This window comes from Alternaria metachromatica (assembly GCF_023757995.1).
Source record: "Alternaria metachromatica strain BMP 0045 chromosome Unknown scaffold_40, whole genome shotgun sequence".
Lineage (NCBI taxonomy): Eukaryota > Fungi > Ascomycota > Dothideomycetes > Pleosporales > Pleosporaceae > Alternaria > Alternaria metachromatica.
The window spans coordinates 1-268,649 of NW_026055531.1; the positions used below are offsets into that span (position 1 = coordinate 1).

Genomic DNA, 268,649 nt, shown 5'->3' on the forward strand with positions numbered 1-268,649 from the left:
CCCTAACCCTAACCCTAACCCTAACCCTAACCCTAACCCTAACCCTAACCCTAACCCTAACCCTAGCCTTCTACTAATATTAGTAGTGTGCTTAGGCAGCTCTACTACTTTTAAGCATAGAGAAAAGATTAACGTATTTAAGAATATAACTGTAAAACACTGCACGCCTAGAGGTTAGAGAAAAAAGCAATACATTATAGTAGGTATAATATTCTGTATTAGAAGCTTGTATAATTACTTTGTTACTTATTATAGAGGTTGTAGAAGATTCTGCAGGGTTATTGTTAAGTATAATAGTATACTAAGTCTAGAGATAAAACCTGTATACTTATAGCGTACTAGTAGGCTAATAACTAATTACATAAGAGTTATATTCTATAGATAGTATAATTTTTAAGAGAAACGTAGTCTATATAAGCTCTAGTAGTTTTGTAATATTCTTTCTTTATTATAGAAATAAAACAAGGCGTTCTAAGTATATAGGCACTTAGCTAGAGAAAGTACCTTATTTATAGACTAGCTTAGCCTTTACTTTGTTTTAGATTAGATAGTAGGCACTATTATAAAGAACTTAATATAATTACTAATTATAGTTTTATATTTATAAGGCGTGTTCTTATACACGCTATATTGCGTCTCTCTAACGTAGATAACTAGCTGCGTAGATTAAAGTAATATAATAGCTAGCTTAAGCCTCTTAATATATAAGATTAGGTTATATATAGTTTAGTACTCTAAGAGATTTATGCGAATTAGCAAGCATAATATATAGGTACTTTAGCCTCTATTTAGATAGATTTTTAGAAAGATAAGATTTAGAAAGCAGAGCTGCTATTAGATATAGCTTAATAGCTATCTCTTTCTCTATAGAAAGTCTTTTCTTTTAACGTTTTCTTTCTAACATTCTACCTTTTTAGAACTTATACCTAAAAGATAGCGCTATTTACTATTCTTAGCGCTAAGAAAGTTACGTAGAAAGTTATAATAAAGATTAAAAGTAAATTTATAGTGCACGCGTTAGATAAGGCTTACTATTATTACGCTAGAAGATTAAAGACGCGTTACAGAGTTTCTAAGGTAAGGCTAGATTAAATAAGGTTTAATTATAAATATATTCTGTTTATAGTATACTTTAAGAGTAAATATTTAAAAGTTGTAACTAGTAAGGTAGATTATTATAAGGCTTATTCTGTAGTAATAATTATGTATATAGAAGAATATTAGAGTAGAATATCTAAGAAGTAAATTAAATATTTTAATCTTAAGCTTAGTAGATAGTCGCCGCTATAGGCTTAGTAGTGTCTAGTCTACTAGGTTGTGTTTACGCATTAAAGCTGTTAAGAGCAATAATAGACGCTTTATATCTTACTTTATAGAGTTTTATTAATCTACTGCGTTTAGTAGTAAAGCTAGTAGCACTTTAATAGAATTAGTTAGTAGAGGTTTAGAGGTCTAGGCGTGTTATAGTTACGTCTCTATTTATAACACTATCTAATCTACACTAATATTAATGTATATACCTGCGTAGACTATTAGGTCGCGTAAAGTTAATATATTATATAGTAAAGTAACTACGCTTAAACGCTAAAAAGAGCTATATAAGCTCTAGCTTAGCTAGTAGTACAGAGTCTCTTACTAATTAGCTAAGCTCTACGCTACCTATACCTATAACACGCAGTCTAGAATTAGATACGTCTTAGAAACTAAAGAAATATCTACTAGAACCTGTTACACTACGCGCAGCCTAAACTCTATTATTAAAATAAAGTTAACTAAGCTTTGCATTAGTTTAATAGAAGGTAAGTCTTACAACTATATAGTTAATAATTTGCGTTAGAATATAAGCTAATTCTATATAGAGTCTAGAAGCTAAAGACACTTCTATTCTACCTAGTATAATTGCTTAGCTAGTGTTCGAAACACTGTCTTATATTGTAATACCTATTTACAGAGATAAATATAGTCTTGCTAATAAAGAAGAGAATACTAAGATAGATATTACTAATAGTTAAGAAATAGTAACTAAGAAGGTTACTAGATAGAATTCTAGCAACTATTATGTGCGAGATTAACCTAGAGGTAGTTATTAACTGCTAGCTAAGTTTCTAGTCTATAATAATGCTAACCTAGATCTATAACCGTCTATTAGAAGATCTTCTTTAGTTTTAGTATCTAACAGCTCTTACAGCAGCAGCGTTAAGAACATCGCTACTAGTAATAATAATATAGATAATAAAGATAGCAATAAAGATAATAACTAATACTATAAGAGAAGATAATTTAAAGAGTATAATTAGTCTTAGAAGCTAGCTAAGATATTATAGTAAAAGAATTACTAGTAGAGAGAGAAACTTAAGGTTAAGAATGTTGCTGTAGAGAGAGTAGCTAAACGCTTGTTACTACTATTTGTATAAGAGTAGAATAGATGTAGATAAGAATAGTATGCTAATGCGCTCTATAATTATAATATTAAGAGTAGAGAACATTATTACCTCTATAGAATATATAATGCTAAGCGTTAGAATTTAGAGTTTACAGCTACTATTAGTCTTATTAATTCTACTTTTCTGCAACAGATTAACGCTCTGCGTAACGCGTATACTTTATCTATAGTATTAGCGGATTAGTTTAAAGGTACTACTTAGCCTAACACAGCTTAAAAGCAAATATATCTTTATTTAGAATATAAAGACGTTAGAGAATACTAATTATACTAAATAACTAACACAGATAGTCTTATTCTATTCTCTTTATCTCTTAGAGTAATTTAAGCAACGCTTATAGTCTGCGCTATTTATAATAATATACGCAACCTATAAACGTCTTTATATATACTATTATATCTATAGGTCTAAGATACTCTAGGAAATTCTGTACCTACTTAACTTAAGTTTAGAGACCTCTTTTAAACTTACCTTAGTTTTATATAAGGTCTACTAAACACTGTTCTAATTAGTTTTCTAGGTTTGTATAGTAAGAGTAGAGCAAACAATTTCTTAACTAAGCTGTAAGAAGAGTAGTTCTATAATCTTATACTTTAACCTGCAATTGCTAGATTAACACTACTAGGCAATATTAGGTATCTTCTACGTACACAGAAACTCGTAGACGTTAATACTACTACAAAGTTAAAAGAGTAGTAAACTTAAGATAGTACTAGAAAGTAGTTACATTATTTTAATATCTAAACAGAACGTAATAGTAATGTATAGAATAAAATAATAGAGATTGTTAATACTACGCTAACTCTAGCGCACTTCTATAACCTAGTAATCTTAGTTAATTTTAAGGGTATTAAGGCTTAGACATTAAACATAAATCTTATAGAGAGTATAGACTAGACTAATAATATGCTAGAAGATTTATTTAATAAGTAATATATTTCTAATAATAGCTTCGCTCTAGATATAGAAGCTATTACAGCAGCTCTATTACTAGATCTATTAACTACTATTAGAGAGTACATAGATAATGTAATTATAAATAACTAGAGACGTTACTGCGTACTTAAGATACTTTAAAACCTAAAGAAAGATAGATTTAACTAGAAAGCACTATCTATATAGATGTATATAGTAGCGATATTGTAGAACGCTGTCTGCGTAAACTTTAAACCTCTAAAGATATGCTATCTGCGCGAGAGTAGCTTCTTGTTTAGTTAACTATATAGGTGTAATAAGACACTTTTTAATACTATAGACTACTATCTATTTTAAGAAGACTTAGTAGCTAATATTTATATTAATTAGTATACATACAACTGCGCTGCCTTAGAATCTAGGTTAACAGAATCTTGCACCTATAAAGCAGGTTTTGCTTTAGCTAAAGCTTCTAAGAAGAGAATCTGTAAGGTTCTAAGTTGCGATGTTAATATTTCTTATAGTATTTAATTAGAGCTTCGTGTAAATTAGAAGCTCTAGTAGGCTCTAAAGTAGAGAGCGTAGAATTACTATAAGAATAATTCTACGTTTAATCTAATAGATAGTTTAAATAGACCTAAAGTAGCGTAGATAGTGCCTACTTCTGTCTTTATAAAATATCTCTATAGAAACTATAATAAATATATCTTACTTCTAGAGATATGTGCTGTTACTACACTAGCTAAAGGTTAATCTATTAAGCAGGCATAGCTTATACGGGTTATTCTATAGTGTCTAGAATAGCTTTTTAACTTCTATTACTCTAAATTTCTAGCACTCTAGGTAGCAAAGAAAGAATAGTACAAAGTAGGCTATCTACGTAGTTAGAGCTTCTAGAAGTCTTTGCTACGTAATAGTTATACTTAGATTAGAAGAAACACTATAGACTAGAAGACTCTATAATTTAAACTAAAAGTAGGTAGTAAACTAGCAGGCTATATTAACACGCGTCTACTAGCATAGTATTCTAATATATATTATCTTATTACTAAGTAGTCTAAAGAAATACTAAGAATCTACTTTAATTTTCTGCGTATTGTAGTAAAGAATAGAAGTAGCTTACTTAAGAAGAAAGTGCTACTTATACTAATATATAAGCTACTAAAGACGTATTATAGTAGTGTTTAGATGCGTTTACAGCACGTAAAGTTAATACAGACAGATTTTCTATCTTATACGTCTAAAGATAAAGTTCTATTTATATAGAATAGGCTCTGTTTAGCTATAATAAGCAATATAAATATAGTTACTAGAAATAGAGGAACAGCCTTAACTTCTAAATAGTTATTTAATTAGCTATAGATAGACAAGCATTTATACTACTGCGGTACTTCTAAAGTTGTCTATAAACAAGACTACTAGAAGACGTTACTATATTGCAAGAAGACTTAGGTCTACAAAGCTAAGATTAAAAGAATTAATAGCTTAGGTAACCTTAATGCGCAATTTACTAAGATGCTGTATACGCAGTTCTTTAAGTACTACTAGATAGTTCTATACCTAGACCTAGTAGGTATATTTCTATCTACTAAGAAGAAAGAAAGTGCCTGCTAAGTCTAGAACGCATATATAGACTCTAGAAGTAGTAATATTAGATAGAGAGCGATAAGGTATTAAAGCGGAGATATACCTTTATATCTACGTGTTTATAAGATATAAGATTAATTACTTAGATAAACACTGCGAAACTGTTAGATAGCAGATAAAGAACTAGCTACTGCTAAAGAGGTACAGCAAAAGAGTAGAAAGGTAGAAAATAGTTCTGTATAATCTAGTGTAAATGTTAAAACTGTTTAATACATTATTATTCTAGCAATTACTATTATATCTATCTAAAGATTAAATAGAGAATATCTAGAGATTAAATAGTAGAAAGAGAATAGAGTATTATAAATATATACTATAGTATCTACTAGAGTAATTTATATATACAAGTGTATAAATAGTTATAGTAAAGAAAGCCTTAAAGCTGTTATAATTAGTAATATTAAATAGTTATTATACTTAGGTTCTTTACTAAGTATTACAAGACTAGATATCTATTATTATAAAGTTTATTTTATTTACTTAGTAAATTAAGACTAATATAAGTAGCGTATAACAATGTTATATATTTAATAGATCTATTAAGTAGTAGTATAGAGTTGCCTTTAATAATAAAGTTAAAGAATAGTATAATAGAGTACTAGAGTTATTAAGTAAGAAAGAGTTAAAAACTAAGTTAGTAGAGTATAGTAATATATAGTAGAGAAATAGTAAAGTAATATTAAAATAGCGTAATAGTATAGAGCTAAAAAGGCGTAATAGAGAGTAGAGTAATAGAGTAGTAAGATAGAGTAGAGTAGTAAGATAGAGTAGAGTAGTAAGATAAAGTAGAGTAGTAAGATAAAGTAGAGTAATAGAGTAGTAAGATAAAGTAGAGTAATAGAGTAGTAAGATAGAGTAGAGTACTATAGTAGAGTAGCGTAGTAAGATAGAGTAGAGTACTAGAGTAGAGTAGCGTAGTAAGATAGAGTAGAGTAGTAAGATAGAGTAGAGTAATAGAGTAGTAAGGTAGAGTAGAGTAATAAGGTAGAGTAGCGTAGTAAGATAAAGTAGCGTAGTAAGATAGAGTAGAGTACTAGAGTAGAGTAGCGTAGTAAGATAGAGTAGTGTAGTAAGATAGAGTAGCGTAGTAAGATAGAGTAGAGTAATAGAGTAGTAAGATAGAGTAGCGTAGTAAGATAGAGTAGAGTAATAAAGTAGAAAGATAGAGTAGTGTACTATAGTAGAGTAGCGTAGTAAGATATAGTAGCGTAGTAAGATAGAGTAGAGTAGTAAGATAGAGTAGAGTAGTAAGATAGAGTAGAGTAGTAAGATAGAGTAGTAACGTAGTATTATAAAGTAGTGTTTAGAAGTAAAGCTTAAGAGTAAAGCTTAAGAGTAAAGCTTAAGAGTAAAGCTTAAGAGTAAAGCTATTAAGAAGAGGTTTAGAGTAAAGTTATAGAGTAGAGCTATATAGTAGAGAAAAGTAGTAGAGTATTAGAGTAGAGTAGTAGAGTAGTAGAACTGTTGCACTATATATATATTCTAGCTGTAGTAGCTAGAGATTAGTTTTTTACTCTATAATAAGAACTAAGTAAGAGAGTTATATAATAGAGTAGTTATATAATAATTAATATATAGATACACTATATTTTCTAACTTTTAAAAAATATAAGATATATAATATATAGAATAATTAATCTACTAGCCTAAACTATAAAAGTATTATCTTAGTCTAAGTAGTATTACACTATACCTATATAGAAAGCTTTTTAGTAGCAGCTCTTTATTCTATATCTTTCTTTTCTATACTAGTAGTAAATATAAACATTTTTATATTATACTTTAATATAAAGATATTAGTTTATAGATATATTATTAAATTAGTAAAAGATATTACTTTTAAATACTAATTTTTTTTTTCTTAAGATATTAGTTTACTAATAAATTACTAGATAAATGTTACTAGTATAGTATACTAAATACTATATAATAGTAGTAGTATAGAATAGTATAATTAGATAGTACTAAACTATAAAGTTTATAAGTATTAGTACTTAGTAGTACTTTATAGTAGTATTTAGTAAAGGTATATTATAGTAGTATTTAGTAATAGTATATTATAGTAGTATTTAGTAATAGTATATTATAGTAGTATTTAGTAATAGTATATTATACTAGTATATAGTTATAGTATATAGAAATACCTTTTAGTAATAGTATATAATAGTAAAATAAAGTAGTTTAATAGCTGTACTTTTATATTTTAGTATAATAGATAGTAAGATAAAATTATAGAATAGAATAGTAAAAGAAAGTAGTTTACTAGATTAGAAAAATAAGAAGTAGAGTTAATAGATACAGTAAATAACTAAGAAAATAAAAAAAAGAATAGATATAGTAGAGAAACTAGTTATTTACTATTCTTAAAAGTTTTAGAAAGAATATACTTCTATTAGTAAGTATTTAGAAGTTATATCTCTTTTATTATAAAACTCTAAATATTTACCTAATTACTATTATATTTAAATATATTATTTATAAGTTATAAAATATAAGAATATTCTTATTATAAAGCTCTAAAGCTACATTCTAGTAGTATACTACTTAATAATAGAGATTTAATACTTATTAATATAATAAAATTAAAATACTTTATAAGATAGTTATATTAACTTATAAGTTATAGAATATTATAAAGTACTTTATTAATACTCTAGAGTTTTATATAAAAACGCTATTCTTACTTAGTAATAATAGAAAATTCTATAGAGTAAAGTTTAAATATAGTATTATTAAGTATTATAATAGAGTATAGTATATAAGATAAGTACTTAGAAGTAATATAACTAAATAGTTTAATAAAGAAGTATTATTAGAACTAAAGTTAATATCTAGTAATAAGAATAGTATTAGAAGAAAGTTTTACAAAGTAGTATTCTAGAGTAATATAAGGTATATACATTTTAAAGTAATTTTAGATAGTAGAGTTATAAGTTAGTATTTTACTATAGCATTAAATAGTTCTATAGCATAGTAGTAAGATAAAATATAGTAATATCTTCTATTTAAAAGTAGAATAGAATATTATAGTAGTGTACTATAGTTATATAGTTTTATAGAAGAGACTATAATATATATTAGTTATATAGAGTAGTACTATAATATAATATTATTCTAGCTAATATATTAAAGTAAGTTATATAATAGTATAGAAAAATAAAGAATTATAAATAACTTCTTTCTATAGATAGATAAGTATTAGTAGAAAATAAGTAATCTCTACTATATTACTTACTTAATAGTAGTACTATTACTAAGTAGTATATCTAACGTAAAGCTTTAGTATACTAGAAATAAGTAGTAGTTAATTAAATCTTTTGTAAAAAACTTAGATAATAACTTTTATACTTATATCTTTTATACTAAAAGTAATGTTCTTATACTTTAAATATATTATAATAATATATAAGTAAACTAGATTTATAGCTTATATACTATATAAAAGTTATTAGAAAGATAAAGTAAATATTTACTTAGAGAAGTAAAATATAAAAAAAATGCTAAGACTTTTTATTAACCTAGGTTGATAAAAAGTCTTGGCAAAAAGCATAGACTTTTTTTAATTTAACTTTTCTAAGTAAATATTTACTTTATCTTTCTAATAACTTTTATATAGTATATAAGCTATAAATCTAGTTTATTAATATAGAAAAAATATAAAAAAGTTAGATTTTTTTCTAAACCTAATCTCTAAGTCTATACTATATTACCTAATAACAGCATCTATGTATAATAATTAGAGGTACGTATTAGAGGCGGAAAAGGCAGAGGCGCTATATATATAGAGTATAAGTCTCTAAGAAAGACGTTAGAGAATAGAGAAAGTAAAGACATTATATAAGTAGAGTATAAAGTAATATAGCTATTAGGTTTCTAGAGAAAGCTAACTATATACTAGCCTACGCGCTATTATACGTAAGTTCTAAATTACTATATAAGCTAATAGGTAAGTATAGGTATACTTTAAACTAGTATTAACTAGATTATTATATACTATTTAAGTAGAGAATAAAATTCTTACTTTTGTATAGTTAATAGACTATCTAATCTCTAATACTATGTTACCTTTATTTAAGCGTAGACTAACTATTACAGAATCTCTTTTATCTAAGATACACGTAGTTAGAGTTAAGAGTCTTGTCTCTTTTAATATATACTATACTACTATTTTTCTTATCTTTATTATCTTTTTTCTCTTTATTATTATCTTTCTCTTTGCTATACTCTTCTTTATTATTGTTAGAACCCTCTTTAGCGTTATTATTATTGTCTCTATACTCTATATTCTTACGCAACCTATAGCGAATAGATAAGATAACTTAATCTTACAGATTTTTCTCTAGATACTTTCTATTTATAATAATAGTACTAGAGACAGCTCTACTACTCTATGTCTTATTAGACAGTAACGCCTTTATTAACTTCTTATTACTAGTTTCTAAGAGCTTCTCTATAAGAGCAGTAGCCTTATTAGACTTAGTATACTTTAACTAGTAACCTTATTCTATAACTATCTCTCTAACTATTATATATTAGTAGGTATTACAAGAGAGTAGAGTTTTAATATACTTACTTTCTAGCCTACAACATTATTAAGTCTTATCTAGCTGCCTAGCGTCTTTGCTCTATAGCTATTCTTACTACTAATTATCTTAGTCTCTATAATCTACCTAAGTTAGTATTTTAGTACTTTACATTAGTATACAAGCTGCCTACCTAGTCTCTTGCAAATCGCGCCTTTATACCTTAAAAAAAGTGTTCTACACTCTTGTACGTAGTACTCTTATAGTTAAAAGAGACCTTATATATAGCTAATATCTACTTATTACCTAGGCTATTACTACTAGGTCTAAAGAAAAAGTAGTTTTTACTTTAGGCCTAGGCTATCTTCTATAGTATTATAGTAATACTTAATAGGTTTACTATAGTAGTTATAGAGACAAACGCAGTTAAGTTATTAGTAAGTAGTATTATTAATACTAATAAAGCTTCGCAATAGAAAGAGTAAAGAAAGAGAAGAAGAAAGAGTTCTATAAGAATAATATATATACACTAGCCTTAGCGTCTAGCTTATACACTAGCTACTTATTACGTAAATAGTAATACACGTAGATACGTTCTTAGTAAATAGTACCTCTACTACTTAACTTTACGTTACGTATATAGGCTTTACTTTATAAGTGCAAATATAAATTATATTTAAGATAGAATTAAATCTAGGTCTTACTATCTTAAATAATCTTACTAGATACTATTTAACTAATTCTTCTTTTAAGCTCTATCTACATAACTAGAGATAATTAATAGGCCTCTCTTAGATAACCTATTTATTATTCTTCTTAGCTTTCTTGCTCTTTTTATAAATACTCTCTCTATTATTAAACTTAGTAACGCTATAGTTATCTTTAGCTTTAGCATCTTACTCTACCTCTTTCTATACCTAATTACCTTTAGCGTAGTCTATATTATCTATAATATCTATATTATCTTTAGAAAGTATAAACTTATTAGAGAGAGCCTTAGGCTTTATATAATCTTAGCGTAGAGAGTTATAAGGCTACTACTTATTAACCTTAGAGACGTTGCTAGTATAACTATTAACGTTGTTTATAAAGTTTAAGAAAATAGTACTAGACTATTTACTACTATAGGTCGCAGGCTTAACATTATTACTAGTGTTAGTCTTAGCGCGCTTAATCTAAGCACTCTAACTACTAGTCTTAGCACCTCTACTATACTTCTTACTACTAGCACTAGATAGCTAAACTTTATTAGAGCTAGAAGAGACTAGTTTCTTAATAGAGAGGTAGGTAGAAACTATATAGAGAGCCTTAATAGGTGTCTATAGAGTAGTAGAGGTCTAGTTCTAGCTATTAGACTTTTTCTTAGTGTTAACCTTTAACTTTACTATTATCTAGTTATTTACACCTAAGCTAGACGTAGCCTTAATAGTAGTAGGTTTAGTAGAAGTAGCTCTAGAGGCAGAAGTCTTAGCAGAGATAGTCTTACTAGTAGCAGCCTTAAGCTTATATAGATTAAAGAGAAGAGAGTTAGTACCTCTAGTATCTAAGTTACCTAGTTAGCTTATTTTCTTACTTATGTATAATATTATACTTACTCTTATTATTAGCGTAGTTAGCGCTTACTATTAGAGCTTTTGCTATAGTAATCTTAACCTCTAAAAGGTATATAGTAAGAATGCAAACTATAGTCTTAAACGTAGAATTATCTCTAGACGCGTTATAAGAGAACGCTGCTTTAACTAATATATATATTAGTTCTAATTATGCTATACACTAAGTTAGGCAAATATAGGTACTACGCGCTTAGCACATTACACTATAATATAAAACTAGAATTATCTAGTTTCTTATAACATACTACGCGCCTAACGCATAGCTACTTATATATAAAACTAGTATTATATAGTTTCTTATATAGGCTCTAAGTAACTTCTATTATATACGTTTACTATCTAAGTATATAATAAACTATATATAAGATAGCGCAGAATTCTAGTTTTAAGAGAAGTACTTACAGATTTAAAGTGTTACAACTAGAAAGCTATTTAATAGCTAGTTTAGTGCACTAATAGTAAACTTACTTAATATAGCTATAGTTAGGTCTATATTAGAGAGTAGTGCTAATAGTAGTTATAAGGTTTGTAGAGTAGTTGCTATTATAGTTAAATAATAATAGTAGTAGAGCAGGATTTAATAAAAGTGTAGAGTAGAGAGAAAGAGAGAGAGAGAGAGAAAAATAACAAAAAGACTGTTAATATACTAAGGCGCTAGTGCTTTTATGCTTATATAACTATTTATTTACTATTATAAGAGTAATACGTGCGTAGTTTTACTTTACTAGTATATTTTAGAATATAAAGAGTAGGTACTAGCTAGGTAACTATATATATAACGTACTACATAACTACGTAGAGAATATTTATACTTATATAAATTTACTTAAGTAGACTATAAAGAGGTAGCTTAGAATTTACTAACACTCTATAAGTAAATACACTTAACTAGAAGTTTAACTTTAGATTTTACTATTTTATTATATAACTATAGAATTAACTATATAAACTACAACCTCTTCTAAAATTTTACTACTATCTCTCTATTTCTTAAAATTTTACTACTATCTCTTAAAATCCTGCTACTATACTAATAGCTAAAGTTATAGTTATTAGCACTATCTAAGACTGCGTTAATATTATAACCCTCTTCTATCTCTATATCTCTATCTTCTATCTACTTATTCTTTTTTCTTAGCTTAATAACTCTCTATAAAGGCCTTATTTTAGCTTCTCTATATACTTAAGAGCTAAAGTATATCTTTTTAGCAGCCTCTACGTAGATATTCTTAATCTTCTTAGTCTTCTTCTTATTAGACCTAAACTATACTACTTAGAGGCGCTTATACTACGCCTTCTTACGTTAAAGCTGCTTGTTCTCTACAGCCTAGAGAAGTAGATTAGCTTAGTAGTTAACTTCTACGTTTTAGACCTCTAACTTATTAAAGTGTTAGCAGACTAGTAGGCCTAGTAGGCTAATTTCTAGGTTATTAAAATTAGCACCTATAAGAGCCTAATTACCTTTAATCTCTAGGTTCTTCTTTAGCGTGTTACGCGCTAAAAGCTTTAACTCTGCTTTCTAGTATAGGTTCTTTCTAACTAGTGTACTACTATTCTTTTCTATAGTAGAGCTATAGAGAATAACTATAGTTACGTTATAGAGCGTAAGTAGAAAGTTAGTTAGAGATAGCTTCTTATACTAGTTAAGTATATAAGCGTAGTCTAGGTTTAACTTATATATAATCTCTCTACCTTTAGTTAAGTAGAAGCTCTTTAGCGCTTTTGCTAATATTCTATTACTCTTATTATCTTCTTTATTATCTAATATTTTAAAGACTTAGGTAAGCTCCTCTATATTAATATTCGTAGTAACTACTAGAAGTTATTACTTAATTATCTTTATTAGAGTTGTTACGTTAAATAAGTATAGGTTAAACACCTTAGTAATAACATAACAGTTCTCTTACCTAATGTAGATAATATAGCTATAGTATTAATAGTAGACAGTATCTAACGTAGCTAGTTCTAGAAAGATGCACTTATTATATACTACCTAATAGTTTATTTCTATACTCTTGTTTTAAGATATGTACAACACCTTAATCTTTTTATTATAGTTCTCTAGTAATAGTCTACTACTATAGTACTTAGCTAGTAGCTTCTAAAACGTCTTAATAATCTTACTCTAAGTAGACAAAGAGTAGCGCAATAATAAGGCCTATAATTAAATATCTATAAGGTTTAAGATTAAGTTTATAATCTCTTATTTAGTTAGATAACTACACTAAATAATAACTTTCTTACCGCAACAGGTTACCTAGTCTACAAGTAATATAAGTATAATATAAATTCTCTCTAATTAGGCTATAAAGTAGTACAGAATAATGCTAGTAGAATAATTAGGTATAGTGCAGACACTGCCCTTATACTCTATTAGAAATAGGCTCTAATAGCTATTACTGCATACACTAGTAATATAGATATTTACTAGTAGCTTTTATAGGTAGTTAAGATACTTATTATTATTATATAAAGTATAGTATTTCTTATTAATTTCTATATTATTCTTTATATTATAGATTATATCTATAAAAAAGAGTAGATAATAAAAAGACGCTAGGTTTAATATACGTTAATGCTTACTATTTATAAGTAGGTTATTATTATTAGGCAGCGCATTCTTATTCTAGTAATAGAGCTTCTTTATATAGGCTAGAGCCTTAGTGTTCTAAACCTCTTAGGCAATAGTTGTATTAAGAATATTAATATAGATAGGTATACTAGGTAGCATAAGAGCCTACATAAAGTAAACGTTACTACTAGAATAAGTCTTGTAGAACAACTAGTAAGTGTAGTAAATTAATAGGCTCTTTAGCGCTATTCTAATAATATAGCCTTACTAAATAGTGTCTTTATAGTAATTAAAGTAAGTACTATATATAGTAGTAGTGCTTGCAAAGAGCTTATTATAAGAGCTAGCGTTAATATAGTAAGAGTTATTAATTAATCTGTCTAGTATACTCTATTAAGCCTTCTTATTTAGCTCTAGGTTCTACATAACTTTAAGCATAGGTAAGAGCTTCTTCTCTCTCTATAGTACTAGAGTTATAGTTAATAGAATGTAGAAGTTAGCTACTAGCTAGTAGATAGCAACCTAGATATTAATATTTTACTTTCTAATATTATAAGCTTTATCTATAATAACAATATCTACGTAACTCTTAAGCAAACGCTTCTAATTAGTAGGCAGGTAAGATAATATACTTATAGCACTCTTAGTTATAACGTAGTTTAGACCTAGATAATTATAGGCGTAGTTAGTAGCAGCGCTAGGTTTATAGCGCGCAGTAAGCGTCTCTTTACTTATAATAATAATTATGTTAGTCTTAATAATATTATTATTATTAAAGATTTTATAACAAAACGTAAGTAGGCTTATAAAAACTTTAATACTACTAGGCAGCACGCTATTCTTCTTGCGATTACTACAGTATATATAGATTATAAAGTTTATAGAGAACTTTACAGTGTTATTAGTAGCCTACTCTAGTAAATAGATATTTATAACCTAGAACTTAATCTTAGGTAGGCAAGTTATTATATATAAAGACAAACTAGTCTAGTTCTTACGTTTGTAGTAGTTGTTTAGGTTAAACTAACGTTTATTAATAAGCTATATTATTAGTTAGCAGAGTAACTTAACTATAATAGTCTAGGTAATTATAGGTAGAATAGAATAAGTAGAGTGCTATGCGTATAACTATAATGCATAGTCTAAAGCTGTAACTAGAGAAAGAAAGAAAGAATATAGGTAGTTCTTAGGTTCTAATATACAAGCACCTAGCTTATTCTAGTTATTAGGCTAGATTTAGCTAGGCAATTATAATAAACGCTAAGTAAATTAGATAGAGAATAATAAAGAAAAAGAAAAGAATTTACTTACTAATAAGATAGTACCTAACGCACTAATAGTTTTTCTAATACTAGTTATGTTTGCGTAGGTTTTGCTAGTTTTACCTATACTAGTTATAATATGTTTTCGAGCGGCTATAGTAGCCTTATAGATAAAGAGAACCTATAGCTATAATAATAACCTTTTACTCTAACTAGATAGAGTAGAGTAGAACTAGTAGGTAATATATAGCTTACTAAGCGTGTTATAGAAAGTCTCTATTAAAATTATACTTTTTATAAACGCACTTAATAATATAGTCTACTACTTACGCTACTCTTTATTATCTATATTAATTAGTACTAACGTCTTGTTTGCGCACGTAGCGAGACTGTCTTCTACTTTATATATAATAGAGTTATAGACGTCTACTAAATTCTACTTCTCTAGTATATTACTCTATTATATTAGACTCTATAGATAAGTGTAGTGTTGTAAATATCTAGTTAGATAGTAGAGAAGTTTGTAGCGCTAAGCTGTAACGTAGTTAGCTAGAAATATACTACTAATAATAGCGTTCTTATTATTTACTAGATTAATCTCTTTATTATTTATTATTGCTAAATGTTTCTTTAAAAAGATATTAGTCTTAGTAATAACCTTTAGGTGCTTATAGTAAGTCTTAGTAGCTATTAGATTAGCAGCGTATAGCTCTTAGAGATACTACATAACTAATTCTAACGTGTTATTCTTTAGATTAATATAGCCTTAGTTATTCTAATTAATCTCTACTTTAATGTCTACGTCTAAAAGATATTTACTTCTAATAATATACGCTGTACTATTTACTTCTTAGACAAAGTGTTACTAATAAAAGTTTAGTAGAGTATTATTATCTATGCTTCTACGTAAGTTAGCTACACTAGTTCTTATTAAAGCCTCTATATTATTATTATTAGGCTCTTCTTTATTATTATTAGGCTCTTCTTTATTATTATTAGGCTCTTCTTTAGTGTTGTTATTAGGCTCTTCTTTAGTATTAGCGTCTTATATCTTAATATTACTACTTCTATCTCTTACCTTACTTTTGCTCTTAATATCTACCTTCTACTACTATACTACCTTCTTTAGTTTTTGTAAATTTACCTTTAATCTATTCTTAGTAGCTTACTATACCTCTATATAATACTTATTAAAGAGAAGATAAACTATATACACTTAGTTATTGTATAGATAATATAGAATAGCGCTAAAAGCAAATAATATAGAATCTCTATTATTAAAGAGAATTCTATATATAACGTAAATAAAGTACGCTATCTATTATAAAGGGCTCTAGCTATTTATGTAGCTCGCGTTAGTGTTAGTAATAGAGTTCTGCAAGTAGCTATTCTTTAAAAGCGCGTTTTCTAGCACTATAACTACTAATAGAAACTAGAGAAATATAAACTTATTATCTTCTAGAAGTCTAGTCTTAATATACCTCTATATGCCTACTTAGGTAGTAGTAAATATAGGCTTAGCTTTGTTAATATAGGCTTTAAAAGCCTTCTTATTAGTATAACTAAAAAAAGGCATAAAACTCTAATAAAAATTGTATAAACGTCTTTCTTTAAACTTTTGTAGTATAGTAATTTAGGTCTAGATAGACGTAAATAAGAGATGCGTTAAACGCGTTGCTAATAGGTCTAGTGTGTCTACCTTATAGTTATAGAACGCATTATTAATAGAGAGCTGCGTTAAGAAGCCTATAATTACTATCTACTTAGTTATAGTTATAGTCTAGAGTACTACGTTAGTATACGTCTATAGAGAGGTAGGTATTAATAGGTATATATATACTATATTAAGTGCGTAGTAGAGGCTTATAAAAATATCTAGTATAACTTTATTACGTAAAGTAGTTTCTAGTAGCTATATAATAAATTATAGTTAGCGTAGTGTATTAGAGAGCTAGGTAATTCTAGTTAACAACGTACTTATATTCCCTCTACTATAAGAATAAAGCTTAGTAAGAGTCTTCTAGATAATTCTAGTGTAGAAACTAAACTTAACTAGGTTCTAGTATAGCTACGTATTAAAGAAATTAGTTATAGACTTAATAAACAACCTAGGCAATTAGCTCTAAACGCGTAGTAAATCTAAATTATAAAATCTATATTATAAACTCTACTAGCACTACTCTTAGCCTTCTTATAGTAGTCTATACTTAGTTTTAGTTCTCTTACTTATACTACAGCATAGTAGGTATTTCTAGCTATAGGCTATTCTGTAGTTAGATTTTAAGTATTAGTAGTTTTTTAGTCTAATTTAGTTGTCTAGTGTTAGTTTAGATAGTTTCTACGTTAATATTATTATATTACATAGAGTAAATAAAAGAGAGAAGGTATAAGAGAGTAGAATTACAAAAGACGTTGCTCTTGCTACCTCTAGGTCTTAGCGCGCTAGTACAGCGCTAGACTTTAATCTTATCTAATTAGGCTAGAATAGATTATATAATCGCGTTTATTATTATATATTTCTCTTTTTACTTAGTATTAGCTTACTCTATTATGTTTTTATAAAACTAAATTTGTCTACTCTCTTATAAGTATATATATAGACTAGATTATCTTACGTTAGGCTTTTAGTTTATATCTATTCTACTTATAGAGTTCTAGCAATTTATAGGTAGTAGACTTCTATAGTATTAGAAGTTGCGCAGGTTACTTTAAGCAACGTCTTAGAGATTATTACACTAGTAGTAAAGATTTTAAAGTATATGCATAGAATTGTCTAGTCTCTTATAGTAGCTATATAAACACTTTATTTTATAGATTTTTATTATCTATAAACAAGAGCGTGTTAGGCCTATAACTATAAAGAAAGAATATCTATATAATCTAGTTAACTTTAAGTACTAGTTAATTAGCTTTAAAGTTGTTTTTATACAGCTCTATATATATAAAATAGTTATATATATCTACGTCTTTATCTCTATTAAATATTAGTTATATCTTTTTAATTCTTTCTTTCTATTACACGCAGGTATTAGAATATTTTAACTATAGTATAACAAAGGTGTCTAGAATTGCATTTCTATTAACATATAGAACACTCTTATCTAGTATCTATAGTATCTAACTAGTTCTATTAGAGCTCTATTAGAGGTAGCAGTTACACAGCATAAGGTAGAACTAATATATACCTTTACTAAACCCCTCTCTTATCTTTATTCTACGCTAGTTATTAATAAGTCTTCTAATAAACCTATAATTGTATAAGGTATAGTTGTAATTAAAGAAACGTCTTTCTACAAAGTATACTACATAATAATTTATCTAAAAATATTATATAGTAGAAAGCTCTTTAAAGAAGAGTTTACTACGTTTAGTAATTTTATTGCTATACGTGTTAGCGTAGAAGTTAAGTTACCTATTCTATTTTACTAATATATAAAACACGTCTAGCTCTTATCTAGTAGAAAAGAGAGATAGTATTAGTAGTAGTAGAGAGTTAACGTATCTTTTCTTATAAGGTGTTTTAACAGAGCCTATAGAAGTAGTAGAGAACTCTATAGACTATAGATAGTAATAGAGAAAAGTATAGCTAGGTATAGAGCGTAATAATAGTATTCTATACGCTAGAGAAGAAGCTATATTAAATTAGAAAGTGTGTTGCGTGTTAGATATAGAAAAAGACTATAGAGTTTAGTTCTGCATAGAAGTGTAAACTACAGTTCTATCTAGTGTAGTAGTATTAAAGCTATTTTATAGTGCACGCTTACTACGTTATATATATACGTTATAATACTCTTCTTTATCTCTATATATAAGGTAAGTTTTGTTACTATTAAAGTACTGCGCAAGAACTTATTACCTATATATAGAATAAGCTATATTAAGCTATATAAACTAGTTAACTATAGCGTAGTAGTGTTGTAGAGCTTTCTTATAATAAAAGTTAGGTAACTATACTAAGATAAGTACCTATGCAAAATAGCGCTGTCTATTTCTACCTCTACGCTCTAGTTCTTACACTAGGTTAATAAGATAGTTAGAAAGAGTTACCTATAGAACGCTGTTAATATTAGAAATATAAATACTAACTAAGAATGTAGTTATTATAATAAGCACGCCTATACTATAAGAAGAGAAGCTTATCTAGAAGGCCTTGCAGTCTTCTATATCTATTTACCTATAATATACTGCGCAGTTTAACACTATGTCTAGATTATTTACTATTTTAACAAAGAGTATATAGACAAGAAGCTTCTTAGCCTAGGTTACTTTAGTTTAAATATAGCTAGTAAGAAATTTAGTCTCTTTACCTTCTATTATTATAAGGTAATACACTTACTAAGCTAGGTTTGTCTAATTAGTTAGTGTATAGAAGAAAATAGTGTCTGTTAGTAGAGAAAGTAACTAGAAAAACTTAACTTTCTATTTAACTAGTATTATTACTAATAGAAGAGTAAAGTAAACGCTAAATCTTACTACTCTTTATAATTTACCTAGGTAAGGTTAGTACGTATAATTATTTAAGAGTACAAAATAAACCTTATCTAGTATAATATGTTCTAAGTTACTATAACTATTTAGGCGTTACACTATTTCTATAAAGAAGAGTTTAGTAAGTACCTCTAGTGTCGCTAGAATAATAGACGCAGATTAGTTATAGTGTCTATCTTTCTAAATACTAGTATAAATATAGTAGGCCTTATAGTGTATAGTAATATCTTATTATAATATAGTAAGTAGAATAATAATAATACTCTACTAGTAGTTGTAGTAATAGTAAGAAAGAAGAAATGCTAGGCTTTTACCTGCCTCTATACTAGTAATATATATAATAATAGTATTACTACGTATAATAGCTTTAATAACGTCTTCTTGTTTTAGGTAAAATACAGCCTTTTTACTAAAGTTTTTACGTAATAAGCTCTTATAGTTGTACTAAATACGCTATTATAGGTTATTAGTTAGAGTAGAAGGTAGCTAAGTAGAGTAGCTATCTTTGCTCTCTTACTTAAACTCTAAGGCAGAGTACTATTTAATAGAGACTTTAAATTAAGATTTTACGCATTTAAATTTCTTTTAGAACATAGTAATAATAGTCTAACTATAGATAGTAGTTTCTATTCTAGCAGAGTAGCTTACCTACATTTCGCGTTCTTCTACATCTATAGTACTTACTATTTTGTTAATCTCTTCTAGCGCAAGCTCTTAGAGTATACACTTATCTATATTAAACTTCTATCTAAATATAATAATAAGATGCTGCATTATATTAATACTAATGTAGTACTCTATCTACTTCTTAGTAACCTTAATAATAATACTAGATAGATGCTAGAAGTTAGTTAGTTACTAACTATCTTTATTAGCCTAAAGAAGACTACTAGTAGTCTAAAGAAGATATAGTTCTTTAAAACTAGTTAGTGCTACATACTAGAGAAGAATATAGAAGAGTTAAATAAGCTAAAGATACTACACTAATAAGCTACTAATAGAGTAGAGAAGAAACTAATATATAATCTTAATAGTCTTATCTACATTATACTCTTTATAGTACTATAGTATAATAGTAATAAGTCTATTATATAAAAAGATATTACAAAGTTCTCTATTACCTAGATTTTTATAGTATACACTAAGTAGTTCTATACCTTACGCTAGCTAGCTACTAGTAGTATACATAAAAGTAAGAAGGAGGTCTAGAAACCTCTAAACGCTATCTAAGTAAGCCTTAATCTAGATAGTATTCTAAGAATTATTAAGAAGAACGTTCTTGCGCTAAGTGTAAATAGAGTCTAATAGTTGTTTATAGACAAAAGTAGATTATAACGCTAAGATAGGTAATTTAGAATTAAATAGTCTAAATTCTATATTATAGTTACTTAGGTTTTTAATAATATTATTCTATAGAATAGATAGTATAGACCTCTAGTCTAGTATAAGTGTAAGCTTACGCATAAGAGTAGTAGCCTCTTTATATACATTATAGACTATAAACGTATACTTAGAGAGTATTATATAGATACTATAAAGAGTTATAGTATTACTATTCTAGTTTATAAAGGCGTTAAGGTTCTCTTTATATTAGAAGCAGCTTAGGTACTAAGTAGTGTTAATAAGCTAATATATAGAAGTTTAGTGCTCTTATATTAGATAGTTATAGATCTAGTTCTTAAAAAGGTCTGTAGTATTCTAGTTACTATAATTATCTCTATAGCTTTAAGCTGTAATAGCCTTACTCTCTTAGGTTAATAGGTATATTTTGCTCTTATTAATAGCACTATCTGCGTTTACTTCTTTCTATACTAGGTAAGGTATAGTAAATAATTCTCTAAACTTTTAAATGCTAGCTAAGTAAACTATCTTCTTTAGCGCGCTAATATCTATAGTAAAGTTATATACTTTGCGCAGTCTCTAACGCTTCTAGAAAATATATTAGAAGCTAGTAGTAATAATAAGTAGATACTTAAACTTGTTCTAGAGAAACGTGTGTTTAATAAGAGTAAGCTAGAATTTATAGTATTATTATTCTAGAGCTTCTAGATTAGTATAGTTATATCTTATATTAAGTAAAGAAAAGACTCTATAGTAGCTGTCTAGTTACTTAACTACGCGCTTTTACGCCTATTATTATATAGTAGATAGTATAAGCTAGCTAGAACTAGGCTTCTTAGACACTAACACCTAGAATAAAAAGATAAATACCTTTTATAGAGAAAGAGCGTGTTAAAGTAACTTATTCTAGTACGCCTTAAGTAGGTATATAGGTATATATTACTTATTCTCTTGTATTACACAAATACAAGCGTAGTATAATACCTTAGTTATTAAATTCTACTAGGTGCGCACTATACTCTTAACTATGTTGTATAGATAGAAGAAAGATAGCTTAGTTACCTACGTTAGCGTATTAGTTAAAGTATACGCCTCTTTCTAAGTCTATAGTAGTATCTCTAGAAAGCGTGTATAAAATAGCTATAGGCTAGTTTATATAGTTAGCGCTAAGAGCATAGCTATAAGCTAGGCTTAATATTCTTCTTTTACCTATACCTCTACTTTCTATAGTTATTCTTCTATATTATAGAGTGCGCTGTTGTTATAACTTAGTAGAGCTATAAGTAGTAGCTTAATATACTATAGCTAGATGCCTAGAGAGGTATATTTGTTATTATATTTATTTGCGTTAGAGGTAGAGCTGCGCACCTATATTAGTAGAGGCTTATCTCTAGTGTAAGTAGAGCGTATTACTTTAAAAAAGCATTATATAGCAGCGTTAGTGTCTATAGATACGCCTCTAAAATAGTGTTAAGTAGATATAGTTTACGTATACTCTTATAGTAGAGAAGTACTCTAGGTTTTACTAGCTATATAAACACTATAAGCCTTTTGTAAGTGCTTCTTTATATTCTTATTAGTACTCTTTTAGATAGTAATATACTTATATATACTATATATACAGCTCTTATACATAAGAAAATGCTTAATTTATAGAAGTAGCTATTTATTAGGCTAGACAAAAGAGAACTTATTGTAATTAGCTTTTAATAGGTATAATGCTTTAAGAGTAAGAGCTTCTGCTTATATACTAGTACGTTGCTTTACCTTAACGTTATAACTATAATACTTATTAAGATAGGCCTTAACACTACGCAGTAGCATAACTTTTAGATAAAAAAAGTAGATAAGAATACTATAGTTAGTATTTAAGATAAACATATTAAGTAAGATAGATATAATGTAACGCTAGTGTAAATAGGTAGAGAGGTTAGGCAACAATATTATAGTAAAACGTATTAGAGGCTATTATTAAGAAGAGAATAAAGTCTTTTAATCTATATAGAGAGAGAAACTAGCTATAAAGTAGTATAATAAAGCTGTTCTATTATACTCTAAAAATGCGCAGAGTAGACGCCTCTTTGTCTAAGTTATAGAAAATTATACTACTACTAGTAGCTCTATTGCTTTAGTCTATATATAGTTAGAAACACTAGCTAAATTAATTTTATACATTAAGTAGCGCTTAGGTTATTAGAAGCTAGGCATTCTAAAATCTAAGCTCTAGCGTTCTTAGTATTCTTAGTATTACCTATACTACAAACACTAGGTAACATCTTATACTTAATAGTATACACTATCTCTATTACGTATACATACACTAACTAATACAGCTATATAGCTATAGAAGCTTAATCTTATTCTAGTCTCTATTAATAAAGATAATAATATTAGTTTACTAGTCTAGAACGCTTTTATAATGTTAGAACTCTATATAGTAGTATTCTACGTTCTACTAGACATAGTAAAGCCTGTCTAGGCCTTTCTTGTACGCTCTCTAGACAATGCAATCTACTAGATCTATTAATAAGTTAGTAAGAAACAACTCTTAAAGTATATTTAGTAGGTTTACAACAATTCTTAAGTAGACATAAAACGCGCCTCTACTAATCTAACTAATAAGAACTATAAGCGTCTCTCTAAGCGCGTACACAAGAAAATAACTATAAAATAAGTAAATAAGCGCCTAAAAAATTAACTAGATTATACGTTAGTAGAAATAGTAGTAAATTTCTAGAATATAGTTACTATAAAAATAAATAAGATTGCGTATTCTAATTATAAGCTTAAGTACTAGAATATAGCTAAGACATTTAAGCGTATAGGTATTAGTAAGGTAGCTAAAATAATTAACTATATAAAGGTAGTTACTACTATTAACTATTTATAAGAATAGAAGGTAGTTCTAGATACGTAGAGGCAGTTGCATTAAGAAGGTTTCTATTTATTTACAACTACAGAATTAACTAGATATAATATTATAGAAGATACAACTACTAGAGTAGAAGATATAACTACTAGACTAAGTAATAATATAAACACAGTTCTTAATACATAAAATAACTAGCTAGTGTTATTCTAGGCTAATATAAGTAGAATATTAACTAATATACTAACTATAAGTAAAGTTAAAGAAATCTAGAGATTAGTTATAACTATACAAAAGAGAGAAACTATAGATATACTTAGTAACATGCAGTATTACTAGAATATATTAACACTCTACACTAAATACAAACGTCTAGAATATCTTTTACGTAGTAGAATTAATCTAAAAAGTATATAAGAGTAGAGTATAGTAATAGTAGCGCAAGAGTAACTATTTACTAAGATTAGTAGCGTTATACTTTATACATAGAATAGATAGTTAGAATATAGAAAGTAATAGTTTATACTCTAAGAGAGATTTAGAGTAGAAATCTTTGCCTTGCTACTAAGAGGTAAAGTGCTAAATTTATTTATTAAACAAAGACTAATCGCGCGTCTATAGAACTAGATAAACATAGTTATAATCTATAATAGTAATACTATAGAGATAGTAAAGATTATAGAACTAATCTTTATAAGTTATATAAGAGTAGAGTCTCTACTAATATAACTTCTACTAGAGTCTATTAAGAAGTCTAACCTTATTAATTAAACCTTCGCGAATCTACTCGCCTCTAGTTAAGATACATAATAGAACTTTAAGGCAGTCTAGAACTTAATAGATAATATAAGTTAGCCTAATTTACTAGCGTAAATAGTAGTAATACAAGAGAATAGGTAATTCTAGATATACTTTACTATTAAAATTCTATTAATTTACGTATATAAATAAGCAGGTTCTTATAGGCGTAAAAGATTAGATTAACCTAGTAATACCTAGAGATTTATATACACACAACATTAGAACTTTACCTAGTAATATCTAGGAATTTATAGGTATAGAACGTTAAATTTTATTTTAGAAATATAGAAGTAATCTAATAGTATAGTTTCTGTCTATAAGATAGTAGAAAATAAGCCTAGAAGTTATAATGCTTGCGTTAATAAGCGCACTTCTAGAGTTAGCTTACGCTATTAGTGTACTTCTAAGGTTAGCTTATAGTGTTAAGCGTACTTCTAGAGTTAGCTTATAGTGTTAAGCGTACTTCTAGAGTTAGCTTATAGTATTAAGCGTACTTCTAGAGTTAGCTTACGCTGCTAGCGTAGTTCTATATATAGCTTATAGTGTTAAGTATTCTTCTAGAGTTAGCTTACGCTATTAAGTATTCTTCTAGAGTTAGCTTGCGCTGTAGAGCGCACTTTCTAGGTATAATTATAGTAGAGAACGCGCTTCTAGAGCTAGCTTATAGTGTTAAATAAGCTTCTAGAGTTAGCTTATAGTGTTAAACAAGCTTCTAGAGTTAGCTTATAGTGTTAAATAAGCTTCTAGAGTTAGCTTAAGCTATAAGGCTAGTGCTAGAATATAAAGGTGCATAGACTAAATTTTATAGAATTTAATAGTAAAAGTTGCAAACCTAATAAAGTTAGTCTTACTATAATATTTTATATACTACGTAAACGTTTTACTAGAAAGAAAATAAAAGGTTCTTAATAGCTTTTAGAATATAGATAGTATAGTCTTATAGATAATAATAGTAGTAGAGTATTTACTAGATATAAGTAATATTAATAACGTAATTTACGTTACTCTACTAGAGTTACTAAAGCTATTTATATAAGGCGTAGGTTATATAGATTAAAATAACTAAAATATAGAAGTAATTATACTTATAGGCGTAAGGTACTTTATAAATAGTAAGTTACTACTAAAGGTATAGGCCTAAGACTAACGCGTAATAAATAGCTTTACTTAGTTAATAGTACTAGTAGTAGACGCTATATACTAGCGCAAGGTAATTAATATATATATAGATAGAAATAAAGTATATAAGAAATATATTATAGATATAGAGTAGCTCTATAATATATATATATGTTACGTTTAGCTTAGCGCTAGTTTTAGATTATAAGTATTACTAGATAAAGAGAAAGAATTAGATAAAGTAGATAGTAATAATAAAGACATAGTAGAGAAGAGTATAGTAGATACTCTAGAGCTAGTATTATAGAAATAATAAAGTAATACACCTACTATATAGAAGTTTGCGTAAGTAGAATATAGTAGCGCCTAAGCGCTAAGTGTATTTCTAACACTACTATCTTAGAGCTAAAACTCTAGCTAGCTATAGATTCTACTTACAACGCTATAGCAGCGCTTTTCTACTTACTTATAGATAATATCTACTTAAAGTTAAAAGTAGATTACTAGTTCTTTATCTAAGAAAATGTAAGCGCTATCTATAATACCTTATAGAACCTAAATATAGTAATTTCTACTTATACTAGTTTTGTTATAGCTGCGTAGAAAAAGTATATAGTACGCTTTTATTAATAAGAATATAACTATAATACCTTTACTAGCCTATTAAAGTCTAGTTATAGTAACGTAATCTATATCTATAGATAATAATTATACTAGAATTAGAAATACTTAGTAATAGATAGTAGTATAGAGGGGCCTAGATACGCTAACTAGATACTAGTAAGTATAATTAATGCTAGAATTCTAGGTAGAGTACTACGCTATTTACGCACTTAATAGTAAAGATATACTAGATTATACTAAGATAGAGTATTAGAGTATATACTACACTATAAACTATAGAATTATATTATAATTATAAATAAAAGTAGAGTAAAAGAGTAGCTAGAAGATAGAGCGCTATATAAAGTATTATAGTTATAAAGCCTCTAAGCTTTATTATAATAGGTATAGTAGCTATAGCTATATATAGTAGCACATTATTATAAACGTATAGATAATCTATATAATATAAGAGAATATATAGAATTAGCTACTAGATAGTATAGATATAGATAGATTAATAAGTTTAATATTACTAAGCGCTAAAGCTCTTTTAAAAAGAATAAGATATATATCTAATAGAAAAAAGTATAATAAAAAAGGTTATAACTAAGAGTTAGATCTTATAGTACGCTTAGTAGACGTAACTAAATAATTCTTCTCTAAAAAGAATAAAGATAGAAGGTACTATCTCTTATAAGCTAATATAAAGTTAAGTACTTAAGATAGTAGTTTTTGCGTTAGAAAACAAAGAGTAAATAGCGCACTAAGAAATGCTAATAGTATTAATAAGTAAAGAGGTATTACTATTATAGATTACGTAGGTGTATATATATAAATACTAATTTTATTACCTTCTCTACTATAGCTTTAATAGTATAATAAATAGCTTAACTTTATAATATTAATATAAGAAAGGTAAAGAGCGTAGTATCTTATAATAGAAGTAGGTAGTTATATTAATAATATACGTATATAAATAATAAGAATTAGGTATAACTTTACCTATTTAGAAAGCTACTAGAATTATAGATATTAGTATAAGAGCTAGCGTTATAGAAGTACTATAAAGTAAGTAGATTAGAGAAATATTACTAGCTATAAGGTAGTCTTAATATTATAGAGGTAATATATAGAATATAGTAGTTATAAAGTTACTTACGTATACTTAAGAGATAGAGAATTTAGAGGTTAGTAGTTATATAGATAGTCTACTAATAATATAGCCTAGCACTATAAGAATATAACTTAATAAATCTATAAGTAATATTAAAAGAGTTTGTAATAAAAATAGCTTTATTATTCTACTTTATAGATTAGGTATAACCTTAATCTATATAAGAGTCTATGTCTAGAGTACGCTTTATTACTTACTATAAATATACTACTTAAAGACTATCTTTCTCTATAACTACTTAGAAAATATAATTCTAGGTAGTGTTTATGTTTTAGTAAAAATAGTTATATAACTTTTATATACTATAGTACTATAAGAGTAATAAGTACTAACGCTGCTATAAGACCTTAGCTCTAGAAGTAATAGAATATTAAGCTACTATAGTAGTAATAAAGTTTAGTAGTAGTTTAATATAGTATACTAGCTATAAAGGTAATAGAGCTAAATATAGAGCGCGTAAAGACGTTATAGCGCGTACGTAGTAAGAAGTATAACTTTATATAAAGTATATAGTATAATTAAAAACTATACTATAGAATATAATAAGTAGATTATACTAGTATTAAAAATAAAGCTTACTACTCTAATTATTATAGAAGGTAAAGAACTAAAGTTAGTATCTACCTATTTTTTTCTATAGTATAGCTACTATAAGTGCTACGCTACTAATTACGCCTAATAAGATATAGTACGTAGTTTATATTAATCTTACTTAGAATAATAAACCTTTAGCATAACGTAGAGCGCTTTTAATACTACTTAGCTTATTAGTAGATAAGTACTTTTATCTAGCTAAATAGCTCTATAAGAAGAACACTTTACCTAATCTATAAACGTAATAATAATATAAAAACCTTACACTATAGTATCTCTCTAGTTATTACTATAAACCTAAGTTATTCTCTTTACTAGGCGTGTACCTAGTATAATTATTATACTATTCTTAATATAAAGATATTACTATATATAAATTACTTAATATTAAGTCTATAGACAAAGTACTTCTATACTTCTTTACTTAGAGTCTAGCTTAGTTAATAGAGATAATATAACTTAATTTAGTTAAGTTAATATAGATTATAGATCTAAAGTATAGATAGACTATAATTATAAGAAGTAAAAGTAGTATAAAGCTACGTTAGTACGTAAACTAAATAATCTATTATCTACTATAGCTATAGATAAGCAGTATTTATTATGTAAAGTTTATAGTTCTATTCTAAATAAATACTACTTTAAGACTAGTTATAACTTTAGTAAATATAACTATAGTAGAGTAGAGTTATAAGAGTACTAAGAACACTATAGATATAAGCACTACTTTAATAGATAATCTAGTCTTTATTATAGACCTTCTACTATAGACTATAGTAATACTAGCCTTAACTTAGCCTACCTTCTAAATAGAGTTTATAAACTTTCTATAATACCTAGAACTATAGCTATTATTACTAGTAGTAATTAATTAATATAACTTCTATGTATATTTATATCTTAGTTTTATTTATATAAAGTATATTATAAAAGTAGTAAGATAGAATATAGCTAATAAAGTAAAAAGGTTCTTAGGTAAAGCTTTTAGAGTTTAAGTTACTAAAACGCGCTATAGTATAGTTAGAATAAGCGCTAGCCTAGTAGTACGCTAACATTATTCTATACGTGTATTATACTATATCTATAATTAGTTATATTAGTAATATATTTACAAAACGTCTACTTAGAGTAGTATAAAACTATAAACTATATAAGATATTAGTAAAGAACGTAGTTAAGAGGTTAACTATACGTTACCTATTCTACTTAATAGCGCTAATAGCTCTAAATAGTAGTTTTTATAGTATATTCTATTTAAAAGTACTAATACTAAGCTACTAAATATACACTATTTTAGAGTGCTGCCTAGTAGATATATATAAAAGTAAGTAGCTCTTATATACTAAGATAATATATATTAACTAGTAGAATATTTATAAAGAGAAGATAGATAAACTTTTATAGTATTAGTCTATCTTTATAGATTTATAGAATCTATTACTCTTAGTATAGAGTAAAGATAGTTATAAGTATAGTATTCTATTTCTAATTATAAGTAATCTATAGAAAAATAGTATTATTAGTAATATAGGTATTAGTAGTAAAGCGTACTCTATATAAAACGTGTAGACTAATATATAGAATTTAAAGTAGAGTATTATAATAAAGGTAGAAATATATATAGGTATTTAATTAGCTTTTAACTTAATATTATAGCTTCTAGAGCTAGTATAATAAATATGCTTATAGATGTAATATATACGTAGTATATATAGCATTAACTCTAAAGTTAGGTAAGTAATAATACTACTTAGTAAAATAGTATAGTAATAGACTTTATAGATAAGAACGCTATAGCTAGACTTTATATAAAGATAGAAAAAGGCTTTAAGTAATATAATATATAGTACTAGTAAAGAAGCTTAGTATAGTAGATTAGATAAATTATTAGTACTTTAAATAAAAAAAAGAGTTATATAATCTAAATATAATATTTAGACTAAGATTATAACTATAGCTAAGAAAAGTAAAGTATTAAACTATATATATTTCTATATCTTTACGCTAACACTATAGCTTTAATCTTATTATAATTACTATACTAAAAACTCTAAAGGCCTACTTCTATTCTATACACTACTCTAAGAAAGATAATTACTAACTTATAACTAAGATAGTAATATAGTTATACTTCTCTAATCTTATATTTTTTTTTATAATTCTAGATAGCTTTCTATCTATTACTACTTTTATTATAGTGTTGCTAGAGCGTGCCTTATAATAGATATACTAATATCTAGCTAAGCCTACACTACTAATAATAATAAAGTATAACTATAATAATCTAATATAGTCTAAGTATATTAATAAGAGTATAGGCTTAGATAAGAAAGAAAATACTTTATAGAAGTCTAACGCGCTAGTAACTAGATTAAAGTAAAAATAGAAATTAACTACTAGATAAGTAAATAAAGTATTAGTAGATAAGATAAATATAAATCTAGTCTATTTTATAGTAAGTATATAGAACTAGAAAGAAGCTAAAAGTGTAGTTATAGTAAGTAATAAAGAATTAAAGTATTAATCTTATATTATAAGCCTTTCTAAAGTAGACGTATTACTTAGCACTTAGATAATATTCTAGATAGAAGTAGTAGAGAGTTTTAACGTATTTAAGAACTAGATAGTAACTCTAGCTATATAGAAAAGGTAGGCTTATTATAGAAAAGAGCTTTATAATTATATAGTCTAATATCTTTTAGTTATAATATAATAATCTTTATAGATAGAAAATAGTATGCTAGATAGCGTAGCTACTAGATTAGAGAATAATAAAGTAGCTAGGTTCTAGAATAAGTACTTTAAGCTTAATAAAATAGAAGTTAATACTCTAGCTAGTTAAATAAGAAAATAGTATAAGTTAGATCTTTTCTATAAGAGATTTAAGTGTTTAGACATAAAAATTAGATTATAAAAATATAGTATAAGATAGCGTAGAGTTTAGTATAACTTACTTACTAAGAAAGTACTTTTTATAAGTATATAGTTAAAGAAACTTAGTAGAGAGCTAATAAAGAAGTTAGACCTAGTGCTCTAGAAAAAGTTTAGAGAAAGACTAGATTATAGATAAAAGTAGAATATAATAAAAATAAAAATAGAAAGCCTAGAGGTATTTAGCCTACTACTAAATTCTAATAACCTAGATATCTTTATTAAGAAAAGGTTAACGTAGACCTATATATAATAATAGATAAAAATAGTTACTATGTATAATAAAAATACTTAGGTAATAGTACTCTAGATAAAGCTATTACTACTTACCTACATATAAGAGAAGCTTCTACTAGATAACTTTAGGTTTCTAGAGTAGTTAAATAGAATAGACTTAATAATAAAGCTATTAGCGCTTTTAATAAAGTAAGTATATATCTATAATATGTAGTGTTCTATACTTTTCTAATAGCTAGATAAGAGGTATAGTTACTAAAGTTAGTAACTTAGAGAAAAGTTAAAGTAAAGAATAGAAAAGTAAAGAACTAAATATATAAAAGAAGATAAAAGAGTAGTATTAGTAGAAGAGTAATATACAAAATATAGTAGTACTAGAAGAGAAGAGAAGAATTAAGTAAGAGTAATAGTTACTTTTTAGTAGTACGTCTACTATCTATCTATGTAAAGGCTATTTTATCTAGAATTAGGTACTAAGATTAGTATAGTTCTTAGATAGCTCTACTTAGTTCTTAAGCTCTAAATAGATTCTTAGTTTCTTATATTCTTAAACCTCTACCTTTAGTTCTTAAACTAGCACGCTTAGTTCTTAAACCTCTACCTCTAGTTCTTAAACTAGTATACTTAGTTCTTAAACTAGTACACTTAGTTCTTAAGCTAGTACACTTAGTTCTTAAGCTAGTACGCTTAGTTCTTAAGCTAGCACGCTTAGTTCTTAAACTAGTATACTTAGTTCTTAGATTACTATACTTAGTTTCTAAACTAAATTTATTACGTATAGACTATTCTACGCTTAGTTTCTACTAGGTATTGTATATTCTAATATAGTTAGATACTAATAGTACGTATTATATAAAGGTAGAAAGGTTTTATATCTAGTTTAGATAGTAAAGTTTAATATTAGAGTTAGATAGTAAAGGTTTTATATCTAGATAAGAAGTAAATAGTTCTTAGTACCTACGTATACTCTAACTATAGACTAGTAGGTATCTTACTTTATAGTTAGAATTATATAGAATATATAAGTATATTATTACTTATATAGAAGTATATCTACTTTATATAAAGTTAAAAGAATTAGTAGTTATAGAATACTTATAAAAAGATTAAAGTTTAGAACTTTAATCTAGATATTATCTAGAGAACTTTATAAACTTTAACCTAAGTAAGTACTAAAAACTAAAGTAGTATAAACTACTTATAGTAGACTTTAACTTAAAGTCTATATATCTAATACTAATAGAGGTACTACTATAGTTACTAGTAGAGATAGTAGTAGTTTTACTCTATCTACTACTAGTATTACTACTTTTACTACTATAGTTATTACTATTATTACTATTATAGAAAGCTAAGAATTATAAGTTAGCTTATTTAAAAAAGTAAAGTATCTAATAGAAGTTTATAAATATAATCTACTTATTAATAATCTTTATAGTAGTTATATTATACTACTATATAAGTAGCTAGTTATATATAAACTAGATTTTAATAAAGTTATTTTAGTAAACTACTATAATACTAATATAAAAGTAAGTAATATACTTACTTATTATTTTACTAAACTTTATATAAAACTTATTACTTTTATACTACTATAAAGTAGTAATATTACTATTAAGATTATAATATACTAAGTTAAGAATAATCTAAATCTTATTAAAGTACGTAAACTTAGTGCTAGTAATAATAAATTCTTACTAAATATAGCTAAAAGTAGTACTTTTAGTCTTTTAGTATAAGTAACTTAGCTTCTTAGCTTTAGAAGTAAACTTATACTTATAGTAGTTAAACTAATCTAAAATATCTATCTTCTACTTAATATAGTTAGCTTTAGTAGTACTATTACTAGAGAAGACTTTTAGTTTAGGTTTCTTAGAGTAGAGTACGTAGTATTAGTTATAGCTACTATTCTTAGCTTCTATATCTAAAGCTAGTAATATACTATAATAGTAGTAGCTTTAGTAGTGTAAGAGATAAATAGAATAAAAAAAATAGTTAAACTTATTATTAGAGAAGAAGAAGTCTAAAGTGTTAGATAGATTAAGATTTATCTAGAATTAGTAAAAAGCTTTTTTTAATATAGCCTTAGACTTTATAAAGTATACTTTAAGATTAGAAATATTAACTTATAAAGCTTATTTAGTAGTAATATAAGTTTAGAAATTAGTAGTACTATTCTAAAGTTTATTCTTAGTAATAACGTATATAGTGTACTTTTAATAGTAGTAACTTTTATAAAAAGTTTTACTTTCTATAAGCTTTTTAATACTTTTAGTTATCTAATAAAGTTATTAGTTATTAATATATATAGCACTTTTTATATTATATAGTTACTTACTAAGCCTAGTAATATACTAATTAGAGCTAGTAAGCTAGTTTTAGAAATAGATAGTATACTTAACTAACTTATTAAAGTTACTTTTAAAGTACTTATACTTATTCTTAAAGTTTTTAATCTAGTTAAGTAAAGTCTTTACTTATAGAGAAAACTCTAAGTAGTATTTATAGAAATAGTCTAAGTAGAAATACTTATTACTAAGATTATTCTATATAAAGTATAACTACTCTATTATATTAGTAATAATAAATAAAAGCTTTAGATTAGCGCTTATATACTCTAGATTATTAAGCTTAAAAACTTTATTTTAGTAAAAGAGCTTACCTTAGATATCTATCTTCTATAGCTTAAAGATAGTAATATTATTTTTCTAAAAGATAATATAGAACTTAGAAAGCTATTACTTAAAGTATAGATAATTAGAAAAAGTTACTACTATAGTAGAAAAGCTTTTACGTAAGTTTTAGTTACTAGTAATAGATAAGCTATTAGATAACTTAGCGTAGCTCTACTAAGAGCTCTACTAAATATTTTCTATTTCTAAGTTATTTATAATATCTACTAGGCGTAATACGTAATACTATATACTTATAGAAAGATAGTAAATAGTATTTTCTAACTTCTTAGTATTAGTAGAGACTTTAGAATTACTAAAGGTAATAGACTTTTTAGTAGAATATATAGTAATAGTAGTAGATAACTTACTTTCTAACTTAGAGAAGTTAAAAAGAATATTAATAAACTAGAAGCTATTACTACTATAATAGATATTATTACTATAATAAGTATTATTATTATAAGAAGTATTATTACTATAGAAAATAAATTAACTAAAGACTTATATATTATAGTTATTACTATAGTAGTTAGTATAAAAGTTTTAGATATCTAGTAATTATTAGAAACTACTACTAGAAGTATAGAGAGCTAGAGATAGTAGTAACTAAAAGTAAGCTTATAGCTATAAAAAAGCTATTATCTATAAAAACTAACTACTAAGAGTTTAGAATAACTACTCTAAAGTCTAAGACTCTTAAGTAAGCTTAGCTAAGCTATTCTTAGTATAGTTTATAGTAGTAGTAGTATTACACTAGTAATAGAGTACTATAATATATAAGTTAGTAATCTATACTATTTTAGAAGTTTTAGATATATTATATTAGTAGATAATCTCTAAAGTTTTTATAGAAATATTAGAATATAGAAAGTTTAGACGCTTACTTATATCTATAGTATTACTAGGCTTCTTTTATAAGTTACGCTAGTAGATAGATATATAGTATTAACTATAATAATATATAAAAGTTTTATAAAAGATTAGATAATAGATATATATATAATAATAAAGTTATTATAGTAAAGAGCTTATATAAAGCTTAGTAAAAATATATATATATATATATAAAGGCTATATAAACTATAAACTCTATATTATATAAAGGCCTAAAGCTCTAAACTATTATATACTTCTAAACTTAGCTTATACTATTAATATAGTTTTATATATAGCTTATAGTATTAAGTATTCTTTTAGAGTTAGCTTACGCTATTAAGTATACTTCTAGAGCTAACTTATACTACTAGTAAACTTCTAGTATTAGCTTATACTATATAGTATACTTTCTAAGTATACTTATAGTAGAGAACGCGCTTCTAGAGCTAGCTTATAGTATTAAATAAGCTTTTAGAGTTAGCTTAAGCTATAAAACTAGTACTAGAATATATAGATATATAGACTAAATTTTATAAAATTTAATAGTAAAAGTTATAAATTTAATAAAGTTAGATACTTAGATATAATAGTGCGTATAATCTAGTTCTTAATATTATTAATCTTTTTATACTTTCTTAGCTACTACTTAGAGTTATAGTTTTAGTAAGCTATAAAAGTAGTACTATTTTTAGTTTTATAGTTATAATCTTATAAAAAAGTATTATACTTATAAGTAGTTTTATTATACTTATTCTTTTAATCTTTAGTTAGTTCTAGTTTTATAAAAAAAGAAGCTAAAGCTATAGACTCTAAAACTAGAAGATTAGAGAACTTAGACTTCTAAGTATCTATATATATAATATCTAAAAGATTAGAATTAATTTCTTTCTAAATACTTTTTTTATTATAATATTACTTAAAAAGTATAAACTAGATATTCTAGTTAGATTACTTTTTAAAAAGTATACTTATAGCTATAATAGCTATATTATAATTACTTATATCTATAGAGTTAGAGTATAGAATTAAGTTAGTTAATATATAGAATTATACTAAAATAAATATAAATATAAATAGAAAGATAATTATAATTATAAAAGAGTTTTTATTATAAAATATTAAAAAGAGTAAAATAGAAAAAGATTAATTAATCTATCTTTTAGTAAGCTTTAATATATAGTAGAAATTAGTTTTATAATTAAGTAGCTAGACTTATAACTATTAGAACTAAAGATAATTAATAATTAGAGATATTTAAGTATATTCTAATTATTATACTACTAAAGAAAGTTAAAATAAAATCTCTAGCTATATATCTAAGAGCTAAGTAATTATATATCTAAGATTATATAATTATAACTACTCTCTAACTTTAATAGTAGTAAATATCTTTTTTAAAGAATTTAGTAGCTTTAGTAAAGTTTAGTAGCTTTAGTAGAGTCTAGTAGCTTTAGTAAAGTCTAGTAGCTTTAGAAATAGAAATATTTAAAGTTAGAGTAAGAAAATAGCTTTAAGTAAACTTTTTAAAATTTATAAAAACTATATTCTTATAGTATTTATAAAATAGTTATTTTATAAACTTAAAAGATTTAAAAGCTTTAACTATTTTAAAAGTAGTAGCGCTAAAGCTCTAAGTTTTAGCTTACTTAATACTATATTTCTAAAAGTAGATAAAAGATTTAAATATATATTCTTTAGAGTACTAGTAATAGTTTTTACTTCTTTAGAATTAGTAACTTTTTAAGCTATAACTATTACTACTTAAGATTTAGATTTCTACTTAATAATAAACTACTTAGAGAGTATATTATAAAATATATTTTTAGATACTTTTATAAAGTATTATATATAATTATACTAGTATAGATTATAATAAGCTTTTAGAAGCTTTACTACTTAAAAAAGCTTTCTAAGTAAGCTTATAATATAATAATTTATTTTTTATTTATTTTTATACTTCTAGATATAATAAATTATATAAAAAACTTTAAAATTTAGCTTTAAACTTTTCTACTTTATAACTTTATAATATAAGTAGCTATTAATAAGCTAAGTAAAGTATTAAATTTATATAGTTATTTTATATAAAATAGTCTACTTAAATTTTATCTAAACTTTTAAATAGTAAAGTTTAAAAGCTTTAAAGCTACTACTTTAAAGCTACTCTTAATTTCTTATTAGTACTTATTACCTCTACTAAAAATTACTTAGACCTAGTAGCTCTAAGATATTCTTTTAGGTAGAAAGTCTTTAGTTAGAGATATAAAAGAGTTATAAAGATAGTAAAGATATAGGTAGTAGTATAAGTAGTAGAAGCTATTAAAGTTCTAGAAGGCTATTATAACACTATATAAGTAGATCTCTATACGTTCTAGTAATACTAAGCTTATCTTCTAGTTAAGAGTAGTCTCTACTCTATCTATATACGCTATACTCTAGAAGCTCTTTAACGCATATTAATATATATATATCTAAATACTACTTTTATTTTCTTTATATTATTCTAACGCTTTATATACTATTCTTTACTTATACACTTAGTCTCTTACTCTATACCTAGTTACTACTATTATTATATAAGCTCTTAATATTCTATTTACGTTACGTAAGTTAACTATATATATAATATACTTATTAAGCCTCTTACGCCTATTTATACTCTTTTCTAGATTCTTTATATTATAAAAGTACTATAGTCTAAGCACTTACACTACTAGGCGCATGTATAGTAGTAAATAGAGACTTAATAATAAAGGCTATAAACTATACTAAGCTTAATAGTTTAGTAGATACGCTTCTTAGTTAGACGTTATAGCGTGTAACTCTACTATACTAGAGTATATAGTAAATATTAAAAAAGGTATAGTAGTATAGTATTAAGGCGTAATATTCTTATATAGATATAGAAGTAGAAGAGTGTTAAGAGGTAGTATGTTTTACTATAAGAAAGCTACTAATAGCGTTATATATTAGCGCGTTAGTATTTACTTAGATACTTTTATAAACTTAGATATATAGTTTTTTATATAGTCTATATATTATAAAATAATTATCTAAATATATACTCTTAATAAATATAATACTAAATAATACTCTAAAACGCTTCTACTACTACGCAAATTCTATCTAAGAACTATCTATTACCTTGCTATATAGTTCTACTAAAATATCTAGAGTTTACTATCTATATTCTTATAGTAAGAAAACTAGTAGTTAAAGCTCTATATATTTAGTGCACTACTATTAATAACTTTATAGAAGTGTAAGAGTTACGTAGTTAGATCTATATTATTATTTCTAGTCTATAGACTATAACTATTACTCTTTATATCTAAGTTCTAATTAAAGTAGTTAATACTCTTTTAGACTAGTAAGTACTTAAATTCTAGCTTAGTACTAAAGTTACTAGTGCGCTTTACTTATAGATTATTAGAAAGACTCTATAGATTATATAAGTTGTTATTATTAGGTAAGTTACACTAAGCTAGCGTTAATTTCTTATTCTTCTAGTTACTAAGCTTAATGTTCTTAATTATTATATTACTATTATAAGTAAATTTAACGCTATATTAGTATAGCTCTATATAGGTAGTATTAGTTAATATATACTTATTATTATCGCTATTATAGTTATAGTAACTACTAAGCTTACTAGAAGCAAACGTCTTCTCTATAAGCTTAAATTATAGGCTATTAGAACTATAGACACCTCTTAGGTTTAGGTTTAGCTAATAGAATATAAGTTTACTCTAATTAGTACTAGTAATATTAAAGTTTATGTTAAAGAAGTTATTATAGACTATACTATTGCTTATTATAATGCAATCTAGCTTATAACTAATATTTTAATTCTTATTAGCTACTATGTAGCGTAGACTATTTAGCGCTAGTTAGTTTAGATTACTAAATAGTAACTACTAAGATATTGCAGGTAGCTATTTATTATAATTATATTTATCTAGACCTACTATCTTATCGCTAAACTTCTAGCTAAAAGAGAACTTACTACAAGAGCTTTTACCTCTAGTAGAGTACCTAGATACCTATTAGTTGTGTACTTTCTCTAACTTGTTACTTTTAGTAGGCCTAATATATATAATTCTACTTAGATTCTAGATACTAGTAGCTAGAGCCTACTATAGATATAAATTAGTTTAAGTTTAAAGAGAGTAAGCTAGCAAACACTAACTACGTAATTAATGTAGTAATAAGTATTATTATAAGTACTCTCTCTACTCTTATAATTTATAGTTTATTTACTAAAATCTATTCTAGCGCGCTTTATAAATATTCTATCTACTCTTCTAGGTACTACTATATTAGGTATGTTGTTACTTTGCTCTAAGCCTATTAAAGCCTAGAGTAATAGAGAAATAGCTATAATATAATATATATTAGGCAATAGAATAGACTTATTTAATAAGTAATGTATTAGAAAGTTTAGAAGAAAGTTAAAAGTGTAAACTACGTTTAGAATATGTAGAAGAAGAAGACTAATAATAGAGAGAGCTATTAAGCTAGAGAAATGTACTAGTAGTAGAGAAATATAAGTAGAATGTTGTAACCTCTTTTATACTAATGTAAGACTATATCTATCTTAGCGTATTCTACTATTATAGTTATAACTTTAATTCTAGCAGCTGTATCTTAGAGGCTATATAATACGTTCTCTATAAGAAAATATACTCTTATAGTACTTATACTTAATATAGCACCTAGGCATCTATTAGCGTAGACTTATAAGTTAAAGTCTAATAGGCTAAATAGCCTTAGCATGTTCTAAGTGCAAAGAACGCCTAACTACTTCGAGCAATATAGCTACATGCGTAGGTAATCTTAGTATCTAGAAAAGTAGAATATTAGAAGGCTAGAAGCTAGGTAATAGTATGCGTAGTTAGCGTGTACAAGGTAGTAATTGTAGAGCTGTCTACGTTGCCGCTAATAATGTGCAATAAGGCTAAGTACATGTAACTTAAAAAAGATCGCGATACCTATACAACTATGCTAGTAATGCAGCTTTAATTCGCTGCGTTAGACGTTTTATAGTTTTAAGATTCTTGTCTAAGCTTATAGTGTAGCTATAGGTTAAGAATAAGGTGCGGCGCAGCTGCGCAGCGGGGGGCCTCGCGTAGGCATCTACTCTGCCTTACTACCTGCACCTGCAAACGCATGTAACGTTAGTAAATAGTAAGACTATTAAGGCCGCGACTTCGTTGCAACAATAACTCTGCAGACTTTGTAGCTTTCTAACTTTTAAATAATAACTACAGCCTTGCACAAGCAATATGTCTAACCCTCTCTACGCGCTCTTTGTCCTCGACAAAAACATCACCAACGAGGTTAGCGCCGCTGCATCTATTAACCATGTCCACGATAGTAACAATTACAGTATCTTAACTCCGTCCTCGAGCGCGCCCACCATGGCGACGGTGGTGTAGACTAGAACTTCTGGGTCGCGACCGGTTCTTATGAAGACCTACCCGCATGCCCCGAAGTCCACAAGCCCTCTCCAGACACCGGCACCCAGCCCCCCGTCGCATCCTCCTTCGTCTTACTCTGGCTCGGCAAGATGCCCAAAGATTGCGCAAAGTGGTTGCAGGCGATGCCACGCACCGAAGACACGGATAAGAAGAAGTTCAGGGTTAACACGCCTGTGAGCGACCTGTACTTTGTTTTCCTCAACGAATTCTCCAAGGACGAAGATCTCGTCTTCGTCGCGCGCGTTGTCGAGGAAGATGGGAAAGAGATAAGAGTTGAGTATTTTCCGCAGTCGGCGGACAAAGTGCAGAAACAGATGTGGACGATTTTGCAGTTCGACGAGAGAGCGATCATGTACCAGCGCCGGCAGTTTAGCAACGGGGAGCCAGATCGAAGTCAGTACAAAAAGCCGAAGGACTAGAGGTGTATAGTAGTAAACTCTCGCGCGGATGAAAGAGGCTGTCATTGCATACATGAGAACTGATAGCGGCGGTAGATGATTTCATCTCTCTTCTTCTATCTATGAGTCGCTCTCCATATCTATTCTCAATTCCATCGTTCCACAAGGAAGCTCAAGTTGTCCATTGCGCAAGCTCCTGCCGACCGCAGTCGCGCCAGCTGGCAACTGTAGTGTAGCTGCCGTACCAGTCGGTATGACAACCGTGAAAGAAACGCTCGTGCCGCTCAACGTCCACGCCACCTTGATTGGTCCATTGGGCGTTGGCACCGTCCCACTGACTTTAGAATGGTTCAAGAACCCTATCATGGGAGTGATAACAACCGTTTCGTACCCGGGAGAGGTTGAAGCGACGCCAAGAAGGTACTCTGGCAGTACATACGTCGGAGCTGCACCCCACGGATGCGCTAAGCTAGTGAAGAGATCGATGCCAGGAGAACCATCGGGCTTTACGTATTCCCAGCTCGCGCCAGAGTAATACTCGTTCTTGTTGACCATGCTGCCCCACAGGTTGTCGAGCAGATGCTTGATGGCGGGTGTGCTGTCCACTCCGAAGTCGCGCCTTGACTTGAATAGGGCTTCCAACAGGAAACCTGATGGATTGGGAGCAAGTTGGTAGTCGTCTGTCTGCATGTCACTCGAGATGGTCTTGTAGCCTACTGCGAAGCGAAGCTCCTCAAGCTTCGCAATGGAAGATGCTGCTTGGGTATCGTTGGCCGCACCAGATAGGATTGCCCAGGCGATCCCGGTCAAGGAGAAGTTGCCTCGATCGGTGGTTGAGAGTGAGTATGTTCCGAGCTGATCATTCCATAGCTCGCGATTGAGCGCCTCGCGCAACGTGCTTGCCGTTTGGGAATAGTTTATCGAAGCCTCTTCGTCGCCCATCGCAAGCGCAAGTGGCGCGATCTCCTCAAGCATGTAAGCGAAGAGACCGGTCGTTGCACTACCGTTGGCTGGCCCCAGGAAGCTGAATGGCGATGGCACCTCCGGAGAACCTCCAATGAGACCAGATGAGGGATCAATAAAAGCCAATCTCGCGGTCGCAAGTTTCTTGATCTGATCCCAGTGAGGTTTCAGCCCGTCGCGGTCTCCGGTGTAGCGGAAGTATTGGCCGATTCCCACCAAGAATAGGTCTTGGTAGTCCACCAACCCAGCGTAGTTTGCGATATTTGCTTCCTTGTACTGGGGGCGGGCTCCAAGATTCGTAGAGATTTGGGTAAAGCCGGCGTACGGGCCATCATCAAGCTGAAAACTTAGCGCGTATATGATGGTGCCCAAGAGGTAGTCAAATCGAGCAGATGAAGCTGCGACAACACGCACTGTGTGGTAGAAGTCTCCTGTCCAGACTAGCCGATCCCGTTTGGCGCCATCCAAACAGACTGAGTGTTCTAAGGGTGCGACCTGATACTCGGCCAAGGTATCTTCGCTCGTCAGGGGATTGCGATACATGGTAGTGCCGTTTCCAGCAGTGACAGTTACGTCTTTGTAATACGCGATCTGGTCCTGCATGCCTCCGAAGCCCCATGTACTTCGTATCGAGATGGAGTACCAAAGTTCCCGGGGGGTGCAGGTGGAGGTAGAGGTACGAACGCAATCTCGGACCCATTTACGCTCACCCGATATCCAGTTTGCTCAATTGATGTGCGCACGCGATACCATGTGTTCTCCGTGATGGTTGTGTTGATAGTAAAGTACTGGGCCTCTGGCACGGGTAATGTGCTCTGGTTTACTAGACTCCATCCACTAGTGAATGCCAGCGTGTTTGGAGGCAAAAGGGTTCGGTTGGTGTTTGCGAACGTGTTTATCTCGGGGTATTCGGACGTAAGCACAAAGTAGGGCCCAATTGGCGGCATTGCACTTGCTACTCTCCAGCCAGCGCCGCCTCGGGCGATCTTGACGTCAAATTCTAGCGTGTAATTGACTGCTTCAACTCCTAGAGAAGATTGCGCACTGGTTTGACCCCGTATATATGCTCCGTCTTTTGTGATTTCCCACGTGGACGGCGCGTTACCGGCATCTACGCATGCTACTTGAGCGACGCGACCTCCGAGGTCCAGGACGCGATTCAAACTCTTATCGGATGTCTGTAAGCGGCCTGGTAGCATTTGAGCGTCTAAGTTAGAGCTTGTCGCGCGAAATCCTAGACGATCTATAGTGACGGAGCCATTCGTAATTAACCGTGTGGTCTGCCATCGCTGGCCTCCTTGAACGAAGAAGCTCTCGATGTATCCCGTTTCGGTGACGTTGAAAGTTTCTACTCGGAAAGAGTTGGATAGTCCATTCGAGAATGTCCAAGGCCCGTCCGAGAAGGGCTCTTCCACGCCACGGTATTCTTCGCTGTACTTTACTTCGATCTGCACCGTTCCAAAGATTGCTGAAACGTGGAAGAACGGGAAGCCGGCTACCTCAGTGCCGTAGTCGAGTGTAACGAGTGGGCTATCTGGCGATAGGATCAGGGTCTCATTCGTCCACGGCTTCAAGCCCGATGATGAGGGCGCAGATTGCTGTAGGTGTGATTGAGGTGCAATTGAGCCATAATCCACAAAGCTATTATTGTGAGTGGACGGTCTTTTGTGTGTATTTCTAGAGGCTTACGCAGTCGTCAATGAGTTGACAAGAATTGTGATGATCGCAAGACGCTGAAGAAGATTCATCGCTGCTTTCATGCGAGGTGATCTTGACAAGGCTTTCGTTGGCAATGCGGTCGGGCCATGATTATAACCAGCGGTCGTCCGTACAACAGCAACTAATGGTCGGAAGGTGGTGGAGAAGGAATAACCGATGAAATTGTGACTCTCGGTACAAATGTAACCGACGCGATCTAGTTTCGGCAGATATTTGCTCACCATTGGCCAGTTCAGTCGGAGCGTCCTTGAAACTAAGGGTTCTCTGGGCAGCCGGGTACCCCGCACGGGGACTTCCCCACAAACCACCGTATCTCGTATCTCGTTCTATGCAGTTATCGTACGGGGAACCTTCTCTAGTTTCCGTCGTAGGGTACAGCCTGGATGATGCTCGGTCGGCCTCGGTCGGGTTCGGAGCAAGGGTTGTGGCCGCATTGACGTTGCTTTTATCGTGCTACGATTTTGCTCTCTTCTCGAATCGTGTAAAATCTTCTCTCAACATATTTCGCTGCATTGTAGCTGCCCTCGCAGACTGCGCGAGAGCATTCTTAACGGCCTGCAAGTCACTCATACTGATCTGCAACGTCCCGGACAAGAGCTCTTTGGTGATTCCATCTCCTATGGTGACTGTCATCTTCTTCGTACAGGTGATACCAAAGTCGGCCTTCGTTGTGGTTGCCCACGGCGTGCTGTAACACAACCACTTCTTCCCGTCGCATGGCATCCAGTACCGCCAGCTAATGTTGTGACCCTCGTCCGCTGTGCTTTTGGGTCGGAAGTTGGAAGGCAGCGTCATCTCAGGGTCCGGGATTTGTTCGTCGGCGATGCGACCGGAGAGCACGCGGCACGACGGTATGAGTTGTATCACGCCGGAGATACGAACTGCCAAGATACACGAATCGTAAAGGTCCATCCCGGACAGAGGCGAGCCCATGAGCCATGCGACACTTGAGAGTAACGTGTCGCCAACGACGGCAACCGCGATGACGTCCAGCTCCGTTCCTGGATCTGCGCGCGTTGAGAGCTCGAGATAGTCGGTGTACCCCAAATTGACGTCTCTCAAGAGCCTCCTGATGGTCATGGAATCTTGCGCGTCGTTCGCATAGCTAAGCACGCCGCGGGAGTGATTCAGAATCTGATGCTTCGATACACCAACGGCTAGTCTCAGTAGCCGCAAATTCAATCCCAGTGGCTTGTTCTCTTCCGTGATGTTCGATGTAATGATGTGTTTAACGTCGTCTACCTGCTAAGCGGAGTAGAAGAAGATTAATCGATGCGAGAGCCGAACTACCTGGAAACCAATCCAGATCCGGGAGCAAATGGCTAGCTCGTTGGAAAGAATCGCGTATGTACCGAGGAGGGAGCTGACGCAAACGACGGCGCCAAAGATCCAGAAGACTTGCCACGCGCGAGCTGTGCGAAGGTTAACAGGTACCCTGAGGAGAACCCTGCACTCGCCTCCGATGACTTTAGGTGTAGGTAATGATCCGGACATGACATCGAAATGTTTTCGCTGCTCGCTGGCCGTTGTAGCTCTTTTGACGTCAAGCCACCGCAGCAAGATCGCCGAGAGGAAGGTCTACGCCCAGATGGCACCCGCGATCAGGAAGACGCGCCTAGAGCCAAAGTGGTAGAGCATACACCACTCTTGGCTGCATTCGCAGTCGCAAGTATACTGTTTTGCCGCGAAAAGGCTTGCTCTCTATGGAGTCGCAAACAGCCGTTGCCAGCACTCCAAACTGCGCCTATTCTTTCCGCGACAGCGCCAGGCGCAATAAGAGAGGCTCGCGTACATCGTGCAGTCTAGTGAGCTTGTGCGCATCCTCATGAACGCCTATCATCTCAGCCGCTACCTGCGTTTTGTTTGATCGCGTCAATTCCGGTGGCCGGCAGCGGCGACATCGGCCAGCTGCTTGCGCTCATAGTTGTCGTGATCGGGACAACGCGCAAAGACGCGTTGCAGCATTGATCGGAGTGGGTGATAGGAGCGCAATTTTAATCGCAATGGTGGCATCGGTTGTCACATTGGGGCGTTGTTCGAGTCGTTGGGAACGATTGCGACGGTCCGTTGTGGCGCGGCGCTGTTAGAACGTGCCTTCCAAGCACCGAGCCGATCGTCTTCCTTCACCATGTCACGGTGGCAGAACAAATCGCTGCATGCAACTTCACGTCAACGTCAATTATGATCCAACCGCATAGATCAGAGGTTACAGCACGTGAGGTTAATTTATCAACTCTGCATTGCATTACTACTAGAACATGCCTACTACAAGATTCGAGGTCTTCCACCCAACTTTCCAGGCTATGTACGATCAAATATACAAGATTGCCGCCAATGGAATGCAAGAAACCAACAGACCAAACTGCGCTGCGTAGGACTGTACCGCTGACCCTACAAAGACCTGACGACGCTGCTGAGCCTGATGTTGAGTCGGCACACTCTGGGGATTACGGAAGACATTATCAGGATCGACCGCCGCCTTAATCTGCTGTAGACGTTGCACATTGCCGCCCCAGTAGGCCTGCTGAGGGTCCGAAAGCTCAGGATCGACGTAGCCTGGGTACGCGCCATCATCGCACGTCTCCTTCTGCACTAAGCTGCTAAGGCCAGACAAGAACGTCTTGGACGCGTCGGTGACGGGCCCTCCAAGATTGACGACATAACTCTGCATGAAGTAGGCGGCGTCACGGTGCCAGTATGCGGTAGCGGTCTGCGGTACATCGGCGATGGCGCCGCCTTCGAGATCCCAGATGACGAGCCACACGGGCGCTCCCTTCTCAGTGCCATTGATGTAGGAGAACATGGATTTGATGGCTTCGTCCGACAGCAGTTTGTGGCTTGGCGTCTTCACACTCTTGGCATAGAACGGGATGGGGAAGCTGCCGCTGGCTGTCAGGTCTGGGTCGCCGAGTCCCGGGAATGGAAGCTCGCCAACGGTGATGTCCACAACGACGGTTGAGGTATTAGCAGGAAGAATGGACTGCGCGTTCAGCTTATCGAAGTCGGACTTGGGCCCGTAGAAGTTGCCGTTGATGACCATCGAGCCCTGGCTGAGAGTCATAGTGCTGGAAAACCGGCGGTCGAGGTTCTTCTGCGTGCCAAACTTTTGCCATTTTTGGAATGTGCTTGCGAAGGCATTTGCGTCGTCGGCCGCGATGGTGTACGCGTACTTGGTGATCTCGGTCGGCGCGGGTGCAGTCTTCATGGTGAACTCCGTAACGATAGCGAAAGAGAAACCGGCGCCTCGGATGGCGAAGAACAAGTCGGGGTTCGTGGTTGCACTAGCTGTCACGGCGGTGCCGTTTGCAAGCACACATTGCGCTGACACGATTTGATCGGCTCCGACGCCCAGCTGGCGACTGAGCGTTCCGAGACCTCCAATGGTCAAGTGACCACCCGTGCCGATGACGGCTACTTCGCCGTATGCCATGACTCGCCTGAGAGGTAGAAGCTTCTCGGAGATGTTGCCGAGAAGGTTTCCCTGTGAAAGATGCGCACGTCAGCGCATGTGCAACAAAGGGTGTTCGTTACAGGTGTAGTGTCAAGAAGTCACTTACCGGACCAAAAGTTACCGTGTGGTCACCCTCGTTATACGAGAAAGATGCCATGTTCTTCATGTCAACCACCAATGAGCCATTGAACCCTCCCAGTGCTATATACGACGTTCGTGTTAGCAAGTTCTTAATCACAACTCGTCCTTCTGGGTTCAGGCTTACCATAGTTCGCGTAGCTATGACCCCCGCTGCGCGCCTGTACTGCAACTCCTGCGGTGTTCGCACACTTCACGACTTCCGATACTTGCTCCTGAGTCTTCGGGAATGAAATCGCGGCCGGAACGACGTTGTAGTTGAGATTGTAGGGGTGTACATCTCCCTGCAAGAACATTGGGTCGTTCGGCAGCATCCAAGTGCTGGTATCGTTGCTGAGGGCCGTTTGGAGGCATTGCACGAATGGGGCGTTCTGGGCTGTAGCAGCAGTCGCGGCCGTCAATACGGTCGCTACCAATAGGTTTTTCATCGTTGGAAACCGATGGTGAGGCTGAGGTATGGTAAGGACTGTTGGTGGGCGAGTATGGCGAAATAGAGAGATGACAAATTCTTGAAGCGAGCGGATGAAGAAGAACTTAAGGAAAAGAGCCCTTAGAAAGGCAGTTCTATCCTCTTATGTCGAGAGACTTAGTCTGCTTGGTTTGTCGCCCAAGCCTCAAGCCTTAATCCAGGATGTCCAGGTAATCTTACATACCGCCGTCTCCGATGTCAGCCCTCCATCGTTCAACAACAGTTCCTCCAGTAACCTTCGCACAGCACCGAAAGTAGACTGTGCCTACAACGCAAACTGCGCTTTGGTACTGGTTCGTACTGGTCCTTGAAGCTGCCATCTGGCAGGCGCAGATTCTCGCACATCCCGAGGCTGCAGCGTCTTCGCACCCGTGGACGTCATCAGCCTTGTGCGCGCCACCAAGAAACTCACTTTCCGAAAGAACGACCGGTAAGCACCATGCTGACAGAACGAGGCTCAAGGCGGGCAAAGTAGTGGTTTTACTTCGGTGTTTAGGTTTAAGGCGCACTCTATTTATTAGAGGAACGCCCGTAGCGCGCTAGAAGGGTCTAATAATTAGGTTGCGAAATAATGCTAAGGTTTAATATGCATAGAATATTATATTAATATTTAAAGTGCTTTTGCAATAATTGTATATATAAAGCTATAACTTAAATTATTATAGAGTTAATAGCGTTATAATATTAATAATAAAGTAGTTAGGTTAGAGCTTTTATCTTATTAGCTAATAATATTATTATTAGATTACGTACGTTATAGCTACAAAGCTAATATTTATATAAAGCTACTATATAACACTATTAATATTATTATCTACTAAACTTATTATATAACTATAACTTTGTTATTATTATACTATTAAAGTGTAAAAGCTATTTAGCTAGTTAGATATTTATAAAGGCTTTTACGTTACTAGCTATTAATATATAAAAGAGTAATAAATATAAAATATAATAAATAAAATATACTTTTACACTAGCTTTATACTTATTTTAAGAACGTTAGCTATTAATTTAAACTACGTAATAGCTTTAATACTTAATATAACTAGCACTATAATAAGAGGCTTTTAATTCTATTACCTACTAGTTATATATTAATCTTAATATTATAATAGTTACTTTCTACCTTTTAGATACTATTAACTTCTAACTTATATAAAGTATACTATAGGCGCCTACTACTACTATTTAATATATATCTTATAGAGATATGCGTTTGTTAATACAAACTAGAACTAGTTACTACTAGATTACTATCTATTAGATATAGCTATATTATAAAAGTAGAAATAGCCTAAATCTTCTTAGTTACTTAATATATCTACGTCTATTATAAATAACTCTTTATAATATATAAGAATAGTGTTAGTAGTTTATACTTTTATAAATCTAAAGGTAAGTTAAGTTATATAAATAGAGAACCTAGTAGACTAGAGATATTAAAGAATGTACTTAAATAGTAGAGATAAACTATATAACCTGCAACTTAATATATAGAAAAGCTAGTAAAATAGATATTATAAACGTAAATTAATACTCTAAACTCTAACTTCTATAGAAGATAATAAGTAGAAATAGTAGTAGTATATATATCTATTACTATATATATATAAAATAGGTATAGATACTAGCCTTAGATAAGAAGCTAGTTAGACGTAGAAGTAGAAAGAAATATAGCTAGAAGCTATACTATACTATTAAAATTTTACTATATAAAGAAACGCTAAAGTAAAGATTATAACTACTAAATAAATATATTATAAGTATTATAAGAAAAAGTAATAGTAGTAGTAGAGTAGGCTAAGTAAACTAAGCTATATATTATTATTAATAGTGCTGTCTTATAGATTAATATTATTATAGTAGTTATCTTTCTTCTATATTACTCTAGAAGAAAAATTACACCTAATTAGATTTATAGTATTTAGATTAAATAATATCTTTAGTATAGTCTTTATATAAGAATACGTATATAGATAGCTTATCTTAGTAGTAAAGTTATTAATATCTAGGTAGTTCTTATAGATTATATTATTCTTAAGTAGCTTATTAAATATCTTAACTACACTATTATACGTATATAAAGGTCTAAATTTAGACTTATAGTTTATAATATTAAATACTATTTTTATTTACGTAGTAACATTACTAAAGATAGCTATAGATTATTAGTTAGAATTTCTAAAATAAATTTAGTACTCTATTAACTTACTACGCGCCTACTACTTACTCTTAGAGATTAGCTTATCTAGCATCTTTATCTTAGTAGTAGCTAACTAGTTAATTATAGATTTTACCTAAGTAAATATAGTATTAAATTTCTTAAAGCTAAAGCGTTTATTAAATAAGCGCTATAAAGTATCTAGAGTTTTATAGTTAGTAAGAGCATAATTAGAATTATATTAAAGATACCTCTTTATAAAATTCTATAATACTTTATTAGTATAGCTCTAAAATAAATAACTACTAAATAAAACTTACCTCTATCTTCTTAATTACCTAGCACTTCTACTATAAGGTATTATTTCTTACCTTAAAATTAGTAGCTATAATAACCTATGCGTACTAAGCGCTATTATAGTAATTAGAATAAACGTAGTAGATAAGATATAGGTATTTATCTATATTAAGAGTTACTAAGTAGATTACTTAAAGAAGGTTTAATAGAACTAAATTACGTAAGTGCGTAATTAACACTATCTAGTTAAGCTTAGTCTTATTATAGACGTAGAGTTTATGCTTTTTCTTCTTCTCTTTCTATAAAGTAAATTAGTATAATAGATAATAGACTAGATAATAATACTTATACTCTTAAACTTCTCTAACTTATAAACTATAAAGCTTAGAATTAATTACTATATAAAAGTAAAGCTAAGCTTCTTAAGTATCTTCTCTATTATAAGTAGCTTCTTAGTAATACTCTAGTTATCTTCTTCTACACTACTTTCTTCTACCTCTTTTTCTTTATTATCTTCTAATAGCTACTCTAGAACTTAAGTAGATTAAAATAGATTCTTAATCTTAATACTTATATCTTTTATAGTCTTACTATTTTACTTCTCTAGAATATATACTACTAGCTACTTCTTATTCTTAATACTACTCTTCTTCTTTAGTTTTAGAGTATAGACTTATTCTTAAAGCTTTAGTAAATACTTATTATTAGATATTACTAAGCCTTAAAGTATTAGAGCGCTTAAGGTTTATAAGGTAGAAGTTAGTTAACTAGACTTCTAGCTAGACTTCTATAAAGCTAATATAGATATATATTTTATAGAAGCTACTTTTAGTTTTAATAGCGTAGCCTTTATAGATTTTACTCTAGTAGCTTATAATACGTAATAAGTTAGTGTAGTAGGTAAGTAAGATTAATAAGCGTTAGAAGAGTCTAAGTCTCTAAGATAGCTAACTTAGTAAGAGACTAGACGCTCTATATTATAATTACTATTAGTGTTATTACTATATTTATCTTTCTTACTTATACTACGCTAGAGTTATTTACTATTTTTTTAAACTTTCTTTAAGTAATAGTTATTATTAAAGAGCTTAATAGCGTTAGCTTTAGTACTAAGAATAGCTATATACTCTTTAGATTTACTAGTAGCTCTTCTCTTTTATAAAATCTTACGCGTAGTAGAACTAGCTATTATAAAGAAAGAAAAGAAAATATAAAGTATATAGTAATAGAAAGAAAATATAAAATAAAGATAAAGAACGTAGAATAGTAAGAGTTAGAGGTTAGAATAATAGAGTAATAGATAGTAATAGTGATAATAGGTAGGCTATAAAAGTAAAGTAGTAGAGCTACTATCTAGGCGCTAGCTACGTATAGAAACTGTATATAGTAATATTTTTAAATATAGAAATATTAATACTATATACACTTAACTCTATTATACTCTAAATTATTAAATTAAAGTAATCTATTTATTTACGTAATTAAGTATATTCTAATATAGCGCTATATAGTGTATCTCTATTACTATACGCTATTTATACGCGCAACTTTCTTACTTCTATTAGATATCTACTTCTATAACTTAGAGAACTAATATAGCTATACTAAGAAGAGAAAAGATATTAGTCTAACTATAAGTTATTATAGTAGATATGTATATATCTTATAGTAATTAAAGCTAGAATTAGATCTATATTAGTTACTAGTTCTACTAAAGAATTTCTCTACTTCTACTATATTTAAGCCTATAGAATATTAATATTTTAGCTTTATTAAATATATATACGTATTTTAGAGTGCTTATATATAACTAGAATTACTATTAGCTTCTATATAATATTAGATATTACTAACTATTATAACTTAGCAAAATTATATTTAAGGTAGATTTAATAATATCTAGACGCTTTTCTAGTTAGATTAGTATCTTAGTTCTTTAAGTAATTACTTTTACTATATAAAGCTTCTCTAACTATCTCTTATTATTACTACTTCTAAAACTTTAGCTTTAGCTAATTTATATATCTAGATCTATACCTAAAGTATAAACTTAGAAACTTTTTACTCTAGCTAACTAGAAAGGTTTTAAGCTATAGTAGAGAATATATACTAATATTCTTATATCTAGATCTATTCTAAAGTAAGCTACTCTCTTTAGATTCTAAAAAGTATAGATACTTCTACTATATTATAGAATACCTCTCTATACTCTTTAGTCTTTTAAATCTATACTCTTCTTAATCTAGCTAATATTCTATAATATCTAGAAACCTACTACTAGTCTACTTAGGTATGTTTCTTAGAATATATTTCTAAAAGTAGATATTAGAGACATTTTATATATATTAGGCCTTAGATAGCTAGCTCTAGTTATATCTAAGCTTATATATACTTCTAAATTTATAGCTTTTATATATATATTAAGCCTTAGATAGCTAGCTCTAGTTATATCTAAGCTTATATATACTTCTAAATTTATAGCTTTTGTATATATATTAGGTCTTATATAACTAGCTCTAGTTATATCTAAGCTTATACGTACTTCTAAATTTATAGCCTTTATATATATATTAAGTCTTATATAACTAGCTCTAGTTATATCTTATATTTTTCTTATTTATAGTTTTATAGCCTTTTTTCTTTTAGAATTTTAATCTTACTATCTACTCTAGCCTTTAATTTGCTTATTAGCTCTATAAAAGCTTCTTAAGTATATAATAGTTTTTATATACTAACTTTTAGATTATTATAGTAGATATACTTTATTATAGATTATAGGCGCTTCTATCTAAATTAACTACTAGTCTCTAATAAGTAACTAGCTACACTATATATTATAGGCGTATTATTACATACTTATAATAGTAATAATAATCTTTCTACTATATAATTCTTTAGTTCTAATCTATAAAGTCTCTATAATAGTTCTATATACTAATTTCTAAGCTTAAGCGTTGCGCTAGATAGGCCTCTAGATAATATAGCCTCTCTTAGTAATATAATTAAGCTAGTAGATATAATACTAAGAGAATATACGTAAGATAATTAGAATAATATTATAATAGATGCTGTAGACAACCTAGAAGTATCTAGAGATATATCTATTACTACTAATATTTAAGAAGATAAAGATAATTAGAAAGATAAGCTAAAAGAGAAGTACGTAGCTAATAATAGCTATATAGAGAGCTTATTTAATAGTAATAATAATATAGAAGATAAAGAAGGTTCTATAGTTAGCTCTCTTTTACTAGCTTTACTAGCTAATAATCTATCTACTAAGATACTATACTCTACTAAAGATTTTAATATAATAGAATTTAAGCTTACTATAATAACCTTTCTTATAAAGTATTATATATTATAGTAAGTATACTCTAAGCTCTAATCTATTCTCTTTCTTCTTAATTCTATCTATCTAGAAATTAAGCGCCTACTAAAGCGCATTAATATACTTAAGAAAGCTTTTAATTAGTAGCTACTATTACTAAAAATACGTAAGTAGTAACTTAGTCTTAACCTAGTAAAGCTACCTACTTACTCTAAGTATAATAAAGATCTCTATATATTAAATATATAAAACGTATTTAGGTATATAATTTATTTAGACTTAATAATAAAGCGTAGATATTTTAGTATAGCTAAGGTAGTAGATAAGCTAGTAGAGTTCTAGTATTCTTAGGCTTAGAGTAGGTTAAATAGAATAATAAGTAGGTAGTTTATAATAATAAACTAGTCTAGTTTGTAACTAAAGATAATACTAATATCTAACTTTATATAGTATTAGCTCTTTAGATCTTCTACTTAATTAAGTTATATCTTAATAGTTAGAAGAAACTATAGAGCTACTACTATTATAAATAGAACTACTAGAGATATAATTCTCTTTATTAGTAATATTACTATATTTAATAATATCTATATAATTAATATAGATATTACTAATAAAGTAGAGTCTACGCTTTCTATTATTTTAAATAAGTATATAGAATTATTTCTCTCTAAGAATATAATACTAGTTAAGATTTATAAATCTTATATTATATAACTAGAAGACTAAGTATTTTTTAACTATAACTAGAGCACAAGTATACTATATTATAATCTACTACTATATAGATATATAGTAAGAAGAGTTATTTTATTTAGTATAGCTAGTAGTATTACTATACATTAACTTACGCTATTATATCTATATTAAGGTAAGCTTAAGCTACTTATCTATAGAAGAAAGATAATTCTCTTACTAGCGCTTATAGCTAGGTAGAAGACCTAGAGTTTTCTATATATAGTATTTATTAATACTTTTAGTGTATACTATAATATATATTACTCTATTATAGGTAAATATATCTAATTTACCTTTCTAGATAAGATAGAGTAACGCTACTAAATTAATATCTTCTCTTTTACTCTTAGCTTCTTTACTATAAAATAGAATAACGTTATAGAGTTTATAAAGTATTTTATAGAGCTTAAAACTAGCTTAGAAATAATACTTAATAATAGAAGTACTATTATTATATACGCGCTATATCTTACCTATATTAGAGATATACTATAGTAGTAGACTAACTCTAGCTATAAGAGCTAGTAAGTATAGTATTTCTACTAGTATTATATAATTAATTTAGACTAACGTAGAAATCTTAACTATAATACTATACTAAATAGCTACTATTACTTTAAGATAATATAGTATAGAAATAAAGCTAACACTAAGACTACTTAAAAGAGAGATAATATCTTCTAGAAGCTTAGACTAGTAATTACTCTACCTCTACTTTAGATAATTATACCTATACTTAATCTCTTCTATTTATGCTTTACTAACACTATCTATTTAGAGTAGAAAGAAATAGCTTAATAGATAATTATAGTATTATTTAAAGATATACTAAAGTTATTATTCTATAATAAATTTACTAAGAAATTTACTACTCTACTTCTTCTACCTAGCTAGCCTCGTAATTAATATATTAAGAAATATAATAGTTTATATTCTATTTAGAAATATAGCTATACCTCTATAATTAACTTTATTATTCTCTAGAATTAGCTATTACTAATTTATATATAGCTAAAGTTTAATAGCGCTATTTAACTATTTCTTAAGTAGTAGAAAGATAAAAGTAGTTTTACTAGAGTTAATTTTATTATATATTACTTTAATATAATAGCTAAAGCTAATATAGTCTTTCTTAGTTAGCAGCTCTATTAATATAACTATAGATATCTTTATACTTTAGTAATTAAAAGCTAAGAGTAATACTAGAACTTTATTAATATTATAGTAGTTACATCTTCTAAGAATCTTAATCTAGATAATCTTGTCTTTAGTAATCTATTATTACGCCTTTCTATAGCTATTAGCTATAAAAGCTTAACTAATATAGATAAATTACTAGGTCTATAGTTTAGAGAAAAAAAAACTATACTAATAGAGTAACTTACTCTAAAAAGAGTAAAGAAAGAGTACGTGCGTATTAGAGCGCTAATAAGAAAGTTAGCTACGCTAAATATCTATATAATTCTTTATTTCTATAATATAGTTACTTAGTTTATCTCTATTCTTAACGTAGTTATATTATAGAGTAAGAATTATTACTAGTAAGTTAACTCTTCTTTTCTTTCTACCTTTACTTAACTATATTATAGATATACTCTTTACTTTATATCTATATTATTATTATCTATAGTATACTAACTTCTACAGCATCTTTAAGAACTAGGTATATAGTACTAACTTCTAGAAAGTAGCCTAAACACTTCTTAAAATAGAATACTACTACTAAACTATTACTTTTATTCTTAATAATACTTTTAAGTGTACGTATCTAGAGCTTACTTACGTATTCTATAGTATTACTACTAAATACCTAACTCTTCTTAGCTACTTAACTATTACTAACTCTAAGTTAGAAGAGTTAGAAAAGAAAGTTAATACTTAAGTAATTAATTCTAACGTAGCGCACCTTAAAGCTAAGACATAAATAGTAATTATTCTAACTTTATAGCTTATACTATAAGATACACTACTTAGTGTCTAGTTACTTTATAAATTAGAGATTAATTATCTATTTATTTTACTTCTTCTTAACGTATACTAAAATAAGTATAATATACTAAATATTATAACTCTTTAGCGCTAGCCTATCTAATAGATAAAGTAGTTAAAGTTTCTCTATCTATAAGCTATATCTCTTTATATTATATAGTAATATTTAAGTATTAATAAAGTTATAGTATAACTAAAAAGGCTTTCTTATACTAAGTTAGTAACTAGATTAAGATATTAGATAATAAGGCTAGTTAGATAGTTAGTATCTTTATATATAAGTACTATAATTATTATTACTTATTTATTATTATTAATATAGTAGATAGTAACTTTATAACTAAGAGAGTTATATAAACTCTTACTTAGTAGAATATCTCTTATAATAGAGTTTTAAAGTACTATATATTTACTATAATAGAAAAGTGTTAGATCTTTAGTTTACTAGCGCTGTAGGCTAAGAAGCTATAGATTATTCTAAGCCTTAGAGATAGAGAGTTTATATTTATTAATAAGAATATTTACTTTATATAACTTAGCCTTTCTTCTTATACTTTCTATAATCTACGTCTTACTCTAGTTACTATAGAAAGAATTAACTTTTCTTAAACTCTAAGCTCTTCTTATATATTACCTATACTAGTTACTACTCTACTCTACTATACTTTTTATAGATATATATTTATACTTTTTATTCTTATAGCTTTACTAAGAGTTTAAGATAGTGTATTATTATCTATATAACTTAGAGTTATAATATAATCTATATAATATTAATTAAAGTAGTAAGAGTTTAATAGTAGTATTCTATTAGTTACGCCTTCTATCTATTTGTAACAAACTAGATATCTAAATATATATTATAGAGTTATATATTCTTATATTCTATACTAGTTTTTCTTTATACTACTTTATACTTTTATAATATAATTAAAACGTATAGACGTAAAGCTAACTTTTAAAGCTATTACTAAAGGTCTCTTAGCTATAGAAGAGGTAAATATAGTATATAGTTAGACTTTAGAACTATTCTATAACTAATTTTCTTATCTATTATAGCTATATATTATATATATAACTAATTAGTATAATTTTATATATTCTTTTAATTATAGTTAACTCTAGAGTTCTAAAAGCTACTTTAAAGCTTTCTATAATTAAGCGCGCCTACCTTAGTTTTCTAGCATCTTTATTTATTTATACTATATAGCGTAGTCTACTAAAACTAATATAATAGATCTAAAATAATACTATAAGCCTAAGTAAAAGTCTTTATATAAAATTTAACTTAATTCTAAGTAGTCTAAGTAATTTTAAGTAAGAGAATACGTAACGCGTAGAATACGCTAGTATATAATATAATATAATAAAGTAGAGACTAGCGTAGATAGAGTTAGGTTACTCTATAATAGTAAGAGTAGCTAACTATAGTCTACTATTATTATTTCTATACGTAGGTATTCTATCTATACTCTAAGTAGCTAAAGATTATTTAGTTTATAGTAGCCTAAACTACTATATTAATCTTTTTATTCTAATATTCTAGTAATATAATATACTTTACTAGTATATCTAACGTTTATAGTTTCTACTTCTTCTACTTATAACTACTATACTAGGCTAGAAAAAAATATCTTCTCTTAACTAAGAATTATAGTAGTAATAACTATCTAGCTTTACTTTATACTAATCTAGTATACTAGATAGACTAATATATAGTAATATTAGCTACTAGAGATATTATATTATATTTCTAAGCTTTATTACACTATTCTATATACTACCTAGATATACTAAGATTCTATTAATTATATTACTTACTAATCTAACCTCTTATACTTATACTACTTTTTCTTCTCTTTTTACTTATTCTACTTATATATATTTTTTACTTCTACTCTATTAATAATACTATATAGTTAGGTTGCTTAGTATATAAAGGCTAAATCTAGAGTCTATTTAGTAGCTAGATAAAGATTTTAGTAAAAGAAAATAATTATTTTATTAGTCTAAAGAATATACGTAAAGATAAATATTAAGCTTTTACTTCTTAAAACTAGTTTATAGTAGATATATAATAATATTAAAGTAGAAATATTTATACTAAATACTAGAAAGAAATAGCTTATTATAGTAGTTAAAAATAGCTAAGAATATATCTAGGTATAGAATATAGGTATTAAAAACTATATAGTTAAAAATAGCTAAAAACGCGTCTAGGTATAGAATATAGATATTAAAAATTATAAGGCTAACACTTCTAGCAATCTAAAAGCTTGCCTAGATAGTAGTTAGAATATTCTAGAATATTATTATGTCTAAGGCTAACCTAAGCTAAGTAACTATTTCTAAGATCTAAGAAGTTACTATATAATTCTAATATTTACTAATACTTTTAGCTTCTTAGGTAGCTTTTAGATCTAAATCTTTACTAATTTAGTAAATATTACTTAATATTCTATACCTCTACTAGGCCTAGTATCTTATACCTTTTTATTCTTCTATATACATACCTTAGAATACTAACCTAGTAGTAGATACTAATAATATTCTTACTCTACTAGATACCTACCTTTTTTATTATATTCTAGATAGCTACCTCTAACTCTATTCTAAGATTATTATTTTTTAGAACTAGATAATATTCTTACTCTACTAGATATCTACCTCTTTTATTATATTCTAAACAGCTACCTTTAACTTTATTCTAAGATTATTATTCTTTAGAATTAGATAATATTCTTATTCTACTAAATAGCTATCTCTTTTATTATATTCTATATAGCTACCTCTAACTCTATCTAGATATATTTACTCTTATAAAAACTATTACTTAGAATATTAAAGTATATAGTATAAGGTATATAATAATAGTATATAATAATAGTATATAATAATAGTATATAATAATAGTATATAATAATAGTATATAATAATAGTATATAATAATAGTATATAATATAGATATATATATTAAAGTACTTTATAGTTATATAAGGTAATAAAAAGAATAATATAATATATAAAGATATATTAGATACTTAGTATTAAGAAAGTTATTAATATATAGTAATAGACTATATTATTAAAAGTATAATTAAGATCTATTTAGAGTTTTATTAGTAATAGAATATATAAGTTATATTTACGTATCTAGGTTTAACTAATAATAATAAGTTACTAAAAGCTATAATACTAGTAGCTTTAAGCTAAAGTATAGCGCTAGTAGTTTTAAGTAGAAGCTCTATAAGAGTAGCTATAGAAGTAAAAGTATAATACTAGTAGCTTTAAGTAGAAGCGTAGCGCTAGTAGTTTTAAGTAGAAGCTTTATATAAATAGCTATAAAGAAGTAAAGTCTCTTTAAAAGTAGACTACTACTACTACTACTACTACTAAATAGAGCTTTAGAGTAGTTTTAGCTATTTTAATCTTCTAGTAATAGCTATTAAAAAAGTATAATTATAAGAAGCTATACTATTACTATAGTAGCTATAGATAAGAAAGTTAAAATAAATAAGAAGATAGAAATAGAGATAGAGATAGAAGTAAGAGTAATAGAGATAGAAGTAGAGTAATAATAGAAGAATTTTTACTAGTAGATAGCTTTATAGTCTAAGCTCTAAAGTAGTAAAGTTATAGTAAATAGTAAGTGTATAATATAAGTAGAGCTTATAAACGCTGCGCGCTATTATAAGTTAGTAGAAGTAACTAAGTAGCTATCTATAGATATATAAGTATAAATTTAAATAAACTAATAATAAGTATAGAGCTAATCTAGTATTAGCGATAGCTATAGCATTAATAATATCTAATCTAGACTTAATAACTAGTAATAGTAGAAAAAGAAAAAGAATAGATAACTACGCAGCTACTACTACGCACTAACTAGTCTAGAATATAGATATTAATTTTATTATATACTATAGAAGCGTTAGGTCTAATAACTAGTAATAGTAGTAAGAGAAAAAGAATAGATATAGATATTAATCTTGTTAGAAGTACTAGGTCTAATAACTAGTAATAGTAGTAAAAGAAGAAGAATAGATAACTAGTCTAGAATATAGATATTAATCTTATTAGAAGTACTAGAGGTATTAGGCCTAATAACTAGTAATAGTAGAAAGAGAAAGAGAATAGATAACTACGTACTAGTCTAGTAGTAGGCGTAATAGGCGTAGTAGGCGTAGTAGGCGTAGTAAGTAGTAATAGGCGTAGTAGGTAGTAATAGCTAGCTAGAGTGTACGCTTAATATATATATTAGTGCTTCTATATAGATAGAGTTATTATAAAGAAAAATATAAAGAGAATAGATTTTATCTTATAGGCTAGGCTAGTTATAATAATAGTAGATAAAGACTAAAGAAAGTACGTAGTAAGATAACTACTAAGAGCTAGATATTTTAGAAAGGCTTTAAGTCTATCTACTATAGGCGCTAGAGAAAGTGCGTAGTAAGATAACTACTAAGAGCTAGATATTTTAGAAAGGCTTTAAGTCTTTCTACTATAGGCGCTAGAGAAAGAATAAAGAATAGATATAAGCTAATATCTATATAATAGAGTAATAGAGAGAAGACTTATTAATAGCTAGATATAATATTAAAAGGTAGCTAAGACGCTATATTATATTATAATAGTAATATTAATACGTCTAGTCTTTAGATTATAATAGTAAGAGTTAGTAATATATTTAGAAGTAGGTACCTAAAAGAGAAGAGGTTATAAAGTATATATTACTAATATCTATTAATAACTATAGTTCTCTAAGCTAACTCTAAGCTAGAGCTATACTACGCTAGTCTATTATATAACTTAAATTATATACTACTAAATCTTTCTATTCTTAAAGTACTTATTCTCTAGTCTAATCTATTCTATAAGAAGTATACTTAGCTTCTTAGTTAATAGAAAGCTTTTAATATATACTTCTCTCTATAAGCGCCTAGTCTAGTAAATAGTAACTAATAATAGTGCTACTCTATTTCTAGCTTTATTACTAAATTCTTAGTAATTAGTCTCTTTATATATAATAACTAACTCTCTACTATTCTTTAATGTATATACACTATACTTATAAAATATATATTATATTTAATTTTATATAATAGCTACTATCGCGAATAGCTAGCTACTTTTCTAGTATTAGGTATTAATAGATAATAAGTAATATATACCTTATACTATTCTATAAATAAAAAGAACTAATAAAAGGTCTTTATAGAGAGCTAGGTAATAGATAGAAAAGTATCTAAGATAAGAAAATAAGAAGGCTAGTTATAATATTATATTAGTAGTCTACTAAGAAGTAGAGTATATACGCTAATATACTAGCTAAAAATTAGCTATAGATACTACTAGAGAGGTATATAACAGCGTAGAAGTTTTGTAATATAAAGCCTTCTTAGTGTTTTATTTCTAATACTATATATTATAGTATTAGCATCTATAAATAATAATTAATATATCTAATTAAGCTAAACTATCTACTTATAAAGCCTATACAAATAACTAGATCTAGAAAAAGGCACTAAAATTACGTACTATAATTATAGATAGAAAAGAGTTATAAAGTAATTTATATTTTAATATATAACTATATTAATAGCTTAACTATTATATAAGCACTATAAAAGTAGTTTAGAACTCTATTTACTTAGTTATATAATAATTACAAAAGTATTTAAAATATATATTATCTATAATATAAAGTAAAATATATAACTATTATAATATTTAACTTAATAGGTATAGCTTTAAAGTTCTAATATTATTATTAGCTAATAATTTTGTTATACTATTAAAATAATAACTATTATGTTATATAACTATATTAACACTAGTTTATAGTCTTTTTAAATATTAAATTATATCTAAAATATTATATATTTTGCTTTATATTATTACTAAACAGCTAACAAAGTAAGTTATTAATTCGCAAAGCTTTTATAGTTATTACATCTATAGTACGGAGCGCGCTACGGGCGTTCTCGACCAATCACGGAGGATCGCTGGAAAGATCCCCCGCGTTCCACATCCACGCATTGACTGAACGCTGGCTCTTCCCTACCGGCACTATCCGGGCATTGAATCAACTGATTGCTTACTACGCTAGGTATGCCACGATTGTTTGGCAATATAGCATGTTCCTTCTCATCCCGACACCGGCGTCGTGTTCAGAGGCTCAGCACTGCTTGGGAGCGTCAGCGCAATGCGCGTCGCACTTGCAAAGATGACGGACGTGCTCCTCAGCTAAAGCTCATCTTGACACAAGAAAACAAGACTAGCAGCTGTGGACATGAACGCCGTCGGCCTCGTGCCAGAACCCTGGCCTTAGACAAGCAGCTCTCGCGCCGTACGTCTGACCGTGATGCGCACCCGTCCAGTCTGCTTCTAGTACATGTGGATGGACAACCGCGAGGCCACGTAAAGCCAACAACACGCCGCCGCCCATTGTCGCAAAGAAACACAGACGTCAGCTGCAACGAGCGCAGTCGAAAGATCGCCCGACTGAAGATGCTTCGCCACAATAACAGAGGACGACAGGCCAGCACGCGCACTCTAGTCGCGTCCTTCTATGGGATCTCATGACGGGCTCTCCCGTGAGCGTCCTCTGTTGCCAACAGCAAAGCAAACGATGCGCTGCCGGTGCAAGTCCACGGCCCGACACGAACGTTGAGGATCGGGCGAAATGGAGCCGACATAGCACCCAGTAGTCGACAGAACGCTTCCGGTAGATGCCGTTGATGTAAGCATGCCAACATCAGCCGTCCTCGTCGGCGGTTCATAGAAACATAGCTAGCGAGCAATAAATCGCTTTCTGCAAGATCGCTATTTGGTATGCTCACAAACTTTGCAGACTGTACCACGAGCAGGAGATGACGAGGGCCAGTATCGAAGTAATCAAATGCGGCGAGTTCCGTTTCGTTCTGGGGAAGCAATGATTACATTAAAACCCTGATTGGATATTGCAGCTATGATATGTATCAACTCGCTTTTCTGGCGCGACTGTCTGCCTGCTACTTCGCCCCATTCCCCTCATTCGCCTTCTCCGGCGTAGGCGCAAACTTCGAGCGTTCCCGAATCGGGCCACCATACTTATAAAACACAAAAGGAATAGGCGCAAGCACGCAAGCCATGCCAGCAATAAGCGAGCCACCGCCCCCAACACCAAGAGCGTCGAACATGTACTGTGTGAACAACGGCGCAGCAGCTCCTGCGGCGGAGCGCACAACGGTATTCGCTGCCAACGCGCTCGCAGCATACATGAGATACGTGTCGGTGAGGTAGTTGAGATAAGCGACGAAGATGAGTAAGATAGAAGTCGAGAGGAAGACACCGCCGAGAGTAGGAACGACCCAGTGAACGCTGTTGTACTCTGCCGACCACGCGAACCAGAACATGGTGATGGGGAACATGACGCCGCCGAGCATGGCTACAGGAAGACGGTCTTCGGGTGTGGCTTTGTAGCCGGCTTCCGCTCTTTTTCTGTCCCTGGCTGTGTTCGCGAAAATGATGGCGCCGCCGATGGCGGCACCGAGGGCAGAGCCGATGAGTGGGAGTTCGCCGACGCCGGAGTTCCAGCCGCGGTGTTGTTGGAAGACGATGGGGTAGATGGTGAAGAGCATGTACAGCAGGGCGTATACGACGGCAAGGTAAATGGCGACGGCGAAGGAGATGGGGTCGATGAGGATCTTCCATGGTCGAGTGAGAGCAACATGGAACATGCTTGCGAGTGTCCTATCCGTCACTTCAACTGGTGCCTTGACCTGTTCATAGCCAGGGATCTTCAGGGCGCGTATGCGCTTGGCTTTGTTGCGGAGCACGATTGAGGGCAATGTTTCCGGAATCGTGAACATGAGTATCTCGGTAAAGGCACCCAGCCAGAGAAGAACGTAGAAGCACCATCGCCAGTCTTTCTTCAGTTGGAGAAAGCCTGATATAACGGGTCCGAGCGATGGACCGATGAAAGTCATCATGGAGAAGGCAGCCATTGCATTTCCACGCTCCAGTGGTCCCCATATGTCTGCCAGTACACCTGGTGCGTTGGAGAGAGGAGCACTTGCGAAGGTACCCGTCAAGAACCGTCCCACCAAGAGCCCACCGAAGTTAGGGGTGAACGCGCAAAGGAAATTGAAGGCCAGGTACAGCGTAAAGGTAACGTAGAAGATGTATCTGCGACCGAAGAATTCCGAAAGCGGGGCGAATACCAAGGGGCCAGCGCAGTACCCTAGGAGAAACAATGTGATAACGAGTCCCCCAGCTTCGGTGGAGACGTGCAAGTCTGTCGAGAGTGACTCAAGCGTGCCAGATGGGCTAGAAGATGCGAATGTAGCGTTCACAACTAGGGTGACCGACACCACGGTGATGTACCATCTTCTTGCGGTGGACCAGTTCTTAGGATTTTCGATATCGTCAGGGCCAAACTCAAGCAACCCTTCGTCGTTAAGGTGTATTTCTTCGGAGGCTTCTATGTCGCCGGTCTTGTATGGCTTCGCTGTCGGCCGCGACAAGAATCGCTCGAGCTTTTCCATGGTTGACGGTCAGGTTGCGGATATGGGGAGAAGGCACAGGTGGAAACAAGCCTTTCCCCACGGCTTGGTGCGTTATACATAGGACTACTCAAGCCACACTGCTGCGCGGATGATGAAATCGGTTCGGCCGAGGCCATGGTTGGTAAGGGTTCGGAGCTCGTCATTCCGCGGAGGGCGCCAACCGAGCGTCCGCATAAATCCACAGCGTCATCGAATCAGAGAGGTCAATCCAACGTCAGCTCTGACTTTGAAACTGTATGTTTCTGAATTGCAACCCATGAGTTGAACTGCGATGACTCCATCCGCACAGATAAGCCAATGCTGATGGGTCAGAGTGATCGGAGGGTCGCGACGTGAGTGGAAATGTGAAGGATTTTGGCGCTGTTAAGCGGTTTTCGGAGATAATGAACGATGACATCAACAGGTTGCCGCGCCCCAATTTTCGGCTATGCTTTTTCTTGTTCTGTACACAGCAGACACTCGAGGTCATCCATCTGAAGCGCGCAGCATTGACGATGATGTTCTATAAAAGCCCTTGTGGCATTGAGGATTTGGTAATGGTAGAATCACGCCTCCAGGGAATAGCTGGTCGCACAGGAAGATCCGACAGCATGCCACACCGATGTTAGCTTAGGCACCCAAGCTAAGGGAGAGAAAAGGACTTATTGCGCGGAAGGGTGGAGCGGAACAGTGGAGCGGAACAGTGGAGCGGAAGTGCGGCCGGCTCATGGCTTGAGGGTGGATGCAGGTGGATGGCCCACCTCAAGCTGTCGTACTTCAGGCGCGCTGCGAGCCTGGAGCAGGGTCTGCATCATCGCTGTAATACCCATCATCGTCAGCGCTCGCTCGTCCGGTCAACTCGTACTCTCCAGCATCTCCCAACTTTGCGGCAGGGCCGTCATCAACGTCTTTGAACATGCGATAGAACACAACGCCGGCGACTCCAGCGATCAACGCCAATCCAAAGTATAACCACTGCAAGTGCGGGTCTCTTGCCAATGGAGCGATCAAGATACCCAGAGCGCTTCCACCCGCACTTGTAAGTAGGAAGAGACTCATGATGAGGCTCTTCATATTCTCGGGTGCCTTCGCATATGCCAGTTCCAAGCCGGTAACACTAGCGAGAATCTCACTCAGTGCAATTAACACGTATGCTGGGGCTTGCCATGCGACGTGGACTTCGTTTGGTTTGAACTTCCCTTCGCTGATCTTTCCCGCGTCGCAGTTCGATGGGCTGAAGTAGCAAGGTGGTGTCGCGTAGATCTTTGACTGGAGAGCGCCTGCGTATAGCATGGCGAGCGCGGCCATGAGGAAGCCGAGAAAGATGCGCGTTATTGGCATCAGTGCGATGTGCAGTCGTGTACGGATGAACGGGTAGACGAGGCGGTCCATGATTGGGATAAGGACGATGATGGTGACGGGATCGATGTTGGGAAGGATGTCGTTGGGAAGGCCATGCAACTCCATTTGACCGGCTTGTGAGACGAAATTGTTCAGCATCTGCGAGTACGTGAGCCAGTAGATAGGGAAGAACAGAAAGACTTTGCATGCGACCAGCGCAGTCTTCAACTCGTCGATAAACTTGTCGTCCCAAGTCACCTTCGACCTGCTTCTTCCGTGCCCTTGAGCGGAAGCTTTCGCTTTGTCAAGATCTCCGCCGTTCCTTGCGGCGATGTATAGGGCGCGGAAGCAGTTTCCAATCACGCCACCTTGAGGTGGCTTGATGATGTACTGCTTCCTTCCTCTCACCAACACCACATAGCCCACGCAGAACATAACCAATGGTAGAAGATAAGCACTCCAGAATCCGACATGCAACTCCAACATAGTCGTTGCGATCGCAGAGATCGAGCCTACATTGATGCACATGTAGAATATCATGTAGATCCTCTGCACCGTAATCTCCGGATCAACGATGACGCGCTTTCCTCCAGGCAGGTCCTTGACGAAAGGTTTGTTAGACCGCACTTGCTCCGCGATCAACGGCGACACGTTGCTCTTGATGCCACCAGTACCCAGGCCGATGATCAGCATCGCGACAATAAGTCCAGGGTATGCGGCTCCGCCTCGAACCGCCCACGGCAAGCTGGTAACGAAGAGAATCGCGATGCCGACCATGTACACCAGACTGAACCACTTGATCGTCGCATACTTCCCCAGATACTGGTCCGCAACAACGGCGCCAAATAAAGGCGTGAGGTAGCACCAGAATTGGAAGAAGTTCGTCATCGCTGTCGCACCACTCTGCTTCAAGCCAAGAGCGCCAGGTAGGCCATTGGGGTCGTTGTATTCGTTGGCGATGTAGTTCTGGAAGGGCCCGGAGAGTCCGTAGTAGGCGAAGCGCTCACAAAGCTCGACAACGGCGACTAGAAAAGCGCCATATGGCAACGTATCCGCTACGCGAGGCAGAAATAGCAGATCCTCTGCTGTCGGTATGGAGCCAATGTGAACAGGCGCTTCAAAAGGAACGGCATCCGCGTCTTCATTTGTGACGTCTTTGTCATGTACTGTGAGGTGTGCACTTGCAGTCTCGGTCTGCGCAACAGTCGTGTAGGCACCCCGCTCTTCACCATTCTGTCGCCAAGATGAAGCCATCTTGAATTGAGTTGTTCGATTAGGTGTTCCTTGGTTATGCTCTCTTGGTGCTTGGTGGTCCTATTCACTTGATTGGGACCCGTCACGGCGATCAAAGTCTCTTGCTGCTATATCCTGTGCGCACGCTCATGGCATGGTCGGAATGCGTATTGCGTTCATGGCGGCGCGGTGTTGCCTGAAATATGGAGACTGAGCCGTGAGTTGATGAGATTGGAGATGAAGACACGCGTTCGCGGCCTCGGGAAGGTGAGACGGTGCTCGTGTCCGGTCTAGGCCGGATTGGTGGCTGAATACCCCACAACACATCACAACCGTTCAAAGCCATGCCTTTCGCAATCGCACATGAACCATCATATTTAAATGCAGTTAGGACTGATAGCTATCGCGAGCTGGGCATGCTACTAGTGGGCAAATATTGCTTCTGCCGAATACACTCGCTCAAGAAGAAAGGCCCGGAGGTACAGTTAATAGAATCGCGATCGCCCTTCGAAGCGGACTTGAAGGGTGCGCGACAGTCCAGCCAAAGTGCATCAAGGCCTTTGCATCAAACGCATCTGATCGAGTGCCGACCGCAAGTACATCCGCCCTGACTACCTCTTAGCAAATCAATCCTCCTACATACCAGTAGCCAAACCCCTCAAGCCACCATCCCCTCCTCCTCTCGAAAAGTTCCCTACCTAGGCGTAGCAGGCGGTGTCATCATATTACCTCCGCCTCCCCACCCAATCATACCACCACCCTCAACCGCCTCACATTGCGACATGTGGAAGGCCTTCAGTACGTTCTTGTTCTCCGAGAACTCCTCCCACGCACTCTCATCCTCGAGTATAGCAGGCATCCTCATCCTCACGCACTCGATGATAGCCTTGCGCAGTCCGCGGTCGTTCTCTGGGCATTGCTCGTGGTAGATGCATGTTGCGAGGTCGACGATCATGAGCGGGTCGGTGATGAAGGGTAGGCGGTCGACGATGGCTTCGGCCGCGCGGCGCTTGATGTTCTCGAGGTTGTACTGGGTTGGGGGTTAGTATGAAGGTAGGGAAATAGAGGTACGAGAGCAGTTACCTTGTCCGCGGCGATGAAGAGATCCAGGAGTTGGTTCATCATGAGCTCTTTCTCAATTTCCATACGAAGAGCGAAGTTGGTGAAAATGGAACCAGTGGTGGTGTTGTAGACACCGTACATCTCATCTAGGAGAATGGAGATGACTTGTGCTGACTCTGGGAGTTCGATGGATTGCTTTGCGGTCTCGGAGAAGCCGCCGCTGCATACTGCTCTGAAGTAGTATGACTCTTTGCAAAGCTTGACGCGATGGACGCGGAATTGGCTGCCACCTGCGAAAACGGTGAAGTCTGACCATTCGCCCGTCTTCCGTAGACGAGGCCACTCAGACGAATCAGTAGGGACCGCCATCCAAGGCTGCGGAGCTCGGCTCGTGAAGCCCTGCTGTTCCATGTCGAAGTCGGCCTTGACGAACGCGACCTTTCTAGCACCACGTCAGTCCCAGACACAGTATTAAATGCGGACTGTTACATACTGTGGAATTTCATAGCTGTAGAAGAAGTGGTTGCCAGCTGCTGTCGCAATGTCCTCCAGGATATCGAGAAAGCCGCGAGCTTGGTACGGCAACACAAACTCCAAATCTATCTGTAGATGCTGAAACAGGATCGATACTTTCTTGCTCTTGTCCCGCCAGGCTGCTGCGCGAGCGGTCTTGGCCTGGAAGTACATAGGCTCACCGGTTTCTGGAAGGCGCTGAACAGAGGCAATATTGCCGAAGGACGTGCTATCAACAAAGCCGAATTCAGCGTTTGCGCGGTCCAGAAAGAGGTACGTAGAACCTGTAGTCTTCTGCTCCTTGCCAATGGTGAAGGACTGGAGGAGCCAGAGAACTGACTTGGAGTCCCCAGCGACGGACTTCGGGAAGGGAGGCATGGTGATGCAAATGCTGGAGATCGTGGGAGAGACGCGGCGATATATGGACTAAAGGGTCGTTGGTGTAAAAAGGGTGTTAGTGAGGTATAGAATCGATAAAGAGAGTCGAGTTTGGGGCGGACTGTTTCTAGTAGCAGCTTCGCGGTGATGAGGATAGCGGTATTGTTAGCGGTGAGCAGTGAGCGATGAGCGGAGATTGTCGCGATGGCATCGGAAACAGGAGTCCAAGGGTCTGTCCAATCGGCTTACTCAATTGAGTTACCATTCGTAAGTTCAGCATAATGATGAGAGATGAAGAGTTGTACATCAGTTGCGTCCTTTGGGAGGCGTAGGATGAAATCAATTAATATATTGCGACTCGGTACTATCAAAGCCGTGGGTAGAACAAAACCCTAAAATCAGTTCCTTTGATCATTTGCATCCGACACTCCGTGTCAGAGACTATGCCGTGATATGTATCGCGCCCTTGAACGCCTATGGCCCAGATATTGTACAGTAAATTCGGGAGAAGATCGTTGATATCGCATAACGCCGAGCTTGAGATAGAGCTCACCAGGTTGTCGCGACCTGCGGGTATTCATTCTTGCTGATCTTGAGGTCGTCATAGACAGAATCGTCACCTAGATTTGATTAGCACACATCACATTTGCTAGCTACTTAACAACGTACCATGAAGATGCTCGACGCGCAGCTCATCCTCATGTTCAAGCTTCTCAATTTCCTCTTGTGGAGTTTCCTTGTCATGCTTCTGGTCCTTGGTAGTAGGCTCGACGCCGCTCTCCATCTTCTCGCCGATGAGCAGGATCTGGCAGTACTCGTAGTCCAGGTATTTTGGCTTGACTTCGACCCAAGCCAGTCCGCGGAACTCGTCGATGAACCTGGCAATGGTCAGTCATGAACACATAGTCAGATCGGAATCACTTACTCCTTGGGAAATTCGGGCTTCTGAGGAAGCTGGGCGGAAGCCGGTCCGCTGCGCTCAGGGTTCTTGACGCTCATGACGAAGCTGCCCTGGTCCTTGATACCTAGGTCTTCCTGAACTTCTCCAAGCTCGGAAGGTATGGTGGTGGAGTATACGAGATGGCACGTCCGGTCTTCAGTGCGCGTAATGGCATATACGCCCTCCGCCACAGGCGCCACAGGCTCGGTGCGTCGACTGCCTTGTGTCTTCGTCTCGTACTCGTCCGCACCAAAAAAGCTCTCCTTCAGCTCTTTGATGGAAGTGTTCGCCTTTTCGACAAATGCCATGAATTTATCATTGTGCGACTTGGGAAAGACCTTCTTGGGCAGCGCAAAGAGTCGGATGTTGTTGTCGTCGGCGAGGGCACCGTCGCCTAGCTTGGCTCCGGATGGCATTGGTCGGAGGACGAAGAAGGTGCGTTGAAGGTCGCCGACGCTCTCAGAGTCCTCAACGCCGACGCGGTTGCGGGTGAAGAAGTAGATCACGCCCTTTTCAAGAATGTTGGACGGCATTTGCTTTGCGCGTTGGGAGGACTCCTCGATCGCGCCTTCGCCATCTGCGCTAGTCTCCTTTGTCGCGTTTTCCGATTTGTCTTCGCTCTTCTCTGTCTGTGTAGTCTCTTCGGCTTTGGGGGCGGCGTCGGTGTCTTGTTCCGCCTGGTCGTCGGTAGTCTCCACATCGGTTGATGCAGGCTTGTCACCATCGCCATTGGCCAATGCCGTCGCATCGCTCGCATCGACGAGGTCTTCCGCGGCCTTCTTCTCGGCCTCCTCTACATCTTTGGAGTCTTGACCCCCATCCGAGGCGTCCTTCATCTCGCTGTCAGACTCCTTGCTGGTGTCCATTGTCTCCTCGATAGTAGCTTGCTTCTTGGACGCCTTGCGATCGCGCTTGGGAGACGGCTCGACTTCGGGCTTGCGTTTGGTGCCGGCTGCGACATCGTTACCCTTTGCTGGGCTGGAGCCACCGTCGGTGCTGCGAGCCGATGAGCGTGTTCCTGCCATTGTAGCTGCAGTAAGGTCAATTGAGTGAATTGGTGTAGATTATTGAAGATATAAGTGAAGGGATGAGAGAAGGATGGGAGACAAAGCAAAGGAGTAATGAAGGGGGCGGATGTTTGCGCGCGCTGGTGGTTTGTGGCAGGCGCGTCGCGTGAAATGGTGACGTCAATGGCAGTCATTAGCACATCGACGCGTCAGGAAGGCACGTGCAGTATTGGACCATCAGACGGAAGCCGCGAGCGGTCATGAGCGAGGATTTGAGAGCGCGTGAAATAGTGTCGCGCATTCACGCGCTTGATGTAGCAAACCTATCGAAGCTGATATACAACGCCTTCGTATCGTACGTCCTTTCATCGAGCGCACCCCGGTCCACGTAGACGAAGCCACAACCGGTATTGCTTATTCGTGCTTCTCGAGAAAGGCATGAATGCCGTCGGCGATGCCCTCCGGACTTGGCTTCTCAGCGCATACATCAGGAGTGAAGCCAAACTCCTGCTTCAGATAATCGCGCGTGGTCGGACCGATGGTGCATATCAGGATATCTCTCTGATCAGCAGTGGCTTTGGCTCTCCCAGTCTCCATGTCCAGAAGACCCAGGCTCTCGAGCATCGCCTGACATCCGCTTGGAGAGAATACAACGACCCACTGCCGTTTCGAGCCCTGATCCGCGTTTCTGCGCCAGATTGTCGAAAAGTCCTCCTTGAAAGACTGCATCTCTCCAGTCTCGTATATAACCAGCTCATCTACTCGCGCCCTCTCTTTTGGATCCAGCTCTTCTGATTGCAGGGTCTTTGGTATTATATCCCTCCTCTTGTCGCCGACCATGAACAGTACGGGCGGATTCGCAACACCTGGATAAAGGGCGTTGTAATGCTTCGATATGAAGCCAGCCAGAGCTTCGCCGTTGCCGGTTTCCTCTCCCAGGATTGGACACTTAAGACCCAGAGATCGCAGTCCGCGAGCTGTAGCTGGGCCTACTACGTACAGCGGCAGACTCTCTGGCAGCAGGTCGTCGATGTCGAGGGCGCCTTCTCTGCGGATATCCTCGACAACCTCGCTGAAGGCTTCGACTGCACGCTGCGAGGTGAAAATCAGCGCGCCATATGTCGCGAGACCCTGCTGCGCTTGTGGCACGAAGCCGCGATTGGTGACATGTTGGCGCACCTCACGCAGGGCATCTCGCTTGAACCTGTGCTCCAGGACGGGCACGAAGACAGGCGCATAGCTGCCGTTGTCGAGTTCAAGGAACAGCTCTTCGTACGTGTCTTTGGGCACTGACTTGGTCTTGAGCAGCAGAATGGGGATGCTGCCCCGCGATTGTTCCGCCATAGCCGTGGTTTGGTGTGTGCGTGGTCGAGGCCCCGAGTGAAGGGTCAAGACTGCGGGCGGCACACTAGGCCGCCCGCTAAACATCGGGAAAAGTTGCCAGCATCCGTGGTTCACTCGAGACCCTCGAATTTAATAGTTGTCCTCCCACCGCCTCCACGCCTCGCCTGCACATTCACGACTCGGCGGTCTACCCAGCTCTCGCAGACCTCTCTCCCCCGCTGCAACGCCCAGTCAGCCCCTCAACCCAATTGACTGCACAGCAAACATGGCCGACGTCGCAACTCCACCCGCCGCCCAGGCCTCGACCAACGGCGCTGCTGCCCCTCCGGCCAAGCAGCAGGTTGTCAAGCCCGACAAGCCCGACGAGGACAAGTACAAGGAGGAGCTCGCCAAGCTGGAGAAGGAGCACGCCGCCGCCCAGGAGAAGCTGGTGAGTACATGGCCCCGTGTGGTGCGCGCAGTCGCACGGCCACGAGCTGACGGGTGGCTGCATCGCACACCACCACTCAATTCGGGAAAATTACTAACGACACCCAGAACGCGTGCAAGGCCAAGCTCGACCTCGCCAAGCCCAACAACAAGGACTCGCCCAACGCGAAGCGCCAGCAGGAGCTCAAGACGGAGCTCAACGCCATCCGCTCCACCCAGCAGGGCAACAAGTCCGGCCGCAACTCCATCTTCGAGAAGATCAAGAAGCTCGACGAGCAGCTTAAGCAGCAGCTCAACGAGCTCAAGACGGCCAAGGGCAAGTCCAACTACAAGTCGGCCGAGGATGTGGACCAGGAGATTGCCCGTCTGCAGAAGCAGGTCGACGGCGGCATGATGAAGCTCGTCGACGAGAAGAAGGCCCTGGCCGAGATCAGCGCCCTCAACAAGGCCAAGAAGAACTTCTCCGGCTTCGACTCGCAGCAGAAGAAGATCGACGACATCAAGGCCCAGATCGCCGAGCAGAAGAAGCTTCTTGACGACCCGGAGAACAAGGCCCTCTCCGAGAAGTACACCAAGCTCCAGACCGAGCTCGACGGACTCAAGGCTGAGCAAGACGAGGCCTTTAAGAACCTGAGATCGCTCCGTGAGGAGACCGACAAGGCGCGCGCAGTGCAGCAGGAGAAGTACCAGGCCCGCAAGGAGCTCAAGGACAACTACTTCCAGCAGCTCCGCGCGTTCAAGAACTACGAGTTCGAGGCGCGCAAGATCCGTAACGAGAAGAGGCGCCTCGAGCAGCTCCAGTACGTCGCTGGCAAGCGCAAGGAGACTGCCTCCAAGCGTCTCGAAGAGGCCAGCGCACCCGCTTACGGCGACGAGATCATTGCCTGCGAGGGCTTGATCCGCCACTTCGACCCCTCCGCACTCCCCGCCAAGGAGACCACCGCTGCCAGCAAGTTCGCCGCTTCCGCCCAGCGCACCGTCGACGACTCGGGCCTCAAGGGTACCCGCATATCGAAGAAGGACACCGAGGAGGAGAGCTACATGGCTGGTACCGGTGGAAAGAAGGGTAAGAAGGGCAAGAAGGGCGGCGCCGCTGCTAGCAAGTTCAACTTGAACATTGGCATCATCGAGGAGCTCGCCAAGGTCGGCGTCGACCCCCCATCAAGCCAGGATGAAGTCCCCGCCACCGTCGAGAAGCTCCAGGCCAAGCTTGCCCACTGGAAAGAGGACCAGGACCGCAAGACCAAGGAGGTGAGTGATTCTATATACGACTGCGAGGATACTGCTAACAAGTCTTCAGAACATCGCCAAGGCGCAGAAGGAGATTGACAAGCTTGAGGCTGAAGAAGCCGCCGAGGACGCCGCCAACGGCAGCACCGATGCCGCCCGCAAGCCCGCCCAGAAGAACCAGGCCGTCAACGGCGACGCATCCGCCGAGGCTGAGCTTGCACAGGAGAAGGACGCCGCAGCGGACGCTGCTGACGACCTCAAGAAGGCCACGATCGAGGACAAGGAGACTGCCGCCGACGCATAGAGTGCGCAGTGTCAAGCATTGTCACTAGGGGTGTTAGCCTCCTAAAATTTGGGTCATATTTCCGGGACATTGGCATGGTGTAGGATCTAGCCCACATCTTCATTTCTAGCTTGGGATCTTGGAATCGGTACATTGTCCGCTATTGTTACGAGATACCAGCATGGCATGGGACGGGCTCACGGAGTGGAGTACGATGTGTCTCATTTAGACGCGCAGCAGACCTAAAAGGTTAATATCACCATCTCATCTTCAATGCGTCGATCAAAGTGACATGTACGACTAAGCATGTAGAACTTGGTCATTAGCTCAAAGAAGCATGACATGACGCAAGACCCTGAACTACAGACTAGACCATCCGCAACAGGAGCCGGTGCCGGTGGCAGCCAGAAGGAGTTACCCCACATACATAGCGGGGTGGATGTGGTTCCCAAACGCGTGGTGGTGGTACTGATGACATCATTGGCAAAGTCCTACAAAGTCGCGCGACATTCTCAGCTCCTCTCCCACACACTACCTGCTTAACGATAACTACCCATTCCAAGGTATGCTTTCCTCTCGTCTCCTTTCTCAGTGCATCGCAAGGACAGCGCGAAGGTCGCCTCGAACATTGTGCCTGCAGAAGCTGACGCCTTCTCCCCAGCTACCAAACAACCACGCCGCTCAACGCGTATTCTCTACAACCACCATCACCATGTCTGGCTTCAGCAACACCGACACCGGCTCCAAGACGGCCGACCCCTACACGCAGAAGAACCTTGAGGAGCCCTCGCTTAAGGAGAAGTGCGAGGACCTGCTCAACTTCGTCGACAAGACCAAGTTCTGCCTGTTGACCACACAGGCCGCAGACAGCGACCTCCTGGCCTCAAGAGCCATGGCTGTCGCTGCAAAGGTACTGTACACCCAATTGATGACCAAAGACATAGCTAACAAACAACAGGAGGGCCACGGCTTCGACCTCCTCTTCCACACCAACACCGAGTCCGGCAAGACGGACGACCTCAAGGAGCACAAGTCCGTCAACGTCGGCTTCATCAACAACTCAGGCGAGTGGGCCTCCATCTCCGGCCACGCCTCCATCGAGACAGACCGCGACGTCGTCCGCAAGCACTACTCTCCAGCGCTCAAGGCATGGATTGGCGACCTCGGTGACGGCAAGCACGACGGTGGCCCAGAGGACCCGCGCATTGGCATCATCCGCGTCAAGGTCAGCACGGCTCAGTACGCTGTGTCGAAGCGGACGCAGATTGGCGGGCTTGTGGAGCTGGCGAAGGGGATTGCGACGGGTGAGGCGCCGAATGTTAATAAGCTGAGGCATCTTGATGAGGCGGAGATTCAGCAGTATAGGTCGCAGTAGATCACGTTCATCGAACAAAGAGAAAAGAGATAGATCCATGATGACCCAGATGTAATCAAATAATAAACACATTGCCTGTCCACCTCGATCTCCTCTGTTGCATCGTGAGCCTGTTGAAACCTGGAATGACGTCACACAAGCGCGTTCCATCCTGGTCCGCTCCGCGTCAAACCTCGGCGCCATGCACAGCTCAAAGCATTCACCCACCAAACACCCGTCGCATCCCCCCCATAACATAACCTCCCTCAGCGCACCCGAAATGGAAGACCCAGGTACGTCGCCCGCTCCCCTCCTCCCTTCCTCTCCTCCAACCCCCATCCCCCCATCCTCAACGCGCATCCCGCTAACGCAAGCCCTCCCATCGCAAAACAGTCAAAGAAATACCCGCCATCATCCACCTCCTCACGCAATCACCCCCGTCCCTCCAACGCGCAACCATCGACAAATACTTCACACCCGACGCCGCGTTCTCGCACCCCTTTTGCCGCACATGGAGCCGACCGAATTCTAGGTGGTTGGTTGAACGGACGTATCGCTGGTACAAGATTATGAGTCCGAGGATTGATTGTACGGTGGGGAGCGTCGGTACGTAATAACCCAGGGGGGGGCGGGGGAGGAGATGGGGAGGTGATGGATGTCTTACTCAATCTTCGCACTGCGTGTTCGCACTGCGTGCGAAGACGAGATTTGACATCGAGAAGGTGGTCTTGGACGCGAGGAGATGTGCCAGGAAGTGAAAGAAAGAAGTGCAAGGGCTAATCAAGAACGGCAGCATTCGACGAAACCAACCTTATCCTATACGCAACCATCTTCCAAATCTTCCGTATTTGGTTTATACCCTTCTACTACGCGCCCGTCCGCCTCACTACCGTACTGCACCTCCGCAAATCGCCTTCCACCACCACCACCTCCTCTCCATCCGCAAAACCAAAATACCACATCTCCAAACAAGAAGACCTATACCAAGTCGACCAATGGATACGGTTCGTCGCGCCAGGCGCCTGGATGCTGATCTGGCTCTGGCAGGCGTGGGCCACGGTGTTTTGCGTCGCGGGCACTGTGCTGCTTTGGCCGGTTACGTGGATGGAGGAGAATTGGGGGTGGGGTGAGGGTGTAGGTATGGAGAGTGGGACGGGATTGGTGAAGGGGTTTCGGATGGTAGGGAAGGGGGGCAAGGAGGGGGAGGTTAGGGTGGATGGGTTGGGGGAGGAGGAGGTGATGAAGAGGACGGAACTGAGGGGGAGGATTGTGGGGTGAGATGGAGGGGAGGGGAGGGGAGGGGAGAGAGGGGAAGTGTGTGGTATGCACGGTTGGAGGGTTGCTTGGTGGATAATAACTTAGGTCGTTGGGATGGAATATAATGGATAGTACGAGAGTCAAGAGTTGAGATGAGGCCATATGATTTCAGTGGTACGTTGTTTCAAAGATTACGCAAGCATGGCTACTCATTTCTACTGTCTCCGTGTGTAACGTTAGACGTTACTTTTTCTACGTAGAGGCAAGAGAGGTGTTGGATCCCACATTAACCTTTCTGCTGCTGGGCTCTGGCTTGTATTCGATAGTATTCCAATTCGTGGCGGGCGGCGAGAAAGTGCCTATGTACAGTTCAGAATGTTCAGGATTACTGAAAACTAAATGCGAAATGAATGGCGCGTCATGAGATGTAGCCGCGGGGGCGCTAAACGAACCACGTGAACACCCGTTTTCCTCCACGCGTCGCGTCGCCCAACCCACCCACACCAAACTACAATGCCCAACACCACCTCGACACGAGATTTCCACCACCCATACACGCCGTACGACATCCAAAATGAGTTCATGGGCGCTGTCTACACGTGTCTGGAAGAAGGCAAAGTCGGCATCTTCGAGTCGCCGACCGGAACCGGCAAATCGCTGAGCTTGATATGTGGCTCCTTGACTTGGCTGCGCGATCATAAGCGACGGACGTTCGAAGAAGGCTTTGCGGTAGATGCAGCAAATAGTGAGGAGCCGTCGTGGATTGTTGAACACGCACAGAAGCAGAGGAAGATGGAGGCGTTGAGGCGTAAACAGGATCTGAATGAGCGTATTGCTAAGGTTAAGGCGAAAGAGAAGAGGGCGAAGGAACGGTATGAGAGCGGCGAGCCTAGGTATAAGAGACAGAAGACTGCGCCGGGAGATATCGAGAACGACGACGAAGCTCAGTTCGCGTTGGATGATTACGAAAGCGATGCGGAGTCTCACAAACGGGCAAGAGCCGGCGCGTTCGATGAGTCTGGGCTGTCGGCAGAAACCCAGGCTTTGATGGCATCACTCGGGTACAGCGCCGATGCATCAAAAGATGACGACGGAGAGGCGCCTGACGAGACGAAAATATTCTTCTGCTCGCGAACACACTCTCAGTTGACGCAATTCTCGAGCGAGCTGGGTCGCGTGAAGATGCCGCCCGCCATCGCCCCTGACGAGAATGTAAGCGGTGGTGAAATAGACACGCTTGTAGAAGACGTGAAGCACCTTACTCTTGGATCAAGGAAGAATCTCTGCATCAACAGTAAAGTCAACAAGCTCGGTAGCGCCACGGCCATCAACGAACGATGTCTGGAGCTACAGCAAAACAGCAAGACTGAAAGCCGGTGTCCGCATATGCCGACCAAGGAAAGCGAGCCGTTGGTCAATGACTTCCGCGACCATGCGCTTGCGAAGATTAGAGATATCGAGGACTTGGGGGTGTTGGGTAAGAAGCTGGGTGTGTGTCCATACTACGCTTCTAGACCAGCAACCAAGTACTGTGAGGTAAGTCGACTATCTTCCTGTCGTGTGTTCATCTGCTGACAAGCTCAGATCGTAACGCTACCTTACCCACTACTCCTCCAGCGCACAGCTCGTGAAGCACTTGGCCTCTCCCTAAAAGACCACATCGTCATCATAGACGAAGCGCACAACTTGATGGACGCCATCGCAGGCATCTACTCCGTATCCGTGACCCTCGACCAAGTACAACAAGCGCGTGCCCAGCTCACAGCCTACCTCCAGAAGTTCCGGAACAAGCTCAAAGGGAAGAATCGCGTGTATGTTGCCCAGACAGTCCGTATCTTGGACTCTATCATCGCGTATCTACAGTCCATCGATGCCAATGCGAAAGCGACAGACGGCTTGGCAGACATGGCTGCGATCATGTCGGGAAAAGGTGTTGATCAGATCAATATCTACAAGCTTAACACGTATCTCCAGGAAAGCAGACTGGCGCGCAAAGTCGACGGATACACCGTCTTCGCCGAACAAGCGGAGAATGGAAGCGCGCAGAAGCCAAGCGTGAAGTCGGCCAAGAACGGGCCGCGACATACTGTACCGGTTCTGATGCATGTACAAGCCTTCCTCTTGTCATTAATGAACCCGTCCAGCGAAGGCCGCTTCTTCTACGCAAAAGAAGAAGTCTCAGGCACCACGCTACGATACATGCTCCTGGACCCAACCTACCACTTCAAAGACATCGTCGAAGAAGCCAGGGCAGTCGTACTAGCCGGCGGTACCATGTCGCCAATGAGCGACTACGAGCAGCATCTACTATCCTACCTGGACCCATCGAAGATCATGACACTATCTTGCGGCCACGTCATTCCGCCCTCGAACCTCCTCGCTGCACCCATCGTCCGAGGCACAAGCGGCGCTGAATTCGACTTCACCTTCGAGAACCGCAACAAAGAGACTACGATGATCGATCTCGGCACCGCCATCTTGACATTCGCGAAGCACATCCCCGATGGCGTCGTCGTCTTCTTCCCCAGCTACTCCTTCCTCGACGCTTGCATCGCAGCGTGGAAGCGCATCAAGCCCGCGCCTTCAACATCCACATCCACTTTCTGGGACAAATTCACCCAAACAAAACCCGTTTTCCTTGAGCAGCGCAGCAAGCAACAACCATCTACCCAACCCCCACCATCCAAAGAAGCAACCGCAGACTCCGTCCTCACAGCCTACAGCGCAGCAATAGCATCCGGAAAAGGCCGCGGCGCCCTCCTCTTCGCCGTGATCGGCGGTACACTCTCCGAAGGCATCAATTTCAGCGACGCACTCGGCCGCGGCGTCGTTGTTGTTGGTCTCCCGTTTCCTAACCCACACTCTGCGGAATGGAAGGCGAAGATGCAGTATATTTCCGCCAAAACACAAGCGAAAAGCGGCGGTGGTGGTGGTGGTGATGGCAAGGCTGCTGCGCGCGAATTCTACGAGAACGTTTGTATGCGCGCGGTGAATCAGTGTGTGGGCAGGGCGATTCGTCATAAAGGTGATTATGCGGCGATATTGATGTTGGATAGACGGTATGGGAGTAGGCGGGTTCAGGATAAATTGCCGAAGTGGATTAGGGGGAGTTTGACGGGCGGGTTGGGGGTGCGGGATGTTGGGGGGAGGTTGGATGGGTTCTTCAAGGGTAAGGGTTGAGGGGGTATACTGCGCGACGTTGGTGTGTGGGATTTGGGGGGAAAGCTTGGTGGGTTCTTTGCCGGTAAGACTTCAGGGTATACCGCGCGACGTTGGTGTGAGGGATGTTAGGGGGAAGCTTGATGGGTTCTTTGCCGGTAGGGCTTCAGGGTATACCGCGCGGCTTTGCTGGGATGATACGAAGATGACTGATCATCGTACGCGTGCTTTGGTATCTTCGAGGTTCCGTGGCGTAGCGGTGTAAGACAGCCTTGCGGCGGTCAGAGTTGAGCTTATACAGGTGTACACCGTTGTTTACGCTAAGGATGTAGTGTACAGTGATTTACCCCGAGTGTCTACATCGACTTCTACACCGTGCGCATTAACCTTTCGCTATCGCAAAAGATGCCGAAAAGCGGTCTGGATTAAACGCGTATTCTCTTCTGCGCTGACATGGTAGAATACCTCGCGAGGGTTACAGCGGCTTCGCCGGGTGTAAGCCCGGAGTTGCCCCCGGATTCTAGTTCGACATAGCGCGGGCTGGCGTAGGTATGGTTACACGTCGTCTCCTTGTGAGGTAGGGTATAGACTTTTGAAATGAGGCCTCTCTCTCCCTCTTGTTGAGGCCATTGGCGGATAGTCAACCGTGCACTGTCCGGCGGATGCTGTGTTCATCCGGTGAGGCGGAAGTTCACGGTGTAGAGGCTGTAATCAAGCATTACACAACTGGAAAATCGTTGCTTAGTACGCTCTACGTACGAAGTTGTATGCTCACCGAGCACGAGAGATGTGTATATAAGATCCGACCTGACCATCTCTTTAAACTCATCGAACAGATCCAGCGTCTCTATCCACCAACATCACAACGCCCACGCTCCACAAAAACACCATCACTTACCTTCCTCCCTACCAAAAGGTAAATAACACTCCCACCTATTCCATCCTCCTCCACCTACCCCAGCACTAACCCCACCCAGCCCAAAATGCGCTTCCAAATCCTCCCCCTCCCCCTCACCCTCACCCTCCTCGCCAGTGCCACAACCACGCTCGCCTGTTACCAAACCTCCCGCTGCTCCGCCCCCAACGGGCCCGACATCGCCGTGCAATCCAACGGGCACAACGACCCCGAGCACAACCAAGCGCAATTCACGGTCGCTTTCAAAGAGGGGAAGTATGGGCCTGACACGTTTGCGGGCATGGTGAACCATCTCAGGTGTGATGTTGTTGTTAAGATCAAGAGTCCCGCCGCGAATGATGCGTTGCAGTGCTGGATTGTGCCGCCGGGGGAGCAGTGTAATTTGGATGTTAGTATTGCGGGGATTTGGTGGAGGCAGAGCTGTAGTTCGTAGGTTGGGGGATGGGGTGGTTGATGGACGGAGCGATTAGGAACTCACGAAATCCAGTCTTTGCCTACTTATATCGCGCATTCTTGCTTCATGCTCCAGTGGATGTTCGATGGCTGCCGTTACCTGGTCAAGTGGCTTCTGGTTCGGCAGCCGGCTTACTTATCCACCTACCTAACACGACATGTCCTTTGATTAGCCTACTATTTCTTTTAGTTCCTGCTACGGTGTAATATAGCATTATTGAGACTCGCAAAAGTACCTTGCTCGAAAACAAGAAGTGCATGTTAGGGATGTGGTAAGTTGCTAAGCTCAACTAGAAGCTCGAGGCTTGCAGCATAGCTTGTACTTGTAGGTACTGTTAGAGGTTAGAGGTAGTCGGATAGTTCGGAGTGAGATGTTGCGAGACTGTTGGGGCCAGAGTGATTGTGGACTAACACTGAATTCGAAGGTGATGATTAGGCACCTAAGAAAAGCCACGGCTTTATGCAGAAGCCGTGGCTTTTCTTCGACAATGCGCAGACGACGAATGACGATCTGGCCTCCTCAATAAACTGCTTTTTCTATACACGGGTGTGCATACTCCAGTATGGTGCGCGACTACTATGTCGCAATACCATGATCGCGTAGATGATGACAGTATGCTTCGTGGGCTCTGCAACTGAAGAAGGCGCCACCTGCTATGTTCGGTCACTGTTTTACCTAGGTAGAGAGGCAAAGCGGTGTGTCAGCTGCGCAGAGTGCATCACTCCCAGGTTGCGTAAAGACGGCAAATTGACATCAAATAAAGAATCCTCTCCCGACTTCGCAACGTCGTCATCGCACACAGTTCGTTGCTCTCGCGTTTTCGACTCGTGGCTATGCCGTATGTTTCCTGACGGGGCTCCCTGACCCTTGACCTTAGTCAACCGCTTGACCGGTTCCCGCTCGCCACGAAACCTCCTATTGGTCGGACTGTCTAATCGGTCGAAGCCTGACCTCAACTGCGGATGAGCTTGTGCGACGATCCCTCTGCACACGGACCAAGCAGCCCCGGCTTTTGTGTAGACTCGGTATCGTTACCTAGAGGTGCCGCCCGTTGGTCTGGCATTGGTCAGACAGGTGCTTTTGTGTAGACTCGGTATCGTTAGGGTGCCGCCCGTTGGTCTGGCATTGGTCAGACAGGTACACGTTTCAATGGACCCCGGCTGTTGGCCACAGTCTACTCCTCAGATTGACGCATCATACCGTGTCTCCTGCCCATATTGCCCACGAGTATTCTGGGAAGCGAACTACGCATGCCCACTAGATCTGTGCGAAGCGAGGCAGTGGTAAACGTACACTTCTCTGGTATAAAGCTGGACTGGAAGCCACCCAACATGAGTAGCACCTTCATTCAGTCAGACTACGATCTCCTTTCTCAGCCTGAATCGAAGCAAAACGTCAAAACGCCAAAGAACAAACGGATCGCTAGTTGTTGCAGGTCCCCAAAACCAATAAACTCGCAGTCGGAAGACACCAATCCAGCCGATCTCGAACCCTCAAACCAACTGTGAACAAACGGACTACATAATGGGGACTAACAGTAACTCTTTCTCTCTTGATGTGTTACGGCGATGCGCTTACAGAATCTCGACAGATACTGTATCACATAATACGGTCTCCACATCAGGGTGGACGAAAGAAGCCATCTTCACCCTTCTCAGCGTCTTCCTCACTATAACCCTCGCCCTCGCCGGCCTCATCTTGCGATACTACATGAACAAGGGCACGTTTAGTTATCGGACGTCTAGGCGAGGCTGGCGTATTGACCCAGGTTAGCGACATGTCAAACCGTATATGCGTGATACATACTAAACAAAGTCAGACGAAGAACTACACATAAACACATCGCCGCAGCGTTCCCGTTGGGTTGAACTAGCGGAAGCACGGCGTCACCAACAACGAACGTATACGTCAGTCTCGAGGCTACGAAGGGGGCCTAGGTCTTGAGGATGCTATGGAGAATGGTAGCAGTGCCGATAATGAGACTGAGTTTAGACCGGTGTTGCCATTCCTGCAGCTATTGGAACACACTTGTAGGAGCGTATAGAGTTACACGTAGAAGATACTTACATGAGATGAATCATTTCAAGACGACTCCTGCTTTACACGCTGTCTGTTTGCATGAGCAGCAAGCAACCTAACACACCGCCGAAGCGACATTCGCTATAGCGACACGCGTGGGTATCCCATCACTACCAATTCCTAGGCAACCCATATACTCTAGAAGAAACGCCTATACCCATACATCCCCCCAAACGCCTGTAACACACCCCATCCCAAAACCCCCCTCATTTCTTCCCACCCCCCAGATACCCCACCACATCCCCCGCCCTCTCCAACCTCGCCCTCGTCTCCGGCAACCCCTTGTTCAGCCTCTGTAACCCCGTGACCGCTCTCTCCCAATTCCTCTCAACCTCATCTTGCCTTTGCAGCGCCTCCACCCCAGCCACATCCCCACCCCCATTCCCAGCAGCAGAAGCATCCTTCTCCATACTCTCCTGTAGCGCCGCCCACACCCTCTCCTCCTCTTCCCACCCCTTCATCCACGTCTCCGCCGCAACCTTCGGCGTCGTCCTCCTCTGCTGACTTATCTTCGCAATGAGCGCATCGCGTTTAGCCACTGTAGCAGACAACTGACTCCGCAGTTTATCGTCGAAAGGTTCGTATTCCACCGTCTCGACCATGCTCTCTTCTTCCCTTCCTCCATTCCCATTCACAACCCCATCCATCCCCTCCCCCTCCCCACTCTCCACAACATCAATCCCATTGATACTAACATTATGCCTTATCCCCTGCAGCACTTTCGCCACGAAAATCTCAACGAGGTCTTCGACCGAGCGCCGCAGTTCGTCTGGCGCATCGCCGTTTGTAGCGCTTGAGGGCACGGGCGGGAGGTGCAAGTCGAGTTTCTGGCGCGCGGCGATGCGGATTTGCGATGTGAGGAAGGTCAAGTCTGATGGGGATTGGAGTTCGATTTTGCGGTGGGAGGTGTCCATTTTGCGGTGGTGTGGCAGGTGTGGTGATAGGTGAGGATTGGTGTTGCGCGGGCGCGCTGTGGTGGGGTTTGTGCGTCGAGTGCGCTTTTGTAGTTGGATAGACGGTTTACGTGGAGATGTTGTTGTGATTGTTCTGGGTAGTAGCAGTGTGTCGAGTGGTGGAATGCGGGTCGTCGTTGTGGTGGTTGACTTTGTTATGGTTCTTGTTTGCGAACGCGGAACGTGGACCGCGCGCGTCTTCGCCGCCTTATCAGCCCGCCTTATCGGGGCCGAGGTGTGGGGCCGCTGCATCCCTCGAAACTGCATCCGAATAACGCAGTCGATACAGTTGGATACAGGATAAATCGTTAAATTTAAATTGTTTGATTTGAGATGTATCCTTGTAGATAATCCCTAAATCCCATGGGCAGCGAGGGAACGCATCCCGCAACGCCATAACCCATCCAGTCCAGTCTCATGATATACAGCCCTCAACCCAAACGCCCATGATCCCATACCAAACGCCTATTCCAACTCATATAGACATGACTTCAATACCGCGTAATCCATAAAATGCCAAAGCATATGCACATCCAATATCAGGCGCCAGTCCCCAGGAGAATTAGAGTACCACACAATGTGTAGAGGGCTTTGCAGGATGTAGAGAGCTTTGTACAGTTACAAGACGCTCCCTACAATTGCAGAGCTCTCTACAAATTGTGTCGTATCCCAATTTTCCTGAGAACTGGCGCTTGTATCATGCCCACGCATCTCCGTACAGACATTCCACCACCCAGTCCCACCCACCCACCTTCTTACTCCGGAAACATATTCCTAACCTCCTCATCCGTAACAATAATATCCTTCACAGGATCCTGTCGTCGCTCGAGATCATCGAAGTGGTAGTCGACGTAGGAAGGGAGGAACATTTCTGTCGCACACACCGTCATTAGCCCAAATCCATATAAACCGTGTCCAGCGAAGACAGAGACAGAAACACATACCCATATTCCAATCAAACCCCTGACTAGCCTTAACACACGTAATCAGCCTCAGCGCACCCTCCCCCTCCTCTTCTCCCACATTAATAACAGTATGTTCCTGCCGCGAAAACGTCTCGCTCATCAGACTCTCCCGGCGCCGCATACTGCTCGCGCCGCTCTGAGGGCTACCAGACGACGAAGAAGACGAAGGTGTGGAGCCATAGCTCCCACTACCCCCCGCACCACTACTACTGTATGAGAAGCGGTTCGAAGACGGCGTGAAGTTGTAGGTATAGGTATTCGGCGTCGAAGGCGTGGACGCCGCGAACGAGGATGACGACGACGAAGAGTGGTGGTGGTGGTGGTGGTGAGAAGAAGACGCAGGGCCCTTGCCCTTGCGCTTTGGTATCGCGATGGCGGTGGATGAGGAGGACGACATGGTGGGATAGGGTTGCTGGAGAGATAGATAGATAGAGTGGTAGGTAGGTATGTAATGAGATAAGGACCAAGGACCAAGAAGACCAGACCAGCAGAACAGCCGTTACGCAGTCAATCAAACGTGCAATTCCCCAAAAGCACCAGAGAACAAGAAGAAGAGAGGAAGAACAACGAGGAGTAACAGTCACACCCTCGGACACCCCAACCCGCCGTCCGCGGTATAGCCCCAGTCCGCCCAGTCCACGTCCGCGCCCTCTCGCAACCCGTACATAGGCCGTAGCCTCGCGTCTGCCTGACTCCTCCCTCCAACCCTAACCTCGCAGCTCCACCGCAGACCCCGGACTCGCGTCCGCCCTTGTCGATCGGCCGCGAGTGTGTAGCGCTGTGATTGGCTGTCTGCCTACATTCCACTCACGCCTCACTGTATCGGCGTGGGGCACGTGTGACAGGCACCCGCTCCGCACCTGGCCTGGCACCCACGGCACCTTGGTGTCTTGCTTGCGTCTTGCGTCTTGCGTGTGCATGAGGCGGCCACGGGTGTGTTGCGTGGTTGCCATCTCGCATGATGCATGCATGCATGCGTTAGACACCTAGGTACTGTGGGTGTAGGGGAAGGATAGCTGTTATCTATTACATGCTTATCGTGATGGATAGATGGATGAGAGTATAGAGTGTTAAAGCCGACGACATCCGGTGCGATTTCCACTGGATAGATTTCGCGCATTCATTATCCTGGCTATCATCGGATTGCACATGCTAGACTTACGACCGCGATTGCGAATATGTGGGGGAGAATCAGGTCATCCGGGTACATGGGCGAGACAGGTGACGTAGCGACGAGGGAGGCGTTATCGCGCTGTCGGTCCGTACCTGACGTGCACATCGAAAACAACGCATGCATATCCATGCATCACTGAGCTGTTCATCAAAGTGATAATAGTCTTGTTAACATCACACACACGAGCACCACACAAGTAGAAGGGATCAAAACGACGAGCTACAAACGCTCAATTCCATTGGGGGACAAGATAAACCACACAACCAGCCCACTCTGCATCAGTCGCAACCGCGCAGATTGCTTCCAAAAAACACCATCGCATCGCATACTCGCATACGCGTTTCCTATATATCGTACAAAACAACCAACTGTGGATATCGCTCGTGTGTTCGCTCGCAAGAAACAGGAATCTGGAAAACTGCCAATCAAAACAGCAGCGAGGTAGGAACTTCGGATGCCTGCCGACGAACTCGTAATTAGTAGCGAGAGACTTTGAAAAGGTAGAAAAAGAAAAAGCACATGAACAACAAAAAAGGACTGCATAACCTCCATAATAAACAGCAGCGCGCTAGAAACCAAAAACAAAACAAAACCATCGCAGCAGAACAACCACCAAAAAGGAAGTAAACTGCGAAAAAACGGAATCAGACATGTCCACCGTGATCCTCAGCAGCAGCCCAAACCAGTCCTTTCACCGGGGGTGGGGGTATCCTCGAAAATGTAGGAGATGCGCCCAATATACGCCTGTACTCCGGGCTGATGACTAGATGATTCGTAGAGACGGGTTTTTTGTTCCGCGTTGTTGTTGGGTAGTAATGAGAAAGGAATCGGGAAATGAGTGTAGGTAGATGGTGTCGGGCGTCAAACAGCAGGAAAGACGTAGTAATAATCGGGGGTATCGTATCTTTTTCGTGACGTTGTGTACGCAATGTCGCGCGCAGGGAGGAGACGAATCTACCATCCCTTCTTACGTGCAAATCGCTTGTTGAGAAGGACCAGTACCTTGGTCACGTTGAACTGGACATATTCGAGGTCCAGATCTTCTTGGTTGTCCTTTTGCATCTCCAGCAGATCGTCGAGCTTGAGGTCGAGCTCAAGGAGACCACGATTCCGGCCCTTGTAGTGGAGGGAGATGACAAAGGTGCCGGGGAGCGGGCTCGTGAAGTTGAAGTAAATGTTGGCTCTCCTATTCTCCGGGACATTGCTCTTCTGGATCACGCCTTCTCGCTCGAGCTGCTGGTGAGTGAATTTGTAGGGTCCGAGGACTTGGTGTTTTTGCTGTTTCCTTGTCTTTCCTTCAGATTGACTGCGGACGTTGTGGAGGTACGACTTGTACGTGTCAAGCTGGCTGACTAGGAAGCCATTGTGGTCGCGAATGGTGCGGAACACTTCCTCGAGCTTTCGTGTCTCTTCAATGACCTTTTCCTTCATGGAACCCAAGTGCACCAGCTCTTGTTCGACCTCGTCTCGGAGCAATGAGAAGCCGTCTTCCTTGTCAATCACGCCAAGATCCTGCAGTTGGCTGAGCAGCTCCATGCTACGGATACCCTTCTTGACCATGACAGAGTCGTTCTTGGTTGTGGCAGCTGCTTCCGCAATCCTGTCGAGGCGCAATGGCCGTCGCGTGATGGAAGTGTTGGAAGGGAGCGAACGAAGGATCATGACGAATGTCGACTTGGCTTCCATGAAGAAAATCTCTTCTTGCGTAATGTCGAGCGCTGCGGTCAGATCGTCAAGCGGCGTTTCCCATTTGCTGAATAGCGGGAGGTTGATGGCTCTGTTCTCTTTTCGGGGAAGCTGTGCTGGCGCGGAGCCGAGCTCGTTGAGAATGACGCCTAGATGCGAGCTGTCTTCTTTGGCCTGGTTTTGTTAGTACGGCAATGCGCATGGATGTGTGATTGCTTACCAGTTCAGCTGCATGTCGCTCCAAGAGCGAGTGCGTCGCATACACTTCGTTCAGGGTAATCGAGAGCTCTAGATCCTTCTTAGACAGAGCAACGTAGTTGTCCATCTCGAGAGTATCGTAAAAGTCCTGTACCTCGCACAGGTCCAACAGAAACTTGTTGATTCGCTCCTTGTTCTGGTGGATGAACGGCTGCAGCTTGACCATGTATGGCTCCTTGGCATACGATGGCTTGTTTGCGAGATTCTGCAGCATCTTGGCGATATACGTTAGTGTCCGCTTGGGGTTTTCTGCTGGCAGCACATCGATGAGCATGTATGATCTTGGGGTAACGATGGCGGGGTTGATGAAGCGCAGGAAGAAGAAGCCTCCGATGAGAGTGCAAATGGTCTGGTCCTGAGCATCAGGGTACTTTCGTCTCGACAGACTTCGAATCTGCTTGCATATCCATCGGATGCCGTATGGCGTCTCCTCGAGGCCTTTGATGATGGTTGTGAGGAAGTTGTTGGCGATCTCCATGAGCATGTTGACTCGCGGTGTGATGATGTTCTGTACCGTCTCGTTCTCGGCAGCCTGCTCTGCGGTAACGCCCTTGGGCAGGTTCGCGGGAAGGGTTCCCTGGATCTCAAGCTCAGTGACCATTTTCTCGTATACCTTGAGCGGGTTAATCTCAAGATCGAGGTCCTTCAGCTCAATGAGCGAGTTGATGCTGTCCTGCAAGACGACCTTGAGGTAGCTCTGACCGGGTCCTCGGCGGGTGTATGTGGTCATCATGCGCGAGACGGGTGTGTTGGCACGCAGGAGCGAGCTGTAGTCTGGGGTGTTGTCGAATTGATACGTGAGTACAGACTGAGTGAGGTTAGTTGTGATGCGCAAAGCTGGAGGCGCAACCTACCTGGAACATGGTCAAGAGCAAGTGCTCTTCGCGGCTCTCATACTGGTTTCCGTAGATTGTGAACATGACAGTCTGTAGGAGGGCATCGATCTCGGCCATGGAGACCAGTCGACACAGATGGGCAATATGGCGCGGCTCGGATTGGAGGAGGAAGAGCAGGTTGCCGTACTTCTGCGTCTTCTCGTCGTTGGGAAAGAAGCCTTCCTGGAGTTCGAGGCCGTCTCCCAGGTGATCGGCGACTTCATTCTGCTGCACGATAGTCAGTACAAGCGCGGGGCGTTTGCAGCGTTGAGCGCACCTCTTCCAATGCCATGCGGTTCTGGATCAGCAGGGCTATCCGCGAGTCGAGATAGCGCACATCCTTTTCCAGGACGAAGTTCTTCTTGGACTGCGACGAGATCTTGGCCTTGAGTTCGCGGAGTATCTTTTGAGCTGCGAGGGTTAGTTTATTGTAATATATTGCAAGGCAATGGCGGCGTACCTCGGGCCAGGTCATCTTCAATCTCGAGCTCCTTGTCTTTGGCGGACATGGACAGGTACAGGGCTGTGACGGAGTAGCGCTTCGACTGGCGCACCGAGCGCGAGCCATCGTGCGACGACATTGTGTTCTGGCGCGAGACGGGGACAAACGACGACGAGGACGACGTCGAGGCGCGCGAGGGGGCATGCAGCATAGAGACGGCCATGGCTGGTCGGGGGTGTCGCGGCGAGGGCGACGGGCAGGGCGGAGACGGAGACTTTGTTTCTTTGTGTGCGCGGTCGCGGTCGGGCGGGTTGGGTCAATCAGCGACGGCGACGGGGATTGCAGCGACTACGACGGGGGAATTGCAGCGGGAGGGCCCGTCCAGCGAGAGGTCGCGGGTGGTGCAGAGTGCAGCGCAGGGCCGTGGTGTGCAGGCAGCGTGGGTGTTGGTTGGATTAATTTAGGGGGTGCCTCAGTCACCGGGAGTCGCGACGAGGGCGAGGGGTAGCTCAGACGGTGAGTGGTGGGAGACAATGGGCAGGCTGCGACATTCCAGATGGCGCGACTTCCGCTTCAGATGCAGATGGCAGGAGCGACCGCGACAGTGGCAGTGACGGTGACAGCAACGGCGGGGGTGGGGGATACTTGGTGCGGGAGGGGAGAGTGAAAGTGACTTGCAGGCAGTGTCCACCTGGGAGTAGTATAGTCTGTGGGAGTAGTAGGAGATGGTCTGAATGGGTGTTTCAGTGTCTTGCAGAGTGGAGAGGGCCAAGCATGTGGAGGCCGCAGGTGGGACGTCAAACGAGGCAGGGGCAAACGGCCACCCACCAGCGTGCTGCGCGCCAGATAGCAAGGCGATGGAGTCGGCATGGGTGCGAAACCGTCGTCAGCTGCTCGCCTGCCCCTGAACCACCACCTCGACGTGCCTGAAGCAGCAACGTGGTCCGCGCCCAACCGACCAAGCTGGTTCCTGGCTAAGCCCGACTAGCACACGTCAAGCCCGACGCTCTCTACATTGACTTGTAGCCTGCATCTCATCACATGCCCAGGTGGTCAATCTGCCCGACTACTACTACTACTACTGCTACTACTGCATGAATAACTTGTGAAGTACCGGAGGCCTTCGCTGCCGACAGCCCAGCAACGCCTCTGGCGGCGGGCTGCACGAGATGTGGAGGTGGCCAGAGCGCTGGCCTGCCTTACTGCCCGCACAAGTGTACTAGGAAAATTGCCCAGCCCAGCATGCAGTCCGCCCGCCGTCGATGGACAAGGGCATGCCATCGCAAAGTCCGACCCGCCGCCATCGACTCGCTCAATCGCATCCTACAAGACATGATTACTCTGCATAGATACTGACCCGTACTGTACACACAACATTGTCCTCCGCGTCGATCAACCCATCACCATCTCATCTCGGTCCGATGATCTCTACCATTTGTCCGCCCGCTGGCAAAAAAGTTTCGAAACATACGTGGCGCACATTCGCTGCACAACGACGACTATCGCAATGTAATGCTCCAACATCGCTGATAGCCATGTCGTCCTAGCGCCGACGTGGATGATCAAATACCGCCATACCAATACAATGCGCCACAAGACTTTTGATCGCCGCGGAACAACTGCCCAAACCGTACTTGCACTTGCTTGCACAGTGGTCTATAAATGACTCCGTCACATTCCCGCCGCCTGTCCATCACCTGCAGCTTTTCATCACGCCATTGCCCCGCTCCGCGTCGCTTCCTGTCGCTTCCTTCAGAACTGGAGATTGAACTGATCCTGCCAGTGCCTGCGACTCATGGCACATGCTTTGGATAGAGTACTTTGGTAGCCGCTACTGGCTGGCGGGAGACAGCATATCCGGGCCTCGTTTACCGTTTACAGTTTACAGTTTACCATTAGATGACCACAAAGCAAAAAGACCCGAAGAAAATATTGGGGCCAAGGTAGAGCGCCAATGGAGCCGAACTTCAATATCTCTAGTGAGCTGCGCTGCATGCACACCTCACACCCTCTTCCCATGACTATGCGCCGCGCCGTGCCGGACAATAGAGTGAACGCCTGCGAACCATATAGTACAGCACTTTACACACATCCATCTCGTACAGTTACGCGACGCCAGAAGAAGACCATGAAAAGAAAAAAACTGCAGTAATAACGAGAAAAAACGGGAAACCGAGAAACCGAGGACTCCACACTTTGCATGCCCATCTCCTCGGTCAGACTCGCTGTGCGGGAAGCATACGGTACCTGGACACCTTGACGCGCCTTGCGCTGCTGCTCCGCCTGCAAATGGGCCCGTGCGCCCGCGAAAACCATGGGCGATCATGGCGCCGTGGCCGCCAAACTCCTCCACCTCGCATGCACGCGCGCCTGCATGTGCCCTGCGAGTCAAGCGACCTTTTCAGCCCGCCCGTCAGCGCACCACAGCTGCGAGGAGCACATTCACCCCGAAATAGCTGCTTGCGTTAGCCTCGTCATCTCTCACCAACTGCAGACAAACCCGCGCGCGCGCGCCTCAGGAACCGGCCAAGGCACCGGATAATGCGTGGGTAAAAAGACGTTTCTGACATGTTTCCGTCCGAAAGCATGTCCTGGAAATTTCCGAACGGGGTGAGAGTTTGTTCGCCCCACGCGCCCGTCTTGCCCGTTTGAGGATGTAGACGTCACGGTGCAGGCGTTGCGATATTGCATTGCGGGCGGGAATTTTAGAAAGAGAAAGAGGACTTACACTGAAGCTGCCGCAGCCCACTCACGCGTAGACAGCATGTTCCTGAGCTGAGGGGTCGACGTGACCATCTTTAGCTCCGCACCAACGATAAGCACGATAACGAGGAGCCGTCCGAGCAAGCTGGGGACTATCGCAAACGCCATGAGGGGTAGTACCAGGGTTAGTGGAAACCATATTGCTGACTGATCTTGGCCGGCAGCCGGAGCTGCCGTGCTGGGAGGAGAAGAAGAAGATGAGGAAGAAGGAACTTTCCGCGGAAGAGTCACTAGGTCGGCGTCTTCCTCAAGGAATTGCGATTCCTCCTCATTAATCGGGTCATGCTCATCCATCCACTCGCGGTAGGCTGTGATATCCTCCGCAGACGCGGGATCGAGACTTTTGGAGAGCTTGCTAAACGAAGATAAAGCCTTGTCTGTACCGAGTCAGCGGAACACTCTTGATCGGTAGCAGCGACGATCCCCATGTTGACATGGCGTTCCGACTCGTTGCATCCGGCTTAGCCACAACTTACTGTATTGCTCTAGCTTCTGGTAAATGCGCCCCAGGAGTTCGGTCCTCTTGAAGTGCATTTCACTTCCGTAGCGTGCGTCACCCCGCCGCGACGCAGGGTACGCGTACCCTGACGCATCTCGAGGCGATATCTGGGCAATGCATTCGTCTAGGTGACGCAGCTCTTCTTCGAGTTCGCACGTTTCGTCTTGGAGATGTAACAAGACGCGGTGGTTTAGATGCTCAAACTTTCGGTACATGGGCACGAGATGTTTCCGGCCATGGGAGCTGGGCTGTGATGATCCGCTAAGCTCGTTGGCGAGGAGTTCGTATCCTACCACCGTTTGTCGGGTCTGGTTGGGCAATGGTGCGTGCTGTTGATAGAGTGGCGGCTGCCCTGGATGTGGGGTGAAAGGTGGCGGCACGTGCTGGAGCTGGCCGTCAGCTGGCCGTATCGATAGTGGATGCGCATGCACTGCTTCCGGGGACTGATGAGGCGCATATCCTATGGCTAGCGGAGCTGGGAATGAAGGCATAGGTGCCCATGCTGGTGGGGAACTGATTGCCGCAGGCACTGGAGCCGGAGATGCACCAGAATAGCCTTGCTGGTTGTACATCGGCATCGGTGGGTAGCCGTAGGGGTGTTGCTCTGCCCCATATTGGTAGTCTCCGTACGGCTGTGGCCTTTGGAAGATGTGGCTAGCAAGTTCGCGTTCCTGCTGCCTGAGACGTCTGGCGTGCGGATCACTCTGATGAGACGTCGTCGACGGAGCTCGAGGAGGGGTCGTTACTGCCGGCTGTTTGCTGGGGATCTGGTTTCCTTGATTAACTTCCTCATCGCTCTCTGACCCACTTTCACTCTCCTCTTCACTGCCCTCTTCTTGGTTGACTTCGACGTCATCTCCAGGGCCATGCACAAAGCTACTGGCGTACAACGGCTTCTTGAATGATCGATATTCCTGGTTGGGTTGGTGTGATGATGTCTGGAGGGACCGCCGCGTGGAGGCTGGTGACGTCATGGCGGAGTCAGGATGCTGTGAGTCTGCTGCCACAGATGATCTTCCATCGTCATGCTGAGTGTCACCTGACGAGGAAGACGATGACGAAGCAATAGTCGACGGAGGCATAGCCTGAAGGTCCGTAGGCGTAGGACTTCCAGGTGTGTCTTCAGATTGTAGAAACTGAAACACTCCCGCTTGGGTGGCATCCATGTTGCTGAATGTGATGCTTTGCATCGCCGCGGGTGCAGGCGGACTCTGGCTTTCTTCAGACTCTTGGTACTCGGCGACTTGGCTATAACCGCCGTACGGTCTCTGCATCACCGTGGAGTTACTGCCACCCGACGCATCGGACTGTTGCGTCACACTCGAGACCAGAGAGGGATCTGACATGTTGGCCATATTCCCAGCATGCCGTTGCAGAGAGCTGTGTTTACCACGTGCGTGTGAGCGTTTTGCAGCGTCGTCCCCAGTATGCCTGCGGCGCAGAACCCGCGGATCGACCGGAGTACCAACAGCAGAGCTCCCTCTTCGTCTTGAGCGTGTGCTGACCTTGCTCTTGCTTTCTCTTATTTGACCAAGCCGGGGCATGTAGCCGACGTTACTGCCCTCCTCATCCAACTCTTCCTGTTTGGCTTGCGAATTCGATCCAGGGTCGGTATGGTGTGAGTCGCGTCTCAGAAGCTTCTTCAAAGTGTTGCGAGGCTGTTTAGATCTCTGCTCGCTCTCTTCATGGTCGTCGCCGCGTGGCGGTGAAGCCGAGAGTGGGGAACCCTTGGTGCCCGAACTGGTGCGTGATGGACGACGTCTAGTGTGTGGTGCACTAGTAGCTGAACTCGTGCCTATGTCATGGAGGCCGTCGTAGTGGTATTTCGGATTGCCTGTAGCAGGACTGCGCTGTCGAGGAGGTGAACCAGCGCCCTCAAAGGCTGCTGCTGTATGATCCGACTAGGTACCCGAGTATCTACGTCAGTTTCCAAAAGCAAGCGTGTAGTTCAGGGCAGAGAGGCAAAGAGCGTGTTTATATTGTCTACCCACCATGCTACGTATTGTTTACAGGGTCCAGCTGTGTAAGCAGAGTCGTGGCGCTTGCGTCAATAGATGGCGCGGTGCGGGGGAGTGTAGGTGATGGGGTGTGCGGGAAAAAAATGAATATAGACAGTGGGTGACGTTTCCGTGCGATTCGCGATTCCTTGCATGCTGAAGCGATTACAAGCACACGTTGTACGACTCTAGAGGCTGAACGGCACAAGGCTCGCAAACGGTGGATGTCGTGGTACGCCTCAAAGCCTGCTGAATCTGTACCCTGGTGTGCGCCATAATCACGGGCGATGCGGGTATAGTTTGGAATGGGGAGGAGACAAAGGAGAACGCATGTTGAACTGGAAGAAGCAACGACGAGGAATATTGCAGCCACTCAGTCACCGCCTTGCGCATGCATGCGCAGTTAACGTTGGCAGAGCTGACCGGGTGTGCACCGGAAGTGCCGCGCGTGTACCCAATGACGTCCCGTTGAGCCCGTCAAGCGACAGATACCCCACTATGTGGGCCCCCCATCACCGCGTGCCCTCTTCTTCTTCCACGCTTCCACAGTCTGCTAGATCTGTCGACCCGCATCGTGGTGATGCATTTGCATACCAAACTCTGTCCAGTGGTGAAGCAACTTTCCTCTTGTCCCGGCGCGGTTCGTTAATCCGTTAACAAGCCCATGGTCCTCCGCTGCTCACTCACTGCCACGTCAACAAGCTACTGCAACCCCGAACCAGGATTGTCGAGGTGAGCAGTGCGGTTCTGCCATCTGGTTCACTCCACTTGCTCGCTCTCGCGTTTCACAGCGAGATCATTCCCCGTGCTGGGTATCCTAGCAAAGATCAGGCTTGGGATTCTAGAAGTCAGGCTTACTCCACGCCAAGTTTCAACTTGTCGAGGCGAGTAGATTCGGAGACCGACGAACTTATGCATGACGTCTTTGGCGTTTCGACGGTATGTCGACTTTTACAACGGTGTAGCAGAGTTTCGACATCGAAAATAGCTGTGGGGAGAGGGCTTTGTCTGGTACTTCTGATGCACGTTGTGTATGGATTGATGCGCAGCTGCTAATGGCGATCCCCAAAGAAAGCCCTCAGGTATGCCTATGTCCGCCTCTTCGAGTAGATATGCTAAGCTCAGAATTGCCATGTTCAAATTCTGTCAAAGAGAGAGTATAGGCACGATATTGAATTTAGGAAGGAAACCGTGGTGCAAGTAATTCCTTACCACTCACGTCTTCGTAACAATCCGCTCTCCTCCAGGCCCATCTCGTCGAATATGCTCATCTAGATCCACATCATATGATCGCTGGTGTTGAAACAACCCCCGCGATTTTGCCTGCCTGACAGGAGCTGAACTTACGATAAAGTTCTGTAGTAACACCATCTATCATAGTGCTATACGCAAGCATTGTAGCCAAGAGCAGGGGATCATCGACGCCACGAAAATGCAACGCGTACACCGTTGATCTTGATCGACAAATCTTATTCTGATAAGTTTCACTCGTGCATCTGTAGTATCGGACTCATTGCCATGCGGAATACATGGTAGGACAAATCTGAGAATTAACACTTCGGAAAACAAGTAGAGGAGTGGCAGACTATGGAGTGTGCTGTGCGCCAACGGTTGAATGTGAAGTCGACATTCCAGGGAGGGTAGAGGTGGCATATATGAGACCAACGGGTGATCGATACCGGGTACGAGAGAACAGTTGTGATGTTCCCGTTCACCTGGCCGTCCCAAATAGCAACACAGAGATACCTCTCCTTTGGCTTTTCGAGCTCAATCAAACTAATAGATTCTGGGTATCTCACACTTCTTCATCTACTCCGTCTACTACTACTACTGCGTCTATTCCAGCCCGATCTGACCTCAATATTTGAGTATGCAGGCTTCTACTCCGTCTACAAGCCTCACGACTCCTCGCTCACACTTCGGCTCACTTCCCTCGCAACAAAAGCATCAGGGTCAACCGGAATTGTCTTCAGGTCCACCTTGTGTGTATCTGCCCAAGCCCGTACTCTGGCCTTGTTGATGACAGCGTCGGCGCCTCCTTTCTTCTTCTGCTCCAGCACGTCCATAGCCTGTAATGTCGCAATGATATCTTCGGGTACAATGTACGTCTTCTCACGCAGATCTTGCACGGTGAGTGTCTTCTTAGAAGGACAAGCCAATATCGTCCGAGCGAGCGTTTGCGACCAGTAATGTATATATGCGATGCGACCGAGATCCGACAGCGCTGTAGTAGTAGTAGTGTTAGCAGAGGTACCATGCGCGGACAAAAACGTCGACCTACGTTTCTCAGGCCCACCCAGCCTCTCTTCCCGTCTACTCATCTCATAGCTCGCGCCCATGAGTATCTGCCCCAGTCCTTGTTTCTGCCATGGCGGAAACACCAAGATGCATGCGAGATTGTTGTTGTCCCAGCTCATCTTCTCTTTGCTGAAGAAGCCGACCACCTGCCCCTGCGCACCGACTCCACTCGCCGCTGTATCGTCGCCGAAACTGGTGTTCGGTATCTCTGGTGTGGGGTTGTGCGCGACGAGGAGGTAGTATAGGAATGTCGTTACGTCGTAGAAGACGGATTTGGTATCGAGGAAGAGCTTGGCGAAGAGCGATAGGTTCTGTGCGTAGAGCTTGTGTTTCTCGCCGTCGATCTCGTAGAGGGAGTAGTTATCCTTCGTGTAGACGTTCACGCCCGGGGGTGGTGTATTGCGCAGAGGACATGCTTTCTACACCTCATCAGCTTCCCAATCCAACCCTCACACCCACTGCATATCCGTCTAAAAGCTTACCAAATGCCCAATAAACCCCACCAACTCTTTGCTATACTTGAAGCACCATTGGCACACATACAGCCGCTCTACGCGTCGGCCTACAAGTTCCTCGGGGTAGAAAGACGGGTACCACGGCTGTATGAGCAGCGAGCCGAAGACGACTTCGAGGACGTTGGGCCCGGACGGGGGTTTCTGCGATGGCTTCAAGGCAGGTGTGGAGGGCGTCGAGGTCATGGAGGCTACATCGGGGGCCATTGGGCTGGCACGGTGACGACGCGTCGAGGGGCCGCCTTCACATGCTTGTGGGGAAGGGAAGAGCTTGGGCCGGGTTGTCACATTGGGTTAGCGCGACGCGGGGGCACGTGGTTAGCGGACATCTGTCGTTCACACAACTAACGTGTTGGTTATCACAATCCACAGTTCCAAGATTAGCCTGCATACGGAGATACTGAGATTAGCATGGGCTGAGTGGTAGTTAGTCTTTGCACCTACGGCCCTCAAACCTGAGCCAGTGTAGACTGGCCCCTCCATAGTATCTCATGTCTTATTCAATAGTAATGTCATCACTCCATAGATTTCCTCAAAGAAGTTTAGGAAACATATCTACGTCCCTCGATCAACCGAACTAAAGCTCCATCCTACACATTACATACTCCATGTTCATCCCCATCCCCACAAACCCCCCTAAAACCGACTAACATCCCTCCCAAAAACCCAATTAACAACCCAATAAACCGGCACAAGAACCTTATTCCGCCAACTCACCGTCCTCGTCAAATACGCTCCCCGCCAAATAATCCACGCCACATACCCCTGCAGCCTGCCACCCCATTTGCCGCCGCCTTGGAACAACGCATTCCAGTTACCTATGTAAGCCAAAGTGCCTAGGTCGCGGTATGTGAAGCCCTTTGATGATGGGGATGATGGGGATGATGGGGATGATGGAGATGGTGGGGTGGATAGGGAACCGTTGTTAAGCCGTTTTGCCAACCAAAAGGCTTTTTGAGACGCGACTTGGGCGGTTGCGGGGTAGGTTGTTGATTCGATTATTCCGCAGTCGCCGAGGGCGAAGACGGAGGGGTGGACTGCTTCTTGTGCTATTTCTCCTGATTGCTCTCCTGACTTTCCTGAGGAGGTAGAGGGGATGAGTTTGACGCGGAGGTGGTCGTCGGTTATGATGGATCCGGATTTAGAGTCTTTCTTTACTATCCATTTTACGTCTTTGCCTGGGGTGGTGGATTGGGGAGTTGAGGTGGAAGAGGGGGAGGAGGAGCTTGGTGGGAGGTAGAGATCTGTGGGTGCTTCGCGGACGGAGGAGAGGGCGTGGTCGACGAAGGGGTTTTGCATTAGTCCTGTGCCTAGGGCGGGGTTAGTGTTGTTGTCTCATACTTTTGGGTGGATCGTGAGGATTGGAAAGAGATGGGAAACGTACTCCATACACACATGCCCACACCAATCTCGCCCTCCTCCTTCACCTTGAGCGTATACAAATGGTAATCATCCACATCATCCGAAAAGCTCCTTTCCGCAGGCGCCCCCGGTCTCAGCTCCTCAACATGATGGCTCGTCTTGATATCAATGCCCTTACGCTTAAACTTCTGCATCGCATATCCCGCCAGTTTCTGGTCGAACATCGGAAGTACCTTCTCCGCGACATCGTAAACAGTAATCTTGTGGTACTGAACGAGTTCCGGGTACAGTTTCTTCATATCCTCATTGATCAGATCGTGTAGTTCCGCGCTGAATTCGATGCCAGTGGGTCCACCGCCTACGACGGCGAAATTGAGGAGCTGCTTCTTCATCTCGATGGAGGTGGTGGGTAGGGCCGCGCCTTCAAAGCAGGCTAGGATGCGATTTCGGATTCGGCGCGCGTCGCCTACGTCTTTGAGGAAGAAGGCGTGTTCTTTCACACCTGGCGTGCCGAATGTCTGACTATAACATCCCACTGTCACAATCAACTTGTCGTACTCCACATCAAACAATTTCCCTACTTTTGCTTCCTTCTTCTTCTCCGCCTCCCTCTCTTCCGCCGTTTCTCCAGCATGTCGATCCGTGGTTAATGCAACACCTTGCTTCGGATCGTCAACCGCCTCTTCAATCGTAATCGTCCTGTTCTTGAAATCCACATCGTCGGCCCATCCCTGGAAGAAGTCGACTTTAGTTCGCCGGCTGCGCACGGGTTCGAGCGCGGTCCGGAATTCCAAGGTACCCACTGCAGTCGAGGCAAGGAGGGGTGTGAATGCAAAGTAGGACCGTGGCGATACGACGAGGGTTTGGAATTTGGAGGAGTCGAGACTGCGGGCGACTGTGAAGCCCGCCCAGCCTGATCCTAGAATGACTACGCGCTCGCGGTCTGGGATGGGGTTGTTAGTAGCTGGGGTCTTGTGCTAGAGCAGGTAAGGTTGAGCAAGGAGAACAACGTACTGTCTCTCCTCTTATCCAATTGCTCAATCGTGATCATCCGTTTTTGTTCCAAGCTCTTCCCATACTTTGCGCTTATCAAAGCTCCAGTCCGACATAGCGATGCCGTGCGCGACCTCATCGTAGGCGCAGACACCAGTTCCCTAACACCACCCGGCAGCAGCGACATACGAGCCGGCGACAGCATTGTTCAGTGTTGACAATCAAAGTGTCAATTGCAATTATTGAAATCAAACCAGAGCAGTGTTTATCAAAACCAAAGTTTTATTTATCGACACCCACCCACTCGCCGGGTGCTTGCGGGTCGACCAACGGAAGTCGGCGTTGACGCCATGACGTATGGCTTTTGCAAGCTTGACGCGCCGAGTGTTGCCGAGGAAGAGCCCACATGTGATTGTAGACGAGACTAGAGATTTGGTTGCGCGAAGCATGAGCGACCTGCTCACTTGAACAAGATGCGACAACGTGCTAGGAGGTGTGATTAAGTTGAGTGCAGGGTTAATGGGTGTGGTCGGTACCGACGAAAAGGGCCGTGAAATCGCTATACCCCTGCGATGCGACCGACACACTTCGAAAAGCATGCAACAACGAGCCAGGTAGGGGAGGCGGTAGTAGATATCGTTACTACGAGGTACGAGTTTGTTATAATATCTATACATGCGCTCCACCACCTCCCCTCCACCTCCCCCACCCGCCCGGTGATGTTTCGAGGTTTTAGGGGCGAAGTGGATGGGATAGGATGGAGGGGATGTGGTGGCAGCATGTAATGTGTACTATCCAAGCTTTCGTTCGGGTAATTAAGAGATGTGGAAATGAACTCGGTCTCTATTCTGCAACGTCCATGGGAAGATATGTAGTCAAACCATGATGCCCATCACATGTCTCGTCAAACAAAGCTGATAGTTGATACTTTCATGGATTGATATAGTACTACCATTCAGTATGTGTTGTACTCAAATGACCAACCAACGACATCGTAAAAAAGGGGGGTATCAAAATGGCTTCAAATCATCCATGTGAAAAGTCCCTTGCCGCCCATCCATAAAGAAAAAGAAAAAAGATCCAACACGCCTCGTGGATCATCCAAACGTGAACGCTCACTATATAATTTACTGGGAACTGAAAAAGAGAAAGACCACTCAAGTTACTAATCAAATCACTCCCCCATCCTCCGTGTCTTGGGACTCTTCTTCGGAGGCGGGTTGAAGGAATCGCTCGTGCGGGCGCGTTTGAGATTCGCCGGTGGACCAGCTCTGCTGCTTCCACTACTGGCCTGGCTGGCACGCTTAGCCAACTTGGCGGCTTCGCGGATGCGAACACCACCGGCGGGGCTGTTGAACCCGCTTCCGCCTCCAGCAGTTGCTGCTGAACTTCCTGCGGGAATCTCCTCGGCAAGACGATCGGCGAGAGCAGCGTCGTATTCGCGCTCGCTCGCACGGACAGCGCTGGGGTCTTGTTGGCGGGCTGTAGCGAGCATGTCGACGCTGCCGTCGTCGCTGTCTTCGTAGTCGGACTCGGATCCTTCAGAGACGTCGGAGGCGATGGGCGCGATGTTGAGGATCTGCATTGCAGTTGTAGGGCCGCCAGAGTCGCTGTCGCTGTCGGGCTCTGATGAGGCGTCGGATGCAAGGTCCGAGTCGACATCGCCGGAAGAGCAAGAATCCAGTGGAAGGAAGGAGGCGGGAGGAAGAGTCGAGCTAGGAAGGTTTTTCCGTGACGCAGAAAGAATCCTCTCCTCAATCACACGCTGAGGACTTGACCTAGGAGACTCGACTTCAGGGGACGACTGCCTAGAGTTGAGTGCATCCTGAATGGCCTTGGGGTACAAGGTTGACCAGCGCCGAGCGGTGACATGGGAAGGCGCAGTGGGGATTTGTGATCGTCGTACGTGGATAGAGAAGTTGTCCTCTGGCTGCACGCCACCCAAGCCCGAGGCTTCAAAGTCCATGAGCTCCGGGCTAGTGTTGCCGCTATCGTTCCTCAAGGCCTCGGGCGAGAAGCCAAGGTCATCCCCGCTCGAGACGGTGCGTGATCCGCTGTCAACATCCATCGGCGTAGTGTCCAAAGGACCTCGGGGCTCGGCCAGGTCCAGTGACGTCCTCTTGGTCGGGGATGATGTGCCCTGTTTGGCGCCAAGAGGGTGGTTCGTGATTGGCTGATAATTGCCGGGCATGGTAAGGAAGGCGCCGTTACGATCACCGCTCAGGTCAGTGCAGAACTTGGCCTTGGTGTAGAAGATCATGGGTCCATCATCGCGCCTGCGAGGTTTTGATGATGAACTCTGCATGATGGAACTGCTGAAACCCGAGGAGTTTCCCGTGGGCTGTGGTTGGTAAGAGTAGTTGGCTGAGGATTCGGCATCGAAGGCGTAAAACTCGTCTTCGTTCTCCGACTCATCCTTGTGGAAGAACATGGGTTTGTACGCAAACTTGTTTTGCTCCTTCTCACGCTGGGCACGAGCTTGCCTTCTGGCAATCGTGGCTTCATCCATCATGTCGCTGCTGGCACCGCTGTTGCCAGTCTTCATACCCTTGAAAGGCGACTGGGAGCCAGATTCGTTCGGCGAGGCGCCACTCCAGTGCTCCGACGAGCTATCGCCGCTGTGCTTGGTGATGTCGAGGCCGCCCTTCCATCGGATTTTACGACCATCGCGAGAGATCTCGAGATGGTTGCTGTACTCGTGCAAGGCGTCCTTGACGAACTCGGGTGTGACGTTTAGAGTGTGTAGTTGGGCCATGTTGATGACCAAGTTTAGGTAAATCCAGCCGTGGCCGAGGGGTGCTTCTCCAGAGTCCATGTCTGGTGGGGTGAAGCCAAGATGGCGGATGTAGTCCATGTTCTCTGTAGGCACCTGCGCACGGTAAGGGTCCAGGTCTAGCGGTCGTGTGGGTCGTTGGTCGGGAGATAGACCTGAGCCAGCGAAGTCCTGTTCCTCGATATGCAGGCTGGGGCGGAAGCCCTGTAGGACTTCGTCCTGGTCCGCATGACTTTCCCGAGCAGCACTAGCACCGCGGTCGTTCCTGATGCGAGCTTCACGCTGACCCTCGGGCTTCTGATTTTGTCCCGTCGCTTCTCGCTGGGCACGGTCGGCTGTTGCTGCCGACTGGGCTACTTCCTGTTGCTGCATTGGGTGTGGGTGGGACCCGGGCGCAGAGCGCTTGCCAGCAAAGATCTGCTCCAAACGGCGCACGACCATCTTCTTCTTGGACTTGTCGGTCATGGGGGCGGTCTTGTTGTTCGGTAGTAGGCCCATGGGGATATCGTGGAGGTACGACTGGATGTTTTGCTGTTGGCGGCTGTAGGCGGATTTGGTCATCTTGCGGCGGTCGTTGTCTTGGTTGGATTGGCCTGATGAGTTGGGGCCGGATGCAGATAGGGAAGCGTAGCCCGACTCGGCGAAGCGCGATGTGGAGGAGGCGGTGTTGTGGGTTTGGAGTGCCGGGGTGTAGGCTGAGATGTCGGCGTAGTCGTTGGCGGTGCCTTCGTCGAGATCTGATGCAAACTTGCGCAGAGTCTCCTCGAGTTCCTTCTTCTTGTGGTCGGGCAGGCCATGGAACCTGACCTCGAACAGCTTCTCTTCTTGCAGGTGGGCATCGTAGAGCTTCTCGTACTTCCTCAGCCGCTGCTTGAGCTTCTTGTTGGCGACCGTCAAGTCGTCGATGACGCTGCGGAAGTCTTCGGTGCTGCTGCCGTCTGTGCCAATCTGGCCGAGGGGACGGTATGGCATGGTGGCATGTGGCTGGGTGGAGTTGGAGTTGTCTGGCGGCGTCTCGGACGAAGACGAGTTGCGGAGAAAGAAGGGCGGTTCATCTATGCGTGGTCAGTCATACTCTCCTCTACTGTCTCCTGGGTGGCACTCACTGTCGACAAAGGACGACTTTCCCTGGCTGGCCGTGTTGTTGGTCTTCTCAAACCATTGGCCGGCGTCGCTGCTCTCACCAGAGCTAGTCTTGTTGGAGAGGAGCTGGGGAGACACGCTCGAGGGCGGATTGGCCTTGTCGCTGGCGAGGGTGGGTGACGTCTCAGCAGTCGGCGCCTTCTTGGGCTCGCGTCTTGATGGTTGAGGTTTAGGCGGCGGGCTGTGGCGGAGAGAGACGGATCGGTGGGCTGGCGGGCGGCGTGGGTGGGAGCGCGCAGCCATGGGAATGGTTCCCGGGCGGTCGTTCATGAGGGCGGGTGGAGAGTTGGCGGCTAGACAGGCAGGATGCTCCCCATGTGGATGATGGTGAATGTCAGGGCGCTAGCTATCAAATGTCCAAGGTGTGCGTATATTGTAGACCGGAGGCTGTTGTGCCCAGGCTCGAAAAGATCAGACGCTTCCGCGGCGGTGGTTCGTATGGTATGTAGAGTGCTGGTAGCTTGGTCGTCGGGGCAGTGGGAGGGCGGTTTCAGCGTGCAAATTGAAAGATGGCTGAAGAGAGTTGTGGGCTCTCTCGGCGCTGGTTTGAGCAGGTGAGCCATGATGGGCATCGATCTTGATGTGGGTAAGCATGTCGATGCTCTCGATTTCCAACTTGCCAAGACTGCAGCTGGAGATCGAGGGTACCTGGCCGCGACGAGGAAGTGTGGCGTTCGGGCCTAGCGCAAGAACTACCGGCAATCGACGATGGGCCTTGATCTCCAGCCCACCATCGCCCACTGGGAAGCCCATCGCCCTTCTGTTCCGCCCGTTGACCCTCAAGTCTCGATGGCTCTCCATATCTGTGATGGCCGTCCTCTCCTATGCGTCTCCGGAGAACACAACCTCCTAGCCAGCACTGCCGCACTGCGAACAACATGCAACCACCCGCACATATCTACACTTGCCACCGTCTAGATCCGCGTCTGACAGTTGCTGCCAGTGCTGCACGGCATGAGAGATGGTCCAGACCCTCTTCACACCACGGCTTCCCATCACAGCAGAACCGTGGCGGCACGAACCGTTGACACGCTGCCGCTAGAGCCTCACCAGCCACACGCGCTCTCACACACGGCCACAGCATCCATCGAGATTGCAAATGCTAGCCGGCCCTCTCCTGACGCACACTCCCCGTGTCCCTTCCCTAGATGAGGTCACTCTTGCACGGTGCTGGCAACGGCTGGGAAGCGCAATCGATTTCCTGGACCCTGATCTGTCCTTGGTTGTTCGGCTCAGACACCCTGCCATCATGATTGGCGGGCGACTGAGTCCCACTGTGCCGCCCTCATCGCTGCCAGCATCGCAATCGAGAGGGCCATCGCAATAAAGGGTCCAGCTGGAACACTCGTTAATGCATCTCACGGCAGGCATGCAGCTGACTTCCTCCGACAAGCATACGAAAAGGGTCTTATTACGCCTGGATCCTCAGGGGCTTTGACCTGGGACGACCGCTGACCATGACTGCTTGCTCCAACATTTTTCTCTCTCACGGTGGGGTGATGCCACTTCAAACTTCAGATCACCGATTGAGCTCGGATCGCAGATTACTCGTTACAACCATGCAGGGCAGAGCGCGCCGGGAGGTCGCCCCGGTCTAATCACCGAATCGCAACCAATATTGTTTCGTAACTCGTTAGGATGCACAACACCATCGGCGATGCTGGAATTAGGCTCGTCTAAATCGTACGATGGTGTTTGGACACTCAAAAACCTGAAGGGGTTTCATACTGGAAATGTCACATTCAACATCTCATCGAGATCCCATGTGCCGTGACGTCTTCGCTAGTGTAGCGGAAAAAGTAGAAACACAGAATACATCATGGCCTCGGCTTAACATGCCATGAAACAGTCAACATCCTCCGATGGTCAGACGAACTCAGATGCGCGCACCCTTACTCCTCAGCACGTTGACGGCAGAATGGCCCGTATAATTGAGCCACTCGCCCAGTCCTCCCATGAAGCCGCCAACCTTCATCAGGTCTTGTAATCTGTTATCCAGAAACTGCTCCGTCTCTACAAAATTCGCCGACTTGTCCTGTGTCATGTATAACTCGGTCGAAGAGTAGATGGCCGAGAGTGTCGCTCGCTTGGTGTACCAGCTGCTATCGACACTCTGGTCTCCCGACAGAAACCATATCTCGTCTGCGAGTCTCGCAAGTTCGGCGATAGATGCCGGGACGTACGTGGGCTGGGCCATGATCGCGAGTGCCTATCACCCATCAGCACGCTGACCTTCACTGTTGTGTATACACTGTCCTACCTCCTGCCATCGATGTATGACGGGTTCATTCGCCCGCAACCGCGCCAGTGTCAACGTCCTGACTTTTGCGCCAACGCCCATCTTCTTCCCTTGCTCGCCCTGGTCTGGGAATTGAACATTGTTCTGTAGCGCCAAGCGCTGCGTGACAAGATGGTAATTGATCAAATCGAAGACACCCCGCGGAAGCAGATTCGTAGAGACATCAAGATAACCGGCGTCGCGAGCACCAAGCTTCAGTGCATCCATAGTAAACCCATGGCTGGGTACGTGTGCGTATGCGGAGGAGAGTATGGCGGACTCGGCGGGAGGAAATGGCGGCGGCTGCGCGTAATCATACGAATGGTACAGGCATCGTTGTCTCGAAGCGACTGCTGGGCGAATTGAGGATGCTCGGACACTCCCGAGTAGCGAGCTGGCTAGTCGTGATGGTGGCATGGTGGATGCAATTGAAGATGTAGAGATCAGCCGATGCGGACATTTGCTGCCATCTCCGCAAATCTGCCAAGACCGCAATCGATCAGATCTCACACTAACCCTGTGACGTCGTAGAGCTGTCGATCGTTTCGACGTTGAACTTGACAATCGATCTCAACGTCTGCATATCGATCTTGAAGGCGAAACAGTCTTACCACGTGGCCCTTAGACACCATTCCAAATCGTGCAGGAGGCTGAAGATCCGCATACGACTGCAGTTCCTGATCTTGTCAATCACGTCGCCACGTGACCGACGCGTCGAACGCGTTCGCGCTAGTGGCAACACTTCTGCGATCCAGCATCTGCCTGCCTGTAGGCCACAATTCCCCTGGCATCCAGCAGACAATTGCCATCCGATCTTCAGGAACCCATCGGATACCCCGCAAATCTCAGAGGCGACATCCAAACGAATCGAAACGCGATCTCCAACCTACGACGACCGCACGCGCATCGCAGCCTACACGTCCCCGCCACAACCCCGATTCGAGACCCTCTCCGTAAACAATTAGGGATTGGACTTGCTTTCCAACATGGCGCGCGGCAAAAATGTCGAGGTCAGCGAGTATGAGCGGAAACGGCAGGAGAACATCGCAAAGACGCAGGCGCTCTTGCGCAACCTTGAGATGGAGGCTGCAGAAGCCGGTTTAGGTCCTACAGGCAAGGCGAAGACATCCGTGCCTTCGCGACCAAAAGCGAAGAAGCCCGCGCCCAAGAAAATCAAGCAAGAAGAAGAAGCGCCACGTAGAACATCCTCGCGATTAAAGGGCATTGTGGCAGACAGTGAGGTCGCAAAGCGCAAAGCAGAGGATGAATACGTCGCGATACAAGCAGCTGATCGTGCAAAGCGACAACGCGTTAGTGATGCCTTCAACTTCAGTGACATAGTCGTAGCAGGCAAGGACTGGAACCGGAGCGGGAACTTCCTCTCTGTTGGTCCCGCGGATCCGTACGCGCGCACATTTGACTACAACGACGTAAAGGAGACCACCGACAAGGAATTGCGTGCCCTACGAGAGCGCATGAGCGGTCTAACGCTCTGGGAAGATTTCGAGCCAAACGAAATCAAGATCACACCCGAGCGCATATACTCCATGGGCCTCCACCCCACAACCGACAAGCCATTGGTGTTTGCCGGTGATAAGCTAGGGAATTTGGGAATCTGTGATGCATCGCAGAAAGTGGCAGAAGTCAAAGTCGAAGACGACGAAGACGCGGATAGGGAAGGACCGACCATCACGACGCTCAAACCGCACACACGCACGATACACACTTTCCAATTCAGCCCTCACGATGCAAACGCGCTATACACGGCATCCTACGACTCGAGCGTGCGCAAGCTCGATCTGGCAAAGGGCGTCGCAGTCGAAGTCTACGCCCCTCGTGACAAAGACGAAGAAGCCCCCCTATCCGGTCTGGAAATCTCCAAAGACGATCCTCATACCTTGTATTTCTCCACGCTCGACGGCCAATTCGGCATCTACGACATGCGCGCTCCGAGCGAGGCAGCCGCCGGCCTCCAAATCTTCCAACTCTCAGACAAGAAAATCGGAGGCTTCACTTTACACCCCTTACACCCCCATCTCGTCGCCACCGCGTCCCTCGACCGCACACTCAAGATATGGGATCTGAGGAAGATAAGTGGGAAAGGAGAGGATAGGAGTCCGGCGCTGGTGGGCGAGCATACGAGTAAATTGAGTGTGTCGCATGCGGCGTGGAATAGTGCTGGGCAGGTGGCTACGGCGAGTTATGATGATACGGTTAAGATATATGATTTTGGGAATTGCGCGGAGTGGGATTTGGGTAAGGTGTTGGGGGAGGAGGAGATGGAGCCAAGTGCTGTGGTGCCGCATAACAACCAAACAGGCCGCTGGGTTACTATGTTCGTCCCCTTATTCCCTTCCCTTTCCCCTCTTCCTCCTCCTCTCCACACATACACATACCCATACTAACCCCCCTCCCCTCCAGTCTCCGAGCACAATGGCAACAACACCCCCAAGACAACGTCCAACGCTTCTGCATCGGCAACATGAACCGTTTCGTCGATATCTACACAGCAAAGGGCCAGCAGTTGGCGCAGCTAGGGGGCGAGGGCATTACGGCTGTGCCGGCGGTGGCCAAGTTTCATCCGACGGTGGATTGGGTGGCTGCGGGGACGGCGAGTGGGAAGTTGTGTTTGTGGATGTGAGATGTAGTAGGGAGGATGGGGATGGAGATGGGGATGGGGATGGAGATGGAGGATGGGGATAGACGCGGTGGTAGTAGTAGTACAGTAGTACAGTACTGGTAGTGGTAGTAGTACATCCCTGCTACTACTACTACTAGTACTGTACTACTACTACTACTACTACTACTACTACTACTACTACTACTACTACTACTACCGCGTCTATTCCAGCCCGTGCTGACCTCAACATTTGAGTATGCAGGGTGCCAGGCTAGGCTGGATGTACGAAGGCGTTGTACGAGAGGTAAGACGGGATTGGTGAAGAGTGGTGCGTAAGCTTGCCATTGCGTAAGCTTCGTAGGAATCCTCTTTTGAGCTGCGTGTTCGGCGGAATGATTGTAGCAGTTCTTGGTATCAGCGCAAAGAGATTGTTTGGATACCCCAACAAATTAGGACCATTGTCTAACCCTCAGACTGCCGCGTAAGCTGTAGCGCGTCTCGTTGAGGTCGTACCTTGGTGGGCAGTGTGCTAGCTTTAGGACGCCGTTTTGATACAGGGACATTGTACACGTCCTCCCCTAACCTCTGAGTCCGGTGCTGCTAGTGTCCCAGAGTATCTGAACTTCTTACTCTTTAAGCTGCATTGCTTCGTATACATACACGTAAACGTACACGTACATCGCGAGGAGGAGCAACCGGGCTTAGTACACACTTTCATCCGACCTTGTCTGGTACCGTTGAAGTTGTATCTAGATGGTCCGCACGGTTACAATCCCTTTGTGGGCGGGTGTGTACGAATGCGCTCATACCACTTATCCTCGTTGTTTTCACGAGTTTCAGACCATCGCAGTAGCTTTGGTCATGCGTCCGTAATTTCTTTCAAACATCTGGTGAGCTCAACTCCAGTCTCACGACCTTCGCACTTGTTAGTAAGGGGTTGTACCGGACTTGGACTACCAGAAGATACGTGTACTTGCTTAAACACTAGCTTTCACGGTAGAGGACGAGATCGCTTGTCGGAGTGTAAGGTAACGTCGTGCTGCCTATTGAGGTTGTACCTTGGTGGGCGGGGTGATCGCAATAGCTGTTTGTATGGGTACGAGGACCGCTTCGTTTGGATCTTTAGCATGAAATTCTGCCATCGAATCGCCTTTGGTTCGGTGTTATCTAAGCTCTTGCGCTCGTCATCGAGATCCTGTAATGAAGGGCAGCATGATCGTGAAAACTCTCGAACATTCCGATACCCCCAACCTCGGTCTTCCGCAAAGAAACATCCAGCACCCTCACTCACTTTCTCAATTCCCCGCATCCACGGCCATTCACACCGCTCTACCCTCTCCACCCTCTCCCAAAAGCGGAACTAAATAGTCCATGCATGAATCCTCCATCCCAAAAAACTCTAGAGGCATCGCGATTATCGAATTTATCGAACGCATGCGTGTATGCGACTATCGCATGTGAGGTACATGGCTAGATATTTCGCGTACCGTGGTTTGTTTTTCCCATTCGGCCGAAAGCAGCAGTATCTCCATAGTATGCGACAGGGGACGGCCCGGTCTTTCATGCGCGAACAGGAACTTGACAGAACGGTACTCGCGTGCTTGCTTACCATGAGGACATCAGCTGTCTGCAGTCTGCTGTCGGAGAAACAGACATCTCCGCTACCGCGCTTTGGAGTTAAGAATAGAACACCATCTCTCCGGACAATTCTCCGGTCGTAAGCAGAAAAACTTCATGACACCTGGGCATGATTTTGTCTTATCGCAACAAAAAGGTGCCGACGCCTTCCGCCCGCTTACCACCTTCCGCGCTGTTCCCCCTCCTCACGATCTCCATATAACCGGTTCGTATCTGCTACTGTCGCCTGCTACTTCCACGGGTAGCGTTGGTTGCAAATACGAGGTTTGGTGGGTTTCTATTTCCGGATGTGGCGATGGGTGGGTAGGAGCACTAAGGTAGCGGGTGTGGCACCAGCGGGGATCGTGTCCTTCTGCCAGCCTCGTTTTTTCTCTCGAACCGTGTACAGCTCGTACGACATCAACGAGACAGGTACCGTGGTAACACGTCCTCGTGGCACGGAGGCTGGGGAGATGGCGCCATATGGAAAACCTCCGATGTGGGAATTTTGTTGTGTAATGGGAATTGTGAGGTGGAGAGGAAGCTATCGAGGTGGTTTTGGAAAGGTTGATGTTCAAATCCAAATAGCGACCGGCTAGCGATACCGAGATGCGGGATGCGGAAAGATTCAATGCCACCGCATCCACCGGCACTTTCGCATACATACCGCCGTATGATGCCGTTATCGTGTGGTGGGAAAACTCTCGCCCGATGGCGACCGGCACCGCCGTATTAGGTCACACAACCAGCCAACTGCCCAACGTCAGTCTGGTGACATTGAAACACGAGGTGATCAGCTTGTCGACAAGATGCATACACGGTACGGTACGTCAGGGACACGATATGACGTCTGCGTGTCGGAAGCTTCAATGCGAGGATGCAACGCGCAGGGCTAGCTCACCCGTTTTCGTCATGTTTCCAGCGATATTGACGGGCTGATCAGTGCCTGAAGCATGCCTAGGGTGAGCTTAAACGGCCGGGACATTGCTGCTACGGGCATGGTTCAAGCCTGCAGGGACAGTGCAGCGACTGCGTGCATGGATACGAGGAATGACGGTGGGGAAATAGGTGGGAGGGTCAATGTTACTTTGTTTAGTCGCGTTTTGTAGGTTGGAAGACGGTAGAACAGAAACAAACCCCTCACACCCTGCACCGTGTCCGTCTGTTGGCCATTACTATAAAGGGTTCCGCGAACGGCGCTGCACAAAGGGTCATCATCCTCAGCAAACTTTCAAAAGCAATTCACAGCAAAGACTAGTTTATAACTCCCTTTACAACACTCGCTTTCGAAGTTCTTCCACACCACATCACACAAACTCGCCAAGATGAAGTACACCGTCGCTATCACCACGCTCATCGCCAGCGCCATGGCGACTGCCATCTCCTCCGACTGCCCCAAGCCCTCGCACACCGCGACCGTCACCGGCAGCGCTCCTGCCTCGTCGTCGACCGCTCCCGCCGACGCCGCTCCCACCGGCTACTTCGGCGTCATCTCGTCCCGCAGCGCCTCGCCCATCCACCTCCAGTCCCTCACCGCACGCGGCGGAAAGTTCTACCTCGGCGGCGGCCCTCCCTCGTCCTACTGCCCTTCCAACCTTCCCGCTGGAAGCTGCCCTCCTGGTAACACCACTGTGCTGGCTGGCGGCCAGGGAACTCTCTCCCTTGGCGTTGTCGTCCCTGGTGGCCAGGAGGTCTACGTTGCGCCCGGCGGTGCTCTCCAATACACCACCGCCCACTCCGTCTCCAAGCCCGAGGGCTCCGACGTCACTGGCTTCAGCCGCACTGCGCCTGCCAACGGCAACGCCTTCGGATACCTCGAGTACGAGACTGGCTTCGTTGCCTGCCCGGCTGGCGAAGGCGAGGGATACCAAGTGTTTGGTGCCGTTGAGGACGGCGAGTTCTCTGATGAGTGCCTCGGTTTCAGCGCTCTTACTGGTAAGTTTTCTGCTTCTTCTGACATTTCAAACAAGTGCTAACGATTCTCTAGTTGCGACCGAAGATGCTGGTGCCTGGCAATACTAGATCTCGCTCTAGCACCTGGAAATGGTGGTAGTGGGGATCTTTAATGTCTATTGGATAATGAACATGAAGTGGTAGATGGAGATATCCATGCTGTACATATGACGCTCCTTAATGACCCGGGCACAAAAGTAATATAATAGTAATGCCTTGACACGATTTTGAAACTTCATTTTCTGCCTTCCAAGACTGCTCTGATGCGATTGACTTCCTCCTCAGCTGTGCCTTTCAAGCCCATCTGCACAACTACCGTCTTGTCCCTACTCTTCATGCCTTTAACAACTTCAACATCCGACTTCGCAACTCTCAGCGCACCAGCAATGACTTCCCTCACCGCCCTGTTCGCCTCTCCGTCTTTCGGCTGAGCGGCAACGCATATCTCAATGCGCTCATCAGAGACCGCTGCGATGCCTTCGCGTTGCGCACTAACCCCAGGCTTGACATGACACAGCAATTGAACAGTTCCTGAGCAGTTCTTCGCGGACTTGGAAGCCACGAAACGGATTGCGGGACCGGACATTAGCGGCGTTGGCGTTGAACACGGTAGAGTGCATGTGACCGCGATGAACGGTGCGTTAGAAAGGTCAGCTGGCTTCGCGTGCGGACCTCAGCATGCGGCTGAAGCAGCAAAGCCGATCGCAGCCGGCCATTCCACGCCGGGATTAGACCCCTTCCCGCCCAACCAATCGCTTTTCCAGTGCACCCCCAAGCTCTCCTACCAGCAAAGGCGAGCCTCTACACAGCAGTCCTCACAGATAGATACACATCTCCTCTGTTCCACAGCATGCGCAAAAGCCACGTTGACACCACCCATCCCACCTCCCTAAAGCGTGCTGGCGCGCAACCGGGGGCCGGTAGTGGGGGCATTCTTACGGTACCGGTCCTAAGATAAAGACTACTTCCCCTAAGTGATAAATTTGACGAGAGCCTCATCAGACGCTTCCCTTAAGTACAGGTGCACACGATGGAGGGAAAATTCAGCAACACGGAATTAGGTAAGAGATTGTAAGCGTATCCGGCGCAGATAAAATGCATAAAAGGCTGCCCGCCCTCGTTTTTAGGTTGGTTTCTGCATATTTCGCATTTCTTCGACTTCTTGACAGAGTTGGGATTACTGTAGAGTGTTGTTGTACGCATTGCGGTATTAGCACTTTTTTTGCATGCTAGGTTGAAGGATATTTTATTATTGTTAGCACAGAGACTCACATCAAAAGGTAAGAGACAACTGCAATTGCTTTTGATGACGTGGTTCGCAACGTGGTGGTTTGCTATCTAGAAGTCGCACTTTCCGCGACGACCAACCCACGTACAATCCCATCTTTCCCACATCTCTACCTACCCACTCCACACTGCAAATCACATGACTAACCTCACTCCCAGCAAAATGACTTCCGCACCCACACTACAGCCCAAGTTCCTGCCGAACAAGCATGACCTAGGCATCGTCGCAGTCGGCTTCAGCGGCGGCCAGGTAAGCCCATCCACTACGACACATTCGCTCCCCAAATAATTAACAAACTTATCCCAGCCCAAAGCCGGCGTCGACGCCGCCCCCATGGCGCTCATCGAAAACGGCCTCATCAAGCAACTAGAACAAGACCTCGACTTCAACGTCACCTACGACGGCCAAGTGCACAACTACTCCTCGCTACGGCCCGCCTCCGACCCCGAAGTCTGCAGAATGAAGCAACCCAGATTCGTGTCCGCGGTTACAAAGCAAGTCTCGGACCAAGTCTACGCCCACGCCAAAACCGGTAAACTCGTGCTTACCCTCGGCGGCGACCACTCCATCGCCATCGGCACCGTTTCCGGGACTGCGAAAGCCGTGCGGGAGCGGTTGGGTAAGGAAATTGCGGTTATCTGGGTGGACGCGCATGCGGATATTAATACGCCTTCATCGAGCGAAAGCGGCAATATTCATGGTATGCCGGTTGCCTTTTTGGCGGATCTTGTCGGGGATAAGGAGAAGGAGGAATTAAAGAGGGAGGATGTGTTTGCGTGGCTGGAGAAAGAGCATTTGATTAGTCCGAAGAAGTTGGTGTATATCGGGTTGAGGGATATTGATAAGGGGGAGAAGAAGATTTTGAAGAAGCACAACATTAAGGCGTACAGTATGCATGAGATTGACAGGTACGTTGGCCGCTTTCGGGGTGGTTGGAGATGGTTGCTAACTCGACACGCAGGTACGGCATTGGCAAAGTCATGGACATGGCATTGGGCTGGATTGGAAGCGACACGCCTATCCATCTCTCCTTCGACGTCGACGCTCTGGATCCCATGTGGGCGCCTAGCACTGGTACGCCCGTACGTGGTGGTTTGACGCTGCGCGAGGGTGATTTTATCGCTGAGTGTGTTGCTGAGACTGGTCAGCTCATTGCGCTGGATCTCGTTGAGGTTAACCCCAGCCTTGATGCTGAGGGTGCTGGTGACACTGTCCGCGCTGGTGTTTCGATTGTGAGATGTGCGCTTGGCGATACTCTCTTGTAGGCTTGTGTGATGATTGGAGTTTTAGAGGTATTTGGTCAGGGTAGATATAGACGGTATCGTTAGACGATCAACGACGCAAGTTCACAGAATGCCCGCATTACGTGTCGCAATAGTTTGATGCCATACAGAAATCCGTACATGTTGTATTCTTGGCTGGGGGCATTTGCAATCCGATAACCCACTCTCAACGTGCCATATCTCTTCATCAAGAGAGCGTACTACTACTACTGCGTCTATTCCAGCCCGTCCTGACCTCAATATTTGAGTATGCAGGCTATCCCTCTACCACGAAGTGAAAGAGTGGTTTGGAAGGGAGCCGCCCTCTGGGTTCCTCCACCTCCGTTTGCAATTGCTTTTTTGAAAACTTTTCTGCAAACAAGGTTTGCAATGGGGTGAATCTTGAGCGGCCACTCTTAAATGTCGCTTTGGTATCAGTACTCTCGCTTCTGGACTCAGGCTTCTTGGATCTCCTCTCACTAGCCGCACGATACTTCTGCAGCATCAAGTCTAGATCTGAGCCCGGAATAGGCCGTCCAGTACGTTCTCCAGGGTCTTCACAAAGACGTCTCGGAGGCAGTTCATATATAAGTTCCACGTCGTCAGGCCTGGTTATCGCCGCTGGGACAATTGGTGAAAATCCTCTAGGATTGTCGCGCGATATCGTGTTGGCTCCAGCATTTCTCAATCCATTTTGAGCTTCTTTGCGTTCTTGGGCGTGACCATAAGACCCCCAACGGTGGCGATTCGCTTGGCCAGCCGGTTCCCGGCTCGCCAAGATACATGCTGGACAGGTTTTCTCGAGGCCTGTTCTACCCTGAGCATAGCATTTCCTGTGGATCCAATGATCACAGGGAAGTCTGACCGGATCTGACTTTACGTTTCTTATCGAGCCATTGCAGATATTACACAAAACGAGACAATAGCGCTCCCTAATATCTGGATTATAGAACATTTCCCCAGATTCTGGACAATAAAGAGTTGGCTGCTCTTTCATAAATATCGTGGGGAATCTTGTGATGGAGGGTGGCATAGACACATAAGTTGAAGACGGTGGCGGTTGTGCCTGCTTCTTCCCGTCGTCCTGAAGAGTTTTATCGTCCGAGCCACTGAAAGTGTGGTCCGTGGCTGAATGCATGATATCGTCGGTTTTTGGACCAGCTTCTTCCGTGTCGTCCGTAGATCTAGTTGGTACCAAAGGATCATATAGCTCACGTGCTAAAGAATCACTCCTATCTTTTACGAAGGTCTCAGGAGGAACAGAGCAGTCGTTCACCAATATCCGGGGAACAGATGCATCGGCTTGGGATAGCGACGATAGATCGGCAGAACTGGTGGCTTCAATTTCCACTGTTTCCTCAAGCCGGTGCTCTTCCAACGATGCAGGCCCTACGAGCTGCCCTGAATCTCTTCGTTCGAGAGTATGTAGCGGCTGTGTACGAGCGTCGGCTTCGAAACACTCATCAAAGGATTCTGTTTCATTGGTAGTATCGTCATCTGGCTCAAGGCAGCATAAACCCTTGAACGCATGCTCTGATGATGGGTCTATGCTCACTTCCTGGATTTGATCGTCGAGAGTGTGTATATTCCAGCGGTTTGTCGGTTTATCTTGTAGCATATTTACAATCCAATTGGAGGGAATGTGGTCACTTGGTGGTCCTGAGGAGTGTCGAAGAAATTCTATCCACATGGTAACGGCTTCGGCGTTGGAGTGATACGCCTTCACGCCAGAACCATGCGCAATCATGTGTGCTCCTAAGTCTTCGAGCGTGCGCGATTTCAGGACAGTCCACATTTCTAAGAATACGCAGCCAAGGGACCAGATATCAGACGATGAACTACGTTCGGTGTAGGCCATGACTTCAGGAGCGCAATAACGGGGAGTCGTAGGCGCTGCGGTCGCTGTGACGCTACTACCACTGCTGGACCAATCGAGTGCTGTCCCGAAGTCAGTGAAGTAGACCTGGTCGCCCTTGATAAGTACGTTTGACGGCTTGATGTCTTTGTGTCGGATACGATTGTCGTGTAGATAGCATAGCGCGGAAGTCAGACAGCCGAAGAAGGGTCTTAAGAAGGACCGGGAGTTTTCGTTCAAGTCTGCTCTCTCCAGGAACGTTTGCAAATTCGCATCGGCTACTGGGAGCATTACGATGGCTACGAATTTCCTGTCCGTATAACTGCCGACCAACTCAACAAGGTGCTTGTGAGATAGCCTTTTGAGATTCCATAGCTCTGTCGTGAAGTCTTTCAAGACTTGTTTGTCCTTCTTGAAGGTCTTTCCTCTCAATATGAGCTTGCGTGCGTACTCCTTATGACTTATAGTGCTGACAACGCGATCGACGTATCCGAATCCACCCTTGCCTAACTCTCCAACCTTCTTGAAAGGTACCTCTGTAGAATCGTTGAAGTGTCCGTGAGGCGCATGTCGCTCAAGACTTAGCGCTTCCCGGTTGTAGACGAGGTGTTGCAATTCGAGGAATCTGAGTCGTGCAGAATGATCGCGGAGCGCCTCCGGTAGCGTACTCTTGGTGAATGGGAAGTAAACGTCTGTTATGTCGCTGTCAATGAATGCGTCAATCGTCTCTAGCTGGCCAATCTTCCTGAGTATGCTATAAACTCTTGGGACCCGGCTCCAGCGCTCCCGTGCACAGCGAGTCAAAACGTCTGCGATCTCGCGAATGTCGTTCTCGGTGAAGGGTGCCGACGTCTCTTCAGCGTTGGGAGGAAACCATCTTCGTAAGAGGTCCTCCTCGAAACTTTGCAGGGCCATAGGGCCGTTTCGTTCGGCGAGCAGATATGCGGAAGCTGTACACCTCAAGGTCCGGGAAGTATGCTCAAGGAGTGTAACGAACGCTGAATATGTGGTCCATTCACGGTCAGGAACGGAGCTGGCGATGGTTTGGCGACCTGGCAGGACGTGTGGCAAGGCTAACACCTCTGTTGCGAAGGGTGGGCGGGGCACCGCCCCTATCGTGCTGCACAGCCTTTGGGTTCTGCAGCTACCCTGCAGTTAACCGCTGTGAACGAGATCCAATCGACATGCGCCGCAACGATCCTCCATAAATTTCGACCATCAGCACATTTCGCCAACGTCGCACTCATACTCATCTCTAAACTAAGTGCGTCGCTTTCCAATCGTCCTCCAAAAAAAAAGCTGCAATGTCGCGCCATTGCAACTGGAATGAATTCGTCAAATCAAGAAGGACACTGCAATGCATGGTGTTTGGCTTGCAGCTTCGGGGAAGCGCCGTACGTGGCACTCTGAACCCTCTGCATAACGCATGCTGTCGGAGTTGGTACGAGTATTGCCCCGGCTACCGCGTTGCGCAAACATGGACGAATAGATTGTAGGAAATTCGGATGTCGATGATCAGCTGGGTGCAGGAACCGGCAAAGTGGTGTTACCGAAGACGAACCTTGGAAGGAGCCCCGAATTCTCTGGGCAACAGAAGCTAGGCCCAATCAGGCATGGCCTTGGCGGTCTCAAAAAGACAGCAGACGACTTCGTGCCTACAATATGAAGCAAGCATAGCATAATGACGCAAAACATTACCAAGACGACGACATGATAAAGAAAAGCGAAAGACACCATGGGCAAAGAATACGCAACAACCCGACAATACTTTGGCAATGCCTAGAGAAGACACTCAACACCGCTATGTTGATTCCAAACCGCTCTATCAACTCATCATCACATCAACCAATAACTCTACATCCATACTAAACCTCAATAAACCTCGCCATCCACGTCCCCGTAACCTCCTTCGCCTCCTCCACCAACCCCATATCAAGCAACACCTGCACAGTCCCCCTCGCCGCAGCTTCCAACGCACTGAAAATCCACGTATGCGTAAACGTCGCCGCCTCCCCAATAAACACCGTATTGAACTCCGTGCGATAAAACGCCGGAAGATACAGCGTCTGCTGCCCTGCAATCTGCATCGTGAATGCACCAGCTTGATGTTCATCCTGCTCCCAGCACTGGCGCTCGTAGTTGCCAGTCCAGTTCTCTTCGATCACCTCGGCGCCGTGCATGGAGACAAAGGCGCGTTTTATGTAGGCCATGTGTTCGGCTTCGGGCATGGCGCACGCGACGGTGGCTTCGTAGTCGGAGAGGTAGGATGCGAGCATTGTTCCTGGGCCGGTCGCGTTGATGGAGTGGGAGGGGTAGCAGATTTGTCCTAGGTTGGGCGTGGAGAGGCGCGTGCAGCCGCCGTAGATGGGGGAGGGGAGGTGTTCCCAGAAGCGTGACTTGAATTGCACGGCTACTTTGCAGGCGTTGGCGAAGAGGGTGCGGTCGATGGCGCGTTTTAGCAGGCTGGAGTAGCGGGGGAGGTGCCAGAATTTCATGAGGTTGAGGGGCACGCTGTTGAGTACGTAGTCGAAGTTTTCGATGTTGTTGGGGGTGGAGTAGGGTTCTGAGCCTGTGGGCTTCCAGGATACGGAGACGGTTTTGTTGGATTCGTTCCAGTGGAGCCCGTTTATCTTCGCGTTGTATTGGATGCGATCTTTGACGAGGGGCTCGAAAGCTGCAGGCATTCTGGAAAGGCCGCCTTTGATCGTGACCCATTTGGAGGCGAGGAAGTAGACGGTTTCGTATTCCCACATGGGCCAGTAGATGTGGGATTGGCCGACTTCGTCGGTGGTGTTGAGATCAAATTTGAGCTTGTTACGGAGGTAGTCTACTTCGGAGTAGTCGAACATGCCGTCGTCTTTGGCTTGCTTGTAGGCTTTGAAGATGTTGGTGGCGTACATCTTAACGCGCTCTGCATCGAGACCCTTGAACTCATCGAGAGCGGCGTTGGCTTCTTCGACGGCAGTGGCGTTGCCGTATGCGATGGTGTTCTTGTATGCAGGGTCGGTTGCTATTTCAGTCTTGCTGGGGATTGTTCCGTCAGGACGGCGGAAGGGACTGTCGGCTGGGGTGTTGGGAGATGACTGGATCCATTCGATGAACTTGACGTGAAGCTCTTCCTTGTCAGCGTTGAGTTCGTTGAGGACGTCGGCCAGTTGGAAGATCATGCGCTGGTCGTTGAAGGGGAAGGTCTCGTTGGTCTCGGAGTCTGTAATCTCATACGGGAAACGCATGGGTCCCAGCTCGTGATATTGACCTTCATCAGGAGAAGTGCCGTTGAGATAGGCTGTGCGAATGCGACCGCCAATACGCTGAGACGACTCGATGATCTTCCAGTTGTGAATACCGACAGAGTCCAACATCAACTATGAGGTGTTTCGTTAGCACGGCTTTGGTGTCGTAATTGAAGCGATTACGTACTGAAGTCGCAAGTCCAGATATCCCTCCCCCCAAAATACCAAAAGATTTGTTCTTAGCTGAGGCAACAAAAACATCATCTGGCTGCTTCTGCTGCAAGTAAGCAACGCCATCGAACCAGTTGCTATCAGTCCCTGCAACATCAACGAACGACTTCCTCTCCTGTCGGCGAGCATGGCGCTTGGTGACAACAAGCTCGTCGGACTTTCCGATGAGCTCTCCATCAAGAAAGGCATGAAGACAGCCCCCAGACATCTCAGCCGGCGTCAACCAAACGAACTTGTTCGGCCGCCTGTTCTCATGTTCCTCGTGGCGTCTGGCCAAAGGATGAGCGCCAACATGCGTCTGACCTATGCGTTGCTTCGCGAAAACGATGGAAGCAGCAGCATCGTCACATGTCGCGTATGTGATCGTAAGTTCCCCGTCGACATCTCCGTAATAGTTGACAACGATGTTTTGCGCGCTTCCCGGAGTAGTGCTTTTCAAAGGAGCGAAGACGACCGATGGCTGGCTCAAAGGTTTGGATTCTGAGAGCGAGGCGATGCTTGCCAGAAGCGGCAGTAACTTGGTGAAGGACGGCATGCCGAAGGTCGAAGTAGGATGAAGTCGGCAATCTGAAGCTTCATACCATTGCTCTTCGACATGCCCGTTTATGAATCTTCAGAGGAAATTCTTGGCAATACCAAGCATCGCTGGTATCTACCCTGATGTCCATGATACCCACTGTTGAGTATTCATCAGTCATTCCGCGATGTTATCGTGCGCTGCCGTAGGCTTTTTCTCCAGGTGTAAGCTCACCGAGAAGCCGCCGGTCCACCACCGGTGTCATACTTGGCAAAGGATATCAATTCTCCATCACAAAAGCCTTTTTCAATATCTCTGCGTGTTTCCAGAGTCCTCGAGGAACAATGATCTTCCAATGTGCGAAGGTACTGTTTTCGTAGCCAGCAACTTATCATCGGCATCCACCCACGTAATCCCATAATCCCAGAGTCTGGATGCTGGGCTTCGGCGCATCTGCCAGCCGATCCATGATTGGAGCGGGCAATATCCTTGAGTCTTGGCTGATGGATGTAGATAAGTGGGGGGAGATCAAGACAGTCCGTCGTCTGGGCGATGCCCTTGCCAAGTACAGCTGGGTACGATTAGGTATGTTTTCCGCTCCGAACCACAGCCATCGATTACAACGCGCCAAGAGAGTAATCGCGCGATATGTCTACATGTGCAGTTAGTGTACTATTCAACCGAAAATCTCTGTTATTCGCTTCTCAAGACGTTGCATAGGCCCATAGATTCTGCTGCCGTTGTGGCCTTCTCCGGCTACTTTACTAACTGCTCTTTGAGTCTTCCGACTAGTCCGCCCTCTGGAAACTGCCTCTCCTCCTACTCGGCCCCTCGAGAACACCCATCTTCTCATCATTACTACTCCGCCTTTCCCCTCTTTCAGCCTCTTCACTCTCTTGAAGAGCCTGTTCGTTCGAATCCGGTTCCACAACCTGCCCATGATTACCACCCACCGACTCCATAGTAAACGGACTCGCAGTCGGCGCATCAAGAACATTCAACTCTTCTTGCGTGAAGAAATTTGGCATCAAGAACGTCCGCATCGGGATGTACAAAAAGATGAAAACTGGGAATCCAATGGCAGCGATTGTTTGTGTGATCGCAAAAGTGGCACCAAAGCCGATGAGTTCGAGTCCGACGAAAGCCCAGATGACCCAGCGGCGCTTGATTTGTGCTAATGGGTCGGATCGTGATGTAAGGTGCTTGTCTTTTGCGAGGAAGATGAGTTTTAGTGTGATGCCGTTTGCTTCTAGTGCCTGGATTCCCATGACGAAGAACAAGCCAGCTAGTACAGCTTGTGGTATGAGGTGTAGTACTATGAGAAGTGGTCCAGTCATCGTGCCTAGGGTGAGGAGGCCTTGAGCGAGGTTTGACACGCGCTGCTCTACCACGTGGTCGACAACCCGTTTGCCGTGGCCTTTGTTGTCTTCGTCGTCGGAATCGGCGACAGTGCGTGCAACGCAAAGCGATGTAGTGTGAAATGGCGCCTGCGGGATGAGACCGTTCGGGAATGGGATGCCCAGTAATCCCGCAACTCCAGTCGTGATGCCCAAGAGAAAGATATCCCAATGGAAGCCCGCCGGTTTGCGCAGCGGGAATTCCGTGCCCTGCGCGATTAGACTAGAAACGTTGTGGTCGAACCAGAACAGAATCGTCAGAAGTACGGCAAACGGAATAGCCAGGAACACATCGCCGACACTTATATCCCAGAAGTGGATGAACCATCCGCGATCAGTAGTGGGAAAGAATGCCTTCGAAGTAGGTAGCTTGAGCAACTCAATGCCAGCCATCTTTCCGATGTGCACGAAACCAGTGAAGAAGATCACGGTAAGTGGTGTACCGTAGTCCTCGACGAACTTGCGAACGTGGCGCTGGAGTAGCGACGACTGTCCTACAATGCCGCAGATGTATGCGACCGCAGTGACCAGCAAAGCAATCACAATTGAAAGGTATGCCGACGCGTCGCTGACAGCCCATTGCCTCGTCAACACCTGTATCCCCTTTTGTAGATATATGAATGCGACGTAAAAACCGAATATGTCGCAGGAGAAGCGCGTAACGTATCGGAGGCCGTTGCAGGAATTTGTGATTGCGAGGATCCAGTGGAAGATCAGGGACCATATGCCTATCCAGCACATGAAAGCGAAGTAGTTTGTGCCCCGAGGGGTGATGATATCGTATACGGTGTAGTTGAAGACGGTGATCGGTCCAGTGACGCCCACGATGACTAGAGGTTGTGCTGCTGCGAGCGAAAAGACAACCGAAGCCAGGACTGAGGCGAGAAGGACCTCGTTGACGCCAAAACTCTCGTTGGTTTTCTCGAACATGTCGAGAGAAAAGGCGAGCGCTGGCAGAATGTTCGCAAAGTACATGTAGACTGTCGCAGGGACGACGCGATAGTCCCACGCATCTTTCCAGTCGCTCAAGTAGAATGGTGCTCGCCGCCGTATGTCATTTATCATGCCACTGAAAAGGCGTGTCTTCCACCAGGCATTCTTGCTCGAGGCCGCCGTTCCATGCGACTGTCGCGTGGGTTCCCGAGTGATCGCATCGTTGTTGGACGTGGCATTGCGCTTCGAGGGTCGGAGTACACGCGACTTCCACGATCTATTCGCGTATTCTGAAGACATGGTTGGACGATGGCGGAGGCGTGGCTCTGGGCTGGTACGCTACGGGTATTTGCTCGCGGAGGTGTTATATCGAAGATGTCGTCATGACAGGGCGGACTCCAAATTGAGAAAGCTACCCAGAGAAAGGAGGCGCGGGGTATTGCAGATATACCAGCTGAAGGTACCCTAAAAGATATGCTCCAACAAAGCTGGACGAGCGGAAGGAGCTTGCCGCCATGGTAAAGGTTGGCAAGCTTGTTATGTATGGCGAGGGGAGGAAAAGTCGACTCCACACACCGCCGCCCGGGCAGACTCCGGGTCGGATTTACGGCCGGCAATAATCTTAGCGCAATCTCCCCGCGGACCCTGATGGCGACATCGACATTGTAAAATGCCGTCGCCTTGTGACACCTTGAAATCCTCTGAACTCGCTTTAGCTATAAGACGTCCGAGAGCACCATCGTGCATATTCCGTCTGATTGCTGGTATTAGGCTGGCCGTTGACAACAGAGTTTAGAGACCCGGAATACATCACCGATGATGCGCCCACGTTCACATTATGCAAGCGAGCGGACGAACGCACTGCTAGAAAGTTTGCGGAGATGCTGAGCGACGATCATGGCGGACATGTCCCCATGTAGGTGGCGCGTATTGTCGCGCATGATGGGTAAAAAGTAGTTAGGGAAAGAGCTTCAAAATTAGGCTGCTGCTTAGGTGTGTGTTATCAACGCTGCAACTGCTGGAGGATAGATTGTGGTTGTACAACAATTCGGCGACAGGTAATTGCCAGCGCGGAGTTCGGCGGACGCTGACGTCGCCATCGCCAAATGAGGCGGCCCTTCTTCACTCATACAACACAACAAACACATGCGAACTTGGCTCACTCCGGTCTTCTTTGCGCATCGCTAAGACTATCATGCGGCAAATATCATTAATGGCGCTTCCTCCGCCCCAGCGAAGACGCTTTTGACACCTCACTCCCATCGTCTTTTTTACCAAACACCACCGAAGCCATGTGTCTCAGCGAAACCCGCGACTGCCTCTCTCGCTGCGGGCCATCCTCATAATCGGAGATTTCTGATGAGGGAGACGGTGCTTGCGCGCTCGGTGCACTCGCTTCTGAAGACATGCCTGGAGACGGTGTATTAAGAGGGCGCTCTAGGGCAGGAAGATTAAGAGAAGATGGCATTGGATTCAGGAGAGGCTGTCGTCGCTGCGTCTCTGCGTAGCTGGGGCGCGACGGTCCTTGGTATGAAGCGCCTCTGGATCTAGGCAGCGGCATCGGCCGTGCTTGATTGGTGCTGTCTGAAGTTTGTGCTTCGCCCAGAGTGGGAGGCCGTCTTGTCGTTCGCATACTTGACTGATCGCTCATGCGTCTGGTGTCTGAGACCCGAGTAGTGTTGCTTGTTGGTTGGGTATCTGAGACGTGTCGTTGAGCGCGCCGTTCGGTAGCTGGTACATGGCCAATCTCCATTGTTCTATGCAACCCTCGAGCTTGCTGTGAGTCGTGCGTCTGCAAAATTCCAGACGGGTCAGTAGAAGTGGTGGCGACATGCGATGTATTGCCTCTTCGCTTTGGCTGCTGCAACGGCCTGTTAAGTGTGGGCGTATCAATGCTAGGTAACTCCACTGGCTTTACACTGCTAGAATGGCCCGCCGGTCGATACTGTGTGGATGTTTGAGGCATACGAGTGTCTCTCATGTGTTCTGCTGGTGCCTCAACTGCTGGCTGTCGCCGCCTGGCTTGATGACTGGTCGCGGTATCGATCGACCTCGGCCTCGTCCTTCTATAAGTCGATAACCTCTCAGCACTATCTGAGGTAGTCTGTTCAGGGACGCTTCTGTAAGGAATTGCGGGTCGTGACGGTTGTGCGTCCAGCTCAGATATTTCGCTCGAAGTTGGTAACTCGTGATGATCGCGAGGCGAGTCCCTTCTTACACTCGGCGAAGTTGTGCTGCCAGAAGCTTCACGATATCAGCACCCTGCTTATAGCCGCAGTATCGCTGCTACTCACACCCCGGCTGATTGTCATTCATGACCGCACGCGGGAAACCACTTATGTGGTGTTTTGCGGGGGCCGAATCGCGGCTTCGAATGTGCAGTGAGATGTTAATCTTTGAGTCTTTTCTCTTTGCGCGAATCATAATGACAGGCAGTTGAAACGATAACAGTTGTCGCATCTCCGAAATGACCTGCAACTTCAAAGGGATCTTGGAAAGTTAGCCTGGGGATTGGTGTCATCACCGGTAGGCCTACCTGGTGGGTGTGGAGATGGTCGAGATCGGACTCAATCTCGAAAAAAGTCGAGAAATTACTTGTCTGCTGTTTTGCGAAGAAGTCGCCTAGGCCCGAGAGGTAAGGCGAGTCGTTCTCGAATCGACAGCAAATTTGGCCTTGTACAACAGTCAGATGTATCTCATTTTGTTGTCCGTGACGATAGCGTACCTTCGCAAGAGAAAGTTCCGTCGTCGTTCGGCACAGGGCCATTGAGCAGTTCGAAGTAGAACGAGCTAGCCACAAGTATGTGCATAGTTCTTGCAATCTGAGCACGACTTTCTGGGGTCTTCATAGATGCGCGAACTTCACGGATTAAGTGTCCAATCTCGCTTACCTCGTCCAGACATGGTGGACGACGTCCAATATCCGGATTGATGCGCACGTAGCGCGAAGCACGGCTACTCGTTGCGCACATGTCAGAGCGAAACTTATCCCACGCTTTCTCGGCGTCGAGAATATTGTCCATGAGGTTTCGCTGCCGATTTGTTCAGCACAGTTCTCAGAAGTCTTCGCGTCGCAATTGAAGCAAATCTTGGAAGGACGTACCATCGTGGAAACGATCTGAGGCATCGTGTGAAAAGTAGGTTGTCGGGCACTTTCTTCATCAGTACGTTCCCCTTAACTGCTTGTTGAGGCACCTCTTGTGAACCCGAAAGACTGGGACATGTAACGTTGAATGTACTTACTTTGACTCAGAAGCCATTGCTGTCGCGTCGGGCTGGCCGGCTTGCACGTCCGCCTTGTTTTGACTTGTGCCTATGGAAAGGAAGAGATCGGGGTCTTGACCAGCTACATCGGGCCAGAGCAGCTTTCTCTCATGGTTCATGAGCCGGACGGGATTGTTGTGGTAAAGCGCGCCGTCTAAGTATGTGCGATAGGTATGAGCGTGCTCGAACGGCTTGAAAAAGCTGGGGGCAGCCGATGTGGCAGCTGCCGCGTCTGCGATGGAGAAGCCGAACTTTGGCCGATCTGGTCGCAGAAACTCATACTCTGCGGGGCGTAGTCTTTTCTTGTCGCCCTCTGGCCGGCTGTAGTTCGCAATAACGATCGCTTTAGACCCGGTTTTGTCCGTCGCGGTCACGGCGACCTTTGTGTTAAGATACGAGCTCCGTTCTCCATAGTTGCCGAAAAGATGTTCTTGCCCGAATTCTCGCGTCAAAGTCTCTCTGAGAGGGCCAGTCGAATACTTGGAAGCAAGCCTCAGCGTTATCAGGTGTCTCAAGAAAGGGATGTTGTGCAACATCCGCGGCGTGAAAGCGGTACTGCACAGCTTTCTGAACTTATCAGAGCAGCGCCTGAGGCTCCAAGCTTTAGCAACCATTGCTAGCGCAATAATGCCACCAGTACTACGAAGTGTGAGCCTTGTGGTATTTACGACTACTTGGAATCTTACCTCGTTCCCATAATTAAATCGAAAAATGCCTGGATAGGGATTTTGTCACCAATTTGGTTTTGTAGGGCTCTTAACACTTCGAGTTCAACGATTCCACGGATGCCACCACTTTCTATATGTCAGCGTCTCGAATAAAGTCGAGCAATTGAAAGAGGAAATGGGGGCAGACATCGATGGATATGGGTATACGAGGCCATTACTTGCTTCACCCGGGGTTGAAGGGCGATGAAGAGCTCTCAGTAGAAGCTAGAATTGACTCACCCATCAAGACATAGGAGGCGAACTCCCGCGTGTTCAGGCTTAAACCTAATGAGACATGGCACTTCCCAATCCGTTTTCTTCGGGTGTAAAGGGCAGCAGTCTAGTCTGATAACGGAGCTCGTGCTACTATTGTCGTGCAGAGGCCGTCCATGGGCTCGCACACACTGCGTGCAGAGTACATGACCGCAACGAAGAGCGTGCTCAGGTGACTGCATAAGACAGCAGAAGCATGTGGCGTAACTCAAAATCCCACCAGCTGAACCCAAAGAAGCATCATAACAGCTCACCATGTCGTCGCGATGGATCTGCATCATGTAAGCTTCCTTGGAATAGCTTGGGGATGGTTGCGAGGCATTCTCTAGTTCGCAATCGATGTTGCGCATCTGCAACCGAATTTCCTTCTTCCAAGATGGTAGATAGCCTTCTGGGTTGATCCTGGACACAAATTCGCCTGGTTTTATTTTGCCTCTAGCGTCTTGGTGCCCTTTCGGGTTGTGATTGGCAGCGACGTTTACGCATTGATACGAACCGTTGCGGAATTCACAGGTGAGATGTTGACTCCAAAACGTCTCTACTGAGAACTGGCAATAGTCCGTGTAATGAGCGAAGTGATCTAGAGGAGAGCCTGTCGTGCGTCAGAAGTAGCAAAGACGAATAATTGGGGAATAGGAGAAACGATTGGCGGAAAGAAGTCCAGTAGCACCGCCGGAGAAGGCAGTAACCAGAGACTAGGCTGAGGGCTACAATAATACTACACTGGCCATAGTTGCTGCGTCGGCATTCTCGTGTCGGCCAGGCGCTCGAAATGAGCATCTTGTATATCGACCCTCAAAGCAAAACTATGCAAAAGAACTGTCACGTACCTTTTCGATGACGGACACAATCTAGAGAAATACTAGAAGCCACAAGTCTAGCCATGCGATCGAATATGAGCGTAGCTTTGCGCGTCGTCTCAAGAGCGGGTGTATTAAGCGCGATTTGCTTGTCGTGGGCCTCTATGGCCAGGGCGAGCTGAAGCATATGGCCACCAAAATCATTGGGTATCGGATTATTGCGCAGAGACATGGTAACAAAGTCGAAAGGCATAGTGAGTGTCCGTGAGAAATGACTGAACACTGACTGGAAATGCGTATCCAACTCAAAAGATTTGAAGAGCATGTTCGCTCGTTTCCGAGTATTGAAGGACCTTTCGCACGATTTCGTGATTACTTGGTGAAGTCGATCGACCTGATCGTGCAATAGCCGATATCGACCTCCGCGTGGTATGCGTATGACTTGAAATGTGGAGTAGTAGCATTGTATGAGTTCCAGAATGTTTCTGACGCGTCGTCCTCTTTCTTTCCAGGTTTTGACGAGGCTGATGAAGAAGGGGTGTCCATGTCTCGGATGAATGCAGTGTTTGTTGGCCGCTAACAAGCTGTCTGTTGCCGATTCGTTGTCCCATTCATATGGATTGGCGCTCGGCCCACATTGGTTCAGTGCAATAACGGCGTGTGGAAGTGTTGGTTGATTAACCGATGTCTCCAATGATGCTTCTGCCCATTGCAGTAAAGGTTGTAGAGTCGTGACTTCGAATGTTCTAAGTAATTATAAGCAGAAAGAGCCCAATAGGAGACCTTACACATACTTGGAGTTCGTGCCATGCATAACAAAGACCACAACATCTGAAAGAGTGTAGAGAATGCGTGGGTAAAGCTCTTTCACGATATATCTTCTTCTTGCCCTCTCAGTATCTGCAGTAGCCCATGCCAATGATCGCATACGGCCTTCACCCAGTTGCGCATGGATGCGTTCGGGATTCGACCGCGACCTACGATTCTCATGAGCACCGATCGGCGGATTCTCTCCGCCTTCTAAGCCCTCACAGTCTGCGTACAGTAGAGGTGTTCGAGAATCGGTGCTCATTGGGTCTGCGTACAGATGTACGTCGGCCGATGTTGGAGTGTGCTCCACTGGATCGTTACCGAGCCTCTCATGTCCAGACTGTGGCTCTAGACGCTTCAAGCCAACAACAGGAGAAGGATAGCGTTCCTTCAGACCACCGGTCCCTTGCAACTGAATGAGCATCTTTATTAATGTACTTTTCCCAGCATCTGGTGCGCGGTTAGTCTCGAAGAGTTAACGATACGATTGATGGATCCGTTACTAGTTTGGCCGATGAAAGATACCAGTTGCGGGTATTTTTCTTTTCCATTTTTGAGCGGGTTACACAACAAGGCTGAATACACATCATAGTCGAAAAATTGTTGACGGTCTGACTGGTCGCCTCTTCTATGGAGGCTGTCGTAATGCTCCGGATCGTCGTCTCTTTTTATTCCTGAAAAGAGGTCAGTAGTTATAAGAGCTCTTATCAAGGAACAAATTGTACCAAACCAGGTAGTGGCCAGGTCGTCCTCGTGGAGTTCTTCCATTTTGTCTTCGTCGTATTGTGGATCCAGTATGCTCTTGAGTTTCGCATACACATGATACTCTACCTTCTCGTGCGATCCATCTCTTCCTTTTTTCCCGCCACGGTGCGCCAAAAAGTGTTGCCAACACGGGTCGCAGAACTCACAGGCACAGTCCACACAATACCAGACCTGGGCACGATTGCGGGTACAACCTATACCGCGGCTCTCGCAGTCGTTCAGTGGCCGCTGCATGGTCTTGGAAAGTCCTTAGGCGATCGTGAAAGAGACAAGGTCGTTAGGAAGTTGCGGGGAAGTCATTGCGGCAAAGATTACCTATGCCAATGTTCAGCCTCACGCGGGCGCCGTGCTAAGCTGCATATCCATCCAATCGAGACTACGCGGTAAGTGCACCTATGAAGCTTGCTGCTGCATGTGGAATCGAAACCAGGCGAATCGAAGTGCATGCCGCCAGCCACACAATCGTTCATTACCGGCAACTCCGCCACTTGTATTGACCGGTCGCCAGAGTGAAGCGACACGATGGCGAGCAGGCGAACCGTGTCGCGTGCGTCACTGCATCATCGCGATACGACGAGTACTGATCGCCAGCCTGATATCCCATTGCAAGGTTGTAGGGTTGTTCGAAACGAGTAGCATGTAAGCATCGTGGTGGATGCTGGACGGCGGTGGCACATCTAGGGCAACTGCGCACAGACCATGTCTGCCCGCCTGCCCAACCTGATCGATGCAGAGCGTCACTACGTCTACTCTTTCGTCTTCCGGCTACCTAGGTACCCAGATGCAACCTCGTATTAGCAAAAGCTCGCGAAATAAGCGAAGACTATAGCATGGCTGGCGAACCGATAACTCCTTTGCAGGCGCGCTCTTCGTTGCGCGTTGTAAGTAAAGAGTCGCGCAGACAAGACAGCCTTGCAAACAAGCCCGCCGTCTAATGCAGTATGCGACATGCAGTCGCTTGGGTCGCGGATACAACATGTGAAGAAAGCTCAACGCAAAGAAACTCGATGTTGTTGGTCGCGTTGCGCAGAAGGGGAAGAAGAAAGTTGAAGTGGGGGCGCGCCAGCTCCGCAAGCGGCAGAGGAGCTTGAAGGCGGTCTGCTTCCACCATGCAGAGTCAAAGGCCTCTGAACGCTGTCGTACAGTCTCTTCACAAACACCAAAATTTACCTACCAACGCCCGGCTCAGTACAAAACTGCCATCATGCCTTCCATGGCGAGCTCCATCCACCCCGACTTCCGCGACGATGTCACCTCAGCGGAAGCCCATGCCGTGGACCGGGAAACAGAACGTCTAATCCATCAACAACTAGCTGCGGACAACGCAAGTGGCCGTGAAAGATACATTCAGCTCGCCAAAGAGATGCTGCGTATTAGATTGCGCGCCTACAAGCCCGAGTCACCACCCGTTGCTGGTGCGTGGTGCCTGATCGGATCAGCACATCTCAAGGCCTCTCAGCTGCAGGAAGCAAAGGAAGCCACTGAGAAGAGTCTGGAAATATATGCCGCAGGAAACGATGCTGAGAAAGAAAACTCGGCGGCATTGGCGAGGGAACAGTTGGGTTTGATCTTTGAAGGCTTGGGCCAGATCTCCGATGCTAAGAAAATTCGACTGCAAGGTGCGAGTGATGGAACGATGGTGTGTTCGAGTCCACGGGTACGTTGATCATGGTAAAGCATGAAGTGATTCTTTTAACAGGCTTATGTAGTGTCCCTATGCACATTACGCGTTCCGCGTGCAGAACGAGGGCCGCCCTGGGCTCTTCAAGTTGGCTGAACTGAATGCGTGTGGTGCATGCAATTCGGCATTCTACTGCGAACGGCAATGTCAACTGCAGGACTGGAAGAGACATAAAGTTCCTTGTAAGAGATATACGGCTGCTCAAGTAGATTAGGATGGCATATTGCTCTGCTCTCACTAAAATACAGTGTCCTCGTGGTCTCCAAACTCTTCGCCTTTTTGCAAAACCTGTTCAACCAGGTCATTCCTCGCCTCTCTGGCTTTCATGGTCGACGGACTGGTATCGATGCTTTCCATTTGGATTTTGCCAATGTGCATCACCTACTTCGTCCTCTTATCCCGTATGCTGATTTACGGCACCCTCAGAAAGAGGCATCTACAATTCGTGTCACATTTCACAAAACAATCATGAAGGTAGGAGTATACATTGTCTTCGGCAGTTACAACTTATAAAGATATAGTGGTGTGTACGCAGCAACATGCAAAACAGAAAGTACCTAGAAAACTACCCCTGGTGATGGATCCCAATAGATTCCCAAGCACGAGCGATACTTAAACATCTTTTAGGAATCTGGCACCCTAACTCTTGACTCCCGGAGTACCCGCAATACCCCACCCACATATCCATTCCACAAGAAAGAGCCAAAATGGCACGGGAACCACTCGCCCTTGATGGCAGGTTCATGGCATTCGCAAGATCGCAGGCCGGAGAACGACTGTAGGTCACATACTATCAGCGCAACTACGGCAATCGCGTAGACCCAAACCCAGCGCCAGTGTACCAGAACGAGAGTAGTCATGTGGGCTCTATGGGCCACGTCGACTTCGATACGATCAGCGAAGAGGTCGTGGCCAAGAAGGGTCGTCTCGGCCTCACACCAATCACGCTCACCCAGGTCATGTTTCCTATCTGGCAATCCAAAGGCTTCAAATTGCTGTCGAAAGAGGCAGTACAAGCACTGACACCCGGAAAAGAGCGCAAGGGCAGCCTCACCCCGAAGAAAGAGCGCAAGGCCAGCAGGGCCACAGACGACCCCAACCTCAAGCCGGCGCCGCAACATCAACAACACCCCCGACCTCCAGGCCAACAGCAAGAAGCCGCGCAGAAACACGATTTCCACCCCTCTCACCCCCGAAGACAAGGCCGCGGCCAAGCGCGCCTTCCAGGACACAACGAAGCCCATAGACGAACAGTCCATCCACAACTTCCAAGTCACGGAGGCAGAGGCTCACGAGTCTGGGCATATGCCAACGTTTGTGAGGATGCCTCGACAGTGGGCACTAGACACAAACACCGATCAGTACGACGCGCCGGCATTTGGAATGTACAGGGTTTTGGAGGATATGTTGAACGCTTTAGTGGGTTATCGAGGTGCGATACCGAACCTTGGAGGTATATGCTATGTTCTGGGGCAACGCAAGGAGGGTAACTAGGATTATGTAAACCCCTTGAATACGCTAGGATAAATGTAGGTTGCTGCTACCGATAATGTATGCTCCAGAGGTGCCCAGCGAACGCGCTTGCCAACATTCCAAGGTGAATGTCGCCTCTAGGCTCTCACGAGGCAAGTGCTCTTCAAATGCTAGATCGGACAAAAGCCTCGATTAGGAAGACTAAGCTCGTGACAACATCGCCATGTCGTGGAGGCATTCGCAGTTGTCTGCGGCAACACACGAGATATACAGAAGACTACGTATACCTTAACAGCATGTCTAGATAAATGCATGCTGCTGCCACCTAAGACGTATACCTCAAAAGCATCAATAGAGCGCGCCTGCTGATATTCCGGTGCCAATGTCGTCCGCAGGCTACCACAAGGTAGGAGCACCTCAACCCACACATCAAGCACCAAAAACCCACCCATAAACTTAGCAGCCTCCCCCGTCGCACCTCCCCGCCCCCACATCCACAGTGTAGTAATTCCCATCCTCGCACCCTTTCTTCTCTTCTCCAGCTACTACACACAGGAGATTAGGTACGTAACTCTTTCTATCTACCCTATTATCCCATGAAAATCACTTTCACTAACAAACCCACGTCTAGCTGTCTCCCTACAATGTCCAACTGCACCTTCGCCACGCGCGTTTTCGACGCCTTCGTGGCACACATGATCACAGCTGTTTTGGCCATTGCGCTGCTCCGCTGGGTGGGCTACGAGATGCCGTGGGAGATGCGGGAGAGGAGGGAGAGGAGGGAGGGAGTTGGCGGCGTTTGAGGGGCGGGTGAATGGTATTATTGATCGGTATGTTTAGTGTGGATATGGATATACGTAGTTGATTTCTTTTCTTTCCTTTGTTGGTTTTTTTCGTTTCCGATATTCTTTTCTTCTGTTATGGTTAGCTGTTAGCTTTGTTATCTAGGGAATATCTTAAGGGCCTTGAACCCCACCTCCCCGTGGTTAGGCCTGGGGCCACTCCCGGTGATGAGAGGGAGTGGTGCGGACGGGGGTATTTTTATTCATTGTTGGAAGAGGCTGAGATTGGAGATGTTTGCGAGAGGTTCGCTCGTCACAGCTTACAACTCACTTCTGGTTTGCCGAAGACGTCCAGAATATGCTATCCGCAACTCGATCTACGAAGGCGTTGTAGGCTTCAACTGGGGCTAAGCCACTCGTATCAGCTTCGCGCGTTCGACATGTCGTCCCCAGGCATCATGATGGTCGAGAGAACTTCCCCCTCACGAGCCTATTTCGTCTTGACAACGGGGTTTGGTACTGGCCCACTCTTCGCTGAACGAGGCGACCCTGAACCTTGGTTCTACCAGCGCACTCTCGGCAGACGCACAACATCCCTCTTTCACCTCTTCAGTCCCACTTCAACCTCCCTCGATCATACCTCAACATCGCCATCATGCCGACTTTCGATCTAGGCCGTCTAGGTCGCTTCCAGATATCCTATCTTCCGCCATCGAACATGTCGCGCACAGAGCAGCAAGACCTACCGTCATACCCGCCGCCTGAGTACACCGACATCGCGGAAAGCGAGCTCAAGTACCTCTCTCCATCGCAAGCACAACCACCAGAATGCAAGACCGAGCAGGTCCGTCGATTTCTCATCGAAATCGTTGCAATAACCTTCAACGCGGACTTCGACTCGCTAAACGCAGCCTTGTACAACATCCCTGTACCAGACAACACAAACACAATACTCTGCGACTCTGAGCGCGCAGACCTGGTAGCTCAATCCGATCTTGTACGCAAGGTGCATAGACACTTCCTCCACAACACCAAGACTCATATATCCCAACAAGACGAGAGAGCCATCTGCTCCACCATAACCCTCGCCGTCGCCCCCCTCCGCGTTGCACCCCCCCTAACCTCCTACCAAAGTACACTCCCGCACTTCACTCTAGACATGATAGGGTGGTACGGCGAAGAAACGCGACATCCATCTGGCACACGCTGGTCGAGCACGCTCCCCGGACACTGGGATATAAAACCTCTGGGGTATTGCGATCAAGAACAGGTTATACTGTGCATGAGGTCGCTTTTCCATATCATCGAGGACATTGCTCCGAACGACAAGGTGCACGACGTGCTAATGGAAGCATGGGACACTTGTCGGCGACGCGGTGGGTGGCCGATGGACACGCTGCTGGGCGACTCAAAGATGTGTTGGCCCTTGAGGAAGGGGTACCATCATATGGGGGATGCGTTAAGGGATATGCCGCTTTTGGGGCCTTGGGTTGTCGTTGGGGAGTCGAACGAAGCACACTGGATTAGCTCTGCTACTTCCAAGTACTCCATATCACCCTTCGTTCGCACCATGGGAGTAGTCTCTGCGAAGGGCATGTAAAACAATCAAAACCTTCATTAGCACCAGACATGTCTCGCCATCAACCTGCGACTGCCGAGTTCCGAAGGAGTGTTGCGGTGTGGAGAGTTTGGTAAGGGTGGGTCACGGGAGGCGATCGACGCATTGTGGCTCGGCCCCAGCCACAATGCAGAATGACATCATGCTGGCTGTACCTGCAGCAACCAACACCACCGATTTGACCGCAAACCTGCTGTCTAGCCCCGTGCGAAACGCGGCAAGCGTGTTTCCACTATCTATTGCCATCGTGCCATCTTTCCCGGCCCGTCCGCCTCTTCTCTTCTCCTCAGTCCTCTGCATTTCTTTGTATTCCCTTTAGTCTGTCGCTTCGACTCTAATTTCCCTATACGCGACGACCACGCGAGCGCCCCTTGGTCTCCAGCCCCTGCCACCACAACAACACCACCAAGATGGTGCACCAACGCGCATCCCAGCGGGCTCTCCTGCTGAGCGCGACACTCGGTCTTGCCAATGCATTCGCGCTGCCAGAGCCGACAGCTGTCCCCGCCAAGGTCGAAGTGCGCGCGCCTGTTGTGACTCCCGCGGCGATCCGGTTCGTAGGGCGGCACAGCTACGTGGAGAAGAGGAACATCATCGACGACATCAAGAGCGGCGTGGATAACTACGCAGCCTCGATAGGCAGCGTGCTGGGAACTGACCTGCCCAGCTTCTTCACAGAGGGTAAGCAAACGCCTGCATGGCAAGCTTCGCACTAGTAAGGCTTGTGCTGACTCTTTTTCTCCAGGCATCCCCGGCTGGTTCGAAGGCCTCCCCACCGGCAAAGAAGTCCTGTCCAGCCTCGGCATCGGCGACGACGACTTGGCTGCGAAGCCCACCGAAGTCCTCAACATCCCTCCCTATGCCAACTGGACCGACCAGGGCTGGAACGTGCGCTTCCACGGCAATGTGTATAAGTTCCCGGATATCAGCCAGGACAAGGTCGACGACCTGGCCAACGTCTTCCTCATCGACACGAGTGTTGCCGAGCTGCCCGACAACCAGAAAGAGCAGGCCCGCAACCTGACGCGCTCCATCTTCATCGTCCAGCAAGGCGACGTCAATGTCTCCATGTCGCTCGAGCCCGCGCCCATGCAGGGCGGCGACGGCGAGCCCGGCGGCGGCAACTCCATCGAAGCCCCCGGCGGCGTCCAGAACCTCACGCTCCCCTACGAGACGACGGAACTCGGCGACTTCGACGTCTTCGTCCCCATCCAATCCAACGGCCTCATCCCGGGCAACGAAACCAACAACGTCCAGCGCCTAAACGTCTACACCAACGGCACCAACAGCGGCAACGCCACCGCCTTCCTCGTCCCCTCCGAGGGCATAACCTTCATCTCAGACATCGACGACATCCTGCGCGTAACCAAAATCTACGACCCGAAAGAAGGTCTCCTAAACTCCTTCGCCCGCCCCTTCACCCCTTGGATGAACATGCCCGAGATCTACGCAAATTGGTCCCGCACCCTCCCCAACAACACTCACTTCCACTACCTGACCACGACCCCCGAGCAAGCGACCCGTCTGTACATGGACTTCATCTACAAAACCTACCCCGGCGGCTCCTTCGATACCCGTCCCCTCAACTTCTCGGACATCTCCGCCACCCTCTCCATCCGCAAATTCCTCCTCACTAAAGCTTTTGAGACTTTCCCCACGCGCAAATTCGTTCTCGTGGCCGATACTTCGAACAGCGATGTCATGAAGGCTTATCCCGAGCTCGCCCACGACTACCCCAACCAGGTCCAATGCATCTTCCTCCGTAATACCTCGGCTACGGATTCAGACATGTGGTTCCCGTACAATACCGAGGGTTTCAAGGGCCTCAACAACAGGAGCTACATGTTCTTCCGTGAGCCGAATGATCTTGCGGGACTGGATATTGTTAATGGACAGTGTCTCAACGAGTCGATACCTCAGAATGTTACTTTTTCGCGTCAAGCGGAGATTCTGGGGATTCATGGCGATAGTGCGGGTGGGAAGTTGCAGAGCGGTGCGACGATTAGCTTTGTTGTGGCGTTGTTTGCTGCTGTTGCACTGAGTTTGTAGGGATGATGGTGGGTTGAGATGATGTCTTTTTGTTGTGAGAAACGAGTATATACGCACGATCCATGGTGTTTTGTTGGATTTTGATTCAAATAATTTGGGTTTTGGGCATAGCGGCATGGTCCGCGTGGGTTTTGGGTCTTGGATACTTCTTGTGCATAGCATTTCCTATCTATCACTAGGGCAATTATCAGATTGTTTTGTGACGGTTGAGTCTGGACTGTTTGTGTGTGAGCAAGCACTTTTCCTTGTCCATGCGCAAACAGACCAGACTCAATCGGCACAATCTTATCCACACAAGCAAACTCCTCTCTCACACCCTTACCTTACCACATCACCCCATCCTCCTCCCCCTCTCCCGCCGACAATCCTCCCTCCCCCTACCCACATTCAACCTATGAAACCAACACACCAAGCTTACCCGATCATCACCCCTTTGATCCAGTTTCCGCCTGCTACCATATAGACATCTAGGTAATGTTGGCTTCTTCCTGTTGATGAAATTGTTCCATGACGACTCCCATATCTGGTCGAGATTGGGCTGGTTGCGTCGGTTCTTTTTCGCGTTGAGCGCTCCGATACGGCCGCCGTGGGTGCGGAGGTGGTGGAGGAGGTGGAGGGGGTTGTCGGGGGTGGCTAGGTCTAGGGCGGAGATTGTGTCGATGTGGTATGGGGTGATGGGAATATCCTCTGCGTTTGGGTATCTGTCGTTGTCTTCGGAGATGGAGGAGGGAGACGGGGAGCGAGAGGGGGTTGTGAGAGGGAGCGAAGAAGAAGAGGATGGAGTTGATGATGATGATGAAGAAATGGAAGAGTGTGTGCTTTCGGGTGAGTCAGGGCGCGATAGCTGGGTTGTTGAGACAAGCTCAAGAACGGCCCGGTAGTACTTCAAGCGGTTGGCGCTCTCAACAGGGAGTGGGTTGCTTTCGGGATCGATTTTATGAGTGACGGTGGGCTCGTTCTTCTTGTACGCTATCATTTCGGTGCTGCGACGGTATTCGACTATGTAGTCCCCCCATGAAGACATGCCCGTACTGGCTACATCGTCCATTGTGAAGAGTGTTTATAATATACGTTAAGTGACAGATCTGCTTTCTGCTTCATTTTGAGCGCCGTTGGGGCTATTGTATTGTCCAGCAAACACATCCTCAAAGACATTGGTTTGACAAGAAGCTGGATATTATACATTGATATTGATGTTTCTAGAAGTCATGAGGCTCCTCCTCATACACTTTGAGTAACAACCGGCAGAACACAACACAGACACAACGACTAACCACAAGTACCTCACGCGAAAACTAAACAACATCTTCTTTCCCTACTGACATGCCTCCCCCCTCTTATCCTCACCCTTCCTACTCTTATGAAACTTACACACCCTATCCACTTTATCATCCCCATCCTGATCCAATGCCCGATAAGTGCCATACTTACACTTCTTAACTCCGCCCGTATTACACGCGGCTGCTTTGGCATTGAGTGTATACGTCTTCTTAGTCTGTTCCTGGGTCTGCTCTTGAGTCTGACCGTCCGTTGATGTCTGCTTCTGAGTCGTCTTTGTCTTTGTCTTGGTGATGATGGTGCTTGGTCGATGCTTGTTTCTGTGTTGTTTCTTAGCCTTGTGTCTGAGCGCAGGATGAGTACGCAAGTGGTGCAGGTCGTTGCTGTATGCGAATAGATGCAGTGCTTCAAGCTCGGTGGGTATAGCGAGGGATAGGTAGCGTAGGCGAAAGAATGGTTCCGGAGGTAAGAATGGGTCGCGATGTCTGCGCGGTGGTAGCGAGAGGGATTGGGATCGGTTGACTTTGCGCGGGCGGAAGATGGGATAGTGAGGCTCTGGTTGGGGAGGCGGAGGTTGGACGTCTTTGCCTTGGGCATCGACTGGAGGATCGATGGGAGGCTGATCTGCATCGTTAGCCGGCATAGCGAAGTTGTAGCGATCGACAAAGTAGTCGAATGCTCCATCAGCAATTGGAGCCATGATGTTGGTTACGTGACGAAATCGGTAGATATGAGAGGGCGATTCTGGGCTGTTGGAAGATAAGTTGATCGATGAGTTTGTTTTCTGCCATCCTGTTGAGCTACGTTGCAGGTGATATATCATCTAGCGACTGGAACTTCAAGACATCAGATTAGTGAAGTCGCGACTATGAGTGATACATTGCAAGTCATGTCTTCAGTGTCTTCCCGCCGGGTAGGCTGTGAGATAAACGCATGCCTGAGAACGACCATGTTCGAGTTGTGAGACATTTTGAATATCTCCGCATTGTCTTACTCCGAGCATGACGAGCGACGTGAACTCATCCCATACGATAGCTGCACGCTACCCGCCCTATCTCTATCCGAAAACGACACCCTATATGGCTATCTCACTCCATCCCTCCCTCCTCAAACCTTCTCGCAACCTCCAAAACCCCCGCATCCAACCTCGACCCCCCCAAAAACGTCACACTAAACGGCAACACCCCCTCATCCCCCTCCTTCCCGCTCAACTCCTTCACCGGATACATCCCCGCCGGTACCGCCACACCACAAAGATCCAACACATTCCCACAGTGCGTAAACTCACCCAGAATACTATTCTTCTTAATCGGATCAGCGAGCACCTCGTCTATGCGCCAGTGCGTAGGCGTAGTCGGTACAACGACAACATCGACACCAGATGCGGAGTACGCGAAGACTTTCTCTGCTTGACGGGTGTAGAGGGCTTGGGCCTGCAGGTCGCGGTACGCGTCTACGGCTGAGCTCTTCCGCGCGACGACGGCGTCCATGAGTTGTGCGGTTACGGGGTGGAGGGCTGAGCGGTTTTTCTCGAGGAAGTCGTCGGGAAGGGAGGCGAGGCGTTCGGAAACGAATGTGCCGTCGTAGAGTAGTTGACCGGCTTTTTGGAAGGGCGACCAGTCGATTGGTGTGAGGACGCCGCCGATGGCTTGTAGTTTCGAGATTGTTTCGTTGAACATGCGACGGGCTGGTGGCGAGCAGATAGCGAGTGCCTCGGGTGGCGGAATGCCGAATCTGAAAGTGCGGGACTGGGGGCCGATGCTGTTGATGTGGCGTTCGAAGTTCATCTCTGGTTTCGCGTAGGGGTCGAGGGGGTCGTGGCCTTCTAGTATCTGCCACAGGGTTCGCGCGTCTGATACGGTTTTTGTGGAGAGCGCGATGCAGTCCAGTGACAGGCATGCTGGTGTGATGCCTCGGAAGGAGACGGTGCCTCGTGTAGGCTTGTATCCGACGACACCGTTGAAACCAGCGGGTACTCTGCCTGAGCCAGCTGTGTCTGTTGCCAGTGAGAAGGAGACGAGATTCGCCCCGACGGAGACTGTGCTGCCGCTGCTTGATCCGCCGCTGATGTAGTCTTTGTGGTATACTGAGTGTGGGATTCCGTATGGGCTACGGCATCCTACGAGGCCGGTTGCGAGCTGATCCAAGTTGGCTTTTCCTATGAACAAAGCACCTTCGGCGATGACTTTGTCGTATACCGGGGCGGAGGTTGAGGGTACGTGCGCAAGTGGTGGACATGCGGTTGTTGTGGGCAGACCGGCAATGTCAATACTGTCTTTGACGCTGAAGGGGACGCCAAAGAGGGGTGGAAGTGCGTTTCGGTCGGGGTAAGTCGATGCTAACTGTCTTGCGGCATCTAGAGCTGCTTCGCGTGGTTGTAAGCGTATCCATACCGCTGGATCTATCTCCTTGTATGCTTCAATCTTTTCGTAGATCGCCTCAACGACGGTAACGGGTGAAAGCCCCCTCTTGTACGCTCGTTGCAAAGATAATATCGTGAGGTCGCCATCGAACACCGGCGGTGTCTGAGGAGGCGTCGAGTTGGCGACCGGCCCCTTACTTGACAATGGCGAGAGGGCGTCTAGTAATGGCTGCAAGCTACCAATGAATCCGAAAAGGCCCTGCGACCAATGTATCATATCCAGCGTTGACTTCTTGAAGCAAGCATCATTGTATCCACTAGTAGCTTCCTCAATACCACAGCATTCGAAACCGCGGTCATTCGCCTCCCGAATAGTAGTAGCAAAGCAACACTCCGTAGTGACACCAGAAACAATGAGATGTGTAATTGCTCTCGCTTTGAGCTGATGCAGGATAGTCGTGTTCCAGAACGAGCCTTTACCGGGTTTATCGATGACGACCTCCCCAGGAACTGGCTTCAACTCATCAATGATGTCGTGTCCGTATTCTCCTCGTGTGAGCAGGCGGCCAAGTTCGCCCTTGTCGCCAATGACTAGTTTGTGCTGGGTGTTGCCAGGCGCAGCTTCTTGTCTGATCAACTTTGACGATGGACAGTCGGAGAGATCTGGTTTGTGGCCTTCGCGGGTGTGGAAGACGGTCATGCCAGCACCCCGACACGCTTCTAATAGCTTTTTCGTTGGCGCGATGGATGCTTGGACCGCCTCCAAGTTGCCGCCTTGAATCTCGCCGAAACCTTTGGTGAGGAGGAAGTCGCGTTGCATATCGATTATGAGTAGCGCGGTATGCTCCAGAGGGAAGGAGAACGCGTAAGGCTTCGCGTCAAAAGAGAGCATCGTGTCATTGGGAGAGGTGTTTGCCATCTTCGTGATACCGTGGCGATGGAGAAGTCTGGTAATTGGGAGGTTGTGTGGGCAGACACGCTCAGGAAGGAAGACAACATATACAGATGGTCGTCAGGGAACGACGACGCGCCATATCTAGTTTCGATATCGACTCCATCAGATGAACGTGGGGACTCCAACACGGGCCGCGAACGGAGTATGCAGCTGGCCTACGGGCCTACGGGCGGGACTTGGAGATGTCTTATCGGTATCGGATGGCGCTAGCGCTAGATCGGTCTAGCTGGACTCTTCGATGAGCAATCTCCATCATGCCCAGCGCCCAACGCTCTCTCATCCCCGTCGACACATCCAGTTTGTAGTGCTATTTGTCTAGATAATTTTGCCGAGCTGTTGTAGTCTCCGCATGCACTCCGCCATGTCATCAGCGACTATCTCCGACCCGGGAGCCGATATGGCTATCAAGCTGGAGACTATCTTGATATGGAGAGGCATGTAGCTGGCACAGCTCGGAGGTCGGACTTCGAGGCTTGATAAAGAATGAACGAAGTTCTGTCGCATTCGTGTTTTCCTACTTCATTTTGCCGTTCTAAACTATGTCTGTGCTAAAGGCGAGGCTTGCACCTCATCTTCATCTGAGGGTACCCTTCGAAAGCGGCAAGTATGGCTCGCGCTGGTCGAACAAAGGTACGTTCTTTCAATATATGCATGTGCAAAGACTTTTAGCTAATCGTCGCTTCGACATCAGATCTTGATCCAGTGCCACCAGAACAGCGTACCTGGGGCGGTCTTGACTACTGGGCGTACTGGTGCTCGGACATGCTCGCACCTCCTTTGGCGTCAACCGTGAGCAGTGTCATGGCCCTGGGTTTCACAGCTAGAGAGACAATCCCGATCGTCTTCTTCGGCTTTGCTATCTGCAGCGTCGTCATCACACTCACCGGAAAGATGGGTGCCACATATAATGTATCCTTCCCGGTCATCGTCCGAAGTGTCTTCGGCATGTATGGCTCATTCCCAGCCATCTGTATTCGAGCTTTCGTCGCTATGATGTGGGCTGCGATTCTCACGGTTCAGGCGAGCAACTTCCTGCAGCGCTGCCTTGAAGCGATCTGGCCAAGCTTCATCACTTTTCCGAATCATCTACCGGAAAGTGCTGGGATAGACTGTAAGGCTCATTCCTCTCCAAATCCCATTGCGCGTCACTAAGTCTTTTAGCGGCCGGATTGCTATGCTTGTTCTTGTACTGGTTCTTGCAGACTGCGCTCGCCCTCATGCCAATCTCGAAATTGCGCGTCCTCTTCTGGATCAAGGGTACCGTCGTACCGCCAACGTTCTTCGCCCTGTTTCTTTGGGCAGTCATAGTGACGAAGGGGTGAGTGAACTCTTATAGTTCTCAGCGATGGGCAATACTGACTTCGAATGCAGTGGTGGTCCGCTCATCAAAGGAAAGGTGGAGATTACTTCAACGTACATGAACACCACCTACTCAGTGCTCACCGGCCTCAACGCTGTAGTCGGGCTTTTCTCCTCTTTGGCCGTTAATATGCCTGATTTCGGCAGGTTTTCCAAGAACCAGCTCGCCGGCTACCATCAATTCCTCGCCCTCCCCATCATCGGAACATTGGGAGCCCTGACGCCGATCTTCGTCACCGATGCGCACTCGTACCTGTGGGGCGAGTTCGAATGGTATATGCCAACCGTCATTGCGAAGTTCGACTCTCGAGCTGCAAAGTTCTTCGTATCCGCTAGCTTTCTCCTCGCAACGATCGGCAACCAGATCGCAGCGGATACCTACCCGTTCGCGAACGATGTAGCTGGCATGCTACCAAAGTACATCAACATCTTCCGAGCTACGATCATCATCTCCGTCTTTTGCATCGTATCCACGCCGTGGAACATCATCAAGAACGCATCGGGTCTGCTCTCGTTCTTGAGTGGCTACTCATGCCTCATGGGTCCTCTCGCAGGCACCATGGTCAGCGACTACTACCTCGTCAAGAAGTGCAAACTAGATGTGGATCAGCTCTACACGCATCGCGGCATCTACTGGTATGATGGAGGCTGGAACTGGAGGGCGTATGTGTCCTTCATTGTAGGGTTCGCTCCCCTCCTCCCAGGTTTTGCGAAGAGCATCGATAATGATCTGGACATCGGTGGCGCATGGAAAGTATACACGTTTGCGTGGATCTTTGGGTTCTTTCTTTCGCTGTCTACCCACTACATTGTATGTACATACATTTCGCCGGCGGCAGGATCGTTGGTAGAATGCGCGGTGTACCCGCCGCAAAAGGGTGAGGTGGTCGCGCCGGTTCTGGAGGGCGAGGAACTATCGAATAAGGAAACTCTTGTGGAGAAGGAGAAGGAGGTGGCTAATATGGCTTAACCAATATCGTACCAAGTACTCAGTCTTGACCAGTAATAATGGCTTCTGCCTTCTACAAGTGATGTCGTGAGCGAGATGCGAAGCTCTCGTGTTCTTTTAGTGATGCCGCTGGGTAATCTCGGCTTGGTCTGTGCTTCCACCGGCTGGGCCGCCTCGGTTCTCTCGCGTCCAATGTGCTCTTGATCCCCAACCTCCCTGCCGGTGGACCAACTCAACGCACATGGCATCCACGTCGTCATCAGCGACATCAATGGACCAGTAGCTATTTCCAACACGCGCCAAGCAGGAATGGCATTGTGATGGTCTGCATTCATGGAGAAAGCACCATTGTCAGCCGTCACGCGAAATCGACACGCGAACGCGTCCCACACATCGCGATTTCAACAATAACCCTGGCATGATCCGTCTGCTACCAAGACGGACATATACTGTGTGCTGAAATGCAAGCATGGATCTCATGCCTGGTGAGAACTCGCCACCAAACTACCTCTTCCCGCGTGGAGCCAACATCCACACTACGAAGCCAAAGTCGCGACGTCCATGCGATCCCTGTCGACGACGGAAATCACGGTGTGAAATATCAGACAGCGGACCACCATGCGTTCTTTGTCAATTCCATGATCAAGAATGCACCTTCAATGAAAACCCACTACCACGGAAACGACGTGCCGTGGACATCAACGAGGCCTCTGACCCTACTGAAACCACTCGCAGCAAACTACCTCTTGCAGGCGACTACAGGAATAACACTACCCAGTCTACGTCACCTCACGATACTACAGCCAAAATCCGACAGGATCCGCCCATCAATGACTACGCAAATCTACACGGCCCCTCGCTCTTGAAGAAGACGCTGGGATTGCAGACCAGCAGGCATAGTCGTCTTGTCGGCTCGACTTCGGAGTACGAGCGCCTGTTATTGGCACTTGAGCCAGTTCAATCCGCTGGCGCTGCTGATGCTTTGGCTGGCCATCCAAAGCTTCGAAAAGTAGATGACGCCCATGCAACGACATTCGTCTCATCACCCGATGCCGGCACGCTCAACAGTCAAGGCGACATTCCGGATCTCGATGCTATCGAGATAGCCGTCGCACCGCATGGTGCTGCGTTGATACGTCTCTTCTTTCGGATCGTACATCCTAGCTTCCCGATACTGCACAAGAACGTGTTCCTTGAGAAGTATGAGCGGACTCATCGAGAGTTCTCGCCGCCGCTATTAGCGGCAGTTTATCTTCTAGCCCTCAACTGGTGGACTTATTCCAGCGAGCTAGCACTGCAGTCGAAACCAGACGTTTCGCATCTGGAGTCACTAACGATGAGATCTTTCAGCAACATCATCCACAGGCCTAAGCTTTCGACTATTCAGGCAGGGCTGCTGCTTCTCCAGCGACCAGAGGGTAACAGCTGGGCGCTGACCTGTCAACTAGTCGGGCTAGCGCAGGATATGGGACTACAGCTCGATTGTACGACGTGGCATATCCCAGCTTGGGAGTGTGGCCTTCGCAAACGTTTGGCATGGGCTGTATTCATGCAGGATAAATGGGGTGCGCTGGTGCACGGTCGCCCCTCGCACATCACGCCAATGGATTGGGACGTACAGCCTCTGACTGTAGCCGACTTCCCAGAGAGCGCCGCTGATGAGGATGACGAAGACGGGAGTACTGAAGTGGAGAAAGGTCGGATCTTGTTTTGCTACATGGTAGATCTGACACAGATCTTGGCGCAGATTCTTTCGACTTTCTATACGCTAAAGGCCGAGCGCGACTTCGCCAGCCGTGCGCACGAAGGCGTACGATCACTGCTCAACGCAGCGAAGCCTTTGCAGCTCACGCTACGTCAATGGTACGCCAACATGCCAGCTGCGCTCAAAGTGCAGGACATAGCTGCGAGAAAGCTCTCCAGCGTCGGCTATCTTCATCTTGGCTACTACGCAGTCGAAATGACGCTCCACCGACGCATCATTCGCTCGTTGTCTCCAGCAGACGACCTCGAACTCCACAACATATGCCGACAAGCAGCGCAGGTCCGGCTCACATCTGCCATGAGCTTCGTGCAATCTCTCCGACCCGAACACTTCCAGTCCTTTTGGTATTCATCGTCCACTTACAACTTTACACTCATCGGCTCTTTCATCTCGCTTCTATGGGTGACATCTCATAGTAGCGAGGAGGCAGCTAGATACCGGGCTCATCTAGACCAGTATAGATGGATCATACGCCTCTCGAGCAAATCAGCTGACTTCCTCGAAAGAGCGCTGGTGTCGCTGGATGTTTCGTCCAGTGCGCTGATGAAAGCCAACTCCGGCGATGCCGGCTCGCCCAGTACAGCGATTGGTCGGCAGTCCAGCATAGGATTAAGTCGCGATAATGGTGCGCTTGTCTCTGAGAGCAATAGGCCTGTGTCTGTTTCCTCAACTCCTTCCGCTACCCAACGCGATGGACGAATATATCATACATCGCTGGAAGGGACCGACCTCGCTAATCATTCGTGGTTTGATGCGATACACGACAGCGACTTCGACAGTGCATACAATGGCCATGATGTGCTTCTGCCTGGGCAGTCGGATGTGTCGTGAGATGCGATCAACTGCAGCATTGTTGGATCAATCATGCCATTGTACCAGCTGTCGACTGTCCAAGTTTATGCATATCGTGGCTGATGGCGAAGAATATAGCAGAGCGTGCAAGCCAACTTTCATCCACGGTGGTATTGGCTCTGGGCGCTGCAAATCTGCATCTACGAAGCCAGACAACAGCGATGAGCTGTGAGTGTCGGACAAGCAATTCAAAACACTATCTCAACGTCTTCTACGCCAGCTGGCCACTTAGCAGATAGGCTGTTCTTCTACGTTTATCCTTAGCGATGCATCATCGTTCCGTGACAGCCCGACGCTTCCCTGCTCCGCGCATATCATACAACCTTCAAATACTATTTATTATTCTTGCCACCCCACCCCACTCTGACGCCAATTGACCCTCTACAAAGCCATCACCATCGGCCTCGCTGCCCGTCTCACTTCCATGGCTGAACGTGTACCCGTCACGCCGCGCAGCGCTAAGACGATGCCGCGCCTGACTGTGGGTTGCGGCGAAGTTTGTCATTCCACGCAGGTAAGTGGTGGCCGAGTATGGAGGTAGCAAAGATTGCTGATGTTCTTTGTTAGGGCCTTTGGGGAATTTGCAGCTGCGAATGCTGCCAGTATCCCATTTCTATTTACTTCCATGGAGGGCTAGGCCGTCCGGTCGTACGGTCACTTCCTCGTGGATAGGGCAACTGTATCAACAGTCATAGCTAATTCTCATGCTTTGGAATTGCTTGATGCACCGTATTGCGAGCCATTGATATTTCAACGCTATCCTAGTATGATCTCATCGAGCTGAGCAGCCTGATCCCACGCGTCCTTCAAGATTGTAGCTACACCCCGCCTCTCGAATACGCCTGATTTACCGTTGACTGGTATGACACAAAGCGTATGAACTTCAGGAACATTATTGAAGTTCAAATAACCAACTTTAACATAAGAGATGCCGATGAAATCCAAGACATCAGCTTCCCCCCGGGGTAATTGCGGAGGCCATTGGTCGAAAATTATGTCGCCTACAATGGTTTTCTCTGCATCGTTTTCTGGGCTCAACGATATCAGAGATCTTATCAATCCATCATCCTCTTTGGCGTAGCATGATACACGAAACTGCGCTCTTTGTGCCTTGATGTACAGGTGTGGGTCAAGATGTTCCGGTTTGACCATCTCCGGGGGCGCCTTGTTGCTGCATTTCTCGCTAGTCATCTGGTGGTTCTGCAGACAAATACCGCATTGCGCATATGTGGCAACGGGTACTTTGAGCTCTCTGGCTCCATATTTAACATCAGGCCAGTCAAAGCCGAGGGGTGTGGTGTCGATTGTTCGACAATCATGTCGCCAGGCCATCCATGACCAGCTGGGCACAATGAATGACCCATCTTGGCGTAGTAACTTTCTTCTCTCTAAGATGGCCGCTCTCGAACTCCATAAGAGTGCGCGTGAAAGTTTACAAACTGGGTGACCATATAGCAATCTTGTGGTATAGGCACACTGAGGACCATCCAGACTCGTATAGAAGTTAATGACTCCTAAGAATGCTTTTATAGAATCTTGGTCGTACGATAATGCGCGAGGAGCGAAACTTCTTGCCGCTTCCGAGTATGCGTGCCAGTTTGGATTTCGTTCAGTCAAGGAGGCTTGACAAAGGGTTGGCAGAAGGGTTTGCATACTGCTCGATTTATTGAGACTGCTCTTAAAGCCAAAATCTGAACCCTCTTCGAATGCGCCTGCCACACATTTGAGAAAAATACGACTGTCGATTACTAGCACCCTTCGAGAGGAAAAGCCTTCTTGTAGTGTCCAAGCTCGCGAACACCATGGTAAGGCATCTAGAGTCCCTGCATCCATACCAAGCACGTAGTTTGGATAGTTTATGATTTTACCAGGTAGAATACGGCCAGTCGAACGGGTATCGTATCCGGTGATGCCGCCGTTTGCGTTGTCCTTGTTTGCCACCAAGATAGTCAGGAATGCATTGGCATAGATCAAATGCATTCGGTTCAGATAGAAAGAGATATTAGGGTCGTTCTGAACGAGGCAGAGACAGTCTACCCATAGGTAGCGAATGTCTAAGTCTGCGGTTAGACGCATAGCATCTCTGACAGTCTTCGGAACAGTAGCAACAGTTGATCCGGATGACAGGCTTCGAGGTTTTCGAAGCTCCTCCATATTCCCAGAAGCTAAGTTGGTGGACTTGACATTACCCCAGACGTAGCTTAGAGCTATATAGCGCACATTCACGACGGACTCGAGAGTGATACATTCCTCAAGTACATCGATAAGATAAAGCGGTATGTCCAATTCATCAGCAGGATTAGACCGACAGCCTTCATGCTTGCGCTCGCATGTATGCAGCCACGATTTGATAAGTTTCATGGGGAGATCTTTTCCCTTAGTGTAAGTGGCCGAATCGTTTCGAAGCTGCGTAGGGTAGTCCGAGCGCCGTAGCAGATAACTGTGGCGACCTGGGTTGCTGTGCGTGTTGGTTGATGTATTAACCCTTGCTGACCATATTTGGTCCGGGTCAGGCCCAGCGAAGCGATACCGTCCGATCCTAAGTTCAAAGTACCACGCATCGGGGTCCAGATCTTCGAGTATATTGATAAAGTCTCTACATGATGGACACGTCGTGTCTGGCTCGATGTCGGATGTATCAGCTTTCAACGAGAGCGGAAAAATCAGAAATCCGGTGTCATCGTGTCTGCACGCTATGTTCGGAATGTCGTTGAAGGATCGATCCACACGTAAGCACTCTTCGCAGTACAACGAGTCCGCATCTGGTGACCCTCGAGAGTTTAATGGCGCAACTTCAGATCCCTCCTCCATATCTAGGATAGTCGGTGGTTTGCGGGACAGAACTAAACCAGGTGCTGTGGTCTAGCTCATAGTAGTATCCGTAGAGCGATAAGTTGGTTTGTGACTGAGAAGGCTGCAAAGAGAGTGATGTCTACGTGCCCCGCGATCATTGCTGCCTACGCCAAGGGAGGCGCATCTCAGCAGGCAGGTGCTTCCGGCCTATCATTCATCCATCCGAACGCTTGATGCCGCACTCCAGAAAAAGGTGGCAGCATCGAGTTTCGCTAACAAGCAATGGGTTATACTGCTATATGGGAGAGCCATTCATCGAGGCGCAGCTCTCGCGCATCGCAGATCGGACAGTTGTTGCTATTCGAAGGGGAAGCTTCATCTCTATTCGCACAACCCACCAAGGTCCCTCAAGTATGCCTCCAGCTCCAGAACGTTCCACCAAGCTCATCCCACAGCACACCACATCACACCACCACACCATCTCGCTACCACCTCACGCCTAAACCCTCACAACAGCCCCGCATCTAGACCTCACCTTCACCAGCTCCCTCCCCAAAATGAGGGGTAAGACACCCAAGTAAAGCATTCGCAAGCCTGCTGCTGCACCGCCGATCCCATACCGCATGCATCCGGACCGATAACACACCTGCACGCTATCTAAAGCGAGATCGAACCACCATCCATTCGACGCCCGATTCTGTTGGGAAGTATGAACGGCTCCGAACCACCGTTTAGGTGTTTGTAGAGCGATGCGATGCGTTTTGGTGGGTGTGTCGCGTGTGGTGTTGCTTATTGCGTTTGTGGGGGAAAGCGGTGGGTGACGTCATGAGCACGTTGTTTGGTGGAAGGAGCAACGTGGGAACGTGGTTGAGGTGTGGCATCCACGTTGTCGCGACCGTTATCGCTATCGCTATCTAGACATCATCTGAAGTGATCGGGAGGCAGAAGTAAAGGATACCCCCGCTTTACAACGTAGGAAAGACGTGGTTTGAAGTCATCGAGATTATTAAACAGAGCGATCGCGCGTCAGCGTTGCGGTGCGGAGAGAGAACTCACGAAAAAGCATGCTGCGCGAAAGAACCATGGGGATGCAGGGACCGCGCGCCAGTACGCCGCCAAATGTTCCAATTGGACGGGAAAGGCTCTACCGGCCAAACGCCCCGGTACGCTTACGAAGGTTTATTTCGGGATGATAAAACAAAGTGCACAAGAAGCATTGCGTGAACGGCAAATATTACGTCGTCAAAAGCACGCGACACGGGACGGGATGAAACAACAGCAAATGACGGTGATGATGCGTGATAAAGTGATCATGATTTCATAAAACTAACTATACAGAGTCCGTGTCGGGAACCTAGCAGTTCCATCGACTTGATGCAACGATTGCATCAAAGAGGGGGTATCTGTTTTTCTGATTTGAGCACTTCATTTCAGAACCGTTGCGCCAATTGCCTGTCCAAAAAAAGCAAACGCCGCTCGTAAACACAAGAGAGCAAAATCGCGATCGTGATCCTCGTAGCCCTCACGTCATTGCACCATGAGAAACCTTACATGGTGCGGACGTGCGTCAAAGCGTGAGCTTAAGCCCAAGTCTTGGAAGTGTTGAGACCGAGCTCGAGATGCTGTGCGATGGCGTCGGCAAAGTCGCCGCCAGCGTTGGACGAGTGACGGCGGCGCTCGCGTCGTATTTGGTGCTCGGCTTCCATGAGGCGGCCTTGGACCCAGGCGCGCTGCTTCTCGTCGTTGCGGATGCATTCTGTGTTCATGAGCTCGGTGAGGGTAGCGACGATTTGTTGGTTGATCACGGCGAGCTTGTGGGATTCTTCCGTATGCATGTCGTCGACACTGTTGCGTGGGGTGGAGCTGGTCCTGGAGCTGACGGCGACTGGGTCACTGGCTGCGGGGAAGGGCGTGGAGTACTTGGGTGAGGACTCGGGCGAAGATGAGAGAGACTGAAACTCTGGCGACGATGCTGCCATGGGGGCATTGAACGGAATCTCCATGGCCATGCGGCGTTGGAGAGCTTCCTTTTGGGCGGAGAGGAGCATGTACTTCTGCATCGACTCGTTCTAGATAACCATGTTAGTTTGTGTAAGGAAGGAATCACTTCGGAGGAACTCACTCTACATAAAGTGGGTCGCGATATGGGAGCCATGGTGTAGTCTGATATGGTGTTGCTTGGTGTTCGTATCGTTTAACGTGGAGGGAGATTTGATTCCTGCTGATGTGGGGTTGTCGGGTTACTGATAGAAATACCAGTTGACAATGCCAAGAGCGTTGGTGCTAGGAGATCGGCGGAGCCCCAGAAGTGTGGGTACGAAAAAGTTCTTGGTGGTGGACCAGAGTGGAGTGATGGTGATAAGGTGATGCTGCCGCGACGACTCGGTGATGGTTGACGATTAAGTATCGAGGCCGGTGATTTTGACAGAATATTCCAGAGTTTGACGGATTCGCAAATGCGGTCTCCTGAGTCTGGGGATTTGCTCGCAACTTAAACAGTTTGCGATGGGGCCGCGCATTCACATTCCCGGAATAGGCCATGACGTGCGATTAACACACCTGCACCGAAACACAGCGCGGCTGAATCCGTCCTTCCGCGGTCACTGTGTCGAGACGCCTTTGAGTAACGGGGCCCGTTTCGCAGAACCCTGTTGGGATAGCCAGGGGTTGGGGCGTAGTCCAGCTGTGATTGGCGGAGTCGACCCCCTTGCTGATCCTCCTGCTTCCCCGAAAGGTAAACTAAGCGATATAACGTCACAGGTAAGAACCTGAATGTAGGGCCACGGCGCAGGATCGTGATCCAGTAACAGGATCGCACATGAAAGGTCTTGAAGCAGTCGATGGCACATGGTACCTGCATTATCGTGAGTAATTTTGCCTGCAGACTCTTACCCTTCACTTGTGGGTAACTTGTGGGTAATGCGAATTCTCTGCCCTCCATCACAATGCCATGATGCTGCCGGAAATGCCATGGTGACACAGTATGACGTTTCGCTTGATCCAAAATTATGTCTGAGTCAATTCGGCGCAGGCCGAGGCGGCGCGGAGACATCCTGCGACGTCACTTTTGCATGGTGTTGACATTGGGCAACTTTGCTGCTCGGGCGGCTTCACAGTGCAGCACTACCACACATGTGGCTTTTTTGGAGACATCCCGAATGATGATTAGGCGCTGCATTTGACTGCTTTCGATGTCCATCAACGTGTCTAGAGGCCAAAAGTCAGGCTTAGCACGAAAAATCAGGTTTCGACGCCACATTAGTGGCTCAGTCCCACGTGTATCCGGGTTTCGGCCTGGGTGTGACGTCCCTGTGCAAGCCTCAAACCCCAACCATGGGCATAACAGGGCTGTTGGAAATTCGATCGTCGTTTCTAGCGTATCAGGACCCCGTAAAGGTTCCACGACAAGGCTTCCAGAACAGACCCTTGATCCTTCACACGGCAGGGAAGCGTCACGCTGGAGTGCCACGTTGGTGACAGAAGGCTCGTGGGATTCGTGTTCATTGTGGACGATACCGCCTAATCATGGACAGCGGGAACAAGACCTTGGCTTATCGTCGCCCTGGCGCACCGCGATTACACCCAACATTCAGGTATTCGCATGTCCTCGAGTAAGCGTCATGTCGGAGCGACATACTCCGCATGATACGCGTACGGCACGAACACCTCACTGCCTGGTCGGGGTTGGTCTTGGAAGATCGAGGGCCTGACCGCGCAGATCATACAGCGTCGTCAATCGACGCCCGGTCGCTGCAGAAGGGATTGACCGAAAAGCAAACGTGTACCGGCATTCAGCGGATGTACATGAAAGTGATGCGACATGTTGCGAGACATGAGAGCGGTGTGGTACAGGCGTGTCACTCTTCAGTAGAGTGTCGATCTGACCAGAAGCCTTTGCCGTAGCTGACGAGGATTTCTTGTCCACGTCCGATGCCCTTCGCTCTCTTTCCGCTTTTGCCAGCGCTGAGCACAAAGACTCCGACTCTCTTCTCCACCTTCCCGTTCCCAATGTCTACATGTATATCGCGAAACTCGGCGGTCGGTGCGGCAGAGACGCCTCGGTAGTCGTTGATGAAGCGAGCTTCGTTGCCCATCTTGGATGCATCAACACCGATGCCTAGTTCGCGGTCGAGTGAGAGGTCGTAGTCGGATGCTTCGTCAATGTCAGTCTGATCGTGCACATAGCCCAAGTATGGCAGAATGAACGAGTCTGGTGGCAGATGCTGGTTAGCATAAAGCGCGTGCTGTCCATATGCAGGATGCGCAGAGTCCGTGACAGGTGTGATCTTGACGTTCGAGTACGGCCCATTCGGCTTGTAAACCTGTGTATCGGGTGGTAGATCGGACTTTGGCAATATAAGTGCGCTAACTCTGTCTCTACAAAGCTTCTTGGAATATGAAGGTGCGTGAAGGTAGATGGTTTGCCCATCCCACCCCTTCGGCACAGCGCCAGATGATTTTGGCATTTTGCTATCGAATTTGATAGAGTTGCGCAGCTTTCATATAATCCAGTCAGGCAGTCGTTCCTTCGCGTGGGTCGAGACGACGAGCTTGGTCCCTCTCGGGAAAGAGGGAGAAGCTCGCGACAAAGATGTGGAATCTCTGTCTATTGTGCTTTTCGGTAATGCATAGTACGGGATTGTGCGGCGAGGTGGTGAGGTGAAGTCGTTGTGTTAGCAAAGTCAAAGGCAGTGTGGTACTGAGGGGCTCTTGCCCGACCGGCAACACTTCGGCGGGACGGGCTAGAAGCGACAGGAACACCCACTCTCGCTCACCGTAGCACTCACTAACACCACACTACGCCTCGCCCTTTATCGACGCGACGCTCTCTAGCTCTGCGCGGAAATGATCACTATTTGTGGGATATGATAACGCGGAAGGATCGGGTTTCTTCGTGTTGAACAGCGCGTCATTCGTTCTCCGACGAAACACCTGCGCCCAAGTAGGTGCCGCGCTTAATGCGTGACATGCGACTACCATTGTGGCGCTCACTAAGCTCATGCGCCTCTCCTGAGGAATGCCAGATGCGAGATTGCGTTACGACTGTTGCAAGGAACACTGTGGGTGGATGACTCTCGCAAGAAGAGCCCCCGTATGACAAGAGCTGAGACAGAGCTGAAAGCTGGCCAACCTTCGAGATCACAGCAGCTCCGGCAACAGCTTTCCGCTACATCTCGATGGCTACAATAGTTCGCAACACTGGACGGGCTGTCGGCCCTTCGCTGGATCTAGTCGAGGTCTAGATGCAAGGGCAATGCAGGAACCCGCACGTCCCCAGTCCATCGTGAACCAACGACCTCGCCAGCATCAGACCGGTCCAATCTGGCCCTTCTCCTATCAGCGAAGCTATTTTTGCTCAGACGCGGGGATTGCTCCAGATACTGTCACGATTACCCATCTCCACTCTGATCGGGATTCCAGTGCCTCTGGCAAGGAGCCCCTAATCGTTGCTCTGTTCAGGTGTTCTTTGTCACAGTCAGCGGCTCGGCGCCAATGCCACCTACCAGTGTCTTACACCTCGATACAGTCGCGCGGCTTCTTCTCTGCTCAGAGCTGACATGCAGGTGCGGATCACGAACCGGAGATAGGTACCTACCGGGCGATTGAACATGTTCCGCGTGCACAAATCGAACGCTTGCGGCAAAAGCAGCTAGAACGACGGGCGATGTGTTGGGGCGGCAAGGCCCCTTGGCAGGGGAAATTGTCAACCTCATTTCGTTTCTGCACGCAATCCACCTTTTGATTGGCCCGCTCGACTTCCATCAATAAACAGCTCACAACGGCCCATGTCGAAGCTTTCCACAGGTTCCCCTATTTCGTACTATACCAGGCACAGTCCACCAAACGGCGCCACCGGCACGCCAGAGCCCTCGCGATACTGCCAACCGAATGCAACTACGCCAATGCCCCCTGTTCATGGACGCTGGCGCTCTTGGTAAGGCCAGCTCGTGTATAGTTCTATATAATGGCTTCGCCAGCTGCTCCTCAGTTGATTCCTCACCACACACTCACTACACTCACTAATACACGGTTATCACCGATCACACTCGTTTTCAACGACCTCCAACGCCTTACAACTTAATACCTTCCGTATTTTAATACCCACCCCCCAAACCAACAACATCAAGATGCGTTCCTTCGCCGTCATTGCTGGCTTCGCCGCCGTTGCCCTTGCCGCTCCCCAGGCTTACGAGGCTTACCCTGCTGCCCCGGCCTCTTCCTCCGCCGCTGCTGAGTACCCCGCCTACCCTGCTGAGACCCCCGAGGCCTCCAGCTCCATGCCCGCCTACGAGGCCGCTACCTCCTCCGCTGCTGAGTACCCGTCTTACCCCGCTGAGACCCCCTCCGCTTCCATGGAGGCTTCCAAGCCCGCCTACGAGGCCAGCTCTATGGCTCCCGTCTACTCTGCCTCCAAGCCCGCCTACACCACCACCGAGGTTGTCCACGCCACCAGCTACGTCTGCCCTGAGCCCACCACCATCACCTACGGTGTCTCCACCTACACCATCTCCTCCAGCACCACCCTCAGCATCCCTGAGTACACTGCTACCTACGTCCACACCCCTACCCCCGAGATCCCGGCTGTCCCCATGCCCACTGTCACCTCTGCTTCCGTCCCGGCTGCTGAGCACACTGCGCCTGCCTACACCCCGGTTTCTCCCATCTACCCCTCCTCCAACGGCACCGTTCCCCACGTCCCTGCCGGAACTGCTGCTCCTACTGGCACTGGTGCTATGCCCAGCGCCTCCAAGCCCGCTGAGTTCACCGGTGCCGCCGGCAAGGTCTCCGTTGGCTTCTTCGCCATCGCTGGTGCCCTCGCTGCTTTCTTGTAAGCGGTTCGCTCCTGAGTGATTTGTCGGGACGCGGTTCTCCACGTCCTTGCTAGTCCCTTCTCGAGTTGTGGAAAGAGGAGGAAATAAAACATGGCTTCACGGGTTACGACTTCGACTCTGCATCACGATTCAGTCTAGGATTGGGAGCGCGGTGTTGGTGGTACGAGCCCTTTGCTTCCTTGCGCAATCAAGTCGCAGCGGCATTTCGATGGATCGATATACTTGGTATTGTAATACGCCTTGGTTGGAATGCTTACTGGCCCTATGGAGGGAGTCGTGTGGTCCCCGGTGGTCTTTTTTGTTCCTAGACTCTTTGCCTGTTCTGAGAAGAGTTGGCTATCTTAATGACATGATTTCCACCTTTACTTTACGACTTGACTGTCTACCTGATACCCTTCTGTACATATTTTACCATCAATGCATTTGATCGTAACTTCACGTCCTTGTCTGTGCAAACCATCTCGCGACGGCTGATACCATCACCGCCTCTAAAAAATCCGATGTACTGACGTCTTGACAATCTTTCCTTCTTTACCCTGATCCTCGCACGCGAACCATCGTTCAAGTCGGGTCGCCCCTGAGGCCCTGCACCGGGAAATTACACAGGCCGCCTTACCCTGCCGCACGTCGTGCCTGGCATGTCTAGCATGTGGCCCCCCACCCATTCATCCGCCCGTGCATTCCCCAAGAACGCCAACAACCGCCAACAACCGAACGCGTCACCTTCCGTCCAACCTAACAATAAATTGACGGCATCTCGGCTCTTGCGATCCTTTGTTTTAGTCACGGCGCGTACATCCATTCCTGATGCTGTTTGCAGGACTTGGGTAGGCGAGCGGATATATTGCTTTTTCGCTTGGGGAGAGGGTTGACGCGTGGCTCGCGCGATATGGCAAGCTGTTCTGGAACGTAGGATCGATGGCGAGATTGTGGGATGCGCTTCCTTCACGAAAACGACATGCGATATTGCGAACTCGTTTGGGCAGAGCGATGCCGCATGCGTGCGTATTCGCGCCTGCCGCTTCTACTATACCACCATCTTACAGCCGGGGTCGGCTTGTCATCTTCCGGTCGCCCAACCGTGAGCCAAGGAAACGTTTTTGCGTGCTACGAAGGTTTATCCGGTCTTATTTGGATATCTTGTGTCGGCCAGAGATGCCTAGTCTAGCAGAGGAAGATTCACATCGGGAAGTAAGCTCAAAAGCTTACCGCCATCATCATTATTCTGAAGCTTTTCTCTCTACGCGTCTGCATCTCGATTCTTTTGGGGAGCTGGGACTGAGATCAGGGTTCTGGGAAGGAACGCTTTCCTTCGCAGTTACCACCCTTCATCGCAAAAGTCTGGTGCAAGGATACCGCATTCATAGTCCTAGATAGAATCATGCAGCGAACGACTGAACCGCCAGACTACTACAACAAGCCGCGACGATGCTCGCTGGTATCTCCAACATAGAAGTAGTTAACGTAAACACATATCGCTTTCTCGAAGACAGGCGCCGATGCCTATGTAGCCGCCTCACTGATGTTCACTTCTACCACATGCACCTTTACATTGGCAGGCGCAAGTGTCCTAGTGGAACAAAATCCAGAGGCCTACACGCCACCAAGGAAAGGCTGCGAGCGTTCGACGCAATATGGGCTGGCATTGCGTTGCCAGAGACGCTGCCTGCCCGAGTACCAGAAGTCGACCAGAAGATTCTTCCAGTATATGCTGATATCGAAGACCGAAACGGTGCGGGCTCAGAGCCTACTCAACCCTCGTCTCCTCCCGCGTCGCCCGCGCCACTGCGAAAGCGCGCACGAATCGGGACCGTCAATGCGCCTGTCCTGCTCTCATCAGATGTCCAGAACGAAGACCACACCGAACCGGAGCCGAGGGCTGACGACTACATCAAAGTCGTCTGCGCATCAAAATTGTACAACGACATGCCTTTCCGGCAGAAGGTCATCAAGGACACGTATATCTTCTTGCGGCAGATGCGACCGGACCATGTGCCTTGGACCGCTGGCATATGGGATACAAACACTGCGCGTGACGGCACAATACTTGGCGGTTGCATGTTTGCCCAAGCTGATCCTGCGAAGGCCCACAAGCAAAACAAGCTCGTGAAGAGCCCCGGGATAGTTCTGGAGTATGGGATATATGCTGGTGTAGGTTGCATGCTAGTGCACGAACGTTTCGATATACTTCGTATTCTAGAAAAGGTCCAAATGTAGTAGATCCAAGTTTTAGCGAGGCGACTACTAGATGTCGCAGTCTATGCAGCATGCTGGAAGCTTGCATCTGCCGACATGAGGCCTGGCAGTGTCATTACCAGCGCACGTACCTTCCGCCAGTGACAGAGCGTCGCATTTGGAACCAATACCAACCCTTCCTACACTATCTAGCTTGCGAGATCGGCAGCCCAAGTCGGCTCCCGTTCGGTAGCAGGCGCATTAAGTACACCCCACAATCGCCTCTTGCATCTACCGATTACGGTCTCAAACCAGGTATTCTTCAGCATCTTTTTCGATCGGCGAGGCATCTACAAGTACTCTGATAGGTTACATGTGACAGGCTATTCGCCAGTGTAGGCTTTGACCATAGTGGAAGACTTGCTGACGCCAGTTCCAAACTTCTCGTATTCTCCAATCCGAGCGACAAGAAGACCACACATTCACGAATGGTCAATATATCATAGGCCAATATTCTCCTGGATTAGTCTTTCTCTTCGGTACTCGCATCGACGAAAAAAGCATTAAAAAGCTAGAATCAACTTAAGCTGCATACTAGACGCAGCGTCGCGATTCCTGGAAACGAGATTGAAGGTTGCGCAGGCCCCAAGGCGCTCGTGCGAGGGCGTAAGAAACGCCACACCTCATATCATACTTTCATGTCGCATACAACCAAAAAGCACATGTCTCTGAACACCTGCCCAAAGCCGCCAGAGGTATGATAGCTGACTATGAGCTGTTAGCCCAACAGAGTGTGATTGATGTCAAATTCTAAGTCTATTAAGAGGTCGTCCCTTCTATCTTAACCACGACAGCAGCAACACCAGCCAACATCACCACCAACGTCAACAGAAGGGCTATCAGGAGTAGTTGCAAAAGGTGAGCTCAATACATGCTGCTCTCCCGCACCAAAGGATCACTTTGCTTTGAAGTAAAAGCGTGAAACATTCACCTGCCCGCATCGCTCCCACAGCCAAACTATAGCGTACAACACCGAAAAGACGCTGCGAAAGCAGTCAAGAGGCCTCTGACAGCCTCTCAATGAACGGTATTGCCATCTTACCCCTACCAGCTCTCTGATGGTGCGCGCTGCGGTGATAGGCCCAGGCGACTACCCTAAGACTACGAAGTAGATATGTACTTCCACATATCGCTTTGGAGAACACGGTGCAGGTTTTGATTCGGTTTCTGGCTGCCATCTTGCTGATCGGGCGGTGTATTATGGGCTTTCTTGGCTTGGAGTATTTCGGCCTGGGCTACTACATCGAAGTAGATACGGAAGAACACATCCTGATGTATAGGCTTAAAGCACACAATACAGGTTCTGATCCGGTCTCCGGCGGTTATCTTGCTAATCCGACGGTGTATTATGGACATTATTGGCTTGGGATATGTCGACCTTGCCTACTGCGTTAGCATAGATACGGAAGTATACATCCTAATGCATGGGTCTAAAGCATACGATATAGGTCATGTCGACGTTTCTAGCTGCATTCTGATCAACTCTGCGGTGTGCGATGCGACTACCGCGAAGGTTAAAGCAAAAAACTCGCTTTAATATACCCGTTTGAAGCATACAATGTAAGTAGTAACGAAGTCTCTAGCTGCATTCCGACCGTATCTGTGGTGTGCGATGCGACTACCGTGAAGGTGAAAGCATAGATACTTACTTTAATGTACCTGTCTGAAACTTACCGTGAAGGTTAAAGCATGTATACTTACTTCAATGCACCCGTTTGAAGCATACAACGTAAGCCGTAGTCGAGTATCTAGATGTAATAGGTTAGCCAGACGATATCGAGTAGACTTAATATCTTCGAATAAAACGGAATTGCTCGATGCATTCTCGTACCAAGAGCCAAACATACCTCTACTCATCGCAACGCTTTAAGGCATTCGCAGCTACTTGCTTCGCTACGTTCATATACTTTTTAATCATCGTGGAAATGCAGCACAAAGAACCTTAGAACGCATGCTTTGTACTCCCTGCCGGTTTTCATCTATATTAACCACCCCAAGAGTTATTCTTAACTACAACCACACAAGAGTTCATAGCATTTCACCGCACTAAGAAGTAGACATTGTTGCACTTGAAGTCTTCTATGCATTATGCTACGCTAAAAGCCGAAGGTGCCATACCAAACAAATAGGAAATGGGGTATCATATCGAATACACTAATCTAGCCTTTTCCTTCCAAAACGCCTATCACCCAGTTCGGAAAATCACACCTCGTCCGCACATCGAGGCATTGTGCCTCAAACATATTCGCTCTCTAGATACCGCTGTGTGTGAGAACCCAGGAATGCTTGAGAGTGACGCCACGTGAAGATAATGCCGCTGGATATGCTACATGATGAAACAAAGGCCGCCTGTGAGCCTATATACCCACTCTCTCACTATCGTACTTCCAAAATCATCCGAGAGCTCTTGTCTGAACCTGCATTCAGCGATCAACACCTACCTTCCCAACACCCTTGCCCATCTTCTTGCCGACGTCCAGATCGTCAAGCTGTCCCTTCTTAAAGTAGTGAGGAGCTAGTTCACTGAGCCATGATGCTTCAATTGGAGCGACAGTACGCATCCACGACTTTGAAGTCTCCACCTGCTCGAAGTAGCATACCAAACGCGGCCGCTTGTCTCTCAGACAGGAAGATGGGTGGATCCAGACTTGGTTGCGCGAGGAAAGGCAGCGATAGCTCATGCCATCCTTGTTCAGCCGGGCGGTATTGGCGAAGTATGCCGAAGTCCAACTCTTCATGATCTTGACGTGATCGGTTGTTCCACAGCTACTCCTCTCTATCTCAACCTTCTCACAAAGTCTGAATAGCTGATCTCGTACATCGACCACGCGATTGAGCGACCGATACTGAACGAAATTGTCTTGACACCAACTCTTGCTGAATCCTGATTCCTCAAACTCGTTCCAAAGGTTCAGGAGTGAGATCATGTCCCCATGCTCTGATGCAAATCTCTGGCGTGCCAGATCTGCTGCAGCCTTCTTGTCTTTCGGGGCATAGAACAACGTACCAGCTTCGCTGACCATAGAGACAAGCGTGACTATCTCATCCACAGTTCCAAAGCTCTCAGCAGCTAGCAGAGCTTTCGCTAGTTTCGGATCCAATGGCAGTTCGCTGGCCCTTCGACCCAGCTTCGACACCTTTCCTTCGCTGTTCAACATTTGCAGCGAATACAACGTTTCTAGGCTAGATATAATGGCTTCGCTGGATGGCCGGCTTGGGAGATCGAAGTTCAGGATGTCGTTTACGCCCATACTCTTGAGCATCAGTATCAAGCTATCAAGGCATGAGCGTAGGATCTCTGGCTCCGTCGAAGGCGGAAGTTCGTTGTAAAAGGACCACTTTGTAAAGAGCCTGAAGCAAATGCCAGGAGACACTCTGCCCGCACGACCACTGCGCTGATTACAGCTGGATTGAGATGTAGGCACAACTGATAAGGTCTCGGTACCTAGTCTTGCGTCATATCGCTTCTGTTTGACCATTCCTGAATCTATCACATAAACGATGCCGTTTATGGTCAGAGATGTTTCGGCGATATTGGTAGAGATGACGACTTTGCGGCTGCCCTGTGGCGTTGGCGAGAAGATACGCTGTTGATGATCTGTATCCATGCTCGAGAAGATTGGAGCGACTACGACAGGTGCCATTCTGTTTCCGAGCTTTTTGGCAGTAGACTCGATCGACTCTGCAGCCTGTATGATCTCATCCTCACCAGTAAGGAAGATCAGGACGTCCCCCACCGGTTGCGAGGCGTGGACTTGCCAGAAGGTAGTTAGAGCCGCACTCAGATAGTTGGCCTCCGGCGACGACGTGTAGAGCTTCTGGACGGGGAACGTTCTCCCTGGAACGTGCAGCACATTCGCGTTGTCAAAGTATTCAGAAAAGAACTGGGCGTTCAGGGTAGCCGAAGCGATGACAAGACGAAAATCTGGTCGGCAACGGGTAATCTCACGTGTCAAGACCATCAGCACGTCGGTAGCAATGGTCCTTTCGTGCGCCTCGTCCAGAATGATTACGCTGTACTCATCTAGTAGGGGGGACGTAAGACATTGCTTCAGGAGTAGGCCGTCCGTAAGGTAGACGATCTCAGTAGTCGTGTCGAACTTCTCCTCAAAGCGGACCTGATAGCCAACCTCTTTGCCCAAACGAACGCCAGCCTCTTCTGCCACGCGTTTGGCAACGCTCATAGCCGCCACACGTCGGGGCTGCGTACAGCCGATGCGCCCCTGCTTCGCGAACCCAGCATCGCGCAAATACTGCGTTATCTGCGTGGTCTTTCCGCTTCCAGTCTCACCGACGAAGACGAGTATCTGTTCAGTCTGTAGAGCCTTGATGAAGTCATCCTTGTATTGGTAGACCGGTAATGAACGGCGAACTTCCTCGATTGAGGCGGCATGCTTCTCTGCTTCGTCCACGAGCATCTCAAGCCTCTGCTTCTCCAGGTCCACCATAGGTCCATCATATACCACGTCCTGTGCTGGATCTAGCACAAATTCATAGTCGTCAGCCTGCTCTCGGCTATCGACAGGCTTGGTTTGAGCTGATATCTTCTGACCTGATATCTTGTTCATGGTATTCTCTTCCCAGAGCTGGTATTCGCTCTTGTAGTCGACATCTGTGTCCTTGTGTCTGCGAGTAAGAGCTTCGTTTTTATTCGAGTACTCGGCGTCGGGAATTTGGAAGCCAGAACCAGAATCGTCAATCGCATTTCGCGCCTCGGCCAGCTCCAGGGTCTGACGATTCTTCTTAAACTCTGCTCTTTCTCTCTCGCTCAGCTTGTTCCCCAATCTCGCCTCCTCTTCTGCTTCTTCGGCGACCTGGCGGCGGAGTAGGGCGAGTTGTTGCGCTTCGCGTTCGGCAAGGTATTTCTGGCGCGACGCCAACCTCAAGGCGCTGACATCCTGGTCGCCGGTCTTGCGGCGCTTGGAATCCATGATGTGTGGTAGTTCGAGTGTGTTGGCAGTCGCGCGATTCGGCGGGAGCGTGGTGTCGAGTCGAGGGTATGGTATGCGTGTGCGCGCGAGGTTTGTGGGCGTCGAGGGTTCACTCGGATGGTGGAGCTCGACTACGAAATGTTGGAGCTCGGACCAGGTGGCGCGAGCTAGCTAGCGGGATGGAAACTTCGGTTGCCGACTACAACGAGGCTTGTCCGCAACAAGATGAAGACAAAACTTGAGCCTGGAGGATACAACGTCGTGCGTTTCGTCGGTTCGTCAGATGAAAAGTTCGTGAAATCCTCAACTTGTCCGCAGCAAGATGAAGACAAAACTTGAGCCTGGAGGATACAACGTCGTGCGTTTCGTTGGTTCGTCAGATGAAAAGTTCTTGTAGCCTCAGGGTAGGCGCTTTACAGGTGCTGGTCTTCACACAGTAGGCTGATGGAAGTTGAGAGGAAGAAGAGTGTAGGAGGAAGGAAGGAAGGCGAGAGGGGAGCCAGCTATATGGCGTCTCAGAGACTAGCGTAGACAGCAGCCTGGTAGGTAAGAGACTGGTACCGATGGAACCATGGATGAGAGGTGAGAGGTGAGTTGGCTGAAGCATGCCCGGGCGGGTGTAAAAGAGTCACAAGAGTGGGGCGACGTCATAGGCAGCCGCCGTGAAGAGAAGGGACGGTAAAGGTAAAAGTGGGGACGAGAGATACAACGCAGCGGTGGTGATAGGTGAGTTTGTGTATGAGCGGTACTGATGGTAGTCATGCACTGGAACTCTTGCGCATGGTGAGAGTGTGGCACGTATCAGCATGAAAGCCATCGCAGAATTTGGTACTGTGCCTGGCATGAATGGAGCGAACACCATGGGTCTGTTACAGGCATAGCACTCAATCTATAGGCCCCGGAGAGATGTGCCATACCCGCTAGCAATATCATACTCACAGTGCTGCACGATACTTCGGCACAGAATGGCATACGTTCTCGAGCTTCCCACGTTCCCTTCGACATTCTTTGTTGAAGCGCATGACCATCTGCGACTCAAACAAAGAAGCGACCGACATTTATGGAAGAGTATGAACCCTCCGCCGTTTTGCTCCGTACCCAATACCTGCCGTCCAGCCCCAACATCAAATCGCGACTTCCTTCCCAACCAAGAAACCACCACGCCAAGGACCGCGGATTGCAAAGCAACATCCATGGTTGGCCGCACCAACCACACTGACCAACCCATCCCGTATGACTCCGTCATGACTCCGAACAACATGACGCAACTTGGATCGCGATCGCAAATGAGGCAAGAGCGATTATATGGCACGTTCACTTTAGGAATATGGGCACATCAAGATAGGCGAATGCGCGTTATAAGCATCGCGCGACAAGGATTTCAGCAACTGCGATGCTTGCGTGCAAAGTGCGTATGCGAGATGCAAACATAGGCGACATGAGATGCAAAAGCGCAGTGACCAAGTCTCGCCAACGTGAAGATATCATATTCATTATCATAACCCGCTACCCAGCACCGCCCATCAAACACCACGCTTCATGAACGCTAGAAACTTCGAAAGAACTATGCAAACGACACATGCTGACAACACCTCCATCATGCTCATCAGCACCTCCAGCCCACACCTACACCATGCCACCCACTCAATGACTAATATACTGAAACACAGCACTAACATCCCTCAACCCATCGCCCGTTTCCTGCCTCAGCAGCAAATCCTGAATCTTGCCCAACGGCCCCGCCTCGCCATCATTGACAAAATGATTCCACGTGCTCGTGTCACCGTAAAGCATCGCCGGTGCTTTCGCAACCTGTCGCCCATCCTCCTTCCTACAGCGCTTACACTTGAACGTGTCGTGTGTATCACTCGTAGTATTGTCGCGATACTGGAACAACTCGCGGAGAGAGTCAAGTGAGAAATGGCGTTCAACGTCCTCCGCGCTGTCGACGACGCAAGACGATAAAGACTGTTTGTGGGACTGGCGCTGGAACACTTTCTCTTCGATGGTACCCGTGGTGATGAAGCGGTACACGAAACAATCTTTCTTCTGTCCGTCACGCCATACACGCGCAAGGGCTTGTTGATCGGCAGCGGGGTTCCAGTCAGGGTCGAAGAGGACGAGGCGGTTCGCGCCGATGAGGTTGAGACCGCAGCCACCAGCTTTGGAGGAGAGGAGGAAGACGAATTCGGGGCTTTCGGGGTCGTTGAACTTGTCGACGAGCTTTTGGCGCTTGCTCACGTTCATGGTGCCGTCGAGACGGAAGCAGCCGTAGCCGCGTGAGCGGCATAGCATGGCGAAGATGTCGAGGGTTTGTGTGTAGTTGGAGATGAGGACGATTTTGTCGTTCGTCTCGGCGCGGATGCGGGCGAGCATGCGGTCTAGGACGGCCATCTTGCCAGAGTACCATGTCTTGACCTCGCGATCTCTGCCTCGCGCGTCCTTTTGCACAAAGTCGTCTGGTAGCTTGTCTTCGCAGCCTGGCAAGTCTTCTGGTAGGTTGAGTAGGTCGGGGTGGTTGCAGAGCTTCTTGAGCATGCCGATGACCTTGAGCGGCTGCGAGCCTTTGCCGCGGAGTAGACTCTGGACATCGGGTGACTTGATGAAGTGGTTGTACAAATCCTTCTGGAATGGCGCAAGGTTGCAGAATACAACGTGCTCGTACTTGACAGGCAGGTACTTGGAGAGAATGTCGTTGGTTCGGCGGATAATGAACTTGTTGACCAAGCCGAGAAGCTCGGTAAGACGCTCAGTACCCTTCTTGATATCCGCATCCGTTCCGTTAGCGTCGCGACCCTTCAAAATAGGGATCTCGTAGTGCTTGCGGAACTCCATGCGCGTGCCAAGGTAGTTGGGGTTGGCGAAGTTGAGTAGCGCAAAGTACTCCGACAGATCGTTCTGGATGGGTGTACCAGAAAGGATGACTCTCCTCTGCACGTTCAGGTTGTTGAGCGCGGTAAAGGTCAAACTGTCACCGTTTTTGAGTCGATGGCCTTCGTCGCAAAGCATCAAGCCGATTGGTGTCTGTCCAAACTCGTCGGCGTAGAGGCGCAGGGTTTCGTATGACACAATGAGGACAGGTCTGACAACTGCGCGCCCGGATGCGATCGACCACTGCCGTATTTGCTGGATGAGCTCTTCCTTCGATGCCTTTCCGTCGATCGCGAAGGGTGTAACAGCGTCCTTCCCAAGCCACTTGATAAGCTCGTTCGCCCAATTCCTCACCAAACTTGACGGACAAGCAATGACGCACTTTTGTATCGTCGACTTGCCAGCATCGGGCGACTGCTTGAGTAGTGTCCACATGAGCGCGATACACTGTAGCGTCTTTCCTAGACCCATCTCGTCTGCCATGATGCACCCGTTCGCCTTGGGATCGATCATGCCTGTCGTAGCTCGGTACAAGAACTTCACACCCTCGACCTGATGCGGTCGCAGAACCTTCGCAAGTCTCGGATCAATTACGACTGGCACGCGCGGCCGCTCGTTGTCCACCTTCTTCTTCAACCCCAGTATCTCCGCCAAACTCTTGTGTACCAGTGGCGCCTCCATCTCCTTCTTCTCTGTCTGACTCAGCTTGGGTTCCGCCTCTTCCTTCGGTATCGGCTTGTCGTCAACTGTGGGATCGTAGAGTACTATCGCAAACTCTCCACTCGGGTCGTGCAGCGGTCGCGCAACAAAGACGGTTCCGGTCCGCATACCCAGTAGCGGCGCCGGTCGATTCGGGTTGTAGGCTCCAACATCCTTGTTGACTAAAGGAACGATGAATTTGGTTCTGAAGGCGGTATCTTTGTCTTTGGGCTTGAAGACGGGAAATCGGTTCGCGTCTCGTGTGGCGAGGGCTAATCGGTCTTCATTTGAGTATGGCTTATCGCTCTCTCCGTCTTCACCTCCAGCACCAGAGTAGTCGACCTTCCTCCTCTTCCTTGCGGGCTTCGTGGAGACACTGGATACAGTTGCTGAGCCGGGACAGCGGAAAGGCTTGATGAGTCGTTCGGTCGACTGTGGAGTGCCACCATATAGACGCGCCGCGGGCTTCGCAGGGGTGGCCTCGCCTGCTGCGAGAGTCTTCGGTCGATGCATAAGGAATTGACACTTCTGGTAGGCACTGTGAGGTTTGGCAGCCTATATCGGGTCAATGTGGTGGGAGTTGGGAGGAAAGGGAGTGTCGTGCGGGAATGCTGATCAGTCCTCGCAGGTGGCGGAATTGCGACGCGTAGATTGTTAGCTCAATCGCGTCGTCACGTGGAGCGACAGGCAGCATCGTCATCCCACCAACATTCAGAATCTCTATCATACCTAGAATTGGCATCTTCATCACTTTCTTATCGCAGTCCCATCATTTCCATACCCCCAACGCGTCAATTCCCCACCTCTCCATGCCCCGAAAAACCCTGTGACCGACACCTCCGAGCCCATCTCCGCAAATTCCCCCAGCAACCCACCCCAACACGAACCACATCTCTCCCCACCATGGCGCGAAAAGCAATAGCAAAAGACCAAATCGTCAAATTGATCGTAGGCGCAGGGCAAGCGTCGCCCTCGCCGCCCGTCGGTCCCGCGCTGGGAAGTAAAGGTGTGAAGAGCATGGATTTCTGCAAAGTACGTTTAGCCATATCCCCGGCTGTCGCATATCCTGTTACTGCATCGTCGCATACCCAATTCATGTATACTGACAATGATTTAGGAGTTCAACGCCCGCACCGCCCACTACACCCCCGGGACCCCCATCCCCGCGCGCATAACCGTCCGCCCCGACCGCTCCTTCCACTTCCAACTGCGCACACCCCCGACCGCAACCCTCCTCCTCTCCGCCGCCGGCGTGCTCCCCACCAAGAACAAGATAAGAGGTGCAGGAAACGTGCCCGGCCCCATGAACAACCATGACGGGCAAAAGGGCAAGACGTCGACGAGTAGTCCGACGGTGGGCAATGCGGTGAAGGGGACGGTGGGGACGGTGAGTTTGAAACATGTGTATGAGATTGCGAAGATTAAGCATGGCGAGACGAGGTTGAGTGGGTTGAGTTTGGAGGGCGTGGCGAGGAGTGTGGTGGGGCAGGCGGGGAGTATTGGGGTGGTGGTTGTGCCGTAGATGGGGGAGAGAGTTGGTGGGAAGAGGTGGGGATTGTTGGAAGCAGATGAGATGGAAGAGTACTGGAGCCAGCACGATACGTTGTATTGCAGGGGTCGTGTGACGAGGCTTGGGCATACGGCATACTCTGAGGGCATCTATGTGTTGAGTGGAGAAGAGCTTGTACACATATTGTATACCTGGATAGACTCATGATGCATGATCAATTTCGACTGTACATGGACTGGAATGCTGGGATGGACTTATGATTAGAGCGAGTAGGACGAGGCTTTTGTGCCAACAAATATCTGACTGTATCTAACAATGACAGCGACAAGATAGCAATGACACTTCCTACTGTTACATCTTCACTCCGAATCTTCCTGACACGATCCTCGTTGCGAGAATGGTCTCGGCGCTGTAGCTGCGTTTCGTCCGTTCGAGTTGGTGCTCAGTAATACCTCGAGCGCCCTAGGCAGACCATCGGCACGGACATACTCCGGTGCGATCTCGTCTCCTCAGTAAAGACCAGCGCTGTCATAAACCTCATCCATGTCTCTCCCTCACGAAAACCCATAAACACCCCCCTGCTCCTGAAACCTCAACTGATGATCCCTCAAATCCGCCCAAAGCCTCAATTCACTCTCCTCATCCAGCGCGCCACTCGGATCACTCGCCTCAGGACTCACCCTCTCCAACTTACTCAAAATATCAAGAAACTTGTAGAGGTAATCCTGATGCTGCAGGGCCACACTCCCCCTTCTCTCCTTCGGCACCTCAAGCAGCGTGCTAGCAATCGAGCGAATCTTCTGCGTCTGTGTCGACATGAACCGTAAGCTTGCGATCGGGCTGATGGTGTTTGGGCGGAAGAAATCACGAGTCGACATGGAGATGACGTAGTCGTCAATCTCATGGACGGGGTAGAGGAAATCTGAGTTTTGCAAGTAAACGTAGAGACTTACAAAGGAGTCGCCGTTGGGCTCCATGTTGACCATGTCGATGCTGCCCAGGACCACGAGGAGGTCTTTGACCACTTGTTCGCGCTCTTCTGACATTGCCTTTTCGAGCGCGTCGGCGTCGGTTGTTGTTCCGGATACAAACCTGTCGATTCCTGCTGCGAGGACGTTGGACGTGTTTTGCGCACCAGCTTGGCCCTTCGACCGTTGATACTTATCCAGTTGAAGGAAGTACTTTTCCACAAGGTGCGAGCGAGTGGACAGATGGCTGGCGTAGATGTTCGCTTTCTGGATCTCGTAACGTCGCAGTTCGTGCGCTTCCGGTTTGTGATGTGTGTCCATGGCGGGGTCTCGCATCCCAGAGTATTCTGGCATGGGCGGGTAGTAGGGTTTCTGCTGTTCGAGCCCATTGTTACTGCTGGACTTTGGCCGGACTTTAAGCACCTCTGGTAGGCTGTCCAGAATCTGCCTACAGCGCTGCAGGCTTTGTGCGAATATCTGTTGTTGTCGATCCCAGTCGAATATCTCATCAATGCCAAATGCCATCTCCGCCGTTGCTAGCGACGAGTATGACAGAAAGATGCGCACATTGATGTTGAACCCAGTGAGCATGGAGACGACCCCTTCGCGCTGCGGTTGTATCTCATTTGGGAAGATGTGTACATCGTCGACTTCTCGCGGGAGTGGTGGTAGAGGCTCGGTAGGTGTGGCAGGCGCAATCATCAGCTCGCCGAAGGAAGCGCCGAGCTGTTGTATAGTCCTGTCAAAGTCAGTCATGGTCGACACTGCGAGAATGCCCAAACGTACCGCACACCCACAAAAACCGTCCAGAAGACGCGCCGACCAATCTCCTCGGTGATGTAGTCTACTTTGAACTCTCTCGAGCCATCGTGGTTCGGTCCGTTGGAGCCCCACGCACTCGGCATGCCCCCAAGATAGGTATAGCCCTGAGCCTCGGGTTTATGGAGACCCAGGGAGCGTATGATGGTCAGGCACTCGGCCAGGTACAGTCGCAGTTGCCGCCATTGGAATACGTAGGCTCCGGTCAAGCCGAGGAAGTAGCTGGTACACGCGTCGTACACGTTCAGAGAGGGCCGATCGAGATAGCCGGGCCCTCGCGCCCGCGCGCACACGTCGCGGCACTTGTCGACGAGGGAGAGGTGATTTGGGTATTCGCGTCGCGTCTGTGTGTTGAGATGGAGGCGTGGTTTCCGAGGAAAGGACGCGACGAGGACCGCGATCATGGACGCCAGCAAGGCGAGGAACGAGGGATTCGTCAGGTCCTCTCTATGACCCCATGCCTCGCGGAACGACGGCTCGTGCGGAAATGGACATAGCGGATGTATGAATGTGAAGAAGTCGTCGATGAGGGCGTTCAGGGTGGGCAGGGCGCATATCTCTTCGGCGGAGAGCTGGGCTGGATGCGACGACTGCAGTTGCGCCAGCGCATGGGCGGCATTGGTAGGAGACTGCGGCGTCGACGACTCGGAGTCCAGGTCGCCTATCCTGCGCTTCTTGATCGCTTCGGCATGCCTATTGGGCGGTCCGCGTCGTCGGCTCGGGCGCTCAAAGGTACATGGAATCTCCAGCGCGAGGCACGCTCTACACGGCGGGCCCGATTCGTCGCACTACAGACGTCAGTGTCTGTCATAGTATTATGACTGAATGCGCCCACCTTGACTTTGCGAATGCTGCACGAATCACAAGCTTTGCGCAGGCGGTTCGGCTTGGACTGCTGCGGCAGCGGAGGATTCAAGGCATGGTTCGCTTGGAGAGCCTGCTGGGCCTGGAGCACCTCGTTGATATTCTCGAGCTTCGGGTATGCGGCTTCTTGCGGGTAGGCTATGCGCGACGACGGTGCCTGACCGTCGAGAACCTGCCCGTTGGGATACAAGGGCGTGTAATTATGCGGGTCCTGGCCGTCTGGTGGTGCAGGATACTGCGACGCATGCGGAGAAGAAGTCATGGCGTAGCCGCAGTTCTACCGTGACGAGGGAAGGACGTTGGCTGATGTCCCGTTAGCTTCCGGTTAAACAAACAACTGCTCGGTAGCTTCCAGATGTATCAAGACGACAGGGCGCGATCAACTGCCTGGCCGAACGTGACAGGTCTAGTAGAGCTTCTAGTAGGCTTACTTGCATACAGGTTTCGCGGTCCGATCAGACGCGGCAATTACCGACACGGTTAGATGGGGGCAGGGACAAGGAGAGATGGCCTGAGACCGCTCGCGGTATGCGATTGAGTGTAACAAGATCAGATGCTAGCAATTGGAGGCCGTGGACGATTTAGAGTTGGTGCTGGACATTGCATGCTCATGGCATGAAAATTCAGAGGCTGTTTCAAGCTACAGATCATGTTAGGGCAGGCACGATCCGCAGGACGAAAACATCTTCTCCAGGACCCCCAGTCTCGTTACACCACGCGTGATGGTACTCGTTTCTGCATGAATGTAGACCCATTGTCATAACATCATGTCCAGATTTCATTTCCGCTCAATGACGCAATCCAGATAATCTCCTAGCGCGTCGATCTTATCGAATGGAGTATACTCCGAGATCCACGAACGCATGTTCGTCCGATGAACGAATCGCGTAGACAAACATGTCATGGACGCGTTCATTTTGCTCAGATTTGACATTTGGACCGGAGACGACATCGATAAAAAGAATGACTTTCTGTATCAACGCCCGCTAATCCCTTCAAATTGGTATATATGCTCGCATCACCATGCCTCTAACATCTCAACCCACCGTATAAGTCAGTTCCTCTTAACATTAACCCCCCATCGCCACCACTCTCTACACCCCTACCACCCATCATCCCCATCAGGTTGCCCCCATTCGACAACCTCATCCCCCTGTCAATCGCTATCATCGCTATCCGGCGAGCTCCTCGTTGGCGGCCGCGAACTACGCGACAGCGAGAAATCCAGAATATCCGACTTGGAACCCGCATCGATAAACTTGCGCAAACACCATCCGATCTGCACTGCCGTCGAGGTTTCGTTACCGAGTGGATCGATTTGACGGCCTTTGACAAAGACTGTATGGGCGAGTTAGTAAAGGTGTTGTGCAAGCTTCGAGGTTGATACATACTAATCTGGTTCTGACTATCCTCACGGTCGTACACCTTGTCCGACGAACCAAACGCGATGATACCCAACTTTGAACTCCTCTCCTTCTCTTTCGCATGAGCGGCGCTGCGGTCAAAGCCCTGCTGTGCCAAGCCAGCAAGCAAGTGTTCGTAGATCTTGCGTGGTAGCTTAGTCGATGAAGGGCTGTTGGTAGGCCAGGTAGTGATGTTGAGAGTCGCCAGATTGCGCAAGTCGCCAAGACAGTTCTCGAAGTTGACGAAGCTGTCGTTCTTGCTGCGGATGACGCTCACGCCGGGAAAGGCAACGGAGATCTGCTCCAGTAGTGTGCAGTCTTTGCAGATTTGTGAGAAGGAGGCGTAGTCGTAAACGAGCTCTTCGTCGCAGCTGTCGGGACCGGTGCTCGCGTGTACGTTGAGGCTTTTGAGTGTTTTGCTGTGGCGCACGATACCCGCGGCGGCTGGCAACGCCTTGACGTATGTGAGGTCAAGAGTAAGCGTCTCGATACCCGAGACGAGAACGAGGAAGCCGTCGATAGCGCCTAAGCCGTCGTTTTCTGCGTTATCATCGTGTTTGAACTCCAGTGTCTCTAGCTTATCCGGCAGCTTTGAGCTTTTGCTGAGTTCCGCGAACAGAGCATCAGCACCAGAACAGCCGAAGATGCGGATGCTCTTGATGGACCGGAAGTCAATCAACTTGCAGTATGTTTCCGAAGCATAGCGCAGATGAAGCTTTTGCAGTGTGATTTCATTGAGTGTGATCGGCGTGCACTTTGCGAACGGCTGCATATGGCTGAACATGGTCGAGGTAATGAGTCCAGGTGCATTGACAGTGTCGTTCAGCTCGCGCATAGTAACAGTCGGATCCATCTCATCGAAGCTCGCATGCAGCGTGATCTTCTCCAGCTTGCGCCCAGCCACGTTCTTCAGCAAGAAGTGACAAAAGTCCAGGACCTCGCGTGAGTCTGGGTATAGTCCAAGCTTCCGTACTTCCTGAAAGCACGTTTCAATATTCGGCAGCTTCTGTAGTTCTGGCAGAACATTGCGATCCAGCGAAATGCTTTCCATCCACCGCATACGCTTCTGCTTCTTGTACAGCAACACCAGGTTGTCTCCGGAAAACGGCGACCACGGGTGCCACGAGAACTTCTCTAGTTGGTTCTCTGGCAGCAGCTCCAAGATCATGCGAATAGCAAAGTTGGCTTGTTGCTGCTGGTTGCATTTGTCCAGGACATCTGCGAGGTAGAGATCCAGCTTCCGGACATGTTGTAGGCCGATGTTCTTGGGGTTGAGGAAGGCTGCGAGGCGCGTGTCGTGGGGTGAACCGACATCGAGGGTTACTTCGTAGTAGAGTTGGCGGACGGTGATCTCGTGGAGTTGTTTGCAGGTGAGGCAGAGGTTCTTGAGGTCGGTTGGGCGGTTGATCTGTGTGGTGTAGTGTCAGCCTGGTGCTTCTTCTGCTACCTTGAGCCTGCCATCAACCCAGAGACTTACATGCTGGACTATCAACGTCTTCAGATCGACCGAAAGGTCCATGAAAGCCAACCGCGGCGCCATCATGTGTGCTTTTCCTCGACACCCTCCAGATATCGCAAAGAGCACCCGGTAGCAAGTTCGCTCGTCGCCTTATCGATATGCGCGGCCGTCTACGTAAGTCTTGTTCTTGGCCTTTGAAGTCTTCCTTCTCCTCTGCTGCCTAATCGCCCGCAAGATACGCAGCTGCAGTCGATCGCAATACGTCCGGCAAACTGACCGGTAAAAGTGGAGTAGGAGCGGAAGGGTTGATGGGGCAGGAAAAAGGAAGTAAGCGCGCAGGCAAGCAGCCCTTCGTAGGTTCAGCCTCACTTGTGTCCCGCCAAAGACCCACCCACCGATGTAGCTCCGCCCAAGAACAAGGGTCCACGCGGGAGGTGAATAGCGCTAACCTAAGCGACAAACTGGGGTAAGCTTGGGCTGTGAACGCGTGTGCAGCGCTGGCTGGTTGTAATTGGAGCGAGGTGGGGAACAGGGAGAGGGGAGTGGTTTGGATGACAGCTGTGTCGCAATGCGTTCGATCGTCCCAACAGTCCAAGACAGTCTCCTAGCATTCATGCTCGAGCCTGTGTTTAGTTTCAACATTGAGAGCTACGTCACCTTCACGCATTCATTTCACGTGCCTCAAAGCATGACTTTCCGCATTCATGCATTCGTTGTTCAATCAGCTACCCGCTGTTAGAAACGCCAGGTATCTACAAACACGTTCAAGCATCACCAGAACAAAGCGAAAAGCTACCGTAGTGCATCAGAGTAACACATCACAGCACGCAAACGCATTGAGGAAGCCATCATAGGCGACTGGGTAAACTCCTTAGAGACATAGATACAACTCCAAACATCCATCACCTCTATGCCCCATCCCTCATCCCATAACCCCCATCCTCCCATCTCCATCTCTATCTCCATCTCATCACCCCCATCCTCACCCTCTACCCAGCAACAGGTCCCCCATACGCCTCCGACCCCATCGCCGCATACGCCATCCCACCCGCCGTCCTCCCCGTCTTAGCTATCTCCCTCCCCGCAGCCGCAGGGTCGTATTTCTTTGGGCCCTCTTCATCGTCATCTGAACCGTGTCCGTTCGCAGAGGGATTCGCGTTGGTGGTGTCGGGGTGGGGAGCCCATTGCTCCGAGTGAGGGTTTTTGGGCGAGAGGGAGGAGGTCATGCAGCCCATTTTGGAGTATTGATGCGGTGATGCGATGCGATTGGATGGGGGCGCGTAGAGGTGAGCTTGATAGACGGTGTTTATGTGAAGATTGTAGGTAGGTAGGTAGGTAGGTAGGTAGGTAGGTAGGTAGATAACAGATCTTAGTCGTGGTACAAGATATTCGCGATGTGTACTACACAGTATCTCCTCAAAACTCCCTATACTCCAATCCTCAAAACAAGCAGAACCCCAAAAGCTTATATCCCCCCTTCCGTGCTTGAATCCTTCCAAACTCCTAAGCGATGCACACCACACCCACCATCCATGGATTTACCCGGACAATCAACCCGTGGGCGGAGTCAGGGCTGTGCAAGGCGAACATCGAGGCGAACGAACATCACGAAGGATGCTCAACTCGGGGTAACGCTGAGAAACGCCAATGATGCGCCTTGTATATCAGAAGGAAGTGAGGATCTTTCCCGAATGTTGGGTTTGGCGTGTTCATTGTTATTGTGACTTCCTGCTCCGCCACCGCCGCCGCCACTCATGATAACCGACGTCGCGTGGGAAGTCACGAGCGGGAAAATGTATTGTATGAGCGCAGTAGAGCAGGATTCGGCAATCAATCAACAGTCCCTTCATCAAGCATGGTATGAAATCTGCAACCTTCATCAAGATAAAACCACACAAAGCAGTTGGCCCAACATCAACGTAGACTCCAGGGTGTTCAATTGTTTGCATTTCGCTTACAGCAGCTTCTCTCCCTCACCCTCACCCTCGATCTAACCTAGCCAGTCCCAATTCCCCTTGAAGCAACACCTCAACCCATACCCCTCGCCACCCAAAAGCGAGCGTTTCCCCAACAATAACCATATATATAAAGTAATAAGCAACGCCAAACAGCCAAAAACACCTCGCTATGCAGATAGGTAGATAGGTAGACAGGTAAGAAGCTGAAAATCGCATATCCTATACCCACTTACATCGAAAAAATCATACCCGTGTGAAGAAGACATAGAACCAGTCACCTTGTACGCGGAAAAACAGACACAGGCCTGGAGACTACACCAGGATAGAGTAAGTAAAACTACAAAACTAAATGGTGATGTAGGCTCCAAAGTGTCCAGTTTTGCTAGGTCGACGGGTTAAATACTACTCCTCACCATCACTATCCCCGAAGCCAGCCAGCAACTCCGCTTCAAGGCCATCGTCATAGTCGTCTTGAAGGTCTGGCGCCGTCGTCCCATTTGCCTCGGGATTCTTCATCTCCTCGTCGTCACCATCGACATCTCCCTGGTCTTCTTCAGGGCCCGTCGTCTCTGGGCTGGGTAGACCTGATTTGTCCGCGGTAACAACGTTTGTGAGTGACGTCACCCGCTCCATGGTACGTTTCTTCCGCCGTTGGAGGCGCGAGGTAGTGCTGTTGACGCTGCTATCGCTTTCCTCCGTCTCGCTGACGTCGGTGGAGTTTGTGCGTTTCCGCTTCTTCTTGGCAGCTTGTTGCTGGGTATCTGATGCTGTGCTGTTGTCTGAGCGGACGCTGTCGGAATCTGATTCGCTGCCGCCGCCGTCTGTGTCGGTTTCGTTCATGAAATCGGCTAGCTCGTCGTCGAGCTGCGCCCAGTCGTCGTTTGACATTTCGACTACGGGGGACGCATTGTCTGCGGCTTCATCGCCTGTTCCGTCGATGCTCTCATCTTCCAGGTCGGCGATGGGTGAGCCGCCTCGCTCCGCCGCATCGGTCTCGATTATGTAGGGTGTCTCGTCTACATGCTCCCATCTGGTGCAGCATTGGAACATCCATTCGGGGTTCACGATCTTGATGTGGGGGTATCGGGCGGCTCGCTTTACTTTTGTCGTCTTTCGATCGGGGTTGGCGATTACGTGGGTCGTTCGCCGGGTAACGTTCGTGGTAACTTCTGCGCCAAAGCTTCCGATCCATAGTGCGAAGTCCGATCTGGGGAGGGTTAGCTGCGCTCTGCGACTTCGCTGTCGAGTACTTACGTTAGGACATCCACACCAAGCGGAATGATACCAGAAAAGACAACCACCGCACCGTCGAGCACCTCGCTCTTGATGCGCGGCATAATCTCGGCGACATCAGGAATGACGTCTTCTTCCATGGAGCGCTTCTTTGGGCTCTTCTCGCCCTTGAGCTCAGCCACACGACCGCCTGTTGGCACCTTCTTGGCCTTCCTGTATTCATCGTAGAATGTGCGGTGGACGAGGTTGAGGTTGTGTTCGATGACGTCAAGTCCTCTGTCGTCGTCGTTGAGGATGCTGTGTCGGACCTTGGGTTGTTCGACCGGTCGTGAGTCGCGAGTTTCAGCTTCGGCAGGTGTCTCTTCATCCTCCCTATCCTGCATGAGCTGTTGCTGTAGCAGAGGCCGCTCTGTTTGTTGTGCGATGATAAGCTTCTCCTGCTCTTTGGCCTGCTCCTCCAAATCTTCAGTTGCTGCTAATGATATGAGCTGCTGTCCCAGTTCGTTCAAATCACCATTCGTGGTTTCGGTCGTGGTCTCGAGCGGCTTGCCTGGGACGGAGACAACGTTCGTGGTCGCAACTTCAGTCGTGGCCTTCTTCGGGGTCGGGGGCGATTTGTCCTTTGCGAATGACACAAGCTCCTGCTGCTTAGGGAGGAAACTTGCGTTGATATCTCCAGCACCAGGGAAGAAGTTGAATACGGGCACGCGGACGAGGTGCGGGCTGTATTGCCAGACGTCTGCTCGGTCGTCAATGATAACGCACATGGCTGTGTTCTGGTAGAAGAGCCGCGTCAGACTCTTGAGCTTGTCTGTGTAGTTCTCGTCGCGGCTGAGGATGCGGTCGCCAAAGTACTTGCGCTCGGGATCGATGATCTTTGCGACGGCTTGCGCATACGCTCGGGTGGCCATTGTGTAGACGTGCATCTCGTAGAGCTTCGAGACTCGGTCGAAGAAGTCCTTGAGGCCTGGGCGCATCTTGACATAGTACCAGTTTGCAGCCACGTTGGAGACATTGTCGTCGGCCAACTGGAAGCCTTGTACGTCTTTGACGGCATCGTGGTTCGGGTTCTCGGGGTCGGCTTTCCATTCGGCAATGGTGCGCTCGCAGGTGGTGTGGATGACGGTCTGGTCCAGATCGACAATGAGGGTCAGCTTGCGCGCGCTTAACAGGCGCTTCTTGGCGTCCTCCTCTGCGGCTACCGCCTCTTTATGACTGACGAGGAGCGCCGTGTTGTCGTGCGCCATGTTGACCGTCGCGCGTCCGACATCGAGCTCCTTGGTGAGGTAGTCGACCTGCGTCATGTCGCGGCCGCAGTCGACGCAGAGGCCGCCAAACTGTGTCTCGTGCGTGCATGGCTCTTCAATCTCGAGGAGCGGAGTTCTGCGGGCGTGTTAGCATGTTGCGCGCGCAGCAGGCGCGCGGTAGGCCTACCCATATCGCTCAATGACGGTGCCGGGCTTGATGAACCAGCGCGTGATCTTTCCCTCTGTGCTCGCGGCAAACGTCTGCCTGAACTTCTTCATGACCGTCTTCTCGCCTCCCCACTTGTCGCCCTCGGTGACGCGACTGTCATAGCTGTAGTTGAACAGCTTGCCCGACCGCTGGACGTCATCGTCGCGCTTCTTAAGGAGGTCGATGACGGTAACGGGATAGCTGAGATCCCGGGGCGAAACGATCTTCATGCCGAGGTGAGGCAGCCCATGCGACTGGCGACGTGGTGGTGTTGGACGTGGGCGCGTTGTGCTTCGGCTCGGCGCATTCGGCACTCCCGCGGCGAGGAGTGGTGAGTGGAAGCTTGGTCGCAGTCACGATGCGCTATGACGTCTGGCGTCAACGTGCTGAAATTAAGTTGGGAGTGAAGGTGTAGTTTCCAGATGTGGTGCGACGGGCTAGGTGGAGCGTGGGTGAAACCTCGGAGAAGTGGAAACCTGAATAGGTTTGCAGACTACACTGCGATAGCGCAAGTAGATTGCAAGATCTGGTGTCAATGTAGGCTCCAGGGTGTTCAGTTTATTTCGTGTATGAGGTGGTGAGGTGCTGCGCGACCGGGGTTGACGTATGGCGTCGCGGCTCGGTTTCCCCCAAATATTTGGGAGCGAGGGGCGGCCATCTTTATACCTCTCAGCCACCATACTAGCGCGACTGCCACTACCTCAAACATGCCACCAAAGACAAAGAGCGCTCTCCAAATAGGACGACGCGTTTATCACCAGGCATCACGAGTCCATCCACGAACTCAACGGTGCCTATTATTGGGACTTGATGCAATGCTTTTTCCGCGATGCCTCCTTCGACTTGGTAGGATTGTAGTGGCCTAGACGCGTCTGAAGCCCCGAGAAATGCCAAGACTTTACCCTCGCGAACACCAGGCTACGACATTGCACGATCGATCTGTGGAGATGATTTATCTAACGCATACGCACGATGTTCATAGCTTTGAAGTCCTATGCAAGTATACTCTTGATGCCTACATCTGCGCATGCCGTATTCTTTTGACTCACTAAAGATGTATGTAGGCCTCACACACACACCACAGGCACGGCTTCCTAGGCTGCACATCAGGAACTTTGTATCTAATCGCTGCGCGGTATCATTTTGATCATCAATCGGCGAGTCAGAACACAGCAAACATCTATACACATCTAGGCAGCGCTAACCTATCTAATACCCCTCAACATACACACATCATTGCTACGCAAGTGCAGCCTAAAAGTTGTATTAGTGTTTGTGAGGACTACATGTGTTTCTGATGACTCGAATCTACACAGCAAGCATGTGTGTATGCAGCAAGTGTATACAATTATCGAGTCATATTCATACAGATCATCTTATGTCGCCGCATAGTGCACTCCAAAGCCGTCGACTTTCCCAAGAGCGGGTTGCCAGCAGAGAAGACACGTGAACTAGGACCACTGAGATGACCACATTTCATGGAGAAGAGGCATCTCCCAGAGCACAAGATACTTCGCTCGAAGAGGGTTCTGGGTATCCTCTACGACCAAGTGCAGCTAGTGCTCGTGACGGTAAAGTCTTGATGCATTCAGCATATCTACACCCAAACTACCAAGACGTCACTATCACAAACATCAGCCTGCGACCTATCATATCCTTACTCGCAAACAAGCGACAACACATTCGTGGTAATCATCGATTGGTCAAGTAGAAGATAACCTTGGAAGTCAATACCATTCCCACGTTTAGGCAACGACGATCTATCAGCCCCACACACCTCCCTCAAGTATCGTCTCTTATCAACATATCCGAACCATCCATGCACGTGAACTGTGTAATCATCCATTCCATTACCTACACCTAATTACGCTCTCACGACCAAAAAACATGTGCGCACAGGGCACATCAAAACCGCGTGGTATCGTAACAATCTACTCTATAACATCATGCAGAATCCCAAAAAAACGCCCTATACCCGTCCATACTCAAAGCCAAAGCCAAAGCGATATCCTTGCCGCGATAATTAACGTGTGAAGAAACCATCATCTTCTAACCCACTCCCTCAACCCCCTATCCCCAGCTCACTTCTCCTTCCTACTCGTCTTCCCCGCCTCCTCTCGTACCATACTCCCCAGCCCCAGACTCCCACCCCCCATCCTCTCCGCATCCTGCTCCATCCCCACCACCGGTTCCTTAACCACATAAGGATGAGCAACCTCTGCTTTCTCGCCCCCATCATCAACAATTGTCCAGTCGTCTTCGTCGCCGAACCCATCGTCCGTCGCATCAGCATCTTCATAACCAGGCTGTTTGCCATGAGTCTTGATGAGCGTGCGTGCGCGGTCGAGTTCGCGGTAGATGGTTTGGATGGCGACTTGAGTGCCGTTGTCCTGTGAGTCAAATATGTTAGGAAAACCGACTTCTGATGATATGATGGAGATGGTGATGGAGATGGAGGAGACGACTTACCTTCCTAATCCTCTGCCCCAACCTCTTAGCCCTCCCAATATACCGCTCATTATTCGTAACCTCCCAAAGCGCGCGACTAAACACACTAGTGTTGACCTTCTTGAGCCAGATCCCCACATCGAGATCCTCAATGCGTTGCGCAAAGAAGAACTGATCGCCGAAGAAAGGTTTGATAATGGTAGGGATACCAGCGCGCAGACTAGCTCCCGTAGTCCCACTCCCACCATGATGCACCGCCGCGTCCATTTGCTTGAACAACCAGTCGTGGGGCGCAGATTGGATCTGGAAGATTTCTGGTGGAAGCGGGATTTCGGGTTTGGACGCGTCTTTGGTTTCTAGACGGTCGGACCAGCCTTTGGATAGGACGCAGCGAACGTCGGCTTTGAGGACGGAGTCTACGACTGTTTTTGTGAGGGCGGCGGGGTCGTCGATGACGATGGAACCGAAGCCTACGTAGACAAGCTTCTTGCCGTCGTCGCGCGCCTTCTTGATGAAGGCGGTTAGGTCCGCTGGTGGTTCGTAGCCCTCGCTCTCGTCCAGGAACCAGTATCCGGTTACGCGGACCCAGTCGGGCCAGTCGAAAGGTGGCGGTACGACGTGGGGACTGAAGTTGTACAAGAACGGTCGCGTGTTCGCCTGCATCTTACGCATGGTCGTGGGCGGAAGTCCCAGCTCGCGTCGTCGCCAGGCGTTGATTTGCCCGGAGATGGCTAGCCAGAACATCTTATCGAAGATTCCGTACGTGAACTGGTTGTAAGCGCCGCCCTGCTTGTTCTCCATGACAGCAAATGCGTGTGGGTAGGTACGTGTGCGCGTCCATGGCATCGTGAAGGCGCGGAAGTACGGGACCTCGAGGGCCTCTGCGATGTGAATACCAGCCATCGTGCTCGGGCTCTCGATGATCAAGTCTGCACCTTGACATGCCCGCCAGGCTGAACTACACACGTCGTCGAGCCATCCGCGGAACTTGGCGTTGGCCTCTCTCAGGAAGCCGACTGTGAACATACCGTGCTCGACACAGATCCGCATGAGCTCAGCTGGGTTGCCGTCGACGACGGCGAATTCGATACCATGCTTCCGCACCCAGGGCTCAAATTCAGCATGAGTCGCGATTTTCGCCTCGTGTCCCTCCTTGATCAGCTCTTTGCATAGCGCAATGTATGGCTGCACGTCGCCTCGAGATCCGATGGTAAGGCAAACGATTTTCAGCGGCTTCGCGGGCTTGAAATCAATGATAGAGGCGAGAGGGTCGTCGAATACAAGTGGAATGCGATCGTGCTCCGCAGCGCGTACGACTTCCGATACGTCCACCTTCTTGTCTGTGTCGGTATGGTCGCGGGCCTGTTGTAGCAGGTCGTGCTCCGCCTTTGCAGCCTCGTCCTCACTATCAACGCCCGAAGAGGAATCGTCCTCATCGTCGAGATACCTATTATTCTCCAGAACGCGGTGCACCATGATCGCACATTCATCGCGATACTCGGCCTTTGAGAACTCGAAGAAAAGCTCTTCATGGCCCTTGATGACGACGGCGAGACCATGGTAGCCCAGTCGGAAGCCTTTCTCCTTGTTGACGTTCTCGATATCCCGCATGGGGATAATGACCTTGGTCTTGGACGTAGGCAGCAGGCCGCGGAAACAAAAGTAGTTGCCGCTGATGTAAATCTTGCCGTAGTTTGGTAAGACGCGCTGCAGCGACGCAAAGAACGACGACTGCAACACCTCGGTGTCGGGGAAGGCGAAGTGATTTTGGAAGTTTTCCGCAGCCTTCGCCGCGTCCTCGTCATCCTCAACACCATGAACTTGATCTCCAGTCTCCAGTCCGTCGGCTGTGGTATAATGCTTCCGCCCGCCTGCGAGCATACCAGACACCTTCTCGTAGTAACCCATGGATTCTGTCGCGAGTAGATTACCCATCTTCTTCGAGCGGGTCCTGAAGAATCCCGCTAGGCCCGACGCCTTCTGAAGCGGGTAGGAGGCGAGATCTTGTAGAGCGGAGGAGGACCCTGATAGGCGAGGTTGTGCGCTAGTTTCAGTATCGTCTTCCAGGTCAGTCGCGCCTGTCGGTGTTTGGGGTTGCTTTAAGCGATTCGCAGTGTTTGCGGATTTCGGTTGGCCCGAACGCGCTGTGTCCTGTGAATCCCTGGCTTGAGTGTCAAGCTTGTGCAAAGGCGCGTTGATTGCGTGATTGGCGGGACCACGGAATAAGTCGGAGCGGTCCAATATCTGGGAGGCAGAAGCGCTGCTTTCGTCCATGGATTGTATGGCGACTGACGATTCGGTGCCCGGATCGAGTGAAAGGTTGGCTGACTCAGAATCCGCTCCTCTAGGCGACAGAGGCGTTCGATCTCCTGGCCGACCTCTGCCACTGAAGCTTCGTCGTGCTTCATTACTTGGTCTTTGTACTTCGCCGCTCGGCCGTCGAAAGGTGCGGCTCGCGTCCATGCTACGTCGCACGTCCCAGCTCTTCCTGTTGGCATCATGGCTAGACCGAGCAGATACATCGCTTATGCTCGACCTTCCTGCACGCGGTACCTGCAAAGGCGAAAGCGTTGCACGAACATTCTCTTGAATGTGTGGTGTGTCGGCGGTCGTGGTTGGCGATGCTAAAGATTCGCGTTGACCGGTTGGCGTAGATGCCTCACCGTCAACACCTTGTTGTAAGGCTTGATGGTGCTCATTATCGTTAATCATGATGCGTAGAACGTTGAGCGCGTCTTGTCCCTGGTTGAAGAACGAGAAGAAGTACTGCCTGAATTAGCAAATATCCGTACATATTTTCTGAAAGACCACATACCTCATCGATAGCAAACGTCTCATCATTATCAATGACCCTCACCTTGACAGTATTCGCCAAGTCCAGAATACTGCTCTCCTCAATCTCCAGCACATTCTGAATCGGCAGGCTAATCTTGACACTATTGCCCTCATTATGTGTCCGGAATATAACCTTCTGGATACTCCTCGCCCACTCCTTCGCGCTCGCCGCACTGTCCGCCTTGAACAGATACTTTCGTTCGTCCGTAGTGATGGTGAAGCTAGTCTCTTCTTCTCCCTTCTTTGTGGGCTCGATGACTTCGGCGGATATTGCGTACTGCAGGTTGATTCGGTTGCGCGGAAAGTAGAGTTCGGTAGGGTTGGTGTAGTATGCGAGTACATCGCCGCGGAGGACGAACCAGTAGCGGTTGAACTTTGATCGACCGCGTTTGGAGAGGTAGCCTGTTTTGCTGACGTCGTGCTGAGAGGGTTAGCACATCATGTCGACTGCGGGGCAGAGGGTGCTTACATGTTTCTTGGGTATATACGCGTAGAAGCATATATGCTTCTGGGTGATGTACATGTACCCTTGCAGCAGGATACTTTGGAGCAGCCAGCATGGATACTCGGATATTACCTCCTCCACTTCTTCAAACTCGAATATTTGCTGTATCCTCTGAGCAAGCGTGACGGGGGCTTTGCTCTTAGCAAGCCCCGCGGAGCTTCCATGTCTACTCCGTCGACCTGAGCTCCTCGCTTTGTCTGTATGTGTCTCCTCGCCGGCCGCGACCTTGGTCTTGTCCTTGGTCTTCGGTTTCGGGTCGCTCGGCGGGGTCGGAAGGTCATCGGGTGACGGTTTCGGGGGGAGGAACTGTGACGAGGACATCTGATCGCCGCGGCGGCTGTCTGAGCGTGCTTCCTTCCGGCTGGAGAGCTTCAACTTGGGCAAGGAGCGCAATAGTTTGTTCTCGGAGAGTGTGCGCCTGTGCTTTCCCTTCTCTATCGTCGGCTCGTCCAAGTCTCCAGCCGGACTTTGGAAGTCGTTGGCTGAGCTCAAGCGACTTAGTCGTGCTGCGCCGTCGAGGTTGCGGTAGGGCGCCTTCTTGCCTCCGTCGTCGCTATCGCCGGAGTCGACTTCTTGCATCGTGCCCAGGTCCGTCTGCGACTGCTGACCCGCGCGGGTTATCATGGAGAAGAGCGACTGGTTCATCGACATGGTGTTGTTCCGCTTCGGCGCCGTGACGTCCTCCTGTGCATCGTCCCCATCTCGGAAGCGCTCCGGTACGTCCATAGACACACCGCGCGTTTCTCTTCTTGAGTCTTTTCGCTTTCTGCTCACTCGGCGACTCGTACTGTCCTGGCTTCTGTCTTGGGACGCCATCTCGGGATGGGGCGTCGTGCGCCTGCACTCAACAGTTATTGGATCGTCAAGGTTGCTCTCGGATGTGCTGGCGGATGTACCACGGTTGGTCAAGGCAGCGATGTGGACTCAGAAGTGTATTGCGAATTACTATCTGAAAAGGTATCGCTCGCTGCAGGGCAGTTGGGAAGATCGTTAAAGGTCACATATTGGAGCGTTGAGGGAATGACTTGTAGCTGTCTCGTGGCTGAGGAGCGTGCTGCATGCGTCCGGGGTACCTGCTAGCGCAATACGATAAGGTTACCCACGCACACCTCCAGGCAACGACCGCGACCGGTAACTGTGGAGTGTGACAGGCAGTGTATTGATCTGTATATTTCACTCGAATCCGTTATCATCCCACATGCTTCTAGGTTGCAAGCTGCAAGCCCCCAGGTCCGTTGGTGCAGTCTACAGACGTCATTGGTCAGACTTATCGATAGGTGCACGTGTAAACGCCAGCCCAAGGCGCTGCCGTCCGCTAACGTGGACTATAATAGTCCACGCGATGACAGCCAGGTACTCCAACGGAGGCGCAGACAAGCGGATGCGAATGGGTAGCATGATCGTAAGCACACCGCGCGGCTCATTCGTTCCCTGATCTGGCAAAAAGAAGGGTATCTACCACAATGCAAAAAAATGGTAAAAAGAAGGCAAAAACATACAACAGCGCGGATTCGCTTCTGGTCACCCACGAAGCTACTAACGCGCCGGTAACAAGCTTGAGTACCGCTGAGCAAACGGGAAGCGCTATTGACTTATTCCTATGGTCGTATGTGGAAGAAAAGGTTGGTGTGGAGGTACATATTGACGGTGGGTGTTGAGGAAAGGACAGACCACTCCCAAAACGGCTGTTGCAGCAGTACATGTTGACGTCTCGGATGGCAACAACAACCAGAGACGTACATGCAAAGATCCAAAACATCACATGCAAGGGCACAGTCATTCTTTATCCTTCTCATTGGCTGATGTACTCTTGTACAACCGAATACCCAAGTCATTAAACCTAACTACAATTTGATCCAAACGCCGTCATCATTTCCATGACGTTCCAGAGTTGTATGATATCCGTAATGGGGCGACATAGAGAGCAGAAGCTTACTTGGACTTGGCAAGACCGACAGCCGAGTTACCAAGGTCGTATACGGAGTACCACTTCCTGAGGAAAGCGTCACCGAGAATGGCAAGAGGTCCTACTGGCTCGGGGAAGTCCATGCCCATGAAGGCAGAGATGCAGGATCCCTGAACCTCGAGGATGTAGTCGAACGCGCTGATGGTGAAGTTGTGGCCGGTAAGAGTGAAGGTGAGATCGGGCAGACTGTCACGCTTGTCGCACTCAACGGAGTACTGGCCGTTGAAGCCCTTCTTGGCACCGATCTCCTTGTTCAGGAGCTCGGCGATGGTGGAGGGAAGAGCGATCAGAGATGTACCGGTGTCAAGAATGACACCAGTGTTGTCCATCTCAGCAGTCTCCTTGCCGAAGGTGATGGCATCGAGGTCGACCTCCCAGTAGGCCTTGCGCCTGAGGGGAAGCTTGACCATCTTGCCGGTGTAGTGGCTCTCATCGATGCCACCGAAGGTAGCCTCGGACTCCTGGCCCTCGTTGGTGTCGCCGAGGTAGAAGGCGAAGACGGGCTCGTCCAAGAGACCCTGGTCGAGCATGTTGTAGAAGGGAGGGACTATGCCCTTGACACTGATAGTGTCGTAGCCAAGACCCATGATGCCGTCGAACCTGCCGAAGGCGAAAGCGAGACCAGGCTCAGAGGTGGCCTCGGCGAAGTCCTGGTGCTTGACCTTGAGGTCGCCAATCTGGAAGACATCCTGCGAGACGAAGCCGCTGAGCGAGCCGGATCCGTAGCGGATCTCGAACTCGGTGCCGTTCTTCTTGTAGGTTGACGACGCCGAAGAGTCGTACTTGGTGTGAAGGTAGCAGGCAATCGAGTTGCAGCTCTGCGATGGGACCCAGAGGTTGGAGCTTCCCGTGTCGAGAACGACCTTGAAGGTCTGGGGAGGAGTTCCGAGAGAGATCTCAGAGAAGTCTGGCGCCTGTTAGCTTTCGCCACACGATGTTGCGCAGCGCGCGGAGCTTCGGAGACGTACATTGCGCGTTCAGGAAGTTGCTGACGGGCACGGGGTGGGTGCCATCGGCGATGTAGGGCGCCTTGAGCGCAGCCTCCATGTGCGACTGGGCCTTAAGGCCGGTCATGTGCTGCTGGGAGTACTTCTGCTTGAGGCCAGCCATTTGGGTCTCGATGTTGGCAAATTCCTGTTCATGGTTAGACTGCGATCTTGCGCGTCCAGATGCGACGATGGCTTACCAGCTGGTCAGACAGAGAGACCTTCTTGAGCGGCGTCTTGTAGACAGCCGCAGAGGCCGAAGTGGCTGCTGCGAGGAGCACCGCCGTCTTCATGATTGCGGACGTTTGATGGAGACGGATGGGGTATAGAAGAAGAATGGATGGATGGGAGATGGGATGATGGGTGGAGAGGGAGAGATGGGGGAGTGAGTGGTGTGTTGGGGATGGAGCTCAAGCTGGAGCTATCTATGGGGCTGGGGAAGGCGCGGCGGGCGAATGACGAATGTGACCAGTGCTGCCTGGCCGACATTGCGACTAGCGTGACACGTTCCCTGTTCGAGGATTGTACCTGCGCCAGGCGCACCGCCATGCCCCAGACAACCAGAACCGAGGTCTGCATAGTGCTATGCCAGCCACTCTATCGATGGAAATTGGTTGATTAGCTGTCGCGCATTTGAGCGACATATCTCACGTGTCTCGTTGCATGCGCAAATCAGGATACGGTGGGCTTCGAGCGCGAAAGCTACCCCGTGATCACGCGCGTTAAGCTTCCATGACCTCAGCACTCGGGCTAGCAAGCTATCGCTCAGGTCCTCAGATGATCCCAAACACAAATGCAGTGCTGTCTTCCAACGCGGTGTATTCCGACCAACTAGATAACACTATCATACAGCGGTGTCTGGCTCGTCCGTGTATTGCGGCGCCTGAGCCAGGTTCGCCTCCTGCTCCCTCCGCGCCTTCTCCAGGTCCGCGGCCCACAACGCCGAGCTTGCTGGTGCTGTCATGAGGAAGAACATGCTAAGCGGCGGTACATACTGCAGCATGAGATAGACTGTGCCGTACCTACACATACAATGTTAGTGGTGTTCCCATCAATCCATGAAGACGACGTACCAAGTGTATTGCCACCTCCTCTTCTTCATGGCAAGATTCCTCTGTTTCTTGTCATAGCCCAGAAGCTGAAAGTATCGCCAATGCTGGAACGGGCCCGCGCGATAGCCCGTCAGCAAAAGAAATATCGGCACCCCGACATATGGTATAAAGTTCACAGGCAGCAGGATGACGAACTCGGCGATCTGGCGGAAGGAGAACGGCGCGTAGACAGAAGAGCGTGTAGGCTTGCCGAGTCGGCGGACAGGGTCGTTCAGCGCATCTTCAGTGACGGGTCGGTGTTTGCGAACGAGGTCTTCGTAGCCTTTGTAGATGAGGACGGCGTCGAACACATCGACTTGCGACTCGTCCTAGACAGTGTCAGTACTCGAGTATAACGTGCAGTGTGTGTAGACGTACAACCAAGAAGGACTCGAATAGTAATGCGACTATCGCAGCTCCCTCTCCCAAGACCAGAAATACGGCGTTGACCCACGCACTACCCGCCGTGTGAAATATCTTGAGGAAGAGGACCTGCGGCAGCAACGTCCATACGAAGAGGTTGATGAGCACGAAGAGGCTGAGAAGTACTGCGGGTAGTAGTCGCGCTTTGAGTAGAGGGTACAGGAACGGGTGCGCGAGGAAGAAGACGATGCCCTGCTGCCTGTTAGCACATGCGCGACAACAGCAGAACGAGTACAAATACCTTGACGAGATACGTCGACGCTACAACATTATCCACCGTTGGTCGCACCACTACTCTCGGTATATTCCCCAACGCCGCATGCACTCCTTGCTGTGACATGGTGGTGGTTCTCGTGGTGATGCTGAAGTTTGCGTGAAACAGAGACGCGAAGGCAGCTGCGTAAGAAAGACCTCGGAAGTGACGTAGCTACTGAGACCCTGAGCGGTCCCACATTCCCCCCCACGTTGCACCATCCGCCTTGCCCAACTTGAGCGTTTCCCGTCGGAGGAGACGCGCATGGCGTTGACCATGGCTTGCAGTAATGTACAGTAACCTGCATGTGTGAGCCATGTAGACGCCTCACACGCCCTGCGAACGATCCATGGGTGTTACAATGTACATAGGACTCGTATCTCCCAAATAGAAGGCAATGCATCAGCCTTCCAACCGACCTCATTCCAGATGAGCAGCTAAACATCACATTCTCTTCCTCCTGAACCCCAATCCAGCAAATACATATCCTCCTCCAAATCCCTCATCATCATCCACCATGTTCCACAACCCCACCGCCTCAACCTACAAACACACCACCCCCTCCACCAACCCCTCCGTCGAGCCCTTCCACCGCAGCCTCCCCGACTACGCCATCACCCCCCTAATCCCCCTTCCGCACCTAGCCCGCGAACTCGGTCTAGGCCACATCCTCCTAAAAGACGAATCCGCTCGTCTCGGCCTCCCCGCCTTCAAAATCCTCGGCGCATCATGGGCCATCCAAGTCGCCTTAACCAAGAAACTTTCCCTACCCATCACAGCCACACTGCATGAACTGGGTGCGGCAGCAAGAAAAGAAGGAGTGGAGTTGGTGACGTGTACGGAAGGGAATTGGGGGAGGGCTGTAGCGCGGATGGCCAAGTATCTAGGAGTCAAGGCAGTGATTTTCGTGCCTGATTTTATGGATGAGGCGACGGCGGGGAAGATTAGGGGGGAGGGGGCGACGGTGGTGGTTGTGGATGGGGATTACGATTTCTCGATTGAGAAAGCGAGGGAGGAGGCGGGGAAGGGGAAGGGGGGGATGTTGGTTATGGATGTGAGTTGGGAGGGGTATGAGGAGATTCCTGAGGTAATCCCTATCCCTATGCCGCAGTTCATGGCTACACCGGTCTATACAACTGTGGAAACTAACGTGTAATAGTATGTAGTACAAGGCTACATAACCATGCTCACAGAAACCGACGCCCAACTCAAAGACATGGATATCAAACCCTTAACCCACGCCATCGCCGCCGTAGGCGTAGGCTCCTGGGCACAAGCCGTAACCAGCCACTACAAGTCCTCGTCGCTCCCTCAAACCGCCACTGTCATAACCGTCGAGCCCGATACAGCAGCCAGCCTCCTAGCAAGCCTGCAAGCCGGCAAGATCACACCCATAACCACCGGCCATACAATTTGCAACGGCATGAACTGCGGGACGACGAGCACGACAGCGTGGGAGGTATTGAGAAAAGGCGTGGATGTAAGTGTTACGGTCAGAGATATTGATGTACATAATGACTTGCAGTATTTGCACAATAAGGGAGTGAGGAACGGGCCGTGTGGAGCTGCGACGATGACGGCGTTGAAAAGGGTATGTGAGGACAGAAGGATGAAGGAGACGTTGGGGTTGGATGAGACGTCTGTGGTGGTTCTGTTCAGTACGGAGGGGGCCAGAGACTACATCATCCCATCTGGTGCTTGAACCCATAATCCCCATCTCATGAAGATAGTATCATATATCCTATCAAACTATTCCCTCAACCAAGCGTCTTAGTCTTCTCCTTCTTCTCCTTCTGCCTCTCCATAACATTCAACACATCATCCGCATTATTCTTATCCCCCTTCCTCTTCTTCCCACCCCGCTTCCTCACCTTCTTCGGCCCTTTACCCCCTTCCTCACCCTCCTCATCATCGCCTTCAGCACCCAATCCCTTCCACTGACTGAACTTGACTTTCTCGCCTTCCCGCTCCATCTCCTCCGCGTCATCGAATCGCGATGCTCCGAAACCCATGTCCATGTCTTCCATATCGCGATCGGAAGCTGCCAACTCCGCGGCACGTTTCTTGAGTCGCGCTTCTTTCGATGCGGGGTCGTTGGGGTCGGTGGATCCGAGGTTTTGGAGGAGTGTGGAGTTTTCGTCCAAGTTGCGGACTTTGGCGAGGGCGGCGCGGACGGTGGCGTCGGCGGCGGAGAGGTCGGAGGGTTCTGCTGTGGAGGTCGAGCGGGCTGTGGTTGCGAAGTAGTCTCGTTTTGCGGGCGCTGCGGGTGCGTTGTCTTTGGGTTTCGCTGGCACGTCTTCTTCTGCTTCTGAAGATACTTCGCCATCTGATTGTGATTCTGCAGCATCGAGCTTGGGTACAGAAGGCTCCATCTTCGCTGTCTCTGGCTTCGCTGTCTCTTCGTCCGATTCGTCATCTGAGTCGTCGAAGTTCGCGAGTGGGTTGTAGTTCGATCCCACCCCTGCGAATATATCCTCGTCCTCTGACTCTTCCTTCTTCGGCTCAGGGAGGTTGTGCATATTGATTGGCTTATTCACGTCGTCCAGATCATGACGTACTTCGGGCGCTGGCTCCTCGACCTTCTGCTTCTTGACCTTTCTCTTCTCCTTGCCATCTGGACCGGTGATGATCAGCACCTCACGACCCTTCTCATCTGTCTCGATGCGTGTGTCCCCCTGAGCGTTGATCTTGCGGAAACCCGGTCCCAGGGTTGGAAACCTCTTCTCGTGCTCGGCCGCCGCGGCGGCTGCTGCCTCTTCCCGTTGCCTCTTGAGGTCTTTCAGGATGTCGTTGCGACTTCTCTTGACGCCAGCGACAGGACGCGGCCCAGTCATCTTCTCACCCTTCTTCTCAGTCTTCTCGCGTGTAATGGGGCCGACATCCGCCTCTGCCAGCTCATCGAACGCGTCTTCCACCTCTGGCACCTCTTCAGCCTCCTCCTCCTCTTTTTCTTCTTCTTCTTCTTTCTTGTCTAGGCCACCCAGAACATCCTCGCCTCGCCTCACTCTCTCGAGAAGCTTCCTGTCCAGGCCCTTCACTAGATGTGTGGTCCCGACATCACCACCCGTGATGTCTTGCACCAGCTTCTCAAACGTCTCGCGGTCGATCTCGCCCTTCTTCATAGACTCCTCGAGGTTCTTGACGCGTTTGGCGATCTCGTTATCTTCTTCATCCGTGTAGGCCTTTGTGCGGTCGGTGTAGCCTGCGGCGAGCCTCGTTCCTTTGGGCACTATGTTCCTGGCCTTCTTTTGTGGGTTGTTCTTCGCGTTGCGCTCGGCGAGTTGGCGCGCAAAATCCGATTGTATAGAGCCCTTGCCTACCTGGCGACTGCGTATCTGTTAGCATCAGTCCTGCGCGAGACACTATGGGAAAGACTTACGGTGTCATTGGTATACTCGAGTGCTTGCGCGCGCCCAGCACCGCCCTCGGCGTGGCCGATGCAGGTGACTTGCCCTTGCCGTCATCCTGTGGTTTCGGTGTTTCGACTAGCAGCCGCCTGAATTGCGAGTTGTTCATGGTGCGCGAGTTGAGAGGTTGGTGGAGAGTCGTGATTCGCAAAAGATGTGCCAAGCCTCTGCTGGCGTCTTCGGGTCGCGCCTGCACCACGCGAGGCTACGCTAAAGAAGCGTGGCTGGTCTAACGCGGGGAACCTTGAGCGCTCAACACAACTCCAGCCTCGTCTACTACCGGATTGTATTGCGTCAGCACGATCACGATGGTCAATGTATGGACTTCTCGAGGCACGGACAATGCCTTAATTTGCGTAGTCTTCGGTACCCTGCCGCTTCGGCTCTAGTTGACTGTCTGTAAGGTTGCAGCGCGATCTTACTTATGCAGGATCACAAGACTACTGTAGGAAAATGCTACCTGTTTCCCTGTACGAGAGTTACGCTATGCCGCCACAGTAAAACGATCGTGCATAGCCCGAAAGGTTCTGTATCTTCCCCATTTCACTTGCTAGGCACCCTGCGATCCCCACCACCCCGCTTCCTCTCCGCATAAGTACCTGAACAGCCGGGTAAATTGTTGAACTCACCTCCTACGCCTCCCTTCCTCGGTATCTGTGAGATTGTAACGGCAACATGTTCAAGCTTCTGGTTGCTGCGGCTCTTGCTGCGGTGGGCGCGTCCCAGTACGCCATGCCCAACGCGACCAATTCGACTACATTCATGAACCCGATTGTGGGCGCTGGAGCAGACCCGTAAGTCAATCCTCCAAATTATGCTACCATCCGTCTGAACATCATCTAGTTGGGTGTTCCGGCACGAGGACTACTACTACATGACCTACACCAACAACGTCAACATCACCCTCTGGCGCAGCAAGTCCCTGACCTCCTGGGACGCCGCAGAGTCCAAGACCATCTTCGTCCCCGAGCCCGACCAGGCCTACTCCACCGATCTCTGGGCGCCCGAAATCCACCAAATCGACGGAAGCTGGTGGGTAATCTTCACCGCAGACCCCAACTTCGACTCCCCACCACCCGAAGTGGAGATGTGGTGCGAGTACAACTGCCCCGCCGTCAACCACCGCATGTTCACCGTCGTCGGCGAAGGCGAAGACCCGTGGACCGCTGAGTACCGCTACCACAGCGAACTCGAGACGTACGATCAATTCGCCATCGACGGAACCTACTTCCAGCACGCCGACCAACTGTATCACATCTACTCGTGCTGGTACCACAAGTACGACGGCTGGCCAGCCAACCTCTGCATAACCAAGATGTCCGACCCTTCCACCACCGTCTCCCCCTTCTCCGAGCGTCAAATCATCTCCGTGCCTGAATACGCCTGGGAAAAGACCCCCTTCGGCCGCTCCATCAACGACCGCCTCTCCTCCAACGAAGGCCCCCAACAACTCACCAACCCCACCACCGGCCAAAACTTCCTCATCTACAGCGCCGCCCGCTCAGACAACCGCAACTACTGTCTCGGTCAGCTCGAGCTCGTTGGCGACGACCCGATGAACCCTAGCGACTGGCGCAAGCATCCTTACCCCGTTTTCTACCAGAATCCTAGTGAGAAGGCGTACGGTGTTGGTCATGCGTCTTTTACGACGTCGCCTGATGGATCCGAGGACTGGATCGTTTACCATGGTATGCAGGATCCGACGAATGGGTGGAGTGCGAGGTCGATTCGTGCGCAGAAGTTTGGCTGGAATGAGGATGGGAGTCCGGACTTTCCTAAGCCGGGCTATGGGCCTTATCAGGTTCCTAGCGGGCAGTAGAGGGGTGATTGATGTGATGTCGGGATTGGCGGGATGATGGCGGGGCTGTGAAGGTTCTCTTGCTCTGCGGCTGGTTTGCTTGTATCTTCGGGACGGCGGCGACCGGCTGTGTTGGAGGGGTTGTGAAGAGAGCCTCTTCTGCCCTGTTTCTTGCATACAGACCTTGGATAATACCTAGGTATCTGGACCTCGATGGATATATATTGCCACCTTAATGACAACGATCATGATGAACTTGACCGACCATTGTTGAGACTCTACCTACCCAGGTATCTCTTGTGTGATACCCTGCGTCGTGTACATGATGGTGATAATGATTTTGAAATCTGAACCTATTCCAGCGTGTCTTTTGTCCTTTATGTGACTTGATGGCATACTGTAGACATGCGTGCCTTGCGTACACGTTCGGCGCGGCTTCCACCAAGCATGCTCACCACCCGGAAGTATTGCGCAACCCACCACATCGCTCGGAAAGATGCAAAAACCACTCATACTGTAATTTCTGGAGCTTTGGAACATGTTGTGATGTTCCGATACTACTTAACAACATCCGAATTTGGGTTGTTGTGTCTGTATTTCACATTGTGTGGAAAGTCTGATTGTGTGTTTTTGGCATTCAGGACTCAACACGTAACATCTTCAAAAAATTACAACGCAACCACATCTTGCTCAAATCACCTCAAACTTCGCAAATCGGGTAATATAATACATAAAAGTACTTCACGCAATTTTAAGATTATTTGAACACTGTGGTGGAAGTCTACGCGTCGCAGATGTGGAAGTGTCTTTCCAGAGCAGTCAAACTACGCGTATATTCACAACCACACGACGCGTTTTGAATGCGCAGCGTGATGTAGAAGCAAATATACAAGCACGCGCGTATCGAGAATACAAAACATAACATATCGTTCACATATCTACCGTCGCGTTGTACGGCCGTTGGATGCAGAAAGAGGTGACGTCATACGTCCAACAGCCAAACTTCACAGCCGTCTTCACGCAGGTGGCAGTAAGCGCAAGCTATGAGTCATACTACGACCGGTCAAACGGCACAGTCAATGAGTCACGAAACGTCCTGTTCATTGTGCAGGCGAACGAGATGAAAGTCGGTCTGGCAAACTGTACACGACGCTAAATCACATACACACTAGCAGAACAAAAGGCGGAACAGCACACCGCGTAAGTGGAGCAAAACAGCCATGACCACCGCGTTAACCAAAAGTTCAGACGCGTCGCACATCACGGCAGAAGACATATTGATGAAGTTATTATGGTATCATTCCATGCAAATCAGAACCCGACTGATATAACCGTGAACTCCGAGCCTTCTTATACTATACAAGGCCATGACCATCCCACCAAGCACCGAAGAGGCGACCGTAGACTGCTGAAGAAGCCAGCCGGACAAAAGTCGTAACATTGAAAACCGTAAGAGCGAGAAGAAGACGACGCGCTTAACCACCGAAACCGTACAGAGTGCGGCCTTGACGCTTGAGAGCGTAGACAACGTCGAGGGAGGTGACGGTCTTGCGCTTGGCGTGCTCGGTGTATGTGACAGCGTCACGGATGACACCCTCGAGGAAGGTCTTGAGAACACCGCGGGTCTCCTCGTAGATCACTGGGGTGGGTTAGCGAGGTAGGCGAGGAAGATGTGGAGGAGACATACTGGCTGAGATACGCTTGACACCGCCACGACGTGCGAGACGACGGATAGCGGGCTTGGTGATACCCTGGATGTTGTCGCGGAGAATCTTGCGGTGGCGCTTGGCACCACCCTTTCCGAGACCCTTGCCACCTTTGCCGCCTGGGAGACGCGTTAGTAAAGTGTTGATGGTGAAGGACGACGCGTTGAGCGCGCCGAAGTGTGGAGGAGGAGGGAATACTCACGACCAGTCATGATGATAGATGTGGGGGGTTGTTGTGTTGGGGAGGAGGTGTTGTTGGTTGTGGAGTGAGAGAGTGGTAGTAGTGGATTGGATGCTTTGGTGATGATGGGAAATACTTGGGGCGGCGGGTGTCGTGTTTATGAGGCAGCGGGGCGCGTCGTCTTGCGCGCCGGATCACACGCCAGCCACGCCAGATCAAAGCCGCGCACGGGCGCGCTTTCCAGATCAACGCCCGTGCCCCTTCCCAATCGGGGCGCGCAGCAAGCGAGCCAATGGGGAATGCGCGCCGCGGTGTGGACTTGGTGGTTTTGAAGTTGCAGCGCGCGCAGGTTAGCATGCTTAGCATGGCTTTGGTGTTCCTGGTGCGCGCTGTGAGGGAGCGCAACAAAGATTGATTTTCCAGGCAGCCGCCCGCCCCCCATTTACCATATAAGCTGCGCCCGCCCACCCTCCTCCATCTCTCATCCACTCAACTCCACTCACCATCACAACAACCATCTACCACATCCACATCTCCATCTCCATCCCACTACAACAACATGGCCCGCACTAAGCAGACCGCCCGCAAGTAAGCTTCGCCGCATCAGCTCTACAATAACTATCATACTAACAATCTCTCAGGTCCACTGGTGGCAAAGCCCCCCGCAAGCAGTTAGTCTAGCCTCAGCTCTACTTCGCACCTCATCGCAGCATACTAACTTCACTTCAAGGCTCGCATCCAAGGCAGCTCGCAAGTCCGCACCGGTATGAACTATCCTGCTTTCATCATGCGATGCATCCCTCTAACATCCTTCTCCAGTCAACTGGTGGTGTCAAGAAGCCTCACCGCTACAAGCCCGGAACCGTCGCTCTCCGTGAGATCCGTCGCTACCAGAAGTCGACTGAGCTCCTCATCCGCAAGCTGCCCTTCCAGCGTCTTGTCCGTGAGATCGCTCAGGACTTCAAGTCGGATCTCCGCTTCCAGTCCTCTGCCATCGGCGCTCTCCAGGAGTCCGTCGAGGCCTACCTTGTCTCGCTCTTCGAGGACACCAACCTCTGCGCCATCCACGCCAAGCGTGTCACCATCCAGAGCAAGGACATCCAGCTCGCCCGCCGCCTCCGTGGTGAGCGCGGTTAAGCTTCTCACCTTCGATATATCGACACGACTATGACAACTTCTTCGGGTCGGTGATGGATTGGGTCTTTGGGTCGGATATTTAGGCGTTTGGGTTCATGGTTCACGGTCTTCAACTCGGTTTATGAGTGCACACGAGCGGTGCTGAGCATGTAGTATATCCAGGTTAATCAGTGATGGTCACTGGCGATATTCCACGAAATCAACAGATTTCTACTTCATTCTATCTTCGTCTATGATTGTGATGTTTGCTTTGACTTTCAGGGTGTCGCCAACTCTTCTTCCCTCCGCTCTTTGGTGTTCATACCACTGCGCTACTTCGACTGGCCGCGAATAGTCGCGATGCGGCACTCACCCCGCAACATGACGCCCATCGCAGCTACTAACTCGACCAACACGACGCAGCACCTCGGCGAACGGTACACTAACAGCTGAGACTACTACGATGCCTTCCCGTGAATGCTGCGCAATCGCGCATCTTCATCCAACACATACCTCTCTACGATGACCTGGCAAACCGAATTCTGGTCATGGATGTCGCCACCCACAGTGCAGACCGCTGAAGTCCCAGCCGTCGGCCAAAAGGCGCCCTCCACGCCCAAACTCACCATACCAGCACAAGATGGCAAGCCAACAATCGTCACCTTCCTCCGACACTGCGGATGTCCTTGTACGTACATTGTTAAAAACCATGACGATGCAATCTCACCAACACCACCACAGTCGCAGAAAAGACCTTCCTAAACATGCGCGCCCTCGCGCCCGCTCACCCAGACATACATTTCATAGCCGTTTCGCACAGCGACCAGGCGGCTACGGACCGCTGGCTTGCATCGTTGCCTGAACCATCACAGAACTCCCAATCTAACCTCAGCATCGTTGTTGATGCAGAACGCGAAGCATATGCCGCGTGGGGCTTAGGCACGTCCAGTTTGTGGCATGTGCTAGGCAGTATACCTGGTACGAGCAAGTTGAGCAAAGAGGGCATTAGTGTGAGGCCGACTGAGAGTGGGAGTCGGTGGCAGACGGCGGGCAATTTTGGGGTTGATGCGCAGGGGATTGTGAGGTGGAGTAGGGTTGATGGGAGGGCGGATGATATGCCGGATTTTAAGGAGGGGGTGGATAAGGTGCGCGGGGGGAGGTTTGAGACGGGGGGTTTTGCTGAGGCTATGCAGGGTTGATGGGGGTGTGGTTGTTATGATATGTTTGTGTAGATTGTATGTGATGCTTGTAGTTGGTATTATGGTTGTGCGGTTGTTGCGTTTTGCGTTGTGAAGACGCGGATTTTGTGTCGCATGTGAGGTACGAGATGATCGTGAAGCACAACGCGTTCTTGCATCATTCTCGCGACTGTGTGAAGATAGCACGCTCTATGGTCGTGACAAGACACCTGTCTCCTTCTCATAACACACATTTCTGAATTTCCTGACTATGGTGATCAAAGACAACCCCTCGATTGGCCCGCCCACCGATGACCTCACGATAACACGCGAAAACGCGCCAACACTCGAAGCGCGTCAAAGTGTCGCCACGCACACAACAGACCCGCCGCGGCCAGATCATGGCATCATGGCTGCACCGTCCACACGGCTGACGACTCGCACGAGCGAGTATGGCTCAGATATCGACATCCAGTCCATCGCGACGCTGAGCGACTACGGCTCGGACATTGACATTGACGACGACACCATACTCGCCGACGCCTTTGACACGATAACAGACGCTGCGCAAACCCAGAAGAGCGCAGTCCTCCCCAGCATAGAATTCGAAGAAGGCGAACTCGAAGACGAAGAGCAGGATGTGGACGGCTTCGTGCAGATTCATAGACCCACGGTCCTGCGTGTTGCAAAGAGCAAGGCCAATGTCGACGCGGATGCACAGAGGGATATACAGAGCTCGCCCATGCGAGAGCGCAAGGCGCTGGAAGTCGAGTACGACGAACGATCGCGACGGGCGTGGAGTGGTGCGTTGATCCAGACTCGCAGCAGTGGCATTGGCATGACTGACGACTAACAGCGCTTAGTTCCTCACGAACAACCAGCCTCTCCCCCCAGACCCTCGCAATTACGATCTGATCGCAGCATATCACAGTCTACGCGCGCCGCCTCTACTACACAGGCCGCACATGCTGCCGAAACCGATAACCGGCCGCCCATCGAGCGTTTCCGAACGAAGCCCAAGAAGTGTCTTTCGGTGACTGATCTCGTCTCACCAGCATGGTGCGAACTGCAGTACTTTTACACGTTGAGCAAGTTTGGCCGCAAACCGCGGACACAGGCGATGAAAACCGGTAGCAAGATCCACCAGACGCTGGAAGACCAGGTGCACACAACAGTGCCAGTGCAGGTAGAAAGTAAAGAAGACCGATTTGGACTACGCATGTGGAATGCTATATCAGGCCTGCGGTGTCTTCGCGAGACGGGCCTTACGCGTGAACTAGAAGTCTGGGGCGTGCTCGAAGGCCAAGTCATCAACGGCGTCATCGACGAGATCTCCTACGAATGTCCCGACCCAGAATTTGAAGAGGAGCTCGAGCGAACCCGCGCCGAGAAAAATGGCGGCATCGTCCCCCTACCACCAGGCCAACTCAGCATCACAGACGCCTTCGCAAAAGCCAGCAAACCGCCCTCCTTCAGCCCACTAGTCTCCACACCACCTTCCGACCGCCAAATCTACATTGCAGACGTAAAAACACGATCCGCGAAATCCCTCCCAACAGGCGCGTCTCTCCGCCCTACCTGGATGCAACTAATGCTCTACCGCAAACTCCTCGAGTCCCTCTCCCTCAACACCGTCGACGCCGAAACCGTCTTCGCGCGCTACTCCCTCGACCCCCTCACCCCCTTCACCCCGCTCTTCCTTTCCGAAATCAGCAACATCGGCCCCGAAAACCGCGTCTCCTCCTACCCCAACCTACTCGCCCTCTGGTCCCTGCTCGTCACCGAAATGCAAGCCACATTCCCTCCTTCCAGCCTCTCGCCCATCCTGCGCGCGGAGTTTAGGTATGCGAAGACGGGGGATGTGTTGGGTAGCCGGCTTACGGTGTATGAAGCGAGTGTTGTTGATGGGTATGTGGAGAGCGAGATGGATTGGTGGAAGGGGAGGAGGGAGGCCAAGGGCGTGGAGATTGAAGAGGCGTTTAAGTGTCGGATTTGTGATTTTAGCGAGGAGTGTAGTTGGCGGAAGACGAAGGTTGAGGAGGCGGTGGAGAAGGGGAGGTTGAGGAGGGAGGCGGAGGCGAAGGAGAGGGGGAGGAGTGCTGTGTAGGGTGTGATGTGCGGTTGTAGATATTGAGGGCTGAGCTATTACTGCATTTAAGAAATAAATGGGACAGGTGCCTTGCAGGTTACATATCATCAATCTGAATATTCATCAACACTTTCATGCAACCGAGGCTTTAATGAAAATTTTACTTCCATTGTCCTTTCAAAGTGAGTGATGCATCTTTTCTACAAGGTGCTACGGTCAATCTATCACATGCTGTTGTTTATGGTTATACCTAGGTATACTAACGCGCTATTTCCTATATCTTGTATTCTTACATTTTCTTCTGTTGCTAGTCACTTAAAGAAGAATTGTCTCATTGGCTATGTGTTAGTAACATCGTCTCACACAAGTATCCGGCGTTGATCAACAGGTGTCTGGACGAACGCAACGATGCAGGTATACTGGCATCGCCACCAATAACATAGCTTTGCCGGCGACATTCGTTGAAGTAGTATAACCGTGACAATGAAACCGCTATCGTATACTGCACTGTTTTCCCCAGTCTTTCGCAGCGCCTAACCCTTCAATCTACTTGAGAATACCCACTCAGTTCATCTGCGTAGGAAGCGACACCACTCTCTTAGCCTCCGCAATCCCTTCCGTATCCACCTTAACACCCAACTTCTCCGCTACAGTAACGAACCCTCTACTCCCCTCCTTCATATCAATCCACACATCAACCCACCCCTCTCTCCTCGCCTCCTCCACCACCTCCTCACTCCAATCCTCCTCCTGCGCCCTCTCCACATACACAGTCCTCAACCCACACCCCTTCGCCGCCTTGAGATCATTCAAATGCGCAGCCACCATGGCACATTCCTCCGGCCTGAGCCCCAATTTCTCCGCCGCGCCTAGGTAAACTTTCGGACTGGGTTTGTACGTGCCGAACATCTCGGCGGAGAAGATGTGCGTGAACGGTATCTGGCTGTATGCACGTAGATCGGAGAGCAGAGATAAGTTCCCGTTCGATAACATACATGTGTGGAAGCCAGCTTGGTTCAATAACGCCATACCAGCGACGGAGTCATCCCAGGGGTCGAGTTGATGCCATATTAGACTCAACGCGCGGATCTCTTCCTCGTCCCATAGACCGTCTAATTCCCATTCTGCAATGAGTTTCTTGAGTGCACTTAGATGGTGGTCGTCGACAGATACCCATGGTATGGATGGGTCGGCTGCGAGTTGTTTTGTAAAAGCCTTGTAGCTGTTCCGCCACTGTTGTGCGAATTGGCCCCAGTGTTCGTCGCTCATTTCAGAGACTCGGAGGCGCAGACGCGAGGCTAGCGATGCGGTCGCGGAGTTTAGGGCTAAGTGGGCGGATTGTGATAGCGCGGTTGTGACGGTGGAGCGCCAGTTTACGCAGGTGCCGAAGATGTCGAAGAGGAGGGCTTTGGGCGGTGGGATGAGAGACATGGTGTGGGTTTGATTGGTGTTGCGGTGGTTGATGGTAGTGGGTGTGATGGGTTGGCGAGGTGGAAAGTTTATTTTTTGCTGATGGTGTAGGTGGTGGTGATGGTGGGTGTTTATGTATGTACGTCACCGGGAGGATTCCCCGGAAATGTATCCATTGTTTCCGGAATATGTGCGATGGGAAGGTAGGTTAGATCTCACGAGCGTAAAAGAACTTGAACAAGACATTGTATTCATAATAATCGTATTCTTATCACTCTGCTTTAACAATCATGAGGTGCGCACTATCCATGTGGCAGTCGCGTGGAAGAGACGTCATAGCTCCCGAGGTCTGATCTCTAGCTCACCAGCCACTTCCCATCCTAAGGAACTCCGCCCGGAAGACCACCATCTTTTGCATTTCAAGCGCTTTTCACAAAAGAACACAAATCGACACAAATCAGATCTAGAGCTAGCCGGATATCATGCATAAAAGCACCTCTAGAAGCCTGCCAAGCAGACGTCATCCCCAACCGTGTTAGCACCCCACACTAGCGCTTTGCGGGGGAACTTGGGGTAGGCCGAGCCAGCTCCTTCCGAGGTCAGCGTCGTCGGTCCCCTTGGACCGATCGGCAACGTTCTAAAACATCAGTGCTCATGACGCCCATATGCTTTCCCGGAAGAGCTACTCGTGCTTGACCGCATTCACTATCCTCAGGTCCGGCATACCGCTTACTTCTTGCTCGGCTCATAGCCCCATTGCCCGCGCTAGCTTCGTTGTTAGATCTAGCAGACTACTTGCGTTCTCTACTTCGCGAAACCAATTCATATCTGGGAAACGGACGGACAATATGCCTCAAGCACATATTCAAGACAAGGTCTATGCGGCCTCCATCGACAACCCCGAGGAATTCTGGCAGCGTCAGGCGAATAACTTACATTGGCACAAGAAGCCTTCCAAGGCGTTCCAGCGGAGCGTCAAACACTTGAAGAAGAGCAATGTTTCGCATGAGCACTGGGAGTGGTTTGCCGATGGCGAGATCTCGACGACGTACAATTGTGTGGACCGCCATGTGGAAAACGGCAATGGCGATAAAGTAGCTATCTGCTGGGACAGTCCGGTAACCGGGCAGAAAGAGCAGTACACATACCAGCAGTTGCTACAAGAAGTTGAGACACTGGCGGGTGTGTTGAGAGAAGAGGGAGTCAAGAAAGGCGATGTCGTGTTGATCTACATGCCGATGATACCGGCTGCGCTCTTTGCTATGTTGGCTATTGCCCGGCTGGGAGCTATACACGCGGTTGTGTTCGGTGGTTTCTCACCCGCAGCACTGGCACAGCGGATCGAAGCCAGCCGCCCTGTCGCAATCATGACGGCCTCTTGCGGAATTGAGGGAGCGAAGAAACCCACTGAGTACAAGTCGATGATCGAAGGAGCAGTTCACAAGAGTAGCTTCAAGCCTAGCAAGACAATCGTCTGGCAGAGAGATCAGCTTCGATGGGATCCGATAGTCAAAGAGGAGGGTCAAAGGAACTGGCAACGACTTGTCAAAAGCGCGAAGAACAGGGGGTTGAAGGCCAATGCTGTGCCCGTTAAGAGCGGTGATGGACTGTACATCATCTACACGTCGGGTACTACTGGGCTTCCAAAGGGCGTTGTCCGCTCTGCAGGCGGTCATGCTGTTGGGCTGAATTTCAGCATCAAGTACCTGTTCGGAGTCCATGGCCCCGGCGACGTCATGTTCACAGCGAGTGACATCGGCTGGGTTGTTGGTCATTCTTACATCGTCTACGCTCCGCTGCTGGCTGGCGCCACTACGGTTCTGTTCGAGGGCAAACCTGTTGGAACCCCCGATGCGAGCACTTTCTGGCGCGTCATTGAAGAGTACAAGGTGACGACCATGTTCACGGCCCCCACAGCTTTACGAGCAATCCGCAGGGATGACGGCGATAACGAATTCTTCGAGGCGAAAGGACGAAAGGGTGCACTGAAGACACTGAGGGCACTGTTCCTGGCAGGAGAAAGAAGCGAACCGAGCATCATCCAGATGTACCAAAAGCTACTCGCGAAGCACTGTGCTCCTGGCGCAATGGTTGTAGACAACTGGTGGTCTTCCGAATCAGGCTCACCCATCTCTGGAATCGCACTCAGCGCCTCTGCCGGACTGGACTTCTCTTCTCAAGGACGACCCGCGCCGCTTCCAGTCAAGCCAGGCTCGGCTGGAAAGGCGATGCCTGGGTTCGATGTTCGCGTTGTGGATGACTCGGGTAAAGAGGTGAAGAGAGGCGAGATGGGCAACATTGTCATGGCGATACCACTTGCTCCGACGGCCTTCACTACGCTGTGGGAGGATGAAGAACGCTTCTACAAGGGCTACATGAAGAGATTTGATGGGAAGTGGATTGACACTGGCGATGCTGGCATGATTGACGAGGAGGGCTACATCTCTATCATGGCACGGGCAGATGATGTGATTAACGTTGCGGCACACCGCTTCAGTACAGGTAAGTGCTCTACTCATGCAATTGATAGCGAGCTCGAGCTGACAATATCCAGGCGCCATCGAGCAAGCCATCACAACCCATCCTTCCATCGCCGAAGCAGCCGTAGTCGGCATCCCCGACGCATTAAAAGGCCACCTCCCCTTCGCCTTCATCACACTATCCACAAACAACCATTCCGACTCCGCCGTGGCAGACGACAAGCTCCTCGCCGAAGTCCAACGCCTAGTACGCGAACAGATTGGTGCCATTGCGAGTCTGGGAGGCATCATCCAGGGCAAGGGCATGATCCCCAAGACGAGGAGCGGCAAGACGTTGAGGAGAGTGCTGCGCGAGCTACTGGAGAACGCGACGCATGGGGAGTTCGACAAGGAGGTGGGCGTTCCGAGCACGATTGAGGACCGCGAGGCTGTTAATGTTGCGCGGGAGAAGGTAAGGGAGTACTTTAGGGTCAAGGGCAAGGATTTGCACAAGGCTACGGAAGCGCGGGCGAAGTTGTAGTGTAATGGGATGGGTGAAGATAATTGTAGGGTTTTGACAGGTTATTCCATCGTGCCTTCCTGTGCTTGGTCATGATTCTTCCATCGTGCCTTCCTATGCTGTCAAGATCCCCCCGTGCCTTCCTTCCATGTTCGGTGCCTTCCTCAATTGCCGCTCACTTCGCTTGTCGCGTATATGCCAACCTTGCTGCATTATCTTATCAGTTCGTTATATAGACCGTTTGTAATGACGTTCGTTGTGCGATCCAACGGCAGCTCGTATTCGCAGCCTCGCCGCCGGATGAATCAACGGAGTCGCAGCGGGCCGTCCCCAGGAATCGTTAGAATCGTTAGAATCGTTGTCACACGAAGCAACGGTTCAACGCTCGACGCCAAACGCCGCGTCACCATCACCAACAGGTACTCGAGGTCCAACTCCAGCAGGGCAAAAAGGGATCCAGCTCCGTCACAGCGCATGTTGGTGGCCCCACCTAAACACGTGCTTGCACGTTGCTGCGAGCCATGGCCCAGGCGCTGGACTGGGCTCCGGGCTGACCTACATGACGCTCGTGCTGAGCTACCATGTTCCCGCCCACCTGGGAGCTTGACACTTCATCAGCGCACATATCAAGGCATTCCCTGGGTCGCTCATCTAGTCAGTGACCTCGGAGCCTCGTCACAGTCGCGCTGGCACTGGCTAGTCGGGCGTCTGGTCAGGCTATGCCTCGCGCCGCGTCGTCTGCAGCTTTGCACAAGCTTTCTTACCGGCAGAAGTCGTCGCAGCCAGGCGTCTGACATGAGATAGCAGGCCGCCGCCCGCATTCATGGCCAGAGGCGTGCCGGCGACGACGTCTGTTGGTGCAGTGCTCCCGTCGGCTCGGCAGAATATCAGGAGCGCAACAGTGGGCCAAGCGACTATCGGCTACACGCTGTCGCGGCTTGGGGTCCAGTTCCCCGAAGCACCATGCCTCGCAGCCCACGCCGGACGACGACTGAAACCCTGGCGCAAAAGTGGCCGACCTGTCCTGCAATGTCGAAGCAGCATTCACATGTTGGAGTCGTTGGAGTCATGGAGTTGGCCGCCCTTGGTGAGCGAGCCCTCGACTCCTTGGTGTGGCTGGAGCCGGGAGTCAGCGTGCTGGTGGGCAGGCCGCTCGGCGGCTTTCTTGTTCCTACAGAGTCGAGGGTGCATGTGTAGTGCCTCTCTCCCCAATGGCACCCCCAAGGGGGCCCCCGTTTGCAGCCCTAGCATGTCCTAGGGCCTGCCGCCTGCGCTTGCGCACTGAGACGACGGCAGCTCTTCTGGCCGTTTGGTCGTGACGGCACCACCTTGGGACGTGACGGGCGCACACAGTGAGACCAGGCTTCCACGACCTGGGGCGGCACGGCGTCGTCGGCTTATATGGGCACGCAGCAGCCAGCCACGGGGCCGGGTCGGCGAGGCGGTCCTGAGTGCTTCTGGCTGCAGGCCCTGGGCTGTTTCTCGTCTGCATGGCTTGGATAGGACTAGGCGGATTGACGTTTGGCAGCCCCCAGTGCTGCAGCGCCGTCGCCCAAGGCCCAAGGTGCCAACTCGACGCAGAAGCGTAAAAACCCCGGAGGCCCATGTCGACTAATCGCGTTTCTTTTTGACCTCCCTCATCCATCACGCCGCTATCGTTGCCCCCGTCCTCCGTGCTGCCTGCCCATCCCACGTCGCCCGCGCTCATGCAACGGAGCCCCGATAGTAGACGCTGCTGCTGATAGGTGATGCCCCGGACTCGGACGCTTGCACCCTAGAAGCCCTGATCGCTTTGTCCATCGCCCGCTTCCAAATCCACATCTTCACGTGGGGACACGAGCCACTCCCAGAGAACCCTGACCACGTCAAGACGCCTCGCCCAACTTTCTCCCATCCCCTCGACCACCACCGGACCACCTCCCAACTCGACTTGCTCCAACGCGCATCTGCTCCCCGCTCGCGTCTGCCGCCCCTTCTGCGTCGGCCCAGCTGCACAGGCCTCGCTTCCGCCGAGACGTCTGCGTGCAACCATTGTGCTCACCCAAGCCGATCCATTCTGAAGCGCCTGCAGCTCCCCGTCGACACGCGCCCCTGTGCTGCCGTGCGAGTGTGGACCGCCGTTTGGGACCACGACATCGAGACGCTCATTCTGGCCGCGCCGCCCCCTTCGTCCCGCCCCTCTGGATCTCTCGCAGCTCCCAACGCAGGCTGAACCCGCTGAGCCCGCTGGTCAGCTGCAATCCCGCTGCTGTACACGAGACGACACTGCGACGACGTGGCGAGCTGCTTGCACCACGCCCCGTCCTTTATCTGTGCCCCATCCGCCCTTGAATCGCTGCCTGCATTGAATTGACGCGGCCGACTCTGCTCTCCTACCTACACCATGGCGGGGAAAATGACGCTGTACAAGCTGGTGGTGCTGGGCGACGGTGGTGTGGGAAAGACCGCCCTGACCATACAGGTAGCCTTGCCCTCCTGTTTCCCCCATTCCCTTGACATTGGCTGACCGCGGCTAGCTGTGCTTGAACCACTTCGTTGAGACGTACGACCCCACCATTGAAGACTCGTACCGCAAGCAGGTGCAAATTGACGGCCAGTCCTGCATGCTCGAAGTCCTCGACACGGCTGGCCAAGAAGAATACATCGCCCTGCGGGACCAATGGATACGCGACGGCGAGGGCTTCGTACTCGTCTACAGCATCTCATCACGCTCCTCCTTCGCCCGCATACAGCGATTCCACAGCCAAATACAGCGCGTCAAAGAGACGGCCATGGCTGGCTCACCGACCTACCCCGGCTCGCCCATCAGCGCATCAGCTCCCATGTTCGGCCAGGCCCCTGTGATGCTCGTCGGAAACAAATGCGACCGTGTCACGGAGCGTGAAGTCTCCACCCAAGAGGGTCAAGCTCTCGCAAAAGAACTCGGCTGCGACTTTGTCGAGGCATCCGCCAAAAACTGTGTCAACGTTGAAAAGGCCTTCTTCGACGTTGTTAGACAGCTCCGACGGCAACGACAAGGCAGCGGACGCAACCCCACAGACAGGAAAGAAGCCCGCGTACGCACCGGCCTGCACGAGAAGGACCGCACAAGAGGAGCCGGTGACCGTCGCACACGGGGTGCCGGCATGACGGGCGGCAACAAGCGCGGCAAAGAGAAACCCAAGTGCGTCATTCTATGAGCTCCCGGCTCGACATCCACTCGGTCCAGCGACCGATACGCCTTCCGACATACATATTTGGATTTACTGCACCATAACGGGCTACGACACCTCCCACTGTCGTGCCACATCACTGATAGAAAGCACTCAACAAGGCGTCGGCATATGAGCGGCGTTTGCATCGATGGTCTCACTTTGGTTTTGCATGAGACCCATGGAGTATCTGGAGTACTACGAACATTAGCCTATTCTTATTTCCTTAACGACCGAGATCTGCGCAGCAACTGAGATCTTGCATGACACTGTACGGCTGAATTGATTAAGTGGGCTAGGGCTGGCGGGTTGCGAAAAGAAGGCAACAACATGTCGACAATCTGGAAGACGGGTACTGTGGTAGCATGTGTTTATTGTCAGCAGCGCATGGCATTTTGGAAATCTCAAAACCTGGAATAAGGACGGAAAAGTCATGGGTTCAGTTTGGGTCACACATTCTTCTATAACGCCCCCCGAGATACCTTTCGAATTCAACGTCTATGTTTTTTGGTACATAACTACTCCTCCTCCTCTTACCTTGATTCTTCACATGTGTGATCTTCATCTTTTCGTCCCGGATAGTGTGTCTCCGATGTTCCGGTACGTCTTCCCCACAAAGCAACCGACCCGACTCCGGCACTGAGGACATGTGGAACCCCGAGAGCCAGCCCTTCCCACGCGAGCGACAAGCGGGGATTTTGTATTTGAATTAATGGGCAAACCAGCCAATCGCTCTACTTCCTCCATCGACAAATGAATCAAAGCACAATGCAGCTGGAGACGAGAGCGGCAAACGGAGACTTTTGCTCGTGCAGTAACGAGGGGAGGGGAGCAGACAATCCCTTGCCTCCCCTGCTGTTTCGTGCGTGCGTGCGTTGCGGCAGCGGGCCAACGTTGGCGATATCCCAGCACGTACAGGCGGCGAGTGCAGCTGGTAGCTCCAGGTACACCCAGCCGCCGTGCATATTTGACTGCGAACGAACGAAGAGAAATTTTCGCCACCGTGAATTTGCCTGCATGCGTGCAGAGTCTATTGTTGGCAGTGTCTTTTTCTGACCTCTCTTCTTCCCTCGACGTGTTGGTGGGAAAAGGAGAGGGGCGTTTCTGGCATTCTCCTGTCAAGTTGGGCAGCATTGCATACTGCGGGTCATCAAAGTGCCCTGCAAGTCCCCCGAGACGGCAAGGCTAGCGATGGGACTTTGCCCATGTGCACTGGCTGGCTGTTGCGACGATAGCCAGGCGGCCCTTTGATGCATACACGTTCGAGAGGTGGATGTTGTGTTTGTTGGATGTATGGAGTTCACAAGATATTATCGCTACGGCGGCCGTTCAAAGCTGGTCTTGATTCATCTCACGATGCTATGAGCAACGTCTCACAGCATCAAAATGAGTCATGATGAGTTTACGCCGTTTGCGCACTTGGTCTTGTGTACAAAGTAAACCGCTACCAAACGCTGCTCAGGATAATCCCATCCATATTGCACACCTCAGCGAGTCCAGACCTCACGCAAGAGTCGAGCAGGAGGAACTGCGGTCAATTTTGCGTCAGGCCTTGACGCGTTTGCAGTTTCAGAAGGCGGGACACGTTCGTACCTGTCAGTTCAGTCCAGTCTGTCAACCACTGCGGGGTCCAGCGAAAACGACACCTCATCACCAGCGACCACCATACGCGTAAGCCCAGAATGTCACTTACTCTACAGTTGCCTTCCAAATCCCCCCCTCATCACGCCATACGTTGGAACTAAACTGACATGCTGTCCAAAAGGATCACCGCAACGTATCCTAGTTGCCGAACCATGACCCTGCTTCCGGATTTGGATATGGATATCGACCTGATGGGTGCCCAGCCCGCTCTGTTCAAGCTTTATACCCAACTTGCCTTGTTCTTTCCGCTGTCGGAGGAGGAGGGGCAGGTACCAGCGTCACGGGATACTACTGTAATCACTGCGATCATCACCGCCGGATTGGCAGAGCTAGCAAAGACTTTCCCGTGGGTTGCTGGCCAGGTCGTCGACGTCAATGCCAATGCAAATTCTCATTCTGATGACTCCGATTCCGACGACAGGGCCAAGCCCCTTTTCAGGATCCGGCCATACGAACCGGTGCCGCAGTGTATCGTACGAGATTATACTTCCGATGCGGAGATAGCCAGTTTGGCGCAGATCATAGATGCGGGTTTTCCGATGCGCATGTTGGGTGAAGAGACTTGGGCGCCGTGTCCTACGCTCGCTGCTTTGGGGTTTGATCCGAGGAAAGCGTCTGGGGAGGATGATCGGCCTGCTCCCGTGATGCTGGTGCAGATCAGTTATATTCGGGGTGGTATGGTGCTTTGTGTTAATCTGCAACATAATGTGTGCGATATGATGGGTCAGGCGGCTGTGATAGGCTGGTTGTCAAAGGCTTGTGCGGGTGAGGAGTTCACCAGAGAGGAGCGAAAGGTAGGTAATATGGTAAGGACGGGTGTTGTACCGCTTATTGAGGATGAGGGCTGGGTGCCTGGAATGGAACTGCAGAACCAGCTTTTCCCTCCAGCTCCCACAGTTGTCAAAGAGGAGGATACCGCTGAGTCGACGGTTGCTGGAGCACCTGTCAAATGCAGGTGGGTGTACTTCGACTTCTCGGCATCGTCTTTGAAGACACTAAAGGATCTTGCGACCACCACACTTCCCCAAGACTTCACTAGTTTCATATCAACCGACGACGCCCTCACCGCATTCATCTTCCTCTCCGTCCTCCGCGCAAGACAAACACGTCTACCTCCATCCACCCCAACAACACTCGCACGCGCTGTCGACGCCAGACGCTACCTAAACATCCACCCCAACTACCCCGGCATACTGCAAAACATGGCATACACGCGCTACACCCTCTCCACCCTCCTCTCCACCCCCCTCGGCCACATCGCCGCTACAATGCGCCACTCCGTCGACCCCGCGGCCTCAGACATCGCATTCCGAACACGATCCCTCGTCACTTTCCTCGCGCAATCACCAGATAATGCGGCGAAAACGAGTCCGACTGCTACCCTCGATATGAGCGTGGATGTTGCGCTGAGCTCGTGGACGAAAGTACCGGCTTACGAGTGGGACTTTGGACGCGGGTTGGGGAAGGCGGTTGCAGTAAGGAGACCGGGCTTTGTGCCTGTGGAGGGGCTGGTGTATTTGATGCCGAAGGGTAGGGAGGGGAGTGTGGCTGTTGCGATGTGTTTAAGAGAGGAGGATTTGGGGGTTCTGAAAAGGGATGGGGAGTGGGAGAGGATGGCTACGTATGTTGGGTGAATGCGACTTTGATGCTGCTTGATGAGGAAGATTCACATGGAGAATGAATCTGATCTATGTACAGGTGTGGGTACAACCGTAAACTTAGTTCGGCATTCGTTATTTAGAAGCACAACAGCGAGTTCCTTGGTCTTGGATAGACTCTAATCCGCCTTCGATACCATGACCCCTACGACGGTAGTCACTGGGCCGCGTTGGCAATCATATCTGCATTACCAGGTGCCGGGTCAGACGGATTGGACTCATACGATCTATATCTCCGCTCACCCAGTCACGTTTTAACGGTCACCGCACAGGCTTATTTGGCAGCGACTTGATACTGTTGCCTCGTTGTTTTGGCCCCTGGAACGTTACGACCTCTCCAGGATCTTCGATGTGATCGTTTGCTTCGACGTTACCATACCGCGGGCCCTCTGGTCATCTCGTGGTATATTCTCTGCTATATCTCCACGCCATGTACTCATCAAGTCCTTTTATGAACAGTACCTTCAACGCACGCGAAGACTCGAAGAAACCCATGTATTTACAATCCTCCTTCACAAACATCCAACTATCCTACACTACCCCCCAACCTGCCAACCGCCATCTATTTCTTCTTCTCTCCATCCTTACCCTGACCCTCCTCCTCCTTCTCCACGAACATAGTCTCCTGCGCACTCCAAAGCTCACTATACAAACCATCCCGATCAATAAGATACTGATGCGTTCCACTCTCTGCCACATTACCCTCTCTCAACACGATGATAACATCAGAGTCGTAAATCGTGCGGAGACGATGGGCGACAAAGACGGACGTGCGACGCTTCTCTTTGACGAGCGAGTTGATGTGTGAGAGGAGGGCTTGCTCGGTGTGCGTGTCTAGGGCGGATGTCTGTGTGTGGGATGTTATGTTAGTCATCGGTGAAAAGGTAAGGTAGTAGGGAGGGATAAGAACATACAGCTTCATCGAAGAACAAGAACGGCGGGTCCTTGAGGACGAGTCTCGCAATGGCTAGTCTTTGCTTCTCGCCACCTGAAATCATCATTCCGCGCTCACCAACCATGGTTTCGTATCCATCGGGGAAGCGACTGATACTCTCGTCAATACGCGCTTTCTTTGCCGCTTCGATAACTTGTTCTTGTGTCGCTTCTAGGTTGCCGTAGTGGATGTTGTGCTGGATAGTGTTGTTGAAGAGCGGGGTGTCTTGTGGCACGACACCAATAGCCCTCCTCAAGCTATCCAACGTAACATCGCGGATATCTTGGCCATCAATCAGAATACGGCCCTCCTGTGCGTCGTAGTAGCGGAAAAGAAGTCTTAGTATAGTAGACTTTCCGCAACCGCTAGGACCAACAATGGCGACTTTCTTGCCCGCAGGAATGGTGAGGTTGAGGTTCTTGATGATGGGTCGGTCGGGTCGGTAGCCGAAGGATACGTTTTCGAATTTGATTTCTCCCGTCTTGAGGGCGAGGGGCTTGGCGTCGGGCTTGTCTTTGACGGCTACGTTGACTTTTTGGAGGTTGAAGAGTGTTTCCATGTCTAGGAGACTTTGGCGGAGTTCGCGGTACATGGAGCCGAGGAAGTTGAGGGGCACGGAGAGCTGGAAGACGAGCTGGTTGACCATGACGAGGTCGCCGACGGTTAGTTGACCGGTGGCTACGCCGTTGGCTGCGAGGTACATCATGGCGGTAAGGGCGGAGGAGAAGATGATGTTTTGACCGGAGTTGAGGAAGGCGAGGGAGGTGGCGACCTTGATGGACGCCTTCTCGTAGTCTTTCAGAGCCTTGTCGTAGCGGCCGACTTCGTACTTTTCGTTGTTGAAGTACTTTACTGCCTCGTAGTTGATCATGGAGTCGACGGCGACCGTCGCGGCCTTGTTGTCTGCGGCGTTGGCTTGCTTCCTGAACTTGGTGCGCCAGGAGGTGGTCATGATGGTGAAAACGGAGTAGGCGGTCATGGTCGTGCCTGTGATGAGAGCGAATTGCCAGCCGTATTGGTATGTCAGGATACCGCATACTAGAGAGATCTCTAACGCCGTAGGGAAGATATGAAAGACCATGGCAGTCAATAAGAAGCTGATACCCTTGGTACCGCGATCAATGGCGCGCGTCAGGCCTCCTGTTTGCCTCGATAGATGGAAACTTAGATCCAGCCTCAGCAAATGATCATAGACACTGCAAGCGACTTTACGAATAGCCTTCTGGGCGACACTGGCAAAGACGGCATTGCGCAGTTCCTGGGAAACAGTGGCGCCAATACGAGTCATACCGTCTGAAGGAAGTCTCAGCCAGGGTGGACATGGGATGCATTGTTGGGTCTAGCTTACATGCGATGATCATAGAGCCTGCCACTGTGGTCGCTGTGCCGCCAACAGCCGCAAAGTCTATGTTCATGGCGTCTACAATGCTCTTGAAGTAGAAGGGGACTTGGACGTTCAGCAGCTTTGCGCCTACCAGCAAGCCCAGACTGATGCCGACCCTGAAGCGCGTGCCCATGTTGTCCTTTGGCCACAGGTATGCCGACATCTCTTTCATAATGGCCCAGTCAGCCTTGCGCTGCTCCTTGTTGGTCAGCACCTGCTCTTGCAGCAATGGGTCTGACTTTGCGACTTTGGCCGCGGCGGGGTCGGCGGCAGGTTTGGTGGCTTCGATGGCGGGCTTAGAGCCGGGCTTTGGCCGCTGGCCGTGCGCATCCTTTCTGTGTAGCGGAGAGCAGGTGAATACGCGAATGCCGTGGTGGAGAGGATGCGGGCGCAAACTGGACGATCGAAGACCCGGCCGACTGGCGGCGCGGGCGAGTGGTTGGATTAACATGGCGATGTCACATGTTAGGTCTCTGAACCGCTGTCACAGGAGAGAGAAGCTGTGGAGAGCTTCAATGGCGGAGGAGGACCAGATGGCAAGAGAGTGTTTGCTGTGAGTACCTAGACAGCCGCATGCATCCCACGTTGTCTAGCGCGTTTTGGGCGGCAGGGCTGAAGCGAGGCGTTCTTGCATCATCGCTGCTCCGAGCTTCACCAGAACATCTTCGCCGCCCGTCACGCGCCAATTGCCCGGCACAGCCATGTTACGACCGGCTGCCTCGCCCTGGAGAAACTTCTCGCGCACATCCGCCGCTGCCATACGGCGGACGCCTGTTGCTGCGCGATGCATCAACATATCAGCCACCAGCTCGTCAAATGAGCCCGCGCTGCAGCAGGCAGTCAGTGTTGAGGGCACCGCGACGCCCATGCACACACCAGGTAAGAAGTCGATGTAATTAAATAAACCACAAAAAGACTAAAGAAATTGTCAGACGCCCGATTCGAAGTCATTGGCACCCCATTCTCCCTCCTCTCCGTCTCCCTCTCCGCCTCCCAGACGCTCTACACCCGCCGCGGCACACTCGTCGGCCTCAGCGGAAAGTCGGAAAACACGCTATCAACCCTCTCCTTCCTCGAGCCCCTCCAGAGGGCCCCCGTCGGCATCCCCTTCCTCTACCAGAAAGTGTCTTCGACGAGCCCCGTCACAGCTCTCGTCTCCACAAAGGCACCCATATCGAGTATCGTCTCGGTCAACATGGACGGAAGGGATGATTGGATTGTTAGCCAACGAAATGCATTGCTCGCCTGGACTGGCCACACTCTCAAGTTGAAGCCGCAGTACAATGTAAAGTTGGGGCTGGCACACTGGGGAAACACATATATTACTGGCAGGGGATTACTTGCGCTTGCAGGAAGCGGGCAAATATACCAGGTCCAGGTCAAGGCTGGCGAAAGCTATGTCGCGCATCCTAGGTATGTTGAGACAATACATACGCGGAAATTTATACTAACAGCATTTTAGCAACGTCGTAGCGTACACAGCCTCCAACACCCCGCCAATTCCTTTCAGATTCAAGTCGTCGAACCTCCGCTTCCAAGTGCCAGACCTTGGCTTCGGCTCAATGGTCCAGAACACCAAGTTCTTCCGAACTATGAGCAAGACAGGCACATGGCGGGCTCTGGCAACCACATATTACACTCTCAAGACATGGTTGCGGAGAACAGTCTGGGGCGACAGAGTAAGCTACAGGCCTAAGAAAAGACTTGTCACAAATGCTAATTCACATAGTTATTCCTCCGTTTCGAAGGCCCAACCACCATGCTCATCCAGTCCCGCGCTTCCCGAATCAGCGACGTCCTTACTTTAAGAAACGTTGACGAGATTGCGGACAGCCCACCAGGCGCCGTTGAAGACGCCGCCACGCGCAAGATCAAAGAGGAGATCAAGTCAATAGGAGAAGGCACAAAAGCACCGATACCCAACACAGACGCATCGGGCACAATACGGTATGCCACCGTGAAAGATGGCAAGGCTGAGTTTGAGAAGCCGAAGGTGGAAGAGGTGAAGGTATAGAGCATCTGTACTGTATGTATATTTATGACATGGACCTGTGCAGTGTGGTCTCAAACACAAGGCGCTGCTGTGTGATTTGAAGTGCTCATACCTAACGTGAGGAAGATATGCATATATCAAACACTTTTACTTGATAAGAAAGACACGATGTTTGTGAGTATGGGAGGAAGTATTGTTTGTTGTGGGGAAGGGCTACTGCTGACTTTGAAATGGCGTGTCGAACGTCAGCAACGTGATGTCGGACGCTAGATCGTCTAGCGTGAACGCGACATCTCGCAGCCACTGCCCGCATCGCTTCCACCATCTCGCGTTCGCGACAGACGCTGTCCTGCGCGCGACATCACAGTCAAGACGCGTGCTGACTACGCCGCAACCATCGCTATGGCGGGGTATACCTGCGCATGCGTCTTTTATGAGTGGACAGCATGTGCCACAATACGCGACATCACGCGCGAGGCCTGCTTCTCCACCAAGGGCTATCGCCATCAAATCAGGCAAAGAGACAAGTCTTGAGACTTCACACTGACAAACAGAACGCAGCCTTTTTGACGCTAGCTCACATTTACGCTTCACTGTTTTGACCTTACTCCACAGATCTGGAAGATGCAGACCCAGCCGAATCATTTGAGCAACGATCACGTCCTCACCAAAGACCATACTGCGCCAAACATGACAGAGATCGAAGCGAAGATAATCATTCCAAGTACAGAAACAGCTGTTCCATACACAGTCTTCACCAAGGCCGAGCGGCGCATGATTACATGGTTGATCGGATGCAGCATGTTCTTCTCACCATTTACAGCCAACATATACTTTCCGTGTCTTGAAGAACTCCAACATGCTGTGGGAGTCAATGCCAGCCTGATCAACCTTACCATCACGACATACCTCATTGTTCAAGCAATCGCACCAGCCTTCTGTGGGGATTTGGCCGACAATCTCGGACGACGACCTGTGTACCTCATCACTTTCGCTATATACGTCTGCGCAAACCTGGGTCTCGCTCTTCAGCAGAACTATGCTGCTCTGATGGTTCTGCGTGGTCTCCAAAGTTTCGGCTGCTCCGCAACGGTAGCCATCGGATACGGAGTCATTGCCGATGTAGCAACGCCAGCTACTCGGGGAAGCATGTTAGGGCCTGCAATGATTGCGACAAATCTCGGTCCAAGTATAGGTCCTCTAGTTGGCGGTGTAATGGCATCAAGAACTGGTTACAGATGGGTGTTCTGGTTGCTATTAATTATTGGAGCTGCTTTCCTGGTCATGCTAAGCCTTGTCTTCCCTGAGACTGGGCGCAATGTCGTAGGAAACGGCAGTATTCCAGCACCCAAATGGAACATGCCTTTGTTGCAGTCAAGCCGGCAGCGACAGCTAGAAGCATGTACAGTACAGAGGGCTTGGAAGAAGAGAAGCCTCATACCCAACCCCTTCCAAGCTCTGCTGGTTTGTTTTCACCGAGACACCGCTGCAGTCCTTTCAACTAGTGCCGTCTACTACGCCGCTTACTACTGCATCCAAGCATCCATCCCCGCCATCTTCACGGAAATCTACGGTCTCGATGAGCTCCAGGTTGGTCTATGCTACTTTTCTATAGGGACTGGTGTCATCCTTGGTGGTTACATTAATGGGAAACTAATGGACTACAACTACCGCTTTACAGCCAAGGCGAATAACATCACGGTCGACAAGGTCGCTGGTGACGACCTGGTCAAATTTCCCATCGAGAAGGCACGCTCTCGGTTGTCGTGGCTTCTGATCCCGACATCGACTGCAGTCGTTGTGGGGTATGGATGGGTCTTGCGCGAAGAAATTGTATGCCACCTCCACTACATATGATTGCACCACTGACGGTTATGCAGCATATAAGTGTACCACTGATCTTTCTGTTCGTGCATGGATTTCTCGCTACATGCATCTGTCAGGTAATTGCTTTTACAATGTACAACCGGCAGCAGTATTGACAACGTTCCAGACGCACAACACCCTCATTGTGGACATTTCTCCGCAGAACACAAGTACTGCCGCTGCAGCAGGTAACATCACACGATGCGCTCTTTCAGCAGCAGCTGTTGCCGCAATGCAGCCTCTTCTGGAAGTGATGGGCAAGGGCTGGTTCTTCACGGCTCTCGCCGCAATCTCTGGTGTACTCAGTGCCGTCGCAACAATCTTCATTCGACTCAGAGGTATGGCATGGCGCAATGGACGGCAAGCACATGAGCAAGACGGATGTACGCAAGGAATGGCGCACAGAACTCAGGGAAAGTGAGGTGATATCCTCTCCTCTACAACTTCGCGTTCAACTTCCGAGAATCGCGTTTACCCTTTGCCTTGTTTGTGGCGATACACCCCTCGTATCCATCTGGAAACTTGGTTACCAGGCTTCGCATCCCCTCAATCGCCCTACATTTGGTCAATTCACGCTCTAATATCAGCGAGGCTCGCGGCTTACAACTGTCGAGTAGTCTTGTTCTGCTTCCAGCAACATGAGACTACAAGATTGTTCCGACTTGTTCGTTAGCGTGACCATGCGTTATAGAACGCCGCAATACTACTCACACCGCGTAGAGTTCGTTCCTGTCGTCGTAGTCCTCCTGCGGCTCCGATGCAGAAACGATCTCAAGATACGCGTCTAAATGCGTTTTGTTGAAAGCATACCTCGTAGCACGCCACGGTGCTGCTTCGTACTCATGATGCCCAAAAAGGCATCCTGCGTCGTATAACATTGGACTTCCCGTCTTCTTGTCGACGCTGACATTACCATGCCACATGTCGCCGTGTAACAGTACAGGTTTGATCTTGTTACCACCACTTTCCATCGGACGAAGGAGCCGAGGAACTACCTTTGTCATGATCTCCGCGGATAGAGCATCCATTTCCGGATCTTCACCATGGATGGAACGCTCCAGTTTTATGAGATAGTGTAAGTTGCGGCTGAAGTACTCTTCCCAAGTATCGCACCATCGGTTGTGATTAACGACGTTTCCCTGGAAGGCTAGCATCTCGCGTCAGATCCAAGATACCATTCGCTTACAACAAAATACCTACTGTCGATATGAAACCCGAACTTCCCTGTTGGCGATCCATTACTATGCACTTCAGCCAGTACGCCGATAAACTCCTCGACAAATGGCTGGATAGATGCGGTCAAGACCTTCTCCGCATACACAGGCGCATCTTCCATATCGCAGAAAGACTGAAGATAGAAGAAGCGCTGCGAGTCCGATGCGAAACAGCCATATGCGTATGGTCGAGGCACGTGGTTCGGTACCGCGACGTACAAGGCAGCTGTTGACTCATACTCGGCTTTGACCATGTGTTTCGCGTTTACATCGCGGTACTCTTTCAAGAAGAAGGACTGTGGTCTGCTGTCGATGGTAGTGTCGAGCTTGGTTAGTATGGACCAGTGCGTTGCACCTATGGTGCGGACTAGGTCTATGCTTGCGCCCTTTGGTAATGCTGGAGGGGGCTGTGAGCGTACGGTCTCATAGCTTTGGGGTAGTAAAACACTTACCGGCAACGATGTTATCGTCGATATACTTGCCTTCGTACTTGTCTTGCTCTTTCAGAATAGCCTGGGTAAAGCTATCGAGGATCTTCACCATGTTGCGACAAGGTGAAGAGTATCGCAGCACTACTCAAAGTTTGGTATGGCTACTGAGTCTCTTTGAATAGTCTTTGAATGTAATCGGTGACCTCTCGGGTGTGATAACGTGCGCGTTTACTAGAAGCGGAAGAGAGACAGCTGCGTTACACGATGAGGGGTCCAACTGTGCCGCGTGGCTGACTATACAGTATGACGGCATCAGCCGAGGGGGAAGCACGTGGGAGTACTCGTGACTCGGTTACATAAGGTGCGACAGCAAATTGGTAAAGGTAGTAGAAATTTGGGCGCGGTGCTCGGTCCACGATCCACTTTCTATGTCGAAAAGTCACTTATTCTTCTCTACACCTTACAAGGGTTACTTGCAAGGTTCCTGTCGGTTATACATTTCTCATTCGAGGATACCGTTTGTGTGTATGGAAAAGTTATGATCTGTGGAAGTTGTGAGTGGCTCGTTGTTCTGCGTTATCGCGGTACCAGCTGATGAAGTGGATGGAGGGTTATCCGCAATATGTTTGGATTGCGACATGTCACTGCTCAATGCGACGGTCTCAACTAAGGATGCGTTGTTTTGGTAGACACGTCCCGAAACTTGCTGAGGTTATCACTGGCTCCTACGTGAGTCAAAGGGTGTGGAGACGTGGTAGCGACTCAAATCTATGACCAACCACAACTATGGCATAGTAATGATCAAGCTTTGGTCTAAGCGTCAGGCGTTAAGAGAGGATATAAGGAAGCTTTCGTCCCTTATTTCTGCACACCTCTTGACATGCACACTCAACCCACACCCAACCCGCACAAAAAAGATCACAACAAGCAACAATGACCACCCCAACTACCTTCACCCGCTTCCCCGATCTGTCAGCAGAGCTTCAAGTCATGATCATAAACTACACTCTAGAGGAGGATATGGCGCAGCGTGAAGATGAACTAGTACTGCACCTACACGCACCTTCATCTTGCAAAACAAATGATAGCAGTGACGCCTCAACGTCCACCGCTCCTCGCACAACGATACGGCTACCCAAGCTCCCTGCCATCTACCACACCAGCCGTCTATTCCGCAACGAAGCCCTCCGCACACAGCCTCTGCATCAAGTCTTCACAGATGCCGCCGTTGCGACACTACATTCGCGCAGCTCGATGTTCGTGTACAATCCAGCGCACGACGCCGCCGTAACCTCTATCTACGAATGCCGTTTGAGAAGCCGTCTTTCCGATCTTACGACCTTCGACGCCAGTGGGTCGATGGCTATCTACAACCCAGTGCACGACACGGTAGTTATCCAGGTACATGAATGCTGTTTGAACAGCCTAACCGCCGACCTGTGGCAACTATTCCACGTAATCAGAGCGGCGCTCTGGGCCCCCGAGCGTTGGTTCGTTGTCGCGATAGTAGAGCGAACGAGAGTTCTTGGGGTGGATGGACCCGGAAACCCTCTGGGTCAGATGTGGTGGGTTTCGCACGCCCTTTTCCGCGATATAGCGAAGGAGAAAGTAGCGCCTGTTTCATGGGGAAAGACTTTGCTTTTATTTGCAGATGTTGTATTTATACGGCGGGTAGAAGAGTGGACGAAAAGAAGGATTGAGGACTTTGAGCGGCTTAGAGATGAGAGTGTATAGAATGGCAGGTAACGTCTTTTGTAATAGTCGTCTTGTCAAACCTTGGTCTCTTTAAATAGACCTCTTGTATGGTCCCGTCTCTATTACTGTAGCTTGATTTATGTGCCTTGTCTTCTCGTACATCTCAACATCAACCGTGGTGGCCGCGCTCTCCCCTTGTAACAACTTCGTGCAATGCGCGACGCATATTGCTAGTGGTATTTATAGATCTTGTATTCATTGTAACTATATGTCATAGTGATGCAAGCAATAGCTTAGCACCAACACATACAACACCAACGTAATCCATATCTACAAGTGATCCATCTAACATATTCCAACAAAACCCAATCCTCACTTCGCCTTCCCACCAGCCCTCTCCCTAATCCTCTCGTCCTTCTCAAACCTCTCCTCAAACATCCTATAAAACAAGCCAAGCCACTCCTTCTCGCGATCGCTCAGCTGACGCGCAGGGTTCTTCCAGCTATTCGCCAGAATCTCCTTGATACGGCGTCTCAACACCTTCAGCGCGACAGCAGCCCGCCATTCACGAACTACGAAGCGGATAACATTGCCGGGTAGACTGATCACGCCTGCATGGAGCTTGAAGTCCATATCGGCAGCGACCATGAGTACCATGGGAAGTGGGTAGGCGATTGAGGTCGAGTGCGCGTTGTAGAACTTGTTGCTGGATTGCATGATGTTGTAGTAGGATAGGAAGTCGGCTGTTCGCGAGCCTTTGTTGACGGAGGTTGGTCCGAGGCTGACGGTTTGGTTATTTGAGATGTTTCGCCAGCCCTTGCCTTCGCGGGTCAGGATCTTGGGGTAGAATGCTGTGGCGATGACTGAGTTGACGAGAACATCGTTGTCCGTGTGGATGTCGTATTGTGCTGGTACCTCAACGAAGACACGGTGGCGTGTCGTATTCCGGTAGCGGCCTATCGCGCGACGCTCGTCGGGCGTAAGTTGTATGAACCCGGCCTCAACCAACGAGGAGAAGAGCTGTGCTTTGAGGTCCTCGATGTTGCCCAAGTTCTGTGGACTGAGAAAGTTCTTGTGGCAGAACTGCATCTCAGACCGTCCGGGGGTAGTGCATACTGCTTTCCAAGCCCTGTAGGCGTTGTAAGTTGTGAGGAGGTCAGAGTCGCCTTTCTTGAACGCAAGGCGAGCGATGTCAGCTCGTTGCTTTTGTTGAAATGGTGTCAAGAACGGAGACTTCGAAGAGACGATGGCAGCAATGGTAATAGCAACATCAACACATGCAAAAGTACTTGCAAGCAGTACAAGCTTGCCCAGGTGCGCATCCAACGGAAGTTTCGCAATCTGGCGACCAAGAGGTGTCAATTCTTCGCTCGGCGTTAACGCGTCGACCTCTACAAGTGCATCGATAGCGCGACGGATGTTCCTGGAGGAGGGTGGGTCGAGTGCCTGAGCAAGGGTGGCTTCGATATCACCAAGCTTGCAAATCTTTACGCGCATGACCAAATCTTGGAGCGAAAGTCTGAGCATCTCTGGGGTTTGCTGCTCTGCCATAAGGCTGTCGTGACGGTATTTTGTGAAGAGGTGGAAGCACAGGCCCTCCTGTACACGGCCGGCACGACCACGGCGTTGCTTTGCGTTCGCTCTCGAGATGAAGGACTGAGTCAGACGTGATAGCTGTCTGCGCTCGTCAAATCTCATCTCCTTATGTTTACCAGTGTCGACAACACAGGTGATATCCGGGATCGTGACTCCGGTTTCGGCAATGTTGGTAGCGAGCACGATCTTGCGTACGCCAGGGGGTGGAACAAGGAACGCAGCTTGTTGATCCTCACTCGAGATGGTAGAGTGTAGCGGGTACACATACCAGTCAGCTTTGAAAGAAGGATGACTAGCCAGTATGTCGTTGAGCTGACGAATCTCAGCAAGTCCCGGGAGGAAGACCAAGATAGCGCTGCTGAAGCGACTCAGCTGCGGATCAAACGCGACCGTCTCGATCAATCGTGTGATCAGGTCGTAGTCAATAGCATACTCGTCGTAGTTAGAGAGCACATCGCGTGTCAATTGACTGTAACCTGGAAGCTTGTTGGGAATACCGGATTTATCGCTCGTAATTCCGTCATCCTCATCGTTGTCGCTCGTGGCAGCAGCTTTGGTAGCGTCGGATGCTCCAGCGTAATGCGTCAACTCGACCGCATCCTCCAGGTATCGAGTCTGAACCGGGAAGGTGCGACCTGGTACTGTCAGGATCGGTGCGTCGTTCAGGTACCTTGAGAAGCGTGCGGCATCTACCGTGGCACTCATTAGTATGACCTTAAGTTCAGGTCGGCGTTCCATGAGTGACCGAAGTATGACCAGAAGGAAATCCGTGTCGATGGATCTTTCATGAACCTCGTCAATGACCAGATGTGTGACCTCTTGTAAGCCTCCAGATGACTCTAGCATTCGTAATACCACACCAACCGTCGCGTACACCAAGCGAGTCTGGGAGGAAGTCTTTGACTCGAGCCGAATTGCGTATCCGACAAGTGAACGTATGGATCCTAGATCTTTGGGCCCTTCGCCTAGTTCTTCGCTTACACGTTGGGCAAGCGAAATCGCCGAGATACGTCGGGGCTCGGTGCAGTAGACTTTGCATGCCTTGCCTTGCGATAGCTCGTGCTCGAGGACGAAGGCGGGAATTTGCGTACTCTTTCCGCAGCCAGTCTCACCGCAGATTATAGTGACCTGGTTCTTGTCCACAGTGGACAAGATCTCATCTCTGAAGTTGAAGACTGGGAGGTTCATTCGACCAACGAGCATGCGCTGGTATGATGGGGTTGATGCTTTGGCAAACCATTGCTCTCTTAGACCGTCGTAGTGCCGTACCGGTGTGCTATAGCCAGAGTTAGATGTGCTAGAGCTTGTCGCGGCCTGATTGCGCGCCTTGAAGCGATTCGTAAGCACGACACCATCCGACTCTTCGTTCTCGATCTGATCTTCAATGATTGAGCGATAGTGCTTAATAGCGTCACGATCTGCCGCATCTAGGCGTGTTTTCCGACGCTCCAAGAACTCCCTGTAGACCTCTCTCCAGTTGGACGGAAGGCGCAGATATACCTTTTCCTCTTTCATCAGAGAAGCAGATATTGAGAAAAGGGCAGCGACCGAGATGAAACTTTCACTCTGTTCAACGGATACAGCAGCAATTTCGTTCGCTGCCAGCGTGACCTGCTTCCTGTACGGAGTACAAACCACACCAGAAATTTCTGTGTCGTACTCGAAGTCGTGTTCCTTAGACCAGAAGATTGTCAGCGAGTGCCGGCAAGTATACGTAGTAGGCGAGATCATTTTATAAGTCAAGCGTGCACCAGTATCCCTGAACCTGTTAGTGATTGTCGGAAGAAGCAGTCGAATGACCTACCTCGATCGGACTGCCTCTTCGAGCACTTTGCGGGGGGACATTCCGCTCATCTTGCCAAAGTCGCGCAAGGTTATATTGTCAGCACTTGAGCCATTGGATGTACTCTCTGGGACAGGCGTTGCATCAGGCACTGCGGAAAACATGCCTCCGAGCAGATCAGCATCGTCTTCGCGTTCGTGCTCGCTTGGAGGTTTTGACGATACGACAGTAGCTTCAGCCTTGGCCGACACGGGAATGTCGACAGAGGTGTCTTTGGTCTGCACGGGCGAATCACTGGGCTGTGCGTCCCGACGTTGCCTCTTTTCGGCTTGACTTTGTGCAATCTGGTTACGCTTCGCGGGCCACTGTGCTTCAGCTTGGTCTTCGTCAAAGAGGGCGTCGGAGGTTAGTTGTTGTAACTGAGAAAGCAACTTCCGAACAGCCGGAGTCTGAGGTGGCGTAGGCGCCGACTTCTTAGACTTTCCACCTTTTTGCGACTTCCGTGCAGGGGCATCGACCAGTTGAGGATCAATCTCGAATAGTTTGCCCTTGATATTCAGATACGCTGGAATGAGCTCATCGAGTTCGAGGTCGCTATCAAGGTCACTGACGTCAATGTTAGAGTCATCAGAATCCGCCGGTACCGAGGCATTGAGAGCTGCTGCGGAAGGTGAGGGTCCAGTTGCGGTTGCTCCGTTCGCTGATGGCTGGGGCGGCGGTGTGGTAGGCCGAGAAGTGTCAACATCTTCAAGTGTCGAACGCTTAGGCTGCGATTCTTCGTACGAAAAGGAGTGATCCTCGCATTGGTCCAAAGCAAGCCATCCCAGCGCTTCTTGAAGCCCCCATACACCAGAGGATGCATCGACACCGGCGGCGTTGGCACATAGCCATCTCAGAACGGGCTGGATTTGGTCTTGCGAGAAACCTAGCTCACGTAGGGTAAGATCAAGGGTCCAAAGCTTAGACATGGCATCCTCTTCAGTGAGGGTTTTAAGAAGGGACTGTTGCCCTTGTCTCCTGTTTGAGTCATTCGACTCGGCCTGGGCTAGGAGAATAATGCTATCCAAGATTTCGCTGGGAAGCCAGTCGTGCACAGTCATGGCGTGCGACTGGCCACGGAGGAGCCTACGGTCTGTCTGGAATTTCGAGACATGTCGACCTGATTCGCGGCGGACCTTGGGCGCATGCTTCTCAACAAGCAGCTGGAGTTCATCACGCTCTAGTTGGGCTTCCAATTCCTCTGGAGTGGGCGCGACTTCTGGCTTGGCCGCTGCGGTCTGCTGGGGCGTCTGGAGCACCTCCGTGGGCTCTGGTGCAGCCGCGACTTCCTTTGACGGAACCGGGGCAACTACCTTGGCTGGGACGTCTGGGGAAATTCTCTCAGGCTTTGGCTTACTCGCGACGGACGTTGTTGCAAATCCACGGGCGGGGTTGCCGGCGGGCTTCTTTTTCTTCGCCATGGCAAAAACTCTTAGTTTGGTTGAGAGGTGGTAATGTGAGGTGCAGGGGTCTCAGGCGGGCTTCCGTATAGAGTATATCGGGGCTTGATCCCGGGCGAGATCAAGGTTGGGCGAGTTGTCGTAGGTTATTGGACGCATAGGGCGCAACGGTTCCAAGAGGGGCGGTCGGTGGTGGTCAAGGGCGCAGGCCAGTGGGTTTGGTGGTGGAAGGGCGCTCCACACCTTGTGGAGGCAGGAGCGAGGCGATGTCATTGCCCTAGCAAATAAACGAGAACTCTTGGCGCATCATTTCGCGATATCGACGCCGACACGCAACCCCGCCAACACCCCGCACCCGCCTTCACATGTGGACTGGACGACATGGCTGTGAATGGGGACGCTGAGTCGCGGGCAATCCACCGCGACGAGCTGCGGCCGAAGCTCATAACGAGCTCCACCAAGCGCCGAGTCAACGAGCTCTCGGGGCTGCAGACAAAGGTCGCAGACGACTGTGAGTGTCTCTGGGGACTGCACGTGGAAGCGAACGCTGGCTGACTCAACAATCTTGCTATAGCCCTCGTCACTGCCGACCTGCAAGCGCTCCTCGAACTCCTCTTCGAAACATATCCGCTTTATGACGACCGCGAATCACGCCGCGCGGTCGAGGGCGTCCTCAAGTCGCTGGTAAACGGACCCCATGGCGACAAGGTGCTGCCGCCGGTTGTCAAATTCTTGACGCAGGAATGCTCCAAGAAGGCCATCGCGCACGCCAATGCCTTTGTGCTCAACGACTGGTGTTCCGTGCTGCTGCTGCAGTTTGCAAAGTCGCCTGAGCGGTGGGCCAAGCTCGGCCTGGATGTGGCGCTGGCAAATGCGCGCGTACTCGAGACGTGCGTGAGCGCTGGGGGCGACCGGCGAGCTGGCCGCCTCTCCATAGCGGCCCTCGTTTCGACGCGCCGGGCCCTGCGCGCCATCTTCCGCTCCGAGGCAATTGGCAACGACGCCCTCGACAAACTCGTCACGAACCTCACCGCAAAGGGCAGCGCGCCCACAGCTGGAAATGCTGTCTTCCTCGGCGTCATCGCTGGCGTCTCATCCCGTCTACCGACCGTCAAGCCGCTGCTCGAAGGCCGCAAACAAGACTACTACACCTACTACACACGAGAGATTGTCGGATCAAGGAGCCAGCTGCCGGACCACATCTCCAATGCGTTGCACGATTTCTTCGACAGCTTCCCTACTCTGGAGGAGCTGCGAAAGGATGTCATACCACCCATTGAAAAGGCCTTACTGAGAGCACCCGAAGTAGTACTCAACGACATCGTCTCACCCATGTTCTTGGCCCTCCCCGAGTCTATGGATCTCTCCGATATTCTGCTAGGAAACATGCTGAAGCCGCTGCTTTCCAACGTCAAATCAAGCAACGCAGCCATCCGCGCAGGCGCTTTGCGAACCTTCAAAGCATTGGCTTCGCGATCAAAAGATGATGGCAAGATTGACAAGGTCGCAGACGAAGTGCTTACTCCTTTAAAGCAAGGCAAAGTTTCCGGTGCTGACCAGAAGGTCCTTCATGCTCAGATGCTCTCGGCGCTGCCAGAGTCGATAGCCCTGGCAAAGAAAATCCCAGCAGGTATCGCTCCAGTAGCCTTGAAAGAGCCGAGTGAGCCGGCTGTCGTAGCTGAAGTGTCCGCAATAACAACACACCTAAACTTCGGCCTAGCGAACGGAGTTGCTCTTGACAAGGCCGTCTCAGATGCCTTCATCAAGGGTATGGCCGATAAACGCGTACCCGTCAAGAAGCTTTGGGCAATCCGCGCAGCAGACCTTTGGTGGAATCTCTCCGATGAACAGCAAGCTCAACCCGACGTACTTGCATTCTGCCAAACAATCTTGCCGAAGCTCATTGAGATCTGGCAGGAGGTCAATGCAAACCCGCTGCCTGCGACTCAGAGTGGTTTGGTCACGGTAGGACACTATACTGTCGCGCTCCTCATCGATAGAGTACAGAACGTGAAGGACGAGAAGTTGGGATCCATCTATAAGAAATCTGATGTCATCTCGCAATCGCTCGCCACCCAACCAAAGCCTTCCATCCTTCTCAACCCCAAAGTGTATTCGAAATTGTCTTCAGAAGAGGACGTTTCCATTGCACTACGCGCCTTGAAGGCCATTGCGCCAAACGTCACACAGGCTTCCAAAGAAGTCGCAGATGCATGGGCACAAGCGTTCATCTTCCTCATCGTCGCCCCCAGCGTCTCCGCGAAGGCGAAGGCGGCCGCTAAGCAGGCTCTGACACAAGCATATCTTCAAACCTCGCCCGAGCAGATTAGCAACATCATAACAGAAGGATTGTGGTCATGGTACAGGTCAAGTGAACAAGAAGATAAGGAGAGCGCTGCGTTCGCATCCAAGGCAGGTTCAGCTGAGCTTGGCGCTGTATTGAGCTGCATATGTCTGCCTGCAGAGACAGTGAAGAAAGAGAACGCAAGTGTCGATACTGAGGCTCTACAAAAACAGGCCATGCGTCTCGTTGTATTAGCAAGAAAGGAGATCATGCCAAGAGTGTCTTGGATCGATCTATGCCTTCGTATGGGTGTAGATCCCGGCCAGGTCGTCCGGGATAACTTACAAGACTTTGTGAGCACTATCAACGAAGCAACGGAGGTATTATTGCCCAACCATCAATCTTTTCGAGAAACTATTGCTAACGTCCGACACAGAACAAAGACAATGAGAAACTACCCGCCATTGACGCAGCAGCCTACAGCGCTTATACCGACATGGCCTTCGTGGCGCCAGAGGCAGCTCTGCCGGCAGTGGTCAAGCAGTTCAGTGAAGACCTCGACCCAAAGCAGATGGAATCTGTAGGACCGACCGAAGCAGCCATCTTCCGTACACCAGAAGGCACAGCGTATATCGACGTCCTTTCGAAGAAAGCACCTGTGGTAATCGACAAGAACACGAAAGACTACGATACCCTGAAGTGGGAAGAAGAGCTACGAGCACAGCTTGCACAAAAGAAGGGCCAAGCCAAGAAGCTGAGCGCAGACGACCAGGCCAAGGTCAACGCCCAGTTGGCTAAAGAGTCCGCTATCAGGAAAGAAGTAACTGGCACAGAGCACAGGATGAGGCGGGGTGTGGGCATCATCCGGAGTCTCGCTACTGGACCTCCGACAGAGGCGGAGCAATGGATGGGACCTGCCGTAGATCTCTTGATCCAAGCCATTCGTGCTGGTGCTGGTCTTCTGCTGGGAGACGTTCCAGCGACTGCTTTGATCTCATGCTCCGAACGTGTATCCAACCGTCTAGGCATGATGCGACCATTTATTGGTGTAGCAGTATTGCGAACAATTGGTTCTATCCAGCTTGCTAGCGAGTATGAAGACGAGGATCTTGGTGGTAAGTGCATTTCGACTGATTGTTCAGATTTGGACCTTACTAATAACATTAGATCTGGTAACGCGCGTCCTGTACCGTCTTCGGTTCTTGAGCGAGCAGAGGCCGCTCGATGCAGTATCTTTGGCGTACTGCTTCCCTTTGCTTTTCCTCGTACTAGAAAAGGGTGGCATTGGCAAGCCTGCGCCCGAAGAAGCCGACGAGCAGCTGATTTTGGCTATCGAAGTGTTGACTTTCCACACCAACTCCTGTAAGTTCTTCAAGCACGAATACTGATACTTTGCTAACACCTCTGAAGGCACCGACCCTCGTCTCCCCCGCAAGGCCTTGCTGAAGATTCTGGTATGGTCCATGCAGAAATACCAGCAGCATTACAAGATAATCAAGGATTGCATAACCAATCTCGCTAGCGGGCTGGCCCCGAACATTACCAACGATGAGCTAGGCGCCTTGCTGCGTGGTACCATCGTGCCGGAGACTGGCGTCCGAACCGCGGTTTTGCAAGCCATTGACGCTGAACTCGACATGAACGACCTGACCTTCAGTGAAGAGATCTTCATCGCTTGTCACGACGATGAGTCTGAGAACGCTGAGCTGGCCCGAACAATTTGGGACGAAAACGACCTGGAACTCAAAGCAGATGCTGGCGTCCAGATGCTGCCTTACCTGGACTCTCTCGACAAACCACTTAGAAGGGCAACCGCACGATCTATTGGCGAGATTATTACTAAGTTCCCTGACACGTTTGACGACATTCTTCGGAGATTGCGCGAGACCTACGCCGAAAAGGCCAAGCCCCGCGTCCCAGAGCGTGATGAGTACGGCATGCCGCGAAAGGTCGATCTTCGCGATCCCTGGGAGAGCAGAGACGGTATCGCGCTTGCCTTCAAGGAAATGACACCAGGTTTTAAGCCCGATGACCTTGTAGACTTCTTGAACTTCCTGATCTACGAGGGCCCCCTGGGAGACCGAAGTCCCGCGGTTAGAGATGAATTGATCGAAGCTGCAACCTCTGTCATCACCGTCAAAGCGCAAACCAAGGTCGAGCCTCTCATGGAACTATTCGAGAACGCCCTTGAAGCCCCTGACCGGAAGTCGGAGATGTACGATCAAGTCAACGAAGCAGTCATCATCCTTTATGGTGCATTGGGTCGTCATCTTGCGGCTGGCGATGAGCGCGTTCCAAAGGTCGTACAGAGACTGTTGGCAACTCTCAGTACGCCTTCCGAGACAGTGCAATACGCCGTTGCCCAATGTCTGCCACCGCTAGTCCGTACTTCCGAACAAGAGGTGTCGAATTACATCAATCAGATGATGGATCAACTACTCACTTCAAAGAAGTATGCCTCGCGTCGCGGTGCTGCCTATGGTCTGGCGGGTGTCGTACGCGGTAAGGGTCTGGGTCTGCTCAAAGAACATCGGATCATGTCCACCCTCAAAGGAGCTAGCGAGAACAAGAAAGACATAAACCAAAGGCAGGGAGTATACCTGGCATATGAGCTCTTCTCGCTGATCCTTGGTCGCTTGTTCGAACCATACGTCATCCAGCTAGTGCCTCAATTACTTGCTGGATTCGGCGATACCAGCGCAGACGTCCGAGAAGCCTGTCTCGATGCTGCCAAGACTTGCTTCTCCACGCTCAGCTCCTTTGGTGTCAAACAGGTTCTACCAATCCTCTTGGAAGGTCTTGATGAGGATCAGTGGCGTAGTAAGAAGGGTGCTTGTGACTCTTTGGGAGCCATGGCATATCTCGATCCCAACCAGCTGGCTCTTAGCTTGCCCGATATCATTCCACCCCTCACCGTTGTGTTGACAGACAGCCACAAAGAAGTCCGGTCTTCCGCAAACCGAAGTTTGCAGCGCTTCGGTGAAGTCATCAGCAATCCTGAGATCAAGAGCGTCGTCAACATTATCTTGAAGGCTCTCAGCGACCCGACAAAGTACACAGACGATGCCCTCGATGCTCTGATCAAGATCCAGTTCGCCCATTTCCTCGATGCGCCTTCTCTCGCTCTCGTGGTGCGAATTCTGGAGCGTGGTTTGGGCGATCGCTCTGGAACCAAGCGGAAGTCGTCACAGATTATCGGCAGTTTGGCATACCTCTCGGAAAGGAAGGACCTCACCTCCCATCTGCCAATCTTGGTCGCTGGACTACGGGTTGCGATCGTGGACCCTGTACCGGCTACACGTGCTACCGCCTCAAAAGCGCTCGGTTCGCTCGTCGAAAAGCTTGGAGAGGATGCTCTGCCAGATCTTATTCCAAGTCTCATGTCTACGCTCAAGTCCGACACGGGTGCAGGAGATCGACTTGGTTCTGCCCAAGCTCTGTCAGAGGTTCTTGCAGGTCTTGGAACAGGACGTTTGGAAGAGACACTGCCAAGCATCCTGCAGAATGTGGCCAGCAGCAGAGCTTCTGTGCGCGAAGGTTTCATGTCTCTGTTCATCTTCTTGCCAGTTTGCTTCGGAAACAGTTTCGCCAACTACCTCAGCAAGATCATTCCTCCTATTCTCGGCGGTCTTGCGGACGAAGTGGAATCGATCCGCGAAACTGCCCTGCGAGCTGGTCGTCTCTTGGTCAAGAACTTTGCCACCAAGGCAATCGACCTGCTACTACCAGAGCTTGAGAGGGGTCTCGCAGACGACAGCTACAGGATTCGTCTCAGTTCCGTGGAGCTTGTCGGAGATCTCCTGTTCAACCTCACAGGTATCAGCGGCAAGGTGGAAGAGGAAGAGGTGGAAGAGGGCGCGAAAGAGGCTGGTCAATCACTACTCGAAGTCCTCGGAGAAGAGAAGCGCAACAAGGTCCTGTCTGCTCTATACATTTGCAGATTCGACACGTCTGGCCTTGTACGAACAGCCTCCATCAACGTATGGAAGGCATTGGTGGCCAGTCCTCGTACTCTGCGCGAGCTTATTCCTACGCTTACTCAACTTCTCATCCGCCGTCTGGCAAGCTCAAACATGGAGCAGAAGGTCATCGCCGGAAACGCGCTGGGAGAGCTCATTCGCAAAGCTGGAGACGGTGTACTTGCTACCTTGTTGCCTACCCTCGAGGAAGGTCTACATACCACCGATACAGACGCCAAGCAGGGTATCTGCATCGCCCTTCGCGAAATTATCGCAGCTGCTTCGCCAGAGCAACTCGAGGACTACGAGAAGACTCTTATCCAAGTTGTACGGACTGCTCTGGTGGATCCCAACGCGGATGTGCGAGAAGCAGCGGCGGAAGCCTTCGACGCTCTACAACAAATCTTTGGCAAGAGGGCTGTCGACCAGGTTCTACCTTACCTGCTCAACCTTCTGCGTTCGGACGACGATGCGCAAAACGCCCTATCAGCGCTTCTCACCCTCCTCACAGATCAACAACGATCAAACATCATTCTACCAAATCTCCTACCAACACTTCTCACTTCGCCTATGACTGCCTTCAATGCCCGCGCTATTGCATCGTTGGCTGAGGTGGCAAGCTCCGCTATGACCCGACGACTGCCCAACATCCTCAACACCATCATGGACAATGTCATCACTTCCAAGGACGAAGAGCTCCGATCAGAACTCGAGACGTCGTTCGACAAGGTCCTCTTATCTGTGGATGAATTCGATGGTCTTAATACGGCCATGAGCGTCATGCTTGCCTTGTCGAAACATGACGATGAGCGGAGACGTGCACGTGCCGACATGCATCTGGCCAAATTCTTTGCAGAGGCAGACGTTGATTTCTCGAGATACTACCCTGACCTCATCCGGGCACTTCTCATCTCCTTTGGCGACAGCGATACAGAAGTTGTCAAGGCTGCATGGACTGCGCTCAGCACCCTTACAAGCAAACGTCTGCGCAAGGAAGAGATGGAATCACTTGTCATCTCTACTCGCCAGACACTCAACCAAGTTGGTGTTGCTGGTGCAGACCTCCCTGGATTCTCACTACCCAAGGGTATCAACGCCATTTTGCCTATCTTCCTGCAGGGTCTCATGAACGGTTCGGTAGACCAGCGAACTCAAGCTGCTCTGGCCATCTCCGACGTCATCGACCGCACCAGCGCGAAGTCACTCCAGCCGTTTGTTACTCAGATTACAGGACCCCTCATTCGCGTGGTCACAGAGCGTTCTGTCGAGGTGAAGGCAGCTATTCTGCTCACACTCAACAATCTGCTAGAGAAGATTCCAACCTTCCTCAAGCCCTTCTTGCCCCAACTCCAGCGCACTTTCGCTAAGTCGCTTGCCGATACATCCTCCGATGTTCTGCGAGCGCGAGCAGCCAAGGCTCTTGGTACATTGATCAAGCTTACACCAAGGGTGGATCCACTAATCGCTGAGTTGGTGACCGGATCCAAGACAAGCGACGAAAATGTCAAGACGGCTATGCTGAAGGCCCTGTTTGAGGTCGTAAGCAAGGCAGGCAAGAACATGAGCGAAGCAAGCAGAAACGCCATCCTTGGTCTCATCGACAACGAGAGCGATGATTCTAATGGTAAGTTTAGACTGATTCTGATCCTGCCCAGTGTGACTAACATGGGGTAGATGCAATGGCGATTACAAATGCTCGACTTCTGGGTGCCCTCATTAGCTGCCTTCCCGAGGATGTCGCGTCCAGTCTTCTCAAGGCTCGCGTGCTCACGACTCACTTCAACAAGTCTTCCGTACTGGCGCTGAATGCCATTCTGCTAGATGCTCCCGAGGCTCTGACAGAATCTTTTGCAGACGAGACAGTAAATGTTATATGCCAGGGTATTGGTCATTCACAACCGTTCATCTCGGATAACTCGATCCTCGCCGCTGGCAAATACCTTCTATCGGAGAAGAGCAGCAAGAACTTCGACCACACCAAGCCAATATTCGAGGCTCTTGCGCCCGTAGTCGAGCCCGGCCATCCCGTCGACACAAGGCGATTGGCGCTTGTGGTGCTTCGGACAGTTGCTCGAGAGCACAACGAATTGATCCGTCCCCATATCCCGCTCCTCATACCGGTGGTCTTCGCATCGGTGCGCGATCCAGTAATCCCAGTCAAGCTGTCGGCTGAAGCGGCGTTCCTTGCCATCTTCTCGGTGGTGGACGAAGAGACGGCCGTGTTCGACAAGTACATGGCTGGACCCGGCAAGAGCCTGTCTGCTGGCCAACAGCGCAGCATGGGCGACTACTTCAAGAGGGTTGCCATGAGGCTAGCTGGGCAAGCCAGAGAAAGGAAAGAGGCCGAAGGTGGAGCAGGCGGTCTTGGTTTGTCGAGTGACGAGATGGAAGATGAGCGAGAGATTTGGAGTGTAGGGAAAGTAGAGCTTGGAGATGTATTTGGTGAAAACTAGCGATACCGTACAATGGGGGACGGTATACAGGGCATAAAAGCGACTGCACTAGCATTGGGACGGGAGCGTATGTGAAAACGAATCATGTTAGTATATAAGTGCATAGCGTATGAAGTTTACATTAAATGTTCTGGGACCGAGAGGAAGCGTTAACGTGGTTGAGGTTTCATGGGGCTCGTGGACGTTGTTAGGCTGCCCCAGCATCAACTCCGCAAACCCCCGAGCTCTGACCTCACGCTCTCCACGACTGCATGCTTGTCCATCAGCGTAGGCCCCGCACAACGCCTGCCAAACTTGCCCGCCATCGGGGCTCATTATTGCATACGTGTGCGACCCCGCTGGCACTCTTGAAGCGTTGCGCAGACCCCGGCGTCGCTCTCCCGCCGCCCTCAGCCTTCTCCACAGCCCGCACGCGCATCTGTCCAACGCGCGACGACCTCGCAACGCGCACATCACGACGCATTGAGCGCCACCACGGCGCGCTTCCACCGCCATCATGGCAGGCACCATACGCCCCAATGACATGAATGTCTCCACTACGCCGACGCTCTCGTCGGGCACCCTGCCCAGCCTCACATCCCTCCAGACGGACCTCACCAAGAAGCCCAACGCGCCGCGCGCCCCCCGTGTGGACGTCGAGCCCCTGTACGCCGCAGTCAAAGGCTCCATAAGCGACGCAGACTGGACCATCTACAAAAAGGCCCTCTCCTTCTTTCTCCTCGGCAACCTCAACCAGGAGGAGCTGTCCCACAAGCTGTCCAAGATCCTCACCACGCCCGCCCTGGAACACGCGCACAATGCGCTCTTCACGGCTATATACGCTAACATATGGCGCGACCCGCCCGAAGCAGGCATCGCCAGTTGGGTGTCGAGTAGCGACAAGCCGACGAGCGGGACGGTCAAGGGGACAGGGGACGAGAGCGAGAAGAGACTCAAGCACGAGGTCATGCAATTGAGTCGCAGGGAGAGAAAGCGGCTGAAGGGTATACCGGCAGGTGAGAGCCCGCTGAGTACGGGGCTGGAGGGCTTGGGCGCGGGTGCTGCTGGGCCGGTGCAGGAGTATGTTGATGCGAGACGGGCGAAGCAGCTCGATGTTGGGCCGAGCAGCAACCAGGGCGGTGGATTTGGAAAGACGAGTACGTACACGACATTTGCTATACCCCTCCTTTATGTCTTGAGATGCTAACAACTTGGTCTCAGACTGGGAACTTGAGATTCGGAAACGGTATACCTCGGCCCTCTACGCCGAGACGCACGAATTTCCCACCGCAACAACGATATCCTACCGCCTGCTACCGATATGCTACGAGTTCGGGCTACCTCAGGGCCATACGTCCGACTGCCCAGACTACCTCAACATCGCTACCGAGACATACATAAAAGAAGCACTGGCAAACTTACTAGGCAAAGTGAGCAGCAACGGCCCAGGATATGTGCGCACAGGCGAATTCAAGAAGAAGCTCGCGCGAGAAGAAAGACTAGTAGATCGCGGCGAGCTGGCCCGCGGCATCGGAGGCGAACTCCCCGTCGAAGCAGAAGAGCGACGAAAGCGGAAACTCCTGTGTATGGAGGACTTGAGACTCGCGCTGGAACTCGGAGACTCGTACCTCGGACAAACACCACTGATTGCGGGATCGATAATGAACTCGAGGTTTCTTGACACGCACGGCATCGAAGACATCTACAATGCGCCCGCGAAACCGCTTACGAATGGTACTCTCACCAACGGTATCAATGGCATTGCAAATGGGACTAAGCACGACCTCAACGGCGAGACTTGGACCATTGACTTTGGTGATCCGATGCAGATTGATGATGAAGTGGGTATGCATTGGCAAGGAGGTAGTGTGCAAGATATGCAGGAGATGGATGATGCGCTTGATGATATTCTGAACCTCGGAGACCTTTAGGATGGTCTTCAAGTTGACTGGCAATCCGATCCAGATCGACGATGAAGTGGGCATGCACTCGCAAGGAGACAGCGTTCAAGATGTGCAAGAGATGGACGATGCTCTTGACGATGATATTCTGAACCTCGACGATCTGGAGGAAAGTCATGGAACTGGCGACCTAACGCAGATCGACGATGGAGTGGGCATGCACTGGCAAGGAGACAGCGTTCAAGACATGCAGAAGATGGACGATGCGCTTGAGGATATTCTGAACCTCGCGGACCCATAGGAAGGTCCAGGAATCGAGTGATAGAGGGAAGGAGCATAGAGGCGTTTTTGAGCTTCGGCATTTGGGCGGCGCATGTGGGATTTGCATTCCGGTGTCTGGGTGTAGCTATGGGATGATACCCTGTCTTTTGCTTGTTGTCTCGTTGAGTTGGTAGTCGGCATCATAGCTCGCGGTGTAGCGCGCTGAGCATTGTTACTTTTGTAGGGAATGGAGAACAGATATATCTCAGTGTCGAGCGCATGTTGCATGGAACGTCGTCATCTCATTGCATGATAGCCCGGCAATCCCATACCATAACCCTCTCGTCCCACCCCGTACTAGCACACCAGCCCTCCGCGCCAAACAGACACCAATCGACACCCGTGACGAACTCGGTATGCCTCCCCATCCTCCCCATCTCTCTACCCCCACCATAAAACATAGGATCTTCCAGCATGTTCTCCTGCTTCACACTCCCCACACCCATAGCACTCCCATCTGTCCACACCCGACACGTCATATCGTAACTCGCACTAAGCAGTATATCGCTCAAATGCGGACTCCAACTCAACTTCCGAACCGCATACTCATGCCCGGGCAGCACAGCAACAGGCCCCTGCTGCGGCATCCTGATATCAAACGTGCGTATCACGCGATCCACGCCTGCGGTCGCAACGATAGTATCCCTATATTTATTCCAATCATGCGTCAACGCCTCCGCAGGCGCAACACCCACGCCCGGCGCATGTCCCATCCTCGCTTTCGGCGGCTGATGAACCGGCACACTCATCGTCAAATGATTACTCGCACTCGCCGGCGTCCTCAGATCGAAAACCCTCAAATGGCTATCACTACTCACACTTGACAGCACACTCGGACTGTGCGGACTGAAACTCGCACTGTAGGTACATGAATGCGTCGGTAAGGTGGTTATACTCGCATCTGAGTTTGGGTTCCAGATCTTGATCGTGCCGTCCCAGGACGAGGATAGAAAAGTGTCTTTGGACACGAGGTTCCAGTGGACGGCGAAGACTTCGCGCGCGTGCTCTTGCCAGGATGCGATGGGGAAGTTGGGCACGTTTATGTCGAAGAGTTTTACTGAGCCGTCGCCGCCCGCGGTGAGGAGTTGGGACTCGTGTGATTCGGACCAGGTGCTGTCGAAGAGGGAGTCTTGCGTGTCGAACCTGGGGGAACGGGTGGGTTAGCATGTGACAGTAAGGTGGAAAGGTGGAAGAGGGGTGATAGCAAGTACCATTTCTCGGCTACGATGCCATTCGCTGTAAGGCCTAATATGTATAATCGTCCGTTTCCGACGAGCCCGAAGTTGGCGGATGTTGCGACGGCGATGCGCGAGTCGAAGAAGGGGCTGTATTTGACCGAGTAGCCGTTGAAGCCTTGGGTGCGGAACTCGAGCATGGTGGGTGGTGGGTGGATATAGTATTATGGCGCGTGGAGGATAGGTATGGTAGGTATGGTACGGCGCGTCATGTCGCGCCGGGACGTGGAGTGGGTGTTGTGCTGCAGCATGGTTGCGGATGACGAGGTGTCGGTTGACCGAGGCGCCTTTGGATTCTGGCGGGGCTGGTGTGGCGCCGGAGGTTGTCCCGTGACAGCGCGTCTTGTAACGCCAGTCGCCACTGTCGAGGAGGCTGTTTCACTTTGTTGATGCGACTATGCGCGCCATTTTAACCCACCACAGTCGGTATGGACGCGTTCGTGTCGCGCAAGAGGAAGTGGGATGAGGGGCCGCCCAAGTCAGTGGCGAGTATGAGCACGCGGCCTTCAGAGGCTAAAGACCCAGAAGAAGAGTCTACCGATTTCAAGTTGGCCTTGCTGGCATCTTTGCATCCTACAGTTGATGAAGGGACTCTGCTTGAAGCATTGCTCGCTGCTGACGGGGCCGTTGAACAAGCCTCGGAGTGTCTATCGCGACCTCAAGTTACGTCCCCACGCAAGCGACCCGCATCATCGACAGTGGGATATCAATCGTCACTGAGCTCGTATCGCATTGCTCCCGCCAACGGCACGTTGATCAAGAAGCCACTTGTGAGAAAGGGAAAAACACTATTTCTCTATAGCCCAGAAGACATCGAAGCACATACGCCTTGTTCAATCATACATAATTTCCTTCCAGTAGAGCAAGCGGATGCACTGCTGTCACAATTACTGGACGCCTCGTCGACCTACGACAGGTACGAGTTCAAGCTGTTCGACAGAGTTGTTGTAAGCCCACACACGTACTCTTTCTACGTCAACAGCTTAGAAGAGGCGGAACGACAAAAGACGGAATACATCTACAACGGTGGCCAGATCGAGGTAGGACCGCTGACAAGAAACACCACCAAAATGCTAATTCCACCCAGGATGTCCGACAAAGCCTACCAGAAATGCTCAACGCATGCCCCCAAGTCGAAGACGCCGTCAACCGCGAAATCCGCCGCAGAATCCGCGACTTCTACCCCAACGGCAAGAAACTCAGATACCAATCCCCTCACCCCTGGAAAGCCAACACGGCCTTCGTCAACTGCTACGACGGACCACAAGAAAGCGTCGGATACCACGCCGACCAACTCACCTACCTCGGTCCACGAGCTGTCACCGGCAGTCTAAGCCTCGGAGTCGCACGCGAATTCCGGGTCCGCAAGACCGTCGCCGAAGACGACGAGCACCGAAAAGACGACGGTTCTCTCGCGGACGCCCAGGGCCAAATCAGCATTCATTTACCACACAACTCGCTCTTGGTCATGCATGCTGAGATGCAAGAAGAATGGAAGCACTCGATCGCGCCGGCCCAAGCTATCGATCCTCATCCGCTGGCGAAGAACAAGCGACTTAATATTACGTATCGGTTCTATAAGGATAGTCTTCATCCGAGGTTTACGCCGAAATGCAAGTGTGGTGTTCCGACTGTGTTGAGGTGTGCGACGAGGAAGAGGGAATCGAGGGGGCGGTATATGTGGATGTGCCATGCGGGTTATGTGCCGGGTCGGGAGAGTTGTGGGTTTTTTCAGTGGGCGGAGTTTGATGAGGATGGAGAGCCGCCTTGGGCGGAGAAAGTTAAGGATAAAGGGGGGAGTTCGAAAGACGAAGACCAGATGGTAAAGATGGTGGTTGAAAATGGCGTGTCAGCACCTTCTTCTTGAACCAAGGCAGCACTTTCTATCTATCACCTGAACATGAGAAGTGTTTACGGATAGACTCGGGTTGTAAGGCGCGGCTCTCGACGACGAGGCAAGCGCAGCTGTAGCCTTCTAGCCATCTCGCATATTCTCGCAAACAAATCCCGACCTCAACCATCGCGGTCCAACACCCACCATTGCTGGGTACTCATATTGCTACGAACGATATATTGTCTTCGACTAGCCTTACTGCGAGCACCAACATTGCTACACTCGGTACATTGTCGTCAGCACGCATTATCATTGCCTCGCGACCAAGAAGACACCTGAAACTACTCTACCGTCTTACCTCACGGCCATGCCACCTCTCTTCCCCCACCAAGCGGTCATGTTCCGGCCATCGACATCCATGCCGCAACCCAACGAAGTACTCGACAGTATCCTCACGGGCTATCTCTGGGGTTGTCTTCTGATAACTCTGTTTCTCTTCACGTACTTCGCCATCAGCTTCTGCGCCTGGGTGCTCTCGGCAGTTTTGGCTTCGATCGATACGGTTGTTGACTTCGTATGGGCGTACTGCGACTCTTCGGATGCTAGTACCGATGTCGAGATGAGCGGCGACTTCTGGCTGGAGAAATACACGACTGAGAACTTGGAGCAACTCGCCAGACCAGATGAGATCACCAGGCTCAAATGCACATTACACGACTACGACACCGCCCTCCAAGACGCACACCCAGCCAACGAGACACCCATACCACACCTGTCCAACACCCTCACGAACTTCCCTAACCTCCCCGAGAAATCCCCTACACTCCCGGCGCTTTCTTAACATACTCGTCCAACCAACCCACCGCTTGCAAAAAAGCCTGTTCCTTCGCAAACCTCGCCTTCGCATGCGACAAATCCCCTTTAACACCAAACCCATGCTCGACATCCGAATACAGGAACATTTGGTACGGAACGGTGTGGTCTTTGAGGATGTCTTCTGTCTCGCGCCGCTTCTCAGCTGGAAAGATGGAATCGGTTTCTAGAGTTGTTGTTGGTATCGTTAGTGCGTTCTTTTTGTTTATGTCTTTGTCTCGACAGTTTGGTTTTTTGGAGTAGGTGGAATGGGTGGAATGAATGGAAGGAATGAAACGCGAATGTTACAATTGAAAGTCATACCTGCAGCAGCAATACTCAACGGACCCCTAATATCCCTAACTTCCTCCGCATCCACAAAACTAGGATGAGCAGTAAACCCCGCGTCAATCCCCCCCTTCCTCAACCCCCCTTCTTTCAAAAACCGACACACGTACTTCCCGCCGAAACAATATCCCACACCGCCCAACCTCTTAATCCCCAACTCATCTCTCAAATGCTTAATCACCGTCTCAAACATAGGATCCACAGTATCAGTCTTCGGCATCGTCGTTGTGATATACTCCTGCAAGTCAAACGACTCCGGAGGCGGAAACGGCACTTCGCTCCCGTTGAAGACGTCGGGGATGACGGTTAGATAGCCGTTTTGCGCGAACTGGTCGGCGATGAGTTGGGTGTTGGGGAAGTCCATGCCGAGGACGTCGGTCATGATGAGGATGGCGTTTGAGGGGGAGGGGTTGTTGGGGGGGTAGGTGGTGTATGTGCGGACTTGTTTGTGGGTTAGATGGGAAGGGTTAAGGGATGGGGATGAAGGGAGGTGTACTTTTGTCGATGTGTTTGATTTGGCCTTGTGGTGTACCTGAGTGCTTTACGCCGATGATGCAGCATCGTTGCATGGGGTTGGATGCCATGGTGTAGGATTGGGACGATGAGTAGATTGGTGAGAATGAGCGTTGTTTTCAAAGACTTGTATGTCGTTCCCTCATCGTGACTCAAAATCTGATGACGAAGTTTAGCTATGAGTCGGATACAGCGCCCCACCTTGGAGTGCAGCTCGGAAGCGGTTAGCGGCAGGGGTTGCTACGCCCTAAGATGTACACTATTATTTATCTCCGGATGGGAGTTTCCGAAATATTTCCATCATAGATTGCTGTTGAGCTATTAGATGGCTTGTTGTGTTGGGCCTGAAGGGATGATCTTCGAAGTGGGTAGGCTTCAAGAAGTTGGTGAGCAACATGGGACATTTCTTGCCGCAAGCATTGTTGGTTTGTTGAAAGTTAAACGTTCGTAATTACAAAACTTCTATGTATCCCATATGTACACATTCAATTCAAAACCTGAGCGTGTTAGCACGCACGAGCTTGCTCTGTTCTGTGATCACACATACCTCATTTTCTCGTCTGCAGAGATGTGACTCCTCAATGTCTCACGCGGCTGACACTTCGCCTGGTAACCCTCTCGTCCACATAACCACTTCCACGTGGGTCAATGTAGCTGGTCCTTGCTGGCCTGACAATCTCAACGTCGCTAATGCGTCGTCTGGATACACTCCTCGCCCGACTCCTCGCACGGCTCCTTGCACGTATGCGAGGCTCTTCGACGTACTCAATAGCACGGGGACGAGATCGCGATCGCCTGGATGATGTAAGTGTCAGACAACCAATGGTGCCATAAAGTTATTACGAACCTGTACTCGACGTAGCGGCCGTCGTCGCTGAAGCTCTCGACTGAGGTCCGGCGCCATTCGCGCGGCAGACGCATCACGCCGGCTGGTGTATGGGACGTGTAGTTTCCTCGTCGGGGAGGTGGTTCAATGACGGTACGACCGCGCGTTTCATAAGACCGCATGAGACACATGTTGATGGTGTTTGATGTCTTTGCTCTTCCGCAATGAGAATGGTGATGATGATGTTGGGGATGTAGGCTACCGGATGCCGGGTTCCCGGGTGATGACGTTGTACAGCGAACGACGCGACAGCGAACGAGGGAAGCGAATAGCGTCCGGAATGGGCGATGTGCGAGACAGAGAGTCAATGATGCAGGATGTGCTTGTATATCAGTTCAGTCTTGAAGATATCTCAACGCGACGTGCAACGCGCGGAAATGACGTGTGCCAAGGGTCTGCTGGGGCATTCCAAGGTTGTTTGGTCTGCCAGCCTCTTCAATTCGCAACCAGATATTTCCATGCAGTCAGCGGTGAATTGCAAGCATGCGCATGTGGTTCTGGGATGTATCCTTGATCGAAGGAGCTATTTGCATAGTGATCTCGGCGGTATTTCGTTCCAGACCTGGCCTCGATGATGGAATGCGATGTTGGCTGAGCATGCAGCAAAGCCAGACTATCAGCAAAAGGAACGCGGATCATGGATGCTGACATGTAGAGCTGGTACCTGGAGTAACATGTGAAGATGTTCAGCAGCTACCCCCAGGTGAGCTGTCATGAAGGAGCCACCCCCACCTGCCCCGCGACTCGTGGCTGGTTGCTGAAACGTAGGCGGTGACGAAGCAGAGGCCACCGCCAACGCTGCCAGCTACAGGCAGATATCCTCTGCAATTGCCATAACGCATACCCTTTGCTACCTCACTGTCCTTTGAACTGCGCGCACAATGTCTCTAGTATCAGGTACGAGCTCCCAGATAGCTTCTGCATAGCAGCTACTGACCGTAAACAGATGCCATCTGGGCAGCGTCGCCCTCGACAACGCGCGGACAGGCAACACCGCTCTCCTCGGACCCCAAGGGCGAACGCATTGCCTATGCCGTGAGTTTTCCGACTATCCGAAGCTTTCGCGGAGCTAATTGGACATGTAGTCAGGCAAATCCGTCTTCCTGCGATCCATCGACGACCCGGCTGTTAGTAAACAATACACCCAACATACGACACAGACGACTGTCGCCCGCTTCTCACCCTCGGGCTTCTACGTAGCTAGTGGAGATGTCTCGGGTACTGTCAAGGTTTGGGACTGCGCAGGTGAAGGAGCTACAAAAGGTGGGTGAGGCATAGCAGGACATGGAGCGAGGAAGCTGACGCGGTGCAGGCGACTACCACATCATCGCAGGCCGCATCAACGACTTGGCATGGGACGGCGACTCGCAGCGCATTATAGCTGTCGGCGACGGCAAGGAGCGCTTCGGCCACTGCATCACGGCAGACAGCGGCAACAGCGTGGGCGAGATATCCGGCCACTCGTCACAGATCAACTGCGTGTCTATCCGCCAGCAACGACCCCTCCGCGCCGCCACGGGCTCCGACGACACCAGCCTGGTCTTCTACCACGGCGCCCCCTTCAAGTTCAACACCAGTCTGCGAGGACAGCACAACCGCTTCGTCTTCGGCACCGCCTTCTCCCCTGACGGTTCCGTATTCGCAAGCGTTGGCGCCGACAAGCGCATATGGCTATACGATGGCAAGACGGGCGAGGCAAAGGGACAAATTGGCGAGGGTGTACATACCGGCAGCATCTTTGGCGTGTCGTGGTCCAAGGACTCGAAGAAGTTCGTCACAGCCAGTGCGGACCAGACGGTGCGGATATGGGACCCGGAAGCAGGCAAGAACATTCAGACCTGGAGGATGGGCGAGGAAGGTGTCGCTAGCATACCCGACCAGCAGGTTGGTGTCGTATGGCCCACGGGCCGCAGTGATGGTCTGATCGTCAGTGTGGATCTCGAAGGAAACCTGAACTACCTCGTCGACGGCAACCCAAAGCCAACGCGCATCATCCGTGGCCATTCCAAGAATATTACATCGGCTGCCATCGCTGGATCTACTTTCGCCACGGGAAGCTATGACGGCCGTGTCCTCGCATGGGACACCACCACTGGATTGGCTGACAAGGTCGAAGGCGCAGCACATTCCAGCTACGTCGCCGGCATCACGACTTCCGACAGCAAGAATGAGGCGGAGTTGTACAGTGTTGGCTGGGACGATACATTACGCTCCATGTCCGTTCCGGACAAGATCTTCACTGGCGAGGCACACGATCTCAAGTTCCAACCCAAGGGCGTTGCCGCGACATCGAGCACCGTGCTGATTCCTTCTATCGATGCCATCGCAGTATACTCCAAGGGGGCCCAGGTCAGCTCGTTACCGGTCAAATTCGCCCCTACCTCAATCGCAGCGCACGGCTCTACCGTTGCTGTTGGCGGAGACGACAAGCTAGTACACATCTACACCCTTTCTGGCACTGAGCTCAAGGAGACCGACACAGTGCTTCGCCGTGCAACAGCTCCCATCTCCGCACTCGCCTTTTCTGCCTCAGGCAAGAAGCTGGCAGTGGGTGCTGGAAACGGCAAGATCTACGCATTTGAGGTAGGCGGAGACTGGAAGGTCATCACGGACAGATGGAGTGCCCATACCGCACGCATTACCTGTCTGGCCTGGGACGAGAGTGAGAACTACGCCGCAAGTGGCAGTCTGGACACCAATGTCATGGTCTGGAGCACAGAAGACCCTGGCAAGCGTATCAAGGCTCTCAACGCTCACAAGGATGGCGTCAATGGTGTCGCATGGGAGAAGGGTCTCAAGGTCATTTCGGCGGGAGGCGATGCGAGCATCAAGGTGTGGAGTGTGAAGGCGTGAGACGTCAACCAATAGTCCAAAGATGAGCAAAAGAAATTAACGATCCATCATGGTGTGGATGACAGGAACTTGATTCAATTCAGATTGGGGAGTGATGGCTAGCTTTTGAAGGACCTCGACGAAAGGTGAGGCGGTCGGGTGCGCCTGCCGTTTTCTGCTTGCATGTGATCGTGCGGCTACTTCCAAGATACCTCTCCCACTTACATTCCATGCCATCTCCTCAGCATGCTCACCCTGCAGATAGTACTCGCATGTCGCAATCAATGTGTCCAATCACGATCATCGGCCTATCGACTGCGGTCGCAGTCTGCATGCAGCCCTCACAGCCAAAAGACCCGCGTAAGCCCCATTTGCCTAGTTTGCCTTGGAATTCGGTATGCCTCAGTGCGAACAGCCACCTCGAGGCTCATTACATGCAGGCCGGCTGCAGAGGTCCTTCAAAAAGGAATGTTCAGGGCGCTTGCCCTAGTCGCTTCACTTGAAGCTATATTGATGCACGCTGCCACCAAAATTCTAGTCTATACTCAACCTCAGTCCATCCGAGCCCAGCACTTTTCCTGATACACCCACAGCTACCTCGCACTACCTCTTAGTGCCAACTTCTCAACATATCAATCCTGCAGTTCCACTCACATGGACAACAACACATACTTCGGTGGGGGCGGCAATATGCGTGACCTGTTCAACGGTCAAGGAATTGGTGTCGATATCAACGGTCAGAACACAATCGAATCAGCTTCACAATATCGAAACAACCAGCAGCTGCTTTCGCCAACGACAACTCATCGACATGACTCGATGTTCTCTTGCTCGTCAATAGGCGGCACACCACGACACTCGATCTCTCACCAGGCTGAGGCTCAGCCTTGTGCCAATATACACCAAACAGTACACAGCCCCATCGGCTACACACAAGTTCCGGTGAACGGTGACATGTCGCGATCGGCTTCGCAATACTCATCAGCATCTTCCGGTCAGCGTTCGTTTACTCGACCCCTGCAGCGAGCGTCCCGCGGTTCATTTGGAAGTATCTTGGTTCCGACTGGGTCAGCAATGTCCCGCTCCATCTCAAGCACGTCAGCAAGCCAACGCACTGCGCCTCAGCCTTATCCATTTCGATCAAGCTCACATTCCGTGCACTTTCGTCCCCGACGGTCATCTGACATTTCGCCAAACATGGAATACGAGCATTTTGCAGCGACAGCAATGAGCCCGTTCGAATATGCGGTCAACGACACCATTGACGAAGGCATGCCAGAGCATGAGGATGAGAGCAAGGTTTTTGGTCACTTCGGATACCATAACGAGTAAGTTCCCTTCAAGATATTCAGTTTGCGATCAACAAGCCACAGGATTGTTTGGAATCCAACCTGGAACATGGAACCGTCATTTACATCCAGACCTGGAAACGTCTTGCACCATTTGCAAGCACCTACGTATGAATGGACTCTCTATTGGTATTCTGGAATCCTTAACCTCGAACATCGCAAGGGCCAGTCTGTTAAACGAAGGGCGACAAACGCATTTGCATCGTGGCAACTCGTTGCTCATTGTTCGACATTGAACTACCTTGCGCAACGAGCTCCGACTGGAGTGCCCGACTACTCGTTCGGCTGACCGTTCTGGAGATTTACACTGTGATCTACGCACTCTTCTGGTACTTCCAAGGGCCTGCCTCTACCGTCGAGCAATGGTTGAATCGACTGGTCTCCTACATAGCGAGGTTTATAGCATCGTTACTCTATCAAGATATCCGGCACGCGGCACTGGCAACGATCACACCTCCCAGCCTTATTACTCAGATATTAGGTGACGGAAGTACGTTCATTACACTCACATCAAGTACAGCATCAGAGATTCAATCTTCCACTACATGGCTTCTCTGGACACGACCCAAGCTGTTCGCTCCGAGGACTCAATCTGACTGGAACAATTGCCTTTACTATATTCCGGACTATCATCGCACGATGTGTCATTTCTAAAGGTAAAGCTTGTTTAGTTCTTCCCGTCTATTCTCAATGCGAACCATCTCATTACAAACGACAATGCCAATATCACGGCAGGAGAAGGACACGAGCAAGCTCAGACTACCACAAAAAGATTCTCCCAGGGCCTTTCGGCCAACAGCATCACTCCAAACCTTACACAAGAGATACAATTGAACCGCTCCTCCACAGAGTACTAGGACCCCCATTGAGCAACTAGTTCGCACTTTTCCATCGTGTTTTACCTGGCCACGACGTATATTAGCCAGAGATACCAACCCCTCGCCATCTGCCTGTATCAGCATCTTAGCTGAGCCCTACTCAACCTGGTGACTTCCTGCCTATCTGGCGTGACCATGAACCACCTTGAACCGTCCTTCTATCTGTTGATAGATTGTCGATCCGAGTACCCCATCGCCTGGAAGAAGATGGAGGCCTAGTTCTTTGGTTCTTGATCTCCACAGTCAACTCTAACGTCAACAACGCAGGCATTCAGCACTTTCAACCGTATTTTCGCCCAGATCTCGAACCTTCCAAGTACCATTTGGCGAACATGCGCCATTTCAAAATCAACCGTAAGCATGAAGACAAAGGCCCATGATGATTGTAGACTCATCATTGTCTAGTTGCATTACTCCAACCCCCCACATCGCATCGGAGAGCTATTCCCAACCCAGCTCCTGCTCTCCTACCCGGTCCTCACCTGCAAGTCCACAACGCTCAAACAGACGTCGGCGCCGCACATCGAACTCTCCGTCTTCCCGCACCGATCCAATCATTGGCCAAGTCACACTAGCGGGGAAGTTCAAGTGTCTCAACAAAGCCTGCCTCGACGATGGTGACGACCTTACCTTCAACCGTCATGCTGACTTCAAGCGACACCACGAGAACATACACGCGCGTCGTTCGATCGAGTACTTCTGCCCAGAGTCCGGCTGCGTGCGCTCCAGGAATCCAGTAGGTGGCAAGAAAGGCAGGGGCTTTAGGGGAAGGAAGGATAAGATGAATGAGCATCATAAAGCGGTTCATCATAAGGAGGGCAAGAAGCGGAAGAAGATCGAGGAAGCTGATGACTGCATTGAAGATCAGAGTTGTGATGATGGTCCTGGGTCTCGAAAGGTGAAAGCCACACGTACGTCCGGGACTTCGTGAGCATCATATTTGTGGCGGGCCACTTTGGTCTTTACGCCATTCTTAGCGACTATTCTCTCGTTTCATTCCTATCGCATCATGATTGCGCTCTACATATCGTCTAGCAAACTTCTATTATGTATTACAAAGCCCATCTAAGTTCCCATTATATCTTGAAAGCAAGAAAGAAAATGTACGACATCATTACTGAACCCAACCTCCCTTCTTCATCTCCTCCGTGGTATACTCTTCCAACCACTCCGCAAGCTTCGCATCCCTCGCAGGCTTACTCTCGCACGTTGGCTCCCCAAAGCGACCAAAGATCTCAAGATACCCGCCACTCTGCTCCGCCTTCATGCCATCACCCGCAACACAGTAAAGACTATTGTACGAGCCCCTATCCGACGACCAAAACATACCAGTCTTTCGCAAAACTGTAATCATGCCCTGCATGGCCAAATTCGATTTATTCACACCTTCTTGCAGATTCGTCTCCACGAGCCCCGGATGCACACACGAAGTCCAGATTTCTCCCTCGTTGTTGGTGGCGCTTGCTGACCCCGGACCGTACGCCTTGTGAAGCGACTTGGTATGCAGGATGTTAGCGAGCTTACTCTGCCCGTAGCGAGCCATGTCGCCCGCATCTTTCAACGCGGGGTTATCGAAGTTAATTCCGCCTTTCGGCGCTTGCAAGTGTCCGGACGAAGTGAGATTGACGATGCGCACGCTTCCGGGGGGAAACATTTTGGATGTTGTCAGCATCAAGGGAAGGAGGTGGTGTGTGAATACCCAGTGCGACAGGTAGTTGGTCTGCCACTGCGCTTCGTGCCCATCTTTGGTCAGCTCGAAGGGCGTTGCCATGATGCCGGCGTTGTTGACGAGGCCGTGCAGCGCGGTCTCGAGCGTGAGGAAGCGTTGCGCGGCTGCGACAACGCTGGTGAGGTCTTTGAGATCCATTTGTAGAAGGTCGATGTGGGCGGAGGGGTGCATCTTCTTGACTCTGGCTATTGCTTCCGTGCCCTTGTCCACGTTGCGAGCGCACATGTATACGTGCGCACCATGTTCTGCGAGATGGGCTACGGTGTAGTAGCCTCTGTTGAAGAGATTGTTAGTTGAACAGGTCGTTGACTGGTAGTGGATGCGACACGTACATGCCTGAGTTTCCTCCTGTTACAATGAACACTTTGTCCTTGAGATCGGGGAGAGCGTCGGGGTTAAAAGTAGTGTTAGGCATAGCGGAGGTTGAAGCGATGCAAGTCTAAGCGTGATGCGTTCCATACTCAGATGCGAGGACATGAAGCATTAAATAGAACAATAAAGACGGTGTTTGCACATGCGGCATACTATATCCGCGTCGGACGAGGTAGAGTTGAAGCGCAAATGGTGGAGACTTTGGGGCGCAGCGAGCAATGCAGCTTCAACATGGCTGTAGCCTACGGTCCAAACGCGCGGAGAAGCACGCCGTACGTTGAGTCTCTCAGGCTGACGCGCAGAGCACGCCCCCTCCGTACGAGCATGGCGTGAGAGGTTCACCTTTCATTTGACAAACGGAGATAGGTTATTGGGTGAACGAACTTTGGCGGACGAGAGCGACCGGTTGTATTAAGCTTGTGAGCTGATTTACGACGACTGTTCTCAGGTTCTGCGTACGAGCGGACCAAGCCTTGCAGGGCGCAGAGAGAGTTGTCCGCGTCGCGTAGATGCATGTCAGCTTAAACGAGACCTTAGAAGCCTTTAATACGTACGTAGGCTTAAAGCGCTTTATTATAGTAACTACTCTACATATATCTTATTCTATAAAGAAATCTAGCAAGATTTACTATTTAATAACGCTATTTAGCTTATTATGTTTTAATAGAAATAAAGTACTATATTTACTAATTAAAACAAGATATTAATTATAGAAATAGTAGCAAAAGTTATTAAGCTATTATAGTAATAATATAAGTTGTATATTTTTTAAAATATATATTAAAAATACTTTACTTAATTAACTTATACTTAGGTTATAGTTTTTAAATTTTTAATATAGTATAACTATTATATAAGTCTTTAAGCTTATACTAGTCTACTTTCTAACTTACTTATATAAATATACTACTTTTATTAAAAGTTATTATTTAGTACTTTATACCTAATTTTATAGACTCTATTTAATAGATTTATATTAAAAACTACTTAGCTAGTAATTTTAAAACTACTAGTAGATTTTAGTAAATTTAATATATACTATAATTAATACTTAGACTTTTATTTAGACTAATAATATATAACTCTTAAAGTCTTACTAATAGAGAAAACGTTTTAATACTTTACTATATTTAATCTTTAGCTAATAATATAATATTACTTAAGCTAATAAAGATAACTACTTAATTATAATTTAGTCTTTAATAGTAACTAAAATAGTAAAATACTAATATAGCTACTATTTATTAAATAGTATTATTATACTAAAGATAGACTTTAGATATCTTATTCTTTTTAGTTTATTTATTATTAGTTTAGCTAAAAATTCTAATAACTACTCTACGCTAGTAAATAATAGCTACCTTTATTTCTATAAGTAGAAGTAGAGTTACTTATAGCTATTACTAAAGTATATTATATTATTTACTAAAGATTTTATAAAGTATTTTAAAACTATAATTTTAACTATAGTCTTTAGTTAGACTATTTTAGTAGTTATAATATAAGTTTTTTTTAAGTAATTATAAAAACTATTATAAAAGCTTTTATAGTCTACTCTATTTAATTTTTACTATTATACTTAATAGCTATTAATACTAATCTACTATAATAAAAGCTTTTAATAGATAGAGTTATATATTTTATAGTACTTTACTATAGCTAGTATTAAAATAGTTTACTACTAATATCTAAAAGTCTTTTAAAAAGCTATATTTTATAAATCTATAAAATAAAAATAGATATTATTCTCTATAAAGTAGAGTTTTTATAGCTAAATATTAGGCTCTAGTCTATAAAAGCCTAGGCTAACTTAGCTATAGGTATAAATACCTTAGAATTACTATTATAGCTTAGTAGTAATTTATCTTTAGTCTTTTTAGAATAATATACCTAATTATAGTTTAATATTATATATCTAGTATTTAACTAACTTTATTATTTAATATTTAAATTACTCTACTTTATAATACTTTTATATACACTATTTAGATATAATAAGCTCTAAAGTAAGTTTTTCTAGTATAATATAATATAGTAGTAAGTAAGCTATACTATTATTACGCATAATAAGTAATAACTAAAAGAAATTAGCTTTTATATCTTTAGAAGTAGTAATACTACTTACTAAGAAACTTATAAATCTATTAAAAGTCTTTTTAGATATTACTAACTTAGCCTTAATTATTAGAGATAGTAATATACTATTAAAGCCTATTTTAAAGCTAACTAGACTTTTATAAACTACTACTACTAAAAATAAAAATAAATAAGCTATTTTAACTTATAAACTTAAAAAGTTATATAAATAGAAATAATTAGAGTATACTTATTAAAATATAGTTTATTTTAGAGAATTAAAGTATAAAGTACTTATAAGTAACTACTTAGCTTTTAAAGAGAATATTACCTACTATACTTTAACTCTAAAAAGTAAGTTTTAGTTAAACTTAGAAGCTTTATACTCTAAAAATTTAAAGATATTTACTACGCGTAACTACTTATAGTATAACTACTAAATATATAATTATAAAGCTATCTTTAAAGAGGTACTTTCTACTTTTCTAATAAGTATTTAAAAAGTAAACTTTACTATAAAATTTTTAAATAAAACTACTTACTCTACTTAAAATACTTACTTCTAGAACTATATAAAACTTAAAGCGTTTTAAATATTTATTTAAAAGAAACTTAAAGTAGTTATACTTAATATACTTAGTTCTAAGTTATTATAGTATTTTATAGCTTATAATAAACTTAAGTAAACTAAATAAAGGCTAGATTAGAATTTTAACTCTCTTTTAGTTTATCTTAATATACTTTAAAGTAAACTAAGTAACTACTTAAAAGAGTAGCGCTATATAAACTTTATAAGTACTTTTCTTTCTAATATTTAAAAAGAACTTCTACTTTAAGACTAGAAAGACTATAATATAGTTTTTAAGCTTAATACTTTAGCTTACTACTATTAAAGTAAAATAAAGTATACTACTATACTTTTTAAGTATTTAGCTTATAAAAAGAGGTCTTATAGCTATTAAGTCTAAAACTTTTTTTTAAAGTTTTTTTAGACCTAGAAAAAAGCTAAAAAGATAAATTTAGTAAAATCTAACTTATAACTAGCTAAATTAGACTAAAATAGTCTAAAAGACTTTAATATAACTTATTAAAGGTATAATAAAACTAAATACTTTTAAAAAAACTATCTAAAGTCTAAAAGAAACTTTAAAAACTTATTTAGCTAGAAATTAGAAAAAGGTAGTAAGTAAAAAAGCTAGAGTTCTTCTTAGCTACTTATATTACTTTAGATTTAGTATTTTAAAACTTAGAACTTTTTTATAATATACTTTATTTTAAGCTAGTAAAGCTACTAATAGTAAAGGTATTACTTAGCTAATTAAAGCTTATTAAAGCTCTAGTAAATAAAAGTTTCTAGTTAAACTTTATTTTAGTGTTACTTACTATAAAGTAAAGCTTATTAGTTTACTTTCTACTTAAGCTATTAGTAAATAAAGTAAATAGTAAAGAATTAAAGATTTATAGTACTACTATAGTAACTATAAAGATAGTAGATTCTTATAGAAAATAAGAAACTTAGAATATTTTATATATTATTATAAAAGTCTATAAGTATTAAATATACTTAGATCTACTTTAGATAGATATATATTACTTAAAGATTAGCTACTTTATATAAAAGCTACTTTTTTAAAGTACTAAGTTTAAGAATAGAACTATCTATAAAAAGATTATACTAAAAGAAGCTAAGAAGTTTAAAAAGACTATATATAATTCTATAGTAGATATATATAGCTATTTTATTACTTTAATACTTTAGTTTAGCTTAGAAAAAGCTAAAAAAAGTAGTTTACTTTTATAATATACTAAGTTTATATACTTTAAGTTAAAAGATAACTTAAAAGTTTTTACTAACTATAGTTTATAAAACTTAGCTATTAACTTACTACTTAAAACTATAGTATCTTATTAGCTATTATATAACTTTTTTAAAATAAAGTTAGAGCTTTTATATAAGTATTTAGATAAGTACTTAGTATAAAAGTAAATTAAGTATAGTAAGTTTTTAGTAAAGGCGTTTATACTCTTTACTAAAAAAAAAGATAGTAGTATATACTTATATATTAACTATAAAAACTTTAATAAAGTTACTATTAAGAATTAGTACTTTTTACTACTTATTATAAAGTTTCTAAAAAGATTAGCTAGCGCTAAATTCTATACTAAACTTAATATAAAAAAGACTTACTATAAAGTATATATTAAAAAGAGTAATAAGTAGAAAACTACTTTTTATATAAGATATAGTAGTTTTAAGTATACTATAATATTTTTTAGCTTTATAAATACTTTTATATAGTTTTAGACTTATATTTATTAAGTTCTTATAGAATTAATTAATATAACTTATATTATATACTTAGATAATATTCTTATTTTCTCTAATACTAAAGAAAAGTATAAAGGCTATATTAAGAAAGTTTTACGTAGATTACGTAATATAAAGCTATTTTTAAACCTTCTAAAGTATAAGTAGTATATCTAGTATACTAAGTATCTTAGGTATATAGTTTTCTCTAAAAAAATATAAATTAATAAGAATAGAATTAAGATAATCTAAGAATAGCCTAAACTATATATAGTGCGTAAAATTTAGATATTTATTAGCTTTATAAACTACTATAAGTAGTTTATTACTAAATTTTTCTAACTTACTTTATTATTAACTAAACTAATTTAAAAAAAGCTAAAAGTAGCTAAAAGTAGCTACGCCTAGTAAAAAGAGAAAAGTTAGATTTTTAATCTTAATAAAAAAGCTAAAGAAGCTTTTTAGAAGCTAAAAGACTTTTTTCTAAGTATTTTTATTTTAACTTACTTTAAGTAAAATAGAAAAACTAAGACTAAGATAGATATCTTAGATAGTATAATTATAAGTATATTAAGCTAATATATACTAAATAAAGCTAGAAAGTACTAATAGTATCTAGTAGACTTCTTTTTATATAAGCTTATTATAGTAGAGTATAATTATAATATATATAACTAGAAGCTACTTATAATAGTTAAAAGCTTAAAGTATTAGTACTAATATCTAAAGAGTATATACTTTAACTTTTAAACTAACTATTAGAACTTAAAATAGTTTATAAAGACTAAGACTCTTAACTATTAATAAATTAAGTTTTATATTATACAATTTAGATTTAATTTTAATATTTATTATAAAGTAGAGTTTACTAACTTTATAAATAAGCTTTTTTACTACTTTAACTATATAGTAAAAGCTTAGAAATCTACTTAGAAGTATAATAAAGCTTTTATTTAGCTTATAAGAGATTTTATAACTAATAGTAATAAAACTTCTCTTCTAGTAGCTATAGTATAGATATACTTTACTAAGTGTACTAAAAAATAATAAGACTTTTGTAAAGAATAGAGAGGTAATAATATCTATTCTCTAATAATAGAATATAGCTTTATTAGAACAAAGTAGTTAAATACTATAATAAATAGTATAACTAATAAAGATTTGCAATAAAGTAATTATAGAGTAGATAGTAAGTAAAAAGTAATAATATTATTACTAAGTAAAGAATAACTATAGAGAATTACTATTTCTTTTATAGAAAATAGCTACTAGAATAACTACGTAAATATCTGCCTATTTTTGCCTAAAGATAAGAATTTATAATTAAATCTACTTAATTTCTATTAATTTCTAGATTTATAATCTAAGTCTACTAAATCTTTTTTATCTTCTTAATTTATAATCTAGACTAGTACTAATTATATTAGTCTATGCGTTATATTATATAAACTAATAATTAGTTTATTACTAGATCTTTTAGTAATTGTAGAAAAAGAGATAAGAAGATAAAAGTTATTAAATTACGTAATAACTCTAATATTAACTAGGCTAAGATAAATAGAGGTATTTTAGAATCTTCTAGTGTAGTAGATTAAGACTAGCTACTAAAATCTTAATTACGTAAGCAATTAGATTTACTAGGAATTTTTCTAATTTATTAAGAAATAATAATAAGTGCAATCTTAACAAAGCTTAATAATAATAAAAAGATAATAATAACTAAGTTATTATAATCTTTACAACTTTACTAAGAGTTTAAAAAGCTTTAACTAAGCTAGTAGATATACTATACTAAAGCTCTAAACTTTAGAAAAGTGTAATAAAATAAATTATACCTTTTTAGATACTTTAGATAAATCTAAGTCTAAAGCTAACTAGTTTAGCTTAGATAGAGCTAAAACGTACTATTATATAGTAAAAATACTAGTAACTACTAAAGAGAAGTTATAGGCTCTCTAAGAATATTATAATAACTCTTTAGTAAGCTACTTTAAAGTAAAATATACTTTAAAAAAGCTATAAAAGTGCTACTTTTAGAAAAGTATATATAAAAATATAAAGTAATACTATAAGAGTTACTTTATATATAGAAAGTCTACTTTTATAAAATATAAGCTTTATAGTCTACTATAGCTTTTTCTAATACTTAACTACTTTTAGAAAAAAGTAATAATAAACTTTATTATAAAACTACTACTTAGTATAGTTTCTAGTATAAAGTATAATACTATATTAGTTATTATAGATAGATTAACTAAAATAGCTTATTATATACTAGTATAGACTAACTAGAATAGTACTAACTTAGTATAGACTTAAATACGTAAAGTTATTTAACTTTATAGTATACTAAAGCGTATTATCTTAGATTAAAGCCTTTTAATAAACTTTAAGTATTAAAATACTTTTTTTTACTACTTTAATACTAGAAGAGTTCTTACTTTAGCTTTCTATTCTTAGACTAATAGCTAAACTAAAAAATAAAACTAGACTTTAAAGTAGTATCTTTACTACTATTACTTTTTAGAATAAAATAATTAAGCGTACTAAATATTTATTAAAAAGTTTACATATAATAATAGTATATACTCTACTACTAGAATTACTTTCTTCTAAGTTTACTATAGAAGATACTTTTATAGAGTAGATTAGCTTAATTTAGTTTTTAGTAAAAGAGAAAGCTTTATAAAACCTAGCTTTACTAAATAAGTAATTAAACTATAGTAGAAGTACTATAAAAAAATTAAAGTAGTAAATACTTACTAGAAAAAGTATACTAATAAATACTATGCGCTAATACTTTTTAAGATAAAAGACTAAGTCTTAGTCTCTAACTAATATATTAGAAGTACTTATCTAAAAAAAAAGCTAGATTAGAAGTTTTTTAAATCTAGAAAAATTATAAACTAGATTAGCTTCTTAGTCTTCTAAGTTAACTTTCTAGAACTTAATAGTATCTATCTAGTATTTTATATATTACTTTTAGAGCCTTTTAACTTAAAAAGTACTATTTTATACTCTAAAGCGCCTAAGTAAAATACTTTAAGAGAATTTAGTAATAATATATATAAAGTAAAATACATTATTAAAAGATAGTATAATAAGAATAACTAATAGAAATATCTAATTAAATAAGTTAAATATCTAAAAGAAAAAAACTTATAGAAACTAAGTCTAAATATCTTAGCTAATACGCTAGAGAAGTTTTAGAATAAAAAAAGTATCTAATAGTATAGAAAGTTTTTAAAAGCCTAGCTTATAAAGTAATACTATAAATAGCTTTATAAAAAGAAAGAATAAGTTATATTAAGCTATAATAGGCTATTCTAGTATAAACTAGAGTATACTTTTATATTTTTTTTTTATATAAAGTTTTTTAGAGTATTTAATAGTATCTTAGACTAAAATAGCTTATAACTATCTAACTCTAACTTACTTTCTAGTATAAAAATTAATAGTTTTTTAGACCTTATAATTAGTTTTAAAGAATTAAAAAATTATAATTAAGAAAATTTATATAAATAAATAACTTTAATTATAGATATAGACTTTTTTATATTTATAAGAATAAATCTACTTATAAGTATTAATCTAGACTAGACTAAGCTATAATAGCTTATATAGAGCTAAAAGAGGTTAGTTTTAGTTAATATCTCTTAACTTTAGTTAATTCTATATAAACTCTATTAAACTCTACTTAAATATACTAAAAAACTTTTTATTACTCTAGAATAGGCTAAAATAAGCTATAAAAGACTATTAAAAGGTACTTAAAAGTAACTTAGAGAATACTAGCCTAAAAGTACTTAATCTTATCTTTCTTAGTCTTAATTTACTTCTTAAGCTAGCTCTTCTTAGTAGTAGTTTTATTACTCTTTAGCTAAAAGATAAGCTTTACTTAAAAGTTTTAAATAGCGTTTTATAAAGCGTTAATATTAGAAATAATAGCCTACTTAGTAAGCTTTAAAACTAAATACTATAAAAAAAGTTAGTATAAGCTAAAATAGGCTAGAAAAGGCTAAAAAAAAGTAAAAAAGAGTAAAGTAGCTACTAGTAACTTATAAAGAGCTAATTAGAGTTATAAAAGTTTAAAAAAAAGTATTTTAGAACTTACTAATTACTTAAATAGTAATCTAGTATTAAGCGTACTAGTAATTTTAGTAGCTCTTTTCTTAGACGCGTAAGTAGTACTATTAGTAAAGCTAGTAACTATAGCTTTAGTCTTAGTTTTATTATTAGAATATATACTAAACTAAGTAGTAATATAGCTATAGAGTGCACTAAAATAAAATTATAAGTACTTCTAATTAAAGAAGTAGTTACTACTAAAGTTAGTTAAAAAAGTCTAAAATAAACTATTATAAACTAATTTAGCTCTTTTAAGTTCTATAAAAGCTCTACTAACTCTAAAAAAAATAGAAAAGCTTATAAAATACTAAATTAGACTAAAATAAGCTAATATAAGTTAAAACTTATTTAATTATATTATTATAAACTCTCTTATACTTCTCTACTAAGTTTATCTTTAGATAGTATAAGTTACTATACTTAAAGTTCTCTATAGCTAGTAGAGTAAGTATTAAAGTATTATTAGAGGCTTAAAAATATAAAATAATAAGCCTTTTACTAAAAAGCTTATAGTTAGCTAATAATTAGTAAATAATCTTAAATATAGCTTCTAAGTTAATAAGATTTTCTAAAAGCTATATTAGTTAGTATTAGTATAAAAAAGCTTAAAATAGGCTAAAATAGACTAAAACTACTTATTCTAGAGCTATTTACTACTTATAAGTCTTATAGAAGCTAATAAAGAGTAATAGTAGCTAAAAAAAAGTAAAATAAGTACTTATAGTAAAGCACTACTTATTTATAGCTTAATACTAGCTATATAAAATAGTTTAGGTAATAGAATCTTTAGATAGTATACTAGTAACTTTTCTAATTATACTAGTAAAGATAGCGTACTCTTTTTTATTATTAAGTACTAAAAAAGTATAGCTATAGTAGTTAAATATATAAAGCTTATTAAGCTTTTATAACTATAGATAACTAGTATATAGCGCGTAACTAATTTTAAAAAGTCTAAGTATATAAAAGTAGCTTATAGTAATCTAATTATTAGTAACTATAGTTAAGTTAAGATAAAAGAAGCTATTAAAGCTTAAAATAAAGTAATATAAAGTATAATAAGTAGATATAAGTAAAAAAAGAGTAAATTAGTATAAAGTATATACTAATAGTCTTAGTTAAAGTACTAAAAGCTAGTTAGTAGTAATTTAGTATAATTTATACTAAAAACTTTTAATTTAGACTAAACTACTTTATTATACTCTAAAATAGGCTATAATAGGCTACTTTAGACTTTCTTAGAATTCTAGAAATAATAAATAAAAAGAGCTAATACTTACTATTATAAAGTAATTAAAAAGTAAAGAATAGAAAAGAGAAATTTAACTAGCTAAAAATAGCCTAGACGTATAGCTCTATGCTAGTACTACTAGTATATAAAAACGCGTTTATACGTAATTTTATAATCTTCTAGATTACTAGATTTTCTTACTAAGATTTCTACTTTTTATAAATATATTATACTTATAAATACTTAGTATAAGCTATTATAAACTAGAATAGTCTATTTTAGGTCTTACTTACTTTCTTTTACTTATTACGTATACTTAGAGTTAAATTAAGAGTAATCTACTCTAAGAGAGAGAATAATATTAGACTTTAGCTTATAAGAGCCTAAGCTAACTTAGCTATAAGTATAAATACTTTAGAATTACTATTATAGCTTAGTAGTAATTTATCTCTAGTCTTTTTAGAATAATATATCTAATTATAGTCTAATATTATATATCTAGTATTTAACTAACTTTATTATTTAACACTAAATAATATAAAATAGATATATAAGTACTAATTAGCTATTTAAAATAAAGTTATTATAGAGATTAGTATTTTAAAGCTATAGTAGTAGATTAAAACAATATATTATATTAGCTTACTACTATAGCGCGCGCTTAAGCTTTAGTAAGAAATATTAAAACTTAAGATAATTATATACGCTATAGTAGTAAGCTAATATAAATACTACGTTAACCTACTCTAATACTCTAGAAAAAAGTAAAATAATTAGATAAAAGTAATATAACGCGCGTATAGTATAAGATATAATATTATACTTACTTAAGTAAGGCGTATAGCTAATAAAACCTTATACTAGCTAGCTAGTAACTAGACTACAAGATCTAGGCTAGCCTTAGTATCTTATACCTTAGGCTAGAAGTAGAAAATTTTAGTACTATACGTAGAGCTATTTCTAGATTCTATTATTAGTAATAGTTTTTTAATTTAGATAAGTTTTACTTATAATATCTTTTTAGATATTAAAAAACTTTATCTAGAAAGTATAAGTATATAGAGTAAAAATAGTAAATATAATAATAAGATATAATAATAGTATAATAAGTAAAAATAGAATTTAAAAAAATAATAATAATAAAGTATAATAATTAAATAAAATACTAAGATCTTATAAAATATTATATAATTCTAGATAGAATTAAGCTACTCTAGTTTCTAGCTACGCTAGAAAGTAGTAATTAGATTTTTTAAAGTATAAGGTAGCGTAGATTCTAAAGGTCTACGCTAACTACTACTATAGATTACTTATTAGCTTTACTTACTTACTTACGTAAGCGCTTCTATAGGTATAATATATACCTTATATATTATATAACTATCTAAAGTTTTAAAGGTTCTTACTAAGACTTAGAGTAGTAACCTAATATAATATATTATATAAATTTACTACTATAGCTCTAAAATAGTAACCTCTATAATAGAATTATTATATATAGCTAATAAGCGCGTAGCTTTAATCTACTAGTAGAAGTATCTACTTCTATTCTATATATTCTAAGCTAAATAGCTTTTATCTATAGACTACTTTACAACCTACTTATAGCGTAATAAAACTAAATCTACTAAACTATAAAAGTATAGTATTAAAGCTTTATACTAATAAGTATTATATCTATATACAATTCTATTAGTAATTTTAAATAAGTACTAAAGCTTAGTATAGTTAGTAGCTTAACTAGATATATTAAAAATAAGGTAAAACTTTTATACTTTAGTACCTTTTAGTTATATATAACTAGATATAAAGCTATACTATACTTCTACGCTTTAGTACTTTAACTATACTTTATAATTCTCTAAAAGTACTTATACTAAATATTTAGTATTCTCTAGCTTTTATTATAATACTAATTCTAGTTCTTAATTATCTATCTTTAGACTTTAATATAAAGTAAGTTATAGTTAATAATAGAGATATAAGATATTATATAAGTAAAGTTATTTTTATATTTTCTTTTTATAATATTAGTTCTACTTTTACTTTATAATTATCTAATCTAAGTATTATTATATTGTATTTTCTAACTATTATAGTTCTAGAATCTTTATCTATTCACTAGTATAAAATATTTATACAGAATATACTAAATATACTTAGTTAGAATAGATATAATAATATATATCTTTAAATATCTTAGACTCTACTTATAAAAAGTACTAATAAGAAGTTAATAATAATAAAAAGCTACTAGTAGCTATAATTTTAGAATTACTAAGAAATTAAAAAATAGTAAGATTAGTAGAGATATAGACGCGTAAAGATATACTTTATCTAGCCTCTAGCATAAAGAGAGCTAGTAGAATTTTATTTTTTTTTCTACTTAACTACTTTCTCTAATCTACTAATTTAATTTATTTATATACTATATATATTATAATTAATATTAGTAACGTGTTAATTCTTAATTATAGTCTTTTTTACAATATATTTTATAATTTAAAGATTCTATATCTAGTTTATTTCTTATATTTCTATTCTATTTTAATATCTAGATAATAAAGTACTCTTATATAGTACTATATTAAGTCTTTCTTTTTGTTAAGCGTACTTTAGAGATATTAAGTTTCTCTAATTTAAAATAAAACATTTTTTAAAGTACTTTTTAAAAGTTTACTTAGTCTTAAATCTTAATATAAAATTATAAGTATATTCTAATATTTAATAAAAGGTTAAGTATAAAAACAAGTAGTCTTATCTTATTATTAATTTAAAGTAGTTTAATATTAATATTATAGAGCTTTCTATTTAATTTCTTAATATTAAAATCTTTTATTAGATCTTTTATAAGCTAAAGAGGTATTTTAAATATCTTATTTATATAAAGAGTACTATAGTATAATAATTTATCTAATATTACTTTTAGTATCTTCTTTACTTTTTTTAATCTACTAAGAGAAATAATAGCTACTTTGCTCTTCTAAATAGAAAAAGTATATAGTTAGAAAATACGCTTTTCTTATAATATGAATAATTTAGAGTTTCTTTTAAAGAGTTAGAAAGCTTATTAGAATATATATTTTCTACTAGAGCTAAGTATAATTTCTAGTTTTATTCTTATCTATAGTATAGATACGTAGATAAGCTTTTAGTATATAATTAAGTTACTTAGTTTATTTATCTATCTAAAGATAATAAGCAATAAAAAGCGCTTTCTTAGTTCTAATAGTAGATATCTAAGTAGTCTTTAGGTTTAAGATAAAATCTTATCTTTTTTAATAATCTTTACTATATTAAACCTACGTTATAAAATATATATATATTATTAATAATCTTTATAGCTTTAATATTCTTTATAATACTCTAGTATCTAGTATTATTATAATAAATTCTATAAATATACGCTATATCTCTATAACGTTTTAGAAAAAGATAATATACTAAGCGTTTCTTATAGAATAGCTATATACTATTAAAATAGAATTATAATCTAGAGTAATTTTTAATAAAATTAGCTACTTTACTTTCTCGCTAAGCTTAAAAGTAGTATCTTAAACTTTTAAAAAATAAGGCTTATATAGACTTTAGAATTTATACTATCTAGTCTTTCTAGAGTTTTCTTTTTTTTATATAAGTAATTATTTCATATCTTAATTTCTATATAAGCTATTCTACTTCTATCTATAGTATTTTACTTTTATCTTTAGTAGTTATATATTATAGTTTATACTATAGATATATATTATAATCTAGAATTTAAAAATCTATTTCTAAGACTTAGAAAAGTAACTAAATAAAATACTTATATTATCTTACTATTTTAGTTCTAAAACCCTAATCTTTCTACTTTCTATAATTATAGCTAAAGCTAACTAGAAGCTAACTTATAATTTACTAATTAGAAAGCTAACTTCTATTTTATATTAATTAATCTTATTAGCTCTATAAGTAGAGTAATATCTCTTATTTCTTTTGTTTTTTAGTTACTAGTCTCTTTTTACTATATATTAATTTAATCTAATATATCTTTTAAACTCTTAAGCTATTTCTATAAGTACTTCTATCTTTCTCTATAATACTACTAATACTTTTCTTTTAATTAGTAGCCTTTATTAATATATTCTTTATATATACTAATTTCTTATAACTACAGACTTTTAAAACTAGTTTCGTAATAAAGAAGTATTACTAATAAATCTATAGCTTTAGCTTAGAAGTTAAAACTCTAGTTTAGAAGATTTATGCTATAGTTCTTTATAAGAGTAATTTAAAACTAGACCTTATATAAGATAAAAACTTTAAATTATATAGTATATATTAAAATTATAAAAGTGCTAAGAGTTTTAAAATATCTTAGAGTTTTAATAGTAGTAAAACTTTATATTCTATAGTACTAGCGTTTTAATAATTATTATTAATATACTTACTAAACTAAATAGTACTAAAGACTTATTTATCTATAATATTTATTCTACCTCTAGATAATATATAAAGCTTTATTAGTTATTATCTATAATTTTATTCTTCTACTAATAACTTTTTTTTAAACAAAGTATAACTTTTCTCTATTCTCTACTAAGAATAGTTCTAGTTATACTATTTTTAGTATTATAGCTCTAGAGTAATCTTTCTTAAAAAAGATATTAAAAGAAATTTATTAATCTATTTAGTATATACTAAAAATAGATTCTATTATTCTAAAGTAACTACTTCTTCTTTAACTATAGTAAGCTTTAAGAAAAGCTTATAGAATTTCTTTTACTCTATAAGATACTAAGGCTTTATTTTTTTATTAACTTAGTTTTATTCTATACTAATACCTTAATTAATATAGTTTATAGTCTATAGTTTTATATCTTCTATATTTATTAGAGCCTTTAGTCTTAGTTAAAGATTATCTTCTATTTATTTTAGTAGTAAGTTTTCTAAATAAAGCTTTGCTTAATTAGTAGAAAAAGAAATCTATACTACTAAAAGTATATTAAGAATTCTACTAATATACTTTTCTAAGGCGCTATATATATATATTAAAGCTATATTCTTTCTTTTATATAAAGTCTAAAAGGTTTTTACTAATAGTATAAAGCTTACGCTATAAAATACTACTATAATATAGCTTTTTTAACTTATTAGTTATATTAATAATAATAGCTTAAAACAGTAGTATACTAAGTTATAGCTTTTAAGACTAATTTATCTTTATAGCTTTTATTCCTTTATTTAATTTATTAGTACTAAAATATAAATAAAATATAGTTATATAATATAGTATATAATTAGTATATAGATAAACTTTCTTTAATCTTATATTATAGTATATAATAGTTCTCTCTAGACCTAAAAGATAGAGCCTATAGCGTACTTTTTTTTAAAGTAAGTAATTTAATAATTATATAACTACGCAATAATATATAACTATTATAGTAAAGTATTAATATAGAGTAGAGTAATAAAACGTAGTTAGTAACTCTATATAGTAATTTTATTATAAGTATATTTCTTAAACACCTTATACTTACTATATATAACTATAAGTTTTAATAAAACTCTTTTTTTAATATTTACTATAGATATAGTACTTTAATAATAATAATATACTTATAAAAAGTAATAGTAATAAGAGCTTCTCTAGTAAACTTAGAAGTAGACTTAGAAGTAGTAATAAGTAAGCTATAAAGCTATTAGGCTATAGAATTATTAAAATATTCTTAATTCTAGAATTTAATATAGAAATAAGCTTTCTAGAGTGTAGATACTAATAGTAATAATAGAAAGAGTAGAAGGTAAAGCAGAAGTTAGAGCGTAGTATAATATAGCCTTTCTTTTAGCTATAGAGCTAGATAATATATAACTATATTAGACTTAATAGAAAGCTTAAAACCTTTTAATAGAAGTCTAGATTTATAACTTATAATACTTATACTTATATTACCTTTATAATAAGTATAACGTACGTAACTCTAATAGACTAACTACTTAATATTTATTATATACTACTAATAGCTATCTAGACTAGCTAGTAGTACTAATACTAGTCTTATATAATTACGTAACTCTAAATAATAACTTAGTAAGCCTACTAACAGTATAAAGCCTAACTTAATCTAAAATATCTAAATAAAACTTCTATAATTACTAGATAATCTATATTTTATATATAATTATCTCTAAGCTTAGCTATAATAGTAATATTATACTATTCTTTATTATACTAACTATCTATTTACTTTATTATTTCGCGTTTATTAGTGTAGCTTAATACTATACTATATATATACTACTATCTATAGTAAGTAAAACGCTACCTATCTTAAGCTAAAGAATATATTACCTACTTGAAGCTTAGTAAGGTTAAGCTTATTTTAGATTACTAGGTCTATACTACTTAGCTTTCTATTTAATATATTAAGCTAATTAAACTTTTCTTTTATAACTATAATAATATTTCTAAGAAAAAGATATTAAGATATTATTATATATATCTATAATATATAAAGCTATTAAGTGTCTTCTATTATTAGTAACTACTTTAATTTACTTCTTATTATCTTAATAAAAGTTTTTTTAAAGTTCTATTTATATAGATATATATTATTTATTTTTTATTTTAAAGTTTCTAAAAAGAATTATAAAGCTAAATATACTACGAGTTTAGCTAGTAATGTTTACTAAAGTAGAAGTTCTAATTATATTTTTAGATAGTAACATTTAAGTATTTAATAGAATAAGAGCTTTAATAGTAAGTATTAAAAAAAAGTTTTGTATTAAAAGATCTTAATATTTAGTAGATATATTAGTAGATTTTTTAAAGCTTTAAAGTATATAAAAATATTAAGAAAAATATAAAATAAAAAGAAGTATTTTCTATATATAAAGTTTAATATAATCTTTTCTAAACTACTTTTTTCTACACTATAATATAACTATATTACTAAATAAGTCTTTTTTACATTATACTATAGTTCTATACTTCTTTTTCTATAATTTTCTCTATACTTATATAGCTAATAGAAAGACTTTTATATAATATTATACTATATACTTTATTCTCTACTTTTTACTCTTTCTACTAAGACCTTTCTATTATTACTTATAGTATTTATTCTAGAAAGCTTATTTTTACTTTAGATTCTAAACAAATAGTATATTAATATTTTTATAGCTTTTTAGCTTTCTATTAGTAACTCTAAGTTTACTTCTAAGTCTTTTAAAGAAGCTTTTATTACTATTACTATTCTAAGTATATTATTATTATTATAATTATTATTATTCTTATTATTATTATTATTAAAGTACTATATATATAGTAAATATTATAGAAAGAACTATTAAAATCTATTTAGTTATATATAGTAGATATAAAGTATGTAGAGAATATAGTTATAATAAGATTACTATACAGAGTTACTAACTACGTATTATTCTTTTACTTTAGATTAATACTTTACTATTATAGTATATAATAGTATAAACATTCTTTTTAAAGTTCTAGAAATTTAAATTTAGCTATAGAATTTTAATTCTTATAAACTCTATATAAAAATAGATATATAGAACGCAAGAATATAACTTAGAAACTAAAGAGAAAGAAGTAAAATAAAATACTTATATATTATATATATCTTTGTAAGAAGTTTCTAAAGTTATATATATATTATATTACTTTCTAAAAGCTATATATAGAAGTAGAAGATAAAAAAAGCTTAAACTATAAGAAGATAGTAATATATAACTAAAACGTATAAAAGGCTATATCTAAAATAAAGCTATAAAGAAGAAAAGTATTAAAGTATAGTAATATATAAGTCTTAGTTAGTAATAGCTTAAAGCTTACTAGGTAATAGCTATTCTAAGATAATAGAAAAATTTTATATTAAGAATTATACTAGACTCTTAAGCTATAGTTATAGAAAGTAAACTTCTCTACCTTTCTCTTCTTCTTATTTTTCTATCTCTCTTCTATTTCTTATTTTTTATATCTTCTTTTTCTTATATCTTTTAAATTGTTTTAATTTTTCTTATATTCTAAAAATTATTTTATCTTTTATATACCTTACCTATCTATTAATATAGCACTATAAGCTATTAAAGCTCTTATTTTCTCTAATTTACGTAAAAGTCTTTTGATATTTACTTCTAGAAAGACTACTATAGTTATTACTAAGTATAGACTAAGTAAGTTTAACTTTATAAACTATTTAGATACAAGTCTACTAATTTAAAAAAATTATCTAGTATAGCTTTTTACTCTAGATTTAGATATATAAAAGTAGTAGTATTTATTTAAAATTTATAATTACTACTTAGTACTAATATTAATAATATATTTTATACTTATAATATAGATATAACTATATAAAGATAAGTTATATTAATAATAACTTAGCTTTTTATCTTTCTTACTAATATACTCTACTAATCTAATTTTTTATAATAATACTTACTACATTTATTACTTTAAGCTTTTATTCTTATTATTTACTAGATTTTTTATATATTACCTATTATAAGTACGTGCGTATATCTATTATAGTTAGTTAATTCTAACTAGAGAAAAGAAAGTATATATTAAATAGTCTTATATGTAAAGAATAGATAGGTAACAAGAACTATTCTCTAATAATAGAATATAGCTTTGTTAGAACAAAGTAGTTAAATACTATAATAAATAGTATATAACTAATAAAGATTGTAATATAATTGTAGAGTAGATAATAGGTAAAAGGTAATAATATTATTACTAGGTAAAGAATAACTATAGAGAATTGCTATTTCTTTTATAGAAAATAGCTACTAGAATAATTGCGTAAATATCTACCTATTTCTGCCTAGAGATAAAGATTTATAATTAAATCTGCTTAATTCCTATTAATTTCTAGATTTATAATCTAAGTCTGCTAAATTCTTCTTATCTTCTAGATTTATAATCTAGACTAGTACTAATTATATTAGTCTATGCGTTGTATTGCATAGACTAATAATTAGTTTATTACTA

The 268,649-nt window shown here is 45.6% G+C and overlaps 62 protein-coding genes across 62 annotated transcripts; 26 read left to right on the forward strand and 36 right to left on the reverse strand.

Annotated features, from left to right (window-relative positions):
• Positions 1 to 40,110: 40,110 nt before the first annotated feature.
• On the forward strand, positions 40,111 to 40,589 carry J4E83_010041 (uncharacterized protein; the record flags this gene model as incomplete). Its single annotated transcript, XM_049336924.1, is given in 2 exon segments — positions 40,111 to 40,119; positions 40,134 to 40,589. The coding sequence occupies 2 exon segments, from the start codon at positions 40,111 to 40,113 to the stop codon at positions 40,587 to 40,589; spliced, it is 465 nt and encodes a 154-aa protein (XP_049183903.1).
• Positions 40,590 to 40,688: 99 nt separating this feature from the next.
• On the reverse strand, positions 40,689 to 43,291 carry J4E83_010042 (uncharacterized protein; the record flags this gene model as incomplete). The annotated part of the gene is made up of 3 exons (XM_049336925.1): positions 40,689 to 42,128; positions 42,242 to 43,172; positions 43,221 to 43,291. The coding sequence occupies 3 exons, from the start codon at positions 43,289 to 43,291 to the stop codon at positions 40,689 to 40,691; spliced, it is 2,442 nt and encodes an 813-aa protein (XP_049183904.1).
• Positions 43,292 to 45,561: 2,270 nt separating this feature from the next.
• On the reverse strand, positions 45,562 to 47,267 carry J4E83_010043 (uncharacterized protein; the record flags this gene model as incomplete). The annotated part of the gene is made up of 2 exons (XM_049336926.1): positions 45,562 to 46,731; positions 47,049 to 47,267. 2 exons carry the CDS (start codon positions 47,265 to 47,267, stop codon positions 45,562 to 45,564), a joined length of 1,389 nt encoding a protein of 462 aa, XP_049183905.1.
• Positions 47,268 to 62,840: 15,573 nt separating this feature from the next.
• Positions 62,841 to 64,355, reverse strand: J4E83_010044 (uncharacterized protein; the record flags this gene model as incomplete). Its single annotated transcript, XM_049336927.1, has 1 exon — positions 62,841 to 64,355. The coding sequence occupies one exon, from the start codon at positions 64,353 to 64,355 to the stop codon at positions 62,841 to 62,843; it is 1,515 nt and encodes a 504-aa protein (XP_049183906.1).
• A 777-nt stretch (positions 64,356 to 65,132) lies between these two features.
• On the reverse strand, positions 65,133 to 66,950 carry J4E83_010045 (uncharacterized protein; the record flags this gene model as incomplete). The annotated part of the gene is made up of 1 exon (XM_049336928.1): positions 65,133 to 66,950. One exon carries the CDS (start codon positions 66,948 to 66,950, stop codon positions 65,133 to 65,135), a length of 1,818 nt encoding a protein of 605 aa, XP_049183907.1.
• A 673-nt stretch (positions 66,951 to 67,623) lies between these two features.
• Positions 67,624 to 68,882, reverse strand: J4E83_010046 (uncharacterized protein; the record flags this gene model as incomplete). The annotated part of the gene is made up of 3 exons (XM_049336929.1): positions 67,624 to 67,959; positions 68,013 to 68,433; positions 68,485 to 68,882. The coding sequence occupies 3 exons, from the start codon at positions 68,880 to 68,882 to the stop codon at positions 67,624 to 67,626; spliced, it is 1,155 nt and encodes a 384-aa protein (XP_049183908.1).
• A 549-nt stretch (positions 68,883 to 69,431) lies between these two features.
• On the reverse strand, positions 69,432 to 70,847 carry J4E83_010047 (uncharacterized protein; the record flags this gene model as incomplete). The annotated part of the gene is made up of 3 exons (XM_049336930.1): positions 69,432 to 69,502; positions 69,552 to 69,760; positions 69,808 to 70,847. 3 exons carry the CDS (start codon positions 70,845 to 70,847, stop codon positions 69,432 to 69,434), a joined length of 1,320 nt encoding a protein of 439 aa, XP_049183909.1.
• A 396-nt stretch (positions 70,848 to 71,243) lies between these two features.
• On the reverse strand, positions 71,244 to 72,173 carry J4E83_010048 (uncharacterized protein; the record flags this gene model as incomplete). The annotated part of the gene is made up of 1 exon (XM_049336931.1): positions 71,244 to 72,173. The coding sequence occupies one exon, from the start codon at positions 72,171 to 72,173 to the stop codon at positions 71,244 to 71,246; it is 930 nt and encodes a 309-aa protein (XP_049183910.1).
• A 265-nt stretch (positions 72,174 to 72,438) lies between these two features.
• Positions 72,439 to 74,136, forward strand: J4E83_010049 (uncharacterized protein; the record flags this gene model as incomplete). Its single annotated transcript, XM_049336932.1, has 3 exons — positions 72,439 to 72,603; positions 72,711 to 73,853; positions 73,903 to 74,136. 3 exons carry the CDS (start codon positions 72,439 to 72,441, stop codon positions 74,134 to 74,136), a joined length of 1,542 nt encoding a protein of 513 aa, XP_049183911.1.
• A 691-nt stretch (positions 74,137 to 74,827) lies between these two features.
• J4E83_010050 (uncharacterized protein) lies at positions 74,828 to 75,490 on the forward strand (the record flags this gene model as incomplete). The annotated part of the gene is made up of 2 exons (XM_049336933.1): positions 74,828 to 75,025; positions 75,074 to 75,490. 2 exons carry the CDS (start codon positions 74,828 to 74,830, stop codon positions 75,488 to 75,490), a joined length of 615 nt encoding a protein of 204 aa, XP_049183912.1.
• A 1,749-nt stretch (positions 75,491 to 77,239) lies between these two features.
• Positions 77,240 to 79,906, forward strand: J4E83_010051 (uncharacterized protein; the record flags this gene model as incomplete). Its single annotated transcript, XM_049336934.1, has 2 exons — positions 77,240 to 78,262; positions 78,311 to 79,906. The coding sequence occupies 2 exons, from the start codon at positions 77,240 to 77,242 to the stop codon at positions 79,904 to 79,906; spliced, it is 2,619 nt and encodes an 872-aa protein (XP_049183913.1).
• Positions 79,907 to 87,380: 7,474 nt separating this feature from the next.
• J4E83_010052 (uncharacterized protein) lies at positions 87,381 to 89,910 on the reverse strand (the record flags this gene model as incomplete). Its single annotated transcript, XM_049336935.1, has 5 exons — positions 87,381 to 88,286; positions 88,333 to 89,178; positions 89,225 to 89,473; positions 89,523 to 89,656; positions 89,706 to 89,910. 5 exons carry the CDS (start codon positions 89,908 to 89,910, stop codon positions 87,381 to 87,383), a joined length of 2,340 nt encoding a protein of 779 aa, XP_049183914.1.
• Positions 89,911 to 96,844: 6,934 nt separating this feature from the next.
• J4E83_010053 (uncharacterized protein) lies at positions 96,845 to 97,963 on the reverse strand (the record flags this gene model as incomplete). Its single annotated transcript, XM_049336936.1, has 3 exons — positions 96,845 to 97,170; positions 97,228 to 97,663; positions 97,727 to 97,963. 3 exons carry the CDS (start codon positions 97,961 to 97,963, stop codon positions 96,845 to 96,847), a joined length of 999 nt encoding a protein of 332 aa, XP_049183915.1.
• Positions 97,964 to 99,066: 1,103 nt separating this feature from the next.
• J4E83_010054 (uncharacterized protein) lies at positions 99,067 to 100,169 on the reverse strand (the record flags this gene model as incomplete). Its single annotated transcript, XM_049336937.1, has 2 exons — positions 99,067 to 100,061; positions 100,133 to 100,169. The coding sequence occupies 2 exons, from the start codon at positions 100,167 to 100,169 to the stop codon at positions 99,067 to 99,069; spliced, it is 1,032 nt and encodes a 343-aa protein (XP_049183916.1).
• A 1,116-nt stretch (positions 100,170 to 101,285) lies between these two features.
• J4E83_010055 (uncharacterized protein) lies at positions 101,286 to 104,297 on the reverse strand (the record flags this gene model as incomplete). Its single annotated transcript, XM_049336938.1, has 2 exons — positions 101,286 to 103,939; positions 103,991 to 104,297. The coding sequence occupies 2 exons, from the start codon at positions 104,295 to 104,297 to the stop codon at positions 101,286 to 101,288; spliced, it is 2,961 nt and encodes a 986-aa protein (XP_049183917.1).
• A 1,606-nt stretch (positions 104,298 to 105,903) lies between these two features.
• Positions 105,904 to 106,722, reverse strand: J4E83_010056 (uncharacterized protein; the record flags this gene model as incomplete). Its single annotated transcript, XM_049336939.1, has 2 exons — positions 105,904 to 106,236; positions 106,288 to 106,722. The coding sequence occupies 2 exons, from the start codon at positions 106,720 to 106,722 to the stop codon at positions 105,904 to 105,906; spliced, it is 768 nt and encodes a 255-aa protein (XP_049183918.1).
• Positions 106,723 to 107,291: 569 nt separating this feature from the next.
• J4E83_010057 (uncharacterized protein) lies at positions 107,292 to 108,946 on the forward strand (the record flags this gene model as incomplete). The annotated part of the gene is made up of 2 exons (XM_049336940.1): positions 107,292 to 108,594; positions 108,759 to 108,946. 2 exons carry the CDS (start codon positions 107,292 to 107,294, stop codon positions 108,944 to 108,946), a joined length of 1,491 nt encoding a protein of 496 aa, XP_049183919.1.
• Positions 108,947 to 111,867: 2,921 nt separating this feature from the next.
• Positions 111,868 to 112,564, forward strand: J4E83_010058 (uncharacterized protein; the record flags this gene model as incomplete). Its single annotated transcript, XM_049336941.1, has 2 exons — positions 111,868 to 112,477; positions 112,530 to 112,564. 2 exons carry the CDS (start codon positions 111,868 to 111,870, stop codon positions 112,562 to 112,564), a joined length of 645 nt encoding a protein of 214 aa, XP_049183920.1.
• Positions 112,565 to 112,730: 166 nt separating this feature from the next.
• On the reverse strand, positions 112,731 to 113,081 carry J4E83_010059 (uncharacterized protein; the record flags this gene model as incomplete). Its single annotated transcript, XM_049336942.1, has 1 exon — positions 112,731 to 113,081. The coding sequence occupies one exon, from the start codon at positions 113,079 to 113,081 to the stop codon at positions 112,731 to 112,733; it is 351 nt and encodes a 116-aa protein (XP_049183921.1).
• An 864-nt stretch (positions 113,082 to 113,945) lies between these two features.
• J4E83_010060 (uncharacterized protein) lies at positions 113,946 to 115,048 on the forward strand (the record flags this gene model as incomplete). The annotated part of the gene is made up of 3 exons (XM_049336943.1): positions 113,946 to 114,032; positions 114,090 to 114,691; positions 114,745 to 115,048. The coding sequence occupies 3 exons, from the start codon at positions 113,946 to 113,948 to the stop codon at positions 115,046 to 115,048; spliced, it is 993 nt and encodes a 330-aa protein (XP_049183922.1).
• A 681-nt stretch (positions 115,049 to 115,729) lies between these two features.
• J4E83_010061 (uncharacterized protein) lies at positions 115,730 to 117,815 on the reverse strand (the record flags this gene model as incomplete). The annotated part of the gene is made up of 2 exons (XM_049336944.1): positions 115,730 to 115,919; positions 115,999 to 117,815. The coding sequence occupies 2 exons, from the start codon at positions 117,813 to 117,815 to the stop codon at positions 115,730 to 115,732; spliced, it is 2,007 nt and encodes a 668-aa protein (XP_049183923.1).
• Positions 117,816 to 118,765: 950 nt separating this feature from the next.
• Positions 118,766 to 120,899, reverse strand: J4E83_010062 (uncharacterized protein; the record flags this gene model as incomplete). Its single annotated transcript, XM_049336945.1, has 2 exons — positions 118,766 to 120,265; positions 120,321 to 120,899. The coding sequence occupies 2 exons, from the start codon at positions 120,897 to 120,899 to the stop codon at positions 118,766 to 118,768; spliced, it is 2,079 nt and encodes a 692-aa protein (XP_049183924.1).
• Positions 120,900 to 121,669: 770 nt separating this feature from the next.
• Positions 121,670 to 123,511, reverse strand: J4E83_010063 (uncharacterized protein; the record flags this gene model as incomplete). Its single annotated transcript, XM_049336946.1, has 1 exon — positions 121,670 to 123,511. One exon carries the CDS (start codon positions 123,509 to 123,511, stop codon positions 121,670 to 121,672), a length of 1,842 nt encoding a protein of 613 aa, XP_049183925.1.
• A 2,939-nt stretch (positions 123,512 to 126,450) lies between these two features.
• Positions 126,451 to 127,089, reverse strand: J4E83_010064 (uncharacterized protein; the record flags this gene model as incomplete). The annotated part of the gene is made up of 1 exon (XM_049336947.1): positions 126,451 to 127,089. The coding sequence occupies one exon, from the start codon at positions 127,087 to 127,089 to the stop codon at positions 126,451 to 126,453; it is 639 nt and encodes a 212-aa protein (XP_049183926.1).
• A 3,945-nt stretch (positions 127,090 to 131,034) lies between these two features.
• Positions 131,035 to 133,005, forward strand: J4E83_010065 (uncharacterized protein; the record flags this gene model as incomplete). Its single annotated transcript, XM_049336948.1, has 3 exons — positions 131,035 to 131,487; positions 132,294 to 132,521; positions 132,547 to 133,005. The coding sequence occupies 3 exons, from the start codon at positions 131,035 to 131,037 to the stop codon at positions 133,003 to 133,005; spliced, it is 1,140 nt and encodes a 379-aa protein (XP_049183927.1).
• Positions 133,006 to 134,421: 1,416 nt separating this feature from the next.
• J4E83_010066 (uncharacterized protein) lies at positions 134,422 to 135,366 on the forward strand (the record flags this gene model as incomplete). The annotated part of the gene is made up of 1 exon (XM_049336949.1): positions 134,422 to 135,366. The coding sequence occupies one exon, from the start codon at positions 134,422 to 134,424 to the stop codon at positions 135,364 to 135,366; it is 945 nt and encodes a 314-aa protein (XP_049183928.1).
• A 428-nt stretch (positions 135,367 to 135,794) lies between these two features.
• Positions 135,795 to 137,433, forward strand: J4E83_010067 (uncharacterized protein; the record flags this gene model as incomplete). The annotated part of the gene is made up of 2 exons (XM_049336950.1): positions 135,795 to 136,065; positions 136,130 to 137,433. 2 exons carry the CDS (start codon positions 135,795 to 135,797, stop codon positions 137,431 to 137,433), a joined length of 1,575 nt encoding a protein of 524 aa, XP_049183929.1.
• Positions 137,434 to 138,748: 1,315 nt separating this feature from the next.
• On the reverse strand, positions 138,749 to 139,411 carry J4E83_010068 (uncharacterized protein; the record flags this gene model as incomplete). The annotated part of the gene is made up of 1 exon (XM_049336951.1): positions 138,749 to 139,411. One exon carries the CDS (start codon positions 139,409 to 139,411, stop codon positions 138,749 to 138,751), a length of 663 nt encoding a protein of 220 aa, XP_049183930.1.
• A 388-nt stretch (positions 139,412 to 139,799) lies between these two features.
• J4E83_010069 (uncharacterized protein) lies at positions 139,800 to 141,965 on the reverse strand (the record flags this gene model as incomplete). The annotated part of the gene is made up of 1 exon (XM_049336952.1): positions 139,800 to 141,965. The coding sequence occupies one exon, from the start codon at positions 141,963 to 141,965 to the stop codon at positions 139,800 to 139,802; it is 2,166 nt and encodes a 721-aa protein (XP_049183931.1).
• Positions 141,966 to 142,567: 602 nt separating this feature from the next.
• J4E83_010070 (uncharacterized protein) lies at positions 142,568 to 144,357 on the forward strand (the record flags this gene model as incomplete). Its single annotated transcript, XM_049336953.1, has 4 exons — positions 142,568 to 142,658; positions 142,720 to 143,139; positions 143,190 to 143,346; positions 143,400 to 144,357. 4 exons carry the CDS (start codon positions 142,568 to 142,570, stop codon positions 144,355 to 144,357), a joined length of 1,626 nt encoding a protein of 541 aa, XP_049183932.1.
• A 448-nt stretch (positions 144,358 to 144,805) lies between these two features.
• J4E83_010071 (uncharacterized protein) lies at positions 144,806 to 146,932 on the forward strand (the record flags this gene model as incomplete). The annotated part of the gene is made up of 1 exon (XM_049336954.1): positions 144,806 to 146,932. One exon carries the CDS (start codon positions 144,806 to 144,808, stop codon positions 146,930 to 146,932), a length of 2,127 nt encoding a protein of 708 aa, XP_049183933.1.
• A 4,394-nt stretch (positions 146,933 to 151,326) lies between these two features.
• J4E83_010072 (uncharacterized protein) lies at positions 151,327 to 151,901 on the reverse strand (the record flags this gene model as incomplete). Its single annotated transcript, XM_049336955.1, has 2 exons — positions 151,327 to 151,815; positions 151,869 to 151,901. 2 exons carry the CDS (start codon positions 151,899 to 151,901, stop codon positions 151,327 to 151,329), a joined length of 522 nt encoding a protein of 173 aa, XP_049183934.1.
• A 1,702-nt stretch (positions 151,902 to 153,603) lies between these two features.
• On the reverse strand, positions 153,604 to 154,212 carry J4E83_010073 (uncharacterized protein; the record flags this gene model as incomplete). The annotated part of the gene is made up of 1 exon (XM_049336956.1): positions 153,604 to 154,212. One exon carries the CDS (start codon positions 154,210 to 154,212, stop codon positions 153,604 to 153,606), a length of 609 nt encoding a protein of 202 aa, XP_049183935.1.
• A 1,662-nt stretch (positions 154,213 to 155,874) lies between these two features.
• Positions 155,875 to 156,579, forward strand: J4E83_010074 (uncharacterized protein; the record flags this gene model as incomplete). The annotated part of the gene is made up of 1 exon (XM_049336957.1): positions 155,875 to 156,579. One exon carries the CDS (start codon positions 155,875 to 155,877, stop codon positions 156,577 to 156,579), a length of 705 nt encoding a protein of 234 aa, XP_049183936.1.
• A 1,539-nt stretch (positions 156,580 to 158,118) lies between these two features.
• Positions 158,119 to 158,796, forward strand: J4E83_010075 (uncharacterized protein; the record flags this gene model as incomplete). The annotated part of the gene is made up of 1 exon (XM_049336958.1): positions 158,119 to 158,796. One exon carries the CDS (start codon positions 158,119 to 158,121, stop codon positions 158,794 to 158,796), a length of 678 nt encoding a protein of 225 aa, XP_049183937.1.
• Positions 158,797 to 161,237: 2,441 nt separating this feature from the next.
• On the reverse strand, positions 161,238 to 163,745 carry J4E83_010076 (uncharacterized protein; the record flags this gene model as incomplete). The annotated part of the gene is made up of 1 exon (XM_049336959.1): positions 161,238 to 163,745. One exon carries the CDS (start codon positions 163,743 to 163,745, stop codon positions 161,238 to 161,240), a length of 2,508 nt encoding a protein of 835 aa, XP_049183938.1.
• A 1,644-nt stretch (positions 163,746 to 165,389) lies between these two features.
• Positions 165,390 to 167,828, reverse strand: RHP54 (DNA repair protein rhp54; the record flags this gene model as incomplete). Its single annotated transcript, XM_049336960.1, has 1 exon — positions 165,390 to 167,828. One exon carries the CDS (start codon positions 167,826 to 167,828, stop codon positions 165,390 to 165,392), a length of 2,439 nt encoding a protein of 812 aa, XP_049183939.1.
• Positions 167,829 to 168,218: 390 nt separating this feature from the next.
• Positions 168,219 to 168,837, forward strand: J4E83_010078 (uncharacterized protein; the record flags this gene model as incomplete). Its single annotated transcript, XM_049336961.1, has 2 exons — positions 168,219 to 168,347; positions 168,433 to 168,837. The coding sequence occupies 2 exons, from the start codon at positions 168,219 to 168,221 to the stop codon at positions 168,835 to 168,837; spliced, it is 534 nt and encodes a 177-aa protein (XP_049183940.1).
• Positions 168,838 to 169,379: 542 nt separating this feature from the next.
• J4E83_010079 (uncharacterized protein) lies at positions 169,380 to 174,422 on the reverse strand (the record flags this gene model as incomplete). Its single annotated transcript, XM_049336962.1, has 6 exons — positions 169,380 to 170,532; positions 170,580 to 171,400; positions 171,448 to 171,753; positions 172,762 to 172,814; positions 172,868 to 174,287; positions 174,357 to 174,422. The coding sequence occupies 6 exons, from the start codon at positions 174,420 to 174,422 to the stop codon at positions 169,380 to 169,382; spliced, it is 3,819 nt and encodes a 1,272-aa protein (XP_049183941.1).
• Positions 174,423 to 176,698: 2,276 nt separating this feature from the next.
• Positions 176,699 to 179,214, reverse strand: J4E83_010080 (uncharacterized protein; the record flags this gene model as incomplete). The annotated part of the gene is made up of 3 exons (XM_049336963.1): positions 176,699 to 177,503; positions 177,551 to 178,912; positions 178,964 to 179,214. 3 exons carry the CDS (start codon positions 179,212 to 179,214, stop codon positions 176,699 to 176,701), a joined length of 2,418 nt encoding a protein of 805 aa, XP_049183942.1.
• Positions 179,215 to 181,065: 1,851 nt separating this feature from the next.
• ATG26 (Sterol 3-beta-glucosyltransferase) lies at positions 181,066 to 185,588 on the reverse strand (the record flags this gene model as incomplete). The annotated part of the gene is made up of 4 exons (XM_049336964.1): positions 181,066 to 181,374; positions 181,454 to 184,198; positions 184,248 to 184,688; positions 184,737 to 185,588. 4 exons carry the CDS (start codon positions 185,586 to 185,588, stop codon positions 181,066 to 181,068), a joined length of 4,347 nt encoding a protein of 1,448 aa, XP_049183943.1.
• Positions 185,589 to 186,704: 1,116 nt separating this feature from the next.
• PEP2 (Vacuolar protease A) lies at positions 186,705 to 188,017 on the reverse strand (the record flags this gene model as incomplete). The annotated part of the gene is made up of 3 exons (XM_049336965.1): positions 186,705 to 187,645; positions 187,707 to 187,872; positions 187,925 to 188,017. The coding sequence occupies 3 exons, from the start codon at positions 188,015 to 188,017 to the stop codon at positions 186,705 to 186,707; spliced, it is 1,200 nt and encodes a 399-aa protein (XP_049183944.1).
• A 551-nt stretch (positions 188,018 to 188,568) lies between these two features.
• Positions 188,569 to 189,578, reverse strand: J4E83_010083 (uncharacterized protein; the record flags this gene model as incomplete). The annotated part of the gene is made up of 4 exons (XM_049336966.1): positions 188,569 to 188,746; positions 188,798 to 189,144; positions 189,194 to 189,430; positions 189,480 to 189,578. 4 exons carry the CDS (start codon positions 189,576 to 189,578, stop codon positions 188,569 to 188,571), a joined length of 861 nt encoding a protein of 286 aa, XP_049183945.1.
• A 1,670-nt stretch (positions 189,579 to 191,248) lies between these two features.
• Positions 191,249 to 193,007, reverse strand: J4E83_010084 (uncharacterized protein; the record flags this gene model as incomplete). Its single annotated transcript, XM_049336967.1, has 2 exons — positions 191,249 to 192,818; positions 192,871 to 193,007. The coding sequence occupies 2 exons, from the start codon at positions 193,005 to 193,007 to the stop codon at positions 191,249 to 191,251; spliced, it is 1,707 nt and encodes a 568-aa protein (XP_049183946.1).
• A 566-nt stretch (positions 193,008 to 193,573) lies between these two features.
• J4E83_010085 (uncharacterized protein) lies at positions 193,574 to 194,717 on the forward strand (the record flags this gene model as incomplete). The annotated part of the gene is made up of 2 exons (XM_049336968.1): positions 193,574 to 193,692; positions 193,742 to 194,717. The coding sequence occupies 2 exons, from the start codon at positions 193,574 to 193,576 to the stop codon at positions 194,715 to 194,717; spliced, it is 1,095 nt and encodes a 364-aa protein (XP_049183947.1).
• Positions 194,718 to 196,171: 1,454 nt separating this feature from the next.
• J4E83_010086 (uncharacterized protein) lies at positions 196,172 to 196,614 on the reverse strand (the record flags this gene model as incomplete). The annotated part of the gene is made up of 3 exons (XM_049336969.1): positions 196,172 to 196,335; positions 196,384 to 196,521; positions 196,605 to 196,614. 3 exons carry the CDS (start codon positions 196,612 to 196,614, stop codon positions 196,172 to 196,174), a joined length of 312 nt encoding a protein of 103 aa, XP_049183948.1.
• A 528-nt stretch (positions 196,615 to 197,142) lies between these two features.
• On the forward strand, positions 197,143 to 197,720 carry HHT1 (histone H3.1; the record flags this gene model as incomplete). Its single annotated transcript, XM_049336970.1, has 4 exons — positions 197,143 to 197,171; positions 197,225 to 197,254; positions 197,314 to 197,347; positions 197,403 to 197,720. 4 exons carry the CDS (start codon positions 197,143 to 197,145, stop codon positions 197,718 to 197,720), a joined length of 411 nt encoding a protein of 136 aa, XP_049183949.1.
• Positions 197,721 to 199,148: 1,428 nt separating this feature from the next.
• Positions 199,149 to 200,984, forward strand: J4E83_010088 (uncharacterized protein; the record flags this gene model as incomplete). Its single annotated transcript, XM_049336971.1, has 2 exons — positions 199,149 to 199,680; positions 199,741 to 200,984. The coding sequence occupies 2 exons, from the start codon at positions 199,149 to 199,151 to the stop codon at positions 200,982 to 200,984; spliced, it is 1,776 nt and encodes a 591-aa protein (XP_049183950.1).
• Positions 200,985 to 201,530: 546 nt separating this feature from the next.
• Positions 201,531 to 202,397, reverse strand: J4E83_010089 (uncharacterized protein; the record flags this gene model as incomplete). The annotated part of the gene is made up of 1 exon (XM_049336972.1): positions 201,531 to 202,397. The coding sequence occupies one exon, from the start codon at positions 202,395 to 202,397 to the stop codon at positions 201,531 to 201,533; it is 867 nt and encodes a 288-aa protein (XP_049183951.1).
• An 827-nt stretch (positions 202,398 to 203,224) lies between these two features.
• Positions 203,225 to 205,376, forward strand: J4E83_010090 (uncharacterized protein; the record flags this gene model as incomplete). Its single annotated transcript, XM_049336973.1, has 2 exons — positions 203,225 to 204,878; positions 204,931 to 205,376. 2 exons carry the CDS (start codon positions 203,225 to 203,227, stop codon positions 205,374 to 205,376), a joined length of 2,100 nt encoding a protein of 699 aa, XP_049183952.1.
• Positions 205,377 to 207,738: 2,362 nt separating this feature from the next.
• On the forward strand, positions 207,739 to 208,534 carry RAS1_2 (Ras GTPase; the record flags this gene model as incomplete). The annotated part of the gene is made up of 2 exons (XM_049336974.1): positions 207,739 to 207,816; positions 207,872 to 208,534. 2 exons carry the CDS (start codon positions 207,739 to 207,741, stop codon positions 208,532 to 208,534), a joined length of 741 nt encoding a protein of 246 aa, XP_049183953.1.
• Positions 208,535 to 210,342: 1,808 nt separating this feature from the next.
• On the forward strand, positions 210,343 to 211,824 carry J4E83_010092 (uncharacterized protein; the record flags this gene model as incomplete). Its single annotated transcript, XM_049336975.1, has 1 exon — positions 210,343 to 211,824. The coding sequence occupies one exon, from the start codon at positions 210,343 to 210,345 to the stop codon at positions 211,822 to 211,824; it is 1,482 nt and encodes a 493-aa protein (XP_049183954.1).
• Positions 211,825 to 212,410: 586 nt separating this feature from the next.
• Positions 212,411 to 214,617, reverse strand: ATM1 (Iron-sulfur clusters transporter atm1, mitochondrial; the record flags this gene model as incomplete). Its single annotated transcript, XM_049336976.1, has 3 exons — positions 212,411 to 212,695; positions 212,763 to 214,075; positions 214,131 to 214,617. 3 exons carry the CDS (start codon positions 214,615 to 214,617, stop codon positions 212,411 to 212,413), a joined length of 2,085 nt encoding a protein of 694 aa, XP_049183955.1.
• A 250-nt stretch (positions 214,618 to 214,867) lies between these two features.
• Positions 214,868 to 218,446, forward strand: J4E83_010094 (uncharacterized protein; the record flags this gene model as incomplete). The annotated part of the gene is made up of 7 exons (XM_049336977.1): positions 214,868 to 215,045; positions 215,099 to 215,579; positions 215,629 to 215,845; positions 215,896 to 216,174; positions 216,775 to 217,992; positions 218,153 to 218,363; positions 218,418 to 218,446. The coding sequence occupies 7 exons, from the start codon at positions 214,868 to 214,870 to the stop codon at positions 218,444 to 218,446; spliced, it is 2,613 nt and encodes an 870-aa protein (XP_049183956.1).
• Positions 218,447 to 218,732: 286 nt separating this feature from the next.
• Positions 218,733 to 219,782, reverse strand: J4E83_010095 (uncharacterized protein; the record flags this gene model as incomplete). Its single annotated transcript, XM_049336978.1, has 4 exons — positions 218,733 to 218,809; positions 218,909 to 219,172; positions 219,226 to 219,636; positions 219,692 to 219,782. 4 exons carry the CDS (start codon positions 219,780 to 219,782, stop codon positions 218,733 to 218,735), a joined length of 843 nt encoding a protein of 280 aa, XP_049183957.1.
• Positions 219,783 to 221,737: 1,955 nt separating this feature from the next.
• On the reverse strand, positions 221,738 to 226,204 carry J4E83_010096 (uncharacterized protein; the record flags this gene model as incomplete). The annotated part of the gene is made up of 2 exons (XM_049336979.1): positions 221,738 to 224,720; positions 224,766 to 226,204. 2 exons carry the CDS (start codon positions 226,202 to 226,204, stop codon positions 221,738 to 221,740), a joined length of 4,422 nt encoding a protein of 1,473 aa, XP_049183958.1.
• A 360-nt stretch (positions 226,205 to 226,564) lies between these two features.
• J4E83_010097 (uncharacterized protein) lies at positions 226,565 to 234,879 on the forward strand (the record flags this gene model as incomplete). The annotated part of the gene is made up of 6 exons (XM_049336980.1): positions 226,565 to 226,694; positions 226,758 to 228,847; positions 228,904 to 229,582; positions 229,635 to 229,829; positions 229,878 to 234,050; positions 234,101 to 234,879. The coding sequence occupies 6 exons, from the start codon at positions 226,565 to 226,567 to the stop codon at positions 234,877 to 234,879; spliced, it is 8,046 nt and encodes a 2,681-aa protein (XP_049183959.1).
• Positions 234,880 to 235,375: 496 nt separating this feature from the next.
• On the forward strand, positions 235,376 to 237,060 carry J4E83_010098 (uncharacterized protein; the record flags this gene model as incomplete). Its single annotated transcript, XM_049336981.1, has 3 exons — positions 235,376 to 236,015; positions 236,080 to 236,699; positions 236,782 to 237,060. 3 exons carry the CDS (start codon positions 235,376 to 235,378, stop codon positions 237,058 to 237,060), a joined length of 1,539 nt encoding a protein of 512 aa, XP_049183960.1.
• Positions 237,061 to 237,322: 262 nt separating this feature from the next.
• On the reverse strand, positions 237,323 to 238,455 carry J4E83_010099 (uncharacterized protein; the record flags this gene model as incomplete). Its single annotated transcript, XM_049336982.1, has 2 exons — positions 237,323 to 238,223; positions 238,292 to 238,455. 2 exons carry the CDS (start codon positions 238,453 to 238,455, stop codon positions 237,323 to 237,325), a joined length of 1,065 nt encoding a protein of 354 aa, XP_049183961.1.
• Positions 238,456 to 238,743: 288 nt separating this feature from the next.
• J4E83_010100 (uncharacterized protein) lies at positions 238,744 to 240,990 on the forward strand (the record flags this gene model as incomplete). Its single annotated transcript, XM_049336983.1, has 3 exons — positions 238,744 to 239,355; positions 239,403 to 239,956; positions 240,597 to 240,990. The coding sequence occupies 3 exons, from the start codon at positions 238,744 to 238,746 to the stop codon at positions 240,988 to 240,990; spliced, it is 1,560 nt and encodes a 519-aa protein (XP_049183962.1).
• Positions 240,991 to 243,629: 2,639 nt separating this feature from the next.
• Positions 243,630 to 245,601, forward strand: J4E83_010101 (uncharacterized protein; the record flags this gene model as incomplete). The annotated part of the gene is made up of 4 exons (XM_049336984.1): positions 243,630 to 243,645; positions 243,695 to 243,783; positions 243,834 to 244,011; positions 244,061 to 245,601. 4 exons carry the CDS (start codon positions 243,630 to 243,632, stop codon positions 245,599 to 245,601), a joined length of 1,824 nt encoding a protein of 607 aa, XP_049183963.1.
• A 3,320-nt stretch (positions 245,602 to 248,921) lies between these two features.
• J4E83_010102 (uncharacterized protein) lies at positions 248,922 to 249,951 on the reverse strand (the record flags this gene model as incomplete). The annotated part of the gene is made up of 2 exons (XM_049336985.1): positions 248,922 to 249,810; positions 249,869 to 249,951. 2 exons carry the CDS (start codon positions 249,949 to 249,951, stop codon positions 248,922 to 248,924), a joined length of 972 nt encoding a protein of 323 aa, XP_049183964.1.
• Positions 249,952 to 268,649: the final 18,698 nt, after the last annotated feature.